Here is a 288,358-nt window from a genome sequence, read left to right on the forward strand (position 1 = left end):
TGTGTCTACTCACACTCTCCGACTCCTGTGACCCTAGGTGAGGGAAAGCGTACATTTTGAACAGCCCGGTTTCTTTCGCTCAATGTTCTTGGGGCCCACACACTGACTTCCACTATTCGGGCTGTCTGTCTTGCTTTAGCTGCAGAAACTGTGTTGACGCATCAGGGAAAGGGCAATGGATGCAACCACCAGTATAACACACCTCATAAGAAGTTGAGTAGACTAATTGGATGTTTGGGTGGTTAGTAGTTTGCTCTCTGCTCTTGGTATTGAAGTTGTTGTTCTTGTTTATTCAGTCGAGGAATGATTGATTGCATAGGACCACAGACTACCCTATTGCAACAGTAGTGCTGTTTTGCTTATTTCCTCTGCAAGAAAGGTAGGTTTATCCGTAGACATTGGTACCCACTGAATCATCCCTATGCTGCGATTAGGTAACCTCTCCTTACTTACATGGATCATTAGTGCTCTGATCTGCGTAAAAGCAGGAGTCTTCTTTGAGCCAGTCACAGTGGTGTGGGATAAATGTGACAATGTTCTAGTGCAGGGTAGGCTGGAATGGGCTCAGTGTTGTTGGGACTCGTCTATGACCCAATCACGGATCATTGCATCTCTCCTAAACTAACTACAAATCTAACTGACTGCATAGGTACATATTCCATTGTTCCTGGGTAGAACTTTTAAAATCAAGCAGGACAGATCATACCCAGCCCTTCTGATAGCTTGAAGGCACGCAGTGCTAAAGTACCCACTTGATGTCTCAACCATTTGTCCATGGTAGCCATGTGGACTATGGGAACTATGTTCAACCACAACCCACTGCTGATAGGATTGTCAGCTTGGCACCTTCAGAGCTCTAATCTTGAGGACTCAGGGCCAGATGTAAGTATGGACTTATTTGTGATTACCAAATAGCGAATTTTTGAGATTTGGTATTTGGTAATCGCAAACACTCATGTACCAATGTGTGTTACACATTGTGCGAATCCCAGTGGGACAAATAGACCTACCTCATTCGTGAGGTAGGTCTCGCTTTGTGACCCATTGGGAATCACTAAAATCATAGCGATGGTGGGCTGCTGGGGTTAGCAGACCATCATGTCTGTAATTGCTTTTAAATAAAGCAAACTTTGTTTTTATATTTTGAAATGCATCCTGTTTTCCCTAAAGGAAAACGGGATGCATTTCAGAATGAAAAATGAAAAGATTTCTTTTAATTTTTTAAGAGTAGGCAATGGTTCATGGGACCACTGCCTGCTCTTAAAAATGTTATTACAAACTTTCTCAAAGGGGAAGGGGTCCCCAGTAAGAAGTTGGTGGTAAAATGCAAATGCAACCTTTCTGTTGCGAAACATTCACATATATCACTGCAATTTGGTATTAAGAAGTAACTCCCTAAACATGCACTTCCTAATACCAAACCACAAACCCAATTTGCTAATCAGTAATAGATTACTGAATCACAAATAGAGCTTGATACATCCTCCCAAATAATTTTGCAGGCACAAACGGCCCGATTCTCTGAATCGGGCTGTTTGCGACCTCAAAAAAGCTTAGTATATCTGGGCCTCAGTCTTTTGGACACCCTGGCTGACAAAATACATGACTACCTAGAGGATATTGATGGCGCGGCCTACTCTTTCACTGTGGGATGGGAGATCTTTAAGTCAGGTATAAGGAGCTATTATATAGATAGGTCAGTGGAAGCACAAAGGATGCTTGACAATGAGCTGCAAGCACTGGCAGACGTCTTGTCTCAACTTGAATGTAAATTAGTTACCAGCCTCACTCAGAGGAACACCATTGATGTGACATGAGATAAACACTCAGCTCTGTTGGAGTGGCTTTGCTGCCTTGACACCTGTTCAGATGGGGACAAGTCAAGTTACACAAGTTATTAGTGTAGCTTATCAGATGTGAAATCTTCGCACTATAAGCAGCTCTGGATGCCATCATACATAAACAATCTGAGCTCAACAGAGCTTTTTGTCACCACTATTGCGTACTGTATAACAGGCGAAGCTATGATATTGTTGCAGATGTAGATGCATTTTTAATTGAGATGCAGCTACCTCTCGTTCCCCTTGAGACTAGAGCAGAGATGGATGCTCCTATTATAACCATAACTAAAGCGCAGACCCTTCGTCATACAGACCACTGGCTATTTTTAATACTGACTATAAAACACTTAAGAAAATCATTGCAGGGTGAGTATTGTACACAATTCCTTATTTCATTTCCCCAGATCAGAGCGGTTTAGTTCCTGAGGGGAATACCTTCATGAATATTAGGAAGCTCCATATAATAAATGAGGCAGCTTCAATCGCTTGAACTTGTTCAGCCTGCCTGGTCCTTGACCTAGAGAAGGCACTTGATACCTTAGATTGAAACGAATTGTTTTCAAGTGCTGATTAAATTTGGGCTTGGAGATTGCATATTTCAAATGATGAAATTGCTCTACACAAATCAAACAGCTAGAGTCTGAGTCAGAAAACTCATATCTGTCAATAGCAACTAGATTGGGATCAGAGGGCGATGCTTAGCGTATTCCTCTACCAGATAGAACCCATGCTATAGCAGAATGTGTGGATATGGCGAGTGGTGCTCTTAAATGGAAGGGTGAATCCTTCTGGTATCTGGATTTATCATGCTGAGCAGGATATTGAAGAACCAGAACCTTATGGGCCTGGCGGCGCAGGGTACGCCTGAAATCTCCTTGGATTCACCTGCCTCAACTAACAGAGACACGGGACACTCTGTCAGGCGTAAAAGATCGGATTTTATTAGCTGCAGCTAGTACAGTTGTCCAAGAAGTACACAAGGTATGTTCTCAGGAGACTGCCACTTTACTTTGTGGCGCACAATCTTATATACCGTATAAAAACCATTTATTAACTACATACACTCCCAGAACACATAGAAAGGAGCCAGTAAGAATAATGTAAAGATAGAACAGAGCCAATAGAAATGTCGGAAAACAAGACAGAACAAAGTATCAAGTGACTTAAGGTTGCCTCCCCTCCAGCTGTGTTTGTCACCCCTCCCTTGAACTAATTCATTAACCGATCCACAACGAAGTTGCATGTGGTGCGATAAGTTTTGTGTGCGTTTGGAGGACAGTTGTGAAATGAGAGAATACTAGCAAAGGACAGCGAAGGCCAGACGATAAGATAAGATCGGCGGAGAATAGTGTGAGCCTACAGATAGTTGAAACAAGGATTAGAAAACCAGACAGGGATTAGTGTACTCGGTCAGACCTTAATACCAGCCTTGTAAAGATAGAGGCAGAAGGCTGTTTTGAACACCATGTTGCAGAATAAGCAGAAAAGGCAGAATGGACTTCGTTCGCTGTGCTGCCTGAGTGAAGGCAACATAAAATGGCGGCGGGCCACAAAATGGCGGGTCGATACGATCGTATTAAAAATCGAATTTCCTCAGACCCTCCTTTTGCCAGAACTCAGGCAAGATACACAAACTCATGTTAATCTGAGTCGATGTCTATGGCCATGAGGTCATCAAGCTGTTGCTGTACCATCATTTTGATATTCTCTGCTCTTTGTGACTTGGGTTTGGGAATACATGCAGTAGCACATAGGTTACAGATGGCAGGACCGCAGTGCATACAAAGACAACAAGAGAATATAAAAGCTAAAATTACTCCAAAGAATGTCAATACCTTCCAACCCCATTTGGACAGTAATCCCCAAAACCACTCTGAAAAGGACCAATCTCCTTCGTCCTGATGAATCGACTCGGAGATTATGTGTAACTTAGAGATAGCTTGGTATACTGTCGGAGCGTCATTAGGTATGAAAATACAGCAACTTGATCCGATCAATTTGCATACTCCACCACGGTCCGCAAGAACAAAGTCTAAGGCAACACGGTTCTGCAAGGTCATAAGACGATCAGCCTGTAGTTCAGCTGTAATGTTACTTAAAGCTCCTACAGTGATGTCTATGGTGGTTTCTACGACACGAACCAATTGCCTTATATTTCTGCTGTTGGCCATTGGACCCCAGAAGGGAAGAAATCCTTTGAGGAAATCTCCTCCCTCTTGTCCTGCTGTGTCTTTCGAATCCACAATCCCTCTGCCATATCTATTTTTATGATGATTCGCAGGAGCGGTGTATGTAGGGGGAAGAAGAAAGGCTATATAACAAGTACCAGAGAAATCAGCTGGCAACCATGTATAAGCCCTATCGTGGCAAACGAAGTATGTACCTTGAGATGGTACTAACGGCAGTGGATTCAGGGCTGAATAAACATATGTATGGGAACATAAACTTTCTCTTTGTCCGGTGTTTGGAGTTCTACCATTTATTTGCAGACAGAAATTTCCTTGTTGGGGTATGACCCGTATCGGAGGAGATTTTCCTTGCTCAACCTTATCATTGAGGCTGGAAATGTAATTAGTTATGTTCCAATTGGTATATGCTTTTCTTTCATCTATGGAAGCTTCACTTTTTTCCATGATTTTAGCCATAGCTACCATTCCCTTTATCAATAAACTATGACTGAAATCTGAACCAACACTATGTGAACTGACAGGTTGTTTAATTTTACTTTGATATGCATTATTGAAAATGACAAAATAAGCCCAAGCGGAACCTTCATAAGAGAATGGAAGAACTAAATATGGCATTCCTTTTTCTACCGTATGTGGTATGAGTCCACACACCCAACAGTCAGTTGTATTGATCACTAACTGATGTTGATGTAACAACTGGACGAAGGAATTGTTAAAGTATTCAGTTCTTCTAATGAGTTCATGCTGGGGAAGAGTGTGAAATAGGTGCGGAGAGATAGTAGAAGAAGATGTAGAGGTAGGAGAAGAGACAACTTTTTGCTGCAGAGTAATAATGATCCAGTTTACAGATGCCAAAAGAATACACGACAATATAATGACGCATAGAGCAATACTACAACGACTATATATTTCTTTACAATTATTCTTTACATTTTTACTTTCTCTTTTATCTAATGTAGCCTCCATCTTTCTAAGTGGATGCTCACGGCAATCTTCCTCAATCACTGTAGTCACGATTATCTACCGTCCTATGACACTGTGAGGTCCTGCAGGCCTATTGCCACTTACTCAGGTCGTAACTAAGACTCCTACCGTGACCCTGCAACCGGGATAGAGTACTACATAGGAGAGAAAGTTACAAGTTCTTTGGTCTTGGTCTCAAATTATAGCGTTCCTGTCCAGAGGCAGTCTTGTTTTGAAACAATGTTCCTGGATTTGTCGTGTTCAAGCGACGATGCGATGGTATTGCTTCTTGAAGGATGTCGTCGTCCTCTTTCTCAGAAAGTGTTCCAATTAGACGCGCATCACTGAATGGTACAAATTGCGGAACTTTCTCACTTTCAGAGTCACTGATGCCTCTACGGACCCACTGATCGAAAGGCAAGGGCAAAGGCACTTTCTTGCAGTGCACGGCATGCACCCAGTTTTTCTTTCCTTCGACTTTAACTGCTGTTCTTGTGGTCAAAAGAACCAGGCATGGCTCTCTCCATCTGGGCTCCAAATTTCTCTGTCGTTGGAAATTTTTCGTGCAGACCCAGTCACCTGGTCGGATGGAATGACCTGGGTCTGTGGAAGCCTCTGGTAGAGCACTCTGAACCTGTTCATGAAGAACACGCAATTTAGTTGTAAGGTCATGCAAGTAGTCAATCAACATCGGGTATGGCAAGTCTGAGTATTTCTTAGGGCGAGGAACTCCCCATACATTAGCTGGGCGACCAAATATCACTTCGTAAGGGCTAAGCCCCAAACGAGAGTGTACTGCTGTTCTGGTGGACAGAAGAGCCAATGGTAAAGCATCAGGCCAATTAAGTCCTGTGCTAGCTTGCACCTTAGCAATTTTAAGCTTCAAGGTTCCATTGTAGCATTCTACTAAACCAGCCGACTGTGGGTGATTCGCCGCGTGGAACTTCTGTTTTATGCCAAGACCTGCACAAACTTTTTGCATGACTTGACCCACAAATTCGCTCCCATTGTCACTCCAGACAATGCGCGGCAAACCAAACCTAGGGAAGAATTCTTTCAAAAGTATTTTGGCAGTTGATAAAGCAGTATTGTCCTTCAGAGGGTAGGCTTCTACCCATCTAGAAAAAGCACATACTACCACCAGAACATATTTGAGGTTGTTGCATCGTTCCATGTGAATATAATCGATCTGCAACACCTCAAATGGATATGTTGGAGGAGCAAAATGACCTGCTGGAGTTGGGGTTCCCTTTCCCGGATTGTACATCAAGCAAACAATACAATGTTTTACTACATTATTTGCACACTTTGGGATCCCCTCATTTTGCCACACTGGAGCCAGAAGTTTACATATTCCTTTTGCACTTAGGTGAGCTGGACCATGTGCCATAGTAACTACAGGTAGTACATAAGCATCTGGTAACAGCCAACGTTGATGTTCTGATAATTCAACCCAACATCCCATCTCATCTAACATTCCTGTACTTTCCTTCCACTTTCTCAACTCATTCTCCGTAGCCTCTCCTTGAATTGATTTCACACTCTCTACTGTATCTTCACACATTCCCTTTTCTCTTACGCAGTTTGCGGGACCTGCAACATACATTCGACTTGTGTTGTCTCTGGCTGTCTTTTTCGCTACCTCATCTGCAAATGCATTTCCTCGACCAACATCGTCCACAATCTTTTTGTGTGCACTACACTTCACGATCGCTATCTGAGTAGGCATTGTAAGTGACTCAAGAAGTTCAGTCACTAATTGACCATGTTGTATCTTAGTACCATGGGAAGTAAAGAATCCTCTTTCCTTCCATAAACGCCCAAAGTTAAACGCTACACCAAAAGCGTATTGGCTATCAGTGTACACGTTTACTCTTTTTCCTTTGGATAACACACACGCTCTAGTTAAGGCTATCAATTCAGCTGCCTGAGCTGAATTATGTCTAATGCGTGCTGTCTCCACAATCGTATGCAAAGTAGTAATAGCGTAGGCTGAAACTGTATCTCCATTCGGGAGCTTGAAACAAGAACCATCTACCCATAGTGTTCCATCTGGATTCACTAATGGCGTGTCTTTTAGGTCAATTCTACCCTTAGTCTCTTCTTCAGTACGGAGAAAACAATCATGCTGTTCAGAGACATCTCTCTCTTCTGGAAGAGGCAACAAAGTAGCTGGATTCAGGGTATTACATCGTTTGATGTGTATGTGACTAGCCAAAAGCGTCAGCTCATATCCGGACAACCGAGCACTCGTAAGATGCTGCGTTTTTGTCCTATTTAGTAAAATATCCACTGCATGTGGCACCATAACAATGAGAGTATTATCTAGCACTACTCCAGCAGACTGTCGAATAGAAATTGCTGCTGCCGCTGTCGCCTTAAGACAACTAGGCAATGCTTTAGCTACTGGATCTAACGTAGCTGAGAAATATGCGCATGGTCGCTGTTGATCTCCAAAATGCTGCGTTAAGACTGACAATGCACAACCCTCTCTTTCGTGGACATAGAGCGTAAAGGGCTTACTGTAATCAGGAGTACCCAATACAGGAGCAGAACACAAAGCAATACGCAAATCAGTAAAACTCTTCTGACACTCGTCAGTCCACGGAAGAGGCTGAGGCGTATCTTTTAAAGTTAGCGCCAACAGCGGTTTAGCCAATAAAGAGAAACTCGGAATCCACTGTCTACAATAAGAAGTAATGCCCAAAAAGGCACGTACCTCTCTTTGTGTGGATGGCACTGACATTTGTGCAATTGCCTGAATTCGTTCGGGGGTCAATCGTCGTCCCTCCTTTGACAAGAGATGACCCAAATAAGTCACCTCGCGACAGACATATTGTAATTTAGAAGGAGAAACCTTGTGATTTAGATCAAACAAATGACGCAACAGTGCAACGGTCACGTTTTTGCAAATCTCCTCTGAATCAGCGGCAACTAATAAGTCATCCATGTACTGAATGAGAGCGGCACCGGACGGTAAGGAAAAGGCATCAAGATGACATTTTAGAGCTTGACTGTAAACAGAGGGACTTTCACAATAACCTTGAGGTGCGCGTTTAAACCGGAAGCTTCGGCCTCCGAGGGAAAAACCAAAAATATCTCTACTCTCTTCGGCGATGGGAATACTAAAGAAAGCATTCTTTAAATCAATAACTGAAAACCAAGTCGCTGTAGAAGGTATCATCGTCAACAGAGCAGTGATATCTGGGACTACATGAAACTGCGGTACGACAATCTTGTTTACCTCCCGAAGATCAATTACAAAACGATAAACAGGAGGCTGAGAAGGATCAGTGCGTTTAAGAACCGGAAGAACAGGACTGTTACATGTATTTCCTCTCGTTTCCTCAACCACACCCTTCTGAATCAAATCATGGACAATTTCCAGAAGTGCTTTCTCACCTTCAGTAGAGATTCTGTATTGCGGAATACGTGGTATTTCAGCATTGGGCTTAAGAGTAACAACATAAGGTGGGATCTCAAGACAACCAACGTCATTCGGACCCGTAGCCCAAAGCGTTTCGGGAAGAGAAAGCAATTCAGGTGGGAATTGATCTTTTGATAAGTACATTGGACTAGTCATTTTCTGTCCTAGAGTGAGGTATACACCAGAAGGTGAACAATATATCGTAGCATGCATTCTTTTTAATAGATCTAAACCCAACAGATTTTCACCACAACCATTCGTCAGAAGAAGCGAAGCTTCTAAATCATAAGGGCCTATTGAAACAGGCAAAGGGCAAGAAACTGGATTGCGAACAGGGGCGCCAGAAAATCCTACAGATACATTCGTTAAGCCAGACAAAGGTGCGCCAGGGAGTTTAGAATGAATGATAGAGCTTCTCATGGCACCAGTATCTAAAAGAAATGGCTCTGAAACACCCATTGTAGTGACATTAACATAAGGTCCATTCTGATCCACTGGAATTGACGTAACCCCCTTACTTTGTCCATGGCTGTCCTATTCAAAATGAAGACTTTCATTCCCTCCTTCAATATACTGATCCTCACTGTAATACTGTGTAGACCTAACATTTTGCTGGTCAAAGTAATTTCCGGAATTTGGAGGAACAAAAGAACGCTGCCCTTGGGTTAACACACCTCGACCTCTACCTCTATTTGCTGACTGAGGACCACCACGACCTCGTGAAGCAGATGTTGCTCCATTACGCTGCAACAATGCCGGACAACTGTTCTTAAAATGACCTTCCTCCCTACAATAAGCACATTGATTGGGACCTAGCAAAGGTCTTGGAATGAATGGTTCAGGCTTTTGATACAACCTCTGAAACTGCGGAGGCTGTTGAAACTGAGGCTGAACATAACGAGGAGGATAAGCCTGTTGCAAGAGAACTTTAGTTTTTAATTCTTTCGTCTTTTTCTCTTGTTTTTCCCTTTCTTCTTTGTCTCTATTTTCATAATATTGTGCAGTAGCCAATATCTGGGCGGAAGAAGAAACTGCCCATGAACTCTCGGAGTCTTTTAGCTTGTGTGATAGTTCAGGAAGCAAGTTATATACGAACTTATCCACAAATAATCGCTGTCCCCCTTCTGTAGCCATATCTTGACCACTGTGATCAATGAATGTCTCCTCGAATCGGGTAAAGAAATCGGAAACACTTTCATCTTTCTTTTGTTTACATACTGCTAGCTTATCCCAATTAACTCTCAAAGCAGGCATCATTGTTTTCATTAATGTAATAATCCTACCAGGGAGTTCTGAGATCAAAGCATCGGGCTTTGCACCACCTACTTGACCTCTATCTGCGGCAATAATAGCGTTCCAATCGCCGCCTAATTCTTGAGCGTGATCCTCTCTACGAATTTTAGCCCATATTGTCTGTGGAACTACATTTCCCATCAACATGTCAATATCTGCTAGATTCATAGTACATGCATCAACTGTTTGCGACAACTCTTTATAGTAACCAGCAGGATTTTTGCGTGGATCTGGTAGTGACTGTTTAAGTGCTAAAACTTCAGACCTTTTCCAGGGGACATGTATCCATATGTGCTGAAAATGCGCAGGAATAGCTGGATTAGCACCTGCTGCTGCAACTTCTTCCTTCCATATTGGAGAAACCTCTCTCATGGGATAGTTTTTCAGTGCTGTCCTAACTGAAGGATCAGAATCAGGAAAAGTCTGTGAGAACAATAGGGATCTGAAAGAAATAAGTGTTCTGACAGCGTTTTCAACCTTAGGACCCACAATAAGTCCTTTGTCAAAGTCAGCCTGAACATCTAACAGATCCTGTGGGACCGAACCCAAATTCATATCCTCCCATTCTTTAGCGAGAGTATCGCACATAACTTTAAAAACATATCTCTGCGTAGGTGCATTCCATTGCAGAAAGGTGGACATAATATCAGACGTACTATATTGGGGACCCTTCTTGATCCATCTACAAGCAAGTGAGTCCAATTTTTCTCGCTCTTCGGAGTCTGGGAATTGACTACGAGACTGTCTTCGAGAAAAAGCTGGAGACACGTTTAAAGCTTCAAAGAAAGGTGATAAGAGACCAGAGACAGTATCTGCAAATCGCTTACGCATAGATGGAGAATTTGACATAAGGATAGGGGACAAGGTATTAGGTGAATTAACTAAAGGAGCATTAGGAATTGCCAAAGGAGCAGAAGGCAAAGGAGTTAAAGGCAAAGCTGGCATAGGCAATACTTGAGGAGGCAAATGTGGAAAAGCTGGAGCAGGCGGAAGCACAACTGGCGGCTGAACAGGCTGTAACATCGGGGGTGCATTAGCACCTTGTACATAGGGCGGAGGCAATTTCAATAAGTGGGACATTAAGGAATCTTCCTCAAAATCTTTTCTCTTATCAAGGGAAGAGATAGGCAACGTCGGATAGCATTTATCTATTGCCATTCGATGCTGTCTGTCTGAAATTTCCATTGCATTATCTATTTCATCATCTTTGAATTGCTGAGCAGCCTGTATAATCGTCATTCCCTGTGTTTTCCTATCTCGTTTCGCTTGTTTAATTTCTCTCTGTTTGGCTTCCTTACGCCAAAGGCGAAAAGAGTCAAACATTGCCGGCCGGGCTTTTCTTTTAAATAACGTTGCTTCTAAATTATCTAGCACATCAGTTTCGAAACTACCATTTTCTGGCCATTTTAAAACACCATCTTTCTTTGTATATCGGGTCCATGTCTTATTAAAGGCAATAGGACCAACACCATGTTTAGAATAGAGCTCATATGTGGGAGTTCCAACCGAAGGAATCGGACAGGAGTCCTCAAGCTGGGAGTCCCTATTACAACCAAAGCAACAAAGTTTTCCAAACTTAGTCAGACCAGACATCTCACGATTTTTACTGGCTGTTCACAAACATCAAGGGGGTAAAACTTTCAGTTTACACAGCACAAATGCACTTACCCCTCGGCTTTGGCCACTGCAATGGCCAAATCTAAGGACCTAAGGACAAAACAAAGACCAAAATTTGTGGGCGCGACCCACCAAATACTTAACTAAGGATGTCTTCTTACACCAACAGAGGCCCGTCTATCGTCTCGCTTTACCATACATCATCAAAGAAAGGGCCAAGGCAGGGCGGCAGTCAGGGCAGCAGTCGTCAGTAGCCGTCAGGAAGGAGTAACCGCGCTGAAAAAGACCTTCGGACCACTTCGACATACAGGGGTCGCTTGACGTGGCTCGCGATTCCTCCAGAATTTTCTTGCGGGGTTCCTCACGACCTTCAGGCAGAACCGGTACCGCTGAAGCCGCCCCACGTTGGGCGCCAGTTGAAGAACCAGAACCTTATGGGCCTGGCGGCGCAGGGTACGCCTGAAATCTCCTTGGATTCACCTGCCTCAACTAACAGAGACACGGGACACTCTGTCAGGCGTAAAAGATCGGATTTTATTAGCTGCAGCTAGTACAGTTGTCCAAGAAGTACACAAGGTATGTTCTCAGGAGACTGCCACTTTACTTTGTGGCGCACAATCTTATATACCGTATAAAAACCATTTATTAACTACATACACTCCCAGAACACATAGAAAGGAGCCAGTAAGAATAATGTAAAGATAGAACAGAGCCAATAGAAATGTCGGAAAACAAGACAGAACAAAGTATCAAGTGACTTAAGGTTGCCTCCCCTCCAGCTGTGTTTGTCACCCCTCCCTTGAACTAATTCATTAACCGATCCACAACGAAGTTGCATGTGGTGCGATAAGTTTTGTGTGCGTTTGGAGGACAGTTGTGAAATGAGAGAATACTAGCAAAGGACAGCGAAGGCCAGACGATAAGATAAGATCGGCGGAGAATAGTGTGAGCCTACAGATAGTTGAAACAAGGATTAGAAAACCAGACAGGGATTAGTGTACTCGGTCAGACCTTAATACCAGCCTTGTAAAGATAGAGGCAGAAGGCTGTTTTGAACACCATGTTGCAGAATAAGCAGAAAAGGCAGAATGGACTTCGTTCGCTGTGCTGCCTGAGTGAAGGCAACATAAAATGGCGGCGGGCCACAAAATGGCGGGTCGATACGATCGTATTAAAAATCGAATTTCCTCAATATGCTAGATGGGAATATTACTTGAGCAGTATCTACGCTGCAAGCACAGAAGACCCTTCCATTTTCTGTCATGGGCAGCATTGCTTTATCTGAGATGGTAATACCATCTGACCTACTGTATTACTTTGTTAATATTCACTTCCTCCTCCCAAGGAAATTCTGTCAGGATTTGGACTCAATGTTTGGTGAACTGGTATGGTGCAATAGTCAATGCAGGATTGTATTATCTAGGCTACATCTCTCGATGGACTGGGGTGGGCTGGTAGTTCACAATGTTGAACATTATCTAGCTGTTCAATGTGGTGTTGTGTCTTTGGCCTTTCTCTAGAGGTCACTTCCTTGGCACTGAGCTCCTTGCACCTGGGTAGTATACACAGGCTCTTCCTATCTGGCACTACACTCCGGGTGGCACTAAACTGACTATTATGCAAAGCCCTGAACTGCTTTTCAAGAAGCTTATTGATTACGCCCCCACCATCTACTTGGTTGACTTTTCCAAGCATCAGAGACATCTTACACATGGTGGCTTTGCACACGGGACCTAGGCAAGTAACAAGACGAGGGGGCATCTGCCTCTTGATGAGCAGTTCCTCACCTTTGATTTGCTCAGGGAAAAATATAACATCCACATGGACCAAATTGCAGGCTGGCAGAGTCCTGGCTAATTCCCTTCATGTAAGGTTTAGCATCATTACTGATGAGCCTCAACACCAAACTCTGGTACAAGTCTTATTCACAATGTGCAATGGTAGAAGGCACATTAGCTGGGTAAAAAGGCCTTTATGTGCTATCACAGGGGTATCTCTGCAGGACATGTGTGACACTAGGCAAACTGGGGAAGGCACTTCATGATAATGAGTGAGAGAAAGCTCTTTCAAATGTATTCAATTTAATGTGTTTCACATGCACAGTTCTTTATCAAGGTGAAACACAAGCAAACCCCGATTTAATTTGTGCTTAAGTATCTGGTAACATGGCACAAAAGCAGCCAGGCTTAACCTTGAAGCAATGTGTAAAGTATTTATGCAGCACTTCAAACAGTAACAAAGTGAAAACACAACACCAGAAAATTCCCACACCAATTTATAAAAATGGAGAACATTGTAATAAATTATTTGAGAGCAAAATGACAAAAATCCCATCAGTAGAACTGGTGATATGCAATTTTAAAGATTTAGATAAAAATAGTGCTTAAGAGCACAAAGTACCAACTGGGGTTATATGGTCGCGCTGGACTTGGACAAAATCACAAGTTTACGTTGACCACAATGAACCACGGGCCAGGGGTCCAGGACTGGAGAGGCACCACTTATGGGACAGGACTCACAGTGGGGCAGGAGAGTCCGGGTGCAGGGTTCAAGGTGGTTGGAACCTTTTCTGTCCCTGAGGCTCTGATCAGGAGGCCAGCCAAGCCCTTGGAGTCACTTTGGTGGTCCTGGGTTCAAGATGCAGGTCCAGGCCTTCTCACTCAGGCAGCAGGGCAGCAGATTAGCAGGGCAGCAGAGCAGCAGTACCCTTGCAGCAGGGCAACACAACAGTCCTTTTACTGGGTCTTCCACAGGTCCAGATGTGTGCTGTAAAGTTAGGTCTAATGGTCCATTATTTATACCTGGTGCCCACTTTGAAGTTGAAGAATCTTCTAGAGTCTTTCCCCCACAGAGATGTCTGGAATCTCCTGTCTCCCTGCTCTGGCCCCGTTTCTCTGGGAGCACAAAAGACTAATGTGAAACCCTTTGTGAGTGTGCTGAGGCAGAGGCTTTGTGATGTGCAATTGTGGCAGGGGAGAGCTCCTCCCTCCTATCAGGGACGAGGGAGGGGGAAGCCAAAGGCCTTCAAAAACAGTGAATGATTGGGAAAAACAAATGAGATAAATCAAAAGATGACATTTTTCCATCCTACTTCTTTGTAGAGAGATCAAAGGCCCTAAACGCATTGTAGTCAACATCATCAGCCACTTTCCCAGATGGTGCTGTTGATGTGGCTTTCCTTGTAGGCAGCACTCTGTTGGTCTGACCCTTTTATATCACCCACAAGCTACCTGATCTGAGAGTACCACAAGTATCCACAAGGATCCTTGTTGAGTCCCACACCATTTCCACGCCTACATGACCTCACCAGCATTATTTGTGCCCACAGCATCAATGTTATATCCTACGCAGACGATACCCAGTTCATCCTCTCCATAACTGACAAAACACTAAACACCTGGACCAACTTTACTACCTGTATGTCTGAAGTTGCCAGATTCATTAAAAACAACTGCCTCAACCTCAACACACCTGTAGCAATAACCAAGATCGACCCTATAACTCTAAGTACCAGGGTAGTATAAACATGTCAAATTATGGGTTCATTAGCAAGAAGATAAAGAGGAAAAAAAGGAGCAGGTAAGCCAAAATGTAGGAAATACAATAATTAAATGAACAGATGCACACAGCAAATGGTTGATGAAATATGTTTAAATGGGAAACATCACTTACAACACAGCAAATTCAACAAGACGTACTTACTGCGATTCCGTCACCACGCTACCCGGAACAACAACTCCCTCTTTCTCTGCCTCATCCACACATGTGCTAAACAACGCACAGGCGTGGTTAAGGCAGAGAAAAAGGGAGAGTGCATTGGGAGAGGACTCAGTCAGGTAAGTGGGGCTGGGGGGTAATTTTTAGGAGTGGGTGGGTGGGGGAGGTAGAGTTTTTTTTTTAAGGGGCGGGGTGGGGAGTCGGGGTAGTTATGTTTTTAGGGCAGGTGGTGGGGGTGTCGGGGTAGTTGTGTTTTTGGGGTGGGTGGGGGGTCGGGGTAATTGTGTTTTTAGGGCTCGTGGGGGCGGGGTAGGTATGTTTGTAGGGTGGGTGGGGGCTTGGGACGGTTATGTTTTTAGGACAGGTGGGTAGTTATGTTTTATGGCAGTTGGGGGGGTCGGGTTAGTTATATTTTTAGGGCAGGTGGGGGTGGGGTAGTTATGTTTTTAGGGCAGGTGGGGGTGTTGGGGTAGTTGTGTTTTTAGGGGGGTGGGGGGTCAGGGTATTTGTGTTTTTAGGGCAAGTGGGGGGGCGGTTAGTTATGTTTTAGGGCAGGTGGGGGGTAGGGATAGTTATGTTTTTAGGGTGGGTGGGGGGTTGGGATTGTTATGTTTGTAGGACGGGTGGCGGGTGGAGGTAGTTATGTTTTTAGGGCAGGTGGTGGGGTCGGGATAGTTATGTTTTTGAGGGTGGGTGGGGGTCGTGGTAGTAGTGTTTTTAGGGTGGGTGGTCGGGTAGTTATGTTTTTAGGACGGTGGAGGGCGGGGTAGTTATGTTTTTAGGGTGGGTGGGGTAGTAGTGTTTTTAGGGCGGGTGGGGTAGTAGTCTTTTTAGGGCAGGTGGTGGGGGTCGGGGTACTTGTGTTTTTAGGGCAGGTGGGGGGCAGGGTAGAGATGTTTTTAGTTTGGGTGGGGGTGTCAGGGTAGTTATGTTTTTAGGGCAGGTTGGGGGGTGGGGCAGACATGTATTTAGTACAGGTGGGGGTGTTGGGGTAGATATGTTTTCAGGGCAGGTGGGGTGTCGGGTAGTTATGTTTTGTAGGGCAGTTCGGAGTAGGGTAGATATGTTTTTAGGGCGGTGGGAGGAATGGTCAGGTAGTTATGTTTTTAGGGTGGTTGGGGGCTGGCCTACTAGAACCAAGCATGCCGTTCTCACACATGCCTTTACTAGGCATGCTTTTACAACATAAAATCATTGTAAAGGCATGTGTGGAAAGGCATACGTGGAAACAACATGGTCGTTGTTCGGACCACGTTGTTCAGGCATGCGTGGTTCGCGCATGCGTGGTTGGTTCATCATACATACGTTTAAATAAGCAAATTACAATCACAGTGAGTACCAAAGATGCAGTGCAAAAAAAGTGCAATGACGCACTGAAGAATCAGTGAAATTCAGGTGCCATAAAGTACAACATGTGATCAAGAATAATAAACTGCACTTAAATAACAATAAATGTAGAGATACTTCAACTGAAAATAACCAAGTATGAAAAAAGGTATTCAACCACATAAGGGCAGCCAAAAGTAAAATGAATAAGTCAACATTTCAACCCTTATGGCTAAATTGACCGGGTTGATCAACAGGACAGATTGTCAAAAGACAAAAGAAAGCATCCTAAAAAACAAATTGGCTGAAGAACACAAATCAAATATAGAAGGAATACATCATGGCCAAAGTAGACCCGAGAACGAAGGCGAAGGGATTTGGATATATGGAAAACCATCGAAGGCAGGAATAATGCATTAGGCACAGCTAGAAAGACGGGCAGACCACCCGAATTGAAGGCACCAGCGTGAAAAATCCCAGTACCAGTTTTGAAAGGAGGAATAATGCCTCCCCCCAAGCGCCTCGCCCCATGAGAACAGGAGTAGCAGCCGCAGTCTAGCTACAGGTTTCATTTCCCGTGCACTAGTTTTATCTCTCCCTGTATGCTACTTTTTTGAGGATTTCCCCGAGCTACATTGCTTCGGGCAGGCCGCTTTAATAGACAAATGAGTGAGCCCTGCTTAATGATATCTAGACACAGTCACACCTGGTATTCACTGTCGCTTAAACTCTGCAACAAATTAGACATTTGATTAATGTGCTTTACTACACCTTTACTATAATGTCCAATTACAGCTTGTAAAAAGAATAAAAAAAACTCTGTTATGTCTTCCATTGAAAGTGCAGTGTAATTGCTCTACAGTGCAGAGCTTTTGGTGCTGTAGGAAGGAGGGCGAGAATAGTGAGTGGGGAGACTAGTGTTTTGATTAGTAATTTTGCTTGTGAACAATGTTAAACTTTAGATGCATTTCGATGGGAGGGTGTAAGAGTGTCTGGATTCGGACCTCTTGTGTTTAGATTTGTGTATCTAAAGCGACACTTTGTGGCTTGTCCCTTTCCATTTATCTTCTGTATTTTAGCTGTGATTAATTGAACTACAGCTTATTTAGGGTTTTTCTGGGAGTTTTCATTTTTTCCGAACATATGGCATTTACAAAATTGTAGATGTATTTGGTGTGACGTTCATGTATTATGTCTATATGAGAATTTCCAATCTTGCTTGCCCACTTTAGGAAATATGATGACTTTCATTGTTTCTTAATGATTTGTTTGGTGCTACATTGTAGGATGTGGGACTTGTTCTGAAAAATGTCTTACTTTGCTGAATTGAATAGGAGTTAGAAACACAGCAAGAAGTAATCAGACCAGTCAACTTCAGCCAGTGGTAGACAAGTGATGTCAGTCCTCGATGTCAAGATCAGATACAGAGTTTTTCCATTTATTGGGAGTAGGGGAGGCAGAAAACGGATCCAAATTGTTGGTTATCAGCAAGTTCTGAGGCCCTCAAAATACTTTGGATTTAGAGTTCCCAAAACCATGTTGAAATCACATAAAAGTTGTTATTGGAGAGCATTAGGTTTGTAGCAAGGTACTTGGAAAAGTCTTCAATTAATTTGTGAGTAGATATTTAAACAAAGGCCAAAAACAAAGACTGCAAAAATATAAATTCGAAAAGATTGACTTCCAAACGACCTGCCACACATAGATATCTCCCTACAAAAATGAGGACATGCAACTCAACCCACTACCAGACGTTCAAAATTATGACAGGATTGAATTTAGAATGGTAAATTAACCATGTTCTACAAGGGCTGTATAGGTAGCTTGTCTGGAGTTAGGAACATAAAACATCCATTTTTTGTAGGCCTATATTTATGTATGGCCGATATTTTGGCATTCTATATTCTTACCTATGTTTTTGCAGCTTTTTCAAACTATATTTTAACAGGTCAAACGCATGTCAAATCATTTGATGATGCACTTGCATACCGAAGTGAGCACTGTGGTAGAGGCGCGCAAGGTTTGCGTTCTAGCAGTATACGATAGGTGACGAGGGACATAGGTGAGTGAAGGACTGATGAGGTGACATGTGACACTAGTTATCAGTGGGTTGGACAAGAAGTATCACTTTGAGAGGCTTTGAGTAAGTTGGTAGGAGCTGAAGGGCTATATTTGATAAGTAAGAAGCATGAGAGAGTATCGTTCCCTTCAGAAGCTGGACAAACAGTGGGGATACAAAGTGAGTAGACACTAGTTGAAAGAGAATAATCACCTCCTCTAGTGGGAAGGAGCATTGAGCTGTTTATCTTTCCAGAAATCATCTAATTATTCATGCACAGGTAGGCCACTACAGTACCGGTGGGGTGCTCTCCAGAGAAAACATGATGCAAATGAGAAAAAACATTACAACCTACTCAATGTTATGCTAACAAATATTTTGTTTTCGAGGTCAGATTCGATATGAGTGGATTGAAATTTGCACTCTAAAAACTGTTAGAATATTTTTTTTTATGTCTTTGGACTTCAGAGCAAAGCGTTTTAATCTTATGAATTATTGGCCCCCAAACATCTATCGTTAGTCTTTTTGATTCTGAAGGTTTATTAAGTAGCTACGTACCTTCTAAGTTCAAGGACTTGCAATAACTGGTTAAAAAATCTGATTTTTTTTATGTAAGCAGAAGCGCAACTGAAGAAATGCATAATTCTTTAGAACTGTTTAAGAGTTTGTTCCAGTGTGAACACTCTGTTGCATCAAGTGCGCCTGCAGCACAAGATAGGGAGACACGTTGTTTGTAATAAAAGCTTCCTACACTGCCATATCTGCTTAATCTTCAAGCTAGATTTGTTTTATAAACATATACTGCCTAGGTTTATATTGTCTACCCTATTTTTATCTCATGGAATAATCATACAAAAAGAATGCTTTATGGCATGGGTTGCTAACCTGAGGTCAACAGGGCGAATACTAAATTTTATTTAACTATTTCGTGAATTAAATAATATTAGCAGGTTAATATAGTACATTTATATTAAACTGAACGTTTCAAAGAGGTCTGTAAATGTGAAGAACTTAGAAACTGGAAACTAAACCTTAAATGATAACCCTATTTTAATTCGTGGAAGAAGCACAGGTAGAAACGAGCATTTATAATGCAATGGGTCTTGCATTTGCTCTAGTTAAAGCTATTAGCGTTGTTTCTTTCCACATAAATTGAAAATGAAATGTAATACAGTTTCACATAAGCGAGCCGATTCAAAGCAACACGGCATGAGCGTGAAAGAGACACATAAAAGAAAAAAGTTCGCTCACAGTCAAACGTATGGGCAAAAATGCAATTAGCCATGTGACAGGGTCGATGTCCAAGGTAGTAACCAAACCTTCCCAAAGAGGGACAAACGTCCTTCCAATGATAACAAAAGCGATAATGATGGGAGTAAGGTGGGCGTGGCTAAAAGCCCAAATATTTTCTTGTATTGCAATAGTATTTATATAGTGCTTACTACCCCTGACAACATGTTGGAAAAGCAGTGCTTACGCGCAGCTATGGTAGACCTGATGACACAAGAAGTGAAATAGGGCAACAGGAATAGCACCATAGGTTGGATAGCTAGAGAAAAGGAGAAAACAGACCACTTTTTGGAATGCCATTCCAAACAAGAAACGAGTGACCAGTCTAGAACTGAATGTAGTTGACAAGCGGATCAAAAGTACTCATCTTTGCAGTACCAAACAAAAGAATAAAATCTCATGTGTGATTAGTTCACCAGTCTCCTAATATTTTTATCACTGCCCAACCTCATTCCGTGTTCCCCAACTTGTATCACTTATCTTATTTATGTGCAGAACGTTTTGAAGAGCTGTACAAAAATCTAAGTAGGCTAGAGTTGTCACCTAATTAATGTTTTCACATAAATATGATCGTTACATAACATACACCACATTAAACTGTGTCTTGAAATAAAACTCTTAGGAAGAGATTTCAGTGAATTCCTTAAACCTGTAACTGACTACTGCATCTCCCTATAATGGCTTTGCTAACTCTGTAACCAAGTTACTTGCAGTAGGCGTCTGGTTTGCCTCTTGTTTATGACTGGATGACTCTCTTGTCCATCCCCGCTCTTCCTTCTTATTTGATGGCTTACCTTCCTATTCTCATCTTTGGCCCGCCCAAGGAGCGCTGCTGTCTCACCATGTTGGCTAGCAATTGTATCCTTCAAGTCATGCTGTGGCCTTGCACTACAGATCTGCACACACATCGGCAGCACTCTTTGGAATGTTTTTTGTCAAACTGTAAGTCATAACTACATGGCCGTGGGTGCCTGTGCGTGCCACACAGTTACATTCCTGCAAACATTTGTTGGTACATTTTATTTTTACATTTACTCTTCCAATGTGGAGGCCTGTTTTCGAATAGAAATTAAGAAAAAGTATGCGTGGAATAATGTAAATGTGCATTGGCAAACAACCAGCGTCCAGTTGCTAGGCTGTGCAACAAGAATTATAAATCAAGCAGGATTGCATGTAGGGGAAGGGAAAACGATACAGCCCCATGGACTGTTGAGACAAAAAAAAACAAGTTATTTCACATCAGCAGCTGAAGTACGTAAGTCATCCAATCAGAAACAAAGCAAAGAAGAAATTCTCCAAGGGCAGGACAAACAATAATATAAAAAATGCCGTTGAATAAGGAGCAGGAAACTGAGATAAACAAGAAAGAAAGCCATCCAATCACGAGAAAGGGGTGAGGGCCCTCTTTATTATATTACAAACAATGGAGCTTCATTAGTTGAGACGTATAAAAACTAGCAGTTTTAAATAGAGATAGCCGTGACCCACTTTTCCTGTTTCACACAGATTCTGAATGGGAATAGGGTCCGAAGTCAATAATGCGCATGTTGGTGACTTGTTGTTGTCAAAGAGCGTCCCGAATATTTTAAACACACACACACTGCGGAGTTAAGAACCCTCTCCCATGTTTGTTGATAGCGACGGGAAAGCTGTTGACAAGTAGCAGAACAATGAGACGGTTTTTAAGCTCAAGTCATTACAGGCCTTCGAGTTTGTAGTTTATTTGAGATGAACATTCACATTTTAAGGCAAAACACGTTGCAAGGGTCATTGTGGCCCGGCGCAGAGCTGAAGTGCCCAGATGAACCTCAGCCATCAGAAAATCAAATGATGCCACGGAGAACTACTTGACATAAAAAACTGTGACTGAATTTTGCAAGATGAAAGAAATACACGTGTGGTTCCGAAATGAATGATGAAATATTGACAGGAAAATAAACGACATTAAATATATAATGTAATAAAACACTTTAATATATAAATATTTAAAAGCGAGATAAACTTGCACCTGGGGTCTTCTCCCAAGGCATCATTTTGGGAACATTGCACTTCCGGGTGCACGACCACATTACTGTCTTTAATACCAGCTGTTAAATTATATAACAGCACGAGAGAGCTAGTTTGCACCAATGAGATATTTAGCACCGCATTACTTCTTGTGGGTGTGTGCTGTGTAGCGCCATTTGGCACACGCTATGCTGTTTCGCAACACCAAAATCACCGCTCGTGTGTGTCTACATGGGCATAATACGCTCAATAATCATAGCTGCGCAAAAAAAAAACTAACTGAGCAAAAATAAAGTGGAGCAAAACGAGTCTATTTGCAACTTTGCACCGAAATCTGACGGTTTGAAAAGTTATAATGATCAGCCTGTCCAAATATTGGTGCACATGGACGTATGCAAATTAAGCAATCCGCTGATGTTCGTACAGCTTTATCCGAATGATATCTGGCCTTTACTGCTGTTATATTGGGGGCCAAAGCGCTTGCGTGCTCGACCCTAAAAACGAAATCTAGTATGGTCTACCGGTGGTCTCAATTGAGGCAACTCTAGTATGTACAAAGAAAAATACAGGCTGCATTAGGACACAAACGATGAAGTGATACACTACAGTCTAGCACATTGCTCCATCTTTGGAAATAAACAAAATTATGAAAAGCTCTGACCTTCTTATTAAAATTAAAATTTCGATTTGTGCATCTTGCCATTGAAGGATTAAATAAAATATTCCATATTTTGTATATTGTTGTGATATATACTTGTTTCTGTTTTTTTGTGACGCGGAAGGGTTTTATAATGTCATATTTTTCTTTAGTTCTCTAGTACACGCACTGAAGTGATTTGTATTACAAAATAGAATATTAAAACTAATCCCACATCTTGACTCAACTTCACCAAAAATATTATGTTCTATTAAAAAATACAGATCTGACATTTGACTCATGGACTACTACATATGTAGTAGTCCATGAGTCAAATGTCAGATCTGTATTTTTTAATAGAACATAATATTTAATCCCACATCTTGACTCAACTTCACCAAAAATATTATGTTCTATTAAAAAATACAGATCTGACATTTGACTCATGGACTACTACAGTCCATGAGTCAAATGTCAGATCTGTATTTTTTAATAGAACATAATATTTTTGGTGAAGTTGAGTCAAGATGTGGGATTAGTTTTAATATTCTATTTTGTAATACATGCGTGGTAAACTCTTTGATCTTTAAAGTTTTTGGATTGATCAACATTCTCAAATAAAACAGTTTTGTCCATTACATACTTTCATGTGCACAATTATTACATATATAACACCCCAAGGGCTTCTTCAAAAGCTAGTTCAAAGAGTTATTTTTTATAAACCTGGTTGTGTCAATGGGATTGATTGTATTTATGGGTGTTTCCACTTTTGTATATGTCACCAAAGAGAGATCACCAATAAAACTACACAGATCCTTATCCATTTTCAAGATTGTCCAAAGTTTACATAATATGGTATATATTTATCATTTTCTGCACACACTGTAGTAACAAATCTGACCCTATTGTCCTTCACATGTTTTCTGGGTGACTTAACATTTTCTTGTAAAAACCAGAATGATAAATTGTCATAAACTTAACAACAACCTTTTCAAGAACTATTATGGGATAACTATCCTCATTAAACTTGCATGCAGCTTCCAGCTCTCGAGTCTTATATCATCATCTTCACTATAATTTCATTTATGTCTCAATAGTTCTCCATAAAGAGTATTTGTTTTTTGCTTGAATGGATGCCCACAATCAAAATGTAATATACTATTACTGGTTATTAATTGTCTATATGATCTGCTCAACTCCTTTTCTTACATAGTTCCAGATTCAGAAAGTTGTGTGACCCAGGACACTGGCAAAAGTCACAAATGGTTAGGTCAAGAAGATGCCAACTTTCTAAAAGTGGCATTTTCAGAATTGTAACTTAAAATCCAACTATTTAATTAAATTAATTATAATTCATTTGAGTGTAAACACCATGGCCCTCATTATGACTTTGGCATTCTTTTTATAGACCGCCAAAGACGCGGGCACCAGAAGGCCGCCAGTGCTGGTGGTCTTCCGCCCACCATATTATGAGTACTGCTGGATTTCTGCCACATTTTAGGTGGAAATCCAGCAGTAGTCGTGCTGGCTGGCGGAGGCGCTACCACCACTGGCACCGCCCTGCCAAAAAGACTCCACCTGCCATATTATGAGCAGTAATATGGCGTGGCCGTTTCCTGATGGCGGGGCGCTGCCAGCGGTGGAAGCACCCGTTCCCTGCCAGACGACCTCCTCCCCGGACCAGGTAAGTCGATCATCCGACAGAGGAGGGGGATAGGAGGGTGGGGGTGTTGTGTGTGCGTGTGTGAGTGAGTGAGTGTTGTCTGCGTGTGTGCATGTATGTGTGTATGCGTGGTTGAATGTGTGTATGAATGTAAAGGTGAGTGCATGTATGAATGTCGAAGTGAGTGCGCGTATGAATGTAAGTGTGTACGTGTATATAAATGTTGTAGTGAATGCAAGTATGAGTGTTGAAGTGAATGCTTGTATGGATGCATGTGAGTGAATGAGTGTATGTGGGATGCGTGAGAGTGTCTGTGTGGGTGTGCATGTATGCGGGGAAGGGAGCGCTGTACCTGGGGGGGTGAGGGGGGTAGGAGGGTGCTGTACCTGGAGGGGGGATGGGAGTACTGTACTTGGAGGGGTGATGGGGGCGCTGTACCTGGCGGGGGTGGGCGAGGGGGACGCTGTACATGCAGGGGGATGCTGTACCTGGAGGGTGGGTGGGGGGACACTGTACCTGGAGGAGGGGTGGGGGTATTGTGCTTGATGGGGGTGGGGTGGGGAGTCATCTCCCGGTGACAGGGAAGGAATTCCCTATCACCGGTAGCCTTTCTGACTAGGTTTCTGTGACTGTGTTACTGCCGTGGAAAGGCAGCTCCTAATACCGCTGGCGGTCTTCTGTGGACAGCTGGGTCAGAGATGCTCATCTCCGGCCTAGCGGTCCGACTGCCCTATTGGTATGAGTGGAGACGTGGCAGGCTGGCAGAAGCCAACCCACCACACTCATATTGTGCCGGTCTTCACCCCCAGCCTGTTGACAGTGATACCGCCACCGTGGCCCTCATAATGAGGGCCCATATCTCTATCTGCCTCCAGTCAAACATTATAACTTATTAAATGTAAAAAGGTGACCCCGTGTTAGGAGACGGGAGATATAGGGGGTCATTCTGACTCCCGCCGGCCGCGGTAACCGCGGGGCCGGCGGGAGCCGCCAGAATACCGCTGCGCGGTCAGAAGACCGCCGTGGTTATTCTGTGTTTCCCGCTGGGCTGGCGGGCGACCGCCAGAAGGCCGCCCGCCAGCCCAGCGGGAAACCCCTTCCCACGAGGAAGCCGGCTCCGAATGGAGCCGGCGGAGTGGGAAGGGTGCGACGGGTGCAGTAGCACCCGTCGCGATTTTCAGTGTCTGCATGGCAGACACTGAAAATCTTTGTGGGGCCCTCTTACGGGGGCCCCACGACACCCCTCACCGCCATCCTGTTCCTGGCGGTCAAAACCACCAGAAACAGGATGGCGGTGAGGGGGTCGGAATCCCCATGGCGGCGCAGCAAGCTGCGCCGCCATGGAGGATTCCACAGGGCAGCAGAAAACCGGCGGGAGACCGCCGGTTTTCCGTCTCTGACCGCGGCCATACCGCCGCGGTCAGAATGCCCTTGGGAGCACCGCCAGCCTGTTGGCGGTGCTCCCGCGGTCCCCGGCCCTGGCGGTCCATGACCGCTAGGGTCAGAATGACCGCCATAGATCTTACAACACCTTTAGGTGTTTTTCACTACCAGGACATGTACAACTTAAGCACACATGTCCTATTTTTCATATACAAACTATTCTTCCCTATCAGCTTTGAAGCCTACATTAGGGGTGACATATATATTAAAACTGAAAGTTTAGGCCTAGTAAAAGGTTTATTTTTCTAGGTTGAAATTGCAGTTTAAAACTGCACTACATGCTGCAGTGGCAGGCCTGAGACATGTTTGAAAAGGCTACTTCAACGGGGCGAACAATGAGTTCTGCAGGCTCCCTAGTAACATTTTGTACAGGCTCTGAATAAATCTATTATCATTTACTAGGCAGTTGCAAGGAAAAAGAAAGTGCCAATTAGGTGTATGCCAATTTTACAATGTTTTATGGCGAGCGACAAGGACTTTAGCACTGGTTACCAGTTGTAAAGTACACAAAGTTCTAATGCCAACAAAAACGAATTCAACAAAACAGGAGGGGTCGGGGCAAAAGGTTTGGGGGAATACCACCCGAAGTACATCCGGTCTAACATTAATGAATAAAATGAGGAATATATCTGGCATTAAAAAATGAGCAGTAAGGAGTGGATATGATGGATGCAGGGATTTTGATGATTATAAATCAAGTGTGAACGTGTCAAGTCCAGGCACTGGTATGAAGATGAACATTATTCATTACAGACCCACTTGTTTTAAACAATCTTTTTGAATCGATTATTTTTTACATATCATTTTTAACATGATTAATACATCTTTTCAAATTATAACAATATTTTAACAATTAATGTCATGTTTGAGCTCATTAATGTACTTTCAGAGGTGCAGAGTTATAGGTAACCATCATCAGAAAATAGAGCTAAGTGTTCATTTGAAGACTGGAGTTTCTGACTTGGAATATTATTACGATGAATGTCCTGTTACTGGTAAGAATGAAGTCGTTATGAATTTGTACTCGTAATTAGAATATACTGATGATTCTTTTTTTTGTCGATGAATGTATTGATGAGATTTTTTAGCAAGGTGAAGACTCAAGAATGATGTACTGTCATGATTATACATCTTGAGAGACGCTCAGGGTTTGATGCTTGGCTTTAACAGGACGTTGAACTGAGTGTATAAGGAATCCTTCTATTCTAAATGCTTTATATGTTTGTGCTATTATGAAGATCTTTTTTTAAAATAAAAAACAGAGTTTCTGACTGAGTTCACAAATCTAGCAAATAGTTCTACCAGTATGTCGTATATGGTTTTTAGATTTGTTATATGCAGAACAATATCCCATTCTTTCAATTTTGATTAGAGTTGATGCAGAGGAAATGATGTCAGACACCATCCATTTAGGGGCAGTAAATAAGAGGGCAGTTCCCTCTAGACCAGGTTTCTACTAATTACCTGTTAGGACGTAACCAATAGGACTTCAAACTGAGAATTGTGACTTCCACTAATGAATGTTTGAGGTCTTTAGAGGTTTTTTTTCTTATGGAAGGTTGTTATAAAATGGTCTAATTCAGAATTTGTTTAATTTTTAGAGTCTTTTGTAAAATGCCATGAAGAGAATGCTTTTTTGCTTTTGTGATCTGGCTCAAGTCAGAGATCAATAGGACTTCAAGTGTCAATTAAACTAGCGGTTCAGAATTGTTTGCTGTTATGACATCCCTGGCTGATGCTATTGTCGTATATTAAAACTTGCAGCATGCACTGTGTATGTTTGGAGTGTTAGTTTTAACTGCTTGGAAGGGTTGTATGATGTAGTATTGTATTTTTTCTTTAGTTCTCTAGTGCATGTATTTGGGTAATTTGTTACGTAATAGAAGTGCACGTGTACAGTAGTGCATTTGTTAAATGTTAAATTATTATTATTTATTAGGACAACACATTTCTGGTGAACTTTGTAGGAAAGTACCATCTTGCCTGGCATGTTACCCCCATTTTTCACTGTATATATGTTGTTTTAGTTGTATTTGTCACTGGGACCCTGTCACCCAGGGCCCCAGTGCTCATAAGTGTGCCTGAATGTGTTACCTGTGTAGTGACTAACTGTCTCACTGAGGCTCTGCTAATCAGAACCTCAGTAGTTATGCTCTCTCATTTCTTCCAAATTGTCACTAACAGGCTAGTGACCAATTTTACCAATTTACATTGGCTTACTGGAACACCCTTATAATTCCCTAGTATATGGTGCTGAGGTACCCAGGGTATTGGGGTTTCAGGAGATCCCTATGGGCTGCAGCATTTCTTTTGCCACCCATAGGGAGCTCAGACAATTCTTACACAGGCCTGCCACTGCAGCCTGAGTGAAATAACGTCCACGTTATTTCACAGCCATTTTACACTGCACTTAAGTAACTTATAAGTCACCTATATGTCTAACCTTTACCTGGTAAAGGTTAGGTGCAAAGTTACTTAGTGTGAGGGCACCCTGGCACTAGCCAAGGTGCCCCCACATTGTTCAGGGCCAATTCCCCAGACTTTGTGAGTGCGGGGACACCATTACACGCGTGCACTACATATAGGTCACTACCTATATGTAGCTTCACAATGGTAACTCCGAATATGGCCATGTAACATGTCTATGATCATGGAATTGCCCCCTCTATACCATCCTGGCATAGTTGGCACAATCCCATGATCCCAGTGGTCTGTAGCACATACCCTGGTACTGCCAAACTGCCTTTCCCGGGGTTTCACGCCAGCTGCTGCTGCTGCCAACCCCTCAGACAGGCATCTGCCCTCCTGGGGTCCAGCCAGGCCTGGCCCAGGATGGCAGAACAAAGAACTTCCTCTGAGAGAGGGTGTTACACCCTCTCCCTTTGGAAAATGGTGTGAAGGCAGGGGAGGAGTAGCCTCCCCCAGCCTCTGGAAATGCTTTCTTGGGCACAGATGTGCCCAATTCTGCATAAGCCAGTCTACACCGGTTCAGGGGACCCCTTAGCCCTGCTCTGGCGCGAAACTGGACAAAGGAAAGGGGAGTGACCACTCCCCTGACCTGCACCTCCCCTGGGAGGTGTCCAGAGCTCCTCCAGTGTGCTCCAGACCTCTGCCATCTTGGAAACAGAGGTGCTGCTGGCACACTGGACTGCTCTGAGCGGCCAGTGCCACCAGGTGACGTCAGAGACTCCTCCCGATAGGCTCCTTCAGGTGTTGCTAGCCTATCCTCTCTCCTAGGTAGCCAAACCCTCTTTTCTGGCTATTTAGGGTCTCTACTTTAGATACTTTAGATAATGAATGCAAGAGCTCATCCGAGTTCCTCTGCATCTCTCTCTTCACCTTCTGCCAAGGAATCGACTGCTGACCGCGCTGGAAGCCTGCAAAACTGCAACATAGTAGCAAAGACGACTACTGCAACTCTGTAACGCTGATCCTGCCGCCTTCTCGACTGTTTTCCTGGTGGTGCATGCTGTGGGGGTAGTCTGCCTCCTCTCTGCACTAGAAGCTCCAAAGAAATCTCCCGTGGGTCGACGGAATCTTCCCCCTGCAACCGCAGGCACCAAAAAGCTGCATTACCGGTCCCTTAGGTCTCCTCTCAGCACGACGAGCGAGGTCCCTCGAATCCAGCAACTCTGTCCAAGTGACTCCCACAGTCCAGTGACTCTTCAGTCCAAGTTTGGTGGAGGTAAGTCCTTGCCTCACCTCGTTAGACTGCATTGCTGGGAACCGCGACTTTTGCAGCTACTCCGGCCCCTGTGCACTTCCGGCAGAAATCCTTTGTGCACAGCCAAGCCTGGGTCCACGGCACTCTAACCTGCATTGGACAACTTTCTAAGTTGGTCTCCGGCGACGTGGGACTCCTTTGTGTAACTTCGGGTGAGCACCATTTCACGCATCCTCATAGTGCCTGTTTCTGGCACTTCTCTGGGTGCTACATGCTGCTGAGAGGGCTTCTTGTCTTGCTCGACGTCCCCTCTCTTTCCTGACGCAATTTGCGATATCCTGGTCCTTCCTGGGCCACAGCAGCATCCAAAAACGTTTACTGCACGATTTGCAGCTAGCAAGGCTTGTTAGCAGTCTTTCGGCGGGAAAACACTTCTGCACAACTCTCCAAGGCAAGAGGGATCGGTCCACCAAAGGGGAAGTCTCTAGCCCTTTTCTTTCTTGCAGAAACCTCAGCTTCTTCTGTCCAGTAGAAGCTTCTTTGCACCCGCAGCTGGCATTTCCTGGGCATCTGCCCATCTCCGACTTGCTTGTGACTTTTGGACTTGGTCCCCTTGTTCCACAGGTACCCTCGACTGGAAATCCATCGTTGTTGCATTGTTGGTTTGTGTCTTTCCTGCCTTATTCCCCTATCACGACTTCTTTGTCCTTTGGGGAACTTTAGTGCACTTTGCACTCACTTTTCAGGGTCTTGGGGTGGGCTATTTTTCTAACCCTGACTATTTTCTAATAGTCCCAGCGACCCTCTACAAGGTCACATAGGTTTGGGGTCCATTCGTGGTTCACATTCCACTTTTGGAGTATATGGTTTGTGTTGCCCCTATCCCTATGTGTCCCCATTGCATCCTATTGTAACTATACATTGTTTGCACTGTTTTCTAAGACTATACTGCATATTTTTGGTATTGTGTACATATATCTTGTGTATATTTCCTATCCTCTCACTGAGGGTACACTCTAAGATACTTTGGCATATTGTCATAAAAATAAAGTACCTTTATTTTTAGTGTAACTGTGTATTGTGTTTTCTTATGATATTTTGCATATGACACTAAGTGGTACTGTAGTAGCTTCACACGTCTCCTAGTTCAGCCTAAGCTGCTCTGCTAAGCTACCATTATCTATCAGCCTATGCTGCTAGACACCCTATACACTAATAAGGGATAACTGGGCCTGGTGCAAGGTGCAAGTACCCCTTGGTACTCACTACAAGCCAGTCCAGCCTCCTACATTGGTTGTGCAGCGGTGGGATAAGTGCTTTGAGACTACTTACCACTCTTGTCATTGTAATTTACATAAGAGAAAAATATACAAAACAAGTTCAGTGTGTGTACACATAGCTAAAAAGTTTTGCATTTCCTCTTTTCACTCTTTTCTAAAGTGCTGAAAAGTACTTCTAAACTTTCAAAAAGTTCAAAAAGTTCTTAAAAGTTTTAAAAGTTTTTTTCTGTCTTTCTAAAAAGTTCTGAAAACTTTTTTTTCTTTTTCTATCACTTTAACTCTCTCTAAAAATGTCTGGCACAGGCCAAAATGTTGATCTGTCCAAACTTGCATATGACCACCTTAGCTGGAAAGGAGCAAGGAGTCTCTGTGTAGAGAGAGGTTTGAGTGTAGGGAAGAATCCTTCCTTGGAATTGTTACTTAACATGCTTAGAGAACAAGATAAGGCAAAAAGTGCCCCATCTGTTGAAAAAGTAGCTAATGGTTCCCAATCTGATCCAGGGACTCCCCCAGGAAAAGATTCAGGAAAGAAACTTCCTAGCCTGCCCATTACTTGACAGTCTAGCATAGTTGGTACTGAGGTGGAGTCACATCATACAGATGGTGTGCTCTCAAATTACACTGTCAGCCAAGCTGTTAGGGTGCCCTCTGTAAGGGACAGGTCTCCTTCTGTCCATTCTCATCACACTTCTGTATCTAGAAATGTCCCTCCCACCAACCCTGATGACAGAATGTTAGAAAGGGAACTCAATAAGTTGAGGGTGGAACAAACCAGACTGAAGCTTAAAAAGCAACAGCTGGATTTGGATAGACAGTCTTTAGAATTAGAGAAGGAAAGACAGAAGTTGGGCTTTGAAACCCATGGTGGCAGCAGCAGTATTCCCCATAGTCATCCTGCAAAAGAGCATGATTCCAGGAATCTGCATAAGATAGTTCCCCCTTATAAGGAGGGGGATGACGTTAACAAGTGGTTTGCTGCACTTGAGAGGGCCTGTGTTGTACAGGATGTCCCTCAAAGGCAGTGGGCTGCTATCCTATGGCTATCATTTAGTGGAAAAGGTAGGGGTAGGCTCCTTACTGTGAAAGAAAGTGATGCCAATAATTTTACAGTTCTTAAGAATGCACTCCTGGATGGTTATGGCTTAACCACTGAACAATACAGGATAAAGTTCAGAGAGACCAAAAAGGAGTCTTCACAAGACTGGGTTGATTTCATTGACCATTCAGTGAAGGCCTTGGAGGGGTGGTTACATGGCAGTAAAGTTACTGATTATGACAGCCTGTATAACTTGATCCTGAGAGAGCATATTCTTAATAATTGTGTGTCTGATTTATTGCACCAGTATTTGGTGGACTCTGATCTGACCTCTCCCCAAGAATTGGGAAAGAAGGCAGACAAATGGGTCAGAACAAGGGTGAACAGAAAAGTTCATACAGGGGGTGACAAAGATGGCAACAAAAAGAAGGATGGTAAGTCTTCTGACATGGGTGGGGACAAATCTAAAAATGAGTCTTCATCAGGCCCACAAAAACACTCTGGTGGGGGTGGTGGGCCCAAATCCTCTTTTAATCAAAACAAAGAAAAGAAACCATGGTGCTGTTTATGTAAAATAAAAGGCCATTGGACAACAGATCTCAATTGTCCAAAGAAAAGCACCAAGCCTCCTACCACTACAACCCCTACTGCTACACCTAGTGTCCCTACTAATAGCAGTGGTGGTGGAAGCAAACCTACTAATAGCCAATCCAAGGGAGTAGCTGGGCTCACTATTGGTAACTTAGTTGGGGTTGGTCTTGTTAGGGAGGCCACAGAGGCTGTGTTAGTCTCTGAGGGGGCTATTGATTTAGCCACCTTAGTTGCTTGTCCCCTTAATATGGATAAGTACAAGCAGCTACCCCTAATAAATGGTGTTGAGGTTCAGGCCTACAGGGACACTGGTGCCAGTGTGACTATGGTCATAGAGAAACTGGTCCACCCTGAAGAACACCTGCTTGGTCACCAGTACCAAGTAACCGATGCTCACAACAACACACTTAGCCACCCCATGGCTGTTGTAAATCTCAACTGGGGGGGGTTACTGGTCAAAAGAAAGTTGTGGTAGCCACAGATTTACCTGTAGACTGTCTACTAGGAAATGATTTGGAGACATCAGCTTGGTCAGATGTGGAGTTGGAGGCCCATGCAGCAATGCTGGGCATCCCAGGGCATATTTTTGCTTTAACCAGGGCTCAGGCCAAAAAGCAAAAAGGACAGAGAAGCTTGGATCCTGGAACAATGGACCAAGTGCTCCCTAAAGCTATGGCTAGTAGAAGCAAAACACTTCCTACTATCCCTCCCTCTACAGTGGATTCTACTTCTGAGAAAGAAGAATTTCCACCCCGTGCAGAACCTACACCAGAGGAGCTGGAAGCAGACACTGCTGAGCTTTTGGGTGAAGGGGGGCCTGCCAGGGAGGAGCTGAGTGTGGCACAGCAAACCTGTCCCACACTAGAGGGTCTAAGACAGCAAGCTGTCAAACAAGCTAATGGGGATGTCAGTGACCCACACAGAGTTTACTGGGAGGACAACCTCTTGTACACTGAAGCAAGGGATCCTAAACCTGGAACTGCCAGGAGGTTAGTGATTCCTCAGGAGTACAGAAAGTTCCTCCTAACTCTAGCCCATGACATTCCCCTAGCTGGACATCTGGGGCAAATGAAAACTTGGGACAGACTTGTTCCCCTGTTTCATTGGCCTAGGATGTCTGAGGACACAAAGGAATTTTGTAAGTCCTGTGAAACCTGTCAAGCCAGTGGCAAGACAGGTGGCACTCCAAAGGCACCCCTTATCCCACTGCCTGTGGTTGGGGTTCCCTTTGAAAGGGTAGGGGTTGACATAGTTGGCCCCCTTGACCCTCCTACTGCTTCAGGCAATAGGTTTATCTTGGTGGTAGTGGACCATGCCACAAGATATCCTGAAGCAATTCCTTTAAGGACCACTACAGCACCTGCAGTGGCAAAGACCCTCCTGGGAATATTTTCTAGGGTGGGCTTCCCAAAGGAAGTAGTATCAGACAGGGGAAGCAATTTCATGTCTGCATACTTAAAGGCCATGTGGAAGGAGTGTGGTGTAACTTACAAGTTCACTACACCCTATCATCCACAAACAAATGGACTGGTGGAGAGATTTAATAAAACTCTCAAAGGCATGATTATGGGTCTCCCTGAAAAACTCCGCAGGAGATGGGATATCCTGTTACCATGCCTCCTTTTTGCCTACAGGGAGGTACCCCAGAAAGGAGTGGGCTTCAGCCCCTTTGAACTCCTCTTTGGTCACCCTGTTAGGGGTCCACTAACCCTTGTCAAGGAGGGTTGGGAACAACCTTTAAAAGCTCCAAAACAAGATATTGTGGATTATGTACTTGACCTCAGATCAAGGATGGCTGAGTATATGAAAAAGGCCAGTAAAAACCTTCAGGCCAGCCAAGAACTCCAGAAGCAATGGCATGATCAGAAGGCTGTTTTGGTTCAGTACAAATCAGGGCAGAAAGTGTGGGTCTTGGAGCCTGTGGCCCCAAGAGCACTCCAAGATAAATGGAGTGGTCCCCACACAATTGTTGAGAAAAAGGGTGAAGTCACCTATTTAGTTGACTTAGGCACTTGAAGGAGTCCCCTTAGGGTACTCCATGTAAACCGCTTGAAACCCTACTATGACAGGGCTGATCTCACCCTGCTCATGGCAACTGATGAGGGACAGGAAGAAGACAGTGATCCTCTACCTGATCTCTTCTCTTCCACAGAACAAGATGCTCTTGTGGAAGGTGTAGTTTTGGCAGATTGTCTTACTGCTGAGCAGAAAGACCATTGCATAAATCTCCTAGATCAATTCTCTGAACTCTTCTCTACTGTGCCAGGTACCACTTCTTGGTGTGAGCACACTATAGATACTGGAGACAGTTTACCTGTCAAAAGTAAGATCTATAGGCAGCCTGACCATGTCAGGGACTGCATAAAGCAAGAGGTGCAGAAAATGTTAGAACTAGGAGTGGTTGAGCACTCTGAAAGTCCATGGGCTTCTCCTGTGGTACTTGTACCAAAACCCCATTCCAAAGATGGAAAGAAGGAAATGCGGTTTTGTGTAGACTATAGAGGTCTCAACCAGGTAACCAAAACTGATGCTCACCCTATACCCAGGGCAGATGAGCTCATAGATACACTGGCATCTGCCAAGAATCTAAGCACTTTTGATTTGACTGCAGGGTATTGGCAGATCAAATTGTCAGAAGATGCTAAACCTAAAACTGCATTTTCAACCATTGGAGGCCATTACCAATTTACAGTAATGCCTTTTGGTTTGAAAAATGCACCTGCCACTTTTCAAAGGTTGGTGAACACAGTCCTGCAAGGGCTGGAGGCTTTCAGTGCAGCATATTTGGACGATATAGCTGTCTTTAGCTCCAGCTGGGATGATCACCTGGTCCACCTATGGAAAGTTTTGGAGGCCCTGCAAAAGGCAGGCCTCACTATCAAGGCTTCAAAGTGCCAGATAGGGCAGGGTAAGGTGGTTTATCTGGGACACCTTGTTGGTTGGGAACAGATTGCACCACTTCAGGGGAAAATCCAAACAATTATTGATTGGGTTCCCCCTACCACTCAGACTCAGGTGAGAGCCTTCCTAGGCCTCACTGGGTATTACAGGAGGTTCATTAAGAACTATGGCTCCATTGCAGCCCCTCTTAATGACCTCACATCCAAGAAAATGCCTAAAAAGGTATTATGGACAGCAAACTGTCAGAAAGCTTTTGAGGAGCTGAAGCAGGCCATGTGCTCTGCACCTGTCCTGAAAAGCCCTTGTTACTCTAAAAAATTCTATGTCCAGACTGATGCATCTGAATTAGGAGTAGGGGCAGTCCTATCACAACTTAATTCTGAGGGCCAGGATCAACCTGTTGCTTTTATTAGTAGGAGGTTGACCCCTAGAGAAAAGCGTTGGTCTGCCATAGAGAGGGAGGCCTTTGCTGTGGTCTGGGCTCTGAAGAAGTTGAGGCCATACCTGTTTGGCACTCACTTCATTGTTCAGACAGACCACAAACCTCTACTTTGGCTAAAACAAATGAAAGGTGAAAATCCTAAATTATTGAGGTGGTCCATATCCCTACAGGGAATGGACTATACAGTGGAACATAGACCTGGGAGTAGCCTCTCCAATGTAGATGGACTCTCCAGATATTTCCACTTAGACAATGAAGACTCATCAGGTCATGGCTAGTCTTATTGTCCTTCGTTTGGGGGGGGGGGGGGTTGTGTAGGAAAGTACCATCTTGCCTGGCATGTTACCCCCATTTTTCACTGTATATGTGTTGTTTTAGTTGTATGTGTCACTGGGACCCTGTCACCCAGGGCCCCAGTGCTCATAAGTGTGCCTGAATGTGTTACCTGTGTAGTGACTAACTGTCTCACTGAGGCTCTGCTAATCAGAACCTCAGTGGTTATGCTCTCTCATTTCTTCCAAATTGTCACTAACAGGCTAGTGACCAATTTTACCAATTTACATTGGCTTACTGGAACACCCTTATAATTCCCTAGTATATGGTACGGAGGTACCCAGGGTATTGGGGTTCCAGGAGATCCCTATAAGCTGCAGCATTTCTTTTGCCACCCATAGGGAGCTCAGACAATTCTTACACAGGCCTGCCACTGCAGCCTGAGTGAAATAACGTCCACGTTATTTCACAGCCATTTTACACTGCACTTAAGTAACTTATAAGTCACCTATATGTCTAACCTTTACCTGGTAAAGGTTAGGTGCAAAGTTACTTAGTGTGAGGGCACCCTGGCACTAGCCAAGGTGCCCCCACATTGTTCAGGGCCAATTCCCCGGACTTTGTGAGTGCAGGGACACCATTACACGCGTGCACTACATATAGGTCACTACCTATATGTAGCTTCACAATGGTAACTCCGAATATGGCCATGTAACATGTCTATGATCATGGAATTGCCCCCTCTATACCATCCTGGCATAGTTGGCACAATCCCATGATCCCAGTGGTCTGTAGCACAGACCCTGGTACTGCCAAACTGCCTTTCCCGGGGTTTCACTGCAGCTGCTGCTGCTGCCAACCCCTCAGACAGGCATCTGCCCTCCTGGGGTCCAGCCAGGCCTGGCCCAGGATGGCAGAACAAAGAACTTCCTCTGAGAGAGGGTGTTACACCCTCTCCCTTTGGAAAATGGTGTGAAGGCAGGGGAGGAGTAGCCTCCCCCAGCCTCTGGAAATGCTTTCTTGGGCACAGATGTGCCCAATTCTGCATAAGCCAGTCTACACCGGTTCAGGGGACCCCGTAGCCCTGCTCTGGCACGAAACTGGACAAAGGAAAGGGGAGTGACCACTCGCCTGACCTGCACCTCCCCTGGGAGGTGTCCAGAGCTCCTCCAGTGTGCTCCAGACCTCTGCCATCTTGGAAACAGAGGTGCTGCTGGCACACTGGACTGCTCTGAGTGGCCAGTGCCACCAGGTGACGTCAGAGACTCCTCCTGATAGGCTCCTTCAGGTGTTGCTAGCCTATCCTCTCTCCTAGGTAGCCAAACCCTCTTTTCTGGCTATTTAGGGTCTCTGTCTCTGGGGAAACTTTAGATAACGAATGCAAGAGCTCATCCGAGTTCCTCTGCATCTCTCTCTTCACCTTCTGCCAAGGAATCGACTGCTGACCGCGCTGGAAGCCTGCAAAACTGCAACATAGTAGCAAAGACGACTACTGCAACTCTGTAACGCTGATCCTGCCGCCTTCTCGACTGTTTTCCTGGTGGTGCATGCTGTGGGGGTAGTCTGCCTCCTCTCTGCACTAGAAGCTCCAAAGAAATCTCCCGTGGGTCGACGGAATCTTCCCCCTGCAACCGCAGGCACCAAAAAGCTGCATTACCAGTCCCTTGGGTCTCCTCTCAGCACAACGAGCGAGGTCCTTCGAATCCAGCAACTCTGTCCAAGTGACTCCCACAGTCCAGTGACTCTTCAGTCCAAGTTTGGTGGAGGTAAGTCCTTGCCTCACCTCGCTAGACTGCATTGCTGGGAACCGTGACTTTTGCAGCTACTCCGGCCCCTGTGCACTTCCGGTGGAAATCCTTTGTGCACAGCCAAGCCTGGGTCCACGGCACTCTAACCTGCATTGCACGACTTTCTAAGTTGGTCTCCGGCGACGTGGGACTCCTTGGTGTAACTTCGGGTGAGCACCATTTCACACATCCTCATAGTGCCTGTTTCTGGCACTTCTCCGGGTGCTACCTGCTGCTGAGAGGGCTCCATGTCTTGCTCGACGTCCCCTCTCTCTCCCGACGCAATTTGCGACATCCTGGTCCTTCCTGGGCCACAGCAGCATCCAAAAATGCTTACCGCACGATTTGCAGCTAGCAAGGCTTTTTAGCAGTCTTTCGGCGGGAAAATACTTTTGCACGACTCTCCAAGGCGAGAGAGATTGGTCCACCAAAGGGGAAGTCTCTAGCCCTTTTTGTTTCTGCAGAAACCTCAGCTTCTTCTGTCCAGTAGAAGCTTCTTTGCACCCGCAGCTGGCATTTCCTGGGCATCTGCCCATCTCCGACTTGCTTGTGACTTTTGGACTTGGTTCCCTTGTTCCACAGGTACCCTCGACTGGAAATCCATCGTTGTTGCATTGTTGGTTTGTGTCTTTCCTGCCTTATTCCCCTATCACGACTTCTTTGTCCTTTGGGGAACTTTAGTGCACTTTGCACTCACTTTTCAGGGTCTTGGGGTGGGCTATTTTTCTAACCCTGACTATTTTCTAATAGTCCCAGCGACCCTCTACAAGGTCACATAGGTTTGGGGTCCATTCGTGGTTCACATTCCACTTTTGGAGTATATGGTTTGTGTTGCCCCTATCCCTATGTGTCCCCATTGCATCCTATTGTAACTATACATTGTTTGCACTGTTTTCTAAGACTATACTGCATATTTTTGGTATTGTGTACATATATCTTGTGTATATTTCCTATCCTCTCACTGAGGGTACACTCTAAGATACTTTTGCATATTGTCATAAAAATAAAGTACCTTTATTTTTAGTATAACTGTGTATTGTGTTTTCTTATTATATTGTGCATATGACACTAAGTGGTACTGTAGTAGCTTCACACGTCTCCTAGTTCAGCCTAAGCTGCTCTGCTAAGCTACCATTATCTATCAGTCTATGCTGCTAGACACCCTATACACTAATAAGGGATAACTGGGCCTGGTGCAAGGTGCAAGTACCCCTTGGTACTCACTACAAGCCAGTCCAGCCTCCTACAAACTTGAGTCGAGCTGTGAGAATAATTTTAATGTATACTGAGTCATAATCCAGATCAAGTGTAAGATTTGAACAGTTTGGTCCTCTATAACAAGTTGGGTGAAATCTAGCCAATCCATTGGAACAAATAAAAAAAACTGTACTGAATTTTGATGTAGATGAATGAGGTTCATTGAGATGGGAGAAAGTGTGCAATTGTAGTAGATGTTTGGACATGTGCTATAGATCTTGATTGATGCCTTTTGACTAAAGGGATGCAATAAGTGAATTCTTGGATGTCGATTAGGAGCTTAGTTGGAATACAGAAGGTGTTTTTGCTTATTATTATACACTTTCCTTAAATTGATAAGCAATAGATTGATGGTATTTATTTCAGATTTTAGATTGCACAATTTAGGTATTTGATCCAAGAAAAAACTACCACAACCCCTGTTGTGCTTAGATCTAAGTGAAGTGAATTTTGAGCTGTACACAGAAGACACAACACAGTGTATTAAGGACTAAAAATAATTTTATACTATAGGCAAGGAAATAACATTTATTACTAGGGATATATTGCAATATTATATTACCTACATGACTGCATTAAGAATTGATTAGTTCCCCTTAGACTTCTGACTTTTGCTGTATAGAGTAGGACTGTGGTGAATAGATCTGTATCACACAGTGACTCCCGGCCGTTTGTGATTGTCGTAGTTAAACACTGGGATATTTTATCCAAACAATTGAGTATTTATCCTAAAACAAGATATCTGTTCTAAAATTGGTCTCTTCTCCCAGTAACCTGTCACCTTAAGTCCGATCTTTGGAGACAAATGGAAAAATCTCTCAGGTTTGCAATTGATTAATAGAGGGGGTACTAGATACTTGAGAGGTACTTCATTAACAATACAAATGTAATGTAGTTTCAATTTCCTGGGTGTCAGATGACTCAGTTATAAGTGTTGTACTGGTGGTATGAATATTGTTATTTCAAGATTGCACTGGAAATCTCTGAATTACAGCACAATGCATGATTTCTAATGGTATGGTGGATGCCTAAATTATGATCAGGCTTTAGGTAAGTTATTAATACACAAATATTAATTTATCAATGTTGTAAATTGTATTAGGTTCTTAACTGTGTTGCTTATGTAATGTATACAAAGTTAGAAAGATTTATGTTATTGTATAATCTATATTAAATTAGAAAAACTTTGTGTTTATATTTTTAACTGCTGTCTCTGCAGCCCTGAAGAAGCTGCATCAGTACCACGAAACACATGTTGCTGTACCTTGTGAAAAACAGGCATACATTGGATGGATAACAGCTCTGAAATATGAAGTTGAGGATATAAAAGATTTTTTAATCTGCAAGATGGGCAATGTGGTGCTAATGTGAAAGTACTCAACAGTAAACCAATTGGAGGATTACAGAGCTTTACGAGTGTACATATGGATGATTATGTATTTTTTGATGCATTTTTATATGAAATGATTTAATAACACATATGAACATTCTAGACTATGGAATAGAACTTATTGCATGTGATGGCGCCTATATGTTCCTATATGTTGTATTGTGATTAAATGATGAGCTGGACATGTTACTGAGTAGTAGGTAAGCTGCATAGGGCCTTTCAGTTAAGTTGACCCAAACAATTGAAGCCTAAAGAAAGGTTCTGTCATGCACATCCTGAGTTATCTCACATGTACCCAATGTCCCAGTCTTTGCACCAGTGGTTTAATAAAAGAGGTATTTCACTTGGCTGTTCAGTCTAGTAGCAGTACAATATTATATGGCTGCTACATTGCTGATGTCTTACATAAAATTGAAATTAACATTGTTCTTCTCATCATTTTAGCTACATTTATTTATTTGTGATTTATTTCAAGGTTTTATTTTAGAACTTCATGTAACAATCCAACTTAAGGTGGGCCTGCTTACCTAACTTACACCCCAACAAAATCCCCTTATGCCTTTCACACTCCAGTAGTTTGTAACCAACATATTCTTATGCGCTAACTCAAACACATCACACTGGGCCTAGGATTACTGGTGTTACCAATTGAAGTTTTAACCCCCCTGCCAATCTCTTCCATTGCTACAGTGTTTACTACTGTTTAGTAAACCCAGAACTCTTAACCTACTTGTGCATGAGAGGCCCCTATATGCCCAGTTGAGGAAGGTAAGTACTGCATCCTGTACACTACTGCAGGCTTCTCTAAAAAATAGCATGTGAACTACTGGTAGCTCTCCTCCTTACTGGAAGTTGCTCGCCTGTGTGCAGCCCAGCTTGTTAAGTTAATAGCTTTTGTTTGATTGAATTAATATATGTATACCAAAACTAGAAAAATAGATATTCAACACAAAAATATGTGCATTTTCAGAACTCATAACCTGATGTTTGGAGAAAAAATATAATTGAAATGTGAGTACTTAAACATGAAGCATTGGGAAGAATTGTTACTGATATTATTATTGGTGCCGAGGCATTGCAGCTATGGCTATTTATTATCTATAAAGAGGCATTCCACATTGATAAACTATTTTTTACATTACTGCTGGCAAACACGCCTGAGTCACTGAGTTGACCACTATGGGTTAACTTGCATATGGTGGACACTAATAAAATATTTTCATATACAGTCACTATTACAACAGTAATAATATTAGAAGCTGATGATAGTTTTCATTGAGCATAAGCAGCTCTTATTACTGAAAAGGTTGTAGATGCCTGCACTAATGATTATGGGCCTCATTACCAACCTGGTGCTAGTGGCGGTGGGACCGCTGCTAATATGGCAGTCCGGCAGCCACATTGAGACTGTGGTAGTTGCGCCATGGTTGGACTGCCAGCACTGCCAGTTTTCCTCCACTCTAGGGACTGGGGGTGCTGTGGATGCTGGTGGTCCTAATCCAATGGTGCCGTTGTAGGTAAATGTTATTGTAAATATAAAAAATGTTATGACAACAACTATATACAAAATGCCACAAGGGCCAGTGCATCATTCTCCAAATGTCCTGGGCACACTGGGCATGTGAGGACTGCCCAACCTGACTTCTGACTGCAATGTGCAGACCTCCACAGGTCAGGGGCATCAATGGGGCATGCAGGCACCTCAGGGATGGGGGGTCTTCACGGTTTGGATGGTAGGTTCTTCCTCTTCTTATCAGTCTTCCCCCTTTTTGTCCTGCTTTTGGGAGGATGCCATAGTCTTGCCCCTCTTTCCTGTATTCTTAGGTGCGATGGCAGTGGAGGCCACCACAGCAGCAGACCCAGATGGAGTGATACTAGGGCTGGAGGTGTGAGGGGGCAGGTGTATCTGTTGTGGCAGCACTGCAGACTGCTGACAGCGAGGTATGGCTCAGCCCAGAGGAGGACAGGAAGGTGGAAGGCAGGGGTCTCGGAAGGGCAGCAGGGCAGTTGGGGGGGACTGGACCAGGAGACGGGAACAGGGAAGGCTCATGCAGGAATCTCTTCTTAGGGGCAGCAGGTAGGTCATGGGTTAGGTGTTCGGGAGTGGAGGGAGAGGGGATGGTTGACAGGTGTGTACCTGGATGTGGTTTGGGTGATTGGTGCGTGTGTGTATGAAATGTGTGTGCTGGGTGTGTGTTGGGTGGATGATTGTGGGTGTAAAGGTGTACTGGGAGGAGGAGTGGAGGAGACACAGGGAGATGGCAGGGGGATGTGTGAGTGAATGTTGGGGTGGTGTATGCAGGTAGGGTGGATGTGGTTGTGTTGACTGTTGTGGTGCGTGCGGATGTGGTGTATGGGTTGAATGCATGGGTGTATGCTGTTGTGGTGATGGTGGCAGTGACAGGACATGTGTTTGGACCTTGGACTGATGATGTGGTGTCTGCATGTGTGAGTGACGATGTGACTGTGAGGGGGGAGCAGATGAGGGAGTCAGGGTACGTTATGGATGCTGGTGTGTGTGCGTCTGAATGGAGGGTGTGTGCATGGCGGTGGTGACATTTGTGGTGCATGTAATTGTCCTTGCACTCTGGATCTGTTTGTGGGGATGCATGCTGGTATGAGAGTGTGCTTTGGATGGGAAATGGGAGAGGGATGTGTGAGTGGGACAGGTAGTTGGTGGGGGTACGGAAGAAGAAGGAACACTGGCTGCTGTCAATGAGGAGGCCAGAGCCTGAAACGATCTCTGAAGGGCAGACAGGGCACTATGAATGCCTTCCAGGAACACATTTGACTGTTACATCTGGGATGCCAGTCCCTGAATGGCATTCACGATGGTTGTCTGCCCAACAGAGATGGATCTCAGGAGGTCAATATCCTCCTCATTGAGGGTAGCAGGGCTGACTGGGGCAGGGGCAGAGGTGCCTGTGGTGAAGGAGATGCCCACCCTCCAGGGTGAGCGGGCACAGGAAACTGGGTGGGGAGCTACAGGGAGTGCGGTGCTGGTAAGGAGGCTAGCGGACAAGAATGGTGCAGGCATAGGGCCTGAAGCTTCTGCCACCACCAGGGAGTCACCATCGGAGGAAGAATCAGATGATGGTGTAGATGTTCCTGTCTCCCCTGTGGTGCTCCACTCAGCCTCCGTCCCACTGATCCCCTTGGCTCTGCTGGTATCAGCCTCCTGGGTTCCATGTGATGCAGCTTCCCCACTTGCCAGTGCACCTTCTCCTTTGCCAGATGGTGCTATTGTACACAAAGACAGAGGGGCATAGGGAGGGAGGGTGGGACAGTGAGAAACAGGGAGCAAGTGGTCAATGCCAGAACAACAGCCACACACAATTCACTACAACATACTCCAGTGCCATGCCATTACATGCCATGCTTACACACACACATGCCACTGCAATGACAGCTCATGCCTGCTACCTCACTCATGCACATGAGTTCCACACATGCTGACACACATTCAATCCTGTACAGGATGAAAGTCATACCCTCAACACATGTCTGACACACCCCATTTACTCATGGCTCTATATGATCACTAGACCCAAACTGTATACTGTACGGATGTTTGGAGGCGTACTTTCACAGCCACATAACCCAAGCACATATAGCTGTGTGATGTGAAACTTCAGACTTCGCAGACTACACATACACCACATGCCATCAGACAGCAGATAGGGATATGGCCCCAGCAGCGCTGATTGGATAGTTGGGAGTACAATGTGTGTGAACTCCAGAAGCAGGAACCCTGTCCACATCCAAGACCCTGCTCATGTACTACACAGTTGCCCTGTCATCGATGACACTTAGCAGTAAAGTAAACCTCAACTCACATCCTGCACGGCATATGAACACATGTATATAGCACATCCAGCATCAATGTGTCCCAGGCCTAGCCATACAATAGCTCCCTAGCACACATCTCACAGCCTACACACACTGCACAGGTTGCACCTATCACTCACCACATATCCTAAGTATGAATGTGAACTCACCCCGTTGTGGCTGCTGTGCTGCCCTCCAGCGCCCATCCACCTCAGGGTACGCCACCGCCAAAATGAGGGACATAAGGTGGGTCAGGTTCCAATGGGCACCCCTCCCTCGTTGGGAGGACGTCCCCAACTGGGCCTCACCAGTCTTCCTCGCCCAGCGTCACAGGTCCTCCCACTGCTTCCTGCAGTGGGTGCTCCGCCGGGCATGGTCCCCCAGGCTCCACACTAACTTGGCGATGGCACACCAGATCCCATTCTTTTGATGGGCGCTGACCTCCATAGATAACACGGAGAAAAGGAGACAGTCATGTAGCGTGGCATCTTAGGGACTGCATTGGACACAACACATCCCCTGACAATACGCATATTTCAACCTTCCATTTGTCATCACAGCCCTCAGCCAGGTCCTTCCACAAGTCACTCATCCTTGTCCCAAGGCCCCCATCCACATTCGTACTACTCACAGACAGTACAATCATAGTGCACCCACCTGCTGCCCTGGTGCCCCATACAACTCGGCATACATGGGTAGGACATCCTCCACCCTCCACAAGCTTCTCAAGTTCCTCCTGTGAGAAGGCTGGGACCTATCCCCTGCAGCATGTGGCATCTTGGCTACCAGCGGCAGAATACAGCAGCACCCTCAGTGGAGGTATACTCAGCACGAGCGCCAGGAGTCAAGTGAACATGAGCACATGAAATGGCGGTCACGGCTGCTGCACACATTACCATCACCTCCGGCAGTCATCGCCATTAGCTCATGTCTCCCATAGGCAACCATCTTAACCAATGAGGAGTTGCACAGTCGTTGCCATGACGTCTTACGCTGGTGGAATTCGCTCAGTTCCATCTGTTCTGTGCATGCAGGACAGGCGGCTGCCATTTTACTTCTACAATGTGTACAGAGGGGGTTTATGAGGTGCGTCATGGATGTGTAATAGTGACCTGTGCACAGCTCCGCTGCGTCCACGCAGTCCTTTATGCACATAATGATTGCCACGCCCTCCTATTCCCAGGTATGGTGGAAGAATGATGGTGAGGAATGCTCCTGTCTACAGGCCCCTGGTCAATCCTACCATCCTTTAAGAGCCTCAACCGTCATACCATCATGGATCTTGTGAGATTGTTGAGCAGGATCTGTGGCCTGGTATTCATCATTCCAATGCCATCACACCCACAGCACAGGTATTGGCAGTCCTCCACTTCCTTGCCTCAGGGTCCTTCCAAATAACAGTGGGCTGGGGATGCCGGAATGTCCCAGCCCATATTCAGTAACGTCTTGAAGATCGCCTATGTGCCCTACTGAAAAGTATTGGCAGCTGTATCAGGTTCCCCCAACGTGACGATCTGCCCACTGTAAAAGCAGCCTTCTACGCTGTAGCACATGTGCTACATGTGATCAGGGCTATTGATGGGACCCACATTGCCCTGGTGCCACCCAGGAGGAGTTAACAGGTGTTTAGGAACCGTAAAAACTTTTACTCAAACAATGTTCAGGAGTATGTCTCACAGACCTTTACATCACTCAAGTGACTGCCCGGTTCCCAGGGTCAGTGCATGATGCCTATATTCTGCGGAACAGCAGTATCCCACACCTGATGGCACCAATGCAAAGGGATCGTGCCTGGCTCATCGGTATGTATTGTGTCATATGTGTGCCTCTGTATTCTGCACACTCTACACCACCTTCAAGATTTACCTACAGTTTTCGATATGCCTATTACCTCTGTGCGCACAGGTGGCTCTGGTTATCCCAACCTGCCATGGCTACTGACACCTCTCAGGCATTCGATTACAGCAGCAGAAAACTGTTTCAATGAGGCCCATGGTAGGACCCGACGCACTTTTGGAGTGATGAAAGCCAGATTCAGGTGGGGGGGCCTACTGTACAGACCAGCAAAAGTGTGCCAGATCATTGTGGCGTGCTGCATGTTGCACAATTTGGCTCTCAGATGTCACATCCCACTATTGGATGCTGAGGAGGGTGCAGCTGTGCCAGTAGCTGATGAAGGGGACATGTGGAGTGATGAGGTGGATGATGACGAGGATGCAGCTGATTCCAGAGCAGAGCTGATACAACAATACTTCCACTGACATACAGGTATGTGTCAGAGGCATGCTATGTAACCAGTTGCTATGTCTGCAATATTAGGGCTGCTATCAGGGTTGTGTATTCAATGTGGGTGTAGGGTCAACCCATTATTTTAGATGTGGTGCTGTTAACTATATTACAGAACTTGTAAATGATTTCTCTCCCTTCTGGCACTGTCACATAAATTGGTAGGTCAACGGTCTTCCAAGTAAAAAAGGTGTTATGACAGTGGACAGTCAACAGGGTGTCGCTGTGACACCAAGTGGGTATGTTCTGAAGAGGCCCACTTCCTGGCGGTGGTCTTGGCATCAGTTGAGTTTGGATGTCTGGTTGGACGTCCTCACTTGCGCGGGGGGCTCCTTAGCTACAGGGGAAGGGGTGCTGGTGTCCTGCCTGTCATGTGGCAGGGTCTCCATTCCACTGGTTGCGGGTGACGTGGAGGGCTCAGATGTGATCTGGCTTCTGGTACTGGCCTGCTGGTGGGAGGTAGACTGATACTGGATGTTGGCAAGTTCCGTCAGCACCCCTGCTATGGTAGCCATGGTGGTTTTGTGGGTCTGCCACTGCTGCATGGCCTCTTGATGGTTCTCCCTCTATAGCCTCTGGGTCTCCTGCAGCATAGTGAGGATCTGGCAATGGTGTCCTGGGTTTGGTGGTATGCACCCAGGACCTGGTTGAGGGCCTCCTCGCCAGTCTGATGTTGTTGTTGCCCCCTCCCTTGGACCACAGATCCCCTCCCACTAGCCTTGCCCCCCTGTGCACCTGGCACAGTGTGCCCACTCCCAGTTGCACCAAGGCCTTCATTGTCTGGGGCAGGTGCCCTTGACTCAGGCCCCTGTACTGTGGGCCACACCTCTAATTGAATGGTCCCTGAGGCACAGGTTTGGGGAAGAGGGGCTAGCTGTGGTGTTGTAGCCACACGGGAGGGTGAGTCCGTGGTGTCTAGGTTGGGGCTGCTGGAGGCGGACTGGCCAGTCTCCCCAGATGGCCCAGGCATTTAATTGTCCTCCAGACATATACTGGGGCCTTCATCCTGGGGAGGGCTGTCTGACCCTGGCATCCTTTGCTAGATGGCAGTAGCAGGGTTAGCTGTGGATGGAAAGGGTGAGAGTTATTACGTGGAAATGTCACTGTAGTGTCATAGTGTGCCGCTTACAGTGGGTGGAATCGTTACCCAGGAATGGCAATGACATTTGCAGCAATGCTGACACTGCATGCTGAATGGCCTTTGGGCCATTCTTGTCATATCAATTGTAGTTGTGGGTTTGCTGTTTGACATTGCTGTAATTTGCATTGGTAGTGAGGTGGTGTTGGCTAGCAGTCTGAGTGGGATGTGGGATGAATGTCCATGCAGGTGCACCATTGTGAGGTGTGAGTGTGACTCGGATCCGGCATGCCTAGTGATGGATTGTGGGAGTGGTAGTTGAGGAGATAGTGAAGGTTTAGCATGCATTGTGTGGGGTGTGTGTGTGGATGGTGGGAGAGGGATGGTGTGGCATGCAGATTAGGAAGGTGGGGTGATAGTGGGGGGTGCATTCTTGTGGTTTGTGATATGATGGGTAGGTGCTTGGGAGGCATGCAGGAGTAGAGTGGTAAGTGCTCGGTGGGGGTGTAGGTTCCTTATCAGTATCAATCCCTCCAATGATTCCTGTCAGGACCTCAGGGTGCATGATGTCCAAGAGCTTCTCCTCCAAGGTTGTCAGGTCAAGGGGAGGAGGTGGGCGTCCACCGCCAGTCTTGATGAGGGTGGTGTTGGGCCTGGACGCCATAGAACGGACCTTCCCCCTGAGGTTGTTCCACCTCTTTCTGATGTCCTCCCTTGTGTGTTGGTAGCTTCTGACTGCGTTTACCCTGTTGACGATCCGTTGCCATAGCTCGGTTTTCCTGGGCATTGATGTTTGCTCGACTTGTGCTCTCATCAGTTGCGGCTCGACTCTGACGATCTCGTCCACCATGACCCCTAACTCATTGTCGGTGAAGCGTAGGTGCTTGTGGCGTGACAGGTTGTGGGCGTGCATGCTATGCGTGCGAGGTGTAGTGCGGGTGGATGATTGTTGTGGGGTGCATGCAACGTGTGAATTATTGCCCAGTGTGCAGTGGTTCGTGGGTCATATATCTCTGGCTCATGGTGATACTCACAAGGGTTTGTGGGGGTGTGAGGGTGTGTGTATTATAGTGCGGTGAACAGGTGTGTGTGCATATGTTTCAGGTGTGGGTTAGTCAGGCTGTCCAATCTGGCGGTGATTTTCTAGCCCGCTGCTGTACGCACCGCCAATGGTTTGCCATTGTGCATGTTCCGCTGTGCTGAATTGTGACTCATAATATGGCGGCCGGAATGGTGTCAGCGTGGCGGGCCCGGCAGACGGACAGTTGTTCTTTCACCATCAGTGGCACTGTACCGCCAATACTGGTGGGATGGTGGTGGGATTTTGCATTGCGGACTTGCCCCAAGACCGCCAAAATCGTAATGAGGGCCTGTGTGTCTCAACTGTGAGTATCAGAACTGTATCTCAGAAATGCCATACTTTTCCTTGGTAGTTTCAAACTATTTAATCGTCCCTTTACTAAACAAGTCCTGTAGTCTAAAGCTGTAGTCCAAAGCTGTCAGAACTGTGCACTAAGCAGAGTCCATGCTGCTGACCATGCCAGTTACAATAATTTTGGATCTTCCTGCGTCCCTGAGACTGAACAATGGGCATTCATTTTCTGGAAAGGTTGAGAACTAAATTCAAATATGGCCAGCATGTTACCCTGTTTGGTGGATTGAGGGGGATTGACCATGCTTTTTTACTGTTCTTCTTCAAGACTGGAAATCTTGCGAGAACAGCAACCATGCTGGGCACTGCCCAGTATTTCAAGCTGCACCTGCATGTGCTCAGTGCTTGTTATTGAAGACACTTACTGGAGCGGTTGCTGTAGTCCAGCTCTGGAGACCGATGGATAGTTCAGCTTCAGCAAGGTTAGATAGAAGACTTTGTTTGCAGGTCCCCAGCATAGATGTTGATGTGTCTTGATCTAGAAGGTGAGGTCTGATGAAAAAAAGGAGAAACGCCTAGTTAGAAATTGGACAGTAATGTGAATGTGCACTGCTGCTACTGAACAAAAACTTATTTTGGAGGAGTGCTGTGATTGCGGCAAAAAACCTTGGAAAGGTCAAATAACATTCTTTTAGAGGGTGTATAGAGACTGCACAAGACAAATAAAGTTGTTTTGACTAGGGCTAGAAGACCCTATGCGAAAGAGTAAGTGGAAACACAGTTAAAAAGTGTTCTGTTATTTTTTCGTGTAACTAGGCATCTATAAACATAGTATTTTTTGAAGCAACAGCAGTCTGAGATCTTGTGAAAGCAAAGAGTGAATAATTGCAGATTTGTAAATGAGCATGAATAAGCAGAATTGAGCATAAGCTTTAACAGAAATGTATGCTGTTAAACAGACTTTCGATCATTTGAAAACAAAATTCATGCCATCAAATGTATTACAGATGGGAAATAGGGAGTGTTAAAGTGAAGACGAATTTCTAGCCATTTCCTCAGATTAGTAGAGTAACAGTGAAGAAGTAGACAATAAGGTTGACAACTGTTCTTTTTCTTTTAGCCGGGTTGAAGATAGTGTCAAAAGGAAGCAGCAACAGCGGCTTGAGGACTAACGCCGTTGACCACAAGGCCCACAACTGCATAAGCTTCACTCTTTCTCATCCCAGTCCCCTTTCTCTTGCTTAACAATCTGCGACTACAGCTAGCATATGCCGAATGGTTGTCATGAGTATTAAGAAGGAATTGGGAGCAAGCATCTTTGTTTATCCAGCGTGCTTTCACAGGATCAAGTTCAACAAGTTACTGCTTGCCAGCTTTAAGAGAATAGCAAGTCCATAAATAAAATCCTATCTGAGCAGGAGGGACCACCAATTAGTGACCCTCGCTGACTTAGCCAGTATGTTACCTACCCTACAAATGAAACTAGATAGTTGCAACAGGCATTAACGCAGTCCCAAAATGAAGCTCAAGTTGTTTCCCAACTATAAGATATGTATAGAGACAATCTACTGAAAATGGAGGTAAACTGTGGGGCTGTTGCCCCCAGTGGAATTTTGACCCCACCAGTTCAGGGACCAGCAACATTTTCACCAACTGGTTTTTGCCCTAGTACTGCAGGTTGATCAAGAAGATACTAAGCAAATTCCTGCTGTACACCCCTCCAGTGGTACTACTAGCAAAGCTAGAACACTATGTTAGTGAGCCCTGATAATTTGCAACTTCATTAACCAATGTCAGATGACTTTTATTTGTCGCTCCACTTACTTTCTGGATGAACAATCAGGTTTGCTTTTGTTGTGTCTTATTTGGGTGGGGCAGCTGATTCGTGGTCAGTCCATTTGATCAAAGGCTGATTCCCTGTTATCAACTTCCAAAGCTTTAAAGCCAAAATGAATAAATCATTATTCAACCTATAGACACAGAAGGGCAGATTTACTTAGAATTCATGCAACACACGCAGGTTGCTGCACTGCGCTGACTGAATGGGAGAGAGTTACAAAGTGGCACATCTACTAAGATATGAAACTCTTGAGCTCTCTCCCTGCACTGGCGCACTTGCCACTGCCTAGTGCCAATGCAGGCACCTTTGCATCAGGGTTCAAAGTGCCTGTGTTACAGCAGAATTTTTTTTGTGTAGGAAGGAATAACGTACTGCACAAAAACAATCCCTAAAGGCATATTCCTCTTTTCCATGTGTGCTGCAGAATGCAAAAAAGGAGAAATATAGATATTTCCTTTTGTCACGGCAGGTGCACCATTTTGATACAAACACAGGGTTACAAGTCTTTGTAAACTTGGGTTTGCATCAAAATACATGGGTGGTTGCATGGAAACTCCCATGTCATGCCTACCCAATGCAAAGTAACGCAAGGCAGCGATGTGCGCTGTGTTGCATTACTTTGTATTTATGAAACCACACAAAGCTATGCGAAGGTTCTTTGTGTGACAAAAGTGATGCAGCCATGGGCAGTAAATCTGCCCCTGAATAGTTGAATGTAAGACAAGTAATTTGGGATCTACTCACTTATCTAATGTCTTTTGACTGGTTGTGAAATCTGAATGGTCAGAACAGAAAAGGGTTGCCTTTTTTACCAAAATCTGAAAGATGAATAGAAGACCTCTTAGCACAGGTTGTAGAATCACCTGCGTCATGTGAGAATGTCTTTAATTTAGTGGTTAAACTGGATCATCGTCTAGCAGAGTGGCACAGTGATCAAAGAAGGTCTCACCAAAAGGTATAATCAATAAGGAGATGATATCAGAGGCTACTAAATGTTCCGATGAATGTGAGCCAATGCAATTAGGGGAATTCTGGGGTCCTTTAACTAAAGATGGAGGGATCAAAATGTGTGCTTATATTATGCAAAACATTTTTGAAAAATTATCTCTATTAATCTTAAAAGTACTTTTGTCAGCCTGGCGCATTTAATAAACTCAATGCTACTGTTCCACCACCCCACTGGTCTTTAAACTATAAGACTGAATTATTTCCAGAGTCGCAAATGTCTTGTAAAAGAATCTATGCATTTACCAAAAGAGAAAAACAACACTTGAGGCAATCTAGAGATGTTGCCAGCTATAGAGTTGTCATTATCTTTCCGTCTATTCTTTGTTCCTAAAAAAGTGAGGTGGAGGCTGAGAATGTGTACTGATTACTAGGCCTAGGTGGAATTTCAATTATGTTGGATTAACCGTAGTAATTCGGTAATTCCACATTACTCTATGGAATTATTGATAATACTAATCAAGATAATTATGCTCGCTCGAGTAATTAAGAGTCATTTGGGGGAAACAATCCTACGGAGGCAGCACATTTACTGAGTGTGAGAGGCTGCTTGTGCTGCTATTTATATTCTGTTGTATTTAGCACTATTTTCTTAGTGCAAAATGCATTCTCATGTCCATTTTGGGTGCAAAGGTGTATTTTTCACTGATGAACTAGCTCTGAATGATGTAAATTGGATGGGGAATCCTATTTCAAGTGCATATTTAGCGGGCATGAGCACCTGCTAAAGCTCACTATTCATGTTCTGTTACATTTAGCATTATTTCTTGGTGCATAGTGCATCCTCACGTCCATTGTGGATGTGAGGGGACATTTGTGTGCTACAAACATAGCACTAAATGCAGAACTACTATTCTCAAAAAATTCTGCATAATCCTGCTGAATTTTTGAAAAAATTTGCTTGATTATGCTACACAAGATTACACAAGTTATGTCCACCCCTACAGATTACCAGTCCCTGAAGTGTATAATTGTTAAGAATAGAAAACTACTTCCTCTGCCTCTGCACTCCACAGTTTTGGATCCAGTTAAAAAGGTAACCATCTATATCAAGCTAGACCTGTGTGGAGTGTACTATCTAGTGCGGGTGTGTGAGAGTGAGGACTGGAAAACGGCATTTGAGAATGCTCCCACAGCATTCCAGTATTTAATTATACTGTGTGTGTCTACAGGTTATGGGGGTACATTTAATTTCCCTAAGAAGGACGTGGAATTATGAGTTGTGTGGAGGCATTTATTAGGCGAGAGTCTCATGCCTGGATGTAGTATGGCCCCTGTCTACCATTAAAAGGGAGTGGTTGTTTGCCAATAAGTAACTAAGGGCCAGATGTACGAATTTCCGATATTGCGACTCACAATTTCCGAGTCACAATATCGGATGCAGAACGGTGTCTCAGACACTGTCTGCGACTCGCTATGGGGTTGCAAAGACCCACCTCATAAATATTAATGAGGTGGGTCGCATTTTGCGACCCCATAGCGAGTCCCTGCACTCACAGGGATGGTGGCCTGCTGAAGTCAGCAGACCTCCATGTCTGTGACTGCTTTTTAAATAAAGCAGTTTTTTTATTTTATTTTGCAGCCCGTTTTCCTTAAAGGAAAACGAGTTGCAAAATAAAAAAATAACGAAACCATTTGGTTTCGTTTTTTCAGAGTAGGCAGTGGTCCATTGGACCACTGCCTGCTCTGAAAAAACCTTTTGGGCAACATTCACAAAGGGGAAGGGGTCCCATGGGGACCCCTTCCCTTTTGCGAATGAGTTACCACCAGTGTGACACTGGTGGTAACTGCGAATTGCTTTGCGACCGCATTCGCGGTCACAAAGCAATTCTGCATTGCGATGCGAGTCGCAAATAGGAAGGGAACAGCCCTTCCTATTTGCGAGTCGCATTCACAATTTGCGAGGCGGTACCGACTCGCAAATTGTGAATGAGCATCGCATAAGGCTGTTTGCATGGCTCAAACTGCGATTTTCGCAGTTTGCACCATGCAAACGGCTTCCTACATCTGGCCCTAAGTGCTGTCCCCTCTCTAGGACCAGGCCCTCAGACTTGTAAGGTTTATCCTGAGTCTGGCTATACCTTGGTAGAATTCTAAATCTGGAATGAATTCTGTTATAGAATGCCACAGCTGTTTCAGTGACTATCCCTGATCTTTTTAAGAAGGGCTCTATGGTATGTGCAAAAAATAGAGACAGGAGGAGCAGGCCTGGTGTGTCCTCCGATGAATATCATTGTGTCCTGAATGCAGTCTGTTCATTCTAATCCCGGTGCAGAGAGATTTGTAGTTGCCCAATACTTATCCCACAATATGAGTCCCAAAACCAAACATTTACAGAGTGTCCATCAGCATTTCCCAGTTCACTCTTTTGATATTTTTTTCTGCAACTAGGGAGAGGAGGCCTATATATCTGCCACGTTTCCTGACTATATCAATCAGGTGTGAAACACCTTTTTGGGATTGTCACCAGCAACGTGTTGCTGGATGAATACCAATCGTGTTATCTTGAATTTAGGAGAGCGTCACTCCATGTAGCCTAAAAGCTAAGACTTTTGTGACTATTCAACAATGATCATGGGCGTTTTGAGGAGCAAAGTGTGTGGTCTTTGTCTGGTTTAGTAATCTTATGCAACCTAATGCATCACCTGGGTTGTTATTCTTTCCTGTGTTTGTTTCCTCTGGTATAGATCAGGAGTCTAACCTAATGTCAGAAGGAACATTGACAGGCTTTCCCTTGCATATGCTATTACTCAGGGAGAGATCAAGCTCACACAATTTGCTCACCAATATGGTGCTGCCAATCTTGTTGCCTGGTGAGATTACTTTATACTTTAAAGGGAGCTGGCCCTCTTCTATGCTAAGTTCAGCAATATCAGTCTTTTGGGGTGCCTGCTCTCATGCTACCTCCCAATGTATGGATGGCTTGTAAGACTACAACTGCACAAGTCAATGCCACTCAGCAGGTGTTTTCTCCCATAGCACTATGTGACACTTGCTCTCTCAGTTTGTTGGTGCATGAGTACCATTACACCAAATGCGGCATACAGGTATTTTGCTGATACAGTGTTATCTCTCCTGCCGCCTTCTCAGATAACTTCTCTTTGCTCCGGACAAAATCAATTAGAACATGGGTCAGGACCCAGCTGGGTCCACTATCTACTTGCCCCCACCAGCCATACGCCACTATCACGAGATGAGCCTCTGGGGTGCCTCTCTGTTGCAGGAGGCAGAGGAAGTTTCCTCCCATTCTTGAGGATCTATCACTCAAGTTGGCAGCACCAGTCATGCTCAGCCTGTGAGCCCATTCATCCTGAGCTCCACAGTTTCACCGCAAGTCTACAGGTCTTGGCTATGGTGCTGGATAGTGTCCTGTTCCAAGCAACATATGCGTTCTCCTACCCATAGCCTACCTATTGGCCAATGCTGGGCCTGTGTCCCGGCTTGGTGTGCCACAGTGTTTGTGCTGGTCGCCCTCAGGTCCTTTCCCTGATATGCTCTTAAGTCTCCAGGACTCTACAGACTGTCCCCGCAGTCTACAGGAGTAGGCATGATAGTGATCACTGGTCTTCTGCTGCTGTCTAATGCTGAGGTCTGCTATCCTGGAGACCCCAAAGTGGCCTCTGGTCCCAGACTCTGATTCAACAAGCACAGGACACTGTCCATTTGCCGGCATGACTACATATATCAGTAGGTCCCCAAGCAATACTACTGGGGGCCGCGCTAGAGGCTTTCTGCTTGCCAATTGCTGGTGATTCCCCAACACCTGGCGGGAGCCACAGTACGAGACAACTGTCATTTTGCATGCCTGGCCACAACTCTTTGGGTTTTTTCCATACTGATACTGCTACCCCAGGCTGTGTCAGTGCACTTTACAGTTAAAAAAAAGCATGAAACTGCGATCCCTGCAAAATACATGTAACAAACAAGGAAGGGTAACAATAATGGAAACAGTGGGTCAGATATACTATGCCCATTTAGAAACCATGAATATGCAGTTTGACTCTGAATGGTTTGCAATGGTGATTCCATTTGTGATCTGACCTTTGTACTATTCAGTAGAAGCAACACAAATAATTCTACTCTGCTGCAAACAAATCCTGTCCTGGGCCTGTTCCTTCTCCTGGAGGACATCAGATGCCAAGTTTCCTAAAAAATCAATCTCATATCTAGTTGCGACCTGAGTTTTTAATCCCAGTCCTTTCTTACTACCAAAATTTGATTTTTTTTAAATCCCTTCAAAACGTCAACATTGCCCTCCATCTCTCATAGGTTTTCTTATGCATTAAAAAACAGTTACTGGGCCTGATTTGGAAGCCCGTTTGCGACTGCAAACCCTGCAATTTGAAAAATCAGATTTGCGATCCGAGAATGGCTTTTCTTAATGTACAAAAACCCTTTTAGCAGTCGGAAAATTCATTACAACTTGTTAAGGGGCTTTTGTGATCCTTTCCGAATCACAAATAAGAGGGGGCATGAAAGAAACACCCCTCCTATTTCTACTTGGGAGACTACTGTATGAATTCTGTAGAACTGCATTTGGAAACAATTGATGATATACCCATCCCATAGTTGGGATAGTAACTAATCTGCAAATGTTTTAATTATGTTGGCAGCCTCGAAAGGAGCAGGCTGTGGCCCCAAGAAACACTGCTTGATCCTCCTGATACTTTCCTAATGGGATTTTTTTGTTTTAAAAGCAGTACCGGCACCTTTAACGGACACTAGCTGCTTTAAAAAAATATAATTTCAGATTGGAAATGCAAATGAAGGGTGTTGGATGTCCCTTGGAGGCCTCCATCTCTCCGTTTTTACCAGACCAGAGGGGATCGCAAACTGTGACCCGCCTATTTCATTTTCATTAGCTAGGCCATTTTGCAGCCCCCCGGGAATGCACACTTTGCGATGTGAAGCTGAAGAACATATTTACGTCTCAGGTTTTAGACATCTCCTGAAATCTTTAGGATGCAGTGGAATGTCACGGAAGTTTCCTTGATGGAATTGAATGTAAAATTAGCACTAGATTCAAGAATAAAGTGGCTTTTACATTTTGGATGCTTTCTCGTTTTACATAATACCTATTTCAAGTGCTCATCAAAGACCTATGTTAAGGAATGTTCCCAAACGTTTTATAGCCAAAATGATGTCAAGAAGTGTTTTTTCGTATTTCTTTGGCAAACTACACTTGACTTGTTGCTCACTATGCAAATTATTCTTCGTTTTATTAGTAATGGTGTAACAAATGGCTTACAGCTGTAGACCTGTAACTTTAGTTTTATAAGTGTTCTCAAGCACTGCCCTGCTCAGTAACATTCGTGTTTGTCCACTGTGCGCCCTTAGGCAGTAGAGACAATAACCACAAGTTGAACTGGGGACAAGGTTAAAAAATCCTTGTTTCTCAACTATTTTACTGCTTCTTTCCTGTGCTAAACTATTATCAGCGTGGCTAGGCTGTTGCTAAGCTGGAGTGACCCTGCCTTTAGGACCAGAATGTGGGTGTGACAGGTACACCTTGAAGAGGAATGTGTCTTTTGTTCCCTCGAGCTTATGGTCATTGTTAGGGCGATAAAATGTCAACACAGTGAATGATGTTAGTATTTGTAAAGCTCCAACAATGTCCTCTTTGCTGCAAGGGACAGCAGCACGTTAAGAATTACACACTACATTGCCCCAGAAATGTAACTTTGGCGAAATTCGAGATGAGTTTTATTTAGCTAAATGTAAAGAACAGGCATATTTACAAGACATTTTACCAGAGCTGCCAGAAGTGACTAATTTCATCCATCAGTAGTTTTAATTTAGGGCCAGATGTATCAAGCAATTTTGCATTTGCAAACGGTGCGAATCGCAAAATTCAGCCGTTTGCAAATGCAATAATGCCTTTCAAGATGTATGAAAGGCATTCGCAGTGCAATTTTAAGGAATCGCTAAAATAGCGATTCCTTAAAATTGAGACCCCATTTAGAGAATCGCAAATTGCGATTCTCTAAATAGGAAATCGCAAATAGGCAATTCCTATTTGCGATTTCCAAAGCGCATGTATCAAGCATTTCCAAAATGTGAATTGGGCATTTAGGAAATGCAATTACCACCAAATCCAATTTGGTGGTAAGCATTTGCAATTTTTAAAAATGTATTTTAAATGCATTTTTTAAAATGACATGTAGCGCACACATGCCTTTAGGGCATGTGTGTGCTTCACATGTCCGCAAGTATTTTTTGGGGGTGCATCAGAGGGGGCCTTAGGCCCCCAGCACCCTGGGGTTTGCATTACCTAATTTGTGAATTCCTAACTGGAATTCGCAAAATGGGAAATGCAAAACCATTCGCACCTATGGGCCGACAGGCCCATAGGGATAAATGGAGTCCCATTCTCTAATTGCGATTCAGCAATAGCGATTGCGAATTTTAAGAAATCGCTATTACTGAATCGCAAATTTCCTACATCCCATTTTGCATTCCTTAAATAGCGATTTGTTAAAATTTGCTATTTAAGAAATACAAAACGGATCTTTGATTTATCTGGCCCTTAGCTTTCTATCAGAAAAAAATAAAAAGAGGACCTTTTGCTGCTCTTTACAAATTATTTCATGCGTTTTCCCATCCTCTGATATTTTCGACTATAAGGTAAAGAATGAGAAATATCGAATGCTGAGTTATACGGCCTTATTATAAGTAAGCTATTTTTGGGGGATATGTAGCATGTCCTTGTTAGTTATAGATTGTGCACACTCTTTTTCACATCCATTCTTTCAGTGCTGCGAGGGGGAAGGTGTGACTTGATCTGTTATCACACAGCTTAAACACAACTCCCTAAATTCGAACCCTTCCCACTAAGCTGTCACACTTCCTGAACATTGTTCAAGTGCCATTAAGAACATTCACTGGGCCAAGTAGCAATCCCCAGGTTTTCATGGAGAACACCTCCTTGCCAAGCAGGTTCTGTTCCTTTTTAAATGTGCATGGTCTGGAAAGGTGTCGGTGTAGCCAGTGTTTGTTATTTATTTATTAGAAGTTTGAAGAGAAAAATAAATAACAGTGTAGTGATCCAAATTGATTTGTTTTATTTTAATTTAGTTTGGCCAAATAGAAGCCTGGTATTGGGAGGGGAATGTGCACTGAATGATGCAAAGACACATCCTCTGCCGTTCGTGCGAGTATCTGTAATCCTAGGTTTTGGAACTGTGCCCCAGACTCACACTACTTCAGATTGTGTGCTGAGACCTAGCCCTGCACTTGCTGTGTGAGAGATTCTGGACTCCTTCTGGACCTGGAAGATAACATCTGGAATACTGTTCCTGTCACGGGTTTCACTTGTGTAGCGCGATGATATAGTATACCATGTAGACCGACCATGTCTTTTTATTTGTGTTGTGTGAGGGAAAGCCTACTGGCCCACTCACCCAAAATTCCGTTGCTCACGGTGAATCTAGAATCCTAGCTTCAAGATCCTGGCACTTGAGCATGCTCATATATGCCAGCAGAGTGGTGGTCAGTGCATGGGTGTTTGAGCAAACAAGGCTGGCACAGGTCTGTAGGTACTATTTTAGAAGCTCTTGTCTATTTATGTGCACAGGCTGGAGGTGAGGTTGCAACCCAGACGGTGGAATTGTATTGTTGACTTGCCTGAGACTGGAGGGAGAGAACCCAGACACTGAAGTGGGGAAACAGACAGGCTTACCTTTAGAAATTTGATTAGGTCCTTTCCGAAACAGAGGTCTGCTGATAAGCCTTGCCGGAACTGCCATTTGGTGAATGGCAGGGGTGACGAGTGGACTACCTTATCTGATGTCAGGATGTGAAGGGTTCTTAGAAGAGGCTTATCCCTTTGACTCTGTTCCTGATGACTGTCAGATGTGGCTGTTGATAGTCAAAGTGAAGACTGCTCACACTTCTTTGTGACTCTGTTGTGTGTTCTCCAGCCTGGAGTCAAACGTGCTGTGAGTTTGGAAGACAGACTATAAAGGGCACATGAAAAGGGAACCAACCCAAACTGGTTCTGAAAAGCACATTCACTGTCTAGCAACTCTGTTTAAAAGTGGGAGCAACTGCACACTGGTTCTTCCAGTTACAAGTTCTCTTCAAGCGAGGAGGGGATACTTCACAGAGTACTCACAGCACCACTTCACAACCACGGACTCGTGTCTGCCAGACAACCAGTTCCCAGGAAGTAAGGGGACGACATGTGGAGTCTGATCTGAAAGAATAATTGCTGACTTTGTCCTGGGGTACAGGGAGCCCTGCTTGAACAAGAGGGGAGGGAAGCACCAACCCTGCAAAGGAACAGACTGTTGGAAGGGGCTGTAGCAATCGACCCACCAGATAGTTGCAACAAGTGAGCGACCTGGTCAAAATCACTTAAACGGCAGAACTGCAGTGATGCTGAAGTGTGCCATGCAGTCTCCATGTACTATCCCGCCATTGCCGCCAAGGACTGTAGCTTGTCGGCCCAAATGGCTAGCCCGACTGAGGCAGAGATAGGTATCTGCCCATGACACCTGCTGTGTGCCAGGAAATACTGCCCGTGGCACTGCCAGTTGGTGCCTTGTGGTCTCTACCATCCCGGTGAAGTATCCATTGGTGCCTGCCCAGAGTACCACTCCATTCGTAGAGAATCCAGCACTGACCCAGATGGACCTGGGAGCAAGATCTACTTTGAAGATCTGAGGCCGCCTCTTTCTAGTACTACCTACCAAAGATAGCGCTTGGCAGCTCTGTTGCTAAAGATTACAAGAGCCTGATCAAGAATCAGCCACTGTGACCAAGGACTCCCAAATGCCTCCATCCAAGGAGGTCCTAGTGCGAATGACCAAAATCTCACCAGAAGGATGGGGCTGGACCTATCGAATACCCGAGCACTGCCCCTGCCAAGTACTCATCAGAGCACAAAAGAAGGCCCCCAACTGAAGCACCTGCCACAGCCTCTCTAAGACTAACTGTGCGGCCAGCAGCTGCTCGCTTCCAGCAGAACAATTGCGTGCCTTGCCCACTGTCAGTGAACCAACAGCTGTGGAAGGTTTCAATGTGAACTCTGAACTGCACTACTGCAGACGGAGGAGAGACTGAAATAAGCTTTGTGACCTTGAAATTGTATGCTAGGAGGAGTCGGAGGGGGGCGCTGCATCCATACTACACAACATTAACACTGAGTCCAAAGGAGGAAGGTAAATGTAGACTGCTGGTTCCCCCTTGAAGCATAAGGGAGACACTCCAACAGGTTGTGTTTTGCAGCATTATGATAATGTGCAGTAAAGAAAAATACTGGGTGGGGCAATTATCTTATTGCACTACTGTGGGAGGTGTTGAGTGCTGAGTCAGAGCAACCCCACATAAACCTCCCTGAGAAGCCATGTCAGCTCACCATAGCTACCATTGAGAGGGAATTGCTGAAAGGGTGGAATTTGGACCAATTTGCAGAGCCATAGTAGGAAAGGCCAGAGACAGCAAAGGCAAACAACATTAGCGCCAGTGTTTGTGGCCCACGAGCCCTTCCCTGGCCAGTGGCCTCCTGAATGGTGCCAGACACCGGGGTCTTAGCTGAGATTTCCTGGCGACAAATTGTGCAATTCAACCAATGGATGGATTTCTCCTTCTGCCAAAGAACACTGCTTTGTGTTTAATGTGTTTCAGCAGTTAAATGACTACACTGTATTTAATAAAGGTGTAATTTTTTCAAACATACCTTTAACAGGTTAACCCAATCTGATGCTATACACAATGTCGTTCTAGAAATATGTTTTCTGTGATTTACTATCAAAAAGAGCAGAGTCACAAGAGAGAATACATTTTTAGTCTTTACCTATTGCCTCCTATAAGATTGCCAGAATACTTACTAAAGTCTCAGAAACGTCTCCTGATGCCATTCTCCTGCCACTGTGAGGAGGCCAATTTCGAACCTGATACTGGAAAGAAATATTCAATCAAATCAAAGTGGCATTGGTCAGTCAACTGAGCAGCTCTAATTAATTTTCCCTCGTAGCACTAATTCAACATACAGCGGCTGGAAAAAACCTGCATTTGCAGATCTGACACTAGTGTTAGCTAAACACAGAATAGCTATTGGTTGTAAATCCCCAAGTGCGCTCTCAATAACGTTATGCTGTAACATTGTAGACGACATGTTTTATAAAGGCCTGGGAATGTCCACTGCCCCTCGTGATCTATTGTCATTTTCCCAAAACTGCTGATGGACTGCTTTTGGCTGACTACAGATTTCTTTATCCATCTGTGGCCAAGCAACTCACAGTTATGTGTAAACCAGATAACAAATACATAATATATTAAACTTTTGAATGTTATGTGGTAAAACTTATAAAGGGTGTTTAAAAAAAAAAGAAGAAATATTTGGAACTCTGGAAGCAATGTGTGAAACTAAGCAATAAGGTGGGTCACTCTGGCGATGCAGGCAGGGCATGGGGGCTTCTCGGGCCAGCCACCGACTGGGCTAGTATGAGGGCCGCCTGCTGGACACTCCTGCACGGGTGGTTGGTTCCTCTCTGTCCTGGGGGCTGCGGGTGCAGTGCTTTGTCCAGGCGTCAGGTTCCTTTGTTACCGGGCAGTCGCGATCAGGGGGAGCCTCTGGATCCTCTCTGCAGGCATCGCTGTGGGGGTGCAGGGTGGTCGACTCATGGTGTCCACATTGTTAGAGTCGCCTGGGGGTCGTCTCTGCGGTGTTGGTTCACCTCAACTCGAGCCGGGGTCGTTGGATGCAGAGTGTGAAGACTCACGCTTCCGGAGTGAGGCGGGAGTCTCTATAACCCCTTTGCTGCCAGGCCTTTTCCCCCTCCTGTGCCGAGCCTTTTTTTGGCAATTTGGGGCAGTTCCCGCTTAGGCCCCCATAACTTTTTGTTCACATAAGCTACCCACGCCAAATTTGCATCCTGTTTTTTTCCAACATCCTAGGGATTCTAGAGGTACCCAGACTTTGTGGGTTCCCCAGAAGGAGGCCAAGAAATTAGCCAAAATACAGTGAAAATTTCGTTTTTTTCTAAAAAATTGGAAAAAGGGGATGCAGAAGAAGGCTTGTGTTTTTTCCCTGAAAATGGCATCAACAAAGGGTTTCTGTTCCGGTGCTAAAATCACCAGCTTCCCAGCTTTCAGGAACAGGCAGACTTGAATCAGAAAACCCAATTTTTCAACACAATTTTGACATTTTACTGGGACATACCCCATTTTTACGTTTTTTTGTGCTTTCAGCCTCCTTCCAGTCAGTGACAGAAATGGGCGTGAAACCAATGCTGGATCCCAGAAACCTAAACATTTCTGAAAAGTAGACAAAATTCTGAATTCAGCAAGGGGTAATTTGTGTAGATCCTACAAGGGTTTCCTACAGAAAATAACAACTGAAAAAAATAAATATTGAAATTGAGGTGAAAAAAACAGCAATTTTTCTCTACGTTTTACTCTGTAACTTTTTCCTGCACTGTCAGATTTTTTAAAGCAATATACCGTTACGTCTGCTGGACTCTTCTGGTTGCGGGATATATAGGGCTTGTAGGTTCATCAGGAAACCTAGGTACCCAGAGCCAATAAATGAGCTGCACCCTGCAGTGGGTTTTCATTCTATACTTGGTATATAGCAATTCATTTGCTGAAATATAAAGAGTGAAAAATAGCTATCAATAAAACCTTTGTATTTCCAAAATGGGCACAAGATAAGGTGTTGAGGAGCAGTGGCTATTTGCACAGCTCTGAACTCTGGGGTGCCCATACTAGCATGTGAATTACAGGACATTTCTCAAATAGATGTCTTTTTTACACACTCTCTTATATTTGGAAGGAAAAAATGTAGAGAAAGACAAGGGGCAATAACACTTGTTTTGCTATTCTATATTCCCCCAAGTCTCCCAATAAAAATGATACCTCACTTGTGTGGGTAGGCTTAGCGCCCGCGACAGGAAATGCCCCAAAACACAACGTGGGCATATCCCATTTTTTGACAGAAAACAGAGGTGTTTTTTGGAAAGTGCCTACCTGTAGATTTTGGCCTCTAGCTCAGCCGGCACCTAGGGAAATGAAGCGTCAGATTTTATAAAGTAAGTTTATTCAAGTAACATAGCAGGACAGCTTACAGGAACGACCGCCACCGACACTGTCCCAACCGCTTCTCCCCGTTGCTCTTACATCGAGTCCCGTGCAGGAATTCCAGAACACATTGAAGACTCACACGGAGAACTCGATCCAAGAACCTAACACATCCTCCCCCTTAACACATGAAAATTTTACCAACTAAAACAAATAAAACACAAAAATATTACAACAGTTATTCTAAAGCATGAAATCACGGAATCTTCTGGGAAGCATCCTATTTCTAGTCGAAACCGTTCTCCCGTCGTTCTTCTCACATACTTGCTTGGAGGAATGCATTGAGTCTTTGTTCAACACCTTCTCACCACAAAGAGAATTCCTATTCCGAATGTCCTTCTTATCTTGCTCCATCTTGGTGGATTCAACCAATGTTCTATTGTTTAATTCGACCTCGCGAGCCAAGGACAACTTCTCTTTGTTCCACCAATTGCCATCCTCCAACTTAACAGCATTTTTGCAAATTTTGACGACTTTCTTTGGGTCCCAAAATTTTGATTCACCCTTTTGAATCATACGAACAGTTTTTATTTTGACATAATCACCCACCTTAATACAAACAGTTTTCCTTGCACTCCCCTTATATTTGTCCTGAGCGGATAACCTCTTTTCATTCACCTTCTCAATCAAACTCTTTTCAATTTCAACTTCACCCATCCATTTTCTTGTCAACTTGGTAGCAGGAACCCTTCCTCTCAATAACACAAAAGGGGACACACCTGTATCTGCATTGGGTGTAGTTCGCACCGCCCACAATAGTTTCCTCAACTCTTCCTTGCAATTTAACCCTCCGACCTTAGCTAGTTGTATGTTTTCCTTAATCACCCTGTTTAAGCGTTCTACGAGGCCATTACTCCAAGGATGATAAAGGGACGTTTTAACATGTCCAATACCAAAGTGCCTCAGAAAATCTGAAAACTGGGCAGATGTGAATTGACTCCCATTATCTGTAAGTATCTCATCAGGAATACCTTCTCTGTCAAAAATGGATTCTAAAAACTCAATTACTTTTTGAGAAGTAGGAACTTTCACCAATTTGAACTCAGGCCAACGACTATAAAAATCGATTAATACTATACCATATTCCACTTGTCCATTCAACAAATTAATGGGACCAATTAAATCCACAGCAATTTTGCTCCAAGCTTTCATGGGTACTTCAATTGCCTCAACAGGAGAAGGAAGAGTGACTTGAGACTTGTCACTAATATCACAGGGCAAACAATCTCTTACAAAGTGTTCCACATCTCTGTCCAAGCCAGGCCACCAAAAATTTCCCTTAATCTCCTCTTCATAGCCCTCATACCAATGTGGCCTTCATGTCCCAGTGTTAATATCTTATACCTCAACCCCACAGGAACAACCATGGTTTCCGTCCGCATCAACATATTATTCACAATAGACAATTCCTCAAAAACGTGTTTGTACCCCTCACAACGTATAGATTTGCAACCCGACCATCCTTGTGATATGCCCCCCATAACTTCCTTCATTTGTTCATCCCTATCACATGCTTCCTTCCATTCATCTTCAGTCACCGCACCTTCTAATTGACACTCTAAAGAATATACCAGAACATCGTCCTCATCCGTCTCCTCCTTACTAAGTACATCCGTATGAGGAAGACGGGAAAGGCAATCAGCTAGCACATTCCTTGCACCTGGAACATATTCCACATGAAAGTCGTACATTTGCAATCTATACTGCCACTTGGCTATTCTAGGAGTGGCGCGGTGCGCACCTGAAGTAGAAAATAATTGCACCAAAGGTTTATGGTCCATTCTGACAGTAAAATGTACACCCCACAGATAAGGCTTGAAATGTACAATTCCCCACCAACATGCGAGAGCCTCTCTCTCTATTGCCGAATATGTAGCTTCTGCACCTCTTAGACTGCGTGAGGCAAAAGTAATCACTTCATACTTGCCACCCCTGCGCTGTAACAATACTGCCCCCAGACCCAGTTGACTGGCATCAGTCATGATTACAATTTTATCTTTGGTGTCAAAAGCCTTCAACGGAATGGCCAAAACAACTTCACCTTTAATAGCTGCAAATTCCTGCTCACACTCATGACTCCAGTCAAATTTTACATTTTTTTTTAAGAGAGACCTGATATTATGCGTTTTACTGGCACAATTAGGAATGAATCTGGCGTAAAACTCAATGAGCCCCATAAAGGATCTAACTTGATCCTTATTGCATGGAGATTGGAAACCTTCAATAGCTTTAACTAAACTCTCCTTCGGTTCCACCCCCCGTTCTGATATTTTATAACCTAGGTAATCGATTGATGAGGTACTAAACTTACATTTGTCTGCACTAAGAACAATTCCTCTCTCACCCAACGTGGATAACACTTGTCTCATCCTTTCATCATGCTGATCTTGATCCTTGCCAAAAACTAGAATGTCATCCTGAAAAGCAATGACCCCAGTCATACCACCGAACAAACTATCTACTACTCTCTGAAATACTGTAGAAGCAGAAGCTAATCCAATTGGCATGCGTCTAAATTGAAACAACCCCTCAGGCGTAATAAAAGCTGTCAAGTGCCTTGACTCAGGATGCAAATTAATTTGATGGTATGCCAATGTCATGTCTAATAAACTGAACACGCAAGCATTACCAAGAGTGGATAGCATTTCAGTAATGTTCGGCAAAGGATGACAATCCACCCAAATCTGCGCATTGAGATCGCGTAAATACGCACACATGCGAATTGATCAGTTGGCTTTACGGGCAATCACAATAGGAGCCACCCAATCAGACGCATCCACCTTTTCAATTATGTGTTGATCACACAATCTGTCTAACTCTATTTTCAACTCTGCTCTCATTGCTAATGGGACTCTGCGTACCTTGTGAACCTTGGGAATAGCATTTTCTTTCAATTTAATCTTGTGCGCAAAGTTTCTAAAAAAACAATTCCATTCTTGAAAACATCTGGAAAAGCATCAAGCCAAATAGATCCTACAGATAACACTGGGGTATAATTTTGCTTAATATTACTTGATCGGGGTTATTAGGGTCCAATAAAATACCTAACTTCTTTTGATCCTCCCAACCCAGCAAACAGGCATCGTCTTTAGCCACATATACCACTCTTCTAGCTAAACTACCTTGAAAATTCAATTCAGCCATACACTCCCCCAATACTTCCACTGTTTTTCCACCATATCCTACAGGTCTAATATGAGACTCCTGAAGTTCAAAATGGTCAAAACGTTCCTTCCATACTTTCTCACTCACAAGTGTGTAGGGTGAACCTGAATCAGCCACTACAACTACTTTACATCCATTGATTGACAATTTACAGGTAGGCCTCCTGAACTTATTAAAAAATACACTCCGGGGGTTATCATTGCCCACTTTGGAATCATCAGATATAGTAAGAATTTCGTCCTCCTCACTGGTTGATGGATTTAAACCACCCCCATTGTCGCAATGTAACTTTAAAATCTTATCCCTTGAAATCTTACTCCTTGAAGTCGACTTGCACACTCTTGCAAAATGTCCGATCTTAGAACACGTAGCACACCTCTTTCCTACGGCCGGACAACTGCTTACATTGCCTAAATGAGAGGAACTACCACATCTAAAGCATTCAAGTCTCTTAAAGTTCTCTCTCTTACCCGATGTACCATCTTTGATATTCACATGCGGCTTATTAGAATTCTGTTTGATCACTGCTATTTTCTGAAAAGAATCCTTCTCACAGGTTGTATTAATCTGTTGCATGAACACGGTAGTACTTTCAATCCTAGATGCTATCTCTACCGCCTTTTCTAACGTTAAATTAGGCGTAGACAAGAGAGTTTCCTGCACCTTTTTGTTATTAGTCTTCTCAACGAGTTGATCTCTTATCATTTCATCCTCACACGCCTTATAATCACATGAAACAGCTAACATTCTTAAAGCACCCACAAAACTTGCTACAGGTTCCCCAGGAATCTGTACTCTTTTGTAAAATTTGTGCCTTTCCATTATAACATTCTTCCAAGTTTTAAATCTAGAATCCAGTGACTTAATTGCAGAAGCATATTCATCAATACCCCCATCACCTTCACCCACAGGCAAAGGAACACTCACTTGGGGAATGTGTTTTAAAATTTTGCGACCTTCTGGACCTAAACAATGACGTAACACAGCAAACTTTTTTTTGTGAGTAAAAGAGTCACCATCGAGAGCATCAAGATAAGCTTCAAAACCTTCCTTCCACGAGTCCCAATCTGCCTCTGATGAGATTGGATCAGGAGAAAACGCCGGAGGAGGAAGGATAGAATGCTGCATGGTACACAGTTAATAATATGATGAAATTATATGCCCGTTAAAATAGTGGAAGAAATTCTGCAGAATATGAAAATAAGCTGTGAAACGGTGTAGAAAAGTCATGAAAATGCAGATGAAACAAGAAAATTCCAGGGCTAGCGATTACAAAAAAAAATCAACGTGAAAGTGTTCCAGTTGCGATTAGCGAAGGCACGTACACGAGAACAAGGCGTCCTGGTTGCTAGGCAACATTTCAAGTGCAGGAGCATCCCCGTTGCCAGGAAACCATCAAGCGCATGCTATAGACGTCAAATAAGGCGTGCGCGTGTGAAATGACACGCGCGTCAACGTACAGTACTTTCGAAGGATTTGCCCCAAGATCGGAGGCAAAAACACCACAGCAATGCCGGAATCAACCATGCGCAACCATACCCTGAAATCCAGAAGCGCAAATCGAAACAGGGGTCGTCCACACAAAGAAGCACCAGAAATAAAACCGCAAGACGTCGACGAAAGAAAGGTGCACGCGTGGGCGCAAACTGTCCTGCAGCTCCCTCGTCGCCAAATGAAGCGTCAGATTTTATAAAGTAAGTTTATTCCAGTAACATAGCAGGACAGCTTACAGGAACGACCGCCACCGACACTGTCCCAACCGCTTCTCCCCGTTGTTCTTACATCGAGTCCCGTGCAGGAATTCCAGAACACATGGAAGACTCACACGGAGAACTCGATCCAAGAACCTAACAGGAAACCTACCAAACCTGTGCATTTTAGAAAACTAGAGACCTAGGGGAATCCAAGATGGGGTGACTGGTGGGGCTCTGACCAGGTTCTGTTACCCAGAATCCTTTGCAAACCTCAAAATGTGGCTAAACAAACACATTTTCCTCACATTTCGGTGACAGAAAGTTCTGGAATCTGAGAGGATCCACAAATTTCCTTCCACCCAGCGTTCCCCCAAGTCTCCCGATAAAAATTATACCTGACTTGTGTGGGTAGGCCTAGTGCCTGCGACAGGAAATGCCCCAAAACACAACGTGGACACATCCCATTTTTTGACAGAAAACAGAGGTGTTTTTTGCAAAGTGCCTACCTGTAGATTGTAGCCTCTAGCTCAGCCGGCACCTAGGGAAACCTACCACACCTGTGCATTTTTTTAAACTAGAGACCTAGGGGAATCCAAGATGGGGTGACTTGTGGGGCTCTGACCAGGTTCTGTTACCCAGAATCCTTTGCAAACCTCAAAATTTGGCTAAAAAAACACATTTTCCTCACATTTCGGTGACAGAAAGTTCTGGAATCTGAGAGGAGCCACAAATTTCCTTCCACCCAGCGTTCCCCCAAGTCTCCCGATAAAAATGATACCTCACTTGTGCTGGTGGGCCAGGTGCCTGCAACAGAATAAGGCCACAAACTTGTAGAGATAGAGGGGATAGCACAGCGAGTTGATAAGGACATATTCTTCTTTTATACATCTTTAGGCTGACTCTGCTTTGGGGACCCACACAAGTGAGGTGTCATTTTACTTGGGAGACTGAGGGGAACGCTGGGGAGTAGGAATTTTGTGCTGGAGTGGTGATCGTACAAACGAAAGTCAGGAAAATATGCTTTTTTAAGCAAATTTTGAGGTTTGCAGAGGAGTCTGGGTGAGAAAATGTTGGGGGATCGACGCAAGCCACACCTCCCTGGACTCCTTGGGGTGTCTAGTTTAAAAGAAAATCTGGGTTTGGTAGGTTTCCCTAGATGAAGGCCGCACCCGGGACCAAAAACATAGGTGCCCCCTCCCCCCCAAACACAGGTAGTTTTGTAATATATAATTTTGATGTGTCCACATACGTCTGTGATGTGAAAAGAAACGCACTTAGGTTATGTGAAAAAGACCCCTCACCCACCAACCAAGTTGGTGGCATGCTTCATCATCGGGGTCCCGCCCGAGGCACCTAGCGTGTCACAGGTGTGCTGCGACGCTTGATTACAGCGGAGCAGGTTTTGTCATTTTTACCACACATACTGGTTGGATTCGGCACAAGGGTGAGTGATGGTTCAGTGGATCAAATTTTATTAACAAGAGATTTCACAAAAATGAAATGCACTGTTAATAACTGAAAGGCCAAAAAACGGAACCAATGACTCACAGCTCGTGAGCTGTAAAGCCACGGCAAGGCAGCAACCGCTTTACAGTCCATTCACACACCTTTCATACATGACATGCACAAGACCATTCACGCCGCCAGCCACGGGCCCAGCACATTGCAACACTCACATCGACAGGCAGTGCCACTCAAGGGCCCATCACTTACATACGCCCACATGCCTGATACAACAATCACACCAGCTGATGGGAGTGTGTGGACTGGTGTTTGGCTGGCAGTGTGTTGCAGTAGCCAACAGCAAGTCAATATGTACACCCTCAGCCAAGCCCCACTCCACACACAATGGCATCACTTTTTTTTTTTTTTTTAATTTTAAAACAAAGGAACCCCTAACTAATTAGAAATAATTACAAAACTACAAACGCAAAAGCTCTAACTAAGTACATGACAGAAATGCTAACCATGAAACTGAACACATGAAAATACAAAACAGACATGAGTTTACACTCTGTAATTCTTCTGGGTGTGGTAATTCTTAAAACAACCACCCACACACAGCCCAGGCTTTGAAGGACAATCTGGGCAGTACATTCGAGTCTCCCTCCGGATACCTCTTTGAAAACACACTCTACATTTCTAAGCTGGAAAGTCTTTTTTGGGTGTGGGAGGAATGTGCTCACCAAAGTGGCGATCTTTCAATCTAGCCACATCCTCCACCACTGCTTCTCTAGGAACTCTGGCCTGTTCCACCACAATGAGGCTCTCTATCACTGACTCCTGAAATTTCACAAATGTCATCTTTGACTCTGAAGACCTATCCTTAAACACAATAAAAGCATTAAAAGTTGCTAAGTGGAAGAGGTGAATTGCTAACTTCTTATACCAAACGTAAGACTTACGAATAGCAGTATAAGGTTCCAACCTTTGATCAACTCTATCTACACCTCCCATGTGCTTATTATAATCTAAAATGCACACAGGTTTGTGCACTTCAGCAACCTGGCCCCAAACAGTCACGGGGGAAGTACTCTCATCATGGATGGTACTTAGCATGTAGACATCCCTCCTGTCTGAAAACTTCAAAGCTAGCAGCTCATCATTCCGCAAGGCACTCCACTGTCCCCTCTGAAGTTTTTTACAGACAAACTCCCTTGGATAGCCTTTCCGGTTACAACGAATTGTGCCACAAGCAACAGTGTCCACTCTAAACAATTCCTTGAACAACTGCACTCCAGTGTAAAAGTTATCTACATACAAATGGTGACCTTTGTTGAACAGTCGTCTACCAAGTTCCCACACAATTTTCTCAGTAACTCCAAAAGTGGGAGGACAACCAGGGGGGTCAATACTGGAATCCCTACCAGTGTAGACACTGAAATTATACAGATATCCTGTACTACTTCCAGACAGCATATACAATATAATTCCACATCGTGCCCTCTTTCTAGGAATGTACTGCCTAAAAACGACCCTTGAAGAGGACCTAAGACTCGTCCACAGCTATTTCTTTGCCTGGAACATAGACCTCTGAAAACCGATCTACAAAATGATCAAGGACAGGCCTAATCTTAAAAAGACGGTCAGAATCAGGGTGATCTTGTGGCAAGGCTAATGCATTGTCAATAAAATGCAGCATCCTAAGAAGAAGCAAATACCGATTACGACTCATTGTTGCAGGAAATATAGCTGTTGCCATCAAGGGACTAGTAGACAAATAAGAAGCCAGTGATGGCTTCCTTATCAACCCCATCAAAAGAGTCAAACCTAAAAACCTTTTCATCTCCTCCAAATTTGTCGGAATCCACTGGGCAGCTCTAGAGTGCGGCCTAAGTCTAGCAGCGTTGTCCCTCAAATACTGCTCCACATACAAATTAGTCTGCTCAACAATCTCTTCAAAAAACACATCATCCACAAATAACTCAAAGAAATTGACAGGCAAAAAGTTCTCAGTATTGACTCTACACCCCGGTAGACCAGTAAAGGCAGGCAACTCTGGCTGCTCCATGTTTGGGGCAACCCAGAGTTCATGTCTTCTAACGGGAAACCTTTCAGCCCCAGGTTGCTGCACTAATGGCACATCAGTGTCCTCCTCTGAAACAGGCCCTTCATCTGCACTGAGTGTGGCTTCCTCATCAGAAGATTCCTCTCCGACAGACACTTCACTGCCAGAATCTCTCACTTCCTCCTCTGCCTCAGATGCAGAGTCCGTCTCATAATCATGATCAGACAATGACTCAAAAAGCATACCAACCACCTCCTGAGCGGTCATCCTGTGGCTAGCCATGATCTTTCCTATGAAAATTAACTGGACAAATGCACCACCAACAACCAGCACTGTGTAAGATAAGTAATAAAGTGTAGCTTTATTAGTAAGAGTTATAAACTCAAAAACTATACCGCTCACTTGCCTGAAAAAGCTTGAATCACCCGCAACTACTCTGCACAGACACAGCAATCACCAATGATATCCCACTAAAAAGAAAGAAAGAAAAGCAAATTAGAAATAAGACAACACAAATATCATTGTGCACAAATCTAAGGACAATTTCACACAAACCTGCATTTAGTACACCACCTACAAACATGTCATTCATGCATGGCAACAATATTCCTTTGGAGTAAATTGTTTTCACTTACCTAAAACATGCAACTATGCAAACCGCAGGTCAACCACCGCCAAAACCGCAAGGAGTCACAGCAAAGAAAGCAAAAGCTTTGAACTAGAACAAAAAGGAGGAAAAAAATTATCACAAATGCAAATACTTCCTCAGTTGACAAACATCCCACCATCAAGCATTTAGAAATTGGTGCCTAAGTGGATTCTGCCATAGGGGCAGATGGGCCTACTAAAAAATAGGCCTATCTTCCCCAAGGAGGGCAGAAAATACCTTTAGTAGTGTGTCCCCAGGGGGAGCGACCCTTGCCCAAGGGCCCGCCCCCAAACAAAAAAAAAAACATGCACACAATATCCCTGGTGCCTACGTGGCTTCTGCCCCCCCTTGGGGGCAGAGTGGCCTAAATAAATAGGCCCATCTGCCCCCAAGGGGGGCAGAAATAGCCAACAGTTCAATGCCCCCCTTGGGGGGGGCGCCCCTTGCCCAAGGGGACGCCCCCTACATAAATAAACATATTAAAAAAAAATCCTTGGCGTTCTAGTGGTTTCTGCCCCCCTTGGGGACAGATGAGCTTAAAAATAATAGGCTGATCTGTCCCCAAGGGTGGCAGAAATGGCTTTGGTACACCTGCCCCCAAAGGGGGGGTGACCCTTGCCCAAGGGGCCGCCCCCCCTCCACTAACACACACACACACACTATCCCTGGTGTCTAAATGGCTTCTGCCCCCCTTGGGGGCAGATGGACCTAAAAAGAATAGGCCCATCTGCCCCCTAGGGTGGCAGAAATGGCCAACAGTTCAATGCCCCCCTTGGGGGGGCATCCCTTGCCCAAGGGTCCCCCCCCCAACAAAAATAAACATATGAAAAAATCCCTGGCGTTCTAGTGGTTTCTGCCCCTCTTGGGGGCAGATCAGCCTACAAATATTAGGCCGATCTGCCCCCAAGGGGGGCAGAAATGGCCACACAAACATGCCCCCAAATGGGAGCGACCCTTGCCCAAGGGGCCGCTCCCCAACGCTAAAAATTGAAAACATCAACAACAACAAAAAATCCCTGGCGTCTAGTGGCTAAATGGACATTCAAACATGCCCCAAATGGGAGCGACCCTTGCCCAAGGGGCCACTCCCCCACGCTAAAAACTGAAAACATCAACAACAACAACAAAAATCTCTGACGTCTAGTGGCTTCTGCCCCCCTTGGGGGCAGATCGGCCTAAAAATATTAGGCCTATCTGCCCCCAAGGGGGGTAGAAATGGCCATTCAAACATGCCCCCAAATGGGAGCGACCCTTGCCCAAGGGGACGCTCCCAAACGCGTAAACATTTTGAAACATAAAAAAAATTAAATCCCTGGCGTCTAGTGGGCATTCCTGCTGCCCGATCGCAATGCGATTGGGCAGCAGGAATGCTCAAAGAGACACCGGAGGAAAGGAAAAGCCTTTCCTTTCCCCCGGTGCCTCTTTGTCCCAAACCCCCCACCCGCCGGGGGAGAAACTCACCTGTTTCTCCCTTCGTCGCACTGGAAGCAAATGGCTTCCAGTGCGACCGGCAGTGGGTAATGATGTCAGCGCATGATCACGCGCTGATGTCATTCCAGGGGGGTGGGGGTGGAAGGGGAAGGTCTTCCCCTTCCATCCCCGCCTTGGGGGGGTGTGGGGGAACCCCACGGAGGGAGCGCTAGCGCTCCCTCCTGGCTCCGTGCCGAGGACGTAATGGTTACGTCCTCGGCACAGGAGCACTCTGCCGCGGGACGTAACCATTACGTCCGTGGCACAGAAGGGGTTAAAGTTGGTTTCTTTGTTGCAGATTTAGGACACAGCCGCTGTCCTTGGGAGGTTCTTGGTCCTTTAGGTGCAGGAAGCTAGGCACTTTTATCACTTTTTGGCAGTAATACTCAAATGACATAGGTACTCTACCTTAATAATGCCACAATGCCTTCTTCTGGGTTAGGTTGTATTCTGCATCAAGGAGTTATCCTTCTCTGATTGCAATCACCACCTTGGGTGAGCCAAGTGTACAAATGAGGTAATTTGATTTTTGAACTGGAATTTGAAAAATCTTAGTGCTCACAATCCCCTTTTGCCTTTAATCTCTTATCTGTATAGGAGTGCCTGGAAACAGGCTCTGTTAAGGTAGCAAGTGTGTGCACTCGCTGAGGTGTGCAAAATCAATTAGCCAACCTCCACAACTAGACATGGAACAGTGGGAAAGGTTCAGCCATGACACTATATGCTGGTAGTGATCTCTATATTTGAAAATGAAATATGAGCAGGTTTAGCAGCACAGTGTTATTTCTTTGATCAGAATAGTCCCTTAGTCTCACCATCAGAACCACTCCTACTCTAGTTGTTGTGCAATGGGCAAGAACGAAACTATGGAATCAGAAGGCATGTTTTTAACTGTTCCCCACCTTGTGTTGTAAATAATTGAGCATGTTCGGAAAATGTATTTCTGATCACATTTCTCTGCTCCTTTATTTAGCAGAGATAGACAGAACTTAAACCAAACAATTGGAGATAATATGTGATAAGAAAACAGGAACATAACCCAAGAAAGTTATGAATGCTGAAACAAGTGTCCTGCACTGTGTTGGCACTCTTGCTTCACCGCATTGTTCGATGGTAATGAAATGATATGTTTCCGTGCTTTTGTCCCCATAATCCCAATATGTGATAGAGCCAATGCAGGCTCAAAACAAGCTCAAGCCAGGAGCCTGAATCTGGCTCCACTCAAGGTTCTCTTGCAGCCATTGATGCCAAAATAAACTGAGCCTTCATGCAGCTTCTAGCTCTGCCTCCCATGCTCTAAACTCTGGTGCCAAAAATTTAAGGCAGAGAATTAATTTTGGTATAAAACGAGAGACAGAGAGAACGAGGTATCAATGTACCTGCTGAATTGCACACTGTGAAACCAAAAAAACTGATATCAGTCCTGGTTCCCCCACTTGACCAAACTGTGTGATCCTAGGCAATTGTTTTATTTAACTTTTTTTGTGCTTTCCTTCATTATCACATTTGAGAAGGAGTTAAATAGGTGAGTTCAGGATGTGCACTGTACAAACCTCTTGTTAGAGTTAATAAACTGTAATGTTGTTCCATGTTTATTAACAGCCTAGGACAACCAGAGGGTGCTACTGACAAATTGTGCACGTCTTGAGTCACTACTGACAAAGTTGTAAGGCATGTTTCTAAGTTCATGTTTGAAACCATCCCCTTTAATAAATGCCTCTCAATACAGTGATATAATCGGAGGTACTAAGATGAAATGCATCTGCATGTTAGTGAAATATGCTTTCTTTTTTTAATTTTGAAGAGGTGTTCACATAATCTTCATGTTTGTTGCAAGGTGTTTTAAAGTTTAGGTGTTTCTAAAGATAAATGGTTCAGGACACTAACTTTGCTTCTTTTCCTTTATTCAGTTAATGTGTAAATAAGTGCTTGTTCCTTTAGCATCTTTCTGAATGTTACTGCTTAGTCAAGTAAACAGCAGTCCGGTGCTGCTGTTCACTAGTGGCTGCATGTATAGGTCAGAAGGTTACAAGTTGCCCCTAGGTGTACTTTGATTATCTGTGGTTTAAACAATAGAACAGAAAACTAGTTTTACAACACTTCAGAAATATTTTACTTGAAAATGAGCAGTCATTAGCAGTGAGAAAGTATTTCAGTCATTTATGGTGTTGATGGCACTATGTTTATTTATTCACTGCTAGGGTTAATTACAAAGTAGAAAGAATGCCTCTGAATTTCACCACACCTAACGAACTGTAAATATTTCTGAAAGTGAATTACATTAAAATGCTTATGTTTTTTCAACAAATTACTAGCTGAATATTGGTGTAATTGTTTTCGGACTATAGCTTCTCCATTTATTTTACATAGCAGCAACCCCACTATCTATTTCATACAAAAGAGCAATAGATCAAATATTTATGCTTTATGGGGAAGGGTAATAGTGTGTCCAGGTAAAATACACCGTGGTGTACTTTAAAAAGAGATTGCAAATCACCTGGGATTTCCATAACATTATAAGTAACTCTGCATGGTCCCAGAACTTCGCTGTAACTTGCAATGTAGGATAGATGGTACTTTATTCTACATAGCACTACCTTCCTCTGATACAAATGGTGGCCCTTAAAGGAATCAGCAAAACAAAGAAAAAGTAATGGCGAAGATCCCACACAAGTAAGCTCTTGACTTTTAAGCCTTCAACAGGCCACACGCTAAGTGCAGTTTTACTGTCCACATACTTTGAATTACTGAATTTATAATCCAATTTCAGTGTAGCATGTTGCGAGAGATAGTTACTCATTCATATATTTTATTCATAGACAGGTAGAGCTAATTTTCAGGAGTGCTTCATTTAGCAGTTGTTTCTCTCAGACTAGAGTCGTGCATTAATTCGTCATCTATAAAAGCATCTCAGAGGCTGTAAAACTGCTCATTTGGGGAGTATTCAACATGAAATGTTAGCTCATCTTATTTATTATTTGTATAGTGCACATTCACCAAACCATATTAGCATGGCTGGAATAAACACAACCCGTAAGCATGGAGTAGCAAGAAAAATAAAATATCCACCACTTTCAGCCATATCCAAAATGGAACTGAGCGCTGCAGTGATGCTGGAATATATTGAGGACGTCTCCTCTCCCCCAAGTAAATTTCGAAAACATTATGACCAAATGGCGCATTTTACACCTCTATATTAAAATATTTTGCCAGAAAGGTAGACTTTTCCCAAGTAGTTCCCGTTTGGACATTTATGCAATAATCACATTTACCAAGGGGTTCCTACTGTGACAACTCTTCCCTTGGATGTTGGAGGAGTCACTTCTAGAGAACGTTTTGAAAAAACTGAGACACATTGCTTATTTTTAAAATACATTTACAAGCAAATTGGCAAAAAAAAGCTGACAATATACAAGCAGCTATTCACAAGAAAAGGCTCGTCCTTTTTCATCTATCCATCCGTATTCATTCCTTCATCCCTTTTTCTTTTTATTCTATCGATCCATCCCTTTTTCTTCTTCGTTAGCTACATTTTCCAACCATCCTTATCTCCTCCTTCCCTTCACCCATTCATCCACCTTTCCTTCCTTCCTTCCTTCCTCTGCCCATTCATTCATCCATTCTTAACTCAATCCATTCATGCCCCATCTATCTTTCTCTCTATCTACCTATCCTTGTGTTCATCGTTCATTTCATTCATCTATTTTTCTCTTCACATGCATTGATTCTTCTTTACATCCATCCACTCTTCAGTCTTCTGTCCATGCACCCATCGACACATCTTTCTTTTCATCCAATAATTTCTAAATTTTTTCCTTCAGTCCTCCCCCCTTCTTTCTTTTCATGTGCTCTTCCATGCTGTTTTTTCCCCCTTGACCCATTGTTCTTTTATTAGCATTTATGAGTGTCTGGAGCCCAGCATCTCCAATTACAATCAGAGGAGAAACGATTTGAAATGTAATGGCAATTTATGTTGAAAAAACAACTGCCTTCAAAAGCGACTTTTGAGGGGAATGCATTGGGAGACTGTGCTGGCACCATTGCTTATGAAAGGGGGAGGACTTGAAGCAGGGCTTTCATATTTGATACGATAGACCCTTGGGGTATGGGGGAGAGTGGTGACCAGAAGGCTGCAGAGGCCACCCTGTGATGGAGAGATGAATATTTGGGAAATGACGCCATTCCTGGACACAGAAAAGACGATGTTGATGGCTGCCTGGAGAGAGGGTGGATATATGAGCAGGTGATTGGTTTCCCCAGGGCACGTTTATTACATTCCAAGAGGCTAGGGACATATTGGACTGGGTGCAGAGCAATTTCTTCAATATGCCAATGTGGCCAGGACGGCGAGGGAGATATGGACGTGCTTACCAGACGTGTAGGCATGCTCTACCTTGATGGGGAGCAATATACAGTTGCGCTTGAGTACTCAAATGTACAGGGGCCTACACTGGGACAAAATCAGCCCCAAATGGGGACAAAAGCATCTTGGGAGATGGATCTGGGGGGTCAAATTTCTGATAAAGAATGGGTAAAGGCCTGTATGTTGGTAGAAGGAGTGTCTTGTAATTCAAGTTTCAAACTGATTAACTTTCACTTTCTACATCGCCCACGTGACGCTGATCACTCTAAGCAAAACATACCTGGCTACATTTGCAGATTCCCCTAGCTGTTGCAACCCAGGGCCCACATTCTTACCCATGGCCTGCTCCTGCCCAGGGATGACACACTTTTGGGCAATAGTTGAAGATAGATTACACTGGGATTCAACTGATACCCAGGTTGCAACAATGCCTGTTGGGTATAGTGCAAACACCCAGGAAGAAGAAAATGTAATGTAAGTTTCTACAATTGCCATTAGTAATAGCAAAATGACAAGTGGTCATTGGCTGGATGGGGACAAAAGACTCTAGAATTGAGATGCGGGTAAGGAATGTAAGTGGGCTCTGGTGGTGAACACACATCTTAGGACTGCCAGATGGGATGACAAACTCCCATAAGACTTGGAGGTGTCTGCTGAGATCTCGCGTGACTTTCTTAGCTTCGGGGAAGAGGGACTGGAGTGATGTGGCAGCACCCCTTTGGTTCTGAACTACACAAGTGTGGTAACTGCTGAGAGGGAGGGTCCGGCTGGTACTCCCAGGCTGTGCAACTGGGTGAGTCGGGTGGGGAGTCTTGTCATGATGGATTCCAGGGGTTCTAACTTCCAGAGGGGACCCACCCAATGGAGATTCTGACATGGACTGTTTCCCAATACCTTGTATTAGCAGCAAAGGCGTGGGTGTTGGAGTAAGGCTTAATAAAGATGTGACCTAGCTGTTTCACTCAAGATTAGCAACAATAGGGTTCTATTTTAAGATTTTTGTTTGCTTATTATTCTATGCTGGGGTAAATGGGGGTGTGGGAGAAGCGGCAACAGTTGTTGTGTTTGCATAAGTGTTAACATGTGTTACCCAGCCCCACTTCAACTGCAAAAACAGGGCGTTCATGATGCCCCTACTCATAAAAACCATTAAAAAAGTCCTAAAACACTAATCGCAGTGCAAATCAAGATCAATTTATGGATCAAATCTGTTTATTGGTATTTAACATACAAAACAGTACAAAGCTCTGTATCAAAACCTCTACTTATTCGACTATTGATATATCAAAAGTCCCATGTCTTCACATTTAAGGGCTATGTCACATGGTTGCTGTTCTGCCGCTGGGAGGAACTTCCTCCCTTTGTCCGGTCTGCTTATATAAAGATCAAAATAGTCAAAGCACAACAGTTGAGTCTCTCAGAGCTAAACTCAAAATACAAAAGAACAGAAAAAGAACTGCACTTCCCCTCCAAAATGCTGCGCCCTTCTCCCATCCTCACACAGTCTCCACCTCTTCACACTGTTGCCCCAGCCTCTCTCCAGGCTCCGCAAGGCTCCTCATTCCCTCAAGCCTTACGTGTCAGCCCCAGGACCCTTAGATATGCTGGACACGTCAGTTCAGTAAACTCAGTCGACAAGATCTGGAGGAACGGCCTCCACAATGTACATATGTCACCCGCCCTCTGTTTAGAAGCTAGAGTAAGCTTCTCCATCGCCAGGATGAACCACAGCTTCTGAAGCCAAGACTCGTACGTCGGCAGCCCATCTGAGCCCCATAAGGCGAGAATCACCTGCAGTGCAGCATTGAGAGCTAAGGCCATGTGACGCCCCCTCAACGATCGAAGGGGAAAGGTGAGAGAATTGGGTAGTCCCAACAATATATACAATGGAAATCTGGGAATCTCTGTCTGAAACACCTTATCAATGTCATCCAAAATACTCGTCCAATATCTCTGCAGCTTGGGGCAGTGCCAATGAAGATGTACTAGTGTGCCCGTGTTGCCGCACCCCCTCCAACAAAGGCCAGACTTAGCGGGGTCCCAGGCATGTATCCTTGCTGAGGAAGAATACCAATAGGAAGCCACCTCTGTCCCGCAGCATTTTAGGCCGTATGATGTGTTCTAAAATATATGTTGTCCCAGTCCTCCTCTGTAAGCTCCCTCCCGAGCATCTCTGCTGTCCTTTAGACTTAGGCGGACGCTCCACGCTCTGTAAGCATCGATAAAGCTCTGATACCACCCGTTTATCATCCTTCTTTGTCATTATCCATTTCTCAAACGGGGTAAGCGGCCTATCTATCAAAGCCCTGTTCGCCGGCATGAGGACCCAGTGCTGCACTTGGTAATACAACAGTCTATCCGTCTCGGTCAACCCGTACGTCTCCCGTATCTGATCAAAAGGAATCACCCCATTCTCATCAAAAAGGCTTCCCACCCTTTTGCAGCCCCCATCATACCAGCGGTGAAAATTCACTACCTGCTGACCGGGCGCAAAGTCCGGATTCGCACAAATCGGTGTCATAGGGGACGGGAACGTCGTCAACCCCAGCCGACGCGCCACCATATCCCATACGTGGAACATCGCTCCCGTGATCGGGGAGGTGTATAGCCCCTGCGCCCTATGCCGGCGTCAGAGTCAACGCTCCTTCCAAATGTGGGATCCATGAAGCACCAGTGTTTCTCAGTAAGCGGCCGACTCCACTCCAAAAGAAAGCGGAGCTGAGCAGCTTGGAAATAGCGCAAGAGGCAGGGTACAGCCAGTCCCCCCTCTCCCTTGGGGCGATATAGGACATTCCTCGGGAGGCGGGCCAGCCGTCCATCCCAGATTTCAGAATAGCTGACTGGAGGGTCGCAATCGTGCCAGTCAGAGGGGTGAGAGGGAGCACCTGAAACACATAGAGTATACGCGGCACACGGTCATCTTCACCGCCGAAACCCTACCCAACCAGGAGAGTTTATATTTCCCCCAATTCCCCAGATTCCGCAGCAACTCGCGAACTAACGTAGCATAGTTCAAACTCGCCGTCTTCGCCGCTGTGGTCGCCAGTTCAATACCCAAATAGTAAATAGTAAATAGATACTTGCAACGTCGACCATATAAAAGGATATTGGGCCTGCAAACTTTCTGCATGCTCCGGGGAGGTAGACAGACTCAGGACCTGCGATTTCTGCATATTCACCCGAAACCCAGATACCTGACTGAACTCACTAATGGACGCCATAAGGGCAGGCAGTGAGACCATGGGCTCCGCAAGGGTAAGAATCACATCATCCGCGTAGAGGCTAATGAGGTGGTAGTCTGCCCCAAAACTTAACGCCAGAAACACGGGGATTGTCGCGTAGACGCTGCGCAAAGGGCTCCATGTACAACGCAAAGAGTAAGGGGGAGAGCGGGCAGCCCTGTCGTGTTCCCCACCCTATCTGAAACGGCAAGGACAGAGTTCCATCAACCCGAACCGAAGCCTTAGGAGTGCGATAAATGCATCGGACCCAGGTCCTAAACCCTGGGCCCAACCCAAAGCGCTCCAGCACCTGAAAGAGATAAGGCCAATGAACCCTATCAAACGCCTTCTCCGCATCAATAGAGAGGAGAAGCGCCTCCATACAAGATCTGCTAGTTTTATCTATTAAGTGCAGAAGTCGCTTTGTATTATCACTGCATTGATGATGAGGTATGAACCCCACCTGGTCTGGATCTATAAGACCCGGCATATAGGGATTAAGGTGATGGGCCAGTATATCGGTAAACAGCTTGGCATCTATATTCAGAAGCGAGATGGGCCTATAAGAAGCACACTCCTCTGGGCCCTTCCCAGGCTTATGAATGACCACAATAGTAGCCTCTAGCATGCTAGGCGTGAGGGCCCCGGACACTCGGAAGGAGTTAAATAGCCGCATCAAGATTGGCACCAGCTCCGGGCAGAAGGTTTTATAGAAAAGTGCCGTAAAGCCATCTGGGCCAGGGGATTTCCCAACTTTTAAACGTGATATCGCAGAAATAACCTCCTCCACCCTAATAGGCTGATCTAAAGAGGCCGCCTCACGTTCACCAAGTGGAGCAATAACAGTTCCCGCGAGAAAAGCAGCAGGGTCCGTGTCGCACTGTGTATTCGCAGCATATAACTCCCCATAATATTCAGCAAAAACCTCATCTATTTGATCATCCATTCGGACCTCACCCCGAGAGGGAGAGCGCACCATTTTTATCGCCATAGCCAAGCGCTGTGCTCTCAATCAGTGCGCCAGAAGCTTCCCACACCTATTGCTCCCGGTGCAATATTTAGGCTTAAGCCGTACTATTGCATATTCCGCCCTATCCCAGTCCAACCGCTTCAGCTGCTGGTGCGCCTTCTCCAGCTCCCTCCACACTCTAGGTGCACCGGTATACTTATGTGAGAGTTCCAGGGCTGCCACCTTTTGCTCTAAAACCGCCCTCTGCTCCCTCCTTGCTTCATTATCTTTAGCCGATAGTGACATTGCTTCCCCCCGGACCACTACTTTCAGGGTCTCCCACAGAGTCTCCAAACTAATATTCCCATTGTCATTAAAGCTAATATATTCCACAATCACACGCCGCAGCGCCTCCTCGGCTGCCTTGCTCTGCAGTATGGTATCCCTAAAGCGCCAACACGGGCTTCCCACTCGCCCTACATCCAATCTGGCCTTCAGAGTAATAGGTGCATGGTCCTTTAGGGCCCGAGGCTCAATTGTGGTCTCACCAATCCGAGAGAGGAACTCCGGGGAGGCTAGGAAAAAGTCTATACATGCATACGTCTTAGTGGCCGCAGAGTAAATGCAGTAATCCCTAAGTGTAGGATGCGCCTTCCTCCACACATCCTCCAGTCTGCAGTCAGCCAGCCACTTTCGCCCTGCCACTGTTAGTGCCCCAGTCTGTCCAAATCAATGCCCTGACCTGTCTAACTCATTGTCCATTACCAGGTTGAAATCGCCCCCACTAGCAAAGCCCTATCTGGTGTATTGAGCATTGGGGAGATGGCCTGCCTCATAAAGGTTTCTTGCTGCACATTAGGGGCATATAATGTAGCAATAGTAAAGAAAAAGGTCCCCACCCGTACCCTAAGGGCGAGGAACCTACCCTGCACCTCATGTATCTTGGCTACCACCTACCCATGGAAGGTTCTTGACAATAGTATTGCCACCCCAGCATGTTTTGGGGAGGCAGAGGACCAAAACTGCCTAGGGAACCACTTGGAGCGCATACGATATGTGTCCTTGGGCAACAAGTGCGTCTCCTGCAAAAGGCAGACATGGCTCCCGGACCTCTCAAGACCCGACAGGATTGCTAACCTCTTAGCCGGACTGTTGAGCCCCCGGACATTTAAGTGTAAACACTTAAGGGACATGTGGCACCAAACCGGTTACGCTCTGGGGGCGGGGATCCCTCAAGGGGGGGCAGGAGCCCGGAGCAGCGCATAAGCCACTCCCATGTACAGGGCAAGCAAGCCAGATCAGCTCCCATGTAAATTCCAGGGGAAGCACACCAACACACAACCAAAATGCACAACAGGTGCTCACAACATAGAAGTCCTCTGACACACATCTCGAAAGAGGCAAAGTCCCAACAGGAGCAGTAGAACTACCCAAAATCGTCGTTTTGCGACCAGCGACTTCACCACCCAGGCCCCTCCCAAATGGTCTCAAGACCTAAACAGGCGCAACCCCAGATCAATGTAGCAGCACCCGGTTGCCCAGTGCTTAGGCATTGGTCCCAGCAGCCAAGCTACTCAGTACTGATTGCCTTTCCAACGCTTGCTCCGTCAAAGTAGGCCGCTACTGCTTCCTCTTCCTTTCTTTCCGCCTCCAGTGTGGTCGGTCCCCAGCTGCTGCCTCTACATGTGTGCCAGCATCTCGTTCATTCTCCTCCAAATGCAGGATCCTCTGCGCATCTGGCACCGATTTCACCTGGCGCACCTGATCCTCCCACTGGAATATGAGGCGAAAGGAGTGATCCCATGAGTAAGACGTGGAATGCGCCCACAAGTACTCAGTGATGGGCTTGAATTTGGGCTTGAATTCTCGCCATCTCTCCAAAGTCCGGAGTGAGAGGTCCTGAAACAGCTGAAGTGCGTGCCCCCGGAACTGTACCTGAGTGAGGTTGCGGGTTCTCTGCAGGATGCTTTCTTTAGTACCAAAGTTATGGACACAGGCTAAAATGTCAGGTGGACGTTCCCCGGTCCCTCCGGGGCGGCCCACACGGTGAACCCAATCCAGCGTAATCTCTCGTGCATCATCGGGGCCTAGGACCGAGCGAAACAGTGCTGTGACAAACTCTCCAATGTCCTCCTTCTCTGTTCTGGCCGGGGTGCCCCTGATAAGTATGTTATGCCGTTGTGACCGGTTCTCTAAATCCTCAACCGCGATCTGTAGGCGATCCTGTTGCTCCCGGATGCGTATAATCTCCTGTTGCATGGTTTCCTCCTCCTCTCCTCGAGAGATCTCGCCATCCTCCACATTCGCCACGCGCTCCCCAGGGACGTGACCTCCCCACGCAGATCCTTCAGCTCTTGAGAGATGGCCCTCTGAAGGTCTTGCAGATCTCTCCGAAGTGAATCAAACAAGGAGGCAAGAAAGCCTTTCGTGACTGGGGCCTCACCATCCTCCTCCGCCTCCCCACGTTCCTCAGGAGGCCGCATCACAGCCAACCCCTCAGCCGACCTACCCTGCGCCGGGTGGGACCTGGTCAACATTTCCCTCACTGACTGGTCCCGTTTGGGTTTGGAGGACGCCATGAGAGGTCCAGTCCTGCACCAGCTTAATGTTATGCCCAGTCGCAGTCCCACTGCCCTCACCGTAGGGCCTTCTTTATGTGAGCGAGTCTCGGTCACCAATGTTCTCCTCTAGCTATCCTCCACTGATCAAGGCAGCAATACTATGGCTCCTCACTCTGTCACACTCCAGCCAGCACCACGGGCATTCGTCACCCTCAGGCTCTCTCCGGGACCCCTTACTCCACACGAGCCCTGTCCCGTCCTGGGCAAACCACCGCGGGCCGGTTGCACCGCCGACCAGGGGGCCCCGTTTCTCCGTGCCACGCCAGGCTCCTCCACCAGGGACCAGAGGCAGGCCGGCCGCACTCCCCGCCGCCCCGCCTCCTGCCAGGAGTCCTTCTCTGCTGCTGAGGCAGAAAACCAAGCTGGCCACTCCAGCCTCCGTAGGCCCCGCTCACCGGGCACCTCCCGGGACCCGGCTCCAGACGTGAGGCTCCCCTTACCTCCTACGCTGCCCGGGCCCTGCGCAGGACCTCTGTGCCCCGGCGGGCCGCTCCCAGCGCCACGGACCGCTGGGCTGCACCACGCGGCCAACCCGCCACGCTCCGCTCTCGCCGTCAGCAGGCGCGAGCCAAGGCCATGAGGCGCAATGCTACGGTCCTCTGCACCTGCGGGCGCCCCCGATACCCTCCTCGGGCGCCCTCAGTCTCCTGTCGCCCTTCTCCAAGCTGGGGGGGTCCGGGACGTGGCAATCCGGGGTCGCCAGCTTATCTTGGGGCCGGGGCGGCGGAGCTCGCGGATACACGTCTGCTCACGCCGCCATCTTGGCCACGCATCAAGATCAATTTAAAGTTAAAAGGTGAGCTTTTTTTTAAATGACAGTAACATCGACCCCATGAGCAACTCCAGTGGTAAGTTGTTTCATGCTCTGGCAGCTGTCACTGAGAAAGCTTCAAAGGTAAGTGGCTTTAAGCATTTATAGCAAACTTTGCTGAGCAGAGTGGAGATGAAAATTTTGAGGCCTTAAAATCAGGATAATGGTCATACGCAGCTCTGTGCAAAATTATCAGATCCTTAGACAGAACTCTTTTAGGGCCAGGAGGCCAATGTAATAAACGCAGTACCGGCATTATGCCTACTCTTTTCGTCCTTTGATGGGATGAGCTGCTATATTCTGAACTAACTCAAGTTTCCTTAATAGTTTATCTGTGAAACCCAGCTAGATCTAATTCCATTAATCTAATTTGACCTTTACCCAAACATTAACCATTGGCTGGGTGCTAAAATGTAAGGATTTCCCAAAAAATGTGATTTGCAAAAAGCAGGTGGTTGTACGCATTGCGGACCCTTCCAACGCACGCTTGCCCTTGACATTTTATTTTTGATGCAAACCAGGTACTTTGTGTAAAAGCAACACATCCATTGATTTGTATGGAGAAAGACTCTTTTTTTAAGTTAAAAATTCATAACTTTGCTTCTTTATGTTGGATTTTTGTCATTTTGGTCTTGTTTTAAATATTGGCTATTTTACTAAACTGGCATTGTGTCACATTTGTGGTGTTTTCACTATGTTACTGTGTGTGTTGGTGCAAACACACTGCCTCTGAGATAAGCCTGACTGCTTGTGCCAAGCTACCAAGGGGGTGAGCAGGGGTTATCCTAGGTGTCTATCTCCATTACCCTGACTAGAGTGAGGGTCCCTGCTTGGATAGAGTGCAAAGTGACTGCCAACCAGAGACCCCATTTCTAACACTTTAATTGTGGTTTTGTGTGTTTTTCCTAACACACCATCACTACTTCTGCCTCTTGTAGGCTTTTTAACAGTAGTCCTGGATACTGGTGAGGTATCCACATGAGACCACTTCGCCCTTTCGCCTGGTGTAATTGAACTTTCAATGGTAACATTAGTTGTTTTTAAATCCACAACAACATTATGAATGTGTCTTAAACTACCTTTCAATACAATGGTTTTGTTTTCAAAATGATCCTGCTACTTTGTTGCAGGTCTACACAACAAATGTGTTGCGTTAGCAAGCCTATCCCCAGAGTGGCACATAGATGTTTGTTGCCGTCTTGAATGGTGCAGCTCTTGTGTCATTTGAGAAAAGCCCTGTTTAATTGTATTAAACATACACTGAATGATGTGAAACAGCTATAGTCTAGTACTAATGTTGATTCCTAATAAGAACAGATCTTGGATACGTCAAGTGTCACTACTATTTAAATTGACCCTAAATGTTTGAAATATAATTTACCCTAAATGTTTGAAATATATAGTTTGAAATTTACCTTAATATGCTATTTGATTTATAAAAATGGAAATTACATGGACCAAAATGCATAAAACCTAACATGGAGTAAATACTGTTAAAAAAAAAGTATCACTAAACAAAATTTAAAAATTGCATGACTTGCATGTATGCAAAGTGTTTCTAACAAACATAGACCTTTGGTTGAAATTACACAAACACCCCGTACACATTAAAACTTACCTTCTGCACTTGTAGTGTGGTCAGATGTGTCAATGTTACAGCCTCGGACTGCAGAGTTGTTTCAATAAGCTGTTCAAGTGCTGTTGCTGGGGGTTCTGTACTTGGTCCACCACCAGTACGAGCTGCATCTTGTGTTCTTGCCACAACTCTTTCCTTAGTGCGTGCCCATAGGTCGTACCATTGTTTTCTGAATTCCTCCACACTCCTGTTTTTCACACCAACCACATTTATCTTCTGCTGCATGCGTAACCATATTTGTCTTTTGGTTGATTCTGGAATAGTAGCCGATGATTTCCCAAATAATTTATCATTTACTTGAACGCAGTCTTCTGTTAATATTTCCAATCCCTCGTCACTAAATTTCATTTTTCACTTCCTACTGCTTTTATTCCTGTGAATTTCGGTTAGCCATAATGCAGGATGAGGATGAAAGGCAAAGGATTCTGTCTTCAAATTTCAACAAACAGTCACCCATGTGGCCTGATGCACTCCTATAGTTTGCAATATAGATTCTATGACGTCATTAGTGCATGATAGAGAATGATATGGTATCCTTATTTGCGAATCACAGTTCTGAAATAGCGAACAATAGGGAATTGCCATTTAAGGCAAAAACCAAACCAAACTGTACATACCATTTTACGATCTCTTAATTATGATTCTGTACTAATATAGCCTTAGAACCCGCCGTAGCGGGCTCTACCGGCTATTAAAGGCCCGCTCCCGCGTTAAATGCCCGAGCCGAAGGCGAGGGCATTTAACAAGGGAGAGGGCCTTTAATAGCCGGTAGAGCCCGCTACGGCAGGTTCTAAGGCTATTAGAACATTCTGCCACTCAGGGCAGAATGTTCTATTAAATAAAACAAATTCCTCACGGAGCCCGAGGGGATTAAAATCCCCTCGGGCTCCGTGAGGCTTTGTTCACAGCTGTTGCTGTGAACAAAGCGAACATTGGAATGTTGGCGCTGCGGGCTTTTACCGGCCAGTAAAAGCTCGCAGCACTCCATTGTTTTTAATGGAGCCCCCAGCATTCCAATGTTCTAATAACTATTAAACTCTAATCTTGGGTTCCGGAGTAGTGGGATACTCTCCATAATGCCTCATCAGGAGTAGTGAGTGGTATATACATGCAATTTCCAACTACAATAACTACAATCACACATGGCCTAGATATTAACACATAAAGTATGAAAAATATCACCACAATAACAAACTCTTCTTCATTACTAGTACATGCAGGATACAAAGATAGATACACATACATAAATGATACTGATAATGAGGGGTGATTATATACAGGCCCAAGCCTATCCCTGCTTTGAGCAACCTTTTAGTTTCTGTGTTCGAGCCCAGAGGAATGCTCATGTTCTAATGATTGCTGCAGAGAGAGGTGATGAAACAGTAACAAATGTTTGGGCTCCGGATGATGGCACTAATGTAGTAGGAATGAGGCTGAGTTCACCTGTCAACAATAGAGACCGTAACTCAAAACAGTGTAACAGCTGATCCAGTGATAAAATAATAGTCTAGAAGCAACTCTGTACAGATTATTCATGTTGTGATTTCTTAATACCCATTAGAACATTGGAAGGTTCGCAGCTCCATTGAAAACAATGGAGTGCTGTCGGCTTTTACTGTCAGGTATAAGCCCGCAGCGCCAACATTCCAATGTTCGCTTTGTTCACAGCAACAGCTGTGTACAAAGCCTCACGGAGCCCAAGGGGATTTTAATCCCCTCGGGCTCCGTGAGGAATTTGTTTTATTTAATAGAACATTCTGCCCTGAGTGGCAGAATGTTCTAATAGCCTTAGAACCTGCCGTAGCGGGCTCTACCGGCTATTAGAGGCCCTCTCCCTTGTTAAATGCCCTGGCCTTCGGCTCGGGCATTTAACGCGGGAGCGGGCCTTTAATAGCCGGTAGAGCCCGCTACGGCGGGTTCTAAGGCTATATTAGAACATTGGAATGCTGGGGGCTCCATTGAAAACAATGGAGTGCTGTGAGCTTTTACTGGCCGGTAAAAGCCTGCAGCGCCAACATTCCAATTTTCGCTTTGTTCACAGCAACAGCTGTGAACAAAGCCTCACGGAGCCCGAGGGGATTTTAAACCCGTCGGGCTCTGTGAACATTTTTTTTTTTAATAGAACATTCTGCCCTGAGTGGCAGAATGTTCTAATAGCCTTAGAACCCGCCATAGCGGGCTCTACCGGCTATTAAAGTCCCTCTCCCTTGTTAAATGCCCTCGCCTTCGGCTCGGGCATTTAACACGGGGAGCGGGCCTTTAATAGCCGGTAGAGCCCGCTACGGCGGGTTCTAAGGCTATAGTAGACTAGTAATACGTTTTTTTTCTTGTAGATAAGTTGTGTTAAGTTTGTGCTATTGATTTCTTCTGTGTTTAGTTGAGTTTAGAGTAGGAATAAATTGATGGGATTGGATTAGAAAAGGGAAGTAGTAAGTTGTTTTTATATTTACTGGCCTTGTGCACCTGTTAGTCAGTTCAAAAAGCGAAAAAGGAGGGGGAAGTTTGGGAAGGATGTTTGGGAGTTCATAGTACTTAGAAAGCTTTGTGATGAGTGAGAGAGAGGAAGAATGGGACAAAGGTGGAAGGGGTAGTTTTGTTGTGACAAAACTGAAATTAACATGAGCAGACATATATAAACATTATAGTTAGTAAAGTTTTCGTGACTGGAGTAAACCCCTCTATTTGAATACTCATATGTACGTATTGTAGGGACTGGATTTAAAAGAGCTATGAGCTGCATACTCTAATCATAGCTCACGACCAGGTATTAGTTCATTATTTGGGATAAAGTGCCCTCTGATGTTCATTATAATGATATTGCAAGTCACCAAGGATTTTCATGACCATACAGAGCCTTTATAAGATATTGGTACTACAAGGTTACTTGCAATATCCTTTAAATATATGGCAAACTGAATTTTATTTCTTATAACACATGGTCACACAATCAAACTAATCACAAAAAAACTAAATTCTTGCCCATTCATTTGTAAGAGATAGTAGGTTGCAGACATGAAGGATAAAACCAGAATCTGTAGTGAGAATTTAAACAAACCAAAAGCAGCAGTAATTTATGGTAAACCATCTTTCATATGGTGTATACATACAAAATAACTTCTTGCATTATTCAATGTTCTTACAAACTACTTTATTGATCATAATTGACTTTATAATATTTTTAAAAAAGCGTTTGATACACTCCTTGAATACTCTTCAAGTGTTAGCCACTAAAAGACACAAACGTTCAACAACATTAATATATTTCTCACAACATATTCATATGTATTTTCATAAAACTGCTACAGATCACAGTCCAAAAGGAAAGATGCTCGCTGATTCCGTTGCTGTTTTCCACAGGGTACAGCCAGATAGAAACACACTTCTTTAAGACTGTGAGAATACAACAAAATAATCAAATCATTTAATTTAAAAAAAAAATTCTTACATCCCTAGTATTTGATACTGCCTGATAAGCTGCTAATCATTGATATCAAACATTGATTTCAACTTCAAATACCTCTTTCCATTTTATTTATACCTTCTCATCTATCTTGAAGACTTCAAGTCATCTTTGCAGTTTCAAATTTTCAAACTCGAACAAATTTTAGACAAGCTGAACACCAGGTAGTGGAGGAATACAGCAAACTCTGATGCCATTCATACATGTTAACAGTCTAAGGGAATGGTCCTTAGCCTGTGGTCATAGGACACCTGGTGGTGTGCGACCGCTACTCAGGGGGTCCGCAACTGTTTAGAGAGTTAGATAATTATATATTATTATAAGGTGTAATAAAGTATTATAATATATAGATATAAATAAAGAAGCAAAATGTAAAAATAAAAATGTGCAGCGTTCTGTACATGTTAAGCAATTTAAAGTTGGAGCTTAATAATAAGTGCCTGATTCACAAGGTAAACTTACACTTTTATGTAAGTTTATGATTTCCTGGTATTCACAAACTATGTTTGTAATTTTATGAGTTGTATTTTTACGACTGTAGAGACTCCACATTTATTGCGGGGAGAGAGCATGGTCTCGGGGTGGAGACTCCGCATTCGCAGCAGAGACTCCACGCTCGGGACAGTGCACTCCGCATGGCAGAGAAGGTGAGAACTACACAGGACAAACTAACTGGTCAGTACATACACCTGGACTCAATTAATTACACTGAAAATAATTAATTTCTATCCACATAAAAGCTGGCCATGACCAAGCCTCTGTTTCTTCACATCTCATCTCCAGAATGCTACCTGACGGCTCTTTTGCGATTGTGGTTCAACTATGCAACCTGAGCTGAGGAGGAAGAGACATTTCTCAGAGGAGGAGATAGAAATAGTCTCATTTGTAACTAACTACAAAAAGGCAGCCTTATAGTAGCAGTTGGCTGATAGGATGAATGTATTGTGGGAGGGTATTCAGACTGTGTGTTATAAGAAGCAAAAGGCAAGAATGAGAGGAGATGGGTGAAGAAGAAGTTCACTAGGGCAGTGGTAGTTAAAGCTATTCCTGGCAGACCAACTGGATCTCATCTCTGTCTCACCCCACTCAAGAAGGACATTCTCTCCACTATGTACTCTCATCTGCTACATGGGCTGCGTGTTGCTGATGACTGCAATGTGGTGGCAGGTAATACATTAAAAAACAGCATCCATACAATATGTAAAAAAGAGTTTTGTTTGTAGCTTGTGTGACTATAGAAGCCGATCCATGTAGCATGTTTACCGTAATGTGAATTGTAATAGTTTTCCTTTTCTTTATCACACTTCAAGTCCCAGAAATCTTTGTAAAGAAAATACAACATTCCTTGCTCATGTGTGAAGTTTGCCAATGTTCTACTTGTCACTTGGTTGATAAAGAATTGAAGGCTCATGGATTTATCCTTGTTTGTGTTTCGATCATACCTGTATTGTTTAGTGTACACCATATATGTGTTTATTTATAACATTAGATATTGTTTTTTATTCTTCTATTGTAATTTTCAAAATACAACCATAGTGTATCCTTAGGCTGGGGAAGAAGTCCATGTACCTGCAGGAGCTCGAAATCAATGGCCAGTCCACCTCCAACAACCTGCAACATATGGTAAGTGCATATGCTAGCAATAAGTGTTTCTCATGTAGTACCAACATATTCTCATTCATATATATGTTCTAGCATGTTTTTACTTCATTTTGAACATAACAGTTACTTGCCTATATATGTGTTTCACATTTTAAATGTTGTTTTTAATTTGAATTTCACTCATATTGTTAGAGGCCCTGTGATGCTCCTCAGTGAGATCACACCTGGTGAGCTGGTGAATGGTGGAGACTGATAAATTGACTAATTTATTACTTCTAAAATGGATAATCTCCTGGTTTAGTATTTGACATGTTAGCAGTATGTGTTGTGTGACACACTCATGCTGTCACCAAGCTCAGTATGCAAGATAATTGTTCAAATGATTTGAACATTTTTTCACATGTTTTCGAATGTGAGTGCATGACCTCCCTTTTCACTTATATTTTTTTTATCTATTTTCAAATAATTAATACTGTTTTAAAAAAAAGTAGTTGATCAAACGTTTTCATAGTGTCTTCTATTACCACTTATACTCCTTTGCTCCAATATGTATGTGTTGCCTTAATTTCAGCTTCTGTCAGGAACAAGTCTTTGATCATAATCACAGACATATCTACAGCTAGACAATCAAAAGACATACTGGCAGCAGCAAATAGGCTCCATCAGGTTAGCGTGCAAATTTGTGTATTTTACTAACTCTTGTAGAAATTATTTCAGAGTGTATCTGCATGTTTCAAATCGTGTTATGATTTCAACTAATACCTTGTGTTATGTCTCTGCTTTTGTTTTATTGTTGAGTTGTTTTTAAATCTGAGAATCATTAAACCTTCAACTTGATTTTCAAGCTGCTGGATTGAGGATTTTCCATTTCAACCTCAAAGACCCAAGTTTAGCAGCTTACCTCACAGGAGATATCCAAAACACAAACATCAGTGGCTGGAGTTGGTGAGTTTGACTTTTCATTTCACATGTTTATTTATCTCATTCCTGCTAATCTCTGAGCTATCATATGTTAGGTTTCACAAACCCCATTTTAAGTACAAAGCTGAAGATGTATCCTATTAATATTTTGTGTTTTACCTTTGAAACTTGTATGTGATGTACTCTTCTGTTGCAATCTTCTTCTTTCAGGTATTGGGGACACTGAATCATTCAATGATACTGAACAATCTACAAGTGGAGGACAGCAGGGAATAAAAGGAGAGAATCCAGTCCTCTAAGCAGCAATATGTGCAGCCAGCACTGCTCAAGAATATGATGAGGAGGATGAAGATGCGCAGGAACTGGTCGAGGAGGAGGACATGGATGAAGAGGAAGGCATTGTTGCCCCAACGCTTAACTGACTGAAGGCCACTTCACATCTGGCCAGTATTGTTCTTTCTACTTCACTTCTGAGGATTGCCAATCCCCAGCATTTATGCAAGCAGCCTCAGAGGCTACCGATGCCTACCCAAACATTATCTCCTTAGTGCCCTCACATACCAGGCCGAAGTGTAGATTCTCCTGTATCTTCCATGAATGAGCATCTTAGACCTACTCTCAAACATCTGAAGGAGAGAACCTCCCATATGTCTCCCTTCTCCATGCTGGCCGGCATGATGGTCGACATGCTGGTCATGTCACAGGGCATGATGGAGGGTACATGGGATCATGTTGGCCATTGGGAGAATGCATTTTTCCTACAACAGAGTGATGTGCGGCAAGATATTTGTGCATTAGAGACTACTCTGTCTGACGTTTCAGACTCATTTCAAGGACTTCTTCAGATGATTGACAGGCAGACCCCTGCATCCAGTAATGTTGTGCAATGTTGCCAAAACATGAGGATGCACCAAGATCAAATGAAAAATTATATTGAAGAGAGTGTAGGACACATGCCTTGGCCATGAGGCTGATGAAGGGAACGTTCAAAATGTTCCAAAGTCTACTTTGACGGACAAGTCATGGAAAAGAATTTACACAACCACCTGCACCCCCACCTGCACAGCCACCTGTCCCACTAGAACAGCCACCGGCCCCCGCTGTACAGCCACCTGTCCCACCAGCACAGCCACTGGCCCCACCTACACAGCTACTGGCCCCCAACTGCACAGTCACTTGCTCTACCAGTACCGTCACCTGCTCGACCACCACATCCACCGTCACCACCACCTGTACAACCATCAGCACACCACCTGTACAGCAACCCACACCTCAAGTACAGCCACTGGCCCCACCATCACAGGCTCCTGCTCCACCAGCACAGCCCTTCTGGACCACCCGCATGGCCACCTGTCCCACCAGCACACACGCCCAAACACCTAGACCTAGCACACACCCACAAAGATCTTCATGCCCACAATTGCATAGTTGTAAGAGATTTTCACCATAAAAAATGTAAGTGTGCTTTTATCACCAATGTTTGCAATGACCTAAGTTGTTTTCTCTGGTTTTAGTACATATATTTCAATATCACTTTTCGGCCTTACTACATTTAGAGCAGTCAGAAATTTGAGATCAACTTTAAAAATTGTTTGCCTGAAGTCATTCTGTGGACTCCAGCAAATCACCTTAAGTGTAACACCGACAAAACAGAGATTATGCTACTCGGGAAGTCTAATTCCTTTGATCCAGCCTATGGTGGCCAAACTCCACTCCCCCTCCACCTGCTACAGTTGAGGTCGTAAAAATCCTTGGATTAAAATGTGATGCTTCTCTGTCATTTCACCCACAAACCATGGTAGTGGCAGCAATGTGCTTTAATCTCAGAAGATCATTGAAAAAGTTATTTGACTACCTCCAAGAAAGACAGTAGCCTTGCATTGATAACATATATGCTGGACTACAGTACTAGTTTGTATGCAGGCTCATCTAAGTAAACTATTCAGAAATTACAGGTGGCTCAACTCTCTGCAACCAGACTGGTAGTGAAACTCCCCCGACATTCATGTGCGTCAGCTCTAGACTGGCTGCCAGTGCACAAAAGGGTCCTTTTTTAAATCATCTTATTTGCTTTCAGAGCTTTTAGAGCACTGGGACCAAATACTTAATTTCCAGAGTCACTCACCACACAACTCTACGGACGCTCAGATTCTCACAGGCCAACCTTCTTAAACCTCTTATGTGTAGACTTAAAACACAGGGAGGAAAATCCTTTACAGTCTTGGGCACAAAGGCTTGGAACCATCTCCCCAGGCATTAGCAATTTATCGAATCAGAATCCATCTTTAAAAAGACTGGTCAAGACATGGCTTTTCAGGGTTTCTGATGTTTCTGATTGCTCATCCTCTGAGGCACACTCTTCTCAGGTTACCCTGTTTTGTGCAGCCACACATCTGCTGCTCAGTGCCAGGATGATCCTTTGGGAGTGGCAGTGCACTCTATAGGTTTGACTTTCATTCATTCAAAATTTGTGTTACAAACCATCATATCAAAAATATATGCTAAATACCAAGACATATACACGTAACCATGTTTAATGCAACAATCAATATGGAGAGTAAAGAACAGAGAGGTATTGTGACAAATATTTTATACAACTTTTTTCTTTGCATTCGAAAAATAATTGCAAAGTCAAATAAGTAACAACAAAGTCAGATGGAATCGGAGAAACAAACACAAGTAAAGTCTTCAGGCAGAATGGGATCCTGAACTTTGAGGTGGTTGAGAAACAGAAAAAACTTCTGTTAGCTTTCGGGGAACCAGTTTATATTCAAAGGGGCAATCCAAACAGTCCAATGTCAAAATATAATGCTAACATAAGAGTCCACTATCAAATAAAATAATAACGTCAGACCCCGTTGCCCCCTCAAGCCACCTGTAGTTTTGTAACCAGGCTCTTAGCTTTGGGGACAGTCACTGGCCATCCACACACTCAGTTTTTCTAATGATATTTAAATCCTTGTCAGACAAGACAATAAATGGCTGGCTGGTGTAGGGCAAGACACCCCATGGGAAAAGCCAACATGAGTGGTAGCAGGAGAAACAGAAGGGACAGACAGAGGAAGTTGTAGACAAGAGAACAGTAAGTTGGGTGAGTTTGGGGCCAATGCAGACAACATAGTTGCAGTCAAGGTGGGGATGGCAGCAGTTCCTTCTAAACAAGTTGAGCAGAATGAAATACTGGTGCATGGACCTTTGACATTTCGGAGCTATGACACATGACATGACAACTCTTTCACCACTCATATCAAATTTTATGACATAAAAAGGAACATGTACTTACTATCTCTCTGCTGCTCAAGTGAGCATGGAGAGTTGGCCAGGCAGCTTGTTGGACCCTTCAGTACAGTAGGGTCATGCAAGAGGCGCTGTTTATATGGCTGGGGGGACACACCCATAATGCCCGGGGGCTTTACAAGGGCCCAGTGATGCAGTTCCTCCCAGCGTTTGCAGCACATTTTGCACAGCTAGTTGTAAAATCCCACTGCACTGCAGCATTTGGTAATGTCCCTCCATATTTGGGCAAACACTGCATTACTCGGCTGGTAGTTTACAAGCACCCCCTCACTAATGATGTTTATTTCTGTCTACCTGAAGGAGGTTGCCTTCTCCTCAAATCCCTCTGCTATGTTGGGGGCAAGACGGGGGCACAGAGCAACAGGAGGAGGGTCCCTCTTTGAAGTGAGGATGGCTCAGAATAAATAAAAAATGGCTGACTTCCTCTTCCTGGATGTCAGAATTTACAGTAGGCGGAGTTCTCCACCCCAACTCCAGAGTCTCCTTTCCGTGTGCAGAGCAGCACTGCTGAAAACAGCGCAGAGTCTCTGTACATGGGGGGAATATCCTCACAGGGCGGAGCTCTGCATGCGGTTGTGAGATATTGCACATGTATATTGACAGTAGGAAATGTGACTAAGTGGTAAAAAACAATACACATAGGTGTTGACTTCAAGTGGGATGAAGTGTAACAAAAATACTCTAAATTTATAAAATATTATTTGATATAATGTTTTTTGAGTTTATAAAAATTGGCTAGGATTCCAATTTAGGCCCACATTTTGTAGGTATTTGTGCACAAGGCAACATAAGACAATGAAAAGCCTTAACTGATATTTACAAAGCCACACAAGGGGCAATTTGCACTATCTTGTGTGTTTTTGTTATAACAAAAAAACCAACGAAGCCCATTGTACTCCTTTGCATTCCCTTTGTTGGAAAATGGGTTATTGGTAGGGCAAGTAGGTACCTACACCTAGCAACAAGCCACAAACCTCCACAAAAGTACAGTTAGGTCTCAGTAAATTAATCCCAGCTCTACCCTTGGTAGCTTGGCATCGAGCGTCAAGGCTTAACTTAGGAGACAAAGTGTAAAGCATTCAAATATCACAAAACAGTAATTAAATAAAACACAGGAAACAGTTTAAAAATCCAAAACCAATTTATAAAAATAGCTTATATTTTTATCTTTAAAATGACACAAAAACGATTAAAATCGGTTCAGGGGAACCGGAGATATGAATTTTTAAAGTATTATTATTTTCTAGCGCTTAGAAACAAAAAGCGCCAATCGGGTCATCTGGTTGCACCAGGACCGGGACAAAGTCAAACTTTCAGGCCGACCGCGATGGAGCCCTGCTCGGCTACAGGTCGCGGGAGGCCTCGGTTAAAAAGTTACCTTCTGACTTAGTCTTTATTTTGAAGTTTTTCTTCACCGGGACGAACCTGCCAGTTGGATCCCACCTCCTGGAGCCCTTGTCCGGATACGCGAAGTCGGTTTCCTCGGTGGTGATTTTTACCTTCGGACTTAGTCGTTTTTTCGAGATGAAAATCCTTCGACCGGGGTAAACCTGGATCTTGATCCGACGTCCGTGGAGCCCTTCTCGGATACGATGGCTGGAAGGTCCCGGTCAACTTTTTACGTTCGGACTTAGTCTCTTTTTTGGATGTTTTTCTTTACCGGGACGAACCACGAAGTCAGGCCGGGTCGCGGTTGAGGCAAGCCGGCTAGAATTTCCGCGTCGGGTCGGTCACTTTATGGAGTTTTTTTCCAAAATTTCTCCAATCTTTTCCAAACTTCTGGGGCTTCACCCAGATGTTCTTTTAAGGTTCTTTTGGGGTCCACAGCTCACCCCAAGGGTCCAGAAGTTCTGTGATGGTCCTTGGGAAGTGCGGACTTCAACTCCCAGAATGCACCTGGCGCAAACTCCTTTTTGGCCACTGGACAGTGGTCAGCTGGTCACTTTTTCAGGAGTTGGTGCAGGGGACTCTGGTTAGCAATTTTTCACCTGTAGCAAACAGGGAGTCCCTCCTTGAACCAGTGGAAGCCAGGCAAAGTCCTTCTTGTGGTGAAGCCCAAGTGTGCAGCTGGTGCAGTCTTTCTGAGTGCAGGGTCCAGGTGCAGGCCAGGGGTCCAGCAGGGCAGTCCTTCTTCTCCTTGAAGTTCTTTCTTCTTGAAATTTGGTGGGGATCTGAGGCGTGGGTGCAGGTCTGCCAGTTTTATCCTTGCTCCTGGGTGAAAAGCAGGGGGGCCCTGGTTCTCCAATCAGGGACAGGGTCGTCCCCCTGTGATGACCACTTCCTGGGAAGTGTGGCAAAAATCCATCCCAGAAGGCAACAGTCTCTAAAAATCCAAAATGGATGAATCTGATTTTTGGAGGAGAGATCTGGCTGAGCCCACCCACTGGTGTGGCTAAAAATCATAAACACACCCCTCTCCTGCCCTCTCCTAATCTAATCAAGGGGGCACCTAGCTGTCTGGGGTTGCAGGATGTGGGGGTGTTGCTGGGTGCTCCAGATGTCCTTCTCTGCCTCACCATCTGCTGAGGGGAGATTCTCTCCCCCAGGCACATTCCTTTGTGTGAAGCCAGGCCACTTCACACCTCATTAAAGTGGCCTGGCAGAAGCTGCTGCAGGCTGGCCAATCAGAGCACAGCAGCAAAAACAATGCAGAGCTGAAATTGGCAACTTTTTAGGTAAAGTCTAAACTTTTTACCTGCACTAGTTATATTAAATCCAACAACTGGAAGCTGTGGGATTTATTATAACAATCAATTTGATACCAAATTCTTGGTATGTAACATTTAAGGAGACTTTAAAATTTAAAATAAAGTCTGCCCATTCTAGCCTATGAAGGCCATTTACTTCAATGAGGGAAAAACGAATTTGGCTGTTTTTACCTCACCAGGGCTTATAAATCTATTTTTATAAAGTCCCTGCTTATAGTTACATGGCACCCAGCCCTAGGGGCACATAGGGCACACCTTAGGGGTGACTTATATGTAAAAATAAGGTAGTTTAAAACTTTGGAAGTACCTTTAATTCCAAAGTCGAATTTGCATATAACTTTAATTTAAAAGCAGCCAGCAAGGCAGGCTTGCTTTTAAAATGACACTGGGCACCTCAGCAATGCACCTAGGTGTGCACCACCTATGCTGTGGCCCCTAAACCTACATGCCCTACCATATACTAGGGACTTATAGGTAGGTTAACTTAGCCAATTATAATTAGCCTAATTTGCATATCCATTTTACACAGAGCACAGGCCCTGGGACTGGTTAGCAGTACCCAGGGCACCATCAGAGTCAGGAAAACACCAGCATAAAGTGGAAAATGGGGGCAAAAAGTTATGGGGCCTCTGCAATCAGCCCCAGTTTCTCACACAACCCCCCCCCAGCCCACACGCCCAGGAGACTCAGCCCAACCCTGGGAGAGTCTTCCTGGCTTGTTAGGCGAGGAAGACAGTGAAGAAAACTGGCTGTCCCTTTGCAGGGCCTACTCTGCCTTATATCCTCCTGTCAGGGTCACTCCCTCTGGGTAGTGAAGCCATCCCAACAGTAAAAGGACCCAACTCAAACTGAAACTTCCCTCTAGGGGGGTCTTCCTCCTCTCTCTCTGCCAACTTGGGTAGTGAGGTGCCCACCTCCCCTACTCCAAACTTTGCTAGGGCAACACCTAGCTTACCCAAAGAGGTCACCCAACACTTGAGCAACTCCACCATGACCAATAGGGTCAGGGGGCCTACTTTGCTATTGGCCTTGGGGTCTGCCTCCCAGGCCAGGTACAGTGCTGCCAGGAAGGCTAGCACCCAGCAGAGGCTACTGACAGCTGTCAGTACCCAGAACCACACCCTAAGCTCTCCACTGACGGGTGGCTGAGCTGCTTTAGGGGCATCTTTGGGGTCCTGGCACCCCTCTTGCTGTCTAGAGTGGGGGGCTACCACCTCTTGTGGCAGACACCCTCCTTCCACTCTCCCTTCTGTCAGTGCAGGGGCAACACCTTGCATCTGGACAGCTGCCTGACTACTCAGGACTTCTTTGGGGTCAGGTGAGGCCTCACCAGTGCCAACTCTGGGCTCCCCCCTTACTGGGGCAGAAGGCCCTTGGCTCCCTGGAACTCTCTTTAAGAGTGGCCTACCCTTCCTTTTCTTCTTTCCTTTTCTTGGGGACCCCTGTCTCCTAACTGTAGGGACTGACTCCCCAGGACTTTGGGTTGGGGGGGCGCCCTGGGCGACCACCCCATCTGTGACCAGACTCACCTCTGGGAGGTCATTGCCCAGGATACAATCTAGGGGAAGGTCAGCACTGACTACCACCCTAATCCAGTCAAGGATACCCTCCCTCTCTAGGGGCACTATGGCTACAGGTTTGGAGGTGACCTCCCCTGTGGCTATCCTGACTTTCTTTGTCTTTCCTGGGACATACATGTCTGGGGTCACTAACCGGTCACTCACTACAGTGTGACTGGCACAGGTGTCTCTCAGGCCAGTGGTAGGGATCCCATTCACTTGAATGTGGTGGAAGTGCCTACTCCCACCCTCAGGGATCACCAGCTTACCATCTGGTCCTGTCTCCCAGCACAATGCTAGGAGGACTTCATCATCTGAGGAATCCTCCTCTATGGCTACACTGGACAGCCCAGTGCTAACCACTTTCTTTGGACAGGCTGCATCTCCTCTGAAGTGACCTGTCTGCTGACAGTCAAAGCAAGCCCTACTGTCCAAGAGCTTTTTTAACCCTGGGTCTCCCTGTCTCTGCATGTCAGATTGGGAGTGGGATTTACTCTCCTCCTTCTTAGGGTTCTGGGGTACAGAGGGAGTCTCTGTGGTGGGCTTACCACCTCCCTCCTTAGGTTTTTGGGGACCTGTCCCCCCCTTCTTGGAGTCTCCCCCCTGGGACTTGACAACCACCCTGGTTATCAACCACTCATCAGCTGCCTCCCCTAGCTCTCTAGGGTTGGTCAGCTTAGAGTCCACTAGATGCTGGCGTAACCTTTCTTGGATACAATTGGTCAAGATGTGCTCTCTCATGATCAGATTGTATAACCCCTCATAAGTATTTACTTTGTTGCCAATAATCCAGCCCTCTAGTGCCTTTAGTGAGGTGTCCACAAAGTCAACCCAAGACTGGGTACTGACCTTCTGGGTGTCCCTGAACTTCATTCTATATTGCTCTGGGGTCAGACCAAACTTCTTGGCTAAGCACCTTTTCATACTAGGGTATGAATCTGCCTCCTCCCCCCTTAAGGTCAGAAGCCTATCCCTCCCTGAGTTGGGGACCAACTCCCACAAAAGGGAACCCCAGTATTGAGGCCTAACCTTTCTCATTTGGAGTGCCCTCTCAAAGGCCTCCAGCCACTTATCTATGTCATCCCCCTCTACATAAGCAGGGACCACCCCCTTGGGTAATCTGGGGCAAACTCCCCCACCCATGGACACCTCAGCTTCTTTATCGCTGCTTCCATCTCTTTTTTCTTTGTATGCCCACTTTTTCTTTTCTAGGGCCAGCTTCTCTGCTTCCAAAGCTATGTAGGCTAGCTGGGCTTCCAGCTCTCTTTCCCTGATGGATGGGTTCTCTCCTCCTGAAAGGACCCTCTTCCTACCACATGCTTTGGGTCTGCCCCTAGTGACTGTATCCATTGAGGACCGTTCCTCCTCTTCCTCACTTGGGGTCTGATGCCTTCCCTCCCCTGAGTGGTTAGAGTTAGCATCTTCCTCTTTTTCTTCCTCCTCTGGAGCTTCCTCTGTCTCTACCTCTTGGGCCTCAGCCCATGCTGTCAGGGATTTAATCAGGATTTGCTTCCTGAGATCAGGGGTTGCAGGCAACCCCCTCTCAATACACAACCCCCTAAGCTGGACTACTGTCTGTGTGGGTAGGCTAGCCAGATCAAGCTCCATGGTTCCCTAGTTTTGTGTCAACAAAAACTTTTTGCAAAAATTGGAAACAAGAATTTAGAAAAAATTACAAAAATTCAGTAATTGAAATTAATCCAAATTAATTTAAAAAAAAAAAAAAATTTAAAATTAAAAACAATTTTTGCACTAGGACAATTTAAAGGATTTTTAATTTGTTTTATCTAAAACTGTAACGTGATATTGAACACAAGTACAGGATCCCGTCGCTGCTTCCAATTATGTTGGAAAATGGGTTATTGGTAGGGCAAGTAGGTACCTACACCTAGCAACAAGCCACAAACCTCCACAAAAGTACAGTTAGGTCTCAGTAAATTAATCCCAGCTCTACCCTTGGTAGCTTGGCATCGAGCGTCAAGGCTTAACTTAGGAGACAAAGTGTAAAGCATTCAAATATCACAAAACAGTAATTAAATAAAACACAGGAAACAGTTTAAAAATCCAAAACCAATTTATAAAAATAGCTTATATTTTTATCTTTAAAATGACACAAAAACGATTAAAATCGGTTCAGGGGAACCGGAGATATGAATTTTTAAAGTATTATTATTTTCTAGCGCTTAGAAACAAAAAGCGCCAATCGGGTCATCTGGTTGCACCAGGACCGGGACAAAGTCAAACTTTCAGGCCGACCGCGATGGAGCCCTGCTCGGCTACAGGTCGCGGGAGGCCTCGGTTAAAAAGTTACCTTCTGACTTAGTCTTTATTTTGAAGTTTTTCTTCACCGGGACGAACCTGCCAGTTGGATCCGACCTCCTGGAGCCCTTGTCCGGATACGCGAAGTCGGTTTCCTCGGTGGTGATTTTTACCTTCGGACTTAGTCGTTTTTTCGAGATGAAAATCCTTCGACCGGGGTAAACCTGGATCTTGATCCGACGTCCGTGGAGCCCTTCTCGGATACGATGGCTGGAAGGTCCCGGTCAACTTTTTACGTTCGGACTTAGTCTCTTTTTTGGATGTTTTTCTTTACCGGGACGAACCACGAAGTCAGGCCGGGTCGCGGTTGAGGCAAGCCGGCTAGAATTTCCGCGTCGGGTCGGTCACTTTATGGAGTTTTTTTCCAAAATTTCTCCAATCTTTTCCAAACTTCTGGGGCTTCACCCAGATGTTCTTTTAAGGTTCTTTTGGGGTCCACAGCTCATCCCAAGGGTCCAGAAGTTCTGTGATGGTCCTTGGGAAGTGCGGACTTCAACTCCCAGAATGCACCTGGCGCAAACTCCTTTTTGGCCACTGGACAGTGGTCAGCTGGTCACTTTTTCAGGAGTTGGTGCAGGGGACTCTGGTTAGCAATTTTTCACCTGTAGCAAACAGGGAGTCCCTCCTTGAACCAGTGGAAGCCAGGCAAAGTCCTTCTTGTGGTGAAGCCCAAGTGTGCAGCTGGTGCAGTCTTTCTGAGTGCAGGGTCCAGGTGCAGGCCAGGGGTCCAGCAGGGCAGTCCTTCTTCTCCTTGTAGTTCTTTCTTCTTGAAATTTGGTGGGGATCTGAGGCGTGGGTGCAGGTCTGCCAGTTTTATCCTTGCTCCTGGGTGAAAAGCAGGGGGGCCCTGGTTCTCCAATCAGGGACAGGGTCGTCCCCCTGTGATGACCACTTCCTGGGAAGTGTGGCAAAAATCCATCCCAGAAGGCAACAGTCTCTAAAAATCCAAAATGGATGAATCTGATTTTTGGAGGAGAGATCTGGCTGAGCCCACCCACTGGTGTGGCTAAAAATCATAAACACACCCCTCTCCTGCCCTCTCCTAATCTAATCAAGGGGGCACCTAGCTGTCTGGGGTTGCAGGATGTAGGGGTGTTGCTGGGTGCTCCAGATGTCCTTCTCTGCCTCACCATCTGCTGAGGGGAGATTCTCTCCCCCAGGCACATTCCTTTGTGTGAAGCCAGGCCACTTCACACCTCATTAAAGTGGCCTGGCAGAAGCTGCTGCAGGCTGGCCAATCAGAGCACAGCAGCAAAAACAATGCAGAGCTGAAATTGGCAACTTTTTAGGTAAAGTCTAAACTTTTTACCTGCACTAGTTATATTAAATCCAACAACTGGAAGCTGTGGGATTTATTATAACAATCAATTTGATACCAAATTCTTGGTATGTAACATTTAAGGAGACTTTAAAATTTAAAATAAAGTCTGCCCATTCTAGCCTATGAAGGCCATTTACTTCAATGAGGGAAAAACGAATTTGGCTGTTTTTACCTCACCAGGGCTTATAAATCTATTTTTATAAAGTCCCTGCTTATAGTTACATGGCACCCAGCCCTAGGGGCACATAGGGCACACCTTAGGGGTGACTTATATGTAAAAATAAGGTAGTTTAAAACTTTGGAAGTACCTTTAATTCCAAAGTCGAATTTGCATATAACTTTAATTTAAAAGCAGCCAGCAAGGCAGGCTTGCTTTTAAAATGACACTGGGCACCTCAGCAATGCACCTAGGTGTGCACCACCTATGCTGTGGCCCCTAAACCTACATGCCCTACCATATACTAGGGACTTATAGGTAGGTTAACTTAGCCAATTATAATTAGCCTAATTTGCATATCCATTTTACACAGAGCACAGGCCCTGGGACTGGTTAGCAGTACCCAGGGCACCATCAGAGTCAGGAAAACACCAGCATAAAGTGGAAAATGGGGGCAAAAAGTTATGGGGCCTCTGCAATCAGCCCCAGTTTCTCACACCCTTGCTTTGTGAAGGCCTTTCATGGGTGAAGCAAGGGCGCTTTCATGCATCTACCCATGGATTTTGACACAATCCCAGATTTACAAAGATATTTAAAACTGGAATTTATCCAAAATGGTAATCCTTTACAACCTAGGCAAAAGGGAGATTTCTCTTGGCCTTCTATTATTTCTATGAGTAATGCATTCAGCATCACACTCGCAAAGCAAAAAATCCCTCAAATGATTTTTTTTGGTGCAGGAAGGACTCTTTTCTAGTATAAAAACAGAGCTACTCGTAACTCAGACACATTTGCTGCATGGGGCAAGGTTGCCTATGTTGGCACTGCACTGCCACAAGAGCAGCAGCACACGGAGAGAGCAAAAATAATACCTAAATTTTCAAATTTGGAGTATTTCCTGTTCCTTTCACACACCTCAGCACAACAAGTTCTCTTGCTGCATTCTATTTTGTCAAAGATTAATACATATGCCCCTAAGAGTTTGCCTCAGAGAGTACTTTCTCACAACTACATCATATAACCCTATATGGAAAACTAAAGTGCATGTCCCCTCATTTAGAGTCAACCAGAGCTTCACTATGTCAGCGACATAGACTACTCCCTCTCCACCGCTGACATGACTCTCCAATGGAATAACACAAGAGGTGTTTTCCACTTTCTATGTCTGCTCCAGAATGCAGCAGACATCGAAAGAGGAAACAACAGGGAGAAATAAAGATATTTCTCCCTGTAGCGTCACTCTCAGGCAACCCCTGAGGTGGCGTAGGAATCTGGCGCATTCCCAGACTTGTAAATGTGGGAAAGCGTCAGATTCCTTCGGGTTCCATTGGTGCTGCATGAGAACACCCCAAGAAACACCCATGGAATGCCCCTTTCATGCAGTGTTATGCGTGAAGGGGGTCCATATTTACAAGGCCATGAAAAGTCATGCAAGGTGGCTTTGCATGGCCCTGTAAATATGGGCTGTCACAGTGTGCCACCGAAGTGTGAAAATAAATTATGCTCAGGTGGTACAGTGTGCTGCTAGGGCCTGGTAAATGAGGCCCTAAGTCCACTAAGTCGTGTCTGAGTTTTTGCCATTCATCTGTCTCCCAATGTAGAGTAGGTGGACAAATGTGAACTTTTCAGTGACTTTCACCCCCAGATAAACGTTGCTGGTAAGGGCCAGTAAAAATGGGAAAAGTAGCCACACAACACAGCACAAATTTCCTATGGGATATATAAATTGCTTGTTCTTTTGTGAAATACTAAATCCAAACTTCAAAGTTTTAAAATTTAAATAAAAAAATAAAAAAACCTGTCCATCTCCATCATGTTCACGGAGCTATCTCTCAATCTATCAATGCTTTGACATCTAAAAATCAAAGGAATTGGTACTTCGTCAGGGCAATGAAATCCTTCAGTCAATTGCCCTCGACTAAAAGCACGTCCTACAAAGTCTAATTAATGGGTTATATTTTAAGTCTTGAAAACAGAATGTAAGTTACATACATTATGAAAGGTTTACAGAGTTGTCTCAGGATGGAATTTATTGACAATTACATGTTCATTAGCCATCATTGACAAAAGACTGTCAAACCAAACCACATAAAGGCTTCACACAACTAGCAAATCAAGAGAAATAAGAGTAGACTACATGATCACCCACCTGCATGCCCTGACCTCTGTTTGGGACAACACCCTGGTTCTCTGGATTTGGACGTTGTTGAAGGTTCAGAGGTATGTGCAAGCCCTGTCATATTGCAATTTTGAGCAACACAAAATAGGCTACAATTATCTCACATAAGACTTCAGGGGAGTGCACCAGCACCATTCCCTCTGTATGGTCAAGACATCTGAAGTGCAACTTAGGAGACCAAAAGTGTGCTCTGTGATGGCTTGTGTACGAATGTGTGCCCTTTTGCACTTTTGCTAAGATACTGCAGTAGGACATCTGTAAGGTGTGAGCAGATGGCATATCACCTGAAGGGGAAACAATTTAAATAGGCCTTTGTCATATTTAGAGTACATTATGTATGCCAACTTACATGCAGTGTCTTAGTGTCATAAATGTTGATTGAGTAATAGTCATTTGGTATGGTTGTGGAAAAGACACTATCAAGTATGAATATTAGGCTTGGATGGTGGGTCCGTACTTACCGAGAAGCTCTATGTCACCAAATTCCCTAGCATCCGAATGATGTGCAAGAGGTGATCAGCAAAAATATTAAGCTATTGTGTATGCTGCCTGAAAGCACAGCACACACATCAGTGAAGCAGCTCCTGGCATCACAGACAACCTGCATGTTGATTAAGTGCTAGCGGTGTCTGTTGCGGAAAATGTGTGTTGTGTGGTGAGGTGGCTGAAGTGCCACATGAGAGAAATCAATACCACCTAGTACACGTGAGAAGTGGGAAATTGAATAAAATTCCTTAGGAACCCTTTGCCTTCCCAGCAGTGACTTTGGCATGGCTATGTAGAGATGCATTTTTCAATTGATTCATCTCAGGACCTGACAAAATCATAGGGACTGACTAGACTGAGAGATGCCTACAGTGTCAGTGTACACCCTCGGAAAGATCCAGTAACTACTAAAATGTAGGGCAGCTTGCATCTTCACATATTTTAAGTTATGTTATTGACATTTGATATAGCGCACAGCTCACCCCCAAAAGCGCAACCCAGGGACTTAAAAAACAAAACGATACAAAGATATAAAAGTAGCTAAAAAAGCCAAGCTTTAAGGAGCTTTTTAAAATGCATTAAATCAGGGCAGGGACGGATATGCTGGGGGAGTTTGTTCCAGTGGTACGGAGCCAAAGCAAGAGCTGGTTATTAGATCTTAAATTTCTAGTTGGGCAGTAAGGAACAAGCTTTTGTCAGAAGTAAGCAGGGCCTACACCAGAATAGAGCTTGAATACAAGGCATAGGAGTTTAAAGATGCCAGGATGATAGGGAGCTAGTGGAGAGACCTGAGAGCAGATGTGGATGGTGTACGGGGGGCATTACATACAAGGCGGGCTACTGTGTTCTGCACCACCTGCAGTTTGGATACAAGTGATTCATTTACTGTTACTAGGAGGGAATTTTCATAATCCAGGCAACTGACTACCAATGCCTGTATAAGTGTCCTTCTAGCATGGAATGGTAACCACTGATACTTTTTTCAGCATTCACAAAAGGTCAAAGCAAGAACTTCATGTGGAAATAACCTGCTCTTTCATAGATAGGCCATCACCAATAAGGATTGCAAGGTTCTTAATCACCGCTTTGGGTTGAGGAGGGGCACCTAATTCAAAAGGCCGTCAGTCAGTTTACCAGAAGTCTTGGGCTTTCCCAAACAACACTATCTCTGTCTTATCGCCATTGAGCTCTAAGCAGTTCTGTGCCATACAAGATGCTACTTTACGCATACATTCCCTGAATTTGGACTTGGTGGAGTCTGGATTAGGACCCATAAAGATGACCAATTGAGTTTCATCTGCATTCGAAATCAAGTCTGCAAGACCTGACAACCTGAGCCAAAGGTGCAACATAAATATTAAACAATGTGGAGCTTAGTGACGAGCCCTGGGGTACTCTTTTGTCCACCGGCTTCAGGATTTAAAAGGCCCAAGATTGATGATTTGCATCCGGTTGCTTAGAAAACTTTTAAACCAATCCCAGGTTTTACCCTTGACACCAATCTCAGTGAGTCTTTGGATCATGATGGAATGAGAAATAGTGTTGAAGGCAGCTGACAGATCTAAAAACACTAGCATGGCCGGAAACCATCGTCAAGGGAAAGTAAAATGCTGTCTAATACCAGTAGAGCTGTTTCAGTGCTACGTGCGGCTTTAAAGCCAGATTGAGACAGGTCTAAAATGGAATTACTTTCCAAATAACATGAAAGTTTTTGATTGACTAAGAATTCCAGCATCTTGCTAAGAAAAGTAAGGAAAAATATCAGACGATAGTTGGTGGTATTTAGAGAAACTAAGTGATTCTTTTTCAAAATAGGCAGGACTTGAGTTTTGTTTCCAGGTTTGTTGAACTAGCCCCTTGTTTAGAGAAAGATTGAACAAGATTGTAATCTCTGAGAGCCAGGTTAAGAGGGGACCCTGATTTGACATTATTCATAAGCCTAGGAGAATGCGTGGGAGAAGCATGTATCTGAATCAAGATCCTGCCCCCACTCAGAAACCATGTCGAAGATGACATCAGGTGTGAAGAGGAATCTAGAAATCACATCATGGCTGAACATCCCAAAGATATTAATCCTTTGTCTAAAAACTCCTCTCTGTTCTCCTTCTCCTCAGATTATTCCTTCGTAAAACAATGGGCAAACCCATAAACACATTCATTGACATAGTAAAAGCTCAGGAACCATTTTTTTGTGTTCCCTCCTTTTTATGCATTCAGCCTGGCAATGATTGGCTGTTGGGCTAACGAGATTTTGGTGGAGAAGGTTCTGGAACTGTAAACAAAAGTCTAATTTATTTACCAGGTGTGTGGGAAGAGTTTGAAATAATATTAGATGTACAAGTTTACAATTGAGGTTTTATTTTATGACATACATATTTGAACAGACTGTAAAACAAAATACAGAAAAAGTAGCTCATTACTATTTTTTGTTGTTGCTAGAAATCTGTTTATTGATTTGTTTTCCCGTAAATCAAAATAAAATACAACACATGACACTGATGGCATCGCAAGGCATCATTTACAGCCGAATGCCTCTCGCCAAGTGCATCGGTTTTGTAGACTGACCTTTAACCCGAATTGTGGCTGTTGGACAGGCATGGGAGGCCATGGCCAATCCTGGGTCCAGGCCGCTGTTTTTAAGGACTGCCCATTAGAAAGTCCAGCTAACCCTGTCAAATGCCTTCTCCTCCTTGAGACAGAGAAGAAAGGAGGGAATGATATAGCGATGGGATTTTTTCATCAGCTGTATGACACAACAGATGTTATCCGCTCCCTGCTGATTACAAATGAAGCCCACCTGGTCTGGGTCAGTGAGGCCTGGGATATATTGCTCCAATCGCTTCACCGGAATCTTGGTGAAGATCTTGGTATCTGTATTTAGGAGGGCGATTGGACGGTAGAACATGCAAATAGTGGGATCCTTACCTGGTTTAAGAATGAGGGCAATCTCGAATGCCGCTATCATGAGAGTAAGGTCTGTGTCTGATGTGAACGAATTAAATAATATAAGTAGGCGATCCTGGAGAAAGGGAAGGAAAGCTCTATAGAAAGTGACTTGGAGCTAATCCAGACCGGGGGCTCTTGCCAGTGGGAAGATCCCGCAGACCATGGTGCAGATCGGCAAGGAAGATAGGACTCCCAGTTGCAGGCACTTAAATAGGCATCAATGAGATCTAGGGGGGGGGGCATTTTTCCCAGTGTAGAAAGCTGTGAAATGCCTGTTGTTTAGCTTGTGCAGTGGTTGCCCATGTTGAATCCCCTGTCTGGGTCTTGGCTATGTGAACCTGAGCGTGTTGCTAGTGCAGCTTTCTGGCAAGGAGCGCACCAACTTTATCTCCATCTTCGTAAAACCACTGCTTGAAGGCAAGCAGGGACCTCTTGGCCTTGTTGGTTATGTGGGCCCTCAGACATTTTTAAAGTTTATTTTACAATTTTCTCACTCTTTCTCACTGTTTCTACTGTCCTGTGCTGTTGCCTTAGGACTCTGTGCACTTTACCACTGCTAACCAGTGGTAAAGTGCTTGTGCTCACTCCCCTAAACATAGTTTGATTGGCATTTACCTAATTGGCATATTTAATTTACATGTAAGTCCCTTGTAGAGTGGTATACCATATACCCAGGGCCTGTAAATTAAAGGCTACCAGTGAGCCTGTAGCATTTATTGTGCCATCCACATAAGTAGCAAATCAAAACATGTCCCACTACCATGTCGACTTGGCACTTAACACCCCTTGCCAAGACTTAAGCACCCCTTTCAGTCCATATAAGTCACCCTAAAGTAGGTCATAAGTAGCCCATAGGGAAGGGTGTTGTGCAACTAAAAGGAAGGGCATGTACTTGTAGAGAAAAACTCCTAAATTCATTTTCTTAATAGTGGGAGGCCTACCCCTCCCATAGGATAACATTGGGGATCCCTACTATGTTTAATAAGCTATAATTCCTAAACCAGAGGTGGTAGATATCTCATGTTTGGAAAATATGAACTTGTAATAATAAGCCCTCTTTAATGATAAAGTTGGATTTATCATTACAAGTTTGAAAAAGCCACTTTTAGAGAGTCAGCATTTTCCAGCCCTTAGCCCTCTGTGCCTGTAACCTGCCTTAGGTAACATGACTGGGTGTAACTGACAGATGAGACTTAGTGAATTCACTGCAGACAGTCACACAATAGTGGGATTAGCAGAGCCTGAATGGACCATTAACTGACTTGATGAGGGTGGAGGTAAGCGCAGCCCAATTTACATCTCAGTGGGCTGAGCTCTGCTGCCACACTGTAGGTTTAACAAATCTGTATTGTCAGTACAGCCAGCTAGGAGTCAGGGCAGAGGAGGCAGTAAATTGCTGGAACTTCAGAGAACCCTTCTGGAAACTTCTCCCAACTTCTAGGAGTAGGACACCAGTGTGGTATTGCCTTCTGTAGTTTATGTAGCCCATCCATCTCTTCTCATGGAATGCGTCTTGAGACATGGAATGTGAGGTTGGATATTCTAGAGTGATGGATTAAGGCTGGGAGAGGAGGAGAAGGATGTGAGGAGAGCTGTGGGCTGATTATCTGTGGATGAGATATTTATTCCAGGACTTAATAAAGACTTCAGAGCACATCGACTATGAATATCCTTATTACACTGGCGACGAGGATGGGATGTGCCCAATAGAATATCTCAACACAGCAGTTGGATCGTTGGATGTTCATGTGACAGTTGGATCCTATCTTACTGATTTCTAAAATTACTGTTGGTGAGTTTATCCAGTTTTTTTTTGTGGATCTACTGCCATAAGAGCGATTTTCACAATCTGTATTGTGAAAATTGGATCAATTTTCGTTTTTTTTTTCAAGCGTGTGTAAGCAAACGTTGCTGTGCCTTGTTTTGATTCGAAATACGAGGTGGTTACCGCGAGCGCTGTCACGCTCCACCATTGCTCCATTGCTCTTTACGAGGAGTGTGCCACGCGAGCGCAGCATGTTTGTTTAATCGCGCGGTCTGTTGAAAAGCACGGACTGCAGACCGCGCGCTTCCTACCAGCGAGCGCCGCGTGTGTAATCAAACACGCTGTTTCAAGAAAAGCTGTAAAAGCGCAATTAACAGACTAGACATCGTGAGCTTTACATTAATTGTTAACGCGCATCGGAAATATTTACCGCGTTAACTTCATGATATTGGATACTTAGCGTTTAAAATACATACACTACGAGATGCAAGGGAGAAGAAAATAACTCACCTGTCTCTGTCTCTTCAGTGTTATTATGACTCAGCCCACAGCCTGAAGTTTTTTTTTCTTTCTTTTTTCACATGTTTCAAGGTGAACTTCCTGTAGAAAATGGTTGTTATGTTTGAATTTTTCTAATAACTTTGATATTCTACAAAACGGTCTATTGTAATTCCATAGTGATTTAAAAGAAGTACATAAGGGAATTACTATAACGTGTAATATATACGTGTTTAAGGAAGAACATTGGTTTATTTTTTTTTCTCAATTCTATAATGCAAAATATACCTCCACCTCCGTTTTTTTTTACAGTACCTGGCGAAGCTCCTATTATATGGGCCAAATGGAAAAAGTCATTTTTGCACTATACAAGAGTATGTACTTCATCCCTGTCAAATGAAAGAAAAGTTTCTCTTCTTATGCATTGTTTATGATGTGAAGGACTGGAGATTTTTGAAACTTTGCCTGAGCCGGAGGATGATGGAACGGAGTTAAATGAATTTGAACTATGCATAAAGAAACTGGATTTACACTATCTTCCTAAGATTAGCACGATTTTGGAGCGATATCACTTTGGTATGCGGGAACAAGCTTCGAATGAATCTATAGAGGAGTACATTACTGCTTTAAGGAAATTGGCGGCTACTTGCAAATTTGGACTAACACTTGAAGAACACATAAGAGATCAATTCATGCTCAAATGCTCTAGTGACAAGATCAGGCAAGAGCTTTGGAGTAGGGACGATCCGTCTCTACAAGAAGTTGTGACAATTGCCAAAAGTGTAGAACATACGTTAGAATGTGTAAAGGAATTAGAGAAAAACAAATTTCCTCCAGTGAATAAGGTGTTTCCTAAAAACGAGCAACAGGAAATTCATACATTGATTGCCGAGGGAGGGAAGGATGACACCAAATTAACACAAACTCAGAGAATTAAATTCAAAGATACTAAGGGCCTGATTCTAACTTTGGAGGACGGTGTTAAACCGTCCCAAAAGTGGCGGATATACCACCTACCGTATTACGAGTCCATTATATCCTATGGAACTCGTAATACGGTAGGTGGTATATCCGCCACTTTTGGGACGGTTTAACACCGTCCTCCAAAGTTAGAATCAGGCCCTAAGTGTTTTCGATGTGGAAATTTAGGACATTTCGCTTCTTTTAAAAAATGTCCTGCTATTAATGCTATCTGTAAAGTGTGTGGAAAACGTGGGCACTTTGCCAAATGCTGCAGGTCACAGAAAGACTCTGCAGTTAAGATGATACAGGATTGCGTATTAATGGTTGATGAGCAAGGGAGGAAAATGAATTATCCGAGAGATACTGTAACAATGTGTGGTATTAAGTGTGAAGTTCTCTTTGATTCTGGTGCGTGGTTAACCTTGATGTCAAATGAAATATTTGATAAATATTTGAATCAGTATGTGAAATTGGAAGATCCTGATGTAGTCCCAGGGGCCTATGGTGGTCAAACCATAGAGCTAAGGGGATACTTTGAATCTGAAGTTATCTTCAAATCGAATTCCATTTATGCCAAGATCTACGTTCCAGTAAAAGGGGACAGCGTCTTAAGCTGGCCTCATCAAAGAGAACTCAAGGTCATTTTAGATCCTAATAATACCACACCTGTTTTACTCAAACAAGACTTTCTTAAGGGTATCAATGATGTGTGTGAAATATCTACAGATGTTAATAATGAAAGTATACCAAACTTTGTGCATGAATTCAAGGAGGTGTTTAGTGACACTCTAGGGTGTCTCACCAAATATGTACATCGCATAAAACTTAAAGAAGGTGCAATTCCAGTGGCTTTTAGGGTGCGTCCAATACCGATATCTGTGAGGGATGATGTGGAGAAAGAGTTGAATAATCTATGTCAGAGTGGGATCATTGAACCTGTGGAGGCTTCAGAATGGGTTTCTCCCATTGTGGTCGCACGTAAGCCCTCGGGGAATATCAGACTGTGTGTTGACTTAAGGAATCTGAATAAAGCTGTAGTGAGTGATTTATTTCCACTACCAAATATCACGGAAATGGTAACTCTTTTGCATGGTGCTAAGTATTTTAGTACATTAGACCTAGCCTCAGCCTACCATCAGGTGAAGCTTCATGTAGATTCAAGGGATCTAACTACGTTTATTACTCCTTTTGGAACGTTTAGATATATAAGGATGCCATTTGGGCTAGTATCAGCCTCATCGGTGTTCCAAAGGTTGATGCATGATCTGTTTAGTTCGGAGAAAGGTGTGAAATATTTTCAAGATGACATTTTGGTGTATGGGCGAACTAGAGAAGAACATGAAGAAAGGGTTAGGAGAGTGTTAAGCATACTAAAAAATCATGGGCTCACGTTAAAGCTTAGTAAATGTCATTTTGGTAAGGAAGAAATAGAGTATTTGGGACACAGAATTACTTCTACTGGTCTATACCCGAAGCAGGACTTAATAGAAGGTATTTTAAGACTACATTCACCAAAGAACAAAGAGGAATTGCAGGCTTTCTTTGGTATGGTTGAGTTTCATGGAAAGTTTCTACCTAACTTAGCTATGAAAACAGAAAATATGCGGAGTTTACTAAAAAAAGGTATTGAATATGTATGGAATTATTTATGTGAAGAGGAGTTTGTGGTTATGAAAAAGCAATTGTCTAATGTGGGTTGTTTGAAATCGTTCAATCCTAATGAGTTGAGTGTGATCATGACTGATGCTAGCACAAAAGGTTTAGGGGGTGTTCTCTTACAGAAGGGAGAAGGACAAGAGTGGAAACCGGTTGTGTATTGTTCACGAACTTTAAAAGGGGCAGAGGTGAATTATTCTACAATTGAAAGAGAAGCGTTAGGTGTTTTTTGGACAGTAAACAAATTCAAAAATTTTATATGGGGAAGACTCTTTCATGTGTATACTGACCACAAACCTTTGATTGAAGTTTTTATGAAAAAGGGTCTTGACCAGATTTCTTCCAGAATAAGTAGGTGGGTGGTTAATCTTCAAGATTTCAATTTTCAAATGTTTTATGTTCCAGGAGCATATAATAATACAGCTGACTGTTTGTCCAGACTTGCATCGGTATCAGAAGAAAAGTTGTATGATAGTCAGGAAAACAATTTCAGTGTGTGTAGTGTTACGGATGGAATTATTGGGCATGATGACTGGGTTCGTGCAGTTGCAGATGATTCCGTTTTGCAAAAAGTATGTGATTTCCTTAAGGACAAATGGAACTTTGATGAGTTAAAGAATTCTAATATTTTAAAAACATTTTGGAAGATAAGGGATGAGTTGTCAGTTTCAGGTGACGTATTGTTTCGTGGTGGGAGATTAGTGGTACCGAGTACATTAGTTGACAAAATCATTCAACTTGGTCATAGTGGTCATCAGGGCATAAGTAAAACCAAAGCTAGGATTCGGATGAACTATTGGTGGCCGGGGATGGATTTATGTATTGAGAGAGTAATTAGAGACTGCTCTGACTGTTGTAATAGCGATAAAATCTACAAAACGAGAGTACCTTCAATGGGTGTTAGGAGTTTGTCGAACAGGCCGTGGGATGTTGTGGCTATGGATATTGTTGGACCTATTAATGGTAAAGGTGGAAGCAGTTATATTTTGGTTTTAATTGATCAATTTTCCAGGTGGGTGGAAATTGGTATAGTTAGTAGTGTTGAAACCAAGAGAATAATCAATCTTCTAGAAGAGGTTTTTGCTCGAGAGGGTTTTCCCAATGCCATCCTGACTGATAATGGTCCACAATTTGTATCCAAGGAAATGGAAGGTTATCTGAAGAGATTGGGGATTAAGCACAAGTTGTGCTCGTTGTATCATCCTGAAGGGAATGGGATTGTTGAAAGGTTTAATAGGTGTGTAAAGGAGTGTGTGCAGTTGGAAGTAGCTGCAGGGAGATGTTGGAAGGAAGGGCTGAGAAAATTCTTGATAGCTTATCGCTTTACCCCACATGTTACGACAGGATCAGTTCCCTTTGAGTTATTCAGGGGAAGGAAACCCAATAACATGCTTGTTCCTGGTTGGGTTACAGAGGGAAAGGATAAAGCTGTTTCTTGGTCTCAGGGAGAATATGATAGGACATGTGAGAAAAATTCAGTGGAGAAAAGGAAGGAGTACTTTGACGGAACTAAACGTGTATGTGACGTGGAAGTGAATGTGGGTGATGAAGTTTTGGTTAGGAGACCTGTATTGGGAAAGGGTGAAAGCAAATTTTGGGGTCCGTTTAGTGTAATGAAATTGTTTAAAAATGCCGTGAAAGTCAATGATGGTCATATATGGAATCTCAATCGTATTGTGATCTCAAAAAGGAAAAGAATCAGATTTTTCAATGTGTTCTTACTGTAACTTGTTTTATGAGTTGTATTTATATTGTAGAGGAAAAGTTATACTTGTGTTCAATGTTTATAGTTTATAATATGTATTTTCTGTTTTGTTTGTTTTCTTTGGGGGGAAGGTGTGTGGTATTGCCTTCTGTAGTTTATGTAGCCCATCCATCTCTTCTCATGGAATGCGTCTTGAGACATGGAATGTGAGGTTGGATATTCTAGAGTGATGGATTAAGGCTGGGAGAGGAGGAGAAGGATGTGAGGAGAGCTGTGGGCTGATTATCTGTGGATGAGATATTTATTCCAGGACTTAATAAAGACTTCAGAGCACATGGACTATGAATATCCTTATTACAACCAGAGTATAAAAATAGGGCTCTCAGCCCTACTCTTCAGTTCACTACTGGATCTGCGGAAGGACTCTCAGAGTGCTGCCTACTGCTGTGACCTGCTGTGCATTCTACCATATTGCTGCTGTACCTGGAAGGACTGCTTTGCTGCTTGGAGCCTATGTTGAACCTTCAGAGTTCAGTCCTGCGGTGGAGCCCTGCATCTTCACCTGCACACAGGAGTTCAGAAGTGACTCCAAGGGCTAGTTTAGCTGGCCTCCTGTTCAGAGCCACAAGAACATATCAGGCTCCCACCACCTTGAACCTGCACCCTGACCCAGCCTGAGTGAGTCGTGACCCCCCTGAGAGGTCTCCACCCACTCCTGGACCCATGGTTGTGGTGATAAAGGTGCCCAGGTGAACATTTTCCAAATCTGAGGACTTGCTCTTTTGAACCTTAAACTTTAGTAATCCATACCTCCAGCTCTACTAATCGTATTTAGGTGGTTTTGGTGTCAAATGATTTATTAAAATGTTGTCTATGTTTCTACATTGGTTTAGGATTTTTATTGTGTTGCGTTTTCACTCAATTTTGTTTGTGTGCTGCATAAATAACACATTGCCTCTAAGTTTAGCCTGACTGCTTTTTGTGCCAAGCTACCCATGGTTAAGAATTGGCTAAATTAGTGACTTTTTGTGATCCACCCTGCAAGGGATTGTGGCTGTTGCTTGACCAGGGCTTACACCCCCTCAACTAACAACCCAGTTTCTCGCAGGCAGCCATTTTGTCTTTGTTATCCATGCCTCCTTCTTTGCTGGCCCCTGCTATTTGGTGAGCCACCACCATTGTGTTTAGGTAGTGGGTGTTTTTGATTATTCATAATTTTATTCCATTTTCTACAAGCATTAATATTAGAAGAAGTCAATGTCAATTTTGTTCAGTTTTTTTTCTTCCTAATATATGTATTTGTCTTTCTGGCTGATTATAATAGCCTGTACTATATAATTGTTGTTTTTGATTAAAATATTTGATTTTGTCCGCCTCCCATGCGCCATTGAGGGATACCATGTACCTGGAGGGACATCAATTATTTATTAATTTGTTTAATTAATTTTTTACTGCCCTGTCTGTCTCCTGTGGGGGGCATGGGCCCTGTAACTTGCTATGGAGCAAGATGTTTTTGTAACAGCTCTTCCATGGGACACATCATCTTCACAATCTCCTGCAAGGATAAGAAAGAGCAATTCCCCATCTTCTCCAAATTCTCCTTCTGATGATCTTCACATGGAGTGCACCTCAGACTGAGACCCGGTATTGAGAGACAAGGGAAAAAGGACAATTTCAAAAATCTTGGAAGTGAAGAAGATGATTTTGAAAAATTGGGTTGTTGGTTGACTGGGATCTGAGCCCTGGTTAAGCAGCAACCAGGATCCTTGTCAGAGTACGGCACAAGCAAAAACCAAATAAACCAAATAAACCCCCTGTTAGCTTGGCACAGAGCAGTCAGGCTTAACATTGAAGGAATGTGTAAAGTATTTGTGCAGCACTTCAAACAGTAAAAACACAACACAAAACATACCGCACACCAAATTAGAAAACAGAGCAAAATGTAATAAATAGAACAAAACCAAAATTACAAAAATCCAATCAATAAAAAACAGAGTTACAACTTTGAAAAATAAAGTGAAAAAATAGCACATACAAGTATAATCTGCCAACCGCGGCTATCTTGTCAAACTGGGTGAGGTCAAAGTTCAGGCTCAACACAATGGAGTGCAGTTCGGATACAGTCCCAGATTAGTCCAGCTGAATTTTTACCTTTTCAAGTTTTATGCCAAGAGTTCTGTTCCTGTTGGAGAGGGTTGTGAGGAGCAACGAGAGTGTCCAGGGAGGCTGCTGGTGTGGCACAAAGAGTAGGCTGGGCACTGTGGACGGGCTGGCTGGCACTTTGCGTTTGGCAGTCCCCTGTAGGCAGCCAATTCTGCTGTGCAAAAAAACGGGCTGGTGACAGCTTGCCCTGGTTTTTGCTGCAAGCGGTGGGGTCTTGGTGCAAACAGATCCATTCACAATTGCAAGAACCTAAAAGTTTGATTTAAGAGCCCATACCAAGGGACACAATTTGGGGATCAGGAACTTGCTGCAGCTGCGCTCAGGAGTTGGTGGGCAGCCTTTTATATCCTGGAAGTGCAGAACAGGAGGCCAGCAGACTAGCCCTTGGAGTCACTCTGGGGTCCTGGGTTTAAGATGAAAATGCAGGTCCATTTGTACTTTACCAGTCAAGATGACACAAGGTCAGCACAGCAGGGCAGCAGGTCCTTTGGAGCAGCGGTCCAGCAGAGTGGCAGTCCTTGTAGCAGCAAAGCAGTCATTCTTCCTGGCAGAGTAACCACAGGTCAAGAAGTGTACTCTAGTAGTAGTGTCTGAGATTCAGTATTCATATACAGTTGTGCCTTTGAAGTGGAGAGAAGCTTCTACAGGTAGGCCTTTCCTGGACCAGGCTCCAGACTAAATACAGGGGGGTATGCAGTCCTGTGGGTAGAGGCAGGACACAACCTATTAAAGTGTAAGTGGGGCTGGGCCCAGCTCTTCCCACATATCCTGGCAGTGATGGCCCATCCAGTCACACCTAAGCTCCCCATTGTGTGTGGCTGTCTAGGTGGAATGCACAAAGCCCAACTGTCAGCTACACCCAGTCCCAAGACCCAGAGACAGGCTGCATACACCAAATGGCTAAGGCACGAAAATGCCAACTTTTTATAAGTTGCATTTTCAGACTTGCAAATACAATTCTGACCACCATAGGTTAGGATTTTAAATTGTGATTCCAGGGACACCAAACCAGAACTGGTTATCTCTTCCCCTTTGGAAAGTACACATATAAAATGTAATAAGGCAATTCCCATATTATCCTATCGGAGAGATAGGCCTTGCAGTAGTGAAAAAAGAATTGAAGGTTTTTCACTACCAGGATATGTAAAACTTAAAAGCACATATTCTACTTTTGAAATTCATTGCACCCTGCCCGCTGGGCTCTCCACGGCCTATTCTAGGGGTAACATATATATTAAAAAGGAAGGTTTTGGCCTGGTAAAATGTTGATTTTGCCAGATCTAGATGGAAGTTTAAAACTGCACACACATGCAGGCTGCAATGGCAGGCTTGAGACATGTTGAAAGAGCTATTTAAGTGGGCGGCACAATCAGTGCTGCAGACCCACTAGTAGCATTTCATGGACAGGCCCTGGCACATGTAATACCAGTATAATAGGGGCTTAAAAGTAAACCAAATATGCCAATTAGGTATAAGCCAATTCTACCATGTCTTAAGGAGAGCGAACATGCATGCTGGCACTAGCTAGCAGTGGTAAAGTGTCAGAGACCAACAAAAAAACACATTCAGTGAAAATAAGTGGAGGAAGACAAAAAACTGGGGATGAATCTGCAGAAAGGGCAAAGTCCAGCAATGATGAACTTGTAATTGTTTATCTGAGGAAGTGCTCTGCTCTGAGTCATGCATTACTACTACTTCCTGCCTCCATCCATCTTTTCAGGAAGCCAAAACATACAACAACCACCACCAACCCTACTGCAGTCACAGCCGTTCCTAAAGAAACAAACAACCTAGCTTCACTGCAAGATATCCTTCAGCCATTATCTATATACAAAAGCTGTCCTCCCTAATTTGAGACCTTTTTTTACACTTAAGCCACAGGAGGAGCACATTTCAGAATGTTTACTTTGCTGTAAACCAGTTCACTGTGGTAAGCCAGCTGGACATTTATTTCAGTACTGGTGAACAACGTGCCCATCTAAAAAATCAAGACTCAATTGTGTGGGAAGAGTACCTCAAAAAGATAGCTGCTAGTGACAGGAGAAGAAACTGAACTGATAGAAGGAGGTAGGAGTGAGGAAGAAGAAACTTGTAAGCAATTGCATTACTGGTTGGGGGAGAGGTTTGAACTCTACTGAAGCAGCAACCACAATTCTTGTCAGGGTGAAACACAAGCAAACCCAAATGAACCTGTGCTCAACCCTCTGGTAGCTTGGCACAAAAGCAGTCAGACGTAACTTTAAGGCAATGTATAAAGTATTTATGCATCATACAAACAGTGATAAAGTGAAAACACAGCACAAGAAGAATCTCATACCCATTTAAAAGATAGAGTAAAGTTTAATAAATTTACACCAAAACAACAACAATCCAATTAGTATAGCCGGAGATATGCAATTTTAAAGGTTTTGAGAAAATCAAGCAATAAGAAGCAAACTGCACCAACCGCGGTTATCTGGTCATGGTAGACCAGGTCCAAGTCACATGTTCAGGCTGACTGAGATATAGTACTGAATTTAGTCCAATGAAAAGTACCTTGTAGTCTTGGGTATTGAGATGCAAAATCCTTGTGTCGAGCTGTGTGGGCCGGCATCGAAGAACCGTTGATGAGGAACTGCGATGTGAGGTCCAGCATCGTCATTGAAGTTGGTGGGGCTTGCAGAGACTTGTGCTGTGATGTGTCAGTGCAGGGGACAATATGTGTCATGCTGGGCCATATCAGCGTTGGGCTGTGTCGGCATCAATGAAGCTGCCAGGGCTTGCGAGGACCTGCCCTGGGATGTGTCAGCATCAACGACTATCTGCATAGTGTTAGGCTGGGGTCAATGGCAGGCTGCATAGTGATGCGTTGAGATGCATGGAGATGCACTGACATCGAAGAAGCCTGTTATGTCCCTGTGGCTTGAACAGGGGGACCAGTATGTGGGCCTTGGAGATGCCTTAGAATCCTTGATCCACACAGGCAGGCTGGATGATTTAGCAGGGCAGCCCAAAGCAGCAGATGAATCCTGGTGCAGCAAAATCAGGCATTGTGAAGCAAAGCAGTCCTTAGTCAGCAAGCAGGTCAGCAGGGCAGACTTCACAGCTAGGTAGTCCTTCTTCTTGGCAAAGTTCACAGGTCCAGAAATGCTCTGAAGAGTTGGGTCTGAAAACTGCCTACTTTGAAGTGGGAGAAGCTTCTACAGTCCTCCCCTTACCATGGTGCCTGGATTTGCATTCCTCCCTGCCCTTGCCCCAGTTCTCTGGAGGCACAGTAGACTGGTGTGAAACTCTTCGTTAGTGTGCTGAGGCAGAGTCTTTGTGATGTGCAAGTGTGGTGGGTGACTGCGTCTTCCCCCCATCCTGACAGAGATGTCCCATCCAGCCAACATCTATTCCCCATTTGTCCTGCTGTCTGGGAGTAATACACAGACCAACGGCCAGCTACACCTAGTCATGTGAGCCAGGATACAGGCTGCAGGCACCCACTTATTGGGGCAAGAAAATGCCAACTTTCTAAAAGTGGCATTTTTAGAATTGTGACTTCAAAATTTAATTTAGCATTAAAGAGGTTTTTAAATTATAATTCTGTTGGCACCAAACTCAACCTTCCTATTTCCTCCCATTAAATGTAATAAAGCAACCCAATGTTATTCTGTGGGAAGAGTAGGCCCCACTGTGGTGAAAAATAAATTTCAGAGTTTTTCACTTTCAGGACATGTAAAACTTAAAAGTACATGTCCAGCTTTTCAAATACACTGCACACTGCCCTAAGTGCGGTTTTGACCTAGCCTAGAGGTGACATATGTAATAAAAGGGAAGGTTTGCCTGGTAAAAGGTTTACATTGCTAGGTTGAAATAGCAGCTTAAACTGCACCCACACAGCTTGCTGTGCCGACCTGAGGCATGTTTAAAAGGCTACTTAAGTTGGTGGCACAATAAGTGTTGCAGACCCACTATTAGCATTTAATTTACAGGTACTGAGTACATATAGTGCCACTTTATTAGTGTCTTACAAGTAAATTAAATGTGCCAAATGCATGTAAGCTAATGTTACCATATTTTAGGGAGAGAGCACATGCACTTTAGCTCTGTTTAGCAGTGGTAAAGTGTGCAGAGTCTTAAGGCCAGCAAAAATGAAGTCAGCAAAAACAGGAAGATGGAAGGCAAAACAATGCGGGAAAACCACACCAAGGATGTCAGGTCCAACAACGCTGCTGTCATGTGAAGAAGCTGCATGACTATCGCTCATTGTATGCAGTCATCAGGCACAGCAAACTCAGCATGTCCCAAGGAAAAGAGGGATTGAGTCACCCCAAACCACAAGCAGTTTACCTGCTGCCTTTGGTTCACTTGTGAATGTAGCTCCCCAAAGAACAACCCACTATCAAGTCTATATTTAGAAAGGACTCACCATACTCAGAATCCATTATCTAATCAGTTTATACAATAGGAGGCTGGTCAAAACACCTTTTTCTTTTGTGGAAGGATAGGGATTTCTGGAATTTGTGGAGACCCTCCATCCAGAATATAAGGTTCCAAACAAGACCTACTTTTTCATTGTTACTGTGCCAGAGCTGCACCATCCATCAAATGCTGGATTTGTTTGACAAAGCAATGAAGGAGAGTGCTGGTTATTCCATCCACCTGACATCATAAAGGTGGACTGTGATCAAGCAACAGACCATATGCAAATCACTTAACATTGGGTTAAGGACAGGCTTGCCACTCTCTGGTTTCACCATTAAGGATGCTTTTCCAGGCATTCAGCATCATAGAACACTCACAATGTGCTTGATGGTGAAATCACATACAGCTACAAAAATCTTGGAAGAATGTAACACTAAAGTCTATGAATGATTTCAACCCAGAAGTCTCAGCATTGGGTATGTTGCCACTGAGAATGGCAGTAATATTGTCAAAGCCTTAGCTGACAAAGCATAATTCATAGTCCTATGTTTAGCAGATTGCATCAACCTAATTGTGCAGGACATTCTCAAAAAAGAACCCGTAGTCAACAACATACTGGTCACCTGTCACTGGATTTGCACTCATTTCAGTCATTCTTTTAAAGGCTGAAAGCAGTAAAGGTTTATTTACCATGTTAATAGAGTCCATGTAAAAGCCTTCAAACAGGAGGATGTAACCTATTAGGACTCCGCCATGTACATGCTGTAATTCCTGATAATGAGGTACAGGTCTATCAATGATTAAATACTACAAATGACAGAGACTTTAAATACTCTGGAGAGTGCATCTATGGCACTGGGTCCAAGGTAGAAAAAGTGCTACCTTCACCATTCCTTTACCAACAGTGAATCTCTCAATCTCTCAATTTACAACAACTAGATTGTTTGGGAAGCGGGTGACCCAGAAGATGAGCAATTGCAAAATCAAGACCATAGCAGAACTGAAGTACTGCCTTCGACCACTGGAGAGTGTATGTTGGCCCTGAATCAAGAAGCATGTGCAATTTGAGCAGCAGTACCCACCGGTGGTAATACCATTGCCTCTTACTAGCACCAACAGATTACCTTACAACATCTGCAATAGGTTGGTTTATGGATTTGGCAGAACTTAAATCAAGTACACAAGCGTTGACAGCACAGAAACAAGTGTCAACAATAGGATTATTTGGATGACCCAACAGAGCTCTACCTGCAGGAAAGCAATTGACCTATTGGTATAGGAAGAAAGAACAGAGTGCAGAACTCATTAGGCTGGCAATTAAGTCTCTGGCATTACCTATAGCATATTCAGTGCAGCTGGGGCAACTCTTTTTACTCAAAATGTGGAGAGACTGATGATGAGTAAAATGATTAAATGATTAAATATTTCATATCCAGAAATGGTAAGGATCCAGAGGACACAACCATGGACGAGGTAAATTTCTCAGACATCACAAGTGTAGTGAGTAATCTTACATTTCAGAATGCAGAAGACACAACCATGGACGAAGGACGTCTCAGACATCACAAATGTAGTGAGTGATCTTACATTTCAGAATGCAGTTGTGTGTTTGAGGGCCGAATAATGGGTCTAGGACTGCACTAATCTACATAGATTTTTAGGTTTGATTTGACAGCACAGATGTTGCCTGACCTTATGTAATCAAGAAAGAAGAGCTTTAAGAGTACTACTGAAAAAGGGGCTTAGGTTCTATACAAATTTTTGCTCTGCTGAGGACATAATTTATTTGGGCTGAATATTTTGTGCTGCTATCAAAAAGAGTGCGTGTACTGCATGCACTTTTTGGCATCTAGCAAAGACTATACTCAGCACAGCAGGAATGGGTTGGTTATGGTGTCAAATTAATGGCTATAGACCTGATACGTTTAGTGTGAAGTATTACAAAAAAGGCAGTCGGCCTGATGTATTTATTGCGAAAAGCATATGTTATGTCAATAGGCATTTCAAAGTGGATTGTTATAACTCTATATTAAGGCCTACAGACAGGTATTTTGTTACATGGAATCTCACAAATTACTGTAGTAGGTGCAGGTTTCGGTGTTGGTTACCTCCTGTGACAAACATTGGATATAGATAATTGTTTTCTGTGAGAATTTTTGTTAGGCCATTTTAGGAGAGATAGTATTTTGCTTAGTTAACTGTAACATGGTACACCTTTTCAATTTTGACTGTGTGCCTGATAGTTGCCTTGTGGAGACATTTATGCTCAAAACAGTAGGCTTGAGTTGGACATGGGTCTACTCTGCTTATTATAAGTTGTTATGACAAAGGCGGTTGGTCTAGCTTAGTTATTGTGAAAAGCCTTGGTTAAAACCAGTAAGCCTTTTAAAGTTGGTTGTTATCACATTGTGTTAGAGGCTATAGAGAGGCTCGTAGCCAGAAGTATATTTTTAGGGGGGCATGGCCCACAGCTATGACCAAAGAAAAAAGCTGTACACTCCAATGTCATCACACCATCACAAGGACTCTGCAACTCCCTCGCTACATTCTTCCACCGAAAGATCGTAGACCTACACGACAGCTTCGGACCCCAGACCCTGCCCCCCCACCACTGAACCTACAGCCCCCACCACTGCACTCAACGCCTGGACCCCCATCAGCTCAGAAGAGACCAGAAGCATCATGAACACCATCCACTCCGGCTCCCCCTCGGACCCTTGTCCCCACCACATCTCCAACAAAGCCGACTCCGTCATCGCCCCGCATCTCCGGAACATCATCAACAGATCGTTCTCTTCAGCCACCTTCCCCGAGAGCTGGAAACACGCGGAAGTCAACGCCCTCCTGAAAAAACCCACGGCTGACTGACCCCAATGACCTGAAGAACTTCCGCCCCATCTCTCTTCTCCCCTTCCCGGCAAAGGTCATCGAGAAGACCGTCAACAAGCAGCTGACTGCCTTTCTTGAAGCTAACAACTCGCTCGACCCTTCCCAATCTGGATTCCAGGCCGACCACAGCACAGAAACCGCCCTCATCGCAGTCACCGACGACATCAGAACCCTGATGGACAACGGAGAAACAACCGCCCTCATCCTCCTGGACCTCTCGGCTGCCTTCGACACCGTGTGCCATCGCACCCTAATAACCCCCCTCCGCACCACTGGAATCCTAGGACAGGCCCATGACTGGATCATCTCGTTCCTCTCCGACAGAACCCAGAGAGTCCACCTCCCCCCCTTCCGCTCAGACCCCACCGAGATAATCTACGGCGTACCCCAAGGTTCCTCGCTCAGCCCAACCCTCTTCAATATCTACATGAGATATTTTGCTTAGTTAACTGTAACATGGTACACCTTTTCAATTTTGACTGTGTGCCTGATAGTTGCCTCGTGGAGACATTTATGCTCAAAACAGTAGGCTTGAGTTGGACATGGGTCTACTCTGCTTATTATAAGTTGTTATGACAAAGGCGGTTGGTCTAGCTTAGTTATTGTGAAAAGCCTTGGTTAAAACCAGTAAGCCTTTTAAAGTTGGTTGTTATCACATTGTGTTAGAGGCTATAGAGAGGCTCATAGCCAGAAGTATATTTTTAGGGGGGCATGGCCCACAGCTATGACCAAAGAAAAAAGCTGTACACTCCAATGTCATCACACCATCACAAGGACTCTGCAACTCCCTCGCTACATTCTTCCACCGAAAGATCGTAGACCTACACGACAGCTTCGGACCCCAGACCCTGCCCCCCCACCACTGAACCTACAGCCCCCACCACTGCACTCAACGCCTGGACCCCCATCAGCTCAGAAGAGACCAGAAGCATCATGAACACCATCCACTCCGGCTCCCCCTCGGACCCTTGTCCCCACCACATCTTCAACAAAGCCGACTCCGTCATCGCCCCGCATCTCCGGAACATCATCAACAGATCGTTCTCTTCAGCCACCTTCCCCGAGAGCTGGAAACACGCGGAAGTCAACGCCCTCCTGAAAAAACCCACGGCTGACTGACCCCAATGACCTGAAGAACTTCCGCCCCATCTCTCTTCTCCCCTTCCCGGCCAAGGTCATCGAGAAGACCGTCAACAAGCAGCTGACTGCCTTTCTTGAAGCTAACAACTCGCTCGACCCTTCCCAATCTGGATTCCGGGCCGATCACAGCACAGAAACCGCCCTCATCGCAGTCACCGACGACATCAGAACCCTGATGGACAACGGAGAAACAACCGCCCTCATCCTCCTGGACCTCTCGGCTGCCTTCGACACCGTGTGCCATCGCACCCTAATAACCCGCCTCCGCACCACTGGAATCCTAGGACAGGCCCTTGACTGGATCATCTCGTTCCTCTCCGACAGAACCCAGAGAGTCCACCTCCCCCCCTTCCGCTCAGAACCCACCGAGATAATCTATGGCGTACCCCAAGGTTCCTCGCTCAGCCCAACCCTCTTCAATATCTACATGAGCCCGCTCGCCGCCATCGCACTCAAACACAACATCAACATCATCTCCTACGCCGACGACACCCAGCTGATACTCTCCCTCACCAAAGACCCTACCACTGCCAAAACCAACCTACAGGAAGGAATGAAAGACGTCACGGAATGGATATAGCTCAGCCACCTAAAACTGAACTCAGACAAGACGGAGGTCCTCATCCTCGGACAATCCCCTTCCGCCTGGGATGACTCCTGGTGGCCCATGGCTCTGGGCACCGCACCTACCCCCTCGGATCACGCAGGCAACCTCGGATTCATCCTGGACCCCCTCCTCACAATGACCAAGCAAGTCAACGCCGTCTCGTCATCATGCTTCAACACCCTATGCATGCTCCGAAAAATCTTCCGATGGATCCCCGCCGAAACCAGAAAGACAGTTACCCATGCCCTCGTCACCAGCCGTCTGGACTACGGAAACACCCTTTACGCAGGTACCACCGCAAAGCTTCAGAAACATCTACAACGCATACAGAACGCCTCCGCACGCCTCATCCTCGACATCCCTCGCCACAGCCACATATCCGCCCACCTGAAACACCTACACTGGCTCCCCGTCAACAAGAGGATCACCTTCAGGCTCCTCACCCACGCACACAAAGCACTCCACAACATGGGCCCGAATACCTCAACAGCCGCCTCTCGTTCTGCACGCCCACCCGTCAGAGGAAGATCGTTCACCTAACTGGCAGCCAAAACATGGAACTCCCTCCCTGCACACCTAAGAACTACCCAGGACCAAATCACCTTCAGGAAGCGCCTCAAGACTTGGCTTTTCGAGCAGCAGTAACTCCCCCCCCCCTCCAGCGCCTTGAGACCCTCGCGGGTGAGTTGCGCGCTCTATAAATGCATTGATTGATTGATTGATTGGTGTGTTCTTTCCCAAATATTTGTAGAGAAAAACATACAGTAGGTTAAGTTTTAAAGCACACAATGCTTTTTGGTAATTTTGATGTGATTGTATTTAAAGGAATGCATGGATTTTTTAAGGTACATATTAGAGCAGACTGAATCAACTTTACATACTCCACTCAAAATTTGCGGCCCATCACGGCCCTACTGACAATGGCGTTTTAGCCTTGAGAAGGCTTCAGGCCTCTGTGCCAAGCGGTGAAATGTGGTGACTGCCATTCTTCTGATGCTCCAATAATTTTTTTGGTTACAACTACAAATATAAAATTGTGTAAATAAACAACTGTAACAGTATAAAATTCACCAACATTTACAGAAACATATTTCCTGTGAATGTCAAAACACAATACTATTCATTGACAAATGTGTCTGCAACTATAGCGCTGCCTACTCTGTACCTTTTTCATACTGTACTGTTTTTTGTTTGTTGTTCTTCCCAAACAGCAGGAATTCTGTCTTGGTTGGGATACGCTTCCAGTAGGCATGGGGAATTTGGATGATTTTTAGGCAGTGTTTCAGGTGTTCGATGTCTGAAGCAGAGGCAGCTTTCAAGTAGAACTGTGTATCTTTAGTGTGCCAATTGCAACAGTATTAGGTCCAGCAATTTCAAGAGGCAGAGCTCATCTTCTTCTGTGGCCTAGACGGCATTGTCTACTATGTGTAAGGTAGTGGTCTCCATACTCACCGTAACCTAAAGCTCCGCTCTGCTGCAATTCAGGCGTCGCACCACACCCAGATGCACTAGGGGCCTGATTTATGAAAAGTCAGCTCTGCCTTTGTGTCATTTTTTATGCAAAAATGGCGCAAACTTAAAAAATATAGTTATATTTTGTAAGTTTGCGCAAGCTTGTGCCTCTTTTGCGTCAGAAAATGAAACAAAGGTGGCGCTAACCTTTCATAAATCAGGCCCCTAGTGCATCTGGGTGTCTAGACTGGGGAACCCCTATGATGAAGTATACCACAAACTAGTGTTAGTGGGTGAGGGTTCATTTGATAAACCTAAAGGGTTTTCCTTCATTTTTGAAAGAAGGGCATTTTGATGCACTGGATCTTGGTAGCAAGTTTGTTTACATGGACGATTTGTTTATAAAGAGAAGAAAAACGAGCTTATCATTACTTCTCACTCTCCTTCTTTGTTATCTTTTGCTTTTTTATACTGGTAATATAAAAGTCATACTTGGAAATGTACATGTATGCCCAGCTTGATAATATTCAGATGCCTAATATCCCCCAGCTCAATAGCATTGATTTAGTTCTTTCAGAAAGGCAAAGGCTGGTTTGGTGAGCTTGGATTCAAACCTTTGACCATAGGGCCAAACAAAGACAGCTGCCACGCATGCACTAATCCACTGATCCACCAGGCCTGGTTTACAATTATGCAATGTCTGCACTTCTCAGCAGAGGTATTGTACTATAAATGATATTTAATGACTAATTACTAGAATCTTTTACTCATTTGTAGCACTTGAAATCATCAAAAATACATTGAAATGCCTGACCTTTAAAAACATATTTTTAAACTTTCATTACAACAGAATACATCCAGAATTTTAAAATAATATTCTATGTTTTTGTAATTGCTGTGTCTTGCATTAAATAATTTGCCTTTCCTGTTGGGTAACCTGGGATTTTTGATTTTCCACTGAACTCTGTTTTTGTTGGCTGTAGAACTAGTGGTAAACTAAGTGTGTGTTCCTTTTCAAACATGGTAACACTGGTATAGATATGATTGGTGCATTTAATTTGTCTTTAAGTCTCTAGTATATGGTTCCACCTGTACTCAGGGCCCGCAAATTAAAGTCCACTAGTGGACTGTAGCAACCATTGTGCCACCCACTACAGTAGGAAGGCAAAACATGTCTCAAGGTCTAACACTGCAGCCTGGGTGTGCAGTTGTAAACTGCCATTTCGACCTGGCAAAATAAACCTTTGCCAGGCCTAAACTTTCCTTATTGATACTTATACATCACACCCAGGGTATGCCATAAAAGCCCTTAGGGCAGGGTACATGGTATTTAAAAAGTAGAACATGTATATTTAATGTTTTGCATGTCCTAGCAGTTAAAAACCTCCAAAGTCATATTTCACAGTAGGAAGACTGTCTCTCCCATAGGTTAACAATGATTTACACCATTACATTTATCAAGGGGTAAATTAAGTTTAGGAATAGCTAGGAAAGAGTCCAGGGTCTCATTTTAATAGCAATTTAAAGTTCAACGTAATGGTAATGTCAGATGTCATATTGCTTTTTTGGAAATTACACTTTTAGAAAGTTTCAGTTTCCCTGCCTGAAGGCTTTCCTAGCAGTGTCCAGCTTTCACCTGACCCCGATGGCTCCTATGCAGTGAGATGTGTACTGCTCCCAGACAGTGGACAAAGATTTGGGGTGTGGGGATGAAAATGTCTCCTTTGTGAAGATAGCCTTGGGGGCCTTGTTACTGGCAGATGAAGCTCACACCTAAGTCTCTCCCCCTTTTGTCCCTCTAGCCAGGCTGGCTATTGACCTGGTGAGAGGGGAGGAACTGACCAGAACAGATTTAGGGATTGGACAAAGGCTGACATTGGGTATAAAAGTGGACCTCACAAGCCTCTCCTCAGTACAGTCCTGGGTCTGTGAGGAATCAAGGACTACCCTGCAGTCTGAAGAACCTGAAGAAAAACTCAACTTGTTTGCCTTGAACTCAGGACCCCAGAAGTGACTCCAAGGGTCAGCTGGCTAACCTCCTGTTTGAGCTAGAGGGACTCAACAAGCGTCCAGAGGCCTCTCTCCCTGCAACTGCTCAGGTGCCCACTTATGACTAGGCCTGCCCTGGACCCTGGTGCTGGCCTCTGCTGGAGTGAGTCCTAGCTTCCCTTGGTCTTGAATCCTTGCTGGTGTTTTCCTCCTGGTTCCAAACTGCAGGAAGTAACACTTGGAAACTTTTTGCTAACTCTCTGCCTGGAGAGAGACAGGGATCCCTGTTGGAGCCGCAGCCATTGAGTCGCCAGTTGACCTCAGCTTGCTGGTTTGCCCCACAAAAAGAGATTTGATTTCAAGAAAAGTTTCTAAGTCCAGACATAAAGGACTTCATCAGGACCGATGCAGAGCAGCACCCAATCAACGTCGAGGCCTTCTCTGACATGAACTTCAGACTTCATTCGTCTGCTCTCTTTCCTGCCTTTGTCGAAGACTGCACTTGGATCCCGCTCTTCCGCAACTGCTGTCCCCGAGCCCTACTTTGGCTCCTCCTTACAGCTTACCTCTTAGACAACTCATCAACAACCACTGTTCCGTATAAAAGTTTCTAAGTAAACATTCCACTCTGACGAACCTGGTACCTGTATCCAAACACAACCAGCACTTCTTCACGGTTGGCCTTAACTTTTAACTTTGACCTGGTTGAGTGTGAAAAGATAACTTCAGTTGGCCTTTTGTGCTTTTTGGTGCAGTTTTTAATTCAACATTTTAAAATGCATATCTTTAGTACTACTAGTTGGTTTTTTGGTGTTTTGATGCCATTCTATTTATGAAAATGTACTTTATGGGTGACTCTAGTGGTTCACCCTCACAAGAACTGTGATTATTATTTAAGGTAGTTCTCACTCCCTCAAGTAATTCTTCAATTTCTTATAGCTAGGAAAATTTACAAAACACAGCTGCAGGGATTTTGCAAAATTAAATTATAGACGGGCATTCAAGGCACTGTTTTAGCAATGTAGATTAAGACAGTGCCTTGGATACCGCCTCTGTAAAACTACCTATCAAAGACAACTACTATAAAATAAGCCAATAGAACTAAAAGACTCTGGCCTCTGACACGTCCAGAATAAACCTCCCCTCTCAGGTCATTCCGGATCGACAGCACTATCAGTCACACGATATGGTGTGGAATAAAGTCTGCTTTCACATGATGACGGAGGCCATGATGTGCTACACAATATTAATTTAAGAACAACATGCCCCCTTTAAAGCTTATGCTGAAAAGGAAAGGAGAGACATAGAGTGGTAGTTGCAACAGAATAGTGTATTAAGGGTTGGCTTCTTCATTTTCATCTTCTTCTCCTCTCCCCCTTGATTTCATTCTCTCCCCTCTTTGCCTGGTGTCTTTCCACTTCTTTAACAGCATCGCAGTCCACTTCCCTGTAGTCATTCAGACCAGTCACACTAGTTTCTCAACCAGATTACTTATAATGCTGCGATTGAGTGCATAGCACAAAGTCAAGGGCAACGGCTATCATAGAGATCACGTAAATGCTTAAAACCAGCAACAAATAACATATCTTTCATAGGCTTTAGGGTAGCACAAGCAACAGCATTTTAAACCAAACTTGTATGCTGTACAGGAACTTCACAGACAGCAGCATTCCAGGCTTCATGCATGCAGAAAACAAAACCCAGTTAGAATATGGGCTAGAGGACGAGAGTTCATCACACAGTGAAGATATATAACTTAGGCAGAAGCATTGGAGGCGCCACTCACACTAGCAGTAGAGGTAAGCAGAAGAGATAAGGCACAAAAGTAGCTATGCAAGCTTCCTTCACAAACAGAAACATGGACATATGCAGCGCAAGCTTTCCTCAGACAAGGACAAAAAAAGGCACAGTCAAGGAAGCTGCACCAATAGCACCATGGAAATGATCTGGGCCGGTATCTCTTGCATAACACGGTGCATCACAATCAATGGTGCAAGCCTCCTTCACATAGTTACAAGAAGTCCTCCAAATAGGTAAAGGATGGTAGGTACTGTGTGTAAACCTCCTTCACACAAAACATAAATAGCATGTGCAGGTAAAGTACTGATAGAAAGTAGCAATGAAACTTATTGTCACAAAAAAAAATCAGCATGGGCACAAGCTGTGTAAACACCACTCACACAAAACAGCAATATGTGCAGCAACAGAGCATATGTACCTCACAAAATAGATGCAGATAGGGTTGCCACCTGGCCAGTTATTTACTGGCATGACCAGCATTTCGATGGCCCAGCCAGCACAAAAACTGGGAAAATCATCCAAAGTTTGTAATTCTTCGCCTTACCAGTAGTTACACGAAAATGTCACTGTACATTGTGATTGAGAGTTGCATCATTAAACCCTGATAGTTAAAGAGTAAATAAAGAAAGAACGGCTATGGTAAAAATGAAAACAGACAATTTGTCCAACTTTCTGTTTAAGTATGATGTACTGGTCTTTGCAGAAACTTAATATGTGAACTTATAGGTAGTATTTTTCTATTGGAAAAGCAGCAACCTTAGATGCAGGACAGGAAAGAATCAGCACTTCTATCCTCCCTCACAAAACATTTACACTCTGCTAGCAGTGGGGAACAAACGTGTGGAAAGCTGTCACGGGGCATCACATTAAGTGTTAGACTTTACAGCAGCCCTTGACTTTATCCAATAGTACCTTACATGCTGTGATGCTTACAGGCATATTTTTTGTCGTAAAGCCAAAATGCAAAGTGCTGTTAGATGAAACTAGTTAAGACTAGTCCATTGTGTTACACATAATAATGGGGTCACTGGGAGCAACTATATGTGTGCATGTAACATTTATGAAGTGTATGTGGGGAACATACTTATATGTGTAAATAAATTTTAAAAACACCATGTAGAGTTATCCTGACAGTGCAGTTGATTGTTGTTGTTAAAATGCACTTTTGAGCTCCAAACTGTAAAATACAAGGATTTCAGGGATGTGTCTGCAGGGCTAACTCTGCATTTCAAATAGTTGTTTTGTTGTATTAATGTCTGCAATGTATCAGGAAAGTTGTTCAGTAGCTCCCTTCCTGCTAGACTGCATAAGTGAAGGAAATGCAAAACGTGCCCACACTACAGGTTCAGTCACACTCCTTGCCAGTTCCAGTCCCCTGTTCAATTTCCCATGTCTGAGAGATCCAGGCAGGCTACACACACACACTTTCTGTCTGCCTTTGAAATCGCCCGCTCTTTTTTTCTAGCCCCCTCTAGTCCCGGTCAGGGGTCCAGCACGCCCACCTTGCAAAACTCAGCAGACAATGCTGAGGGAACTTCACCGTTCATGCAGGTGGTTAGCGTGCTTCCATCTGAGAGGTCATACCCAGGACAAGCCCTGGACAATCATCTGTAGGCTGGCTTTAAAAGTGCCAAATAGAGTGGTTCCCTTTCAGTAAAGCTGCATCATTTCGAGGCCCAATGCACTTGTTTTACACTGTGTGCATTGAAATATGAATGCAGTTTTTTAAATAAATTGATCTTTTGATTAATATAGTGTGCCAACTGCTTGTGTCATTTGGGGGGGTGGATTTCATATGGGTTGGTCAGGCCCTCAAATCCAAACACCCCGTGGCTATAGATAGGTATTCTTTCACATGTAATCTCACAGATTACCTTCGGAGACAAGGGTTTTGGCATTGGCCACCCAGTCTGATAAACCCTGGGGGTTCCATTGTGATGATTCTTGTTATGACATGTTGAGAGAAGTTTTATGTTGTTTTACAAACTGTATTTTTCTACTTTTTTTATAATTGCAGGAGGCCATACTGCCTATGATAGGATGACTAGAACTAGCACAGGTGTAGAGTGTCTAGAACTACAAACACACATGCTACAAAAGGCTCATGCATGTAGGCGCACACTTAGAAGCCTGTGCATACTCTTCATTCAAACAGAAGATCTGTGTCTTTTCAAGGACTGGCCTCATATCATTCCAACAGGGTTCCAACATATTTTGGCCTGACCAATACCATGTAGTACAGGAAAGAAACCGACTGGTCAGTAAAACTATTTGGATACCCATTTTTTGCGTTATTGTTCGGACTTGGTTTGATGTTGACTTATTTTTCTTTTTGTATTGTCGTTTCTCTTGGCATGTTTCCACACATTCAAGATTACTTTTTAGAAGCCGTTAGTTTACCTTTACTTTTAAAAATGGTTAAAGCAATGTGAATTGCAAGGGGTTAATACTTATAGTAGTTTGGTACCTGAGGATTAACAAGTGCTTTCGCTATTATTGTTGTAGATTTGTTATCATTCTCTAGGCGCTGTAATATGTGTTATGATAAATGGGACAATTAACCTGTTTTGTGATAAATTGGAGGCTGCCCATAATATAACATCAAGACACTCGTAAATAGGACTTTAACAATATTGCCTCAAATGAGACATTCGCAATTGCCCTTATGCCAGTCTCTATGTTTATATGGGATTTACCCTGAATTTACACATATCAGTAAGTGACAGAATGCCCATATTTTTACCATGTGTGGCCTCAAAGTGTTGTCTCAAAGTTGTGACTCAGAAAGGACGTATGTGTGGCTGCCCAGTACCCCAGTAATCTCTGGAATGTGGCTGTGGTGCTTTGGATAAGAGGGAAATAAAGAATCCCTCAAAGAAGGGGTCATGAAATGCAAATTTTGATGTTAGATTTTCTTTCGGAACGTATGGATGAAAAAATTGTGGGATCGCAGTCCTTTCCTTGCACAATATGACATGATTCCATAAGGCCTTTAAGCAATGCAATGTGTTTGACCAAAGACTAAGGGGGTCATTATGAACACGGCGGCAAACACTGCCGTGTTCCTGCTGGCAGTCTTTCTATAGACCGCCAGCCCCCTTAAGACCCTGCCGGCTGCATAAAGAACATTCTGCTGGCCCGGCGGGCAGAAACACTGTTTCCGCCCGTCGGCCCAGCAGAATGCAGGGTCGAGACATTGCCGACGGCTCCACATGGAGCCGTCGGCAATGCCTCAGTGCGGCGGGTGCTGCAGCACCCATCGCGCAGATCACTGCCCGTAAATCAGGCAGTGACCTGGTCGACAGGGCACTGCAGGGGGGGGCCCTGTATTGCCCATGCAAAGTGCATGGGCAGTGCAGGGGCCCCCATAGGGGCCCCAGAGCACCCTTTCTGCCAACTGAAAGGCTGGGGGAAACAGGGTACATTATCTAGAGAGCCCTGTCGGATAATGTAATCCCCCACAGGGGTCCCTCCCTGTGTTAATTATATGGCGGTTCAGACTGCCATACTTGTAGCGGTCTTTTCCGCCGCCGCCGGCATGGTGGTCTGAACCGCCGGGTTCGTAATGAGCCCCTAAAAGCCGGATGTTTATGTTATGACATCATTTACGAATGGAAAAAAAAGTTTGAAGCTAAAGTGAGCGTGAAATGAGTGTCTGTTGATTATTATTTGTTGATCACAGAAGAAAGGTTATCATATGACAAAGTAAAGAAGAAAACAACAATGAAATAACTGTAGAGGTTACTTATAAAGTAGTAGTGCCCTATTACATCTAAAAAGATGTCTGCTTCATCACACAATCTTTGTTAAGCAGTATTGCATCCTGCGGAAGGCGGTTTGAGGAACTCTGATCCATGGAAATGCTGCGTCAACGCTTTGATTTGTGAAAGTTAACTTTTATGAAACCCAGAGCCTGGCATAATTTTCAAAATATTACCCACAGGGGAGCACAGGTCTGTAAAGCAACAAAAACTGTTAAATTGGGAATGGCATTGGCTGAATAAGATGTGGGTGTGGAATTAATTGCTAGAATATTTTATTATGTAATGCAAGATAAACGAAACCTATTTTATTGTTAGATAAATAATCACATTCTATAAGAGCGATTTAATTGGTTGTCTGGCAAGGTTCTTCATGTTTTCGTCTTTTTTTTTTTTTTTTGTATTCCTGTGGAGGCTGAGAATTGAAAACGTGCTGGGATCATGATGCAGTGCACCACCATGATGCTGTTTTGGAGAAAAGGGTGAAAATATAGCAGGGCCATAGCCAGGAATATTTATTTTGGGGGCATGACCCCCAGTAATGGCATCCAACGAACGTTTCATCTGAGTGGGCAAGGAAGTTATTTTTGTTTTTGTCTGACAGGTTTTGAAAACATGCTGCATCTACATCACCCTTAAAATAATAAGATGCTCATTACATGTTTGATGGAAATCTCGATTCAGGCAGCAGGAAAAGAAGGTTCTACCCAAATCAGGATTATGTGCTGTTTCTCTGTGTTAGATATTTCTAATTAAATACGCTTTTGACTATGGATTTGGCATTCACTGACAGTCTAATAGCTTTGTCATTGCTTGTTTAGCTGTTCTTTTTGTTTGTTTGCAAAACCTCATTGTAGGGGACGTCCGGGCCTCAATATATATCACACATTGCCATAGTAGTCCTTACTACTGAAGGGAACTACTCTGTGTGTAGATATGTTCCCCGTGAAAGTCTGTGAAAGACCAGAATGCCATCACTCGCAATGAAGTAAACAATTCTGTATTCTGTAGTAGACGACAGAAAAATGTTAATGCCACAATAACAGGCCAGTAGGAGAAGAGTGCAAGCTGAAAACTCCTATAAGCGTGCATATTATACTTATATAGTTTTAGTACAATCAAGAGGTCTTGGCTAGTGCCAGGCCTAAAAATAGAAAAATGTGGATGGTTTAAATTGCCTGGACTATGGGGAAACATGGAAATCAAGCAACAGTCTTTATTGTTGACAAAAAATCATACCATACATTCAAATGAAAAATGAAGAATTATTATAGCAAAGAGGTCATGGATGGAAAAAACGTACATAAATTGTCATGGCATGTGATCACTGAAAAGAGGGAGTATTGAATAGGTATGGAGACAAAGCATTCCAACACCCTTTCGCAAGGATTTTCCTAAAATGGGACTATAATTAATTAGAGGTTGACAAAAATATTTTGTTTACTTCTAATTTAATTTTGTCAGCAAAGATTCTAAGCATTAAGTTGGCATGAAACCAGTAGCCATATACTTGCTTTCCCTTCTGTCCGTCTGTAATTCATTCTGTTGCCTCTTATGCGTGACTGCTTGTGTGCTATGTGACTGTATCTGTGTCATACGTGGCTTCCGTTTTTGTGAGTGGACCAGGCCACCATTCTTTAACTTCTGCTATGCTGATTTCCTCAGAATCTTTGCTCTGTCCGCCAAGATTTATGGACCTTAAACTCTCCTGTTCCCTCTTTTGCTCTTCTATGTCCTATTTCCACTCATGCTTCCATCTTGATAGATGCCTAAGACTGGCTGTCACCTACTGCTCCTGTGGGAAGATCATTCCATTCACAAGGCATCTTCCTCATTTCCTCTCTCCTAGTCCCTCCTTTCACGTCTGGGGCCTCATCAGTATGTTTAGCCTGAGAGCAACATAAAGTGCTTTACAATCAACCAGGGTAACATATTACATCATGTACTCCTCTTTCTTTGTGTACAAGTGACTGCATATCAGGTGTATTGTGTGTGTGTGCCAGTAGCTTTGAGTTTATGTATTTATGTTTGTCTGCCAACCTGCACAAGCAATTGCTTGTGGGTATGTCGATCTGTGCCTACGTGAATTCCTGTGTTTAATTGTTCTGCCTGCAAAACATTTTATGCATCATACATTTGGATGTGTGCATGGATATTTTTTGCACATTCACAATACAAAAGTCAAACATATAGTCAATGTTTGTGTAAACAGTACTCAAGACTGCAGATTGAAATTCAATGTGCTGTAAATGTCTAGTGTTACTGTTACCAATTGAATAATAACACAAATAAGAACAACAGATGGATGAGTTGACCCTGTTAAAGATTAAGAGTAACTAACTGCAGATTGCAGCAGTCTTGAGGTCAATAAATGCCTCATTAAAAAATGGAAATAAAGGCACAAGATGGTCTACTCAAATAGAGTTTGGATGTTCAAAAAGTCTTGGTATAGATTGCCTACCATGCATAAGTTCTCAATGATGCCAATCAAAGATGCATCCGCAGCCTGTCCTCCCCTAATCATTACAGGGGGTCAGGGTAAAGCTGATACATTCCTATTTTGGTGAATACTATGGTTTATGCAAACCATTCACAGACACTGTAACTTTCAGAACAACTCCTATCAATGCTTCTCATGTGCCTGGGTCACATATCCAAAAGCATGACTCACAGCCTCCAAGATCAGCAAAACAAACGGCAAGTCCTTCAACCAAACATAAACATGGTCCAAATAAAGGTAAATAATTATAAACTGGATACATATACAGGCAAATAGAGGCAGAGATGAGGGCACTGGAGAGGGAGAGAAGATCTGCAAACAATGCACCATGGATCCTTTAAAAGATGACAATGCCACAGTACACCAAGATGAAGTATATATGAGCTACTATTTCAAAGAGTTTGAAAAGTAAATCAAAGACATTCAAATGCTAAATAGTGATCACATGTTACAAATCCACATGGAACATCACTGTCCACAAAGATTCTATGGAATATACATACTGCTGGAGAACCACTAGTGCTCCCACTTTAGCCCTTCTTTCTTCAGTAATGTCTGAATCATGCCTCAAATATAAAGAAATGTTGTAAGATGCAAGTGTCTAAAGTACTAAAGTACTCGGTGCATTTGCACAGTGGCTGGTCTGCAAAACCACCATTATTATACAATATACTGCTGTACTAAGTTGCAAAACAAAATGCTATTTTTGGGAAGTCACAAAAACTCCTGCTTCATTAATATTCATGAGGTAAGAATCTGTGACATTCTGCAAATAGCTGTGAATATAGATGGTGTAACGATTCACCTTTCCCTTACCACCTCTGTCGGATGTAGGTGAAGTATGGCTTCGGATTTTGTATGTCCTGCTCTGGTCAAGATAAGGACAACCCCTTCCGGTAGCCATGGTGCTGTTGGCAAGACAAAAGCCCAAGCAGTTCATGCCCTCCAGAAGGATCTCCAGAGGAAAAAACACCAGGGGAAAAACCTTCAGAAAGGAGCACCAGAAAATCAGAAAAGGCACAGTAGAACTCAGGACTCCAAGAACTGGAACATCAGGAAGCTGCAGGGAAAACCAAGCAGGAAGCAATCCACATCAGGAACTGACAGGAGTGAGGACCACCAAACCAGAGTATTGCAATGCACAGAAGAAAGAAACCCAAGCCCCTTATATACCAGTAAAACAGGAAGTGAACAAATAGGAAAAGGAAAACACCCTATTAAGTTGGGAAAGTATCATAGGACAAAATAGGAGAAACAAGAGAACATGGCCTCCATGACCAAAAGAGTGGACAGCCAAAAGCCAAGAAAACAGCAAAATATTATATATGCGTCGCAGGCATCACTTGCGATGCAAAGGCAGAGCACGCTGCGACCATGCCAAGATCTGCGGCCCGACCCCACCGCTGTGCAAGAATTGGACCCTGCGGGTGAACAAACGTCCTGCGGCAGGCCCAACGTGCCGAAAAGCAGACCATGGGCCTCCCCACGGGACGAGCATAGGGCACTGTGGGCGGGTTACCGACCTGCGGCATAACAAATGGAGGCCTGCGGGGTACAGCAGACTGCCATCCATCCATTTGCGTCCACTAACCGCTGCCCCTAAATGAACAGCAGCTGTATTAAAAATAAGTATTAATAAATTATACAAGACATTTCTCACCTGTCCTCTGCCCTTTCAGACATTATCCTTTATTACCTATCTGTTTTTATCCAAGGCAAACAGATGTTTGATCCATAGTGAGAAAAGTAAACCACATTAAGAATTCCAGCAGATAACAATATCACATGCCTTGTTGGCACTGGATGCTGAGAAAGCATTTAACAGGATAAACTAGGAGCTTTTGAAGAAAGTGATGGTGATGATGGCACTGAGAGGATTGTACTTGAAAAGTAAAGGCATCTCATGAAAATCCCATATCAAGAATCGTGGTGAATAGGATGCATTCTTGAAAACTAAGATATGTAGTAGCATAAGCAAGGAGTGGCCAATTTTCACCCCTGCACTTTATAGTGGCTACCACAACTTGACTTCTAAAGAGATAAAATGACTGACCTTGAGGTGACAGAACACAAAATATCCCTACTTGTGCCCTATGTATTATTGACCCTGACAAATCTCCCAAAGTTTGATTCCTCTGCAATTAACCTGCTAAAGATATTTAAAGGAAATTCCTTGATACAAAATCAACCCTGATTAGTTGGAACTACTGATAATACAAACGCCTAGTGAAAAAGAGCATGAAATCAAGAAGGGGGTATCCTTTGGAACAGCCACGCCTTCCTTAAGGTACCTGGGGATACAACTGTCATTTTCAAAGCCAATATTATCATATGAGTGGAGGACGCTCTCCAAGCGCATCCAATAAGAATAGTACATGCTACACTCCAAAAATTACATAAAAAGATGGAGATCTTTGTATAGCAAGATAAGCTTTATGCATCTCAAGAAAAGTACTTTACAAACCTGAATACTAAGGGGGTCTAGAATTTCCCGAAATGAGAAACTACAACCATGCCTCCCAGTTACTTACAGTGTAGGAATGGTCCAAAGACCACGGGTGCACATGGGCAAGGCAACAGCAGAAAGAACATTGGTGGATATTGTCTGGCTGTTGGAAATAGACTGCAAAAGTTAGACTATAGTCCAATTACGAGTACAGCCCTCGATATCTGGGACTCCAAGGTAATCAACTAATGGCTGACATCATTCCCTTCACTGCTCACTCCCATTTACAAAAACAGAGATGTTTGCACCAGCTAGTGAGGGAATGGCTTACATGGTCTGATTCAATCATTTCAAAACTATAAAAAGATATATGGGGTGACAGAGAAGGAACACTTTTACTACCAACAACTACGGCACTAGGCATTTCACAGACCCAACAATCTGGCAACCACCAGACAGATGACTGGCTGCAAAAAACTGGTAACTACAATGGACAGAACCAAAGGAGTTGTATCTAAACTGTACAAGACACTGCCAGAGGGCCCCCAGTCTGAACAATTGAACTATATGAAGATACGGGAGAAGATAAAAAAGAAAATTTCTTATAAGAAAATAGAAGAGTCTCTGGAGGGAAATAAACACATTAAAAAAATGTGATCCTATATCGGAAATCCTCCAATAAGATGATGACATACCGGTGTTTAACAACAGACAAAATTTATAGGATGTACAGTGGGGTTGATGACGCCTGATGGAGAGTCTTCTGGTGTAAAGATCATCATAATCATATATGGTGGACTTGCTTGATCCTTTCTATTTATTGGAATAAAGTTATGGTGGCAATAAAAGAAACAGTAGACTTTTCAATGTTGCCTAAAATCTAAATGGTACTTCTGGAGCAGAAAGCATAAAGGAGTGAAGGGTTGAAAAAGAGAGAATGGTCACATTTCCAGCTGATAGTAATAGCTAAAATGGTGATTGTGAATTTATGTAAACTGCAAACCGCCCTCAAACTAAACTTCTAGTGCGCCAGGTTATGGGATACTATGATAATGGAAAGACTGAGCAGACACCAAATCAGGGACGAATGTGAGCTTTTCCTTGTATGGCAGCCAATGTTAGAATGTATAGATAAAGAATATAGAGAATTCAAATGGGATTGATCCACAAACTGAACTAGAAACCAATAAAGACATGAGGGAAGAAACATGAGAACTCTGCTTGCAACACTGTCACTCACTAACATGGGCAAGTCACCCTGGGCCTAGGGTGGGACATGTGTGGGGTGAGTGCATTACATCAAAAGGAACATGGCAATGTTTGTAACGGCTATGGACAGCTCATTACTAAGTTACTATGTTCATTCATGTCAATAATGTTCAATAAAAAAAATACAAACAAATTAAATGTGAACATCATTGTGGGAAGCATACAAATGAACCCTGGACCCACTGCCTGTTTCACCAGTGCTAAGAAGCCACTATTGGAAGGAGGGTGCTAATCCTTAGCAACATTTTCCACTTTGAGACTGTTATCCCTCCCCTCTCGTTTCAGGATTAAGTAACAGATCAAGGGTTTGCATCTGCAATACCAGTCATAAGTAATTGATCAATTGCCCTACGACAAAGGCGGAGGAGATTCCCACTGCTCCCTCCCTACAGCAAACACGGTGGTGGTAGGAATGTTTGAATTCATGTCAGCCACTAGCAAACACTCAGGCTGCATTTCAGTGCATTGTGTTTGTCCACTATGTCAATCTGGACAGAGTCCAGCCAACCGCAAATAAGTCTTGGTGGTTTGGGTTGGATTGGGAGTAGGATCAAGGATAATTTTCCTGTGGCTCATCTTTCTCTAGAATGAAATAGTGTGGAATAATCATAGGCTGGAGTGCAACCCAAGTAATTTCTAATGGCTAAGATTAATTCAGGCATACCGCCAATCACAAGTGTTTTTTTCACTAGACTAGCTCTGCCCTTCGTAATTTAAAGTGTACTTTGTAACATGGAAAGACTTTCCTGACTTGCAAAATATTCTTTGTACATTGTATGTTTGGTCTCAAAGTCAGAGTTTGTGCAAATCACAAGTGCAAAAAGGTTTCATATATTTGGCCAAAAACATTAACAACACTAACGTGTATTTGTAAATCACACATTCACCCATAGTGTCTTGGAACAAAACCACATGCTTATTACTAGATGTTAGGAAACTATTTTTCAACCCTCCCCAGAGTGGCGCAAAGAAAACACAAACACCAGGCAAGGCTCCGGAACAGATGAAATGCTTTCATGAGGTACCAAGGTTTATTGGCATGCCAAGGCAGAAGGCAGATGCACATCCCTGTGTTACATCTTACAAGCTGGCATCTTCTGCCCTGAAGCATATAAGTCAGGCACTTATATATGTTAATAAGTGCTGTCACAGCACAACCCCAAAAGGGGACACAGTCCAAACATGGGCACAAAAGAAATGCTGCATATACACACAACTTAAGGTCCATAGTGTAAAATATACATAATGCAGTGTGAGCATGAACACGTGAACAGACAACAGGTGGTCCCTAAAGGAAAGGGGCTGGGTTGCTGACTGGCTGAACTAAAAGTGCGAGACCGAGCTAAACTTAACAACGTGGCTTGGAGAGGTTTGTTTGTACAACTGGCATAGGTGTCAGAGAGGTCAGTAGGGAAGTCTTACTGGGATTCAGATAATGATGGAGAGAATTGGAACTAAAGTATCATATCTATAGGTACATACATGTGAATATATATTTTTCCCGACAATCTCTCCTTTTTGATAGTAATATCATACTTGATTGCAAAAATATATATATACATTGCAGAAGCATAGTAATAACGTATCAATAAAATACATATCTTCGGATGGCATTACACATTTTGTTTAGATGAAACACATATATTGTCATCTAGGTATACACCTATGAGGTATTCATTATTTAAACATAGACAAAATGATATGCTAGTATCCAATGCATTCATGTGTTATGGGTCTATAGCCATTAAATCAAACATTTATTTATGTGCTTCCTCTACATCTTGTTGTATTCTAAGATATCTGTGGGCTAGCTCCTGCTCTGTAGGAGGAAGATCTTTAACTGCAGAAATCGAATAGCTGCTTTTACTACAGAATTGCTGGAGCACCGCAAAAGTTCTAGATATAGATATGAAGTTTTTCTGTTACTCCGTTCTAAGCTACTTTCTCTAATTGTCAGTGAAGCAATGGCACGCAGTGTGCTGTCCTCTGCTTCTCCTACTGGTCTGCAGTCATTTTGTTCAGGGGCCACTTCATGGACCTGCGGTGTCTTCTTCAGTCTATTTTTCTGCAAGTATGACTATCACCTTTCTTTGAGACTACGTTGTGTGCTTCCCTCATCTGCATCAGTTGGTGTCACCTGACACTTGATGAGGAGCTCTCAGTGTGGTTCTTAGGAATGGTCTGGTCTGTCTCCCCCTTTCCTGGTATGTTGCGCTGTTGCACAGGTTGCAAGTGCTCATCTGTTGCATGCACGCCGGTCTTGGTTGTTGTTGATGGTGCGGATCTGCACCTAGTGCCGTGAATCCACTCAGGACATCCCTGTACCTTCACCGCCGTCCGCGTCACCAGGAGCACAAGGTGTGGTCCAGTCCACCTAGAACTAAGAGAAACATCTTTTATTTTTCTCACCATGACTATTTCTCCAGCTTTAAAAGGATGTGTGGGCTCTGAGGACGAATGGGGCAAGGCTTCCTTCACCTGGAGATGGTGATGCCTCAAGACTGATGACAATTTTATAGCATAGTCAGAAATGTTTTCATCTGTCCACAGCAGTGCTGCTTGAGATGCTGGTAGAGGCAACCTCAACCCCACAGACATAGGCCGCCCCATCAGTACCTCATGGGTGGACAAAAGGGTTGTCCTAGATGGAGTTGCCCTTATGGCATGCAGCACTAACGGTAGAGCATCAGGCCATTTCAGGCCTGTTGCATCAGTTGTTTTTGCTAATCTATTTTTTATAGTGGAGTTCATCCTCTCCACCTGTCCTGAACTTTGGGGGTGGTAAGGGGCATGCAGTTTCCACTCTATTCCCAAACATTCACACATCTTTTGCACCACTGCAGCCACAAATTCACCCCCTCTGTCGCTATTAATGCCTTGGGGGACCCCAAATCGGGGTATGATATCTTTCATCAAGCATCGCACCACAGTTGCCGCATCATTCTGCCTTGTGGGAAACGCCTCCACCCATTTTGAAAATTGATCCACACACACCAGCAAATATTTGAATCCATTCACTGGGGGCATATAGGCAAAGTCTATTTGGACATTGGTAAAGGGCCCCTGTGGTACTGGTAAGTGATCATGTGTAGCAGGGGACCGGCCTTTAGTATGCTGGGCACAGACAAGACATTGGGAGCAGAATTGTGCAGTGAAGGCTGTTATCCCTGGTGCAAACCATTCCTGTCTAATTAGCTCATTCATCCCCCCTTGTGCCATGTGAGTGGGTCCATGAGCAAGCCTTGCAAGGGGAAGGAACATACTACGTGGAGCCACAGGTCTCCCATCCTGGTGGACCCACAATCCCTCATCATTTTGAAAACACCCAGCATCAGTCCACACTCTTTCCTCAGCTAGTGCTGCAGACCATTGTGCTTCCTTTACATCAGCTAGTAACAACTGTCTCTGAATAAGCTGAATTTTAGGAATGCTTTTTGCCATTAGGGGCACCATTTGTATTGGATGTAACATGCTTTCTCTTGCTGCTGTGTCAGCCATGGCATTTCCTCTGGCTATTTTGGTGTTAGCCCCTATATGTGCCTCACATTTTATGACTGCTATTCTGTTGGGTAGTAGTATTCCTTTTAACAAGTTCTTTAATAAAAGGCCATTTTGGATGGGGCGCCCTGCTTCTGTTATGAAACCACAATACTACCACAGCTGGCCAAAATCGTGGACAACTCCAAAGGCATACCGTGAGTCAGTATAAATGTTAACAGTTTTCCCCTCGGCTTAGGATGCATGCTCTTGTTACAGCATACAGCTCAGCTTGGTGGGCAGATGTGCCAGGGGGCAGAGCTGCACTTTCAATTATGGTGTCTACTGTTGTTATCGCATGCCCTGCTCTGTAATCGGTGTCTGTTAGTCTACTGGAGGAACCATCAGTGTACCACTCATAGTCTGCCTTTTCTAAAGGTGTCTGTTGTAAATCTTTTCTGGGGGTGGTGCATGTTTCTACAACGTCAACACAATCATGGTCATGGGTCTCATCAGAATCACCTATGGCAGGTAATAATGTTGCCAAATTAACAGGGGGCATTTTTTTAATGGTAATATTAGTGTTAGACAACAACGTGACCTCATAACCTGTGTGCCTGGCTTCCCAAAAATTCTGTGTTGCTGCTGATGACAACAACAACTGTACCAAATGTGGCACATAAACAAAATAAGGGTAGTCCATCACAATGGGAGCCGCCCTCTTTACCATCACAGCGGCCGCCGCCACTTCTCTCAAATAGGCTGGATGCTCAGTCACTGCAGAAGGCAAAGTCACAGAGTAATACACCAAACGTCTTTTTCCAGAGCCATGCTGCTGTGTCAGTACACCATTTGCACTGCCATTTTGCTCTGACACATAGCGATGGAAGGGTAGTTTGTAATCAGGGAGCCCCAATGCTGGCGCAGTACACAATGTCCCTTTCAGTTTCTTGAAACATTCTGCAAGTTCATTAGTCCATACAACGTTGTTGGGTGCATCCTGTAGTGTGCATTTCCTCAAGAATGCATCATATGATCTGTACTCAGGGATCCGCTGGCGCGGTAGTTCATCATCCCCAGGAAGGACATCATTCTGCCATTCATGCTTTGAATCATTTTTATCCTGTCAGGTGATATGCAGCGTGTACCTTTGGATACCACATAACCAAGGTAAGTCACTTCTTTTTGGCAGCACTGAAATTTTGACAATGAGGCTTTGTATCCTCTCTCCTGGAGGTGGTTCAGCAGAGCTACAGTGTCTGTTTCACGAGCCTCAAATGATGGAGATGCTACAAGGAGATCACCAGGGTACTGCAAGATTACACTGCTGCCCTCAGGGTGTAGGCTGTTCAGGTCTCTCTTTACTGCCTGTGCATAGACTCTCTGTGAAGCCTTAGGCCAGTCTTGTGAAAGTGCACTGGGTATTGTTTACTGTGAAGGCAAAGAGGTACTCACTCTCTGGATTGACCGTAATACTGAAAAACAGACTTGCAAGACTTAACTGAAACGTACTCTGCTTCTGCAAGTATAGAAGATAATAAAGTATTGGTGTCAGGCACAACAGGTGCTAAGGGAACCACGATGTAGTTTATCTGACATAAATCTTGTATGAATCTATATTGCCCAGTGTTGCCCTTGGGCAATGGAATTATTGGACTATTACAGGGGCTACGCACATAAGGTAGTTCTGCATTTTCCTTAAGCGTTACTTTGTGGGGAGGGTGTGTTTTTAATTATCCTGCCTCATTTTGGTGTTTGCCCAAACCTCTGAGTTCAGTTGTTCTAGGACCTTGTTTTCTGTCAGCTGTAAAGTCATAATCCTTTTAAGCTTGTCAAAAACTACAGCCCTGTCATTTCTGAGCTTACGTAACATTCAACACCATCCTTCTCCATCTCCCAACACAGTCACAACTCCCAAAGGAAATGTAAAATTCTTAGTTACCATGGGGCCCAAATTTGTAGGGTAGAATCCTGGTGCTACAGCTATAGATGTGTTGTTCTGAAGCTGGCCCTATAGGAATTTCTCTTCCTGTGGCCCTAGGTCAATGCTCACTGCTGCAGTTTGCGCTCTGTTAATCAATTCTAACCTGCGCTAGGTGCTTGTAAGTAAATCCCATTTCTTGAAAGTATATAGTGTTGCAGAAATTGTGGCAGATGAGGTATACCCCCAGCTAACTGGTGGGGCACATCTATACTGAAATTAAGAAATCAACCATTTTATCTCCTACCTTAGTTGGAAACATTGTATTCTCTTCAGATGTGTCAGATACCTCCATCATAAAGCACCGGGCTCATCGGTTTTCCACTGAATGGGTCATGTCTCTCTCTGCGTCATCCTATGTTCCTACTTGTTTTCTCTGGAAAGCGTTCCTCATGCAGTGCTGTTTCTTCTGTAAGCCTCTTGGCATGGGAAAGAATAACACTGATCCCTACTCTAGTCTCCTTGCTGGTATCCTTGCCCTCCATCTTATCTATACTTTGTCCCTTGATAATGTTATTCAATTATGTAAGTCCTACCTTGCATATCTCCTACAAAGGTACTATTCCTCAAGAAAACAACAACAACTCTGCCCTGTCCTTAATAGAATCTGCAATTCTTCCTTTATCCAGTCTTGTTAGTTGCATAGTGATGGTCCCTCAAGGAAGTTACAATCCAGTGAGACACCGGCTCCTTCTTTTAGTTATGTTTTATTGACACTGCAAAATGCATCATAAGGGGGTCAATCAGTTTCATTCTAGGACCTAGAATGGACCTGTGGTGTTCAATTTAGTTTCAAGAGGGCTGAATCAAAGCCAGAAATGTATTGCTACCACTCTGCAAATTCTTCCATTTATTAAATGTATTTAAATTATTAATGATGATATTCTAAAACAGTTTACATGTATTCAGCATCAATTTGACCCTCTTTTTACTAATCAAAAGGACTTTCTTTCATATATTAGCTCTTTTTACCTAGTATGTTCCTGGTTTGTATATTACTCGAAGTGGGTTCTCCTACCATGGAATAGTTAGAAAATGTAGGAAATTAAGTTATTCCTAACCTACTCTTTAAAATTAAAAGCATACATTATATATTTTTTCTTTGGTCTGTAGTACCTATTTAGAACAAGTTGCACTCCACCTCCCTACACAAAGCATCTGTTGCAAACCATAAGAAATAGAAGCAAAACTGCTGAAAAGAAGTAGCCAGTCCTCCAAACTAGCTCACCCTTTTCATTTTCTTTAATATTATTACAAGCGGTATATACTAAATGTACAAATTGCAATTAAAAATGTATATATATATATGTATCTCATATTTAAAATATAGTGATGACCTGCAGTCATGCTTTCACAGTCTAATGTAGACCCTTCAGCAGTTTGCCAAGCTACGCATGTGCATTTGTCCCTTTCAAATCAATTAAATAAAACCAGTTTAATCAGTGTACTGCTAAAAATCTGGTGTAAAATAGGACTGCCACAGTTGCCATTACTTATTTGCATAACTTTGAGGAAATAAAGCTACCCTTGAGTTTTTTTCATTTTTTTATTTTGGTAACAGCAGTGCAAGTCAGGGCTAATTACAGAAGCTTAGCATCTGACACTTAAACCTGCTGTCGTAAATTCACATCCCCTGTCCCAGCACAGTTAACAACTGCTGTTTAGTGTTTTAGTGTTTGTCCTCTGAGAGAGTCCCATCAGAGCTCTGCACAGCCAGAAGCATGACTGCTTAACATCCACATTTTCAGTCTTTGGAAAGGTAGGATTTAAACTATGCTGTTTTTGTATTTCTGTGCCATGCACTCTCTATCACCAATTAACATCAGTAGGGAAAGGTAACCTTCCAAATAAATGGCTCAAGAAAATTTAGAATGCCAGTATGCACATAGAAATCCTGTGCAAAAAGCAGGCCAGGAGCTGGGGTACTTGAAAAACAGTGCAGCCATGAGGCCACATTGAAACTAAAGCTCACATTTTAATTTTGTCTCTAAGATACAGAAATATTGGCATTGTTAGAGCTCACAATTATCCTATTTTGTACTCAAGATATTTACCTATTTAGATTCAGAAATGAGTGTATAATGTGAGAAAAATGACACAGAAAAGTAGCAGCACCTTAAAGTGTGCTTGAAATGCAAAACATTAACTGCTTCTTAATAAGATGTTATAACAGAATACTTATGAAAAATACAATTTAAAATCATTATGTGGACAGAATAATGCAATTCTAATGATGTGCCTTAGCCTTTCTGATGCCTTACATTGTAGTACACCATGAGAAGAAAGGGGTGCAAAAATTTATGGGAATTAGTTACATAGCTGATATTTAAAGTAGTGATATTAGACATCATAAACATCATAAAAATGCAAAAACGATTTTAGTAAAATTAATTTTAAGAATAATTTACATGTGTGTATGTTGAGCAAACATTGTGGTAGTTGGCCATATTCAGCCTTGGTCATTACTGAATAATGTTTTAAGGTCTTCAAGCTGTAGCTTCACACTGTAATAAGTGTTTTTTCATAATTAACATTTTAGGGTGATCTCTTTATTGCTGCAAACATGATCCCTTACTGAATCATAGAAATGTTTATTTTATCCTTTAGAAATAAGTAATTATTTCCCATCCAACCACAAATGTATTTGAAAGGTCTTTTTTTTTTTTTTAAAGTAGTTTACCAAGTATTCAGGGCCAATAAATTAAGTGCTACTAGTGGGCGGTAGTACTGGTTGTGCCACCCACAGATGTAGCCTTTCAAAAACCTGTCTCAGGCCTGCCACTGCAGCCTGTAGGCGCAGTTTACTGCTACTTTGGCCTAGCATTTAAAACTTTTTGGCAATCCGTAAAAATCCCTTTTTGCTACACATAAGTCTCCCCTAAGGTAGGCGCTAGGTTGGTGGGGCATGTACTTTTAAGTTTACATGTCCTGGTGGTGTCATGCACAAATTAGTTTTTTTTTTTTTTTTTTTTTTTCTTTCACTACTGTGAGGTTTATTCCTCTTAAATTGAGTGCTCTTTTACTATTAAAGTTAGTTTTATCATCACTATGTTCTTAATGTCACTCCTAAAATGTAGATATTTGTCTGCTGTTACAGTTTTGTGTGCATGCAGCCTGTGTTTAATACCCAGGCTTTGTTACAGCTGCACTCTGCTTTCCCTTTCTATGTCCACATTAGCACGCAAACTAGTTTACATTTGTTACACAGTCTGTGTCCTTCTTACCTTGCTCTATGGGGCTATCTGGTCAAAACATTTCTCTCCTGTCATCTGTGTAAACAACTTTTTAGTCTTTTTCAGCATTCTAGGGCTTACCACCATTACGTTTCCTTTAGACTTGCCGCTGCCCATTGTGCCCTTCCCTCCAAATTTTACAATCTGGAAAAAATAAACACAATGGTTGTATCCTGGAAAAAAAAATTGTTAAACAGGAAAAAAAATTATGCAGTGGTGGATAGACAGAGAGATAGAGAAAACAGGAGCTGTTGACAATTTAGAGGCACAACATAAAACATTTTTCTTGTCTAATGCAGTGCTGCATTACTTTACATGGAATTCAAAAACATTGCAATGAAACATAGTGGCACATTTACACTTAAACAACACATAATTCAAATACAGCCATTGATCAATGACAGACTATTTGTTTGTGCACATTTCAAAATCATTTCCTGTGTTCCGGTGCCAGCTGATCAAATGCTTCCCAAGCTACACTCCAGGAGGGTTTTAATTAATTAATTTATTTATTTTCTCTCTGGGATTCCCGTTAAACAAAAACTAAATTCTCTTCTTTCTGTTCAGGATCTCCTGCGTGGAATTACAATTCGCCGTACGAATTTGCCACTATCATTTAACGCAATGATACGGATAACTTTGTTACTCCTCAGTCACCTATTTAAGAAAAAAATTATCTTCAGTCTGGCCAGGTTCTCCTGCGTGGAATTACAATTCGCCGTACGAATTTGCCACTATCATTTAACGTAATGATACGGGTAACTTAGTTACTCCTCAGTCACCTATTAAATAGCCAGCTGTATTTTTATTTACAGAAATCCCCAGTTTAACTCTTAGCTAAGCGTTGAAAGGCCACAACAACAGGCATTTAATTAACTTACTGGTGGTGGCATTTCACGCATCCCACTTCTGACGCCATTTGTTAGGAAACTATTTTTCAACCCTCCTCAGAGTGGCGCAAAGAAAACACAAACACCAGGCAAGGCTCCGGAACAGATGAAATGCTTTCATGAGGTACCAAGGTTTATTGGCATGCCAAGGCAGAAGGCAGATGCACATCCCTGTGTTACCTCTTACAAGCTGGCATCTTCTGCCCTGAAGCATATAAGTCAGGCACTTATATATGTTAATAAGTGCTGTCACAGCACAACCCCAAAAGGGGACACAGTCCAAACATGGGCACAAAAGAAATGCTGCATACACACAACTTAAGGTCCATAGTGTAAAATATACATAATGCAGTGTGAGCATGAACACGTGAACAGACAACAGGTGGTCCCTAAAGGAAAGGGGCTGGGTTGCTGACTGGCTGAACTAAAAGTGCGAGACCGAGCTAAACTTAACAACGTGGCTTGGAGAGGTTTGTTTGTACAACTGGCATAGGTGTCAGAGAGGTCAGTAGGGAAGTCTTACTGGGATTCAGATAATGATGGAGAGAATTGGAACTAAAGTATCATATCTATAGGTACATACATGTGAATATATATTTTTGCCGACACTAGACAACTCAGTGGCACTTTTTTTTATCAAGCTTAGCCTTTCATCCTCAGGAGAATGGAAGACTAAATGGACCAACAAGGGTTTGAACACAAGATCATCTTGTTAAACACAGTGAATGCATTAGTCCACTGAGACACAAGAGCCAGCTATTGCCTCATCATTTAGCCATGCTGATAGAATTAAAATGTACATATGCTTGGATGTAACATCTATAGTTGGCCTCGATGAACCCAGAGATCACACTCACTGGGTCTCTTTCGGAGGCTTCACAGATATCCCAAAGCAGGCTCAGCAAGATGACCATTCAAATAGAATGATCATTCAAAGTCAAACTGCTTTTCGTCTGACTTTCCTCTAGCAGCTGCAAAACACATCCGCTTTTGTGGTGCACGTCAGGAGGAGAGCGAACATCACCCCACCAATGGGTATTTAAAGCTGTCTTTTCTTTCTTGTGTTTTTGTGTTGTGCAAAGGTAGCTTTGTCCTCCTATTGATATATAATTAGGTCCTGCAGTCTCAGCGTATGGTCACGTTTAGAAGGATTCTGGAAACACAGAAAGAGGATGCTTAATTTTGTGTCATATTAACGTATTGTGTTTAGCCAGTCAAGTAAAAGCTATTGAGAAGACTGAGATTATGTTCTGCTAGTTAATAGAAATGGAGGTCTGCAGAGCACTTTGTTGATGATGCACAGAGTCCTGGCAGCAAAGCACCGGGACAAAACTCTGTTTACAGAAAATGTAAGAGGTCCAGCTAATTTTCAGAGCCATTCTGGAGTCAATGCAATAAATGCCAAACCTGCTACCAACTTTGTAAGGTGCAAAGAAACATCAGAATAGTACAGTCAGCTATCATGATTAATATTATTGAGTATCAATAATATCCCTCTCTAAATGGTTTCCTTTTTTTCACCTGCAAAGATGGCTCTCCAGTCTTGCTTATTGCATTTTTGGATCTCTTGCCTTACTTTTGTTTTCCCATAGTTTGTAAGAACTCTCTCCTGGTTATGCTTTCTATTTTTATTTCTAAGTTTGGCCTGTTTTTGAGTAGTGTAACAAAAATGGCATGCCTGTCACATTTGTTGCGCCTCTTCAGGTGATTAGCAACTATTAGAGCAGCAGGGGTAATGGCTCCAGGACCTAGTGGTCTGTTGGAACTACAGTACCCATTATGGATGTCTTTATCACACAACCTGGAGCCACTGAGGGCCACTTTTCTTTGCTTGCATAGTGACACTTTGCTACCCCACTAATGGCTCTTTAAGGAGCAGAGACAAGAGTGAAGAGTGTGAAAGGGGGTGCAGGCATTCAGGCTATATAACAAAGTGAGCAAGCACAGTATGGTGATGAGTGTTCGATACCATAACTGATTTGAAAGATTAGCGGTACAACGCATATGAATACATACCCTGTCTCAAAGATTGATACTTCACCCTAATGGACACAAATGAATTTACCGGTTTGTGGCTCAGGTCACAGAGAGTGTCAGGAGGCTCGGTCAGAAGGTTCATGGTGATCCTTTGACATAACAAAAGCTTGCCAGAGGGCCTCACAGGTATCAGGGCTAGGCCAAAGATATAAGGGGAAGGTAGGTGGTCTTGCAGAGATTGTGCTTAGGCATTCAGGACCTGGAAAGCCATCAAAAGCCAAAAGAAGCCCAGGTGGGGATAGAGGAGACATCTTAAAAGAAGTGTGCTTTTCATTGTGACACAGAATCTTATAGCAGATGCAGTGACATAACAACTCCAACAGTCTCTCACACCTCCCCTACCCAGTCAACCAAACTCACTTATCAAGCCTATGTTTCAAATCCTGACAGGAAAAAATAAGTTCTACCAAGGTATCCAAGTAATAAAAACACCTTCAGTAGGATGAATCTGTAGACCTATGGACTCAAGCACTATATATACGTGTACTATCATCACCAAGGCCATCACAGGCAAGCATTGTCAAAAAGGTATTAGATTAATTAAGTTGTTCTGATTGATCTCCGAAGTGCCAAAGGCACAAAGATAGGGATATACAGGAATCTCTCCGATGTTTCAATTAATTTCCTTCTCACTAAGGTGACAGCTACTTAGGAAGGCGGCAAGTCAAGGTGAAATCAAGTTACTCACTTATAAGGTTAGTACGTGGCTCCTTTTATACCAGTGTTTTAAGGTACAGGACGGTAAAAAAATGTAAGAAAATCACTGAAAACTAGTGTTTTTTCCACTATTAAGTATATGCTTTAAGTAGTAACCAAAAGAAGAAATTACTTAAACTGTGCTCCACCGCTGCCTTAATAACCCCTGATTGATAATTTAAGTAAACAAAGACAGAAAGGATATGTTAAAAATGAATACAGGCGATTTCGATAAAGTTCTACTTAAGATCACATTCGGGCCTTCACAGAATCTTAAAATGTGACTGGTATTTTTCTTACTGACACTGCCTTTTATTGCAGTGGTGTGTTGGAGACCTAGAGCTATCTTGCAGTAAGTAGTAGGGCAGGGCAGCAGACTCTCATAAAAAACCTGGTTATCTCCAAGCAGGCTGCGGTTTCCCGATCCCACGTGCCAGGACTAGCAGTAGGATATATTCAGCAACAATGGATGAAAACAGCCATGGCCGCACGAGGGACATGTGATTGGACATTGGCAAGCAAGGGGAAAAGAATGCTGCAACAAGAGGGGAATGTAGGACCCCGTGGAGGGCAGAACGCAGTCCAGTCTCTCCACAGGAGCATCCGGGCTGGAAGTAGACGGCCTGGGTTAGGATAGGCTGGGAGGGGGTTTGAAGGGATTGGCCTCTTCAGGGCCAGCTTATCGCGCTGTGCTGAGGTTGGCCGATCCGAGTAGGAACAGGCAGGTGGGGTCTGATTATGTTATCATGGCAGCAGGCCATGATGCAGCAGAGATACGGGCTGCGCTTCACGTTTTGGGCGAAGCCGGATGTAATGATCTGCTCAGGGTTGGCACCCCTGGCACAAAGGGTGGTGGCGGCGGTTGCTGCATGCCTCTCCCCATCAAAGGGAGCAGGAAAAAAGCCAAAAAGGGGGCTGGGTGCAGCGCGTCCACCCCCTTCCCATTGTGTGACCGAGGGGCAGCAGGAGGAGCCCCAAACAGATGCAGGGCCAGGGGTACGGCGCATGTGTGCAGGGGGCCAGCAGAGGGTGTGACAGGCCCCTCTGTGCAGAGCCTGCCACAGGATATGGCAGATCAGATGGCAGGGGCACAGTGGGCCTAGTCGGCAGGAGCAGCCCTTGGACCTCTCTGTGGCCGGTTTGCCAGCCCCTGTACTCAGGAAAGGCAAGGAGCAGGGGCCGGGTGGCAGCAAAGAGAAGGGGAAGAAATTTATTTCAGAGGGAGGTGTGGCCCTGGGGGACCCATAGGCTGGCATTGGGGGGAGGCAGATTTGAGGTGCGAGGGGAAGCAGATGGAGGCGTGTGGACAAGGGTAGCATGGGGTGGAGACACAACAGCACCCATCCACTGACTGGTTGGCAGTGGACATTGAGGCCAGGATTCAAGAGCAGAGGAAGCCAGTGGTAGAGACGGAGGAAAGGTGGGCCAAGTTATGCAAGGAGAGTGAGGAGGCGGAGGGGAGGTGAAGGAAGGTGAAGAGGAAGTCGGTGGGGGCTAAATGGGGCCACAAAGAAGGGCATGGTTCGGGGCAGGGCATCTGGGTGTGGGTCCTTTATGAGGAGCAAGGGAAGGAGCAGGAGGCTGGTGCAGCTGGTGGGCCAGGAAGTGCAACGGCAGCACAGGGCACACACGGCCCAGTGTGGCGCGGGGAGTCAATGTCAGGGTCAGAGGTTGGAAGAAAGTGGCAAAGCCAATAGGGGGCAACACGGCCTCAGGACGTTGGTCAGAAGCTATAGAGGGCTCTTTGGCAGCCTTCTCTACATTGCAGGAACGCATGAAGCACACGCCTGGCTTACGCCACGGGGGACTCGGGCTGGGTGAAGAGCACGACGTGGTGGATGCAACGGGTGCGAATGAAGAGTGGGGTGTAGACGAAGAGGAGGTGTTTGATTTGGATTATGAGGAGAACCTGGAAGACTGGGAGGATAGGGAGATTCATAAAAAAGAGGTGAGCGGGGTACAAGGGAAAGGGAAGGGGGGCAGGAGCAGTGCAACACCCTCTTCTCTTACTGTTTTGCAGGCTTCAACGTCTGGCATGCGAGGGCACGAGATCTCCCGCAAAGAAGGCTGCGGGCTCAAGTCACTGTTGGATGCTGGACTCCTGGCTGCGGTGTCCAAAATAAGGGGGACTAGTGGACCCCATGGGGTGATCGGAAAGGCAGGGCCAGCACGGCTCAATACAAGTCTGTTGATGTGGGTGAGGACTCAATACACACTACGCCTAGTTCTGGTGCGGTATTTACAGGCTCTAAGGACCAAATGGGAGCAAAAGTGCTGCTGCCACAGAGCGGGGGTGGGGAGACAGTGGCAAGCAAAGATAGGGAGGACGACGCCAAGGATGGGGCATGACATAAGAAAAGACTCCTGTATATGAGACTTGCTATGCCTTTGGGGTCACATGTTGCTGATAAGACTAAAGCAAGGATATGGAAACACGAGTCTGTTGACGTTTTCAAACTCCTTCACAGGGATATTCAGGCAAAGGAAAGTTCTAAGGAAGAGGAGTGGGAGCTGGTGTGTAGACCCAAGGTCCCCGTAACTATGGACAATTGGACCTCTGCATTTTTGATCTACGCTAGTATCTACTGTGAAAATATATCCAGACAGGGCCATTGCCATGTTTAAATACATGGACATTATTCTCAAAGCCCAAATGCATTTTGGGGGCTTTGCGTAGCTGAGCTATGAAGAGTTCAGGGCCAGAGGGAGCGTTAATCCTGATAAGCCATGGGTTGATGTGGACTTAGGTTCTGGACTTATGATGCCCCAAGGGTGGGCCAGGGGACGGGGGAGGGGCATCTATGTCTTCTCTTTTTTTTCCTTTTCACTTTTTTCCACTTATGAGGAGGGGAGCATGTGTGTGCCCCCTTCCCTGAACCACTTATCGCACCCTTACCATGCACTGCTTATGACCACATATATTACATCACTCATAATATGTTCTATGACATCATTGATAAGGTTCTCTTCGCGTTCAGCGGCATCCACCCACACAGCTAATGGGCTCCCAGGGGTTTACAAGCCTTTTCAGCAGCGTCCCGCTCAGTGAGGGGCGGGTAAGGCACAGAGGGCTGCAGTGCCCAGCTCAGGAGCATGTTGGAACTTCAACAAGGGGTTTTGCTCCAGGCACCCCTGCAAATTTAAACATGCATTCCAAATGTGGAGGGAAACACCCAGTTATGCAATGTTTTTCTCTTGCCAGTCCGGTGGAGCAGTGGAGATCTACCAGGGGCAGAGAGGGGCAAGGTGCTCCTGGGCCAAAGGGCTTCTACTCAATTTAAGTTGGAGAGGTTACTGCCCTGGTTGCGCATTTACTCAGACACGGACATGGCGCTTAAAATGGAATGGGGTTTCAGAGAAGGTTTCCAGGTGGGATACCAAGGGCCATGGTTGAGGAGATGGGTGGACAATTTGCAGTCAACTAAGACCATGCCAGATGTGGTGGCAACTAAATTGAGAAAGGAGGTGGCAGAGGGCAGAATTGCTGGCCCCGAGATGCATCAGTTGTCATGGCCTGAAGGGGCATTGGTGATCGATTTAATTGCACCAGAGGAAACACGAGTGGTGTACGCCTCGGTAGATGATGCCATTCGGCTCATAAGGGGGTGTGGCAAGGGAGTGAGCTGGCTAAGTGTGACATCAAGTCAGCTTTTCCGTTGCTCCCCATTCACCCCAATGATTTCTCTCTGCTGTGGATGCAGTTGGGTGGGGCCATTTACGTGGACAGAGTGCTGCCTATGGGGTGTGGGATTTCCTGTGCTATATTTGAAGCATTCAGTACCTTCTTGCAGTGGGTTTTTATCCAAGTGAGTGGACATCGGATGGTGTCACACTATCTGGACAATTCCATTTTGTGGGGACACCACATTCTTACTCGTGTGGTAGGGCACTGCCGTGTTTTGAGCAACTGGCGCTGGATTTTGGGGTGCCTTTGGCTCCTGAAAAGACAGAGGGTCCTGGCTGTGTTTTGACTTTTCTGGGCATCGAACTGGACACAATGGCTTTCATGGTGCGGTTACCTGCTGTGAAGGTTTTGGATATTCTATTATTTGCACAGCAGATCAGGTTGAAACAGATTGAACTGTGCTTGGCTCAACAACTCCTGGGTTTCCTCAACTTTGCATGCAGGGTGGTCCGGGGTGATAGGACTTTCTGCAGGTGCATGGGGCTAGCGATGTCAGGTGCATCCCTCCCTCAGTACAGGATTCGGTTGACCATGGGTTTGCAAGAAGACATCAAGGTATGGGACCTGTTTTTGACACAGTTTCAGAGGGTCTCCATGTTCTTTCTGGAGGAAGACACTGTCTGGCAGGGACACATTTTTTCGGAAGCGGTGGGTGTCTCTGGTTTTGGTCTTTTCTCAGATGGGCGGTGGTGTACGGAGATATGGCCTGCACAATGGTTGAGTCAGGGCAGGAGCATTGCATTCTTGGAATTCTTTCCCCTGCTGGTGGCTTTGTTGGTGTGGGGTGACGAACTGGCCAACAGGACAGCGATGTTCCATGTGGACAATCCGACAGTGGTTGAATTGGTGAACAGACAGAGGGCCAGGGATCTCAGGGTGCTGTGGTTGCTGAGGAGGTTTATGTTGTGTTGCTTGACTTTGAATATCATATTTAAGGCTGCGCATATTCCGGGGGTCAACAATTCCATTGCAGATTCCCTGTCTCATTTGCAGTGGCAGCGTTTCCGCTAATTGGCACCTGGCGCAGAGGAGCACAAGGCATCTGTCCTGGCAGACATTTGGGGGTGCAATGGTCATGAGACTGGTGGAGATGTCACTAGCAAAATCAACACTCAGGAGTTATCGCCTAGCATGGTTGGAATTTCAGGATTTTGACATTTTTGGAAGGCAATTCTGGAGGCAGGAGCAAGGAATGCTTGAGGCTCGGGTGCTGCGTTTTGTTATATTTTTGATTCAGAAGGGTTTATCGCCAGCCATGATTGGGGGCAAGTTGGCAGGGGTGTCCTTTTATGGGAAGTTGTTTTTTGGCTTGGTCCCGCGAAGGATGACATTGCGGGAAAGATGCTGAAAGGTGAGGGGAGAATGTGCGATCAGGGTCTGGTGGTACGGTGCATGAAGCTTATACGTTTGAGTTGCTTTTGGACATCTTGCATGTCCTGCCTGTTTGTGTGTGAATGCCCAGAAGGTGTCTCTTTGTGTATGATATGGATGTTTTCTGGGGCATTTCGTGTGTCTGAACTATTGGGTGTGGGGAAAGTTTGTGGGGTAAGGGTGGGGGATGTGCAATGACAGGGTGAGCGCTTGGGGATGTGGTTGAGGCGATCGAAGACGGATCAACTGGGGAAGGGCAAGTTGACATGTTTGGACAGGGGGGGAGTGTTGGAAGCATGCCCAGTGTGGGAATGGGACAGTTTCAAGGAGCACAGGGTGAGTCGGCAGGAGAGTGTGTTTTGTCACGAGGATGGTAGGAAGCTTATGCTTTCCAGTTGTTGTCTGTTTTGAGAATGGTTTTGAGGTGTCTGGGGAGCGTTGGGCAGCTAAATATGCAGAAAAGCAGGTTTATGGACGATCTCTCGGACTTCCGAGTAGCAGGCACAAGGTGTTGTGGTGGGGAAACAGCAGAATGAGGTGGGGCAATTTGCTTCCATTTATTACATTGATTATGCCGACATGGGAATGTCCTGATGTAATGGTATTACACCTTGGGGAGAATGATTTGGTCTGTATCTCAGGGCTCACCCTACTACAACACATACATCGGGATCTGATGCTGGTGCAGCACAACATGCATGGGACTTGTTTAATGTGGACGGAATTCATGCCCAGGAGAAAGTGGAGAGGAGCAATGAAACATGGGGCTATTGAAAGGGCTTGGAGGAAGCTCAACAGGGCTATGCAGGTTTTCTGCTGGGCGCATGACATTAAAGTGCTGATGCCTGATAAAAGAGGATGACCAATCTGTGGAGGGAGAAACTTTGGCGGAGTGAGCCTGCTGAAAGGGCATGAAGTTTTGCAGTGGGTTTGCTGGTAGGGCATCAAAACGCCAAAAGGATTTGTGCTGGGTGGCAGTAGATGGGGGAGGGTGGAGAGTCCGATGCAGGCCTGTCCATCCTTCCTTACGTTAATGTATTATTATGATGAGAAAGCCTGTCCTAATAACTGGCTTTTTACACTAGTCCACGGGTGTCGGAGTCTATGTCCCGATGTAGGGCCCCGTGGAAGCAGGACACAGTCCAGTCTCTCCATGAGAGCATTGAATGCAGCAATGCATTTTGCAACTAGTTGTGGAGTTTATGTTACGTCTTGTGTTGCAGAGTTTTCCTGCTAATACATACAAGTTAAATACAAGTCAGGTCTAGGTGTATACTAACATAAAGGGCACTAACTGTTCAGAATGTATGTGTGTATGGCTTGGGCTTGGAGAACTAAAGTTCTAAAGGGTGATGTTAGCTACCACTGTGTGTGAGACTACTGCTTTAGCTGCAGAATGCCTTTAATTGAATTAACACAAATAACACAAACCCAGCAGAAAGGAATCTTCAATTTCCCTGCCTGGAGTACTATTTGTGATGATTAGAACTTTAAGGTCATCCGGCCTCACACAGAACAAACCTGGAAGGAAAGAGGAAGCAACATTTGTTACAGTAGCTTTTCCTTTCAAGCACAACAGAAGCATTGCTCATCCTTCATTTGCAATGCAAATACAAGAGGATGTGTGGGAACTCCTGCCCTCCCCTCGACATAGGGAATCATTGAGGAGAAAGGTATGAAGAGACACAGAAATGTGGATCTGGGAGTCACTGAGATTGAGTGCTAGGAGGACATGCCAAAGGGCAATTTTTCAAATGTAGACCTAACAGCTTTTTGAGGTATGCCGGGATAGTTACATGGATTGGCATAATATAAGGAGATTACTAATAGCTCAGCCAATACAATAACTATGAAGTATGTATATATGGCTGTTATGCTCATGTTATATAGGAATAATCTATTGCATGCAGTAGGAATGGTGATGTAAAATATTTTGAGTTTTTCAAATGTTCATTTTGTTTTATATCATGACAGATGAGATTAACATCTTAAGTAACATCATTTTGATAATAACCCTTTTATGGTAAAATACCTATAGATGTGTATGTCTTCTATTTTCAGTGGCCAGGGTGAGGGTCCATCCAAATTTATAGACATCTAGAGATGTGGGAGTCCAGCAGGACCAGAAGATCAAAAGATAAGACTTGATTGTCTGCTTCACACCAACAATGATGTTTGGCAGCCATTTTAGGACTCGGGAATTCAGCCCCGTGTCCAGTAGGCAGCCCCCATGGGCCAAAAGTTAAAGAAAAGAAAAAAAGAAAGAAAAAAAAAAGGGCGCTACTGCCCTTTCATATTATGATGCCCCAAGGGTGGGCCAGGGGATGGGGGAGGGGCATCTATGTCTTCTCTTTTTTTTCCTTTTCACTTTTTTCCACTTATGAGGAGGGGAGCATGTGTGTGCCCCCTTCCCTGAACCACTTATCGCACCCTTACCATGCACTGCTTATGACCACATATATTACATCACTCATAATATGTTCTATGACATCATTGATAACATCACTGATGACATCTAAAACAAGATTATTAACGACAACACTGTGCATGTTGAGGGTCTGAGTTATAGTTACTTCAGTTAACTGTAACTGGTGAATTTCAGTGTTTTCCTTAGTGTAAAATGTTATTTTCAAACTGACATTTTCACCTAATTGTAAAGTCACGCTCACCTTTGATTTTTTCAGTGAAAAATGTCACTTATCATGTCTTCAGTGTTGCTACATGTAGCTCAAGGGGTTGGTGCAAGTTATGGTTCAAGCATTCATGTCAGTGGCCATGTCACAAGTGATGTCATCAATGCTGTAGTGTGTGATGACATTTGCAGTGCAAGGGGAGGTGATAGTCCTGGTTTGTGTCGAGAACCACAACTGTTAAATTTCAGTGGCTTAATAACTTTGAGTCAAAACCATAGTTTAATTTTTAACTGTATTTTTCTTTGAAATTCAATCTTCTTTAAAGAGATTTGGCTTCAAAAGAAGAATTAATGCAATTTTTCACTTATGGTGACATACTTTTTTAAATCAGAGTTTTCATAGCTGATTGAAAATACACTTACATTACTTTGTTTATTAAACGTCAACCAAAATGTAACTGTGCCTGTTAGCTGGGAAGGAAAGAGCATGTTAACTCAGTTTTATTATTTTGCTCAACTGAGTATCTCTAAAGGTGCCGGTGTTTGCTCTTGGTTTTGTGTTTGACAGTCACTGGCTCACCGACCCTACTTGACACTTTTCGCTGTGATTCCGTTTGAGTGTGTACCTGAATGAGTGGTTCTGTTTGTGTTCTTGGTTCTTTGTTGGACAACCAATGGCTGCCTGTGCTATTTCTTCTTTAGGAGTGCTAATTGTGGCCTGAGTGCTGATAATGGTTAATGAACTGTGTGTGCCAACCTGGAACTGTGTTGGACACACTCTGCCTCACTCTACTTTTGCTGGCATTGGAGTGCACCCCAAAAATCCTTTATTGAGGCCCTGAGTGCTGACATGGGTAGGTGGGGTGTATGCATAAACTTGGACCTGCGTTGGACACCTTCAACATTGCTCAACTTTAGATGCCATTGGATCATTTCCCTAACTCTCTTTTTGTGAGCCTGACAGTATATATGGCTGAGTGGAGTGTGTACCTAAACTTGAACCTGTCTTAGACACCTTCCAGCTCACTCTCCTCTAGTCTCTAGTCTTTTTATTCATGAAAGCCACAAAAGGCGTAAAAATGATGATTACTTCATCATTATATTATATACATGATGTGGCACTGATCTGAAGGTACCGAAATTACACAATCATTAAAATATCCAGTCAATCAAAATGAAATGCCAACTTGTGACAGAAGTGTGATACAAGATAACAGCGAGTGTGACCTTTGCATGCGTGATGTCTGGGACTTTCCATTGTGCATATACACTGATTCTGCACAATTCCTACGTAATAAAAATGCAGGTCTTTTGGCTACATACAGTCATAGATATGTCTAACTATTGTTGTTTCTGGGCAGGCAAGACAATGCCTCCCACATGAGGCATCCTTTAATGCAAGCCTTGCATTACAAGCCGCTCAGCAGAGTACATTAGTTTACCTGAGGTCATGTAACCTTTGGGCACGTCTTGCAGGCCTTGTCATCTTTGAATATCACAAAACGTGAACAGGACAAGGTGGATTCCACATCAAATAAAACACGTTTCCACACTTTTGCTGGTGTTAGAGTCTCCTCCCAAATTCCTGATTGGGGTGTATGCGTAAACTTGGACCTGCTTTGGACACCCATAACCATGCACAACTTTAGCTGCTATTGGATAATTTATTTAAATCCCTGATTGTTAGTATATATGACTGTGTGATATATGATATGATATGAGAGTGTGTACCTAGACTTCAACCTGTCTTGGACGCCTTTCAGCTAACTCTACTTTTGCGGTCATTGGAGATCCTCCCCAAATGCTTGCATGTGGCCTGAGAGCTCATATGGGTGAGTGGGTTGTGCATAAATCTGAACCTACGTTGAATACCCCGGCCTCACTCAACCTTTGCTGCCCTGGGGGGCACCCCCAAATGCATGATTGTGGCCTCTGTGCTGATATTTATGAATGGGATGTGTTCATAAACCTTAACTAGCTTAGGACACCCTCTGCCTCACCTCACTCTGCTTTTACTGACCTTGGAGCTCTCACTCAAATCCCTGGTAGTGCCCCTGCATGCTGATATGGGTGACTGGGATGTATGCATTAATCACATCCTGTGTTGGACTCCCATTGCCTCACTCTACTTTGTTGCCATTATAACACTCACCCAAATCCATTATTGTGACCCTTATGGCTGATATGGGTGAGTGACATTTGTATGTAAACCCAGTCCTGGGTTGGACACCCTCTGCTGCATTCTACTTTTGCTACTGTTGGAACATTCTCTCAAAATCCCTGACTGTGGACCTGGGTGCTCCCATCCAATCACATTGTGTAAATAAATAAAAAATGTGATTAGCAGTGATTTTTAATGACAATATACAAAAGTGTTACCGATGGCAAAAGATAGAGCAAAAACCGCTAACCAGATTTACACCAAGGCCCATATTTATACCTTTTTAGCGCCACATTTGTGTAATTTTTTGATGCAAAAGCGGTGCAAATTTACAAAATACTATTGTATTCTGTAAGTTTGCGCAGCTTTTACATCCAGAAGCGGCGCAAATGCGGTGCTCAGCAAAGCTATCAGTAATCAGCATACAGTTCTGGTCATCTGGCTGGAATCTCCCTCTAAAGTATCTGGGACACAGGGGTGTTTTTATTATAAAACACCAGACATTCTAAGAAATGGTCCCCACGTATGAGTGTGTGACTGTAGCCTTGGAGAAAGCACAAAGTGAAAATGTCCTACTAAGAATGTAATGCTTTCCTAGGCAAAAGTACAATGAGATAAAGAAAATAATACAGAACCGCAAATGTTGCTATTGCTAGAAAAATAAAGCAATGCTGAATAAAATGTAACAAGGTTAAAGTGCACAGCAGCAGGCCTAGTTAGCTTAAAAGAATGTGTCTAAAACATGGCTAAAATACCTACACAACAGGTTCTCCATCATAAATGTGACGGATATCCTGTTCACCATATTACAATTGCATTATATTCAATGGCACTTGAAATACTGCGAACAGAATATTCGTCACGTTTGTGATGGAATAACCCATGTGCTGAACTCTAAAACAGTTGCTTGCCAGACTCATTTGAGGTCCACTGTATCCCAGGAAGAAGGGAGATCAGGGATCCTGAGAAGAGCCCAGTGGCTGATAGACCCCTGCACATAGAGGTACCTCCTATACTCCCCCTACAAAGCACCCACTGAGCTCACCCACTGTAGACATCCTCTCCTCTCACACCCTACAGGCGGTACCATCTGCACTCACACAGCCATCCTTTGCACTAATACAAGCATACAATCGGGCACACACCTTCCACACACAGAGGCACCTCATGCAGTGACCCTCCAAGAAGAACCTACTATACTCACAGCTATAGGCATCTCATGCAATCACGCCCTTGAGGCACCTTTTGCACTAACAAGCACACCCTACACACAGGCACCCCCATTAACTCCCCCATGCACTCACACCCTAAAGGTACTCCCTCCACTCACTCAGACACCCCTTTGTTTTCATCCACTGTGCACAAGTCACCCTGCACTCATGCAGCCACTCCCTACATCAATCTCTGCACTCATACACACGTATCCCACACACGGGATGAACAACTCTGGGTATGGAGGCTACATACTGATACGGCCGGTCTAAACAATGAGATACCCTGGTTCTCTCTCCAACATTAGTCCCTCCACTATGACCCTTGATACTCTTCTAGTCTTTCTACCCTCTCTGCCCTCTCCCCCTGCACATGCCTCTTCTCCTCCTCATATCTCTTTCTACCTATTCCTCTCTCCTCATGTTACTTTACTTTATCCTGTACCCCTTCGCCTGACCCCCGATCCTTCCCCCTGACCTGCCGTTCCCCCTCACTCCCATTCTCTCCACCTCTTTTTCTCTCCTCTCCCCTCTTCCTCCTCCCTGTCGTCTCTCTCTTCTCCCTCCCTTTCTGATTGTCTCCCATCCTTTCTACCTTTCTCCCCTTCTTTCCTCCTTTTTTCCTGTTTTTACCCCCTCCCTTTCAGTTCCACTCCTCCTTTTCCGCTCCCTTCCTCCTCTCTCTTCCTTCCCTTCCCTTTCCCCTCTTCCCCCTCCCCCTCCCCCCCCTTTTTTTCCCATCCCCTCAGGAGCCTTGTCTCCCTTTTTTCCCTAGCTTCCGTGCCTCCCCCCCTTAGTTCTTGGCCTTCTGTCCTCGGCCTTCTTTCTTTGGTTGCCTCCTAGCCAGGCGACGGGCTACCGGGGACCTTCCTTTTTTCCCCCGGTTCCCCTCCGCAACCGAGACTACATTTCCCGGCGGCCCCCGCGGGGAACGCATCATTTCCCGGCACCGTCCCTGCGTGAGGGTGTATTTCAGATTCCGGCCGCCCTCAGTGGGAGCTCCACTGTGACCGGCTGCAACAACTCTTCCGGGTCCACGTCCATACAGGACCGAGGCTCAGTAACCTCAGACGCACTTCCGTCCGCCGCATCCAATCATGACCCGGATCTCGGGTCGCGACGGTGATTGCCATCAGCTGGTCATTATTTCCGCCTACCTACGACAACTATATCAACCCGTCTCCCTCAGGCCACTTCACACATGCGGTCCTGAGAGAGGTCGGTTTAGGCGCATAGAGAGCGCCCACCTTTGATGCAGTGAGTCAGCCAGCTACCATTGGACATACAGATAAGATACCTTCTAACTTCCCCCTTTCCCTTTTTTTCCTTTTTTCTTTTTTTCTTTTTCTTTCCCTTTTTCTTCTCTGTTCTACTTCTTTTCCACTAATGACTGCCCTTTCCACTGTTACCTCTGTCCCATAGATTCTTTCCCGTTTTTCCTTCCCCCTTTCTGCTCTGCTTTCCTATCCACTTATGTACTCCCTACTCCTCTTTTTCCTTTTTCCTCCCCCTTTTTTTTTCCATCCTCTTGAACCCTTTGTTTTCCCCTCCCCCCCTTCTTTTTCATTGCTTCCTTCTCACGTTACAGCTTTCCCCTTTGTGCTTGCTTCTACTTGTCTCTGCCTCTACCCGTTTCCCCTCTGGGTGAGGTGGCTTTTGCCCTTTTTTTGCTTTTTTGCTTTTCTGCTAATTGGTTCTTGGACCCTAATAGGTGTCTACCCTCCCGGGGCCGAGCCTTCGCGCCGTCAGAGGCTAACCCTCCTTTCTTGCCTGTGTCTACCTCTCATAGTGTTTCCTTCCCTTGCTTTCCTCTCCCTGAACCTTAGAGTCTGACTATAAGGGGTCGCTCCCTCTCCTGGCTACCAGAGGCCAGTAGCCTCGTGTGATAGGGTAAGAAATTCTTTCCCTAGCTTATTGTTCTCAACGTAATTGCGTGCCCACCCATGAATTATGTGAATTATGCCTCATGTGCCCAGAACTTCTGCTTACTGCATGAATTTATTTCCTTCACGTTTGCTGTGGATTGCTGTGCATTGCTGTGTCACTTTGTCACCCTCATTGCCGGTCTGTCTTATTTTATTTCCTTTAGGCCTTCCCCAGGTAGTTCCCTGGCAAGGTAGGCCCCCCGTCACATTAATTTATTATTCTTACACACTTGGTATTATTTATTTAGCACTTATTCTCTCACGGAGCATGAGTAGCAGGGATCCTTCGCCCTGATGAATGCCCTGAGACTTTCCAGAGCTCATTTCTGAGGGCAGAAACATGTCGGCTCCTTCCTTTTAGATAGGGGACCCGGTGAGTCATTGTTCTCACATTGGTGTCCCAGTCTTCCTTTTAATCACATCAAACAGAACCTTCTATTAAATACTCACATAGGTATCTGTTTAGGTGTTTTTATTTCTTAGTTTAGCTGGATCCTTTTTTCCAGAACCAGAATTAATTTACGCACTCCCTCCTGTTCCTTTAACAGTGAGGTCGAGTCCGTCCAGGTGGCATTGCCCTACCTGGGTGGGGCTAGGTGGTCATATGATGAAGCATGACACTATATAGTGTGTGAGACCACCTAGTCCGTAAAGGAAATTCCCCTCCTCCTTTGTGTATTGGTCCCAGACAGTGAGACAAAGGGAGAATAGGTGTTGGCAGGATAAGCCATCTCTGACCTGATAGCTGTCATCTATCACACTAACACACCACAAAAAGGTTCTGCCTCAGCACACTCACAAAGGGTTTCACGCCGGTCTATTGTATCCCTAGACAAACTGGGGCCACGCTAGGGAGATAGGAAATTCCAGATAACTCTGGGGGTCGTACCCTCCAGAACCTTCTTCTACTTTAATGCTGGCAACGAGGATTAATAGTGGACCCTCAGACCCAACTCTTCAGTACATATCTGTACTTGTGGAAGACTCAAAGGTAGGGCTGCTGTATTGCTCGGCTGCAAGAAAGACTCCACTCTGCTGCCCTGCTGCCTTGCTGCCTTGCTGCCTGAGTTAGAAGAGCTGGACCTGCATCTTGAATTCAGGACCAGAGCTAGTTAGCTGCCCTCCTGAGACGAGCCTCAGGGACTGAATAGGCTCCAACCACCTTGAACCCAGCACCTGGACTCTGCCTGCTATAAACCTTGGCCCCCATGCTGTGCTACTCCAGTCCTGTACCCTTGGAAGTGGGCCTGAAGGTGCTCTGCCAGCCCAGCTGTGGTCTCTTGGGCAGAACTGATGCAGTGCATCACACAGTTCTGCAGTGGAACCGCCGCTGTGCAATGCATTCCCCAATGCAAGACCTCACATCTCAGCTCTTTGGAACCACTGCTACATGAAGAAGGATCTCATATCACAGCTTCTCAGAACCGCAGCTGTTTGATGCATCAATGATGCAGGACTTTGCATTGCAAGCCTTTGTCAATGGGATCCTCGATGATGACGCAGTCCCTCCCTTCAGAAGCCCCATCAGTGGCTTCATTGGAACCACTTCTATGTGACATATTAATGACGCAGGACCTCGCATTACAGCCCACAGCTCCTTTTCAACCGCTGCTGTCTGATGCATCTTCCACACGGGATACTGAAACACTCCCCAACCAGCATCTAAGGTACTTGTGTAGGCCTAACCTGGTCCCTGTATTCGACCTGTGCTCCATGGCAGCCAGCCTGAACTTGTGACTTTGCCTCTTAGTTAAGCTTGACTGCTTTTGTGCCAAGCTACCGGCGGGTTAGGCTCAGGTTACTTATGGGTTTGCTTGTGTTTTATACTGACATGAATTGTTGTTACTGCTTCAGTAGTGACATGAATTGTGGCTACTGCTTCAGTAGGGTTTCACCTCCTTAACCAGTAACCCAAATTCCTACAGGCATTCCATGCATTGATATTTTAGAAGCACTCCTACACTAATTCAGGCAAACCATTCATTAACACAGGCACACCTTGCACTCATGCAAGCACTCCCTGCCCCTGAAGGCACTATGGCCCTGATTTATACTTTTTGACGCAAAACTGTACTAATGCAGTTTTGCTTCAAAAAGGTTAGCGCTGAATAGCGCCATTTTTTAACACCACCCAAGCGTCATATTTATACTACGATGCTTGGTGGTGCTAAAATTTGGTTAGAGTCTTTTTTCCCGACGTTAACCATTGCGTCTTGTCGTAAGGCAAAATTACGTTAACGGAGGAAAATTTACTATAATCCGTTTTATGACATGTAAACATGTCGCAAATCGAAAATGCTACATTTTTGCCTGCAATAGTATCAAATACAGACGCAAACTGAGAAAACAGTGCAAAGGAGAGGCAAAATGGAGCCAGGAGAGACCCCAGGGAGACCCCATTCAACCAGGAACCAGCCAGGATGACACATACAAGACCCAGGGAAGGGAGAAGAAAAAGAGAAAGTGTTGTTCTGTCGCAGAGGAGAACGAAATACTGGTGAGAGAGGTGATGGAGCATCAAAATCAATTCTTCGTCACCTCAAAATTGCCAATTGGAAGGAGAGAGGCTATCTGGCAGCAGATAGTGGATAAGATAAACAGTGTGGCAGAGGTCAGGAGAACTGTAACTGAGTGCAAGAAACGCTGGCATGACTGCAAGCGAAGGACAAAGGAAAAAATGGCAAGGAACAGGCAGGCAACACTGCAAACTGGAGGTCGGAGTCCAGCACCACAAGAGGACTTGGACGAGATGGTTGCAGCCATCATCCCGGAGGAAATCGTCACAGGAGTCACCGAACAGGACAGCACAGACTACCAGGAAACACCAGAAATGCAGGGTAAGTTGCATGTTGTAAATCTATTCTAAAATGTTAAGTGCAAGAAGGGGGAGGCACATAGGACTCACACAATGCATGGCAAAGGAGTGCAGAGGGACACAATGCACATTAAGCAAGTTGCACCATGCCGACGTAAGCTACACATGTACCTACGCCTTGGTACTGCCATGTTCCATAACACATACACAACCTGGACATAGGTTGAACACCAGGCCGAAATACCTACATGTACATTTGCAGCACATGGGATGGATAGCATGTATAATCATTGTGCCACTGGTTGTGTCATCACAACATCCCTTGCATATAGTCATATCAACACAACCAAGAACTCAGAGACCAGGTAGTCAGTCAATACCATACCTGGGGCTACGTCATAGTGGTGTCCCTTGCAGTAGCACCTTGCAACTGCCTTGCCTCATTGTCCAAATGCATGTGTGCTGCATCTCACAGCACACAAGTCATTGCAACTGTCCCAAAAGTACCAAGACATGTGCTGGTAGCACCACCACACCGCACATTGACAACACATCCACACGAGGCAGTCACCACTCTATAATGCAGTCAGGGTGTCCCCTGGGTACATGGAGCAATGAACTGAACAGGCGCTGGGAGAATAGCAGGCTGGGCCTGTATCATTGGTAACATGCCACTACCCAGACCAACTAAACTGAAGTATTGTTGAACCACACATCTTGATGCTGAACTGAAATGTGCCACTACAGAAAACATGTACCACAGATAGCAAACAGTATGTCACAACAGTCACAGGCTGAGCCCACAACTACTCTGACACAACCATGTCAGACACATGTGAATGGGGAAATAAACACATACACATATAACACGTGGGGTATGACTGTGAACATAATGACGTATAATTCCACAACGATGGGCAGGGGATGGTGCATGGGCAAGTCCGGTGTTGGTAAGACTGCCAGTGCAGTGTACCCTTTGCGGTTGCTAGTATGAGTCACACATTGGGATGGCGGCTGGAAATCTGTCTGCTCATGGTAGCTCTGTGGGGCTCTTAGCACAACATTCTTGATGGATTAAATACACTTAGTGCCAGTTTTGGGCTGCATTGGGTGTGACAGGACTTGCTGCACTCAGCCATGCAAAACAGGTAGTGGAAAGGGCAAGGGGCAAGGGCATGGGACCCCCTGCACTGCCCATGCCAAGTGCATGGGCTGTACAGGGGCACCCAGGGGCACACCACACCACGTCACCAACAACCTTTGAATCGGGGGTTTCACCGCCATGCAAAGGCTGGTGGAAATGCGGAAACAGACCTGGAAGGTAGTGTTGAATTTAATACTGGTCTGGTGTCGCAGGACATATGGCATTGCCAGTCCGTAAGCTGCTGTAAACCTGCCAGTGCCAGGCCATTGGCCCATGGGGCATTCTACAATGACAACATTTGCCACTACCACCTGTGCTGTTGGAAATGGTCAAATACAAAATGCCCATAGGATTGACGCACTTGAAATGAGAGACCAGTATGACTACCTGCGGAATCACCTTCACATAGCTTCAGGCCCTGACCTAAGTACAACTCCTGTTAACTGGCTATGTCCATAGACTCATTTACCATCAGGCATTGTCACATACAGAATGATGTACACAGCAGAAATGCCATAGCCATGCTGCCCATCCCTGGGTCTAACCCTGTGCTTTTGTCAAATTAGTTGCACTGTCACCATGCTGCACTCATGTATCATAGTGCAAGAGGGGGAGGACATAGGTGTGTAGTGTGTAGGAAGGAAAACACACCTACACAGACAGAAGATGAAATTGAACTCTGCAAGGTCCATGAGTGCCATGCAATGTAGCACACATACACAACAACAACATGAGAAGCCATCAAAGAGCATAGTGTCCTGGCAATGCCATCCCTGGGGTGGTGCAAGATCTCAGCACTGCATGGGTTATGTGAAACATGTAAGACTGTGACAGGTGAAAACTCCCATGTGCGGTGCTATGGCATGAGCACAGCAACACCCATTGCAAGGCCTCACCATGCAAATGGATGCATGGGGGGTTGATAACGAAAAGATAGTGTCAAGCCACAAAAAGGATAGACATCACACCCAGAAGATATGACCCAGCCAATTGTGCCAACTGGGCTTCCCTTCATGTGACATGCAGGTGGGGCATAGGGCTGTAGACTGCAGCCATAACGTACAGCAACAAAGCTTTGGAACTAAAGGGCGCATTATAGGCCCCTAGCGCCACAGGAGTATCACTTTTAGTGACGTTCCTGTGGCGCTAAGCATTGCGCCGTATTGACAAGGTGGCGTTAAGCCACGTTTTGTGGCTTAACGTCACATTGTAAATACGGCCCCTTCCCACATAGCACTGTGCGTGGAAGGGGCATGAAATGGGTGTTGCTGTGGGCATGCCACAGCAATACCCACTGCATTTTGATGCTGCCTCAGATTTACGGAATTTTGTAAACCTGAGGCAGCGCCAAAATCTAACAGCATCCCCATGGGTAGCGTTAGCAGGGTGCAATGAGAAGGAATACTTTTTTTCCCTGCTTGTTTTTTGCTTTTCCAATGTGTGCTGCATTCTGCAGCACACATAGGAAGAGCAAAATGCCAGAAATTATTGTTTATGTGCGTGAAGGTGCCCCTTCCTGCACATAAATAATCACACCCCTCAACGCATACATCCTTGCACGATGGTGCAAGGATGCCTGTGTTGGTGCTGGCAGCTGAAATTTGCGCCAGCTCAGGGGACAACACAGGGGTGCTCCGTATTCACTTACATATGGTGCATCCCTGCGTTTCTAAAGTGACGCAGTGTGGCGCTACCAATTTTTGCACAGCACCGTGCTGCAACAATTTTCCATAAATCTGGCCCTGAGGTGACAATGAGCCTCAAATATCAAGTCAGTGATATGACATATCAATTGCCACAACACAGATAGACTGATTTTACACCAACTCATTGCAGAGGATGATGGCTCTCCTGCGGATCTGCCTGTCCTGGAGTACCCTGATGACCTGGATGACCAGCTGGCAACCATCAGCCAAGAGACCCTCCAAGAAGTCTTTGTAATCCTCCAGGCACCACCTCAAGTCACAAGGAGGAGTATTGATGTAGCAGACATCCCACAGGCCCCACTTAGCACCCCAATAGTATGACCTGCCAGCACCGACACAGCTGAGGACTCGAGGACCCAGGGACCAGCTTTGAGAGGACAGTGGTAGGAGTCCAGCGGGAGCTGTCCAAGGAAATGCAGGTAGGGATGCAAATAATGGCAACCAGCCTGGAGGAGCTGTGCATGTGCATGGTCACGGCTACTGAACAGACTGCAGCCAACCAAGGCACACACTCCCCAATGCATGGAGTCCAGGAGTGTCTGAGGGACATAGCTGCTGCCACAAGGGAGAGGCCACTACAACTGCCCTCCCAAACTGGCAGCAGTGTGATTGAGGACAAGATGGACTTCATGCACCAGGAAATGGTCTCCCTCAGGGCAGACATGGCTGCTTACCACAGGGATGTTGCTGCTATGCTCAAAAATCAGCAGCTCCAGCTTGCTGCAGTGATGGCATATGTAGTTCCACAGATGGCAGCTGCCGCAAATTTGGAGTCCACATCTCCAACCACTGAAGTGTGTGTGGCCCCCTCTTACTTCCCACTACCCTCATCAAGGGCAGAGGAGACACCACACGCATCGGAGGATTTAGATGTGGAACAGCTCATCTTCACCCATAGGAGTTCCCGGTAACACCAGCCCATGCCACATGGGCAGTGTTTCTTTTGTTCTATGCTTGACATCATGCCAGTGTTAGCACTGTTGCAGATATGCACTCTTCACTGACACACTTTTGACCTTTCTGCTATGGACTGCAATTGTCTCTAACTTTACAACTGGAAACGTATGTACCCCTGCACTGAAAAACACTTTACCGAAGCATGTCCCATGACATGTCCCTCAACCCTGGACTTGTGTTGTGTCACAATTGGATCAATTTCACTAATGGGGTCACAGACCTGGACATTGTAAATATTGCGCTACAACACTTGTAATTAAACACCACCTACACAACCAGCATGTCTTTGTGTGTTGTGACACATCTACTACGCTTAGAAACTGTGATGTGTGTAACATGTCTTTAGTCACAGAGTGTCAGTACAAGAGTGCAGGAATATGGGGGCACATATATACGCACATGGTACCTACTTGATGAACATCAATGCTGGTCTCATTCCCTAGAGGCAATTCATTAAGTATGTCAAAAATGTTAAACACATGTATGCTTCACCCACTACATACGTCACGAATGGCTGTGAAACAGTTTTCAGGCAATATCGTCAGCTGGGTGTACCAGTAGAACACAATGGTGTGAAACAGAGCTACTTAACCTCATCTGTAATTGCCACTGGTCAGTTTAGCAGGATAGATATGAAATGTAGGCTGTGGTCAGATGTCCCACAGTGCCCAACATTCTGACACTGGACCCAAACAATGACAACTGAACTACCACACCTACCTGTCCAATACTTGGTCAACTTAGTCACCTTGAGTGGTGGGTACACTGGATGGCAGATGCACAGACAAGTAGATGTGTTGTATATGCCAATGTGACAGTTCAGTTGTAAGAAGGTGATGAACATGTCAAGAGAGGGATCTGGAGGCAGGACGGAATCCCTAGGCCAACACACAATTTTCACTGTACACCCATGGGAAGACCCTGAGACCCAAGCATGAGACAAATGAAGTAAGGGAGTCCCCAAAGAATTTTAATTAGAATTAAACTAAACCAAGAAGAATGAAGAACACCTAACCTAACCTAACCTATCCTAACTATACATAACCAACAACTTACCCTAACTACTCTATGCTAAACTTACCTAACACATTTAACAACACACTCTAAACATTGGCCCCCACCCCTCCTATATCACGAGACACATGCAGGACAACATATACTAATCTACACATATACTACCTATATCTAAACAAATATATTTGTTTTTGTTATTTTTTTTAAATTGTGATATTTTGTATTTATTTTTTATATAACACATAAATGCCCCAACATCACCCCCCACTCACATAGTAACATGTAAAAAGTAGAAAGCCCACCACCTCAAACCTACTTATCCTAACTAAACTACTAACCTACTCTAACCTGACACACACACTCTAAAACCTATTATAAAACATTAAAACAATGAGGAGGGAGGGGACTGACTGGGGTTGAGAGTCATTAAGCTAATCACAGATTGGCCCTCTTGAGTTTCCTCTTGATGAATTTCAGTCTCTTGGTGTTCTTCTCCACCTCCTTCTCAAGAGTGTCCACCTTTTTGAGGACCAGTGTGACATCCCTCTGTAGGTCCTTAATTGCACTCTTGTCCACTGCAGCAGGTGGGGTTGGCTGTGGCACAGAAGTTGAGGGTGTACCAGGTGGGGCTGTTGTGATGGTGACAGCTGTGGCCCCTTGCACAGCTGTGGTGCTTCGTCCTCCCTGTGTGAGCAGTGTGGGTCCCCCGTGGGTGAATGCCCGCCATTCCCCGGTGGAGTGCTCCGTGCGTTAGCGGCGTGCCATCCTCTGAAACCCAGATTCCACTGCCAGGATGTGCCTATATTGCACTGCCCTCTTCTGAAAAGCCTGCAGTTCCTCTTTGTTCATGTTGGCAGCTGTTAAATTGAGACAGGCACCCATCAGGGTCAGCATTGTGTGGAGTATGTACAGATTATTAGCTTACACTCTACATCTAATTGCACATGCAAGCCAAATCACATCCCAGATAAAACAATGGCCCTGATGAATGAAACAGCAACGCTGCCTTAGCATCATTTCATTGAAACCAAAGCCACTCACAACAAGATTAGGAAACAAACCAAATTAGATGTGCATTGATTTTGTGCCATGTGTAACAATACAAAGGCAGGGTCAACTTCACATGGATCAGGGCCCCTATTCCTCATCATTTGTGTCAATTTTCAAACATACATCACCAGTAACTTGAATCTGTTATTGGGGGTATGGGATGTAGTTGGTAACCATAAGGGGTCAGTGTTGATAGGTACACATGCAATCCTGATCAAAATGACTGTCACCTACACTGTGAGCATCACGTCTACCTACACATTTTTTGTTCCTCACCCCCTTTGCCTCAGGAGGGATCGCACTGCAATCCATCATCTCAACTGTCCAGGTCATCCACCAAGTCATGCCCACTAATACATGGAGTCAGAGGTCCTCAGGAGGATGGCCTCTGGGTACCGTGTGGCATGGTCCACCAAAACCAGGATAAACTTGTTGCCTAATGCAGTTTTGGGGTCTAAGGGCCCAACAATGTTGATGCCTGCCCTCTTAAAGGGGATGCCAATGACTGGCATGGAAGTCAAGGGTGTCTTGAGCTTCTTCCCTGTTTTCCCAATGGCTGTCAGATGGGACAAGTTCTTCAGAAAGCATTTGAGGCTGTCCTCTTCCGGTGACCAATTAAAGTGGGTGACAAGTCTGGTAAAGGTCTTGTCTACTCCGGATGTCCTGCCAGAGGTATTTCATGAGCCAAACCTAGGAGGAAGGCCATGTAATCCAACCAGACCACCAGCACACATGCTGTTCTATCCTCAGGCACCGTAGGTTCACTGTAGAGGCGGGTGTTCTCCCAGTAAATAAGGTGATCTCTAGATGATTCACCAGTTGCCTGGGCATCAAACTGCCACCTCAGCCCCTCCAGGGTTGGGCACTTTCTCTGTTCCTTGCAGAACTCCTCCCTGGTGCAAGCTCAGGCAGGTCTCCTAGAGCTGCAATGTTCTCCCCAGTGGGCTATGGGGCTGCCTCCTTCAGCACCCCTTCCACTAGTACTGAGGGAGCTTCAGATGTTGGTTTCCCATACCTCCTGTGCTTCCCCTTCTTTGCAGGTGCCTAGGCTATTCTTCCAGGCTCTCTTGACTCTCCTCATGGGTAGCCATGGACTGAGAGCTCACACAGACCCACACTGGCAATCCCAACATTTCCAGGTGCATCATGAGCTTCACTTCTTACAGGCAGTGTGTTCCAAGTCATTCTCTAGCAAACAATCCACAGGCATGGATTAAAAGGGAACCAGAGCCGCCGGGTAGTGGCTCTCATGGTTGTCTGCTACTATAACCTGGTGAAATGTATTGGTTATCACCAGCTCTGAGGACACCAGATGACAGGCTCCTCTGTCCCTCACAGCCTCCACCCTCTACTCATTGGTGGTGACCCACTGACTAGAGGTGGAAGTACTGGCAGGCATGTGGGCCTTAGGTACCATCTGTTCATCACCCAGGGACACTAAGGTAGCCTCAGCTGCTCCCCTCCTGACACACACTGGGATCATCACCTCCCCCAGCGCTACACTGGCCAACCCCTGAGATTGCCCACCACTGGATGACTGTGCCCTCTTAAAGCACTTAGCACCTCCCTTGACATGCCCATACTAGTAGCTCTTAAGGACAAATTTACTCGTATTTCTGCCCACAAAATCATTCTTTTGGAAGCCAGATTGGGTATGGGACCCTTTCCTCTGTGAATTGTTTTGAGGGCCTTCTGAGGATTCCTTTTTGTTTTTATCACCCGCCTTCTTCTAGTGGGAACCCTGACTAGTCTTCTGGGAGTTCTCCCCAGATGCCTTCTTGGGCCCTCCATTGCTGACTCAGATAGCCGCCTCCTCAGCAAACTTCCTGGGATTAGTCAGCTTGCTATACACCATGTGCTGGTGCAGCTCTGTGAAACCAATATTTAGCATGTGCTCCCTCATAATCAAGCTGTAGAGCCTCAAGTGATCATTAACTTTGCTGCCCCTCACCCAGCTGTTCAGTTCCTTACTGGAGTAATCCTGGTTTGGGATTTTGTGACTGTACTTAAACCTCTGGTGGTACTTCTCACTGATCACCCCAAATTTAGCAACAAGGATGGCTTTCATGGGGGCATAGTCGGTCGGGTCATCTACTGCTAGTGTGAGTAGTGTGTCCCTCCCCACTGTAGGCACATGCTTCCACAAGCTACCGCAATCCTCCTCTGGGATCGTGTGTACCCTCAGGGCTAACTCATATGCATTAAACCAACTTCCGATATCATCTCCCACCACAAAGATGGGCTTTAGGTATGCAGACTTTCATGTCACCTTCAGACACTGCCAGTAAGCTGCCACCACAGCTACCGGACTCCGAAGATTGTCTGGCTTTATTCTCCAGTTCATTTAGGCTTAAGAAACAAGTTATTTTCTGACAAGGCCCTCTCAGCCTTCTTTTTCTTCTGTTCCGGTTTAAGGGTGGCCATTTGTAACCTGAACTCTCTGCTTCCTTTCTGTCAGCTCTTTCAAGGCAAGTTCTTGGAGGACACACGGCTCCCTGGCCTCACACTGGGCTCTCTCTCAGTGGGCAGATGGTCTCCCTCCACTGGGAGCTTCACAGCCACGGTCTCCTTCCCCCTTATTAGGATCATCCTCATTAAGATCTTCAGGCTGGGATTGCATCCTTGTGACCTCATCATAGGCACAGATAGCTATCTGAAGGTCCATCTTTGTGGCTTTCTTTCCTGCATGCTGCCCCCTCTCCTTGCAGAGTTTCTGCAGCTCAGCCATGCTTAAGATATCCATATTAATTCTCTCCACTTCCATGGTATTAGACAAAGAAGCTGGACTCTTACTTTTAGAAAAAAGAAAACAGTCAATCAGAATACTATGGATAATTTATAAAAGCTCAAATTGGTCTGAGATTACTTGCCTCGGATTTTAGTGTTACAAAAAATCACTAAATGGCACTGTACAAACACAAGTCCTAATCATCACTGCTGAACACTAATGTAAGAAATTGGTTTGCTGGTTGACAGGGGTGAAGCCCTACTCAAGCAACCACCACAATCCTTGTCAGGGTGAAGTCACAGGTAAACCTCAAATTAACCTTCTGGTGGCCTGGCAGAAAAGCATTCATGCTGAAGATAGAGGCAATGTGCAAAGTATTTTTGCAGGACTTTACACAGCAATAAAGGGAAACATGACACAAGAAAAAGCCTAATCAGTAGAACCAGAGATATGCAATAGTAAAGATTTATATAAGAATTGTGCCAAAAAGCATAGAGTGCTAATGTTGGAATCTGGTTGCACCAGATCCGGACAAAGTAACAAATTCAGTCTGAGAGCGATGGAACACAGGCTGGCTAGAGGGACTCAGTTAGGACCAGTGAACAAGAGTACCTTAAATCCTGGTTGCAGAGTGATGGAGAGGGCCCTTCTTAGGGGATTTCCCTGAATTGTTTTGTTTTTTACTCCTGGTATTTTGCTGACTCTCTTTGCACGGCTTTAGGACTCTGGGTGCTTTCACTTGTACTACAGTGGGAAAGTGGACATGCCCTGCCTACACCTGCTAGGAGGGGGGTACTAATGTGATTGGTTTAGGTGCTGTACTCTGGTGTGCCCTGTAAAAAGTTACACTACATACCTGGGGCGGGTACAACCCTGGCTAAAAGTGGGGCATCCACTAGAATAGCATGTGAAGCATGTAGCAGGCCTGTGGATGCGCAGCTGCGCTTGGGCTTAGGTTGGTACTACTAATGTCATAGCTACTCCTGAGGGGGGCATCTGCTACCCCTAGACCCCTGAAGGGCTGAGCAGGTGGTAGATGCTAGGCTGGGCAGTTACTCATGGGTGGGACATCTGTGGTTCAAAGGCGAACCCTTTGAACCTCCCCCAACTTCAAAGGCACACTACAGTATAACCACTGGTGTCTCACTGCAGCAAGGTAGCAATAAACTTGCACAAACGTGGTGCACACTGCCAGAAGAACCTGTGGTGTCTAAGGAGTAATTACTGTCCTAGGAAGGGCCCACGCACTCGTTCTGCATCGTGACTAACCTGGGAAAACTGGTTGCTGCTGTGTGGCACTCTGAAGTGTGCTCTCCAAGGGCTTGTTGGCTTGCCCCCTGTTCTCTGTAGAGGTCTCAGGGACACCAAAGACATCCCGCTAGGGACCTACACCTTCTACCTGTGTCATCTGGAGAGCAGTGCCCTCTTAAGTGTCTACATCGTCTGCTGGAAAACACCTGGCAGCAGCGATGCAGGTGTGGAACCAAGTAATGCGCCTAGAGACCGGAATGGAGCCTTCAAAGTACTGCCTGCATTCAAGGAGTGTGGTCCTTCATCATTGGGCCACAACAAGCATAAGTGTCTGGTTGGTAGTGAGCGGATTCGCTGGTTGTGAGACCCCGCGTGGCCCGCCTTTGTCGATCGTGCTGCATTTGACTTGTGCGACACCTGACTGCATGCTCATTGTATGAGGTGTCCAATTCACTGGTTACGACCCTAGGAGGTAGGGAATACTTGGAGCAGTGTCTCATTTTACCTGTGCGGCACCGCTGAACTTGCACCTATGTGTGTGTGACTGGATTTGCCTGGTTCGACTCAAGTCATCGTCCACCAGACATTGTGCCTCATTACAGGGAGGCTCGGCATTAGTAACTTTCAGTGTGTGACAGAATTTGTCTAGTGTGACTCAAGTCATGGGCACCAGATGTTGTGCCACAATCCAGGGAGCTACAGCATTGGTAACTTTCCGTGTGTGATCGGATTTATCTGGTGCGACTCAAGTCATCGCACACCAGACATTGTGCCTCATTCCAGGGAGGTACGGCATTGGTAACTTTCCATGTGTGATTGGATTTGTCTGGTGCGTCTCAAGTCATTAAGAACCAGATGTTGCCCCTCATTCCAGGTAGGTACGGCATGGGGTAACTTTCCGTTTGTGATTGGATTTGTCTGGTGCGACTCAAGTCATAGCGCACCAGACCTTGTCCGTCATTCCAGGGAGGTACGACATTGGTAACTTTTCCTGTGTGTCCAGGACTGTCTGGAGCAACTCAAGTCATCACGCACCAGACGTTGTGCCTCAGTCCAGGGAGGTGTGGATTTGGTAACTCTTCATGTGCAACCCAGACTGTCAGGGGTGACTCAAGTCATCGTGCCCCAGACGTTGTGCCTCTTACCAGGGAGGTGTGGATTTGTGCTTGACAGACCGGTGCCTGATCTCCCCAAGTGGTGGCCAGATCTCCATTTGTCGATTATTGCCTGATCAGCCCTTATCTCTTTGCTTCCTCCCACCTTTGCCCCAGGATCCTGAATAAGTGTAATTCCTGTCACAAGTGGCCTAGTATCCGAGGAAAGGGTGCTAACATCTCCAGCTCATGATGGGGTGCAGTGGTAGGAACTGGTTGGAGGGTGGAGGAAGGTTTGGACCAAAGGGGAGGGTGTGGGATCTGCAAGTGCAGTGACCACTTGCTTGCCAAATTTCAGTGCACTGCATTAGGGTGCTTGGAGCGAGTGTGACCGTGTGCATGTTATACTAGCCTGTCTGATATCCGTAGCACCGTGTAGCAGTGCAGAGTGAGTGAAGGGAGTGACCACCTGTGAATGACTATACCGCACAGTGGCATGGTGTACACGTTGTTTCTTGGTCTGAGGACTATCACGGTTGACATTTAGGTTTTACCTGTACGTCCTAGGCCATGGAACTATCTCAAAGTGCTGCTATTCTCTGTATGTACACATTGTTGCTATTGTTGTGTTCCAGGGCGCATCCTAGAATCGTGTGACATTGAACTGGGAAAACCACTAGGCTGCGTCTCGTGCTGACAGCATGTTGGCATCACATGAGGGTGCTAGTAGGGAAAGTATTATTTTTCTTACATGTAAATCCTGCTGAATTGCACAGTTGGGCATAGTCCTGCTAGTGATATTTCTAAATGTGATTTATGCCCATATTTAAATGATGTTCATGTTGTGCTAACGTGTGTGTTGAATACAAACTTTATTTACATACACCTTGTGTTGGTGCAGCTCTTTTGTGACGCTCAGTGTATTTATTGAGTGGTAGTGCTGTGCCAATGCTTTACACATTGCCCCTATTATAAGCCTGACTGCTCTGTGACAAGCTACCCAAGGGTGAGTGCAGGTTATACAGTGAGTGTAATCAGTCCCCCCTGATGGGAGTGGTAGGTTCTGCCTAGCTAGGACCTCTCCTCAGCCAACTAGAACGTGCCCCCTCTAACACTGAGTAATGCAGAGTCCCACCGTGGATTTATTGTGCATCAGCGATTTCTAGGAGCTGCGAAACTGCGATGGGAGATCCTGTGTCTTCATCAAGGATGCCATCGACAAGGGGCTTGCAATGCAAAGTACTGCGTCGAGTTCTATTGCACAACAGCTGGTGCCGAAGAAGCTGCACGGGTTGTGGTGCGGAGTTCTGTGTCATCATCAAGGATGGCATCGAGGGGGGGCTTGCTATGCAAAGGTTTACATCAATGATGTCTTGTGCAGTGGTGGTCCCTTGAATGCTGTAGTCGCGATGCGAAGTCCAGTACCAGAGATGAATCATGCAGAGGTCCAGATGCAGAGGTTGGTGAGGTTACGCATTGCACAGCAGCTCTGATGTGGAGTTTCTGGTTGGCAATGTGTTGCACTGCAGCTCTGATAGGTTGGTTCACTTGGACCACTGTTGGAGCTAGTAGAGCACCTTCATGTCCACTTTCAAGGATCCAGAACTGGGGTGGCACCACTTGGGAGGGTAGGTCTCAAGGCTGGCAGAGTCCAGGTGCTGTGTAGAAGAAGGAGGAAGCCTGTTCTGTCCCTGAGACTTTTGATCAGGAGGTCAGCCAACTATCTCTCGGAGTCACTCTGGTGGTCCTGGGTTCAAGATGCAAGTCTAGTCCTTCACTCAGGCAGGAGGGCAACAGGGCAGCACAGCAGGAGAGTTGAGTCGCAGTCCTTCTTATGGCAGAATCGCAGGGCAGTCCTTCTGGGATCTGAGGTCTCATATTTATACTTGATTTATATTGATACTTGATGACCAATTTGAAGTAGGAGAAGCTTCTAAAGGTTTCCACTCTCCGGAGGTGCTTGGAATTCCCTACTTCCTGCCCTGGCCCCAGATTGTCTGAGGTCACAATAGACTAGTGGCAAACTCTATATGGGAGTGCTGAGGCAGGGCCTCTGTGATGCGCAAGTGTGGTAGGTGACAGCTCCTCCCCTTTGTTAACTCACAGTGGCCGATCCTGCCAACACCTAACTTCTCCTTGTCTCACTGCCTTGGAACAATACACAAAGACTACCTGCTGACTAGACTTAGTCACGTGAACCAGGATACAGGCAGCAGACACCAAATGGTTGGAACAAGAAAGTGCCAGCTTTCTAAAAGTGCCATTTTCAGAATTGTGATTAAAAACCCGACTTCACAATTAAAGAAGGCTTTCAATTACAATTCTTTAAACACCAAACTTGAAGTAGTGAAAAACAAATTCAAGAGTTTTTCACTACCAGGAAATGTAAACCTTAAAAGTCCATGTCTAACTTTTCAAATACAATGCACCCTCCCTCTGGGCTGCTTAGGGCCTACCCTATTGGTGACTTATATATATTAAAAAGGAAGGTTTAGACCTGCAAAATGTTTAATTTGCCAGGTCAAAATTTCAGTTTAAAAATGCACACACAGCCTGCAAAGGCAGGCTTGAGACGTGAAAAAGGGGCTACTTAGGTGGGTGGAACAATAAGTGTAGGCCTGGGTGGAACCTGCAGAGTTTTACTCCATGGAATTCCGCAGAGTTCCAAAACAACTCAGCAAGATTCCATGGAATTCTCCTACCGGGTGACAAAATGCACGCCCGGGTCTTCACTCCGTTTTTTTCAAGCCAGTAGCGCATTTTATGCTGAAAATCAGCACGAATGGCACCATGTTGTTTTACCTGCTTCTTCTTCTCCTCATGCTGCTGGACATGGTTTTAAATCTGTCTTAATCTTCCCCCATCTGATCTTCATCCCAATCATCAAACTGTCATTTACTTCTTTTTAATCACTGTGTGTCTTTCTGTGTGTGCATTTTACATGTGTGTGTAGTATTTTAAAAACTTTTCCGGAATTTTTCATACTTTGTTGTTATTTTTCTTTTCTTTTCTTCCTGTCCTTCTCCTACTGTTCCACTTCCTTCCTTACTGCTTTCTTTCTTTTTCCATATCCTCCCTCCATGGCAAAAGCAAGCAGCAGTGCCAGTGCCACGCACACACCGTGTGGGTGCTAGTGCTGTGCATGGGTGCAGTCCCAACCCTTTTATAGCAAGGCGAAGGCACTTGTGTTTAGGGTGCAGTACCACCTCCCCTCCATGCTGACAGAAGGCCTGGCTAAGGGTACGCCCTGCAAAAACTTCAGCACCTATGGGAGAGAGTGCATCAGTGCATGCACCACATGCACAAAACAGCATGGCTGGGCTGACATTATCGACCACGAACATGACCTGTTTGGCCTGTCAGGTGTCAAGGTTGCGGGACTCAGTGAGTAATTTTTTTTGTTTTCTATAAATTATTATTTTTTTCCAAATAGCATGCTCCCACTCAGAGGTAAATTATATTACATTACCTGATGTGCATATTTGGTGTAAACCCGTTCAGTAGTATCTGAGAAATTCAAGGAAATCCAAATGTGTATATCTCTGGCCACTGCGACTTTGTGATTATTTTGCTAATATTTCACAAAAATTCACAAATCTTCACAAATGTGCATGCAAAAAGAAGCGCTGTAATCAGCTGACCGCAACCTGACTAGAAAGTTGCAGCCACCATTTTATTTCACAGGACACGGTCCCCAGGAGTGAAAATCTAAATTGAAAGTGGCATAAGGGTTAAGGTACCTTGACTCCAGGTGTGTAATATAGGTGTGTTTTAGTGGCAAATTATGGCTTTAAAATAATTTTTCAGCACCATGTGTGATATTCACAAATAATTTGCACATTTTTGTGAAATTCTGCCTTTTATTCACAAAATCTTCCCGAATATGAACAAATTTGAAAGGAAAACCACAGACTCATTCATTCACTAATTCATTCACTCATACATGCACCCAAGGACTCTTGTGCCCACTCACATACCCACTCAGACACTCATGCACCCACTCACAGACTCACACACCCACTTTCAGACCCACTAAAACACTCATGCAACCACTCACAGATCCACTAATAGAGACAGGCCTTGTGGACAACCTGCAGCTAAAGGCTGTGCGTGGCATGGGGTTAGGTGATTATAAGGGCTTGGGTGCCTGGCGTTGCTGCAGGCCAGGGCATGCAACCAACCCCCCTTTGGCCGTGTGCAGCAGGGTTTGGAATAACATATAATAATTACAATTATGTTACGTTAAAAAAAACATAGAAATTCACAGAAAAAACAAAGGTTACAGGGATGTTATATTTAAGTTCTGAATTTACTCGTACAAAAATCATAGAAATTTAGCAGTTAGAGTTCTTTTAAGTAACTATAACTCGCGTCCTAAGGTAACTATAACTCGTGCCTTCGCCATGCACAGCTAATTACTCCACATATTATATCATAGATGAGATCTTGTATGGCATCTTTGATATTATCAATGCAACATATGCAATAAAACTATGGATAACAAAAGTGTGCATGGCAAGGGCTTGAGTTATAGTTACCTTAGAGCACTTGTCATAGTTACTTGAAAGAATTCTATATTCTAACTATAACTGCATTTCTATGGTTTTGTGCAAGTAAATTCAGAAAAAAACTATAACGTCCCTGTAACCTTTGGTTTTTTCAGCAGCACAGAGTTTCATATTCCACCATCTGACACGAAGCAGTCTTATTTTTTTCTGTTTGTGAGCACAAGATTCGTTTTTGGTGCTCGCTCAAGCTGTGATATTGTCAGGCCGCTAGCAAGCAAGCGTGAGATTTTGTGCCCGCTCGTGCGACTTTCAGCCACAATGGCACGGATATAATGCACCTCCACTAGATTTTCAACTCAAAATGCAGCTAAGTCCACTCAAAAATACGTTTTCAAGTGGATTTTCTTCTCCAATGTACCATTCAAGTTGTTTTTTACTGCAAGAAGTCTTTTTTTTTAACTTTTCTTTCTATAGGAAAGAAGTGCTCCAGAGACTCCAACTTCCTGTTCCTCTCCAACAGACTTCTCGCAGTGCTTTGTCCATCTCCTGGCCACTTTTCATTTGGATTTCAAGATGGAAGGATCACTCTCTTTGTCTCCTGGTTATATATGTTTTTGGGTTTAAGGACTCTGTTTTTGTGAAATCACACAAATAAGTAAAAAACTATTGTACAAGGGTGCTGTTTGTTGGATAGGGCATGCACCAATATTTCTTTGTACTTTTATTAGATTTTTAAATTTAATTGGGGTAGGTGGCCCGGAGTTTAAGTAGGGGCCTAGTCATCTTTTTTGCATTTCATTGATTTTTCATCTTTTGTAAAGGACAATTGTTGCACAGGCCAGTGTTTTTCCTCTATGTGTGTTACATTTGAAATGTTAATTTATTTTATTATGTCCTAGACTTCCAATGAGCCATTTAGCCAGCATGTCCAGCACTAGTCATCAGTGAATGAAAGAATGTTTTCTGAGATATATGGTTATAAAACTTCATTTAGGGCAGGTATGGCATTGGATTACATTTAAAATATTTGCTATTGTTTGCATTTCATTTTTTCCTGCACAAATTGTACATGTGGTCTATTACTTGATGGCATAGGAGGATGTGTACTGTTATAAACTTTTTATAGCTCAGTTAATGTTTCTGTTTTGCATTGCTGAATTAATGCTTTAATGTTTTTACTTTAGTGTTACCACCATGCCTGTGTGTGTTTACCATCATTTGTCTTTGTTCTCAATGCCATGTGGCCAGGGGCTATTTTGTGTAGTTTATGCCCATAGGCCTGAATGTGTTCTTTGTTCCCAATGCCTCCTTGCTCACTGTTGTTGTTTAACTATGTACCTGGCGGCCATTTAGTGCATACAGCCAGTGTTCTTTTGCCATCAGCTTGCATGTGTTCTTTGTTCGCCATGTCTCCTTGCTGTCTGTTGTTGTTTGACCATGTGGCTGGTGGCCATTTTGTGCATCCAGCCAGTGCGTCTTTGCCATAGCCTTGCATGTGTTCTTTGTTATCCACGCCTTCTTGCTTGCCGTTGTTTGACCAAGTGGCTGGTGAGCATTTTGTGCATCCAGCCAGTGTGCCTTTGCCATTGGCTTGCATGTGTTTTTTGTTCTCCATGCCTCCTTGCTCGCTCTTGTTGTTTGACCATGTCGCTGGCAAACATTTTGTGCATCCAGCCAGTGTGACTTTGCCACAGGCTTGCATGGATGGATGTGATGCCAATTTAATAATGTGATTGGGGATCATTGTAGACTGTGCATACTAAGATTATGATTTTGATGTACAGTGCTTATCTTATTATTTGCTTTTTTTGCAATTTTTGGACTTCCTTGCCTCACAATAGGTTTCTTTCTTCTCGTCTTCCCATAAAAACATTGGCAATTCTTGATAATTTTTTTATTTATTTCTTTATTTTAATTTTATTTACATTTATAATTTTATTTTTGTATTTCAATTTTTTTCCTAATTTTGTTATAATTTTAATTCCTTATTTTTTACTTTTTATTTTAGATTTTTTTTTTTATTAAATTGTTTTTATTTAAAAAAAATATATATTCTTAAAATATATTTCATGTTTTTGCATTTTGCCTTGATCCATCCATCCACCATAGGCGCATAGCTGCGCTACAGCATTCAGTTTCTATAATTCTATTTCCTCCTAGACACCCTGGCTGCTGTGCACTGTAAACACATCAGCAGCATCACTGGTTTTTAAATGATTATTCACTTTCCCCTGGATCACCTTGCCACCATAGGTGTCTTAAAGATTATTCCATTTGCCCATGCACCTCTCTGACTACCATTGGTATTTCATTTACAAAATTGATGTAGGTAAAGCAAAGAGCTATATCTGTATGTTGTGCTGCCTGATTTGTAATGAAATTTTATGGTATGGTGGTGTGGTTTGACCTTACAATGTTTGGATACATTTATTGGAAGTTATTTATTTCATAAGTAACTAACCACAATAATATTGCATTTGTGTGTACTATTTCATCCTGCAACAATGCCACATTTCACTTACTACATGTTTTTCATGCTTGGTTGCTTTTAGGTACACAAGAGAAGAAGAGTCATCTCCCACAGGGCTACCAATGAGAAGGCCAGAACAGTGATTTCAGTCCTCCAATCTCTTCCGATTGTGCAGTTTAGTGGCACTGCCAACTGAGAGCTTTAAGATGGCCCGAAAGAAAGTTGCTCCCAAGAAAGTGGTCAGTGAGAAGAAGCGGTTTTCCATTAGTGGCATGCTGGTGCAACCTTTTTCAGGAGATGTGGCCTGCCACACCGGCCTCTAGGGAGGAACCTGGGAGCAGCTCTCCTGCACCCACACAACCACCCCAAAACCAAGACCACATCTGTGAGTAAGGCAGCCACCTCAACACCGACGAGCAATGACGCTGAATTTGATTTGTCCCTTTCACAAGTAGTACCCATTAATTTCAGGAAATGAAGCAAAGTGGACAGCAGCCACAGCCACCAATAGTAGATCTTTCTGAGGTTGGAGCAGAGCAGGAGGTCGAACTTCCTGCCGAGTGAGAACCTCCTCTTTTAGAATCATTGGCTCCCAGATCTCCAGCAAGGAAAAGGTATGGAACTACTCCACCTTCTTCTCCAAGCACCACTTCTGATGACAATGATAGGGACATGGACTGAACCGCAGCAGAGTCCAGGAGACTCCAGGAGAGGCAAGGGAAAAGAAACATTCCTGAAAGCCTTAGAATCATGGAATGGATGATGATGACAATGACAAGCCAGTCATTGTGAAAGCTGACACAGAGGAGTCCAACATTACTATTCAACCTGCTCCAAGGGATGTGGCACAGGTAGCACCATCAGCTCCCATATTTGTAAGGCTCCAGCTGAGACTTGCACCAACCCCAACCTCAGTGGAAGTATGCACTGCAGAGAGGCAATCAACGACACACCCTCCTGCCTCCAATTCTTCTATAGGCATTGGCAATGGCCCAGTAAGAAAGTACTTCTCTCCAAGTTTGGGACTTTTTTACGATTAGCAAACAGGAGGAGAACATTGTAACATGCTCCATTAACCAAGCAAGTGTTCGTCGAGGTAAGCCTGGTTCACAATTATGGCAAGGGAGGCCAGACGACCTATATAAAAAAAAAATCACTCAATGCAGGGGGAGGAGCACCTTAAGAAATTGGTGAATCCGGTCGTGGTAGTGAAGGTGAGGACAGCCAGGAAACATCAGCTACAAATAGACAAATCAGAGTGGAAGGTGACGAAGAAAAGGTTGACATCCTCACACAAAGTAGCTTGGTCCCCAGCAGTGCGCCAGAATCACCTGCCTCAGCGATCTCACAATGGCACAAGAAGACTCAGAGTCAGATTGAGACACCACGTCATACAGTGACTGCTCCATGATGCACATTGAGTCTAACGTCACCTACTTCTAGAAAGATGCCTGCGTCAGTGGTCCCAAAATAGAATAAAATCCACGTTACAATTATTGGCATGTTTAGGCAGGAGGGGCTGTATGACCGCAACCACTCAACTGCATGTTTGTACAATGGGAAGCTGGCAAAAATGTTAGCGCTGGACCGCCTCCCTTTTTCTGATGTGGAAGGAGTGGGATTCATAGAATTTGTGGCAGCCATCTGCCCGAAATGGAAGGTTCCAGGTTGGGCCTATTTTGCCAGAGCTGCTGTTCCAGTGCTGCATCATGATGTGCTGCAATGGATGAACAAGCTTTGCAGCAAAGTGTTGTCTACACTATCCACCTGCTGACAGATATGTAGACCAGTTGTCAGACGACTGATTACATATTTATTACTGCACACTGAATCTCTTTTGTGGGGTTAAAGCAATAGCTATCTACAGGTCTTGGCCCTGAAGAAGGTTTTAAGAGCGTTCGGCGGCATGCAACAGTAGCCATGTTCACCATTGAGAAATCACATACATCTTGGACGATTTTAACAGCAAGGTTTCTGAATGGCTGTGATCCAAGGGTCTCTGACTTCTTGCCATGAACAATGGTCCTGTGTTTGGAGCACTGCATCAACCAGGTTGTGCACGACATTCTCAAAAAGGAAGACATTGGCCCTCATTACGACCTTGGCGGTAAATCCCGCTTACCGCCACGCTGACGGCCGCCACCGTACCGCTGCGGTGGCGGATTTCCGTTCACCATATTATGACACACACACACCAATCCAACAGAAGACAGTCACATACACAAACCACCAGACCAAAGGTCAGTGATAAACTGGCGGTCCCAAAACCCATACCCTTCTGCCAACAAAACAACGCCCATGACATTATGACCCACGAATCACCACGGCGGCCATTCAATGATGGTAAACCATTGGCAGTACATACTGCTGCGCTCAGAATGGACACCCACATCCAAAACGACACCACATTGGCCAATACCTAAAACACACCACTGACACCCATACACACACCATACCCACTCACCCACAGCACTATAAAACGCACACTTCATTACCCACAACCCTTTACAAACAACATTTACTGGCAGGAGACTCAGAAGAGGGGCACAGAGACACCTAGAGACACACGCCACGTACACCGATACACCCCTCACGCACCCCACATCACACACCCCACCACATTACCCACCACACACCCTCACCAACACACATCACACAACACCTATGGCACCACAAAGGCACCCCGTTTCACTGAGGAGGATTTAAGTGTCATGGTGGAGGAAACTGTCAGTGGAAAAGCCACAGCTCTTTGGAGCACAGGTACAGCAGACATCTATAGCAAGGAAGATGGAGCTATGGCGGAGAATCGTGGACAGGGTCAATGCCATGGGACGGCACCCAAGAACATGGGACGACATCAGGAACAGGAGGAATGACCTACGGGGGAAGGTACGTTCCATAGCAGCAAGGCACCAGCTCGCCATACAGAGGACTTGCGGTGGACCCCCACCTCCTCCCCCACAGCTCACAGCATGGGAGGAGCAGGTACTGGCAATACTGCATCCTGAGGGACTCGCTGGAGTAGACGGAGGACTGGACACTGGTAAGTGAACATTTAACACTTATCACCCCCTACACATATGACTAACCACAATTTCCAGCCCTGCATGACATACCAATACATGGTCAGCCCTCCCAGCCCTGCATGGACACCCATCACTAAAGCATGTACAGCATAGGGAAACTAACAATCCCACAATACATCACCATACACAAACAAAAGCTGGCGTGGCAACACCAACCATAGAGGGGAAGCTACGGAAGTACAAATGTCATACACTTGAAGCATAATACATCACTTGCATCCCCACAGGTACCCCAGCCAGTGTCAGTGGAGAGGAGGTGCCACCACTATCCAGTCCCCCAACAGAAGAGGCCCCCAGTGATGACAGTAACTCTGGACTTCTGGATCTGGAGGACCTACCTGGCCCATCAGGGACCACTGGTCAGCTCTTCACCCAAGCCCACTCAAAGACCACCACAGAGCCTCTCCCATCAGGAACCAACACCACAGCACCCACCCAGCATACCCACATCTCTGCCCCCAGGAAACGTCAATCAGCAGTGTGCCCACCTGTACAGGAAGCCCAGGCCACACCTCATACCCAAGACAATCAGCGACCTGGGGTCAATGGCAGTGGGCACACTGTTCAGGGGCACAGGCCAACAGGGACACTAAGAGGACTGCTGTGTGCCAGTGGGAGGACAGGAATAGGAAACCAACTCTCCAGGAGCCACTCTCTGAGATCCTGGGACCCTACCAACATTCCCAGGACACGATGGGCCAGATCCTTGACAACATGCAGGTGAACAGGCAGATGCAGGAGGGACAGTATCAGGGGAACAGGGAGGACTAGCAGGCCATCCATTAACAACACCCTGATCTCCATTGCAGAGATGCTGGCAGACATGGCCAACCTAATGAGTGAGGCAAAAGCACACCAGCAGGCCCCTACCACTAGGCAGCCAACTGAACAGCCCTCCACTTCCGCTGCCACTATTGGCCAGAAGGCCCCGCCACAGGACCCACAGGCCACCACCACCCCTCCCCCTGCAGAAGGTGAACCACCCCGCAAACATTCCCTGCGACCCAGACAGAAGCCAGAGACACTTGCAAAGACCACCACCAGGAAATGAGACTCTCCTGATTGTTCCCCTTGTGCCCCACACAGTCACCTTGACCACCTTGAACTGCATTGCTCGCCTTCCCATGTCCCCTTGGACTCTGCACATGTTCTACAAACAGACTGGAACAATACCCTGTACTTTCCTCCATCATCACCCCATTCCTTTGCACTTTCCCCTTAATTTCATAGCACTTCAATAAACACCCTTGGATAAAACTCGACTACTGGTATTTCATGTATTGCACATTTGTATTGATTAAAACAGCTACATCCATTGCAAATTAACAGCACATAGTGAGAGCATAGAATGAATGAGCTGTTGCTGGCTGTTGTGATCACATCACAACATTGTTGTCATCTCACCAACATCTGTAAAATGATAATCCATAGGTGACAGTAAGTAGAGGAAACAAGTGTGTAATGCCAGCATGCCAATGCCAAACAGAATACATCAATAATCATAGAAATGTGAAGTTGCACTGTCTCACCTGTGTGTCATTGGAAGTACTAACGGATCACTAATGTTCTGTTGTCCATATCCTCATCCTCTGCCTCCTCATCCTCATTGACCTCAGGGTCCACTGCTGCCACAGGGGCATCTCTGGTCTCCTCCTCCTGCAAAAAAGGTACATGCTGTCTGAGGGCCAGGTTGTGCAACATGCAGCATGCCACTACTATCTGGCAGACCTTCTGGGTGAGTAGCACAGGGATTCACCTGTCAGATGGAGGTACCTGAACCTGGCCTTCAGGAGGCCGAAGGTCCTCTCAATTATCCTTCTGGTTCACCCATGTGCCTCATTATAATGTTCTTCAGCCCTTGTCCTGGCATTCCTCACAGGGGTCAGCAGCCACGTTAGGTTTGGGTAACCAGAGACACCTGCAGGTATTGAGGTACAACATTTAGCCACACACTATCATATTTGGGTGACAGAAACATACACTGGGTGGGGACCAAGGCTCTCCTATAAGCCACACCCAGTGCCTCCGTAGTTGGGCCATCACATTTGGGATGCTGCTATTCCTCAGGACAAAGGAATCATGCACCGACCCTCCTAAAGAAACCTACGGCTGATCCGAGCGACCTGAAAAACTTCCGCCCCATCTCTCTCCTGCCTTTCCCAGCCAAGGTAATAGAGAAGACCGTCAACAAATAGCTGACCACCTTCCAGGAAAACAACAACCTGCTCGACCCTTCACAAACCGGATTCCGAACCAACCACAGCACGGAAACCGCCCTCATCTCAGTCACAGACGACATCAGAACCCTGATGGACAACGGTGAAACAGTCGCCCTCATCCTCCTCGACCTCTCGGCTGCCTTCGACACCGTCTGTCACCGCACCCTAATCACCCGCCTCCGCTCCACCGGGATCCAAGGCCAGGCCCTGGACTGGATCGCCTCCTTCCTCTCAAACCGTTCCCAAAGAGTTTACCTCCCACCGTTTCGCTCAGACCCCACCGAGATCATCTGCGGCGTACCTCAAGGCTCATCGCTCAGCCCGACACTCTTCAATGTCTACATGAGCCCCCTCGCCAACATCGTACGCAAGCACGACATCATCATCACCTCCTACGCCGACGACACCCAACTTATACTCTCCCTCACCAAGGACCCCGCCAGCGCCAAGACCAACCTACAAGAGGGGATGAAGGACGTTGCAGATTGGATGAGGCTCAGTCGCCTAAAGCTGAACTCTGACAAAACGGAAGTCCTCATCCTCGGCAACACCCCGTCCACCTGGGACGACTCCTGGTAGCCCACGGCCCTCGGCACCGCACCGACCCCCACAGACCACGCCCGCAACCTCGGCTTCATCTTGGACCCCCTTCTCACCATGATCAAGCAAGTCAACGCCGAGTCCTCCGCCTGCTTCCTCACCCTCCGCATGCTCCGCAAGATCTTCCGCTGGATCCCTGCCGACACTAGAAAAACCGTGACCCACGCCATCGTCACGAGCCGCCTGGACTACGGCAACACCCTCTACGCTGGGACCACCGCCAAACTCCAAAATCGCCTGCAACGCATTCAAAATGCCTCGGCCCGCCTCATTCTCGACATACCCCGCAACAGCCACATCTCCGCACACCTAAGACACCTGCATTGGCTCCCAGTCAGCAAAAGGATCACCTTTCGACTTCTCACCCACGCACACAAAGCCCTCCACAACAAGGGACCGGAATACCTCAACCGACGCCTCAGCTTCTACGTCCCCACCCGCCTCCTCCGTTCCTCTGGCCTTGAGCTCGCTGCCGTCCCTCGCATCCGCCGCTCCACGGCGGGTGGGAGGTCTTTCTCCTTCCTGGCAGCCAAGACCTGGAACTCCCTCCCCACCAGCCTCAGGACCACCCAGGACCACTCTGCATTCCGGAGACTCCTAAAAACCTGGCTTTTCGAGCAGCAGTAACCCCCCCCCCTTTCCCCTAGCGCCTTGAGACCCGCACGGGTGAGTAGCGCGCTTTATAAATGTTAATGATTTGATTGACGTGGGAGATGTACTGGTCCGCCAGGTACACCATCTGCACATTCATGGAGTGGAAACTCTTACAATTCCTGTACACCTGTTCATTCTGCCGGGGGGGGGACAAACGAGTTATGTGGACTGTCAATCGCCCCAATAATATTGGGGATATGTCCCATTGCATAAAATCCGGCCTTCACAGTGGCCAAATCTTCCACCTGGGGGAAAGCAATGTAGTTGCACATCTGTTTTACCAGGGCAGACAGGACTCTTGCCAGCACAATTGAGAACATTGGCTGTGACATTCCTGCTGCCAATGGAGCACTGATAGAACCTGCAGAAGAGGGGGGATCCCAGTTGAATGATGGATAGCTGAGATCAGGTCAGGCTTCAACTGGGCACACAGCTCTGTGATTGTGGCACTATCCAGTCAATAGATGAGTATTATGTGCCTGTCCTCAGTGTAGCTAAGTCCACCAGGGGTCTGTACACAGGGGTATGTCTCCATCTCCGATTCATCCGCAGAGGTAGAAATCTAAGGGGCACAAGAGTGAGTAGGCTGTCACATTTTAAACAACTATACCACAGCAGCAGTCCACATCATGCAAACATGTTTTGGGACAGTGTAATTTTCAAAGTATGTGCCTATTTATCCTGTGACGCAGAAATTATTGATAGGCCTGTTCACCCCCCCTGAAATGGCGACCGCCTGTCCTGTGTGGAGGGACAGGTGGAAGTGAGGTAATTCCACTGACGTTGTGCGCTGTGGCGGTAGGCGGTCGTGAACCGCTGTCCAATTCCTCATTGGACTATATTGGGCCCAATGGGGTACATTGGCCAATAGGGATCTACGCCGGCGGTGACCGTGTACAACGCCACGGACGTGACAGCCATTTCGTATCTCAATCCTCACTTGTTTCCTGACCTTCCACAGGAGAAGACCTACACTGAATGTGCTGCTGTGGCCTGTGTCTAGAACCTACCAAGGCCCGTGTGACCGGGGAAAGGGCCCCAGCCTTCACTTCGGAGGAGTTGGAGCGACTGGTGGATGGGGTCCTACCCCAGTACAGACTGCTGTATGGGCCTCCAGGCCACAGGTGAGTACACTGTGGGCACAATGCATATGGCATGAAAGCATGGAGATGTGTATGAAGGCATTGTGTAAGGGAGGGTTGGGGTGGGGAATTGTCTGTTGGTGGTGTACATGTTGTTAGCTGGCCTATGTGTGTTGTAATGGTGATGGGATCGGGTATGGTGGGCCATGTGTGTGACAGGCTGGACTGTTTGTTTAATGGAGTTCTCCTGTGTGTATCACCTCTGCAGGTTAGCGCCCATCAAAAGAAGGGATTATGGCGTGCCATCGCCAAGGACAGGCGGACCATGGGGGTCTATGGAAGGGCGGAGCACCCACTGTCGGAAACTGTGGGAGGACCTGAGATGCTGGGCACGGAAGACCACGGAGGCCTAGCTGGGGATGGCCTCCCAACAAGGAAGGGAACCTGACCCCGCTGATGGCCCGCATACTGGCGGTGGCCTACCCTGAGCTGGATGGGTGCTTGAGGGAATCACAGCAGCACAAGGGGGTGAGTACAATGGGTTTCATTACAACTTATGGGTGATGGGGTGGTGTCTGGGTAGTGGTTGTGTGTTAGTGGGTGCCCCTAAGGCCAGGCCAGACATAGCAGAGTAGGTCCTCCGAAAGGTAATGGTTGCATGGCAAATACAGGTAACCTAGCTTGTTAGTATTCACTTCTAGGCAGGGCTGCGTGGGTTTCAGGTTAGCTTCAGTTGGCGGTGTGTGCCCCTCCACATGCCTTGGTGACTAGCGGTTTTACTGGTAGTGCAATACTTAGTGCGGAGGTCTGTTCCCTGTGTGTGTGGGTGCTTTGTCTGCCAACGGTAGCATTGGTGCAGTCATTGACCCAGTGTATCCTTTGTCTCTCTCCCCCACTTTCTTGTTTTGTCATCCTGTCCTTGTGTGCATTAGCATCATCTGGCAGAGGAGCAGGGGCACCGGCGACAGACGGAGCTGCATCCCACAGGACCCTGGAGGCAGAGCCCACCGATGCCAAGGGAACAAGTGGGACGGAGGGCGAGGGGAGCACCACGGCAGAGACTGGAGGGGACAACACAGACTCAAATACCTCCTCTGATGGAAACTCCCTGGTGGTGGTGGACACCGCTGTGACCACCCCAGCTGAGGTACAGCCACCACCCCCGTACCAGCACCGCCCTCCAAGCAGCCCCTCAGTGAGTTGCCCGTGCCCGCTAACCCAGAAGGGTGGGCATTTCCTTCGCCCCAGGCACCTCAGGCCCTGCCCCAGTGAGCCCTGCTGCCCTTAGTGAGGAGGCTATTGACCTCCTGAGATCCATCTCTGTAGGGCAGTCAACCACTGTGAATTTCATCCAGAGACTGGCATCCCAGATGCAGCAATGCACTGCATTCTTGGAAGGCATTCATGGTGGCTTAGCAGCCCAACAGAGATCGATTCAGGCTCTGGCCTCCTCTCTGATGGCAGCCATTGTCCCTGTTTCTACCGTCCCCCCTCCAACTTCCACTTCCCAGTCCCAATCTCTTTAACCCCAACCCATCCCCAGCACAGAGACAGACGAGCATGCACACAATGCAACACACAAGAGTGGCACAGGCAAACACAAGCACCACACTTCATCCCACAGGCACTCACACAAACACCATACAGTTGCAGGCACAACAACTTCTACAGCCTCCACTGTCTCCCCCTCCTCCTCCTGCACCCCCCTCCCAGTCACATCCACACTCACGCAATGGCGTCTGAGTAAGACGCGCTTTGGTGCACTCGGAAGAGGCATGGTTTTGAATAAACGGATATTTTCTTGACAATACAGAACAGTATTATAAATGATGCCACAATATTCAACATAATACCGCCTTGAGAAAGCCCCAGGTGTATTTTACCATAGGCGGCGAAACACGTGTTGGCTATTCGAACTACATCTAAAGGCTATTCGAACGATATCCAAATCATTTGGTTGGACAACTGACGTCTTCAAAATTCAAGCCTGGATTTACCCGTGTATTTATAATTATTCAACTTTCATTAACTGTACTATGATATGGATCCAAAAAACTTTGAAATAAAGTTTTGTTAATTATAATTGAACTTGAAATGTGGGTTCTCATCTTTATATAACCTTTGAACGTCCACAATCACACCTGCATGCACTACATCAACATCCACTACCAGCATCACCACACCCGGCATAATACACACGTCACTGGCAACCACCTCCACAACAGCCATGCACATGCCCACTGTGTCCTCTCCCACGGTGTCTGCCACTCCATCCTCAAGGACACAAACGCAAGCAATCAGACACCCAACAGCCATCCACCCCACCTCACATCAGCATAGAGCCCATGTACCTGCACCCAATTCCAGCAGACATTCACCTCCAACAACCACTCACCACCCACATTACTCCTCCCTCCTCCCACCCCAACGTCCCTAAAAAGCTTTTCTTTGTCTTCCCTCCACCTCCCCCGTCCTGCACGTATGGGCAGGGTTCCAAGGACACAGCCCAGCACCTCAGCCAAACATTCCACGGGGACAGTGGTGGCACCACCTACTCGTGGTGATAAGAATCCTAGACCTATGACACTGAAAGGGAAGAAGGTAAGACCACCAGGGATGAAAGGAAAGACTCCTGCACCACCTGTGAGGAAAAGGAAGGGGCCTGCACCACCTGTAGAGAAAGGGAAGGAGCCTGCATAAGCTGTGAGGAAGGGGAAGGAGCCAGCACCAGCTGTGGAGAAGGGGAAGGAGTCTGCACAACCAGGCAGAGAGGGGAAGAGCCCATCCACCCCTGCCAGGAAAGGTAAGGGATCCCCGACCCATGGACAGGAGGAGAGGAGGCACTCTACGCCAGGGGAAGCTGTCAGGCACACACCGCCACCAGCTGTCACGGGCCCCCACCGCCAGCTGTGGATGTGCAGCCATCAGTGAGTCACCTCCAACAACCACCACCATGCAGCCATCAATGAGTGCGGGGACTGCCCAGGTGCCATCTCCAACCAGCACCACAGTGCAGCCATCACCGCCGGCGGACGCCATGTAGTCCACCCTCCAGGGGCTACATGGCGGACTGCCCCTCCAGAACCAGTGGGCAAGACACCCACTCCAGAGACTGTGGCCTTGCACTCCCCAGGACAAAGCAATGGGCATGCTGCCCCCCCAGAACCAGTGAGTAAGACACCCACTCCAGAGACTGTGGCCTTGCACTCCCCAGGACAAAGCAAAGGGCATGCTGGCCCCTCCAGAACCAGTGGGGTAGTCACCCACCTGAGAGACTGTGGCCTTGCACTCCCCAGGACAGAGCAATAGCCATGGAGCCCCCTCCAGAACCAGTGGGCTTGTTACCGCATCCGGCTACGGTGCCACCCCCACCCCTGAGGTGCCTGCCTATTTGCAAACTGATGCCCCTGCAGTGTTCTATCCGGATGTGGTCAGGACTCGAGTTGGGCCTTAGACTGTGCCCTGTGGCCATGTGGGCCCTTTGAACTTTGGACTGGGAAGTGTCCCTTTGTGTACCTGTGTATATATCTGTTTCATTGTCAAAACAAAATATTAATTTTTATGTTGATCTGATTACGTTCACTTTTGTCAATTCCTGTTGTCCTTGCATTATCCTGCCGTGTGCAGCTGTTTGAGTGTATGGTGTGTTTGTCGGGTGTGTGTGGTGCATGTGTGTGTCACTCTCGTTTTCCTCCCACCCTCCCTTGTGTACTAGGTGGCTGTACTCACCGTCATCGTCGGAGTTGGTGTTCCAGGTGGAGCATAACGTAGAAGATCATCAAGAAAACTTGCAGTTCGGGTTCCATGGGGGCGTGGTTCTTCCCTGTGTCTCCAATGGTGAGTCCTTTCACTTCTGAGCTCTGTTTCCTCCAGGCTTTTGTTGGCTTTGGTACTGCCTCGGAAAAGGTGGAGGTGTAGTGTGTCTTAATATGGTGGGTGGTACTTTGTCTTCCGCCTGGCTGTTGGCGCTACCGCCGTGGTGGCTGTTGTTTCCGCTGTGGCGGTTGGTGTGGTACATTGGCTGTCTATGGTAGTTATCACCGCCATGGTCATAATTTGGCAGAATTTACCACCAGCCTGTTGGTGGTATTACCACCACTTTAATAACCACCGCCAGGATCGTACTGAGGGCCATAGTCAGCAACATACTGACCACTACAGACAAATCTGCACTCTTTTCAGTCATTCTTTTAAAGCCTGGAAGCAGTTGGAGTTTATTCAGCGTGCTTAAAGAGTAGCAGCTAAAGCCCTGATACAGGAGGTGCCAACACATTGGAACTTGACCTATTGTATGTTGCAACATCTGTTTGAGCAGTACAGACAGATCAATGACTGTGTCATTCAAAAAGGAGGAGATGCAATTGGGTAAGAAATTATCATGGATATGTACAAATTGGTCTTGGTCAAATGCCTGACACAGATGCAGCTCCTTTTTGAGGTTTTCACACAGGAAGTTAGCAAGGAGGACAGTACGATGGGCCAAGCTATACTATTGTTGCACCTGCTACAGAACCAGTTAAAGAAAGTGTCTGGAAAGGGTTGCACTCGGAGGTGTGAACGAAACCACAGAAGCGCATGCCTTAGTTGAGAGCTTAAGCTATAGCTTGACTTGTAATCCAAGGCTGCAAAATGACAGTATCTCATCCAAAGAGTACATCTGTGCAACCATACGTGATCCACCATACAAAAAAATCATCCCACTTTTATTTATTTTTCTGAAGAGGATGTTTCAAAATACAAGAGGTGGATTGTTGAGCAAGCTGGAGACCTGAAAGAAGAATGGTTGGAACTTAGAGTTCCACTCTCCAGGTCTGGATTTCTGCCTTCAACTTCCATAGAGGGCAGTCTTGTCTCACAGCAGCCAACACCAGCAACAACAATGCCGACAACAGCAAAAACAGAAGAATCGGACCCAACCTCTGCATTGGCTTGTTTTCAAGTGGCAGGTCTTACGTCCAGTGCAGGCATGAAGGCAAAAGAGCAAGTGGCAGCATCAGTGACCATTCAGAGGATCATCCAAACAAGAGTATCTAGATGACCCAAAAGAGGTGTATGTGGCTCAAACCCTATTGGTATACTGGTGTGGGAAGATCCTCCAGAGCTCAGCAGGCTAGCAATAAAGTATCTGGTTTGTCCTGTAGCCAGTGTGTCTGCCGAAAGTATGTTCAGTGCAGCTGGCATAGATGTTACAGTGAGAATGACCAGTCTCTAGCCTCCAAATGTGGAGAGATTGACCATGATTAAAATGAACCAACATTTCTTACTACCTGATTACACCATTCCTGAAACACCACAGGAGGAGGAGGATGATTGATCAGAATCAAGTATGTTAGCTGATGAACTTCTGGGTGAACCACCTGAGTTTGAGGATGAACTCTTCTTCCTGGACCGAGTTTAGCAGAGCCACCATAAAACCTTTTCATTATTTCTTGTTGAACTTTTTTCTTTCCCACAAAAAAATGTGCTAGTGGATCATTTTTTGTGTCAGATTTAATGTGATGCTGCCCCACCATTTTTTTGTCACATATATGGCTGGATTGGAGTTGGACCAGTGTGCAGTGAAGAAGCCTCCATATTACCTTCATGACATTGGAGACAATGAGTGATTGATTGATTGATCACACAACTTATAAGGCGTAGAGCTACCTATCGGATTTCCCAACACTACCTAGTAAATTACGGTAGTCAACAACCAATCTCCCAAGACTATGTAATTGGAAACAGCCATGTTTTCAGCAATTTACAGAATTCCAAAAAGGAATTGCAATCTTTCAAAGCTAACGGAAGGTTGTTCCATAATTTAGGTCCAAGAATACAGAAGGAATGTCCACCTTGACGGACCCTCTTGACTCTATGGACAACAGCAAGGTTCTGATAACTTTATCTGAGAGTACGTTGCTGCAGAGGCATGTAAACATGAAACAAAGTGCTTTACAATGCACTCGTTTTCCCACAGGCAGCCAATGGAGAGAAAGTAATAAGGTAGCAGAGCTAGTAAACTGTGCTGGGTGGAGCAAAAGACCTGCCACGGCATTCCATACTATTTGAAGACGTTTTAATAGGGTTTTACTCACTCCAAGATAGAGAACATTTCAGTAATTCAGCCTTGACATCACTAAGGCCTGGACAAATGTGTGCTGAGCTATAAATGGAATACAGTAGAGACTTTTTCTCAGCCATTTTAAGATGCCAAAACAAGTGGCAGCCACCTTTGTTATCTGGCTCCTAATTGACAGCTGCTGATCCACCCACACTCCTAGACTCTTTACAGATGCAGCAGGAAGTTGAGGAGCACCCAAAGATGTTGGCTAGAGATGTGGGCCCCATAACTACCCGACCAGTAGTAATTCGGTCTTGTCCCCATTCAGCTTCAGAAAATTTGCAGACATCCAATCTGCCACCTGCTGAAGACAGAGAGGAAGTGTACAGTTGACTGGTTCTTGGAAGAAAGAGAGACCACAATTTGGGTATTATACGCATAGGAAAAGAGAGTAAGACCAAAACTCTCGACAATATTAGCCAATGGTCTCACGTAGAGACTAAAAAGTAAAGGGCTCAAAATAGAACTCTGCGGCACTCCAGTCATAAGAGCATATGGCTTAGATCTGCATTGGTCAGAAAGGACCTGAAAAAAACAACCTTTCAAAAAGGATTCAGTCCAGGTGATTGCTTTGCCCTGTATACCCAAGCCATCAAGTCTCCTAAGTAACATATTGTGATTAACCGTGTCGAAAGCTGCACTCAAGTCTAAAAGCAGGAGTGCGGCTGCCCATCTGTCATCCAATTTATGGCTTAGGAATTCAGTGACCCCAAGCAGTGCTGATTTAGTTCTATAGCCAGCCCGGAACCCCGACTGAGAGGGATGGAGTAAATCATTCAGTTCTATAAGTCGCATCAGTTCCAGATTCACATGTTTTTCTAACAGTTTAGAGACAATAGATAAAAGGGATATGGGCCTATAATTGGAATCAGCATTAGGCTTATTCAGCAGAGGTGTGCCTAAGGCTATTTTCCAGCAACTAAGAACTTCCCCACTAGATAGTGACTGATTTAGTAGATGGAAAAGTGGCTCTAAATTTTGTTGCAAGAGCTTGCTTAAGATATCAGGAAGGCAAGGATCCAAAGGGGAGCCAGATTTCAAGTCCTCCCTCACATGCCAACCTTTTTTCTGCATCAATGAGCAGGGCTGCCCCAGAAGATCATTTATTAGCAAGAGTGCCAGCACCAAATTCCAATGTGTTGCCTGCGGCAAAGATACAATTGTATATCTAACCTATCCATGCTTGGATTGGAAGAGATAACTATAACTAAGTACAACTATTGCAACAATGCATGAGTGATTGTGAGTGATGATTGATGATTTATGTGGTGACAGACACTGAGGGAGGGTGTTCAATTAATAGTAAACTTTGATGAATCTTTGGTGCTCGAAGGTTGATCTTTTTCCCTAAAGGAGATTGGACTTTACAAACTTACATAGCCAAAATTTACCTGTATAGTCTACTCCTTTTTTGGGGTTCTTCAGAGACCAGAGCAGTCACAGTTAACAAACACAAATCTATACAACACACAGCAATTCAGTTTCTCTACTTGTCCTTCCACAGCAGTGTACTACGCATCTATCTTTCTCATGTCGAGACTGGGGCGGAGATACTCAGAGACAGGAGGAGGATGGAAGGACTCAGGATGGGACTACCTCATCAACAAAAGAAGGGAGCTATCGATTTCAAATGGAAACCATGACTCTGAGGCTAGTACTCAGCTATGTGGAATGGAGAGAGGTGCATTGATTTTGGAAATGCTGATGAGTGTGTGTGTTTCACTGGGGGCAAAAGTGGAACTCTGAGTCCGCTTTTTTTTTGCTCTGTCTCTGAGTCTTCTTGGTATACCCCTCATGAAGCTTACCTTCCTTCTAACCTGCTCCTTGACTCTACAATACAGTTTGTTTTACAATCAGCAGGCCTTCTCCTCTCCTGCACGAACGAAAGATGAAAGATAAGCTCAATACTCCTGCTTACCTACCGAACCAGTCTTTAGACAGGCACCCAAGAGTGATGGACATTCCGAGGAAAATGCAGATGCACTGCCCAATTTGGCAATACATTATCATTTTTCTTTTAACAATCTCATTTTTGAGAACTTGGTGGGTTCAATGCACTCCACCATTTCAAACCTAGATACAAGAACAATTAGATATCTATACCTTGGGTCTATGCACCAGAAGTGCTGTTTGCAATGCATTTAACTGACCTGTGTCATACTCATTCCTTCATTTCCTTCCACAACAGACACAACAGGCTAATCACCGCCCTGATGAATACTGTTGTTGTGCTGTGTTTGTCTTTGTCACACCTTTCCCCAAATCCCCTTTCCCATTCATTCATCAAACCGCCAACCCTCTTTCCCGGGCTGTATGAATTATTGAGGTGTCACGTAAGTTCATTTACGCCAAATAGATCCCACACTTGGTGGGGCGATGTGGTTAAATGTGACACCAACTCACGGCGGGATCTTCTTTTACATGAGCAATAGCCCACACTTGCCCTACATACCCAACACGCATAGGTAAGTAAAAACCTTCCTATCTCAAAGTCAACATCATCATTCAGGGCTTTGTTATTATGCGTCAATAAATCACTTAACCTTGTTGACTACAGAGTACAGACTTTGAGTAAAGTTTTCATGACAGGAGGATTTTACCAATTTGGTTTTTAAATTCCATGCTCACCATTGCTCAGAATAATTTACTATTTCCATCTTTTGATATGAGGCATTCTTTGAAGGGCCGTGGTGGTAGTAGTCTGTCCTCAGTCATTCTAAAGCTATAATATAAATGTATGTGTATAACCTACTAACTCATTTTTTCTTTCAATTTAGCTGCCTGTGATCCTTTTGATTAATCCTACAGTTGAAGATCATCTAGGTGGGACTGGGATCTCGCTGTGATGCCTTCTCTCTTATGCACTACCAGTACCATAAAGAAGGCACCTTTGGAAACCCTTCTGTAAGGTGTTGGAACTTGAAGATTGATAGCGGGAGCTGCCGCCAGCCATCACGTCATCTTATCAGGCTAGAGAACTATGGGGTAAACTGAACTACTTTACTTAGTACATAACTATAACTAATTTTCACTGCAATTGGGATAAGTGCTTGTTTATCTGTGTTTCTGTAGGCAATATAGGGTATGTCAGCATAGCCTCCTAACAGGCATACACTTAGAGAAATAGATTAAAAAGACAGGCTGAGCCAAAAGACATCAGTGCAAAGTTAAAGTAAAACACAAAAAAACTTCAAATATGTGTGGCTTACATTTTTTTCCCCTTTATTAACATATAAAATATAAATAATCAAAATTAAAACCCACCATCTCCACCCACAACAGACCTACTCCTCTCCCACATCTTTCCTTATCCCCAACAAATGTCGAACATAATTGTCTAAGTCCATAAACTGTCCAATGTCCATAAAACACCCTTCCCAAATTCCCACCCTCCCTACCCACAACAACTCCCTCTCTCCAATTGTTGTATGAGGGTCTCCGAATGTTTAATGCGGCCCTCAAGACATGCCAGCCAATGGTACACTTGCGCCAGCTCAGGCAGCTCGTGGCAATGGTAGAGCCATTCTCAAAGGGGGCAGCATAAGGACAGGCAGCTCCAGGCTGATGATGGCACTGGTGTGGCCTGGAGGCTGGAAGCACAGCCGGTTGGCTGGTGGGATTGGGCCTAGGTCTAGAAACAGGGGCATGTGCCGGGCCCTCCTCGTGTACCAGCCACTGGTAATGTGCCCTGTTCACCTCCAGCCTCTGTCGCCAGAGCTGGGCCACCTGTTGGGTCGGTGGTGGAGGTTACTAGCAGAAGTAGCAAAATCAAGAAAGAAAAAAAAGGAAAAAAGATACATTGTAAAGAACGCTCTGGCAAACACTTTTATTTTTTAATTACATAGTGGCACTGTATAAGCACATTGCTGCTGGTCCCCTATGGCCATTGGAATTTTTGATGTGATGATTATGAAAGTCAGTCACAGGAGGGACATGTTTACAACACATGCATCAGAAAACCACTGACTGGCTGATAGAAGGCAGCATAATATAAAAAAAAGCAGAGTGATTTTTTTTCTGGTGAAGAATTTCCTTAAAAAAATTAAAACACACATACACTTTGGAGGTCATTATGTCCTCGGCGGGAAAACCCACGAGTTCGGCGCTGGCGGTCAACAAAAGACTGCCAGCGCGCAGAACCCTCCGCCGGCCACATAATGAACATTCAGCTGGGCCAGCTGAATGCAGGGCCTGAACATTGTCGCCGGCTCCAAATGGAGCTGGCGGCAACATAGCAGAGCAGCGGATACGTGACGGGGCTGTGCATGGGGGCCCCTGCACTACCCATGCCAAGTGCATGGGCAGTGCAGGGGCCCCCAGGGGGCCTGAGTCACCCATTCCGCCAGCCTTTCCTTGGCAGGGTAAGCCGCCAGGGAAAGGCTGGTGAAACCTGACACATTATCCGGCAGGCACCGCAGCTTGCAGCGCTGCCCTGTCGGATATGTAACTCTGCCATCGCCAGGCTGCCTGGTGGCGGAAGCCTGGCGGTGGCGGAGTTACAAAAGTGACAGTTCTGCCACATTTATTATATGGTGGTCTGGACCGCCATGCTGGTGGCGGTAATTACTGCCACCTCCGGCATGGCGGCCCAGACCGCCTTGTTCGTAATGAGGGCCTTTGTGTGAAAAACTTAAAAAAGAACTCTGTTTAATGAGTGAAGCATCATCCACTATACAGTATAAGTATTCTATTCTTGTTGTGCTAAATGACTACAAGTGTGCTAGCTAGCCCATCGGGTACACTACAATGTTACTACTCTCGTCAGACTGCATCTGGGGCAGCTGGAAAGGATAAATCTTTGATTCCAATGGCCCTGCTCTTCTCCAAATGCCTTTCAATTCTACCCCCTGATTACAAGAAGCAGATGATGATTATATGTTACACACGGCATGTATAACGTGCGGATAACAAATATCCTGTCTGGCTTAGGCAGACAGTGAGAAAAACGATGCCCTGCAGTACAGGGAAAGGAATGTAATATAGAGATTTTATTGGGCATGTTCGTCACAGAGTATCTCATGCTCAAAAGACGAAATCACAGAGACTTAAACGCACTTTACTTCCTGGCCTCACCCTCAAACACAAATTATTTAAATCAAATACATGCACTTGGTAGTAAGGGAAGAAAAAGGAAAGGAAACTTGACTTACGGACTAACTTAGAGGACTAGTGTTTGGTGGAGGGGTTACTCTGCCATAAACGTGACAGATATCTAGTCCGCTGCATTTAAAATGTAATACGGCGGATAGGATATCCATCACATTTGTGACGGAGAAACCCCCTCTGCCAAACTCTAAATCAGGCCCTTAGTCTGCTGCAGCAGGGTAAGGTACAGGTAAAAGTCTGGGTAGGTACGGTAGAGGTTTTGCTATAGAATATTTGGGGGTGCAGGGTGGATCACTGTGTCACGATCTGCCCTTCTCTTACCGCCCTGGTCTGAGAAACCTGGAGTACCACTGTGTTTCTTACACGTTTTGGTCTGGCCAAGATAAGGGTGACAGATTTACACCTATTCAAGTTTTTCTCTTTCGTGATGTCATTTGTCAACCACATTGTCTGATTAATCAAAAGCATTGCACAGGATGATCATTGACATCCCACTATTTAAACCTAGCTAAACCTCTACCTAGTTAAATCCATCTAACTTACCTTGCAGTAGGTTAACTTCCTCTACTGCCAAATGAAGGTATTTGGTGAAAATAATGAGGGAATGTCAGGCCCGGGTGCAAAGTGGGTTTAAGGCCCATATTTATAGTTTTTGCCGCAAAACTGTGCTAACACAGTTTTGTGGCAAAAAGTTTAGCGCCGGCTTGCATCATTTAACAACAACAGCCGAGAGCTGAATTTACTGAATGGCACAAGCCAGCGCTAAACTTGGGCTAGCGTCTTCAAGAAAGATGCTAGCCGCGTGGGGGTGGTGGTAGGGAAGGAGGGGGTTGTGCGTCAGGAAATTAGGCTAGCCAGAAAAAATGCCTCTAACCAGCTAGCACCATTTCCTGGCGCACAACCACCAAAAACATAACTCCTGTCTTATAAAAGAAAGGAGTCATGCCCACCACCCCAATGGCCAGCGCAGGGGTCAAGTGGCCCCTGGGCATGGCCACTGCACCCTGTGCCATGAAGGGGCCCCTAGTTAGGGCTCGAATGGCACTTTAATAAGAAAAAGAAAAATACTTACCAATACTTACCCTACTTACCTGGGATGGGGTCCCCATCCTACGGTGTCCCTCTGGTGGGGGTGGGAGTGTTCCTGGGGGTTGGGGAGGGCACCTGCGGACCCATTCCATGGTGTTTAACCATAGAAATGGCTCCACAGGTCCCCTACCGCCTGGTCTGACCCAGGCATTCAATAATGGTGCAAAGCAACCTTTGCACCATTATTTAGCCCCTCCTCCCGCCGTGCGCCATTTTAGCACAGGAGGATAAATATGGGGCTATGGCAATAGCACTATTTTTTAGATGGGAACGCCTACCTTGCATCTCATTCACGCAAGGTAGGTGCACACATCCAAAAAATGGTGCAAACTCCAATATTTTGACGTTAGATGTCTCTAACGTCAAAATATAAATATGGAGTTAGGTTTTCGCTGAATTTGCCTAAAGAAAATTACGCAAATTCAGTTCAAATGGAGTATAAATATGCCCCTAAGTGCTTGACTTAGAGTTTGGAGGATGGGACACTCTTTGACAAACATGTCAAATAAATTATATCCTGTTCCCTTCCCTATACTGCAGTGCATTGTTTTGTCCACTACTTACTTGTGGCAGACAGGATATCTGTTATACGTGATGTGTATGAAGTGGTATTTATCCATCTGCCTCTTCTAAGTTTGGAGGTAGGGAAGAATTGCAGGGCCACTGGAATTAAAGTAGATCAATAAATTAGCCATTACAGCTGCACCAAAAACATGCTGCAGACTGTAGAGAGTAGTAGACCCAGTGCTAGCATGCCTCCATTAATGCTGTATCTCAAGAATACTATTAAATGTGCTGCATATATGCCTTACTCATTAATGAGAGGTAATTTTGCATACAAAGGGCCTCATTATGAGTTTGGCGGGTGGCGGAGGCTGTAATTCGGGCAGTGGAATCCATGACGGGGCTGTGCTTGGTGGCCCTTGCATTGCCCATGCCAAGTGCATGGGCTATGCAGTGGCCCCAAGAGGCCCCCGAGGCCCCCTTTCCGCCAGACTTTCTATGGCGGTGTAAACAGCCATAGAAAGGCTGGTGGAAAGGGGACTCATAATCCCCAGGGCAGCGCTGCTCTGGGGGATTACAACCTGTGGAGAATTAATGAATCCCACTCTGTAACTCTGGGCAATAGTTTACTTAATCTCCACAACGGCCCTCACAGCGCCTGGGGCTGTCCAGGAGTGGGCACCTCCCAGGGAAAAGCCAGGAGGGGTTCCACAGCGGTATGCGTACAGCGCATTGAGACCCTAATGGGTGAGTGCGCTGTACAAGTGCGAAGTTTACAGTTTTGACCACCAGGCTGCCAGCAGCCTAGCGGTGTCAGCGATCGGACTGTGGCGGCGCCTCCATGGTCATAATATTGAGGTCAGACTGCCACGATCGTGGCAGTCCGACCACCAACGTGGGTCTGGCGTCTGAAGACCACCAGACTCATGATGAGGGCCAAAGTGTCTGTTTAGTATCACTAGGAAATCATTTAAACAAAAAAACGCTTGTATTCTGGTGGTAATTTGGCTTAATTCCATGTAGTCAGTGCTATTGTTATGTGATGCATATGTGGGGAAAACTTGTCCCTGTGACTAATCACATAAAAAATTCAAATGGCCCTAGGGGACCCGAAATGTTCTGCTACTGTGCCACTATAAACAAGTGTTTGCAATAAACATTACAATTTGCGTTCTTCATTTCTTTTTCTCTCTTGATATAGCTACTCCTGCAGCTGAAGCTCCACCATCCTGGCAGGAGACAGCTGTCCGGCTGCAGCACCTCAGGATGGAGGCCATTACGGCAGAATATCACCGGCTGGTGGCTTTGGAGGAAAAGGAGACTTGTGCCTCCATCCCAGCCACACTACTGCCATCATCACCAGCAGCCAGGATCTTCCACTGCTGCTATCCAGCAGAACACCCTCCCCTATAAGCGACGACAGACAGCCTCCTCTGCCGTGCTCTATGTGAGCTGGCACTGATTCATGTGGGCAAGCAGAACCTGGTTCAAGAAGTCACACACCTTTACACCCGTCTGGATACCCTTTAGAGGCCCTTTTTTAAATACACCTTTTTGTTGGGAGAGACTGTTTTGTTGTGGGTGGAGAGGGTGGAAATTGGGAAAGAAAGTTGGGAGAAGGTTTGGACATTGATGGGACATTGGGGCTATTTGTTTGGGGAAATGGTAAGCCTTTTGTTGTTGGGTGGGATTTCTTTGTAAAACAAATAAATGGGTTGTTTGTATCTAATCTGCATATCACTCGCAATCTGCTTTAGTCTTTGCATTGCTTTTCAGTGCTGCCTTGTGTTTCTTTTATTGGCAAAAAACTGTCCTCTGAACAGTCACATACTGTACATCGACTTTTCCCCCCAGACTTCTGCTATCTGATTCCGAAGTAATTTGCCATATATTTGTTTGATAGGTTACTTACTTTATTTATCCTCACATAATAATACCCCACTACCGAAGTGGGAACAACATAGAGTCTGTCTTATTGCTTGATGAGGTTAACCTTTGTCGATTTCACAGCACCCAGTCACTTATCAAAGTGTAGTTATAATATAATATCATTGTCCTACTACTATCTAGATCTACATTGACCAACAGGAAGGGTATGCTTGTGTATTAGACCTGACAAACATAACAAAAGAGGCTCAGCTAAAAGAACTACCACAGGATGGATAGGAAAACTGATTTTCCTGTTAGAAAATCCCTCACCCACCATGGTTACCCCTTGGTGGCATGCTTCATCATTGAGTTTCTTCCCATTCTGATACAGAGCGGGCATGCTATGACCTACGGGATATGTGGGAGCACTGATGTAGTCTTGTCAATGTGAATCACAGGAGGAATAGGAGTAATGGGGTCTTTGGTGAGTTAAAAATACCTGTCTCATAGTAATTCCAATGATTTAATAGATCTCTTGGAGGCGGTATGATTAAAAAGAGGCTGCGGAAGTGGGGGATGTAATGTACCTGACAGCCTTAGGGCGGTCTTCCTCCCAAACGTTTGCCTATGCCCTCCATTTTTCTGACTTAATTTTTGTTTTCTTTAGGATTCTGTGCACTTTAACACTATTAACCAGTGCTAAAGTAGTTGTGCTAACTCCCCAAAACATGGTAACATTGGATCATCTCCAATTGGTATATTTAATTTACTTAAGTGCCTAGTAAAGTGCACGACATGTGCCAAGGCCCTGTAAATTAAATCCTACTAGGGGGTCTGCAGCACTAATTGCGCCACCCACTTACGTTACCCTCTAATCATGTTGCAAGCTTGTTATTGCAGAGCCTGTGTGTGCAGTTTTACACTGCTATGTTGACCTGGCAAAATAACCCTTTTGCCAGGCCCAAACCATTCTTAAACATATGAGGCAACCTAAGGTATGCCCTAGACAACCCAAAGGGCAGGGTGCAATGTATTTAAAAGGCAGGACAAGTACCTTTACGTTTTACATGTCCTGGTAGTGAAAAACTCCCAAAGTCATTTTTCACTACAACAAGACCTATCCTTTCTCTGCCATAGGATAACATTGAGATCTTAAAAGTGTAATTCACAAATCTGGAAGGTATATGTTTTTCGAGTTTGGTGTCTCTGGACTCACAATTTAAAATCACAACTTATGGTAAAGTCGAATTTCAAATTGCAGTTCTGAAAATGCCACTTTTAGAAAGTTGTCATTTTCTTACTTTAGCCATTTGGTGCCTGCTGCTCTTTGTCTCTGAATACACATCTGGGATGGATGACAGCTGGGCGTTGTGCATTCTCTCTAGACAGCCACACACAAAGAGAGGTGTTACTGATGGGCCATCCACACCCTGATGGGCCATCCTGGGCAGGATGGGAGGGAGGAGCTTGGCACAGCCTCACACGTACACCTGAATAGGCTGTGTCCTGCCCCCACACAAAGGGCTGCACACCCCCTGAGTCGGCAGCCAGTCAGGGAAGGAAGGAAGGACTACTGTGCACTTCAAATACCTTTCTTTGAAGTCTCCTCCCTTCAAGGGCACAACTCAGTATAAGAGCTGACCTCTGACACCACCACTTCAGTGAACTTCTGGACCTGTAGATACTCTGCCAGGAAGAAATACTGCTGTGCTGCTACAAGGACTGCCACTCTGCAGGACTGCTACTCTGCTGTACTCGTGCTTTGCTGTGCTGACCTGATGCCTGCTGCCTCTTGCCTGGGAGTCAAAAGGACTTGACCTGCATCTCTCCACCCCAGAACCCACAATGACTCCAAGGGCCAACTGACTGGTTTCCTGTTTTATGAAGTCTCAGGAAAAAAAGACTTTCAACTTACCTGCAGCTGCACCTTGACTCTGCCATCTGTGAGTGTGCCATGCTAAGTGGTGTCACCCCAGTCCTGGACCCTTGGATTTGAGGCCTAAGGTGCTCCTTCAGCTCATTGGAACTGGCATATCTTCTCATTTGTGGGATCAGAACCAGCACATCTTCACCTTTGGTTGGATCGGAACTGGCGCAACCTCCTCACCACATGGCCTGTGGCATTGCCTTCAGAACCAGTGCATCACCCTCGGAATTGACACATCCTCTGCTACAGGAGCAGAACTGATGAATCGCATTCGGAACCAGCACATTGCCCCTGGAACTGATGCATTGCCGACTCTGCATGGAGAAAAATGACACATTCCATTCTGTTGAGGGACCGGAACCAACGCATTGCCTCAGCTGCACCTCACATCTTCTTTGATGTTGACGTAACCAGGATCAAAATACTTTTGTACAGCAGGCTTAAGTTGGTCCCTGTATCTGGCCGAACACCATTCCAGTCAGCCTGAACTCGACTTTGTCCCGATCCGGCGTGACCAGATACCCCAATGGTTGCTTCTTGTTTCTAAGCTCTTTTCTACATTTTATTGTTTAAACATTCATATCTAAAGTTCTACTTATTGGATTTTTGTTGTTCTGGACATTTTATTTATTAAAATAAGCTCTGTTTTTCTAACCTGGTGTGGAATCTTTTTGTGTGGTGTTTTCATTGTTTTACTGTTTGAAGTGTTGCACAAATACTTTACACGTTGCCTCTTAAGTTTGGCCTGACAGCTCTGTGCCAAGCTACCTGAAGATGAGCACAGGTTAACCTAGGGTGTGTTTGTGCCTTACCCTGACTAGGATTGTGGTTCCTGCTGGGGCAGGGTGCATACCTCTGCCGACCAGAAACCCAATTGCTAACACCATGACTGTTGCCTACAACATACACAAAAAATGGTAATCTTATCTCTGCTTGACAAAAAAACAGCTTCAGTGGAAGTTGCTGACTAAATTAGTTCACTTTAATTCTTATTTCTCTCACTTGAATAGATGACGCGAAGGCTGTTACATCTCTCAATCTTCCTAAATCTTACTGCATGATTTCTAAAGGGGCCTTCTTAATGGTGTTGGTAGCGCTAACAGGGAAGACATCACAAGCAAGGTGCCAGTCCCACCTATGTGAACTCCAACTGTAGAATTATTCAGAAGGATTATCCATCACAGGCAAATGGACTAAAAGAAAACAGAATTAGTGGGTTATTTATTATCATATTGTAACAAAGACTGAGATCAGATCACCACCATGACACAAAGACCTGATATTGCAAAAAGTAGCAGTAGTAACTTCTGAGTAATGGGGAGCTAGTATTCAATTAATTTAAACAATTGAAACTAAACTTACGAAATCCTTGAGTAAGGAGTGGACTCAGGGGAATGTTAAGCATTTAAGAAACACAAGGCCTGATTCAAAAATCACTTTGATGTTAGTTTGCTTACTGAGTCTTACAGTGTAGGTTTACGACTAGTAACTTTTCCATCAGTAACTTTACAAGTAGCAACTTTGCGAGTAGTAAGTCATTCCTATCACTTACTTTAAAAGAAGTTACTACTGATTAGTGTTTACTCATAAGCTTTCCACTTGCAATGATAAACTTCTTGTACTTCATTTAAACTGCAAGAGTGAACTTATAGCAAAAATGAAACTTCAACTTTGAGAATCAAGCCAGAGTGTGCACACTAGTACTACTACCTATCGTGGAACAGACATTGCTCTGACTCTGCACTATGATGATGAACTGAATGATGTTAAATGCCTTTCATGTCTGGGTGGGTAAGAATGGCTGGTGTGGTCAATTGCTCAGGTAAGAAGATCCCGCAGTGAGTTGGTGTGCTTTCACACATCCGTCCCACCAAATGCGTGATCCATTTATGGTGAAAATTCATAAGTCACACCTCGATATATCATACAGCCCGGGGGAAGAGGGTTAGACATTTGATGAATGGATGGGAACAGGGAGTCGGGGAAAGGAGTGACAAAGACAAACAGTACACAACAACAATATTCACAAGGTTGATGAGCAGCACATCATCATCATCAAATCTGTTGTAAAAGGAAATGAAGGAATGACACCGTTCAGTTAAATGCATTGCAAACAGTCCTTTAGCACCAGAGGCCCAAGTTATTATCCAAATGTTCTGTCCTCTAGGTTTGAAAAATACAAATTATGGAGGAGTGAACCACACAGTTCTAAAAATTCTGATTGTTGTAAGAACAACTTGACTAGCTTGAGTTAGAGATATTAACGTTGTACATTCCTAACTGGACTTTTCTTGCCACATAAATTGTAAATGAAAAGTAAAACAGTTGACATAAGCAATCCAATTCAAAGCGCCATGGCCACTATGAGCGTGAGCGCAAAGAAGAGACACAAAAGGAACAAGCATTTGCAATGCAATGGGTCTCGCATTTGTTTGAGTTAGAGCTAATAGCGTTGTAAATTCCTAAATAATCTTTTCTTGCCACGTAAATTTAAAATGTAAAGTAAAACAGTTGACATAAGCAGCCAATTCAAAGCACCACAGCCACCATGAGCATGAAGGAGAGACACAAAAGGAAAAAGAAGTTTGCTCGCAGTCAAACATATTGACAAAAATGCAATTACCCATCTAACAGGGTTGGTCTCCAAGGCAGTAACAAAACCGCCCAAAGACGGGAAAAACCTAAAGCATTTACCAATATCCTCAAAGGATTTTTGAAAGGCAAGCCAACGAACGCATGAAGGTGATGGGCGTGAGGCGGGCATGGCTAAAAACCCACATGAATACCAACACGTCGGAAAAACAGAGCTTGTGCACTGCTATGCTTGACCTAAAAATGATACTGTACATAAACTCCTAATTGGGTGGTGCATCTGCATTCTTCTTGGAATGTCCGTTTTGGGTGCATGGCTAAACCGGTTTGGTAAGCTAAGCAGGAGTGTAGGAGCTTTTGTGTAGAAGAACAGGCCTGTGGATTGGAAAACAGTAAATGTTGATATTGCACAGTCAAAGAGAAGGCAAGATTCATGAGGAGTGGACCAAGAGGTACAGCAAGAGCATAGGCTGCTGCAATGCAGTCCATAGCATGATAACTCATGTGTGATTAACTGAGAAGTGAGAACAATTCTACACCCAGTCTCAGACAAGTAACTGCATGTATCTGGCTGATCAATCTCACAACTGTCATAACATTTAGCCAAATGCATCCATCATGTGATGTTTCTGTCTCCAGTTATAGCCCACCCCCCACAACCATAACCACTTAATTAGAGGAGTTTGACAATTGAGCCAGCACACTACTCAGCATTTTCCAAATCAATGCACCTCTCTCCAGTGAAGTCCACAGGGCTGAGCAGGCCTCTTTGGGTCATGTTAGTTTCCCTTTGAACTTGAAGTAGATAGCTTTCTTTATCTGGCAGCTGAGATAGTCCTGCCCTGAGTCTGTCTGACTCTGACTCCTGACTCCACTGACTTAAGACTCCTAGTCCTGCTCGCCCAAATGAGATTGAGAAAGGTAGGTAGAGAACTTGTAGAAAAGGGCCTCTTTTGACATGATCACCCCACACTTTTTGCCTGGTTTCTGGTGTAATTTTGACTGAAAAGCACTGGGTTCCTGCCAACCAGGTCCCCAGTGCCAGATCTCTTCCCCCCCCCCCCCCAATGACTGCACAGTCATTTTTCCCAAATGGCAAAGACTTTAGCACCCATTATAAGTCCCTAGTAAATTGTACACCTGGTACCTAGAGCCTGGGGTGCTAAGGAGGATCCCTAAGGGCTGTAGCATGAATTGGGCTACCCTAAGGAACTCCTCACCAAGCACATGACAGGCTGCCATTGCAGGTTGCGTGTCTTGGTGCAGACAAAAGTGAAAACTTGGCATGGCACACACTGTGGGTGCCATGTTACCTAAACACTGCATGCAATAGATGTAAGTCACCCCTCTAGCAGGTCTTACAGCCCTAAAGCACAGTACATTATATTATATGTGAGGGCATATGGGCATGAGCAGATATGCTACTCCTATGTCTTTGTTGATTCAAGACATTGTAAAGGGACCAGGAAAGCCATTTTAAATGCATGTGCTGGACACTGGTGACTACAAGCTTCCCAGCTACATGATGGCTTCTCTGATTATAGGAATGTTTGGTATCAAAGATCCCAGATTAATAAAACCTCATTGATGCCACTGAGGGATTTATTAATAACTGCACCCAGAGGGCACCTTAGAGATGCCCCTGAAAACCTACCAGCTACTAGTGGGTTGACTGACTGATCCTGACCAGTTCAGTCACCATAGGTGTGTTTCTGGCTCCTCAAGGTGAAACCCAGTGCTCTCAAGGGCCAGAGACAAAAGCCTGCACTGGGCGGGGTGTTGTCACCTCACCCAGGCAGGATGGACATTGCAGGGCGAGAGGCTTCAAAGGCCTAGCCACCTTTGTAATGTGACCCAGGTCTCTCCAGATGGTGATGACTGAGCCCCCTGTCCTGACCCCACTTTTGGCGGCAGTACAGGAGGACAAATTAGGCAGATTAGGAGGTGTGCCCACTTCATGCCAGTCCCACCCCTAAGGTGGATGAGCTGGACACTACTACATCTTGCTCGAAAGGAATTAGGCCACTAGGGTTAGGACTATGCACACTTCCCAGTGGAAGTGGTCATAAGAAAGGTGTAGTCATCCTAAGAGTGGGCATCCCATTGGCTACCACCTGGCACTCCCTGTAACACCCCTAAATTGAGAATGTCCCCAGTCCAGAAGTGTTCTAACTTTGTGATGTCAGAGGATCAGTACTTATACCCATTTCTGTCTTTGAAGTAGGCAAACTTCAAAGAGAAGTCTTTGTAGTGCACAAGATTCTGCCTTTCTGCCCTGGTCCCAGAGCCACTGTAGGAAGGTAGCCTCTTTCTAGCCTTGTTACCCCAACTTTTGGCCTGTTTGTGAGTATATGTCAGGGTGTTTTTACTGTCTCACTGGGATCCTGATAGCCAGGACCCCAGTGCTCATAGTGGAAACCCTATTTGTCAGTGTGTTTGATATGTGTCAATGGGACCCTGCTAGCCAGGACCCCAGTGCTCATAGTTTGTGGCCTATATGTGTTCCATGTGTGGTGCCTAACTGTGTCACTGAGACTCTGCTAACCAGAATCTCAGTGCTTATGCTTTCTCTGCCTTTAAAATTGTCACTGCAAGCTAGTGACCATTTTTACCAATTCTGATTGGCACACTGGGACACCCTTATAATTCCCTAGTATATAGTACCTAGGTACACAGGGTATTGGAGTTCCAGGAGATCCCTATGGGCTGCAGCATTTCTTTTGCCACTCATAGGGAGCTCAGACAAATCTTACACAGGACTGCCACTGCAGCCTGAGTGAAATAACGTCCACGTTATTTCACAGCCATTTTACACTGCACTTAAGTAACTTATAAGCCACCTATATGTCTAACCCTCACTTAGTGAAGGTTAGGTGCAAAGTTACTAAGTGTGAGGGCACCCTGGCACTAGCCAAGGTGCCCCCATATAGTTCAGGGCAATTTTCCCGGACTTTGTGAGTGCGGGGACACCATTACACATGTGCACTACACATTGGTCATTACCTATGGGGGTCATTACGACCTCGGCGGTCTTTTCACAAGACCGCCGAGGTACTGCCGTGCTGAAGACCGCCAATGGTGGCGGTCTTCCGCACCGTGTATTATGACCGCTGGCAGCCCGCCGTCCTTTTTCGTACGGAAAGCCGCCAGCAGCCATACTGGCGGACGGCGGGAAAGTGGAGGTTGCTCAACCTCCACCGCCACGTCAACAGAACACAGCCCACTGAATCACTTCCCATGATTGGGTGTGGCAGTGTTCTGGTGACTCGTGTGCTGGTGGCGGAGCTGCCCCCATGGATCTCGTCCCCTCCCGGAGGATCAACGGACAAGGTACGTTGATAGTCCGTTAGGGAAGGGGATGGGGGGTGTTGTGTGCGTGCATAGGGGTGTGCGTGTGAGAATGTAGAGGGGGTTAGTGAGTGAGTGTATGCGTGCGGGGGGTGTTGTGTGTATGGGATATGTGTGCGGGTCAGACGGTGTGCATGTCTGTTTGTATGTGTGCGGGTATGTGTTGTCGGGGTGTATGTATGCGTGTAGGGGTGAGTATATGTGCATGTTGGGGGTGTGTGCGTGTAGGTGTGTGTATATGTGCATGTTCGGGGTCGGGGAGGGGAGGGGGGTTGTGCCACCTTTGGGGGATTGCAGGGGGGCGGGGGTGGGGGAGAACTCGTGGGGAGTAGCGGGGGTAGGGGAGATCCCTATCAGTGCCAGGGAAGGAATTCCCTGGCACTGATAGTGCCTACCGCCATGGATCTCATGGCGGTTCCCAACCACCCGAGATCCATGGCGGTATGCAGGGTCCTGATACCGTCGGCGGCCTAGTGACGACCGCCGGGCTGGAGACCACGATCTCCAGCCCAGCGGTTTTCTGCGCCATGACGGTCGGAATGGTGAAGTCGCGGTCATAATTCCATTTTTTTTTCTGCCGGCCTGTTTGCGGCCTTACCGCCGCTTTACCACCGACCGCCAGGGTCGTAATGACCCCCTATATGTAGCTTCAAAATGGTAACTCCGAATATGGCCATGTAACATGTCGAAGTTCATGGAATTGTCCCTCCATGCCAAATGTGGTATTGGGGTGCCAATCTAACGCATCCCCGGGGCTCAAGCATGGACCCCTGGTACTGCCAAACCAGCTCTCTGGGGTTTTCACTGCAGCTACCGCTGCAGCAAACCCACAGACAGGCTTCTGCCCTCATGGGGTCTGGGCAGCCCAGTCCCAGGAAGGAAGAACAAAGGATTTCTTCTGAGAGAGGGTGTTACACCCTCTCCATTTGGAAATAGGTGTTAAGGACTGGGGAGGAGTAGCCTCCCCCAGCATCTGGAAATGCTTTGAAGGGCACAGATGGGGCCCTCCTTGCATAAGCCAGTTTACACCGGTTCAGGGATCCCCCAGACCCTGCTCTGGCACGAAACTGGACAAAGGAAAGGGGAGTGACCACTCCCCTGTCCATCACCACCCCAGGGGTGGTGCCCAGTGCTCCTCCAGTGTGTCCCAGACCTCTGCCATCTTGAATGCAGAGGTGTGGGGGAACAGTAGAGGCATCTGAGCGGCCAGTGCCAGCAGGTGACGTCAGATTCCCCTCCTGATAGGTGCTTACCTGGTTAGGTGGCCAATCCTCCTCTGGGGGCTATTTAGGGTCTCTCCTGTGGGTTTCTGGTCAGATAACGAATGCAAGAGCTCACCAGAGTTCCTCTGCATCTCTCTCTTCGACTTCTGCCAAGGATCGACCGCTGACTGCTCCAGGACGCCTGCAAAACCGTAAGTAGCAAGACGACTACCAGCAACATAGTAGCGCCTAATCCTGCTGGCTTTCTCGACTGTTTCCTGGTGGGTCATGCTCTAAATTCACCCTGCACTGGAAGCCAAGAAGAAATCTCCCGTGGGTCGACGGAATCTTCCCCCTGCTAACGCAGGCACCAAATTTCTGCATCACTGGTTCTATGGGTCCCCTCTCATATTGACGAGGGTGGTCCCTGGAACACAGGCGCTGGATCCAAGTAACCCCAACAGTCCAGTGGTCCTTCTGTCCAAATTTGGCGGAGGTAAGTCCTTGCCTCCCCACGCCAGACAGTAATCCTGTGTACTGTGTGAACTGCAGCTGCTAGGGCTTCTGTGCACTTTAGCAAGGAATCCTTCATGCACAGAATATCCCAGGTCCCCAGCACTCCGTCCTGGATTGCTCAACTCGCTGAGTTGACCACCGCCTTTGTGGGACCCTCCTTTGTAGTGTTGAGACGACCACCATGTTCAGATTTCTTGAACGCCTGTTCAAGTGCTTCTGCGGGTGCTGCCTGCTTCTGCTTGGGCTCTCTGTGCTGCTGAGCGCCCCCTCTGTCTCCTCCTCCAAGGGGCGACCTCCTGGTCCTTTCTGGGCCCGGGCAACACTCATTTTCTTCAACAACGACTCTTGCAGCTAGCAAGGCTTATTTGTAGTCTTTCTGTGTGGAAACAACTCTGCATCCTCCAGCACGCCCTGGGACATCTTCTGTGAAAAGGAGAAGTTCCTGGCATCTTCCGTTGTTGCTGAATCTTCATCTTCTTCCACCTGGAGGCAACCTTTTTGCACCTTCATCCGGGGTTTAGTGGGCTCCTGCCCCCCTGGTCACTTGCGTGACTCTTGGACTTGGTCCCCTTCCTTTACAGGTCCTCAGGTCCAGGAATCCATCTTCAGTGCTTTGCAGTCAGTTGTTGCCTTTGCAGAATTCCCTATCACGACTTTCCTGTGTTTCTGGGGTAGTAGGGTAACTTTACTCCTACTTTTCAGGATCTTAGGGTGGGGTATCTAGGACACCCTTAGTGTTTTCTTACACTCTCAACTACCCTCTACACACTAAACTAGGCCTGGGGTCCATTCGTGGTTCGAATTCCACTTTTAGAGTATATGGTTTGTGTTGCCCCTAGGCCTATTGCATCCTACTGTGTTCTACAGTGTTTGCACTACTTTTCTAACTCTTTACTTACCTGATTTTAGTTTGTGTGTATATTTTGCGTATTTTACTTCCCTCCTAAAGGAGTATATCCTCTGAGATACTTTTGGCATATTGTCACTAAAATAAAGTACCTTTATTTTTAGTAACTGAGTATTGTGTTTCTTATAATATAGTGCTATATGATATACGTGGTATAGTAGGAGCTTTGCATGTCTCCTAGTTCAGCCTAAGTTGCTCTGCTTTAGCCACCTCTATCAGCTTCTAGAACACTACTAATCTACTAATAAGGGATAATTGGACCTGACACAAGGTGTAAGTACCATCAGGTATCCACTATAAGCCAGGCCAGCCTCCTATGGCCACTCATGGGATTGGAGACTGCTTTGTGTAAGGACAGGAAGCCCTGTTCAGGAGTAGGTGTCAGCTCATCCATCGCTCTAGCGCAGGAAGACCCATCAGGAAATATAAGGCACATGTCAACGTCAGGGCAGTGTGCGCTCTACGGGCGACTAGAATGCAAAAATCCAGCACTCTCAAGATAACGTAATTTATGCATTGTGCTGATATGCTGTTGTTTAACTTTTTACGTTGCAGAGTTTAATCCTGAAGACTTATGTTCAAGATGCATATAAATACTGTTAATTTGCAATGTACTGCTGCAGGTTTTCAGAGTGTGTCAGGGTGTGGTCCCCTTTCCAGGGCCTTCCAGAAGCTTTCACTGCAGCATGCCTGGGTGTGGTTTGTGGGCTGGGCCAAGACTCTATATTAGGAAGCCAGCCCAGCTCCACGTGCTCACTATTCAGAGGTCCCGGTGCAGAGTAGCAGCAACTTCCTGAGCTCCTGTTCCGGAGGCCTACTTTGATCTTCCAGGTCTCGCCCTTTCACTTTGCTGGGTGATTCTTGATCAGGGCGGTAAGACGGAGGTCAGGCTGGGCCCCCGATCCCGTTCTCGAAGGATTTCGAGTTCTTGGGCCTAATTATCATGATAAATCTATTTTGCTCTTGTGCGTGTGAAAGTGCGCTTGATGTTTAATGACATTTACATGCTGGCATTTGAATCGGCTAGACGCGCAATTCTTTCTTCGTATACAAATTTTGATATTCATTGTGTGCAACCATTTAATGGCATTTACAAGGTTGCATTCGAATCGGCAAGACGCGCGATTCTTTACTCGAGTACAAATCTTGATATTCATTGTGCACAACCATTTGATGGCATTTACAAGGTTGCATTCGAATTGGCAAGACGCGCAATTCATTTCCTGTGCTTAATTTATGTTATTCATTGCACGCTACCATTTCTTGGCATTCATGTGGTGTTAATCGAATCGTCAAGACGTGCGATTCATTTCCTGTGCTTAATTCATGTTATTCATTGTACGCTACCATTTCTTGGCATTCATATGGTGGCTTTCGAATCAGCAAGACGTGCAATTTATTTCTTGTGTTTTAGTTCATGATATTCAGTGCGAGCGACCATTTCTTGGCATTCACATGGTGGCCGTCGAATCAGCAAGAAGCGCGATTCATTTCTTGTGTCTAATTCATGATATTCATTGTGCGTTACCATTTAATGGCATTCAAATGGTGGTATTCGAATCGGCAAGACGCGCGATTCATTTCCTCTGCTTAATTCATGATATTCAGTGTGCGCTACCATTTCTTGGTATTCACTTGGTGGCCTTCGAATCGGCAAGATGCGCGATTCATCTCTTGCATTTAATTCATGATATTCATTGTGTGTTACCACTTCATGGCATTTACTTGGTGACCTTCGAATCGGCAAGACGCTCGATTCATTTCTCGTGCCTAACTCATGTTATTCATTGTGCACAATCACTTCATGGCATTTATAAACCTTTGTGGAAATCTGCAATGTGCGCAATTCATGTTCCTGCATTTTAAGAAAACTAAAGTGTTAGAATTCTAGATGTTATATTGTATGTGCATAATAAGTCCATCTAGTACAATTCATATAATGTTATAGAAACCTTTCAGATTATTTCCTAGTCCTCATAGAAAGACTATTCTTGAATTTGAAAGCGTAATGTTAGAAGGTTCTTATGTTTCTAATCCATGTGTAACATTTCATTGAGTGGTTCATTAGAAAATGGTACTAATCTTTCTTGATTCCCTCACAGGTATCCAGACATCTTGAGGCCTAGTTATTTAAGTTCATGCTTATGTTCATGCTTATGTTCCCAATATGACAATGCTTAGAGTCATAGCCTAGTAATGATTAATATGGTATAATCTTGATATTGTGTGTTTAAACCTTTTGCTTCCTACAGGTCTCCTTCCCAGCTGTTCCATACCTATTCTTCTTTTCCCCACTTGGACTCTCTTAGACTCTGTGACATTCTAATCAGAGTATTGGAGCTGTCTTGTGGTGGACGTGTTGGGAACGTGCACAGACCCAGAGGATCTGGTGACTCTGACAGAATAGTGAGCCCACAAATTAATAATCCTCCTGGTTTGTGTATGTTCTCAGCATGGCCATCCGGACGAGCTAGTCAAGGCTATCACGCAGCTCCAGGCAGAAGTGGTGTCATCAAAAGATTTAGCAGCTAGTCTAGCTGAGAGAGTGAGTAAGTTAAAGGATAAGGTGGAGAAGAAGAAACAAAATCCTACAGGTGTGTCTCGGCCAGGTCCTTCCTCTCAGACCTCTGGAGGTAATCCCACAAACATTTCCCTCAATGTTCCTTTGGCCATTCCTTTAGCTCCTCCAGAGCATTTCTCAGGCAATCCCTTGAAAGCGCAATCTTTCCTGGTTCAAGTGGAATTACATTTCACCTGCCGACCACATACTTTCCCTGATGTCCAGTCCAAAGTAGTTTTCTTGTTATGATATCTGACTGGAGATGCAGCTACCTGGGCTATACCTCTTGTGCGTAAAGACAGTCCCCTGCTTTACGATTGGAAACATTTTGTTCAGGAGTTTGAAGGGTATTTGATCGTAGAACTGTGACTTTATCGGCAGATCGTGAATTATTAGACTTGCAACAAGGTAACCAGGATTTAGTGTCATCTTTAGCCAACTTTAATCGGCTGGTAGCCGAGACATCCTGGCTTGAAGAAAAGCAAGCGGTCTTGTTCTACAAGGGACTCAAAGAGGAGCTAAAAGATATTCTAGCTCAAATAGATCCGCAGCCTACAGACTGTCAAGACCTGATAAACCTTGTTTTAAGATTGGATCATCGTTTAGCGGAACGAAGGGGAACTCGCAAAAAAACTGAGAAATATTCTTGGCGTGTTCCCGATAATAGAGACTCAAGAACTCAGAAAGAAAGAACGTCAGAACCTATGGAAATAGGAACAATCAGGAAGCCTCTGACCCAAGACGAAAAAGACCTACGTAAAAAGAATGGACAATGTCTTTATTGCGGGCGCAAGGGTCATTTTGTCAAAGAATGTCCAATCAAAACAAAGAGCAAACAAGGTCCTGTCAAGAAACTTGCAGCCAATGCACAAGTCAAGCTGGAAAACTCAAATCACCCAAGGTGTAAAGAAAGGTTGCTCTTGGGTGTCACCGTGGACCCTTCACAATCTAGACATCTCAAGATGGGCATAAACGTTCAAGTAAAGAAAAAGACCTATTTCAAGAAGGCCCTAGTAGATTCTGTAGCTACCGGGAACTTTGTTGACGCCCAATTGGTTTGTGCATGGGGGATCCCATGTATTGAGAAAAAGACCCCAGAAATCATCCAGGCAGTAGATGGAAAACGCTTGACTGGAGGTCCGGTAATTCTTCAGACTGTTCCCTTGTCGGTAATCTGTGAAGATAAGAACCGAGGAAAGAAACATAAAGAGAAACTCATCCTTGACATGATCCATGCTCCCCAGTATGGAATAATCCTTGGCTTACCCTGGTTAACTCATCACAATCCTGAGATTAATTGGGCAGAACGAAAGGTCGTGTTCTCATCAGCGCTATGTAAAGAAAAATGCCTCCAAAAGTCTCAAATCCCAAACGTTTGCAACTCTTACATAGCCACTGCCGCAGAGAAAGAAGTTAAATTGCCCAAGCAGTATTCATCCCATGAAGATGTATTTGATGAGAAAGAAGCAGAAAACTTACCTTCTCATAGATCTTATGACTGTCAAATTGATCTAGTTCCAGGTGCGATACTCAGAACATGAAAATCAACATTTACAAAAGTATCTAGATCAATTCTTGGAGAATGGTTTCATTCACCCTTCTAAGTCTCCTGCAGCTTCTCCTTTGTTTTTTGTTCCGAAGGCTAATGGAGAACTTCGACCTTGTATCGACTATAGGGGATTGAACAAAGTCACCATCAAGAATAAATATCCTTTGCCCCTAATTCGGTCTTGTTAGAACAAGTAAAGAAAGCAAAAATCTACCCAAAGCTTGATGTTCGAGGTGCTTATCATTTGGTCAGAATGAGAGAGGGCGACGAATGGAAAACAACGTTCAAGACAAGATATGGCCTCTTTGAATACACCGTCATGCCTTTTGGTCTGTGTAATACTCCAGCAGCATTTCTATTTTTCTTGAATGACGTTCTTAGAGAGTACCTCAATATATTTGCCATAGTCTACATCAATGACATTTTGATCTACTCAGACAATAAAAATGAACATGTACAACATGTCAAGAAAATTCTTGCAGCCCTTCAAAAGCACCATTTATATTGCAAACTAAACAAGTGTGAGTTTCATGTTACCACAGTTGAGTTTTTAGGGGTTATCCTTACCCCTCAAGGCATGGTGATGGCAGAAAAGAAAGTAAAGACCGTATCTGATTGGCCCACCCCAAAGACTGTTCGTGATGTTCAATGTTTCCTGGGGTTTGCAAATTTTTACCGGAGGTTCATAAATCATTTCTCCCAGGCAGTGGCTCCAATCACTAAGCTATTAAGAAAGAAAGAAAAATGTGTATGGTCCTCAGAAGCTGACCAAGCCTTTTCAACTTTGAAGGAAGCTTTCTCCACTGCCCCAGTCTTGACTCATCCTGATGCGGACCGTCCCTTCATAGTGGAAGCTGATGCTTCAGATGTGGCAATAGGTGCAGTCTTGTCACAACGAAACAAAGACACCGGCCAACTTCATCCCGTAGCTTACATGTCTCGGAAATTGAACGAAGCCGAACAGAACTATGTCATTGCTGAAAAAGAGCTTCTGGCGATTCGTAACGCATTTAAAGAATGGAGACATCATTTGCTGGGTGCCAAATACACTGTCACAGTACATACTGATCATCACAATCTCCAGTTCATGAGTTCAGCAAGACTTTTGACTCCTCCGCAATTACGCTGGATGCTGTTTTTTGCCGAATTCGATTTTGTGGTAACTTTCTGTCCTGGTAAACACAATCGCAAAGCGGACGCCTTGTCCCACCAAGAGTCTACCACGTTGCCTGCAGTTCAAACCTCCAGAGCTATCCTTGCTCCAGACAAAGTCCTATGTATCATAAAAACTGAAGATTTCTTTCAAGACATCCGTAATTCTTTCACTGTTGAGAAATGGCAGACATGGGCCCAAGCAGATCCCAAAAGGTCAATCAAGCAAGGATTAGCTTTTCATGACGCTCGTTTGTTCGTGCCCACTACCAAACTTCGCAAGATAGTATTTCATTGGTTACATGTTATACCTACAGCAGGTTATCCAGGTACTCCTAAAACTCTTGAATTAATCCAACGCTATTTTTGGTGGCCTACCCAGACAAAAGATGTTAAAACAATGGTGAACAACTGCGAAGTCTGTGCCCGCATTAAAAGAAGTCATTCAAAACCGAATGGGTTGTTGCATCCACTCCCAACTCCAAGTCGTCCTTGGGAGCACATTTCTTTAGACTTTATTACAGGTCTACCAGTGGTTCAACACCATTCAGTAATCCTGGTGGTAGTAGATAGTCTCACGAAATAAGGACATTTCATTGCCTGTAAGAAATTGCCCACTTCCAGTGAACTGGCAACTAGTTTACTGAATAGAGTGGTTCGTTATCATGGACTGCCGAAAGTGATCCTCTCCGATCGAGGGTTGCAATTTGCCTCCACTTTCTGGAAGACATGGTGCAAAACACTTCAAGTGACATCCACAATATCTGCTAGCCACCATCCTCAAAGAGATGGTCAAATGGAGAGACTAAATCAGACCTTGAAACAATACCTGCGTGCTTACGCAGAAAAGGTAATTCATTCTTGGACTTCAATGCTCTGGTTAGCTGAGTTAGCTTAGAATAACTCATTCCACACTTCTACTGGCGTTACACCCTTTTTTGGCTTGTTTGGCTATCATCCTGACACCTTGCCCATCACGATCCCTCAAGAAAGTTCTCTTACACCAGGTGTGTCAGAAACCATTCAACATCTTCATCAAACCCAGAAATTTATTCAACAGCATTTAGAAAAGGCCAAACAAAAATGCAAAAAGCATTATGACAAGAAACATTGTGAGGGACCGCAGTATCAACCTGGTGATAAAGTATGGCTTTCTACAAAACATATAGACTTCAAGAAGCACATGTTCAACCCTAAATTTATAGGTCCTTACACTGTTCTTCAGCAAATCAATCCTGTGACCTATAAACTGCAATTGCCAAGATCATTACGGATTCATCCAGTGTTCCACACTTCCCTCTTGAAAAAGGCAGTCCAGAAGGTCCGCCCTCATCCAGCTCCAGTTCTAGTACAAGGGGAAGAAGAATACGAAGTCAAGAAGATGTTGGATTCCAAACTGAGAAGGCATAATCTATGGTACTTAATCTCATGGAATGGTTATGGCCCTGAATGTAACTCATGGGTTTCCGCATCTGATATTCATGCTCCAGTACTTGTGAGGCGTTTTCATCATCTCAATCCAGACAAACCAGGCCCTAGAGCGCGTCTGGGAGAGGGGAGTACTGTCAACATCAGGGCAGTGTGCGCTCTACGGGTGACTAGAATGCAAAAATCCAGCACTCTCAAGATAACGTAATTTATGCATTGTGCTGATATGCTGTTGTTCAACCTTTTGCGTTGCAGAGTTTAATCCTGAAGACTTATGTTCAAGATGCATATAAATACTGTTCATTTGCAATGTACTGCTGCAGGTTTTCAGAGTGTGTGAGGGTGTGGTCCCCTTTCCAGGGCCTTCTAGAAGCTTTCCCTGCAGCATGTCTGGGTGTGGTTTGTGGGCTGGGCCAAGACTCTATATAAGGGAGCCAGCCCAGCTCCATGTGCTCACTATTCAGAGGTCCCGGTGCAGAGTAGCAGCAACTTCCTGAGCTCCTGTTCCGGAGGCCTACTTTAATCTTCCAGGCCTCGCCCTTTCACTTTTCTGGGTGATTCTTGATCAGGGTGGTAAGACGGAGGTCGGGCTGGGCCCCCGATCCCGTTCTCGAAAGATTTCGAGTTCTTGGGCCTAATTAGCATGACACATCTATTTTGCTCTTGTGTGTGTGAAAGTGCGCTTGATGTTTAATGACATTTACATGCTGGCATTTGAATCAGCTAGACGTGCAATACTTTCTTCGTATACAAATCTTGATATTCATTGTGCGCAACCATTTAATGGCATTTACAAGGTTGCATTTGAATTGGCAAGACCCGCAATTCTTTACTCAAGTACAAATCTTGATATTCATTGTGCGCAACCATTTTGTGGCATTTACAAGGTTGCATTCGAATCGGCAAGACGCGCAATTCATTTCCTGTGATTAATTCGTGTTATTCATTGTACGCTACCATTTCGTGGCATTCATATGGTGATATTCGAATCTGCAAGACACACGATTCATTTCCTGTGCTTAATTCATGTTATTCATTGTACGCTACAATTTCTTGGCATTCACATGGTGGCTTTAGAATCGGCATGACGTGCGATTTATTTCTTGTGTTTTAGTTCATGATATTCAGTGCGAGCTACCATTTCTTGGCATTCACATGGTGGCTTCGAATCGGCAAGAAGCGCAATTCATTTCCTCTGCTTAATTCATGATATTCAGTGTGTGCTACCATTTCTTGGCATTCACATGGTGGCCTACGAATCAGCAAGACGCGCAATTCATTCCTTGTGTTAAATTCATGATATTCAATGTGTGCTACTATTTCTTGGTATTCACTTGGTGGCCTTCGAATCGGCAAGACGCGCGATTCATCTCTTGCGTTTAATTCATGATATTCATTGTGTGTTACCACTTCATGGCATTTACTTGGTGACCTTCGAATCGGCAAGACGCGCAATTTATTTCTCGTGCCTAACTCATGTTATTCATTGTGCACAATCATTTAATGGCATTTATAAACCTTTGTGGAAATCTGCAATGTGCGCAATTCATGTTCCTGCATTTTAAGAAAACTAAAGTGTTAGAATTCTAGATGTTATATTGCATGTGCATAATAAGTCCATCTAGTACAATTCATATAATGTTATAGAAACCTTTCAGATTATTTCCTGGTCCTCATGCAAAGACTATTCTTGAATTTGAAAGTGTAATGTTAGAAGGTTCTGATGTTTCTAATCCATGTGTAACATTTCATTGAGTGGTTCATTAGAAAATGGTACTAATCTTTCTTGATTCCCTCACAGGTATCCAGACATCTTGAGGCCTAGTTATTTAAGTTCATGTTTAAGTTATACATGTTTCCAATATGACAATGCTTAGAGTCATAGCCTAGTAATGATTAATATGGTATAATCTTGATATTGTGTGTTTTAACCTTTTGCTTCCTACCGGTCTCCTTCCCAGCTTTTCCCTACATATTCCCCTTTTACCCACTTGGACTCTGTGACATTCTAATCAGAGTATTGAAGCTGTCTTGTGGTGGACGTGTTGGGAACGTGCACAAACCCCGAGGATCTGGTGACTCTGACAGCACACCTCAGCTCCCATTGTGTTGCTGTCTAGAGTGAATTCACAAACAGCTCAACTGTCATCCTGACCCAGATCTGTATTCCAAAGGCAAGCAAAGGCACAGAATGGTTAGGCAAGAAAATGCCCACTTTCCAAAAGTGGAATTTTTAAACCTACTAAAAAACAACTTCACCAAAAGCTGTAGTTTTTAAATTATGAGTTCAAAGACCCCAAATGCCACATCTCTATCTACTCCCAAGGGAAATTACACCTAAAAGATATTTCAAGGCAATCCCCATGTTACCCTATCAAAAAGATATGCCTTGCAATAGTGAAAAACAAATTTAGCAGTGTTTCAACAGCAGGACATGTAAAACATACCAGTACTCCCCAAGCCTCCCTGCCTATTGTCTACAATGTGTCCCTCCGTTCCAATGTGAAGTAGTTCCACAGACCTTCCCGTCAATCTCTCTCGGGATACTGTGCATTTGGAGAGCTGCCTCATAGCTCTGATATCACTTGTGCATGTCATCCTCCTTAGTGTACTCTTTCTCTAGATTCTTGGGTAGGGGCACCCTTCTGTCAGACTGCACTGAGGAAATGCTGCCACTGTCTGTACCTTTCCTTTCAAGTCATCTCCTTTAAGCTCCGCTCATGAGCTAAGATTATTTTCCTTTCATCTATGGCCAGTTTCTTTGTCTCCATTTGCAGTCTGAGTCTTTAAAGCTCAAAATAGTATACTTTTTAACTTCCCACCTGTCCTCCAGCTCCTCTGACCCTTTGAAGAAACACTGCTGCCTGCCCTGTGGGATGCCTTCCCTCCAGACCGATCCAGATTATCCACAAAATCACCATGCAGGCTTTGCTCCTCTCTATCAACAATAGCATTCTCCTCCTCTGTGGGCTGACCGGTCTCCTTTGCTACTAACCAAACCCTGAGTGCCTTTTGCAGCTCCTCCTTTCTAGTGAGGCCTTTAATACGACATTTGAGCTCCTTGCAGAATTTTTGAGCTGAGGCACTGAATAGGTGTCCAACCTCTCCTGCTCAAACACCAAATCTGCAGCTCGAACTGATGGCTCACCAGACCGAAACTTGATTGTGAATGAAACTCAAAAGATGAAAAATTTCAAGAAGCCAAGGAAAAAAAAACAGAAACAAAAATGAAAAACAGTATGTGGTCACGTAATGGTCTGCAATATGGAAGTAGTGTACACCAATCACTGTATGTCAAGTACAAACACAAATCCTATCCTCACGGCTGATCAGCAATGTTAGAAATGGGGTCTCTAGTTGGCAGTGATTTGCACCCTGTCCAAGTAGAGACCCTCACTCTCTAGTCACGGTAAGGGAGTCACAGAGCTAAGATAACCCCTGCTCACCCCCTGGGAAGCTTGGCACGAGCAGTCAGGCTTATCTCAGAGACAAAAAGGAAAGTATTTGAACACACATACAGTAACACAGTGAAAATACCAGAAAAGTACTCCACACCATTTTAGAAAAATAGCCTATATTTATCTGAATAATACTAGACCAAAATGTCAAAAATCCAACATACGCAAGTAAAGATTTCACGTTTTAACAGTTTAACTTAGTCTTAATCCATAGGAATCAAGTTAAAAGAACCTGGGATGCGTTGAACACAAAGACGATGTGGGCCACAGGGGAAGTCAGGCGCCGAAAAAGCAAAGCGTTACATCGGTTCCTTACTACATAGGGGAGGTAATGAGTCAGTTCATCAGAGGAGAGGCAATGAGTCGGTTCCTTACTGGCAGGGGAGGTGATGTGCTGATTCTTTACTCGTGGGAAGGGCGATGCATTGATTTCCTGACACCCGCCGTGGTTCCCTACTGTGGTGCAGGGTAGATGAAAAATTGACACCCAAGGATGATGCATAGAAAATCCCGACATGCTATGCCAGTGGTCTCCAAACTTTTTAAAGCCGCGCCCCCCCAGTTGAAAAATAAAAATCGTCGGGCCCCCCTCAGAATTTTTCACAATTATTTTATAAAGATGGCAATGTTTAAATATGTCTAGACCTATTTAAACATTGTAGTTAAGTACTGTTACCTTTTTAAGAATGCAATAACATGCTTCTGCTTAAAACAATGGCCTGTGATCTGTATAATGCTTCTTTTGGCCAGAGTCTGGCACCCCTCCTGGGATCACTTAAGGCCCCCATAGTGGGGCCCACCCCCCAGTTTTAAGACCTCTGTGCTATGGCGATGGAGCCGCATGGAAACAAACATTGTGTCGATTTTGCAGCTGCGAGACCGGTGCTGCAACAATTCTGCAGCCATGGGCTGCATCGATATTTCAGCTGTGGTGTGTCACTGCATGGATTGTCTCCTTCAGGTCACCAGCTTATGCTTCCAAGGGCCCAGGGACTGGAGTTGGCACCACTTGGCAAATCAGGACTATCTGAAGCCACTGGCAGAGAAAGTCTTTGTTGTCCCTGAGGATAAAAGCTCAGTTCAAGGCCTTGGGGAACCTTGGAAAGCAGGATGTAGAAAGCAAAGTCCAGTCCTTTCACTCCCAGGATAGAAGCAGCAAACTGTAGGCCAGCACAACAAAGCAACAGGCAGAGTGGAAGTCCCTCCTACAACATCCAGCTCTTCTTCCTGGCAGAATGTGGTCAGTCCAGAAGTGTTCTAACTTGGTGGCGTCAGAGGTCCAGTACATGTACCCATTTCTTTCTTTGAAGTAGGCAGACTTCAAAGGAAGTTGTTGTAGTGCACAAGACTCTGCCTTTCCTGCCCTGGCACCAGACCCACTCCAGAGGGTTAGAGTCTGCTTTGTGTAAGGACAGGCACAGCCCTGTTCAGGTGCAAGTGCCAGCTCCTCCCACCGCTCTAGCTCTGGAAGACCCATCAGGATATGCAGGGCACACCATTGCTCCCTTTGAGTGATTGTTTGGAGGGAATTCACAAACAGCTCAACTGCCATCCTTACCCAGATAGGTAATCCACAGACAGGCAGAGACACAGAATAGTTAAGCAAGAAAATGCCCACTTTCTAAAGGTGGCATTTTGAAACCTACAATTCAAAAACCAACTTCACCAAAAGTTGTATTTTTAAATTGTGAATTCAGAGACCCCCAAACCCCATATCTCTATCTGCTCCCAATGGCAAGTTACACTTAAAAGATATTTCAAAGCAATCTCCATGTTATCCTATCGGAGAGATAGGCCTTGCAATAACGAAAAAACAAATTTAGCAGTATTTCGCTATCAGGACATGTAAAAAACAACAGCACATGTCCTACCTTTTCAATGCACTGCACACTACCCATGGGGCTGCCTTGGGCGTAGTTTAGGGGTGACTTACAGGTAATAAAAGGGAAGGTTTGGGCCTGGCAAGTGGGCGCACTTGCCAGGTTGAACTGGCAGTTTAAAATTGCACACACAGACACTGCACTGGCAGGTCTGAGACATGTTTACAGGGCTACTCATGTGGGTGGCACAATCAGTGCTGCAGGCCCACTAGTAGCATTTGATTTACAGGCTCTGATCACATATGATACACTATACTAGGGACTTACTAATAAATCAAATATGCCAATCATGGATAAACCAATCACCAATACCATTTAGACAGAGAGCACTAGTACTTTAGCACTGCTCAGCAGTGGTAAAGTGTAGGAGGCTGGCCTGGCTTGTAGTGGGTACCGGAGGTACTTACACCTTGTGCCAGGTCCAGTTATCCCTTATTAGTGTAGAAGAGGTGTTTCTAGCAGCTTAGGCTGATAGAAGGTAGCTATGGCAAAGCAGCTTAGGCTGAACTCGGAGACATATAAAGCTCCTACTATACCACTGGTGTCATATGCACAATATCATAAGAAAACACAATACACAGAAATACTAAGAATAAAGGTACTTTATTTTTATGACAATATGCCAAAAGTATCTCAGTGAGTACCCTCAGTATGAGGATAGGTTATATACACAAGATATATGTACACAAACCAAAATTAGGTAAGTAATAGCAAGAAAAGTAATGCAAGCAGTGTAAAATTACAGTAGATTGCAATAGGAGCACATAGGTATAGGGGCAACACAAACCATATACTCCAAAAGTGAAATGCGAACCACGAATGGACCCCAAACCTATGTGAGCTTGTAGAGGGTTGCTGGGACTGTAAGAAAACAGTGAGGGTTAGAAAAATAGCCCACCCCAAGACCCTGAAAGGTAGGTGTAAAGTGCACCTACTACCCCCAGAGAGCACAGAAGTCGTGATAGGGGGTTTCTGCAGGAAGAACAAACACCAGCAATGCAACAACAGTGGATTTCCGGACCTGAGTACCTGTAAGACAAGGGGACCAAGTCCAATAGTCGCGACAGTGTTGAGAGTGGGCAGGAGCCCAGGAAATGCCAGCTGAGGGTGCAAGGAAGCTGCCACCTGTTGGAAGAAGCTTGGAGTTCTGCAAGAAAGAAGAGGACTAGGAACTTCTCCTTTGGAGGACGGATGTCCCACGTCGCGATGGAGCTTGCAGAGGGTCGCGGTAGAGGTTTTTGGGTGCTGCTGTGGCCCAGGAGGGACAAGGATGTTGCCACTTGGAGGAGGAGACAGAGGGGGCGCCCAGCAAGTCAGGGAGCCCGCACAGAAGCAGGCAGCACCCGCAGAAGTACGCAAAGTCACAAAAGGGAGTCCCACAATGCCGGAGGACAACTCAGAAGGTTGTGCACTGCAGGTTAGAGTGTCGGGGGCCCAGGCTTGGCTGTGCACAAAGGAAATCCTGGAAGAGAGCACAGGAGCCGGAGCAGCTGCAAATCACACGGTACCCAGCGATGCAGTCTAGCGTGGGGAGGCAAGGACTTACCTCCACCAAACTTGGACTGAACAGTCACTGGACTATGGGAGTCACTTGGACAGAGTTGCTGAGTTCCAGGGACCACGCTCGTCATGCTGAGAGGGGACCCAGAGGACCAGTGATGCAGAATTTTGGTGCCTGCAGTTGCAGGGGGAAGATTCCGTCAACCCACAGGAGATTTCTTCAGAGGTCCTGGTGCAGAGAGGAGGCAGGCTACCCCCAGAGCATGCACCACCTGGAAACAGTCGAGAAAGCCGGCAGGATGAAGCGATAAAAGGTTGCTAGTAGTCGTCTTGCTACTTTGTTGCGGTTTTGCAGGCGTCCTGATCAGTCAGCGGTCGATCCTTTGGTAGAAGGTGAAGAGGGAGATGCAGAGGAACTCTGGTGAGCTCTTGCATTCGTTATCTAAAGAATTCCCCAAAGCAGAGACCCTAAATAGCCTGAAAAGGAGGTTTGGCTACCAAGGAAGGAGGATTGGCTACCAAGAGAGGTAAGAGCCTATCAGAAGGAGCCTCTGACGTCACCTGCTAGCACTGGCCACTCAGAGCAGTCCAGTATGGCCACAGCACCTCTAAATCCAAGATGGCAGAGGTCTGGGACACACTGGAGGAGCTCTGGGCACCTCCCCTGGGAGGTGCAGGTCAGGGGAGTGGTCACTCCCCTTTCCTTTGTCCAGTTTCATGCCAGAGCAGGGCTGGGGGATCCCTGAGCCGGTGTAGACTGGCTTATGCAGAGATGGGCACCATCTGTGCCCATCAAAGCATTTCCAGAGGCTGGGGGAGGCTACTCCTCCCCAGCCCTCACACCTATTTCCAAAGGGAGAGGGTGTTACACCCTCTCTCAGAGGAAGTCCTTTGTTCTGCCTTCCTGGGCCAGGGCTCCCTGGACCCCAGGAGGGCAGAAACCTGTCTGAGGGGTTGGCAGCAGAAGCAGCTGCAGTGGAGACCCTGGAAAGGCAGTTTGGCAGTACCCGGGTACTATGCTAGAGACCCGGGGGATCATGGAATTGTCCCCCCATTGCCAGAATGGCATTGGGGTGACAATTCCATGATCTTAGACATGTTACATGGCCATGTTCGGAGTTACCATTGTGACGCTATACATAGGTAGTGACCTATGTATAGTGCATGCGTGTAATGGTGTCCCCGTACTCACAAAGTCTGGGGAATTTGCACTGAACGATGTGGGGGCGCCTTGGCTCGTGCCGGGTGCCCACACACTAAGTTACTTTGCATCCAACCTTCACTAGGTGAAGGTTAGACATATAGGTGACTTATACGTTATTTAAGTGCAGTGGTAAATGGCTGTGAAATAACGTGGACGTTATTTCACGCAGGCTGCACTGGCAGGCCTGTGTAAGAATTGTCTGAGCTCCCAATGGGTGGCAAAAGAAATGCTGCAGCCCATAGGGATCTCCTGGAACCCCAATACCCTGGGTACCTCAGTACCATATGCTAGGGAATTATATGGGTGTACCAGTATGCCAATGTGAATTGGTAAATTTAGTCACTAACCTGTTAGTGACAAATTTGGAAAGCAGAGAGAGCATAACCACTGAGGTTCTGGTTAGCAGAGCCTCAGTGAGACAGTTAGGCATCACACAGGGAACACATATAGGCCACACACTTATGAACACTGGGGTCCTGGCTAGCAGGGTCCCAGTGACACATAACAAACATACTGACAACATAGGGTTTTCACTATGCGCACTGGGCCCTGGCTAGCAGGATCCCAGTGAGACAGTGAAAACACCCTGACATATACTCACAAACAGGCCAAAAGTGGGGGTAACAAGGCTAGAAAGAGGCTACTTTCTCACATAAAGTGCCCAGAGTCATATAGCTGGCAAAAGCTAAATGTACCGCACAGTCCAAAAACAGGGTGTGGGAGGCAAAAAGACCCCTGCAGAAAGGGACATTTTCAACAATGGTCAATGGCCCATGGACAGACTGGGCCACGTGGTAAAATAAATGAATAGTGCAAATTTAAGAAACATGGATAAAATTTACTTAACTGTGCAGCCTTTTTCTTTTATAAAAGATAGAAAATTATATGCAAAGAATACTAGGCCCCTACTGCAACTCAAGGCCACCCACCATAACCACAATCAAATTAAACAAAAATAATAGTAAAAATTAAAATACTGGTGTATGCTCCCTATTAAACAACACTCTTATCTAAATGTTTCTGAACTTACTTGTTGTGAGGTCACAAAAACAAAGTCCTTAAAATCCAGTAGTATACATAAAATAGGAAGAGCAAAGAGAGTGATCCTTTCACCTTGAAATCCAAATGAAAAGTGACCAGGAGATGGACAAAGCACTGGGAGGAGTCTCCTGGAGAGGAAGGAGAGGAAGAGGAAGCTGTCGCCTTTATAGGCACTTCCTGCCTATTGAAAAAAAAGTAAATGAAAAAAAAGGTTTTCACACTACAAACAACCTGTACCATCTGTTTGAATAGAATATTCACTCAAAAAGATATTTAATTGCTTCTTGAGTTGATATTTATTACTCGAGAAGCAGAGATGCGACAGTTCGCTGGCATCACAAAATGGTGCCGGAAGGCTCATTTGGGCTAGAAACCGCAGTCGCAAGCGTGAGTTTACGGAGCCTCTCATGCACCAATGGGACTATAATCCTGATGTGCCAGATGTGACTCACAGAGTTACCTGAATATACCAACTCCGCAAGCGGAATTATATTTCCGCTCTAGCCTAAACATGTGCTGCACAAAGGGATGATGGACAGAGTGCTGAAACCTTTCAAGCACTCACCCCCAGTCATAGATCTGTGTTTAATCCATTGTTCTTTTGCTCACCATGCCACCCCAGTTTGGACTCAGCCATATGCAAATCAGTCTAGATCCTGTTCCTCATGTAAACAGTCCAGCCCGAGCTGCCATGCCAGGTCCTCCCTGGACCGGAAACAAGAATCGTGGGACCAGTGTCGGGGTATCACCCTTCATCAGCCAGGCTAGGTTGAATCCAATGGCACAGTGAGCACGGGAGCCATGTCTGGGCATACCCTTACCACTTAGGGTGACTTTATCAACACAAAGGGATGATGGACGGAGTGCTAAAACTTTTCAAGCACTCACTCCCAGTCACTGATCTGGGTTTAATCCATTGTTCTTTTGCTCAACATCCCACCGAGTTTGGACTCAGCCATATGTAAATCAGTCGATCCTGTTCCTCCTGGGAATAGTCCAGCCCGAACTGCCAGGCCCGAGCATTTCAATTACAGGCCCTGTGTACAGGCGGTACCACTGTACTAGGGACTTACAAGTAAATTACATACGTCAATTGGGTAGAAGCCAATGCTACTATGTTTACACGAGAGAACACAAGTACTTTAGCACTGGACAGCAGTGGTAAAGAGCATAGAAATGTAGGGACAGCAAAAATGAGGTTAGCAAAAACAGAGGGGTGAAGGCAAATTCTTTGGGGAGAAACCACCTTAAGGCTGACAGGTCTAACAGCTCTCACCTAATGCGATTGCCTGCTTAGGTGAATCATTATTTCTTCAATCAAGTACTAGTGCTTAGGTACCATTTGACAGCTAGAGTCATCCCTGTTAGCTCTCTTGATTCTTGTTGCAAATTCCCCTGTTGTGTCTGTTCCTTCTTACTCCACCATTGTATGTCACTCTGTGTTACTCCTTCTCATCTCTCTCCCTTTTTATTTCGAGCCTAACCAGCGCATGCTCTGTCTCTTCTTTTTATTTGTTATTTGGTGTGCCCTTGAAAAAGGTTTCTTTGCTATTGGGTAAGTTATCTTTTTAGTCCTGGTCTTTCTTGTTTGTTTCCTACCCTGGAACAGGGACTAACTGCTTGCATTGTTCCACTGTCATTCTCATCTTTTGTTTTCGTGCACTATTTTTTCCAATGGTTACTTGTCTGCTTCTTTACTGATTGTGTTATGAACTTCTTTTGAAGAACAGCCTTGCACTGCATTTTGTTCCAAAAGTCCATAGCTTTACCATAGGAGACTCGAACCCAACTCCCTAACTTAAAGGTCAGCAGTTCTGGCTGTTAGGCCATATCCTCTGTCCTGCCCCTTCTATTCTATTTTCGGTGTCCTTGTTTAGCAATTGCAACAGGGTCACTTTGCTGCCGCTCCTCGCAAACTCCCCTCAACGCAACCCTCTCTCAGTCTACAGCTCATGTCCTGACTGCCCCTCTTGCATCCACTGCTGTTGTTACAGCTAAACCCTATTATGTCTTCTGTTGCAGTATAAAGCTCTCATAACTTATTTTTTGTTTGAGTGCCACACAAAATTGTTCAATAAACATATACATATATAAATATTAAAGCTCTTCATGTCTTGTTCTCCTCAGAGGAGGTACAGTCAGCCGCCCTGCAGAATCCTCTCTCAGGGTGGCCCCCTTCCTTCAGCAATCAGGGCTAGGTCACTTTGCCACCATTCCTCGCAAACCCCTCTCAAAGCAGCCCCCACATCAGTCTGGGGCTGATGGAGGTGTCTTGTTCTCTTTGTCGGAGGTGCAGCCAGCCAGAGGAGCAGGACCCGGGAGCCATGCTGCGGGGCTCTGTTCATTGTAAGTGGTTCAACTTCAGTTTCATCTCCATGAAAAGTCACCAAGGCGACCCCTGGTTGACCCCGTTGCATGGTGCTGCAAGTGCAGTGGCACCGGGACCAAAAGCTCCAGGAAACCCACTGAACACCTATTACAGCTATAAGTTGCTACAAAGCAAGCAATCACAGATGCAGTTACCTTGCAGGGATCAGGGCCATGATTTGAATGGTGCAGCAGGTGCAGTGGCACAGGGGCCAAATGCTCAGGGTCTACGGCTCATGTTCTGACTGCCCCACTTGCGTCTGCTACTGTTGTTACAGATAAACCCTATTGGATATTTTGTTGTAGTCTAAAGCTCTCTAATGCCTAAATTTTTGATTGAGTGCCACACATATTTTTTAAATAAATATATACATAAATAAATATTAAAGCTCATCGTGTCTCGTTCTCCTTTGAGGAGGTACAGCCAGCCGCACTGCAGAAACCTCCCTCAGTGTGGCCTCCCCTTTCCTTCAGCAATCAGGGCTGCGTCTATTAGCCGCACTCCTCATAAACCCCCTTAAAAACGACGCCCCCAGTCTACAGCTGCTGGAGGTGTCTTGTTCTTTTCGTCAGAGGTACAGCTAGCCAAAGGACCTTGGAACCATGCTGCAAGCCACCCGTGATTGCAAGGGGTTCAACTTCGGCTTAATCTCCATGAACAGTCAACAAGGCAGTCCCCTGGACGACCGTGTTGCATGGTGCATCAATCAATCAATCAGGAATTTGTAAAGTGCACTACTCACCCGTGAGGTTCTCAAGGCGCTGAGGAGGGGAGGGGGGAGGGGGGAGAGGGAGAGAGGTGCTGCTACTGCTCGAACAGCCAAGTCTTGAGACGTTTCCTGAAGGTAAGGAGGTCTTTGGTCTGGTGCATGTGGGTGGGAAGAGTGATCCACGTTTTGGCGGCGAGGTGCGAGAATGATCTACTGCGGTTGTAGTTCTTTGGACGCGTGGGATGGGTGTGAGGGCGAGGTTGGCAGAGCGGAGATGCCGGGTCGGGGTGTAGAAGGAGAGTCGTCTGCTGAGGTATTCTGGTCCGGTGTTGTACAATGCTTTGTGAACATGGGTGAGGAGTTTGAAGGTGATTCTCTTGTTGACTGGGAGCCAGTGCAGGTTTTTCAGGTGGTCTGTGACGTGGCATTGGTGGGGGATGTCGAGGAAGAGGCATGCAGAGGCGTTCTGGATGTGTTGCAGCCTCTTCTGGGGTGTGGCTGTAGTTCCTGCTTAGACAGCATTGCCGTAGTCCAGCTTGCTGCTTACGAGGGCTTGGGTGACTGTTCTTCTAGTTTCGTGGGTATCCATTTGTAGATCTTTCGAAGCATGTGGAGGGAGTTGAAGCAGGGGGAGGAAATTACATTTACTTGCTGGGTCATGGATAGTGAGGGGTCCAAGATGAATCCTAGGTTGTGTGCGTGGTTGGTGGGAGTCAGAGTGGTTCCCAGAGTGGCAGACCACCAGGAGTCATCCTATGCGGAGGGGGTGGAGCCGAAGATGAGGACGTCCGTCTTGTTGGAATTGAGTTTGAGGCAGATGCTCTTCATCCATTTGGTGATGGCCTTCATTCCTTCATGAGGTAGGACTTGGCAGAGTCCTTGGTGAGGGAGAGGGTCAGCTTGGTGTCGTCGGCGTATGAGATGATGTTGAGGTTGTGGGATCGGGCGATGTTAGCGAGCGGGGCCATGTAGAGGTTAGAGAGGGTCGGGCTGAGGGACGAACCCTGGGGTACCCAGAGATAATTTTGGTGGCCTCTGAGCAGAATTAGGGAGGCGGACTCTCTGGGTTCTGTCGGTGAGAATGGAGGTGACCAAGTCCAGGGCTCTGTCGCGGATTCCAGCATGCTGAGGTGTGAGCGTAGGGTGTGGTGGCAGACGGTGTTGAACGCGGACGAGAGGTCCAGGAGGATGAGGGCTGCAGTTTCACTGCTATCCAGTATGGTTCTGATGTCGTTGGTGGCGGTGATGAGGGCGGTTTCGGTGCTGTGGTTGCTGTGGAATCCGGATTGGGAAGGGTCCAGGGTGCGGTTCTCCTCGAGGAAGCGTGTTAGTTGTCTGTTAACAGCCTTCTCAATGACTTTTGCCGAGAAGGGGAGCAGGGAGATTGGCCGGACGTTCTTAAGGTCCTTTGGGTCTGCCCTGGGTTTGTTGAGGAGGGCGTTGATCTCGGCGTGTTTCCAGCTTTGTGGACTCGAAGGAGCTGTTGATGATCTTCCGTAGTTGGGGTGCGATGACGGAGCTTGCTTTGTTGAGGATGTGGTGAGGGCAGGGGTCAGATGGAGAGCCGGAGTGGATGGTATTCATGATTTCGATGGTGTCGTTTTCATTGACGGGGGGTCCAGGAGAGCAGGAGGTTGGTCGGAGGGGAATCTGTGGTGTTGGTGGTTGCTGGGGGAGTCTGGGTGCTGAAGCTGTCGTGTATGTCTGCAATCTTGCGGTGGAAATAGGATGCTAGGGAGTCGCAGAGTTCTTGGGATGGCGGGATGGCATTGGCGTTGGAGCTAGGGTTGGAGAGTTACTTCATGACATTGAAGAGCTCCTTGTGGCTGTGTGCGTTGTTGTTGATTTGGTCTTTGAAGGCGGTTCTCTTGGTGGCTCGTATGAGTTGGTGGTGTCTGCAGATGGCGTTTTTGAAGGCTGTAAGGTTGTCCAGAGTCTGATCTTGGCGGCCACTTCCTTCTGAGTCTTCGGCAGCTTTGCTTAGATTCGTGGAGGTCGGCGGTAAACCAGAAGGCCTTTCTGTCGGTGTGTCTGTTGGAAGGATTCTTGATTGGGGCAAGAATATTGGCACAGGTGTTGACCCATTGTCTGAAGTTGCAGGCAGCTGCATCAGTGTCGGTGGTGTCGATGGGTAGGTTCTGGGAGAGGGTTGAGATATGTTGGTCTTCGGTGACCTTGTTCCAACTGTGGTGGGGGATCGGTTGTGGGTTTCTTGAAGGAGAAGTGGATGCAGCGGTGGTCTGTCCAGAGGTGGTGTGGCTGAAAGAGACGTGATTGCTAGTAGAGAAAATAGAGTCGAGTGTGTATCCTGCGGAGTGGGTTGGTGTCATGACGAGCTGTTTGAGGCCGAGGTTGGAGAGGTTGTCGAGCAAGGTGGCGGTGTTGTTGTCATTGGTGTTCTCGAGGTGGAAGTTTAAGTCTTCGAGGAGTATGTAGTCAGTGGATGTGAGAGAGTGCGTGCTGATGATGTTGGTAATGGAGTCGCTGAACTGCTGTCGTGGGCCGGGGGGCCCCTGTAGATGAGGGTCCCTTGGAGTGTGGTGTTTGGGTCAGTGTGGATTTGGAAGTTCAGGTGTTTGCGGTGCTGAGGGTGTCTTCGGTGTTGGTCGTGATCCTGAGGGTGTTCTTGTGGATGATGGCAATGCCTCCTCCTGGTTTGTTGGAGCGGTCCCTGCTGGTGATCTTGTAGCCGTCTGGGATGGCTATGGCAATGTCAGGCGCTGAGGAGGGGTTCATCCAGGTCTAGGTCAGGAAGGCGACATCTGGGGAGGCTGTGTCGAGTAGATTCCATAGCTCTACTACGTGATTGTGAATGGAGCGGGTGTTGAGGAGGATACATCTGAGATGGTTGCATCCTGCCTTGGTGGGTGGGTCATTAGCGTGGAGGCTGGTGAAGGTGCACTTCCGGCAGGAGAAGGGTCCGAGGGTGCTCGGCGGGAGGCTTGAAGGCAGGCAGGAGAGCGGACGGTTTTGAGGGTGCGAAGGGTGGCGTCGTCATAGTGAAGACGTGCATGGCAGCGGGGGGGACGGGAGCCAGGGCGCAGACAGGCCACCATTAAGTAGGGAGGTGGGGGAGAGGAGAGGACAGCTGGGAGGCGGATGAAAAAATGTGCACAAAAAAGGGGGTGGGGCCAAAAAGAGGGCAGAGCCAAAAAAGGGGGCAGGCCTCGGGGGCAGCAGCGGCAGGGAGAGAGAGAGCGAAAGTGTGAGAGAGAGAGAGAGAGAGAGCGGAGTGGGAGGGAAACGAGGAAAAGGAGCACTAAGGGACAGTAGTGAGGCAGAGCAGAGAGCAAAGCAAAGCAAAAGGAGGAGAGAGGCAGAAGGTAGCCTAGTAGGAAAGCAGACCTCTCCCACTAGACACCAGGGATGAGGCGCAGGCAGAAGCCTGTAGGTGGAGGAGGGCCTTGAACTCCTGACAGGGGTCAGGAGTTCAGAGGAGCCAGGGAAAGAGCTCTACTTACAGGGTGGAGCCACGGGAGGCAGAGCAATGCATTGACCAGGTCATCAGGTGCAGTGGTACAGGAGCCAAAAGCTACAGGGAACCCACTCAACGCTGATTAAAGCTATATGTTGCTACTAAGCAAGCAATCACAAGTGAAGTTACCTTGCAGGCACCAGGGCCATGATTTGGATGGTGCTGAGGTGCAGTGGCACAGGGGCCAAAAGGTCTAGGAAGCACACTGAACACTGATTATTGCTGCATGTTGCTACTAAACAAGCAGTCACAAGCGCAGTAACCTTGCAAGCACCAGGGCCATGATCTGAATGGTGCAGCAGGTGCAGTTGCACAGGGACCAAATGCTCTAAGAAGCCCACTGAACACTGATTATTGCTATGTGTTGCTACTAAACAAGCAGTCACAAGCCTTGCAGGCACCAGGGCCATGATTTCCATGATGCAGCAGGTACAGTGGCACAGGGGCTAAAAGCTACAGGAGACCCACTGAACATTGATTATTGCTGTATGTTGCTACTAAACCAGCAGTCACAAGCACAGTTACCTTGCAGGCACCAGGACCATGATTAGAATAGTTTGATAGGTGCAGTAGCATAGGGACCAAAAGCTCCAGAAAAGACACTGATCACCAATTATTGCTGTATGTTGCTACTAAACAAGCAGTTACAAGCGCAGTTATCTTGCAGGCACCAGGACCATGATTTGAATGGTGCAGCAGGGTCAGTGGCACAGGGACCAAATGCTCTAGGAAACTAAATGAACACCAATAATTTCTATAATTTACTACTAGCAAACAGTCTGGAGTGCTTTTTTGGTTCTTTTGTAACTATTGCACCCAAAGTAACACATAGCCTAAAGTATCACTGTAATAAAAGCTGTAACGTATTGGACTTTTCTGTCTACCTACATCTTATGTTACATTCAGTGCATTTTTATGGCACATTTTCACAGATTTTGTATTGTCCTAAAATGCTTCTGAATCTGGACACATTAACACCTTGGTGTTAGAAATGGGGTATTTAGTTGGCAGTAGGTTTACGCCCTGTCCAAGTAGTGACCCTCACTCTAGTAAGGGTAAGGGAGTCACACACTTAACACAACCCCATGCTCAGCCCCTTGATAGCTTGGCACAAGCAGTTAGGCTTATCTCAGAGGCAATGTGTTAAGTATTTGTACACACACAAAGTAACACAGTGAAAACACCACAAACGTACTCCACACCAGTTTTGAAAAATAGCCAATATTTATCTAAGTAAAACAAGACCAAAAAAAATAAAAAATAAAACATACACAAGCATAGATATGAATTTATAAAGATTAAGGGCGATATTTATACTTCTTTTGCGCCGCATTTGAGTCATTGGTTGACACAAAAGCGGCACAATCTTACAAAATATAATTGTATTTTGTTAGTTTGTGCCGCTTTTGCATCAAAATGTGATGCAAATGCGGCGCAACAAAGTATAAATATGGGCCTGAATCCCAATAAAGTCCTTAGAAACAAAATAGCTCCAATTTGTTGCGCCGCGTGGTGCGGCGCGAGCCGAGCATTCGGCTCGCGCTGCGCAGCGCGTTCTCAGGACGCGGCGCGCCCCGAGTCTTCTTTGTACAGCGCGAGGCCCCAGATATTATTTCGGGCCTCGCTCTGCCTTCTGTTGTGTCCCTGTTCTCCCCTGACCCCTCCTTACCTGTTTCTTTTTCTTTCTTCTTCTTTTTCTTCTTTACTTTTTCGAGGCATTTTCTGTCCTTTCTTTATGTCTTTCCCCCTTCCCATGTTACCTTTTTCTTCCCAGCATTCCTTGGTCCCTATTTTCTATGGTTCCTGTTCTATTCTATCCTATGTACTTTTTCCCTATCTAAAATGGTGTCTTTTTACTTCCTGTTGGTCACTTCCTGTTTCTTGGTATATAAGGGCTCTGTTTTCTCCCTTTCCTTGCGCTGCATCACTTTCTGCTCAGATTGTGTCTTCGCTCCTGATTCTTAGCCTTCGGTTCTGAATCTTTTCAATTTTGCATTTACCTGCATTTTGTTCCTGTTTGATTCCTGGTTTTGTTTTCGTTTCAGGAATCCATTTTTTGGAGGTTTTTTCCCCTTTATTGGGGTTTTTTCCCTCTGGCACTAATTCTAAAGGGCACGGTCTGTTCTTGGCGTTTCCACTGCCTGCAGCACCGTGGCTACTAGAAAGAGTCGCCCTTTTCTGGGCCAAAGCCGAACCCTCAAGACCTACGCCACTAGATCTGCGGTTTCCAGGCGCCAGCAGCACGTGAGTCGTGACAGAATGCAGCGCCAAACCATTCCGACATCTTCTGATACTATGGATGACACAGTGGCGGCGGCTGCAGATCCTGATTCATCTTTTTTGACTACTATTCAACAACAAGCTCAGGAATTGCAACAATTGCGCAACGAGAATGCGGTCTTACGACAGGCTTTGGCCCTCCGCAGTGGCGATGTTCCGACTATCTCCGCCTCAACGCCTCGCTTCTCTGGTGAACCAACTAAACTGCGTGAATTCCTGGATGCATTAACGGTTTACTTCACCTTCAGACCTACCCAATTCTCTCATGACAGGACAAAGGTGGGATATCTTATTAGTGCATTATCCGGTCCTGCCTTGGCCTGGGCAACCCCGATGGTGTCATCCAACGATCCAGTATTGTCGGACTATTCTGCCTTCGTGACCCGCTTCAAACAAATGTTTAGTCGCCCAGGATTGGAAGCCGCGGCAGAGGAAGCATTATGTGATATCCAGCAAGGTTCCCAGGATGTCCTCCGATATATTACACGTTTCCGTCAATTAGCGGCAGAGACCACTTGGGTGGAGCGTACCCTGGTAACTTTGTTTCGCAGAGGACTTAAGGAAGAAATTAAGGATGAATTAGTACATTCCACCAGAGTTGAAGATCTTCGTGGCCTCATGGATCAAGCACTTTCCATCGAGTATCGTCTTCAAGAATGACGAATGGAGAAGAGAAGGAGTAGAGGAGCGTCTCAGCCAAGCTCTTCACGGATGTATCCACCTCATCCTGAGGAATCTCGTCCTCCTGCTAAAGATATAGAAGGGGAACCCCTGCAAGTGGATACTGCTCGAGGGCCACTCTCTGCTAGTGAGAAGGAAGACAGACGGAAGAAGGGATTGTGCCTCTACTGTGGTTCTGCTGGTCATATGCTTCGTACATGTCCTGTACGTCCACCTAGATCCTTGGGAAACGCCACCTCCCGTCCTCTGTAAGAAGGGAGGGGACGGGATCATCGGCTATACCTTCTATCAGCTCATTCAACGACAATACAACTTACTTGTTCGTGTTACCAGTCATATTACAACTACCTGATGGCCGCCAAGAAAGAACTATGGCATTATTGGATTGTGGTGCTAGTGGGATATACATGGATAAGACATGGGCCACTAATCTGCAAATTCCCACTCAACCCAAAGACATTCCTGAACAAGTACACACACTGGATGGATCTTTAATATCCTCAGGTCCAGTCGATACTACGACCTTGATCTCATTTCATCTCCCAACCATACCATTATTCTCGGAATTCCATGGTTTACTAGACATAACCCATATGTGAACTGGGTAACCCGGACAATTTCTTTATCCTCACAGTTTTGTCAAGAAAATTTCTTTGCTTCCGATAAATATTGGTCACCAAACAGATTAACACCTATGAAGAGTACTACAGAGTATTCCATCAACACTGTCCAAGGGGTTCCTGAACATTATTTAGAGTTCCAAGACGTGTTTCAAAAACCATCCAGACCTGTATTACCTCCACATCGAGAGTACGATTGTGCTATTCCTTTGGAACCTGGAACAGTCGTTCCCTTTGGGAGGATGTATTCTCTCACGGAACCTGAAAAGGAAGTTCTTAAGGAGTATCTGGAGGAAAATGTACAGGGTGGTCTCATTGTTCCATCATCTTCTCCAGCAGGGGCTCCTCTCTTTTTTGTACCTAAGAAGACCAAAGATCTTCGTCCTTGCATAGACTTTCGAGGCCTAAACAAGATAACTATAAAGGATCGTTATCCTTTGCCCCTCATTAAGGATATTTTAGAGGCAGTCAGAGGGGCTCAACGTTTTACCAAGTTGGATCTTCGGGGAGCTTACCACCTTTTACGTATAAAAGAAGGAGACGAGTGGAAAACAGCATTCAGGACACCGTTCGGTCATTTTGAATATAAAGTCATGCCCTTTGGTCTTACGAACGCTCCTGCTATATTTCAAAGGTTTATGGACTCAATATTTTCCGATCTCTTGAACCAGACACTCGTAATCTACTTGGACGACATCCTTATTTTTTCCAGACACCCCGAACTCCATTCTTCTCATGTGAAACAAGTCCTTCACAGACTCCGAGCACATCAACTATTCTGTAAACCCGAAAAGTGTGAGTTCGATAAGACGGAAGTCAAATATCTGGGTTATCATTTAAGTTCCACCGGCATAGCTATGGACCTAGAAAAGGTACAAGCAATTCTAGAGTGGCCTTCTCCCTCTTCTATCAAAGAAACACAATGTTTCCTAGGATTAGCACATTTTTACCGACAGTTCATTCAAGACTTTGCTAAACAGACCAGCCATATAACCCATACCTTAAAGAAGGAAAATCTAAAACAGGGGTTTGTCTGGACCAAGGCGGCTGAAACAGCTTTTTAAGAATTAAAGAAGGCATTCACTCAAGCTCCCATCTTGAGACATCCAGATACCAATAAACAGTTTATCGTAGTTACCGATGCTTCCGAAAAAGCTATTGGAGCAGTCTTGCTTCAACTTCAAGAAGATGATGGTCTTGAACATTCTGTTTTCTATTTGTCCCATATTCTCTCTTCAGCTGAACAACATTACTCTGTACTAGAAAGAGAGTTGTTAGCTCTGAAGACAGCCTGCATCGAATGGAGACAGTTTCTGATGGGATCCAAGGAGCCTTTCGAGGCGAGAACAGATCACCGTAATCTGCAATGTCTACGTAATTTCGTATGCCAAAATAGTCGCCAGGCGCGTTGGGCCTTTTTCTTTAGTCAGTATGACTTTTACATCACCTATATTCCTGGATCTCAAAACATTCTGGCTGATGCTCTGTCTCGACGCTATCCAGATTGTACTCCTTCCCCATCTCAGTTTCTACTGGAGCCTAGTAAGATCATTGGAGTTGCTCAATCTTTTCTGGATGAGGTACAACTGGAGTATTCCAGCCTGTCTAATAGCGAAATAGAGAAATTAAGAACCTTTTTATGCAAGAAAGAAGGATTCTTTTTTCATCAGAAGCTGTTATTCCTCCCTACTAACAGAGTGCGAGACAAAGCATTACAGATGTGCAATGATTCACTGGTTGCTGGACATAGAGGTATTAAGGCCACACAAGAACTTCTTTCGCGATCTTTCTGGTGGCCTACCTGGAAATCAGATGTCGAAAGATATGTTCAGGCTTGTCCCATATGTGCCCAAGTCAAGATTCCCCGTAGCAGACCTGCAGGATTACTACAGCCTTTGCCAGTTCCACCAACGCCATGGCATACTATTTCCACTGACTTTATGTGTTCACTTCCGCCATCAGCTGGAAACCAGGTTATCATGGTCACTGTTGATTCTTTCACTAAGATGGCCCACTTTACTGCTCTAAAGAAATTACCAACATCCCAAGAATTGAGCCAGATATTTATCGACCATATTTTCCGTCTCCATGGACTTCCACATACCATTGTGTCTGACAGGGGTCCCCAGTATATTTCCCGGTTTTGGAAACATTTTTGCAAGACACTGAATATCAATATAGCACTATCATCCGGTTTCCATCCTCAGACCAATGGACAAACTGAGCGTTTGAATCAAGAACTAGAACAATACCTTCGTTGTTTTTGTAATTCCACCCAAAGCAACTGGAACACTTATCTTCCTATTGCTGAATATTCCTACAACAACTCTGTCCATAGTGCCTCCAAGGTCACTCCCTTTTTCTGTTCCTATGGCTATCATCCGACCTCTTTTCCTACTGCTCCTCAATCTACCTCTCCTCTGCCTGCCATTACATCTTTTTCCAAACGTCTCCTGCAACTCCATAAGCTAATTAGATCTAATTTATTGCACACTAAGAGATATATGAAGAAGATCGCTGATAAGAAACGTGGACCCACTCCTGATTATCACCCTCAGGATAAAGTCTGGCTTTCTTCCAAATTCTTGCCCTCTCGCCTTTCTCTGAATAAGTTCACGCCTCGCTATTATGGGCCTTTTCGTATTCTTCAGTTGCTCAATCCTGTCACTGTTCGTCTTCGCTTGCCTCATACTTGGAAAATTCATCCGGTCTTTCATGTATCCCAACTCAAACCTTATGTCCCTGATCCTTTCTCTCGTCAGTTTCCTTGTCCTCCTCCTGTGTTGGTGAATGATGTCCCTGAATATGAGGTTCAAGAAATTTGTGACTCTCGCCTTTTTCACCGGCGTCTTCAGTATTTGATTCACTGGAAGGGTTATCCTCTTAGTGAATGCTCTTGGGAAGATGCTTCTTCTGTTCACGCCCCTCTTTTGATTTCTCGTTTTCATCGTTTGTTTCCCTTCAAACCTAGACCTTCGGGGGGGGGACCTACTGTTGCGCCGCGCAGCGCGTTCTCAGGACGCGGCGCGCCCCGAGTCTTCTTTGTACAGCGCGAGGCCCCAGATATTATTTCGGGCCTCGCTCTGCCTTCTGTTGTGTCCCTGTTCTCCCCTGACCCCTCCTTACCTGTTTCTTTTTCTTTCTTCTTCTTCTTTTTCTTCTTTACTTTTTCGAGGCATTTTCTGTCCTTTCTTTATGTCTTTCCCCCTTCCCATGTTACCTTTTTCTTCCCAGCATTCCTTGGTCCCTATTTTCTATGGTTCCTGTTCTATTCTATCCTATGTACTTTTTCCCTATCTAAAATGGTGTCTTTTTACTTCCTGTTGGTCACTTCCTGTTTCTTGGTATATAAGGGCTCTGTTTTCTCCCTTTCCTTGCGCTGCATCACTTTCTGCTCAGATTGTGTCTTCGCTCCTGATTCTTAGCCTTCGGTTCTGAATCTTTTCAATTTTGCATTTACCTGCATTTTGTTCCTGTTTGATTCCTGGTTTTGTTTTCGTTTCAGGAATCCATTTTTTGGAGGTTTTTTCCCCTTTATTGGGTTTTTTTCCCTCTGGCACTAATTCTAAAGGGCACGGTCTGTTCTTGGCGTTTCCACTGCCTGCAGCACCGTGGCTACTAGAAAGAGTTGCCCTTTTCTGGGCCAAAGCCGAACCCTCAAGACCTACGCCACTAGATCTGCGGTTTCCAGGCGCCAGCAGCACGTGAGTCGTGACACAATTAGGGCTATCAGGACAGCGAAGACGGAGTAGTTTCCATCAGTCCGATGCCACTCGTGAGGGAGTGCGGCGCCGGTTACGGAGTTTCACTGAACCCAGGTACAATACCTTAGAACCGGGGAAAACAAAGACATTGCACGGAGTCTGGGAGGTGAGGTGTCGCTGGAGCAAAAGTGGCATGGGTTCCTTACTGCTACTGGGAAGGTGAGGCGTCAGTTCCTTACTGCAGGGCAGAGTTGTGGAGGCATTGGTTCCTTACGGTTGCAGGGGAGGTGATGCAGCATTGCTTCATGAACTGCCCAATGGCCACCAAACACATACGAAAAACCCACTGTGCACTTCCTGCAGATTTGTATATGTACTAGGTAGAAGTGCAAATGCTACAATGTGTTTGTTGATGCAGACTACTTTTTGAAGAAAGAATATGGATTTTTCTTTGCACATAATACATTGCATAAATGCTTGCTTGCATGATATACTGTTTCCGACTCAGGTTTGGTTGGATCTTTATGTTGACCAACTATGTGCATTACTATGAATTGTATAATTATAATTCCTCCTGGAAAACTGTCATTGTATACATTAGTTCACCGAGTTCCATGGGAAATATTGGGTGGCCCCCGTTCTAATACTGAAGTATAAGAGCAGGCGTATGTCTGTGAGGGCTCTCTACTGGAGTTATTGTCTGTGTTCTTACTTGTTGCAATGTATAGGTAGAGGGGTTTATAATCACACCTGCCCTCCTTGTTTTTGACTATTTGTATGAATAGAACTACCTGTTGATTGTTTTGTTGATTGTTCCCATTATATTGTTTGTATTTGTCCTTTAGTCATTGTAGTCCAGATGTCTGAACAAGAAGCGGTGTCGTATACTTGTGAATATATTGCCAAAATTGCCAGTGGTCTGTCTCTTTTAGGACCTCAAAAATCCTCTACTTATACAGGGCAAAATTCAACAAAAGCCACCTGAGAAAGACTACACAAAATTTTACATTATACATTTTTTACCGATTGTCTGATTGCTAATATTATTCTAATTGGGCTGCAAGTACGTAATATCCCCATCATTTTTGTAGAGAATGAGGATTTCAAGACAGGCTTTAGATTAATCTTCAATAAGTGCTCATGTAGTTGGATGACCCCGAGAATTGAAAATGCACAGAAGCATATTGAGTTAAAAAAAAGAGATTGCAGAGTTAGAGAAAACACTATTGAAAGGCCCTGCTGTCACAGATGCTAAATAATTTTTGAAGCGTTTAGAGGGTTCTCTGGCTGAGTGCCTTAGAATCAATATACTTAAGAAAACTGACAAATTGCAAAAAGACATACAAAAATACCACAGAGAACACACATACCATCTTTTGAAGCAGGACGTCTACCAACCAGGGCCAAATACCATGGGTGATTTTCAGAAATGAGTGACACTTTCAGAAACAAGTTCCTCTAGTTCTGACAGTGACATTGCAACAGGGAGAGCAGTTAGTTTAGGTTTTGGCCATGGTCCATCATCCTGTCTGCGCTTGCGCTGCGTGGCCTATAACTGGGCTGCAGTGCACACTCGGTGAGCTCCGCTCTGCTGGTGGGGCTAGTGTAGTTTTTGCTCGAGCTCTGCGCTCCAAGTGGAGCGCGGAGTGCCAAAAACTCTGTTAGCTCTGCCAGCAGAGCAGAGCTCACCGCCCACCCCTGTTAATAATCAGAATAGTAACTTACAGTTTACAGTTGAATATCATAATCACTGTATCAATTTTCTGGATCTCAAAATCATCAATGACGATGGGCATCTTTATAATATCTTCAAATCTGAAGTATAAGAGCAGGCGTATGTCTGTGAGGGCTCTCTACTGGAGTTATTGTCTGTGTTCTTACTTGTTGCAATGTATAGGTAGAGGGGTTTATAATCACACCTGCCCTCCTTGTTTTTGACTATTTGTATGAATAGAACTACCTGTTGATTGTTTTGTTGATTGTTCCCATTATATTGTTTGTATTTGTCCTTTAGTCATTGTAGTCCAGATGTCTGAACAAGAAGCGGTGTCGTATACTTGTGAATATATTGCCAAAATTGCCAGTGGTCTGTCTCTTTTAGGACCTCAAAAATCCTCTACTTATACAGGGCAAAATTCAACAAAAGCCACCTGAGAAAGACTACACAAAATTTTACATTATACATTTTTTACCGATTGTCTGATTGCTAATATTATTCTAATTGGGCTGCAAGTACGTAATATCCCCATCATTTTTGTAGAGAATGAGGATTTCAAGACAGGCTTTAGATTAATCTTCAATAAGTGCTCACGTAGTTGGATGACCCCGAGAATTGAAAATGCACAGAAGCATATTGAGGTAAAAAAAAGAGATTGCAGAGTTAGAGAAAACACTATTGAAAGGCCCTGCTGTCACAGATGCTAAATAATTTTTGAAGCGTTTAGAGGGTTCTCTGGCTGAGTGCCTTAGAATCAATATACTTAAGAAAACTGACAAATTGCAAAAAGACATACAAAAATACCACAGAGAACACACATACCATCTTTTGAAGCAGGACGTCTACCAACCAGGGCCAAATACCATGGGTGATTTTCAGAAATGAGTGACACTTTCAGAAACAAGTTCCTCTAGTTCTGACAGTGACATTGCAACAGGGAGAGCAGTTAGTTTAGGTTTTGGCCATGGTCCATCATCCTGTCTGCGCTTGCGCTGCGTGGCCTATAACTGGGCTGCAGTGCACACTCGGTGAGCTCCGCTCTGCTGGTGGGGCTAGTGTAGTTTTTGCTCGAGCTCTGCGCTCCAAGTGGAGCGCGGAGTGCCAAAAACTCTGTTAGCTCTGCCAGCAGAGCAGAGCTCACCGCCCACCCCTGTTAATAATCAGAATAGTAACTTACAGTTTACAGTTGAATATCATAATCACTGTATCAATTTTCTGGATCTCAAAATCATCAATGACGATGGGCATCTTTATAATATCCTCAAATCACTCTTTTTTATGTCAAGGATTGAGACCACAGCGGAGGCAGAAAAGGAACATGAGACGAGGATGGTTCAGGAAACAGTATACACCTGGGTTCAGACAGACCAGGAACCAATATTAATAGTGGTAGAGCAGAATGTAGCCCTTAGTAATTTGGAAGTGGTTCCCATCTTCAATTTATCTTCTCATGAATTGAGTACTAGAGAGATGGAAGAGTTGAGTTTGGGCCTGTCATTCATCCTTACAAGTAGAAATGATCCTTTTGTGACACAAATTGAGCTCTATAGGTTTTTCAGATCGCTACGACAACTATTTCTTCTCCAACACACCTGGCAGTGGGCCCTGTGATGTTAATATGCTCCTCAAGCAGAACAAGTATGTTAAATTTAACTTCTCAAAAATCCAAAAGGATGCTTTATTCTCATTAACCAATTGCAGAGACATTACAATAAAACCTGCTGATAAAGGGGGTGGCATTGTGGTACAGAATAGCAATGACTATGACGCCAAGGCAATGTGACAACGAAGCAACCCTCTGCATTGCTTAAAATTATAACCTAGGGATCCCACATCTTCTACATGAAAGGACATCTACACAGTTACTTCCTTAGGCTTACAAGGCACATGGCTTAGTCAAAATGAATTTGGTTATTTGAATAAAGATAATTACATGATTCCAGCCTCTTATACTTTTCCCAAAATCCACAAGAATGTAACCCCCCTCGCCAGGCAGACCCGTTGTGGATGTTTCCCAGTACCTTCTCCAACCACTTGCAGAGTACGTGGACTTCCTCATTAAACCATTTGTACCTTCTACTCAGTCTTCTATGAGAAATAGTCTGGCAGTGATCAATCAAACTGAGGGATTAGAGTTTGATGAGCAACATGACCTATTCACCATGGACATCGAGAGTCTTTACACCAATATTTCCCAGATGGAGGCTTTGGAAATTATTTTTAAAAACTGTAGATTTGTGTCCTAGACCACATATTGTGCCCTCAAAGTTTATCACTGATTGTGCAAGGTTTGCCTTAGAACGTATTTATTTTATGTTCAATGGAGAATTCTATGTGCAAATTAAAGGTATAGCGTTTTTATATCAGCCTATACACCAAACCCACCTTCAGAACACTGTTCTTGAATACATAGTCATCACCCCAGAAATTGGAGAGACAACCTCCCTTTTTGGGCAATTTTTACATACAAAACATAACTCTACTAGGAAGGAGGGCTACTTCACAGAAGCCAAGTTTCTTCTTTCCAAACTGGTAAAGAGAGGGTACCGGTATCGGCTAGTTAAACGTTCGATGAAACGGGCATGGTTTCAAGACAGAGGTGCCTTCTTGCAGGTCAAAGAAAGGCACGCTGAAGCACATGTTACGTGTGCTATGTCGTTTGATACTGAGTCTAATAACATTAAGAAAATCGTATTAAAAAACTGACATCTTTTATCAACGCCTGGTATGAAAGAAAGACCTAGATTTGCTTTCAGAATAGGTAGAAATTTTAAAGATTTCATGGTTCGAGCATATGATGATCCGGAACCAACCACAAAGGGTTTCACTTTGGGGTGCAGGACCTGTGGTGGGATATTTTCCACGTGGGAACTGCACAATGTGTGCTACAACATGTTGGACTAAAATGTGTACATTGAATATTAAAACATGGAAATTGAAACATCTATCCAACTGTGGATCCAAGAACGTGATATACTGCATTGTTCTTTGTTCTACATTGGTAAAACCACACAAGAAGTACGGAAACGGATTGTACAACATCAGTCATGCATTCGATGTAAGGTTCAAAATGCACCACTAGTTGACCCATGCCCTGAATGCCATTAAATGGTTTATGTTAGAACAGGTTAAATGCTCAAGACGGAGACATGATGTGCATTGCCTCCTCACAATCAGAGAAAATAAGTGGATTTGGTCAGCCAACAGTCAACAAATGTCTAAATCAGCAAGTTGAATGGCATGCACTTGCTGCTTTATACGTTATCCTTACAGAGATGGCCTTTGCATTGTGCTCTACCAATGGGGTTGTTGGTTAGTCTGGCATTACACTCACTACATCATCAGTTTTTAGCTTGGACGTATTCCTTAGGCCCTAGTAAGCCTGTTGGTATGTTGTGACTGACTTGGTTTTGTGAAAAAATGGTTGGCCCTTCACTTCAGACTAGTTTGTTTTGGGGTAGTCTCTATTTTGACACCTGTTGGCAGGTCACAAATAAAGAACGACAGGACTCAGTTTGGCAATTAATATGAGCATTTATGAATAACGGCAGGGAGGGCAGCACAGCTCTATATCTGAAACCGCACTCAAATTCATCAACTCAAGCAGCCCTTTTTATATGTTTTTGCCACCTTGAAGGCGTCTTATCACTCGTCATGCATTTTTAATTTAAGCGCTTGTTTGGTACATTGTATCACTACTTACGTCAGCATAAAGCCACGTTTCTCATGAAAAAGCATCTAATTACACGTTTGCAGGAAAGCGAAGGTTACATATCTGTCATGTGCACATTTATTAATTAACGGCAATACCTTTTTATTTCACGTTCTAAAGGCTGTCTGTATTTCCTCCTTTCCTAACTCCAGACTTGGAACCCTCTGTCTGTCTGGCCTCCCTCACACAGCTGCTGGCCTTCAAGCATCAATTCTCATTGTGTTCCTGTCCTGAAACTCCCTTTCCTTATGAACGTGGATTTGAAATGCGTGCCTTTCCTGTGACCATATTATCGAGTTATGATTCAAGCTTCTAGGCCCTTCTACGTGCAATTGCATTGTGAATAACTATGCCTTTGTCTCACTTCTCTGCCTCCTGCACTGACCTTTTTACTTGGATGCCATGAGCACTCGGGCCTGTATTCCTCTCTGAGCATATATGACTCTACACGTTTTCCTCCTAACTCATGCATTAGCAAAAATGGGCCTTCTCTTTCTATATTTTCAGTAACATTCCCCCCTTTAGTTGAACTTTCAACTACTATTCCACCATCTCTACTACATTCGTTCATTTGGATATATACGTGATCTTCATCTTCCTTCACGTTCCTGGCTACCCTAATAGTGAACATCCCACCTAACTTCTGGCTAACCTTCTTGCAGCATCCTACCACTAACTGGAAAACACAGAACATCAATAAGATCACCACAAGTATCGGGAATAACCCCTTAATCAGTCCTGGTAACCAGGATGGCATCCATACAAACCATCCTGAAAACCATCCATCGGAGGCACCCCCCTCGTCTGCCATCTTCTTCCGCAAGTTATGTAGAGTCTGTATGGCCTCTGTGATTGTTCCATTGTCTGCATCATTGGCATGTACAACAGGCAGCTCCGATCGTGGCACAGACCCCACCCTCCATGGCCGTCATCAAGTCTAGCACATACCTGTGTTGCATAAGCATCACTCTCACAGCCCGCATCTCTTCCTTGACTGCATTGAATCCATCTTCAGTTGCATTGATTGTCTTCATCAGTTCCCATCGTGTTATCTGCATCCAGCAGGCCGTGGCCTTTGCTTGAACAAAGGGGAAGATGCTTCCAAAGAACAATAGGGCATCATTAAACAACCTGTGCTCTCGTGGAATGTCTTCCCAGGTTGTAGTACCCATGTACTCTGCATATCTCTTTTTCCGATGATGCAATAAAGTCGTTGGACGGCTCATGGGGTGATCATATAACCTTGAGATGTCCACCCCTGGAATCACCAGGGAGGGGGGTGCACAGTTACTAAGGAACAGAGACCTTTCCATTCGGAAGGAAGTCGCGAATATAGCCATTCTCCGCATTGCCAATAATAGTCCATCAGACTGGAGGTGCCCCATTGCATATCGGCATTGTACTTTGTGGTGATGCAATTGATGTTCCTTCCCACGGGGACTGTTCCATTCCCTCTGAAACATAAAAAGAAAACAATTGGTGTTCTGCCTGCTCGGAGAGTTGTTGGTGTTTCCACCCAAGTTAATCTAGATATATTTTCATCCCATATAGCCTGACACTTCTGCTGGGTGCTATTATCAGTCTGATTTCCCATCCAGAGAGAGAGAGCTCTACATCCAAATGTTGCACCGTGGTACCACTGACCACGAACATACACTGATCCATTTACTCAAAAATATGGCCTTTCCTGACAATCTTGGGGCATGGGTGAAGCTGAATAATTCTTACAGAAAAGTGTAGATGTTGATATTCCCAGGAATCCCTGTTCTATTATTTTGCTCTTCCAATTTCTACTTTTATATTTCATTATTCCTGTCTCAGCCATCCTCCCTAATTTCACTACTAATTCCTTGCGATCTGTCAGGACATCTGTTATATCGGCTAATTCCTCCTCATATTGTGTGGTGTTTACTAGAAATGCTCCCTGTCTTATCTGCAAGGGTTGCATCCGTGCTCTCATCCTACAAAGGTACAAGTGCAATAAACATTGAGTAATATTTGGAGATACCTCTTTTGACAAATGTAGCCTGTCTGTGTCACTAGCATGTGGAATCAAAGAACAAACAAAACATGATTCATTAGTAGTTTGCATACCTATCTCTGTCATGTGCTGATACCATACATTGTCTAATAAGCAAGCATGAATATTGTGGGTTATATTTTCATATTTATATACTTCTCTCTGTAAGCGCTTAGTATACTGACACATTGCCATGCGTGGACTAAAATACGATTGGAAGGTAATCGCTAACATAACAAAGCATGAACAGAAAAACAAAATTGAAATACATAACTGTCCACTAGTAGTGTCGAGTAGAAGTTCCGCTGGCCTCTTTAGGAAGGACGTTGTCCTTCGTCTCTGTCTTTGTCTTTGTCCTGCTGCAAATGTTCCTGTGAAGATGGTGATGTATGACATGAAGCCGGGGACAATCGAACGTCTGATAGGTGTATCCATGGCTTCCTGCCCTCCACCTTCACCGCTGTGGGGGTGCTCTGGGTCACAAAGTAAGGGCCCTCGAACTTGCTGTCTTTCCATCGTCGCACAAAATTGCAGATGTACACTTGCTGGCCCAAGGAGATTGGACTGGTCTGCTGGGCTGCGTTGGTGCACTTCTCTTGTCGTGCCACCTGTTTAGAGAAGAACTTGACAGACTTCAATAACTGAGATAGATAACTACTCATTTCCTGTCCTAGGACCTCAGCTGTCTTTTGAGCATCCGTTCTCTGTCGAGCTATTGTTAAGGGAGTTGGCATAGGCCGTCCTGTTACTATCTGGTGAGGGGTCAAATGATGGTCACTTCCTGGTTGGTTTCTGAGGGCATATAAGGCTAGGGGAAGGCAGTACAGCCAGTTTTTCTTCATTGTGACACATCATTTACTAATTTTGTTCTTCAACAGGCCGTTAAGGCGTTCCACAATACCATTACTTTGGGGGTGATAAACAGATGATAAGTTATGTTTTATTCCTAAAGAGGTGCAGATGTGCTGAAACATGGCATTAACAAAATGGGTGCTGTTGTATGAACGTATTGCTTCTGCGATTCCCCACCTAGGTATGACCTCTCTTTTCAAAAAGTTGGCTGCAGCTTTGGCATCATTATGTACACATGGTCCTGCCTCAATCCTCCTTGAAAAAGGGCAAACTACTAAGATAAGGTATCTGCAGTTATTACATCTTTCAATCATGTCAACGAAATCTATGTGTAAATTTTTAAATGGGCCTGTTGGACGCGGTATAGTTGATGTAATTACTTTTAGTGTAGGTCTTGGACTGTATTGTTGGCATACAGTGCATTCCGCAATATACATCGTAATCATTTCAGATAACTGCGGAAAGAACCAGTCTGTCTGTAATGTGGCAAGAAGGTATTCTTTTGCAGTGTGTGCAGGGAGGTGTAGTTGCTCAAGGGCAATATACAGCAGGGCTTGAGGCATCACTGGCTTGCCTGTACTTTCTTGCCTATAGATAAAATCTGTTGACGACTGTATACACCCTCGCTGCTCCCACAGCTCCCTTTCATGAGGTAGTATTTGTTCTTGCAATTCACGTAAGTGCAATCGTGCTGTCTCAGTGTATGGGGGTGGTAACTCAGTAGCACTCTGTTGTCTGTTTATCATCATCCCTAATGTGTGTTCATCTTGTTCACTGAAGTTTGGAGATGTTTTAGCTGCTTCTTTTGCTGCCCAGTCTGCCAAGGCATTTCCCCTGGAGATGAGGTCTTGCTGATTAGTGTGTGCTGCACATTTTATAACTGCTACCTTAGATGGCAGTGTTAAGGCCTTTATCAATTGCTCTAATAGATCTTTCTGCATTACAGGGGATCCATCAGATATGAGAAACCCCCTCCTTTCCCACCGGCGAATACTAGAATGCACGGTGGTGGTGACATATGCTGAATCTGAATAAATGGTGACCTCTAGTCCTTCAGCGTGCTGTAGCGCTTCTATCATAGCGACTAACTCTGCAGCTTGTGCTGTGAAATGGGATGGAAGTGGTATCTGGCTCACTATCTGTAAGGTGTCAGAGGATCCCTGCTGCTCGGCTCTAATAACAGCTGCTGCTAAATGCCGAATCCCAGTCTCCTGATCTATAAAAGAGGACCCATCAACAAAGAGTAGCATGCTCCCAGGGATGGGGTCCTCTCTTACCTCGCTCTCTTCTTCTGGGGTGTAAGTAGCACAGTCATGTACCTGCTCATCCTCAGAAACTGGGTGTGCAAAGAATGTTGCTGGATTAACTGTGTGACACCTTACCACTTGCAAGGATGGTATTGACAGTATTACTTCATATCCAGATACTCTCTGAGTTGTAAGAGTGCTTTTGTTTCTCTGTAAAATAGCAAATACTGCATGCTCTACATATAGGTGGTCATTCTGACCTCGGCGGTAAAAGGCGCCTACCGCCGGTCAGAAATCCTCCATAATTCCGCCGCGGTCGCGGTAACCCGCCACGGTCATTCTGACCCGCAGCAGCCAAACCTCCGAAAATCCGACAGCCACAACAGTCCGCCAGACCAGCGGTCGGCGGAAAAGTGGAGGTGACCAAACCTCCACCGTCACGGCAACAGAAATACGCCCATGCCATTACGACCCACGAATCCACGCGGCGGTCATTCAAACGCGGTTTTCCATTGGCGGTACACACCGCCGCGGTCAGAATACACACAAACGAACAAAACTCAGCCACATTGGCCGATTTGAATTCCACACACCTGATACACATACACACACCACTCCCACACACACAATACAATATAAAACACACACCCACATCACCCACAAACCCCTACGACAAAAAATTCAGAAAGAAGCACTGAGAGACACATCAGCGATCACAGAATACCATCACACAGAGGCACACTACACCATCACCCACACAATATCCACACACAAAACAACACACACCACCACACTCAACACACTTAACTACACATACTCCACCCCACACATCATACACACCACTCCATGGCACCCCAAAGACAGCCCCGCTTCTCAGACGAAGAACTCAGGGTCATGGTGGAGGAAATCGTTCGGGTAGAGCCCCAGCTCTTCGGCACACAGGTCCAATACACCAGCATTGCCCGGAGGACGGAGCTATGGCAGAGGATTGTCGACAGGGTCAACGCTGTGGGACAGCACCCCAGAAATCGGGAAGACATCAGGAAGCGATGGAACGACCTACGGGGGAAGGTGCGTTCCATGGTATCCAGGCACAACATCGCCGTGCAGAAGACTGGCGGAGGACCCCCACCTCAACCCCCACAATTTACAACATGGGAGGAGGAAGTCTTGAACATCCTGCATCCTGACGGCCTCGCAGGAGTCGGCGGAGGAATGGACACTGGTAAGTTGAAGCTTCACTACTGCTTCCCCCCCACCTGCATGCCAAATCATACCCCAACCCTCACCCCCATCCTCGAACCCCACCCTCACCCCCACCCCCATCCTCACCCCCACCCTCACCCTCACCCCCACCACCATCCTCACCCCCACCACCATCCTCACCCCCACCACCATCCTCACCCCCACCCCCAGCACACCTATTCCCTGCCAATGTCTCACCATCACAACCCACACATCCCAAAACCTAGGCCTGCATGCGTCCACTAAGCATGGACACCCATCACCAAAGCATGCCCAATGCATATACACATCCCCCCCACAAGCCACCCTCACCAAAGCCCCCACACACGAATGCCAGCACTTGGGGACACGGGAACCCACAGATACACCCATATGGCACACATTGAAACTATAACCATACCTCTATACCCCTGCAGGACCCGACCGCCAACACACCGCCACGGAGGGCCCAGAATTCTCCACACCCCCCACCCAAGAGGCCGTCAGCGATGACAGCAGCTCTGTCGACCTGGACACCGATGACCAGCCCGGACCATCGGGGACCTCAGGACAGTCGGTTCCCCTCAGACAGCCACAGGCCACTACAGACCCAAACCCCTCTGGGAACACCAGCACAGCTCCCACCCAGCGGGCCCATGCCTCTGTCTCCAGGGCGCGTCAATCTGCGGTGTGTCTACCACTACAGGGCCCCCAGGATAACCCACCACCCCAACAACAACAGGGACCTGGGGGCAGTGGTAGTGGGCACACCGGCCAGGGGGCAGAGGCCCAGGGAAACAGGGCAACTCGGAGGGCAGTTGTGCGACAGGGGGGGGACGGGCCCAGGGAACCCACTCTCCACGAGGCCCTCACCACCATCATGGGAGCATACAACCGCTCCCAGGAGACGATGGCGACGGTACTGGCCCGGTTCCAGGAGATCCAGGTACTGCAGGAGGAACACTATCGGGGTACAGGGAGGACATCAGAGCCCTCACCTCCACCCTGGTTACCATGGTCGGGCTGCTGCAGGACCTCATCAACACCAGGACGGACACTCAACAACAACAAAGGGCCCCTGCCACTAGCCTGGACCAAGAACAGCCAACCACCTCCGCCGGCGCTAGTGGTCAGGAGGCCCCCGCACAACAGCAGCCCACCAGACCCCCACCTCCTGCAGGAGAAGAACCACCCCGCAAGAGGGCCCTGAGATCTCGCAAGAAGACAGAGTAGGATGTCAAGACCCCCGCCAGCAAAGGATACCACCTGATGTCATCCCACTGTCCCACATTGTCACCCTGTCCATCCTTGAACTGCCCATGCTCCATCTCTCCACAGGCCTCTGGACAATGCACCTGTGTGACTGTTACTCTGGACTCTGCCATGGACATTCCTTCACCATAGCCCCCACCCACTTGAAACCACCCATCCCATTTTGAGCACTGAAATAAACACCCATTTAGCACAAAACTATCTGGAGTCTGGCTGTGATTTCAAAATATTGTAATTGACATGACAGTGCAAATATGTCCTTGTACATAGTGAAGTCAACAAACAGCTGCCACAAAGCTGTAGTCCATGGGGAAACGAAGCACAGGACTCGTAGTGGGGACCCCAGATCTGAAATAGGGAGGGAAAAGCCACAACTCAGTCATCATACACTGGGGCAAATAGACAGGCAGCAGAGATGCAGGAGAGTAGTTCACATTCACTAAATTATGTTTGAATTATTACCTGTGTCCTATTGGAAGTACTGTTCAATGATTCTGTCCCTGTTGTCTGTTTCAGCCCCGTCGTCTTCCTCCTCGTCACTCTCCACAGGTTCCACAGCTGCCACTACACCACCGTCTCGACCATCCTCCTGCAGGAAAGGCACCTGGCGGCGCAAAGCCAGGTTGTGAAGCATGCAGCAGGCCACGATGATGTGACACACCTTCTTAGGTGAGTACATTAGGGATCCACCTGTCATATGCAGGCACCTAAACCTGGCCTTTAGGAGGCCAAAGGTGCGTTCGATCACCCTCCTAGTACGCCCATGGGCCTCATTGTACCGTTCCTCTGCCCTGGTCCGGGGATTCCTTACTGGGGTCAGTAGCCACGACCGGTTGGGGTACCCAGAGTCCCCCAATAGCCATACACGGTGTCTCTCTAGCTGTTCCATCACGTAAGGGATGCTGCTATTCCTCAGGATGTAGGCGTCATGCACTGACCCAGGGAACTTGGCATTTACATGCGAGATGTACTGGTCAGCCAAACACACCACCTGGATGTTCATGGAATGTTAACTTTTTCTGTTCCTGTACACCTGCTCCCTGTCTCTTGGGGGAACCAAAGCCACATGGGTCCCATCAATGGCACCAATGACGTTGGGAATATGTCCAAGGGCGTAGAAATCACCCTTCACTGTAGCCAATTCGCCCACCTCAGGGAAAATGATGTAGCTCCTCACGTATTTCATCAGGGCAGACAACACTCTGGATAACACCTTCGAAAACATGGGCTGAGACATCCCAGAAGCAATTCCCACTGTTGTCTGAAATGACCCACTTGCCAGGAAATGGAGTACTGACAGGACCTGCACCAGAGGGGGAATCCCTGTGGGTTGGCGGATGGGGGACATCAGGTCGGGCTCCAGCTGGGCACACAGTTCATGTATAGTGGCACGGTCAAGCCGGTAGGTCAGGATAATGTGGCGTTCTTCCATTGTCGACAGGTCCACCAGCGGTCGGTACACGCGAGGATTCATCCGTCTCCTCGCCAAACCCAGCGGACGGTGCCTAGGAAGGACAACATGGAGCACAGAGTCAAGCAACCCACAGGTACGTACTCACAGCTTGCACAGTAAACGATTCTCTATGCAGTGAATGGCGTGTCTGAGTGGCTATGCAAGGCCTAGGCCTGTGTGACGCAGTTGAAATTGAGCCATGTGGACCCTCGAAATGGCGGCTGCCTGACCTGTGAAGTGTGACAATGGGATGTGAGGTCAATGCGCTGGCGTGGCACACCGCGGCGGTCGGCGGGCGAAGACCGCGGCGCGAAGCCGCATTGGTTAACATTGAAGCCTATGGGTTTCAGGAGCCAATGGCGAAGGGCGCCGGCGGTGGCGGTACGCCCCGCCGCGGTACGCACCGCCGCGGACGTGACCGCCATTTCCTATCTACTTATCCACTTGCGACTTGAACTTTCACAGGAGAGGACCTATACTGCAAGTGTTGCTGTGACCTCGGTCTGGAAGGGACAATGGCTGCTGCGACTGGGGAAAGGGCCCCTGCCTTCACTGAAGAGGAGTTGGAGAAACTTGTGGATGGGGTCCTCCCCCAGTATGCGCTACTCTACGGTCCTCCAGACCAACAAGTGAGTTTAATTCAATATGGATTTGGGGCCACTGGCTGGCTTGGGGGCCTGGCGGGGGGCCTGGCGGGGATGGGGGGCATGTTGGGGCTGGCGGGGGGCCTGGCGGGGGGCCTGGCGGGGATGGGGGGCATGTTGGGCCTGGCGGGGGGCCTGGCGGGGGGCCTGGCGGGGATGGGGGGCATGTTGGGCCTGGCGGGGGGCCTGGCGGGGGGCCTGGCGGGGATGGGGGGCATGTTGAGACTGGCGGGGGGCATGTTGGGGCTGGCGGGGGGCCTGGCGGGGGGCCTGGCGGGGATGGGGGGCATGTTGGGGCTGGCGGGGGGCCTGGCGGGGGGCCTGGCGGGGATGGGGGGCATGTTGGGGCTGGCGGGGGGCCTGGCGGGGATGGGGGGCATGTTGGGGCTGGCGGGGGGCCTGGCGGGGATGGGGGGCATGTTGGGGCTGGCGGGGAGCCTGGCGGGGGGCCTGGCGGGGGGCCTGGCGGGGATGGGGGGCATGTTGGGCCTGGCGGGGGGCCTGGCGGGGATGGGGGGCATGTTGGGGCTGGCGGGGGGCCTGGCGGGGGGCCTGGCGGGGATGGGGGCATGTTGGGGCTGGCGGGGGGCCTGGCGGGGGGCCTGGTGGGGATGGGGGGCATGTTGGGCCTGGCGGGGGGCCTGGCGGGGGGCCTGGCGGGGATGGGGGGCATGTTGGGCCTGGCGGGGGGCCTGGCGGGGGGCCTGGCGGGGGGCCTGGCGGGGATGGGGGGCGTTGGGCCACTGGCAACGAAAATGCAGACAAACTTGAACGTGGTATTTCTCCCTCCCTGTACGTGTCACATAGGTCCGCGCCCATGAGAAGATCGGGATTTGGCGTGCCATCGCCAAGGAAGTCCGGACCCTGGGGGTCCACCATCGACGGGGCACCCACTGCCGCAAGAGGTGGGAGGACATCCGCCGCGGGACCAAGAAGACCGCTGAGTCTCTGCTGGGGATGGCCTCCCAACGTAGGCGGGGTGCCTGCCGTCAACTGACCCCCCTGATGTTCCGGATCCTGGCGGTGGCCTACCCTGATTTGGATGGGCGCGTGAGGGCAGCACAGCAGACACAAGGGGGTGAGTACAAGCATTATCTACTCTGTTGTCGCGCAGTGGAGGTGTCTGGGTGGGGGAGGAGGGCTGTGGGTCCCCCTAGGCCAGGGCGATATCTGTAGGCTGGGCACCCCCGTAAGCCCCTGTGTCCCCAGCCACCACCCTCAGTAGTGTGTCAGTACAGCCATCCCTGGGCCGTGTCATCCATGGGTGCAGTTGTCAACTCTAGGCGTGTAGGGCATGTTCCACGGAATGCGTAGCGGACCCCAAGTGCGCAACTTAGTGCAGGGGGCATCTGTGTCTGTCATGTCCGCTAACTGTACTGGTGATCCATGTACTCAAAATCTCTTTATTTCTCTCTCCCCCCCCCTTTTTGTTTGTCTTTCTGTGCTTGTGTGCATCAGCATCATCAGGCGGAGGAGAAGTGGCATCGGGGCAGGAGGGAGCTGCATCTCACATGGCCCAGGAGGGCCATGCCACAGAGTCTGACTGGACCAGTGAGACGGAGGGCGAGGGGAGCTCCACAACGGGGACGACTGGACCCTGCAGCGACACGGACACGTCCTCGGAAGGGAGCTCCCTTGCGGGGGTGGCACCATCCGTGCCCCCCGCCATTACAGGTACAGCCGCCACCCAGCGCACCATCTCCGCCCTCCCAGCAGCCCCTCAGCGTTCGCCCCGTGCCCGCTCTGCCAGGAAGCCGGGCATCTCCTTCGCCCCAGGCACCTCAGGCCCTGCCCCTGTTACCCCCGCTGCCCTCAGTGAGGAGGTCATTGACCTCCTCCGAACGCTCATTGTTGGGCAGACTACCCTTTTGAATGCCATCCAGGGGGTGGAGAGGGAGGTTCATCGCAGCAATACGTACCTGGAGGGCATTCATTCGGGTCAGGCTGCCCATCAGCGATCGTTCCAGGCTCTGGCCTCAGCACTGACGGCAGCCATTGTCCCTGTCTCCTGCCTCCCTCTACTAACTCCCTCCTCCCAGTCTCCTGTTCCTCTGCCTGTCCCACCCACACCATCAGACCAGCCTGCACACACCTCAACACCCAAGAGCAGCTCATCCAAACATAAGCACCACAGATCACGCAGACATTCACACAAGCAACATTCCGATGCAGACATGCCAACAGTCACTACCACCTCTGTGACCCCCACCTCCTCGTCTCCCTCCTCCCTCCCTGTGACGTCTACACTCACACCTTCATTCACCTCACCATCAGCCAGTGTTTCCATCACCAGCATACCCTCCACTCCAGTCCGCACACGTGCAGTCACCACCCCCACTGCCATTTACACGTCCCCTGTGTCCTCTCCCACTGTGTCTGTCACCCCCTCTTCCACACCACACAAACGCAGCCACCCACCCACCCAACAGCCATCCACCTCACGACAGCCTCCCGCTCCTGCACCTGCACCCAAAGACAGCAAACTTGTCTCGCCTACAACCACATCCTCTCCCTCCACTCCCATACCCACTGTACCTACCACTCTCCATTGTCCCAAGAAAATCTATCTCTCTACTGCTACCTTCTTTCCTGACCCTGAGCCCCCCCCTCCTTCTCGTCAGGGTAAAAAGAGCACCTCAGCCACCACCAGCCCTGCAGCCCCCTTGACAAGGGTGCAGGGGTATTGGAGCCCACCAGCCCGCAGGTCTGGATCTTCGCCCAGCAGCAAGGGGACAGCCAGCCCACCCCCTGGGAAGAGGAGCAGAAGGCGGAAGGGCCGCCGCCGGAGCCCGGATTCGATATCCCCCCAGGACACTAGCCAGCCACCGTCAACAGCCACAACTCCAAAGGGAGGAAAGGGCCACAGACTCCCGACTAAGGAGGGCAAGGGCAGCAAGGCGGAGAAGTCAGGCAGCAGGCCTGCTGCCCATGGAGGACCCGTCACAGCTGCCCAGGAGGAGCCCGCAACCCCCATAGCCGCTGCCCCGGGAGGAACCGGCACAGCTGCCCCGGGAGAGCCCACCACCCCCATAGCCGCTGCCCAGGGAGGACCCAGCCCAGCTGGCCAGGAGGGCCCCACCACCCACAGCCCAGGTGGGCATTGAAGGAGCACCATCCCCGCTGCCCAGGAGGGCACCACCAGGCAATGAGCAGTTGGCCATAGAATGGCCGCCGTCTCCAGCACCGCTCCGCTGGGGACCGCCGTCTCAAGAACCGCTGAACTGGGCCCTTCAAGGCAAGAACCGCTGAACTGGGCCCCGCCGTCTCCAGCACCGCTCTGCTGGGGCCCGCCGTCTCAAGAACCGCTGAACTGGGCCCTTCAAGGCAAGAACCGCTGAACTGGGCCCTTCAAGGCAAGAACCGCTGAACTGGGCCCCGCCGTCTCCAGCACCGCTCCGCTGGGGACCGCCGTCTCAAGAACCGCTGAACTGGGCCCTTCAAGGCAAGAACCGCTGAACTGGGCCCCGCCGTCTCCAGCACCGCTCCGCTGGGGCCCGCCGTCTCAAGAACCGCTGAACTGGGCCCTTCAAGGCAAGAACCGCTGAACTGGGCCCTTCAAGGCAAGAACCGCTGAACTGGGCCCTTCAAGGCAAGAACCGCTGAACTGGGCCCTTCAAGGCAAGAACCGCTGAACTGGGCCCCGCCGTCTCCAGCACCGCTCCGCTGGGGACCGCCATCTCAAGAACCGCTGAACTGGGCCCTTCAAGGCAAGAACCGCTGAACTGGGCCCCGCCGTCTCCAGCACCGCTCCGCTGGGGCCCGCCGTCTCAAGAACCGCTGAACTGGGCCCTTCAAGGCAAGAACCGCTGAACTGGGCCCTTCAAGGCAAGAACCGCTGAACTGGGCCCTTCAAGGCAAGAACTGCTGAACTGGGCCCTTCAAGGCAAGAACCACTGAACTGGGCCCTTCAAGGCAAGAGCCACTGAACTGGGCCCTTCAAGGCAAGAACCGCTGAACAGGGCCCTTCAAGGCAAGAACCGCTGAACTGGGCCCTTCAAGGCAAGAACCGCTGAACTGGGCCCTTCAAGGCAAGAACCGCTGAACTGGGCCCTTCCAGGCAGGAACCGCTGGCCCTTTGGCAGACGTGGCAGGGCAGGATCTGTCTCGGGCAGGGCTGCAGGATGTCCTCTGGCCAACATGCCTCCTCCAGTGGCAGTGGAGTCTGTTATGGACTGTTTGGACTGTGGCTTTGCTCTCCCCAGGATGGCCCAGTGGGCAGGCCACCCACTGTATGGACTGTATGGACTGTGGCTTTGCTCTCCCCAGGATGGCCCAGTGGGCAGGCCACCCACTGTATGGACTGTTTGGACTGTGGCTTGGCTCTCCCCAGGATGGCCCAGTGGGCAGGCCACCCACTGTATGGACTGTTTGGACTGTGGCTTGGCTCTCCCCAGGATGGCCCAGTGGGCAGGCCACCCACTGTATGGACTGTTTGGACTGTGGCTTTGCTCTCCCCAGGATGGCCCAGTGGGCAGGCCACCCACTGTATGGACTGTTTGGACTGTGGCTTGGCTCTCCCCAGGATGGTCCAGTGGGCAGGCCACCCACTGTATGGACTGTTTGGACTGTGGCTTTGCTCTCCCCAGGATGGGCCAGTGGTCATGGAGTCCCATCGTGGATCTGGCGTCGTGTACTCAAGTGGCTGAGGTGCCCCCCTTCCCTTCCCCCTGAGGTGCCTGTCCTTTTTTCTTTCTGATGCCCCTGCAGTGTTCTCTCCGTGGAGTTCTTGTCGTGGGACTGGGCCTTGCCCCTTTGCTCAGGACCCCTGTGGTCCACGGACAGTGGTTGGACTACATTTAGTAGCTGTATATATTTTGTACATAGTTTATTTATTTATTTGGATTACTGCTGTCCATTTTTCAATATATCTGCCCGTTTGAGATCTCTTCTTTTGGTCTTTGCATTATTTCGGAAGGGGGGGGTTTGTGGGTTGTGACAGTGATCTGTGGGAATGCATTGATGTGTGTGTTGTAGTGGGTGTGGGTGGGTGGGTGTGTGCCGGTAATCTTTTCCCTCCCCTGTGTCGTAGGTGCAGTACTCACCGATGTCTTCCGCGCCGCCGGGCGTGCTCCTGGTACAGGAGCAGGTATAGGAGTGCGGGGATGACCTGCAACTCGGGTTCCATACTGCCGGAATCTCGCGTGGTGTATGTGGAGGTGAGCGTTTTCCCGTTCGTAGTCTGTTTCCGCCGTGTTTTTATCGGCGGTGCTCCCGCCCCGGAAAAGGTGGCGGATTGGTGGGTCGTGATAGGGTGGGCGGTACATTGTCTGCCGCCTGGCTGTTGGCGGGGACCGCCGCGCTGTTTGTTTGTTCCGCCGTGGCGGGCGGAGTGTTAATGCGGCGGGCTGTGTTGGCGGTTCCCGCTGGGGTCAAAATTGCATATTTTGGACCGCCGGCCTGTTGGCGGGTTGGCCACCGCTTTATCACCGACCGCCAGGGTCAGAATGAGGGCCATAGTGTTAAAGGTGATCCCATCACTATGGTGGCGCTCTTTTGAACCGCAAAGGCTGCTGCTGCCAGAGCTTGCTCACATGGGTAATGCCCTTTCATGACGGGATCTAGCAGCCCACTGTAGTAGGCAATTGGTTTGTGCCCCATGGATGTCTTTTGAGTCAGTACTGCTGTCATTGTTGTTCCATTACAATGACAAAAGAGGTAGAAATGTTTTTTGTAATCAGGTGTAGCTAACACTGGAGCATTTGTTATTGCTTCCTTTAGCTCCAGGAAGGCTGTTTCCCTGTCATCGGTCCAGTCTACTTTATTTGCGTTTGCGTGGGACTCTTTTAAGGCAGTGAGAAGGGGTGCAGTTAGGGTGGCATAATCAAATATCCACTGTCTCACAGAATTGCAGAGTCCTAAAAACTTCTGCTTCTGTTTAGTTGTTGTGGGCTTAGACATGTTCCCAATACTCTGTACTCTGTCTGGTGTCACCCTCCTCCCATCTTTGGATATTATCTGTCCCAAGTAGTGGACCTCTGTCTGCACGTACTGAAATTTGTTCTTATCCACTTTGTAACCTTTTTCTGCAAGCATGCAGAGGAGACCAATGGTGTCATCTCTACATATGTCTTCAGTAGCGTTGCAAACCATGATGTCATCTACGTATTGTAACAAGGTACTCCTACACTCTATGTTTGCTAAATCCTTTTTCACTATTCTGTTAAAAACAGTTGGATCACTTGAGTTGGTTTGCCTTCAGCGTACTTTTCCCAGACTGCAAGGCATTCTTGCATATAAGGGTAATTCCAACTTGGGTCACCCTGTCCATGTCGTTTACAATCTTCTGCAGTCGCTAAATAAAAGGGTTGAAAAGACCCTTGTTGGGGCCACGGCTTCCTTCCTTCTCTTTTAGTCCACCTCGCCAAATCATTTGAGAAGGGGTAACAATAATAACTACCCTCCTCTTGCTCTATTATCTCTATGGGTGTCAATTCTGACCTCTTTTTGAATGTTGACGGTCTTTTTGTGACTGAGACACCTCTGGCTGTCATTACTAATTCTCGTTGAGGGCGCGGACGAAAATTGTATAACCTTCTATTAACTCCTTGCTCATGCGCACCCCTATTAAACCCATTGTCCCATTCCTCATCCTCTTCTTCCCCCGCTATGCCTTGTGAGCCTTCCGGGGGCTCCTCGTATGATGGCGTGTCTACACCTCCTTCCCCCCCCTTCTTCTTCTTCCATCCAGTCCTCTGCTGCCTCTCTTAGTGTCTCTGCAGATGTGTCACCAAGCCTGAGAATAACATGCCCTGTAGTCCATTGTCCCCGAAGGGGGGCAAGACTCCTAGATTGCTCTGCCTGTCTCACTGTGTGTTGCAATTCACTTACTAGCCTGTCTCTCCCGCTCAGCTCTGGGTCAGCTCGAGGGGCCGAAGGGACAGGGGCGGAGGTTGCCTCAACTCCCTGTGCCTCTAACCTCTCTTCCTTAAGCTCAACCCGAACGGGATCTTGGTACCCTGCAGCTGGCAGGATAGGGTACAACCCATAAGGTGGGGGCTCCCCTAGCGAATTTCCTGGGGACTCTGTTTGAGTTTGTGCCACTTCTTGTTTGGGTGTCACTGCCTCTTTGGGCGTGGTAGATTTGTCTCTTTCTTTTTCATGACAGAATACTCGCCATAGTGATAGAATAGCTTCCCTCTTCTGTCTTTTCTTTTTCTTATATGTTGAACGAATGTAAGTTAATGTGTGTTCAACTATGTCGCGGTCAAATGTCCCATCTTTTGGCCATGGTTGAGCGTGACCCTCAGTGCATTTATGCCACTGTTTACAATATTTTAGTATTCTTCCCTTATCTGAAGGGAACGTTTTCATCATATGGTCCAAAGGGGTATCCATGATCCCCATAGGACGGTTGTTTCCTATGCGTACCTCTAGCAGCGTAACTGATGCGCCTTTTAAAAAACATTTTTATCCCTTGTCTGTTATCTTGTGCGTATTTTTAACTATGCCACTGTCACTAACTTACAACACTATTGTGTAAGGTCAGTCCTACTCAGTATTACCTGACTTCACATATATTGTTGTAAGACCGTATCGGTGGACATCAGCCATGCTTATCGCTAGTCTGTGTAACACTTCTTCTATGGTGATGTCTGGGGCAGGTGAATTTATGGGCGGTCTAAGTGGATTTGTAGCTGAAGCAATGCGTGTTATAACGTTGTCATGTATGTAGATGAGTATTTGTGGTGCTCGGGGACACGTTGAGCCATTCATTATTTAAAGCAGTGAAGGTACGAATATCTGTGAGGAATGCATCAAGAAGAGCCTCTAATATAAGGAGTGATTGAGTTATTATTTCAAACCTCGGGGTGTTACATGGGCATGGGGGTTGGCCGTGAGCCCACTTAAATACTAATTTTAACTCAAGTGTATCAGTTTCCTGCCACAGAGAATTATTAGCCTCACTCATAGGGATTTATTATCAACCTTTACTTGCTTTGGTGTTATTTATTCGGACCTCCTGTGTTTTTATTTTCACTAATTATTTCCCCTTTACGGAACGCTTTAAGGGTGTCTATTGGGATGTCAAAAATATGGCAGAGATCTCGCACCCTCTCCTCTTCACTTATATCTGACTGCGTGACAACTGGTGGGGACACCTGCCATTTCTCTATAACCTGACCTTTATGATTGTAAAACACAGTACTATTTTTGTTCTCTTTTTTACTCATTACTCATGAAACGCATTCACTGGTCCCTATTGCGCTTTGCAGGTTTGCAACCAGGGGTCTGACTGTACTCAGACTCCCACTAATATCTCAGCCCTGGTCGCTTCCCCTCAAAGACGCCTTCCAGAGGTTAGTAAATCTGGGAATCTGGTGAACCGGGCGTGTGACTCAATCAGAGCGAAATGTGCACACTTGTTACTCGGTCCACCTCACTATTTCCTACTCTAACCCCCCTGTTCTAACCGGAATATCTGTTAGGCATTCCCAAATGAATGTCTCTTCCAGGGCCTGCCCCCTAGCTAATGCACTACTGTCGTCCAGGGGCTGCCCCCTGGGTAATGCACTGTTGTCATCCAGGGGCTGCCCCCTGGGTAATGCACTGTTGTCTACTGTTGTCGTCCAGGGGCTGCCCCCTGGGTAATGCACAGCTATCGTCCAGGGGCTGCCCCCTGGGTAATACACTGCTGTCTATTACACCAGCTAGTCTTCCGGTCTGACTGGGGAATCACAGTGTATTAATACCATACCATCAAAACATTGCTTTAACCCCGACTAGTCTTCCGGTCTAACCGGGGAATCACAATTTAATTTTTTAGCATAACAGCATAACATTGCATTTAAACCCCACATAAATCATGCATGCATTTTGTCATATTATAGTTGCCAAAAAGAATCATGTAATTAAAAATAATAAGGTACAAGCCCGACCTCTCTCCAACCTTTAGGACAGCAACATCTGGAATCCCCGACTGCCTGGTTGAATAGGCAGGTGTAATCTCACCTGTTTATGTTGCGCGCAGTGTTCTATTCAAGCAGTACAGACGGCTCTTCCTTCAGCTGCGTCCGGAGAAGAGAAGGAGGGCTCCTGGCTCGGCTGTGCCAGATGTTGGCAGGTCACAAATAAAGAACGACAGGACTCAGTTTGGCAATTAATATGAGCATTTATGAATAACGGCCGGGAGGGCAGCACAGCTCTATGTCTGAAACCGCACTCAAATTCATCAACTCAAGCAGCCCTTTTTATATGTTTTTGCCACCTTGAAGGCGTCTTATCACTCGTCATGCATTTTTAATTTATGCGCTTGTTTGGTACATTGTATCACTACTTAAGTCAGCATAAAGCCACGTTTCTCATGAAAAAGCATCTAATTACAAGTTTGCAGGAAAGCGAAGGTTACATATCTATCATGTGCACATTTATTAATAAACGGCAATACCTTTTTATCTCACGTTCTAAAGGCTGTCTGTATTTCCTCCTTTCCTAACTCCAGACTTGGAACCCCCTGTCTGTCTGGTCTCCCTCACACAGCTGCTGGCCTTCAAGCATCAATGCTCATTGTGTTCCTGTCCTGAAACTCCCTTTCCTTATGAACGTGGATTTGAAATGCGTGACTTTCCTGTGACCATAGTATCGAGTTATGATTCAAGCTTCTAGGCCCTTCTTCGTGCAATTGCATTGTGAATAACTATGCCTTTGTCTCACTTCTCTGCCTCCTGCACTGACCTTTTTACTTGGATGCCATGAGCACTCAGGGCCTGTATTCCTCTCTGAGCATATATGACTCTGCCCTTTTTTCCTCCTAACTCATGCATTAGCAAAAATGGCCCTTCTCTTTCTATATTTTCAGTAACACACCTTTCCAAAATGGCGCCCCATCTCGATTCATCTGGTGATCTGTGAACAGAGATGCTGCTCATTAAAGTGGAGTGGTCTTATTTTATGAGGATACTGGTGTGCTCTTGTAGATGGTTGGGCCTTTGATAGTGAGACATCACTTATCTTATCACAGTGGGAGCTTTGTTGTACTTCAGATATGATACACCTTAGCTCTATCCTAAAGATGGCACCTGGGTCCTGTAGGTCCTTGAGCTTAGTGTATCTTGGTCTATGGTGGTTACCTCTGTGGCACCCTTCTCATATGGCGCTCATTTGTGGATTTTCAGATGATCTGTGCATATGCTCTACAAATATTTTTTATATATTTTTTGGCATGACTAGCATATCGGTGTAGATGGTTGGGTTTCGGCTTTTATGGCACGGTCTCCCTAACTGAAGAGTTTATTTTATACATGTTAGTTTTTAGTTTTAACACCATTCTAAGACGGCGCTCATATTTTTTGCAGCCCTCACTTAACTTGGTTTCAGTACATTGGGTGTGCATCAATTTGGCTATTTAATGCCAGCTTTACAGCTGGATCGCTCTAGCAAATTCAGTTGATTGATTCGCGGCTCAGGCCACCCATTCAGGTGAGTTGTATAGACCCCCGGGGGGATTTGTAGTTAGGTGGTCAGTTAGTGACCTTGCTGACATGTCGTCATCATTATTTTTTATCAAGTCCTACGAAGTAGACTGGAGTGAGAATTGGTAAGGTATAAGTGTTCAGTGACTTGTGGATTCTTGACTCATTTACTCATGGCTTTACTTTGTAATCTCGTTTTTCGTTCCATCAACAGATTTCTCTGTCACTTGGGGACTTTTTGACCCACGTTTTTGAAGGATGGTTAAGCTGCTGGGTTCTCTGTTCAGCTCGCTTATATGTTGTTGTTTATACAGGTTATGTATTATCTTGTTTTGTTGTACAGTGTCAGCAAGTTTCTCTTTATGTTTGGTGGCCGTTGGGCAGTTCACAAAGCACTTAGAGTGAGTTGACACACGTTTTACACTTTTGGATTGCGAGCAGGTGATGCACACATGGTGTTTGCTCATTTTTATTATTATTATTTAATAATTTTAATTTTATTTTCCTTAATGGTATGTTCCGGCTCAACTTTCTAGGTTTGGTTTCCATACTTGACATTTAGGGGGTCATTACAACCCTGGCGGTTAGTGATAATGTGGCGGTAATACCGCCAAATTATGACCATGGCGGAAAGAGCTCAGACAGACAGCCACTTTAACACACCGACCACCAGGGCAGAATCAACTGGCACTATGGCGGTAACCGCCTACAGCCAGGCGGAAGACAATGTTCTGCCCACTGTATTAAGAAAGTCCAATCCACCACCATTTCCGGGGCAGTACCAACGACATCAAAAGCCTGGCGGAAACAAAGCACAGAAGTGAAAGGACTCAGGGAAGAACCATGCCGCCATGGAGCCCAAGCTGCATGTCTTCCCAATGCTCTTCTACGTTCTGCTCCACTACGAACACCAACGACGGCGAAGACGACCATGGTGAGTACACCTGCCTAGCACACAGAGGAGTGGGGGAAGAAAAAGAGAGTGACACACACACGCACAACACACACCCCCAACACCATACACAAGCAGATGCAGTAACATAACATATTTACCCCGCACCCCTCAGGAATAATGCAAGGACAACTACAATAGATTAAAAACAGTGTAATATGATAAAATAGTAGCAATATGTGCATCCAAATCCAAAAGTATATACATATTTACAAATGTAGGGACACTGCCCAGTCCTCAATGTTCGTAGGCCACAGGGCCACATCACGTAGTCCAAGGCCCAACTTCACTCCTGCAACAACACGGAGAGAACATTGCAGGGGCATCAGATCAAAAACTAGGCAGGCACCTCAGGGGGATGGGGGGCACCTCAGCCAGAAGATGGTACAACGCCACTGGTCCTGGAGGGGGCAACATGCCCTGTGCTTGGTCCTGTGGAGTGCAAGGCCACAGTCTCACAAGTGGGTGCTTGCCCACATGTCCTGGAGGGGGCAACATGCCCATTATTCTGTCCTAGGGAGTGCAAGGCCCCAGTCCCTCAAGTGGGTGACCTGCCTACTGGTTCTGGAGGGGGCATCGTGCCCAGTGATCTTTATCCTGGAGAGGATGGGGTAAGTGGATGGCATCTCCAAAGGTTCTGGAGGGGGCAACGTGCCCTATGATCTTCATCCTGAAGAGGATGGGGTGAGTGGATGGCATCTCCACTAGTTCTGGAGGGGTTCTGGAGGGGGCATCGTGCCCAGTGATCTTCATCCTGGAGAGGATGGCATCTCCACTGGTTCTGCAAGGGGCATCGTGCCCTGTGATGCAGATCTTGGGGAGTGCAAGGCCACAGTCTCTCAGGTGGGTGTCATACCCACTGCATTTGCATGGGCCAGGCCGCACAACAGTCCATGGACGCAGGTCTACAGAATGTTCGCCAGCGGTGACGGCTGTTCAGTAGTGACAGTGGTGCTGCTGCTGGTGGTGGGGGGAGGCTCCAGCCCATCCCCTGCAGCCTCAGACGGCTGCCCACTGGTGTTGCTGCTGCTGGTGGTGGTGCTGCTGGCGGAGCTGGTGGTGGTTGTGGGGGAAGCTCCAGCCCATCCCCTGCAGCCTCGGACGGCTGCCCACTGGTGCTGCTGCTGCTGGTGGTGGTTGTGGGGGGAAGTTCCAGCCCATCCCCTGCAGCCTCGGACGGCTGCCCACTGGTGCTGCTGCTGGTGGCGGTGCTGCTGGCGGAGCTGGTGGTGATTGTGGGGGGAAGCTCCAGCCCATCCCCTGCAGCCTCAGACAGCTGCCCACTGGTGCTGCTGGTGGTAGTGGTGGTGCTGCTGGCGGAGCTGGTGATGGTTGCGGGGGGAAGCTCCAGCCCATCCCCTGCAGCCTCGGAGGGCTGCCCACTGGTGCTGCTGCTGCTGGTGGTGGTTGTGGGGGGAAGCTCCAGCCTATCTCTTGCAGCCTCGGAAGGCTGCCCACTGGTGCTGCTGCTGCTGTTTGTGGGGGGAATCTCCAGCCTATCCCCTTCAGCCTCAGACAGCTGCATCACCATGGTTGGTGGTGGGGTCACCGACTGAGTCCCAGCACCAGGCCCCTTGTCCTTTCTGCCTGCTGGTACAGGCCCCTTGCCCTTCCTTCCAGCAGCTGGGGCTGGCTTCTTGCCCTTCCATCCTGCAGCACTTAGGGCTGGCTCCTTGCCCTTTCTTCCTGCAGCACTTGGAGCTGGCTCCTTGCCCTTCCTTCCTGTAGCACTTGGGGCTGGCTCCTTGCCCTTCATTCCTGCAACACTTGGGGCAGGCACCCTTTCCGTCCAGCTGGTGGCTGGGATCCTTTCCCACCTGGAGTTGCTGGGGACACTATTTTGCCCATGGACTGGGTGGCTGAGGTGCTTGGCTGGGTTTTGACCACCCTGGACTGACGTGAAGGACAGGGGGGTTGGGAAGAGGTCAATGGTGGAGAGGGAACGCTTCTTAGGAACATTGTGGTGGGAAGAAGAAGGAGATGGTTTGGGAGTGGAGGAAGAAGGAGTGGTTGTAGGAGGTGTCAGTCTGCTGTGTTTGGGTGCAGGTGCATGGGCTGGATGCTGTTGTGAGGTGGATGGCTGTTGGGTGTCTGAGTGCTTGCATTTGTGTACTTTGGTAGGAGGGGGCACAGACACAGTAGGAGAGGACACAGGGACGTGTGCATGGATGTGGGGGAGGTGACTGCCAGTGAGGTGTGTATTCTGACAGGTGTGCTGGTGATGGGGGTAGTGGATGACGATGTAGTGCATGCAGGTGTGAATGGGGATGTAACTGGGAGGGAGGAGGAGGAGGACAGAGTGGAGGCAGTGGATGTTGGTATGTCTGCATCTGGATGGTGTTTGTGTGAGTGCCTGTGGGATGAAGTGTGGTGCTTGTGTTTGCCAAGTCCACTCTTGTGTATTGTCCTGTGTGCATGCTCGTCTGCCTGTGTGCTTAGGATAGGTTGCCGTAGAGAGGAATGGGATTGGGTAGAGGAAGTTGGAGGGGGGAGGGTGGAAACAGGGCCAATGGCTGCCATCAGAGATGAGGCCAGAGCCTGTATTGATCTCTGTTGGGCCGCCAAGCTAGTGTGAATGCCCTCCAGAAATGCATTAGTCTGTTGCATTTGGGCTGCCAGCCCCTGGATGGCATTTACAATGGTTGACTGCCCAACATAGATGGATCGCAGGAGGTCAAGAGTCTCCTCACTCAGGGCAGCAGGGCTAACTGGGGCAGGGCCTGAGATGCCTGGGGCGAAGGAGATGCCCACCCTCCTGGGTGAGCGGGCACGGGAAACTCGCTGAGGGGCTGTTGGGAGGGTGGTGCTGGTACGAGGGGTGGTGGCTGTACCTGTAGCTGGGGTGGGCACGGAGGTGTCTGCCACCACCAGGGAGCTTCCATTGGAGAAGGTATCCGTGTCCGAACTGTCCCCTCCAGTCTCCGCCGTGGTGAGTCTCCTCTCTGATGGCAGCCATTGTTCCTGTTTCAGCCGTCCCCCATCCAACTTTCACTTCCCAGTCCCATTCTCCTAAACCCCAACCCATCCCAACCGCACAGTCAGACGTGCATGCACACAAGACAACACCCAAGAGTGGCACAGGCAAACACAAGCACCACACTTCATCCCGCAGTCACTCACACAAACACCATTCAGTTGCAGACACGACAACATCCACTGTCTCCACAGTCTCCCCCTGCTCCTCCTCCTCTCACCCAGTTACATCTACACTCACACCTGCATGCACTACATCAATATCTACTACCAGCATCATCACCACACCAAGCAGAACACACACCTCACTGGCAGACACCTCCACAACATCCATGCGTGCGTCCCCTGTGTCCTCTCCCACCGTGTCTGTCCCCCCCTCCTAAAGGACAGAAACGCAAGCACTCAGACACCCAACAGCCATCCACCTCACAACAGCATACAGTCCATGCACCTGCACCCAAATCCAGCAGACATGCCCCTCCAACGACCACTCTCTCATCCTCCACTTCTATTACTCCTCCCTCTTCCCACCCCAACGTACCTAAAAAAAATTTCCTTTCTACGACTGGCCTCTTCCCTACCCCTCCCCCTGTCCTGCACGTATGGGCAGGGTAGCAAGGACCCAGCCCAGCACCTTAGCCAAACAGTCCACGGAGACAGTGGTAGCACCACATACTCATGGTGGTAGGGATACCAGAACAACAATACTGAAGGGGAAGGAGGCAGCACAACCTGGGCTGAAAGGGAAGAGTCCGGCACAAGCTGGGAAGAAGTGGAAGGAGCCTTCACCAGCTGTGAAGAAGGGGAAGGAGCCTGCACCAGCTGGGAAGAAGGGGAAGGAGCCTGCACCACCAGGCAGAGGGGGGAAGAGCCCATCCATCCCTGCCAGGAAGGGTTAGGGATCCCCAACCCATGACCAGAAGGAGAAGAGACACTCTACGCCAGCGGAACCTGTCAGCCAAACACTGCCACCACCAGCAGCTGTGACAGGGCCCCCACCGCCAGCCATGGTTGTGCTGCTATCACAGAGTGCAGGGGCTGTCCAGGAGCCTCCCCCAACCACCACCACAGTGCAGCCATCACAGAGTGCAGGGGCTATCCAGGAGCCTCCCCAACCACCACCACAGTGCAGCCATTACAGAGTGCAGGGGCTGTCCAGGAGCCTCCCCAACCACCACTACAGTGCAGCCATTACAGAGTGCATGGGCTGTCCAGGAGCCTCCTCAACCACCACCACAGTGCAGCCATCGCAGAGTGCAGGGGCTGACGGGGAGTCTCACCCAACCACCATCACAGTTCAGCCATCACATAGTGCAGGGGCTGACCAGGAGCCTCCCCCAACCATCACCACATTGCAGGCATCACTGCCGGCGGACGCCATGTAGTCCACCCTCCAGGGGATACTGTGCGGGCTGACCCTCCAGAACCTGTGGGCAAGTCACCCACTCAAGAGACTGGGGCCTTGCGCTCCCCAGGACAAACCACAGGAAATGCTCCCCCCTCCAGAACCAGTGGGGAAGACACCCACTCGAGAGACTGTGGCCTTGCACTCCCCAGGACAAAGCACAGGGAATGTTGCCCCCTCCAGAGCCAGTGAGGAAGACACCCACTCGAGAGACTGTGGCCTTGCACTCCCCAGGAAAAAACAATGGGCATGTTGCCACCTCCAGAACCAGTGGGCTTGTTCCTGCATCCGGCTGAGGTGCCTCCCTCATCTCCCCCTGAGGTGCCTGCCTATTTGACAACTGATGCCCCTGCAGTGTTCTATCCGGAATTGGGCAGGATTCGAGTTGGGCCTTGGACTGTGCCCTGTGGCCATGTGGGCCCTTTGAACTATGGACTGGGCAGTGTCCCTTTTTTATTTAAGTGTACATATATGTTTCATGGCCAAATCAGATTATTGAGTTTTTTTGTTGAACTGATTACAATCACTTTGGTCAATTCCTGTTGTCCTTGCATTATTCTGCAGATTTTCGGGGTCAAATTGTTTTTGTAATGCAGCTGGTTGTGTGTATGGTGTGTGTGTGTGTCCGGTGTGTGTTGTGCGTGTGTGTGTCACTCTAGTTTTCCTCCCACCCTCCCTTGTGTGCTAGGTGGCTGTTCTCACCTTCGTCATCTTTGCCAGAATTGGTGTTCCAAGTGCAGCATAACGTAGAAGATCATTGGGAAGACTTGCAGTTCGGATTCCATGGCGACGTGGTTCTTCCCTGTGTCTCCAATGGTGAGTCCTTTGACTTTGTGCTCTGTTTCCACCAGGCTTTTGATGGCGTTGGTACCGTCGCAGAAAAGGTGGAGGTTTCCTGTGTCAAAATATGGTGGGTGGAACTTTGTCTTCCACCTGGCTGTAGGCGGCTACCCCCTTGGTGACTGTTGTTTCCGCCCTGGCGGTCAGTGTGGTACATTGGCCGTCTATGGGAGATTTCACCCCATGGCCATAATTTGGCGGTAATTACCGCCAGCCTGTTGGCTGTATTACCGCCACTTTATCATTTACAATGCCAATAACTCTAACACTCCCAAATGTGAGACCTATTCCATTGCAAATGCTTGTTTGTCATCTGTCTAGAATCTTGTTGCCCCCATAACCTTGATTTCATCTCCGATACTGCTTGAGCATTGCTGTACTTGTATCTTCTGCTGTCGCTGCCACCTGCACACACCTTTCCCCCTCAAACATGTCATGCTGGTGCATCCAGGGACCGCTTGCCTCCAACTTTCTTTCATGAAGTAATAGGCTCAAGCCAAACTGAAATGGCCACACACACAACGCCCACTACCTGAAGTACCCTGCCACATCAAGCTGGGCCATTCCTCCAAGGCCACCTAGGTAGTCTGTTCTGGAGTAGCAAGAGAAAAACAGAAGCAACTGTAGTAGCACTGCGAGTTACTGTCCCTCATACGTTTGCTTCGGAAACTTTCATCAATACGATGCTATCTTAGTGGAAGCTGCGCGCTTAAACAAAATGTTTACGAAGATTTACCCTCCGTTAAAAAAAATAATATGTTAATGCCAAAAGAGGGCGCTGTTTGCCAACCTTATAGCAGTCGCTGCAGAGCTCTTGATTTCCAATTATTTCGTTTCTTTAGCTCAGATTAATAAGTATTGTATTACAATTGCATTTGTACAACGCTGACTATCCGTGGCAACGTGTTGAAGCACTTTATTCGACTAGTACCACGGTACTTCGGAGACTAGCGTTGGTGGTTAGACTGTTATTTTTGCGTTAGCGCGATCCCAGGATCTTCAGTCTTGTAGTTTCCTAATATGATGCACAACCCCTTTTAGTCATCGTTCTTGTCTTCCAGATTACTTTAATTTGGATTGATTTTATAAGAGACGGGTACAACTAGACCAGAACTTTTGGGAGTTATGGGGGAGTTCCCCAACCCACCGAGCAATGGAGGCAGAGATAATAGTTCAAACAATTGGGAGCAGACTTATCCTCACAGCCAATACAAACAAAATTGTGACACACTGTGTATTTCAAACATACTGGACAAGCCCAATACTATCAGAACAAACATGATTTTGTGGATTTGACAAGGATTTCAGACCACTTAAGCAAAGCTTTAAAGGAGGGGTTGGGAGAAATGAAGTAACAAGCAGTTTGAACAGATTTCAGAACACAGCACATGAAACAAGTTTTTGCAAAGTTATTTCAAAATGTTGGCCCTCTTTGCCAATTCTTAGACAAGTTCTTCCTGGCAGGATAACATGCTCATTAAGGACCAGATTTAAGAAAAGTTAGCGCCATGTTAGTGCCATTTATTTTTATTTTTTGACGCAAAATCGTCGCTAAATTAATGGCATAATTAGATTTTGACACTAGAGCAGTTTCGCGTCAACATTTTTACTTAGTGCCATTTTTGGGAGCAACACCCCACTTTGCATTGATTAACGACATTGATATGCAAGGTAGGCATTCCCTCCTAAAAAATGATGCTACCTGCAAATTAACAACCCAACGGAAAAACGACGCACACAAAGGACTGGCTCCAAAAAATGACAAAAACTCTGATTAGCATAAAAATGTTAATGCCTGGTCAGACCAGGTGTTAAAATGAGACCCACACACTACTACATAAGGGAAACACACAGAAGGAGCATTGGAAAGCAACAGGACACCATGGAAGTGTTAACCCTACAGCTTGGCACCAGGAGAAGACGACAGTGATGACGCCAAGTGCTACCAGCACCACTGCAGCAACCGCAAACACCACCACAGCAACCACAAATGCAGCGTAGAAAACGAGAGAGGATCTTTCACCAGCGTGCAGGCATCCTGGCCCTCAGGGAGGAAGAGTTGATCAGACTCTACCGTCTGAGGCAGGAGTCCATTGTACACCTGCTCAACCACATAGCCAGACATCACAGCAAAAGTGTGTTACACAGCAATTCCACCCATGACATAATACGAAGACCCCCACCATCTTGCAATAACATGAAATGTCATAAAATGTGAAATATGTTCTAATACCCTAATATGATGTACCTCATCTCTAACCTAAAAGAGAGCTAGGTGTGATAAACCTAATCTGCCAATGCCATGTCCATGAGAAGAGCCCCCAACCCTCGTTACCTTGGAATGAGGTCTCTAACTCAGACTCCCCAGGGACACAAAGACTGGGTCTGCATCAATGCAACATGCAGCATCGATAGCAGAGACGGCATCTGGTCTGAATCCCTCTGACTATCTGTCTAAGTGAGGTGCATTTATACTGATCTGCTCGGACCCCTCACCTAGGTCTGTTCCCAAACAATAGATAATAAGACAAGCTTGGGACGGCAATTTATGTAAACAATTCCCTCGAAGGCGTGAAGGGGGAAAGTACCTAATGTGAATACCTACAGTTTATTTACCTTTGTCGCTTGATATTGATGCCTTAGTGCAGTGGCACTGATAACGTGAAATCAAAACATTGGCCTAACTAGAAACAATGCAGCCATCTTGGAAACATATAAATAAATAATTGTGCTTAAACAGAACAAGCTAAATAGGGTAAAAGTCACTAGGTGATGGGGGCACAGGTCCGCAAGCCAGAAGGCTAAGCTAACTCCTGTTTCCCATTAAAACAAGATAGGATTCACTACACAAGATGCAGCACACATAAGAAGGGCAATGACACGAGGAAGGAAAGCATTTTGCATTGTTGCGCCATCCTAACACCAACCCTGGGGTGGTGTTGAATTTAGTCATAGCCTCAGGTTAACATGTAGTCTTGGATCTGGGGCAGCAACATTATGCAATGGGTGTTGCTGTGGCACAGCCACACTGATTGCACGCCCCTTCGAGGCAAAGTGTTGCATGTGTAGGTGCCATATTTCCAAGGTGGTGTTCAGTCACAGTAAGTGGCTCAAGACCACGTTGTGTATATGTCGGAGTGCATTGCGCCACCAGAGCGTCACTAAAAGTGACTCTCTGGTGGCCTTTTAATTCTGGCCCAATGTGTCCTGATGCAACCCTTTTGCATGCATTCAGTGTGTCCTATGTGCCTTCCCCTTCTGCCATTTGTTAAATTCCAGATAGTCCCCCCACTGCAACTTACCATGCATTTGCAGTAGTTCTTGGTAGTCTGCGCAGTCCTGTCCTGCGATTCCAGTGACCAGCTCCTCAGGGATGACCGCTGCCACAATCTCCTCCAGCTCATCTAGGTCCTCCTGGGGTGCAGGACTTACACCTCCAGTATGCAGTGCTGCCTTTCGGTTCCTGGCCAGTTTCTCCTTAGTTCTGTGCTTGCAATCATGCCAGAGCTTCTTACAATCAGTGACGGTCCTCTTCACCTCTGCCATGCTGTTGACTTTATCTAGTATTGCCTGCCATATAGCCTCTCTCCTACCTATTGGCAATTTGGAGGCTGTTGTTTGTGCTCCGTCACCTCTCTGATCAAGATGTCATTCTCCTCCTTACTAAAATGACACTTCCGCTTCCTCTTCTCCTGGGACTTTGCTGGTCCCTTCTGGCTGGTACTGGGCTGATTGGAATCATTCTGGGTTCTCTCCTGGCCTGCATTCTCCATCTTGTCTCTCTATTGTTTTTCTTGCTTGCACATTTTTATTTTTACGCTAATGCTGTTAAATATGGCGCTAGTATGTTTATCATAAAAAAACGCTCTGCAAAATGTTCTCGTCATTTTTCTTTCCGGCATGATGCAGTTGTTAGTGTCATTTTTTTAATGCTAACTTTTCCTTAGGGCTATGGTGCGTTGTTTATTAAATATGGCGCTATGGAATAGCGCTAGCCAGAGACATTAATATTGCATGTCTAGAAAGATTCTCTTGCCTGATTTTTGGCCAAATGTATGTTTACTTACTGCTCATTAGGATGTTGCAACATATGCATGTTAGCGGATGAACTCATGAACAGGTCTAAAAAAAAAATGAGTTTAGTGGGTTAACACACCTGGTTGGGGTGTATGACTGGCAAGTGACAAGTTTGATTCCTGATTCATCGTTCATTTCTCCTGAAATAAACTGAATACCACATGTTATTTGCCTTGCCATGACTCTGCACTATCTTAAACATAACACAGTTGTTGTTTGCACCCCCACATTGAGCAGTTCTTATATGTGATGCAGGATTAAGCTTCATCTATGCAGTAAGTCACCAAGTTGGTGCTTTGTCCTGTGACTACATCACTCTGAAAGAAACAGAAATAGTGTCTCGTAATAACATGCATTATAACAACCAGCTTTCAAATCTCTTTTAACACCCACAGCGCATACATTGCCATAGCCACTAAAATATATTAGTGTTAAATCTTGGATGGGCAAAGTGCTTGATAAATTGCATAATTTGTTACTAATTTCTTTAGACCACCTTCTGACAGAATGACTACAGTCTCAGTAAAGGTGGTTCTTAAATGTCTGTGGTAATTACAGGAACAAGTATGATGTACACTTTGAAACATCGGAACGTGTTGTGCACAAAGAAGTGTGTTTCCTTGTGTAATGCCTTTGTATTCGTAACCGACTAAGCTCAAAGTTATGCTGCATTTCACAGCCCTTGGTTTAGTTTGGCATCATTTAGGGTTCTCAAGTATTTTGCTGCCAAACTACACTAGTTAGAAAGGCACAAAACAGTGATGCAATACCTATATAAGGGAAGTGCTGTTGATATGCTGTACTCTCTCTCTGTAGAGAGTAACCTTCTATCCCACTATGTCACCCTTGCCACCTTGAACTGCCATTGCTCCACTTCCTATGCCCCACTGGACAATCCTGTGATACAAAGAGACTGGACTCTACCATGGATATTCCTCCACCATCACCCCAGCCCACTGCACATCCCCCTCCACTTATTAGCACTTAAATAAATACCCTTGAATCACAAAACAATCTGGAGTTAGTCTGCACTTTCACAAATGTGTTATTACAACCTCTTTGACAAATAACATAGTAAATGTTCCTTTGCACATACCAAAGTATGACAGTTGTTGGGCAGCAGTGAAAATAGCAGAAGGCAGAATGTGTTACCCAGGTCTGTGAAAAGGAAAGCCAAAGTGAACTGTCAGGGTCCATGCACAGAGGTAATAAGGCAGACTTATACAATGCCCTACAGTATTCTGATATGAGATGAGCAGTGCCAGTCTCTTACCTGTGTGTCACTGGAAGTACTGCATGATGATGTTATTTCCGTTGTCAATATCTTCTTCTTCTACCTCCTCTTCCTCACTGTCCACAGGCTCCACAGCTGCCACAAGACCAACATCAGGCCCATCCTCCTGCAGAAAAGGCACCTGGTATCGCAAAGCCAGGTTGTGCAACATAAAGCATGCCACGATGATCTGGGACACCTTCTTTGGTGAGTAGTATAGGGAGC

The sequence above is a fragment of the Pleurodeles waltl genome, chromosome 4_1 (genome assembly GCF_031143425.1).
Source record: "Pleurodeles waltl isolate 20211129_DDA chromosome 4_1, aPleWal1.hap1.20221129, whole genome shotgun sequence".
Lineage (NCBI taxonomy): Eukaryota > Metazoa > Chordata > Amphibia > Caudata > Salamandridae > Pleurodeles > Pleurodeles waltl.